The 288,358-nt window shown below is 45.7% G+C and overlaps 1 protein-coding gene across 2 annotated transcripts; it reads left to right on the forward strand.

Annotated features, from left to right (window-relative positions):
• The first annotated feature begins 61,127 nt into the window (after window positions 1-61,127).
• Window positions 61,128-199,023, forward strand: PRR5 (proline rich 5). 2 transcript variants are annotated; one of them, XM_055000862.1, is made up of 10 exons: window positions 61,128-61,216; window positions 77,150-77,281; window positions 101,495-101,746; window positions 119,828-119,908; window positions 153,192-153,240; window positions 155,886-155,943; window positions 167,938-168,029; window positions 174,772-174,912; window positions 194,226-194,364; window positions 197,534-199,023. In XM_055000862.1, the coding sequence occupies exons 3-10, from the start codon at window positions 101,616-101,618 to the stop codon at window positions 198,085-198,087; spliced, it is 1,245 nt and encodes a 414-aa protein (XP_054856837.1). In that variant the 5' UTR covers window positions 61,128-61,216; window positions 77,150-77,281; window positions 101,495-101,615; the 3' UTR covers window positions 198,088-199,023. The 2 variants fall into 2 exon arrangements, with proteins under 2 accessions (XP_054856837.1, XP_054856838.1); XM_055000863.1 differs by lacking the exons at window positions 61,128-61,216; window positions 77,150-77,281 and having other exon boundaries at window positions 101,476-101,746.
• Window positions 199,024-288,358: the final 89,335 nt, after the last annotated feature.

The following is a 288,358-nucleotide window of genomic DNA, read 5'->3' on the forward strand; positions in this document are numbered from 1 at the left end:
ACCCTGCGGCAGGAATGTTTAAGTAGCATTCCATTTCACTCTCTCAAGGCATTCAGTTTGAGGCTACTGTGGTTATCGTTCACATCTATGTTATTGCTCCATGTTGCTGAGAGGTTTCCATGGCAATTCTAATATTGGATTAAGACAATATTATTCTAGTCTTCTGAGTTGCTTGAGAAAACTAAACAAGATCATCACAGCCATCTGGGCTCTGAGAAGGAGCAGGAAAGGGAGCTGCTAGAGCGGTGAGTCTTTTTCTGTTGCCTTCCTTAACTGCTGGGGGAATTTGCTGAGGTTACTGTGTGGGAGGACAGAGTTTGGGGCTGTGTGAGTGGGTAGAGCCTGCTGGAAAGTGGTGCCAGTTGGAGTAAGTGTTTCTGTTTGTCTTTTTGCCTGAGTTGGAGCTGATTGCAGAGGGGGATTGTTACTAAATGGAGAGGGCCTGTTTTGCCTGGGGCTAACTGCTGGCCACACCCTCTACTCAGTGAGCCTTGATTGAATTAGGCTCCCCCTCACCAGAGGCACATCACAGCCATCTGGGCTCTGAGAAGGAGCAGGAAAGGGACCTGCAGCTAGAAGAGCACTCTTGGAATATACTTGGAAGGCGATGATGTTGACCAAAGGCCCCCTTCCAGTCACCTGCATGGAATGTGCCATGTTTGTTTTCCTCCTGGAATGCCCAAAGTATGGGTAAGAAGAAGGAAGAGCTTGAGCTTCTCTTGCAAACAGAGGGCTACAGTATAGTAGGAATGACTGAGACTTGGTGGGATGATTCCCAGGACTGGGATGTGGTAGTGGATGGGTACAAGTTGTTCAAGAAAAACTGGAAGGGTAGAAGAGGAGGTGGAGTGGTGTTGCATGTGAGGAGAGGGCTTGATTGTCAGCAAGTTCTGTATTATGTGGTTGACAGCCCAGTGGAAAGTATATGGGTGGAAATAAGGGGAGGAAGGACAAAGGGTATTGTTGTTGGAGTCTGCTACAGACCGCCCGACCAGAGAGAGGAAATGGATGCTGCCCTCCTTGAACAGATTGGTAGAGTATCCAGACATCAGAACCTTATAATGATGGGTGACTTCAACTTCCCCGATGTGTGCTGGGAGACAAGCTCAGCAAAGCAAAAAGACTCACACAACTTCTTGACCTGCCTGGCCAATAACTTCCTTTTTCAAATGGTGGAAGAAGCTACAAGGGGCTCGGCCATAATAGACTTAATATTAACCAACAGGGAAGAATTGGTAGATGGGGTGAAGGTGGTGGGGACCTTAGGGGGAAGTGACCATGTCCTCCTTGAGTTCCAGTTGCTGTGGGGGGCCAAGGAAGTTCATTGCCAGACTCATAGGTTAGATTTTGGTAGGGCTGACTTCAATGAACTCAGAGGCTTGATGAGAGTCATTCCATGGAGGAGTGTGCTGGAAGGGAAAGGAGCGCGTGAAGGGTGGGCTCTTCTCAAACATGCTTTTGCAAGCTCAAACCCTCACTATTCCAGCAAGACGGAAACATGGGAAGGGCTCCAAGAAACCAATGTGGATGAACAGAGAGCTCCAGAATAAGTGAAGGGAGAAAAAGGAAATGTTCAGGAAATGGAGAGAAGGATAAACCTCTGAAGAGGAATATATGAGGGTTACTAGGTACAGCAGATCAGCCAAAGCTCAGTATGTGGTAGGTCTGGCCAGGGGGGCTTGCTACAATAAAAAAAACTTCTACAAATATGTGAGAAGCAAATGCAAGGTAAAAGAGGCAATTGGACCGCTGTTGGGAGTGGAAGGAGAAACTCTGATGGAGGACATCAGACAGCAGACAGGCTTAATGACTTTTTTGCCTGTTTTCTCCCTGAAGAACTCAAGCCCATCTAGAGATGGTAGTAGACACGACAAGACACCTGGGTGGCTAGTTGACATTGACAGAGAGGTTGTGGAGAGGCACCTGGCTGCACTGGATGAATACAAATCCCCTGGGCGGGATGGTGTGCTCCCAAGAGTGCTCAAAGAACTTTCTAGAGAACTTGCAGAGCCTCTGTCCATCATCTTTAAGGCCTCCTGATGGACTGGGGATGTACCACAAGAAACAACCACATCCTTGTACAAGTATTTGCGTAATACCTCATTAATTAAATTCATAAAAATCCCGGCGCTCCTTGTGAACTGAATGGCATGACTCTGTATTCAAATTGTCCCAAGAGCGTGTTAAAAGCGGTTTTCCATTGATCTCCTTCCCTTATTCTTATTCAGAAGTATGCATCTCTTAAATCCAATTTCGAGAAGATTTTCCCTTGGGACACCACTCCCAGCAAATCTCGGAGCAAGGGGAGGGGGTAAGCGTTGGACATGGAAACGGCATTAATCCCCCTATAATCAGTACAGTCTCAAACCCCCGTCCTTCTTTTTACGAAACAACACAGGCGCAGCATGAGGGGAACTAGCAGGGCGGATGAATCCTCGTGACAGGTTTTTGTCAATGAACTTATGTAATTCCTCCCTCTCCCCTGGGCTCATCAAATATAATTTTCCTTTCGGAAGCTTTTGCCCCGGAATCAGTTCTATAGCACAGTCAGTAATCCTGGGGGGGGGGGGGAGTTCATCAGCTTCCTTCTCATCAAATACTTGGTTCAAATCCTGGTACTCAAAAGGAATTTGTTCTACCTCTTCCTCAGTTAACAGGGCACTCTTGGGGAGGCAGGAGGTGCCTGGGCCCCACTCCGGCTTCCATACATGATTTTGGCACTCCCCCCCAGCAAAACACAGCTCTCCCGTTTTCCACTTCACAAACGGGTCATGGTCCCATAGGTCCCCAAGGGAACTTGGTGGCGTCATGACAAAAGTTCTGGCTTCCCGGTGATTCCCCATCCCTACCGGGACAAGTTCAGTTTCCACATTAGCCGGGGCCCCTTTCATCCATCTGCTCAAACATGATGGGATGGTCCAATTTACATATGTTCAGCTCCAACCCAGTGACTAGGGCCAGAGCAATCAAATCCCGAGTGCAACCAGCGTCAATTAATGCCCGCACTTGGATGTGAGTTCCCCTCAGGGGGTTAACTAAAGTCACTGGCATGTACAGTAAGGCCATTTTTGGTCTCACCTCTTGAGGTGCTGGTTCCTTCGTGACCTGTCGGCGGGGCCTCCTTATGACAGGTCGTTGGCATTGCCCACTGGTGGGGTGGGTGTCTCCTCCTCCTCCAATGGGTCTCTGCTCGAACCCTCCGAACCCTCCACCGCTTAGAGCCCAGTTGACACTTCAGTTCTTTTCTTGTGGGCTTTTTTGGTGGTTTACCTGCTGGAGTGACAGCTTTCTTCATCAATTGGCTCCTCTCCATAGGTTCCCTTCACCCTCCCGGGCATTCGGCAGCAAAATGCCCCACTCCCCAACACTGTAGGTATAGGCCTTTGTTCATTTGCATGGCTCATTCCGTGTCTGGGAGCGAAGGCTGAGGGCTCTCCTCTCCTTCCCTCCTGCTCTAGAAAGGGGTTTCTTGGTTTTCCCATGGTGCTGCATCTTCAATAGCTTTATTACTTGGTCTTGGTTCTCCACCTCGCAGGCGTGCTGGAGCCATCCCAGCAGAGTTCTGGGGTCATCTTGTACCAAGGCGTTGGCCACTAAATCGGGGTTTAGCCTGGCCCGGAAAAATTCAATCTTGATCCCCTCTGTTCAGTCGCACACCTTTGCTGCATACTGCCTAAATTCCGCAGCATATTCACGCATGGGCCGATTGCCCTGCTGCATCCTTTTCAGTTTGATTCCCACCCACTCCTCCTTGAGCAGGTCCTCGAATTGAGCCTTTAGCACTCGTATGAATGTATTGAGATTCTGTAATTCTGGGGTCCGGGCCTCGTATAGGGTGACATACCACTTAGCCGCCAAGCCACCCAGCCTGGAGCCCAGGTGGCTTACTCAGCTGTGCTTATTCGGGAAGGAAACTCCAATGCTTGTACAATGAAGAAGCCCAACTCTTCTGGCTCTCCCTCAAACTGCGTATCCAATTTGCACCACCCCAGCTGTGGTGGCATGGCGGGAGGGACCCCTTGTGGGGCGACCGGTAATCCCAGCTGCGGTAAAACCAGAGGAGGTGGCCTCCACTAGGGGAGGTGGAGGGAGGGGGTGAAATCCCCATGGGCCTACTGCTGCTCCCCGGAATGGCGGGGTGATGGGTCTGTCGGTCCCTGGCAGGTAGACCCCTCAAGCCCATCCACAGTTGGTTCCAGCAGAAGTAGCTTTATTAGAATCTATGCAGTTCAGGTCTGTACCCCATCATGGGGTTTGGCAGAAGTGAATCAAGCAGTCTCTGTTATAGTTGATTATCCCGTGCTCCAAATGACAGTTACGGTTTTGGCACACAAGCCTACAAGAGTCCTATGATCATAGATGCAGAGGAGTTAGCCGTGTTAGTCTGTAGTAGCAAAATCAAAAAGAGTCCAGTAGCACCTTTAAGACTAACCAACTTTATTGTAGCATAAGCTTTCGAGAATCACAGTTCTGACGAAGAGAACTGTGATTCTCGAAAGCTTATGTTACAATAAAGTTGGTTAGTCTTAAAGGTGCTACTGGACTCTTTAAGAGTCCTATGAGAATCTATTTAGTTATGACTATGCATCAGGTATACAATAAAGTATTCCTAGCATCTGGGAAGAGTAATGAAAGCTGGCATCTAGACACACCAAGGTCACGGTTAGCTGAGAGTCGCATATTTCTCTAAGATAACCAGGGAGGCCCGTTCTGGGACCTAAGCAAGTAACATCTGCACTATAGTTATGAATGATCAGAGAGAGTACACATCAAGTTAGCAATAAGGCAGTATAGCATCAGCCTATTGTGGCACAAGCAATACAACAGACAACCATAGCATGGCTCTACACAGACATGACAGAGTCCTCCTTAGGGTGGAGAAATGACAGGTGGTAGTCCCCTTGGCCTCACAGACCCTCTCCATGGAGGAAGGCTGGAGGGGACATCATGGCCTAAACGCCCCCCCCCCCCAAGGGATCCCCCCCCAGTCCACCTCTGTCAGGTCCTGGCTCCGTGGATGCATCCGCCAGTGGCAGGCGGCACATCATCTCTTGTAATCTTCTTGTCACCTGCACCATCTCCCTCTTTACTTCACCCATCTCCTCCCATATGACCCACAGGTGCTCGGGGTTAGCGTCTCAGAAGTCCTTCTCTGGTATGGGGCTCCTCTGTTCCTCCTCGAGCTCACCCCCTAGCTTTGGAGATTTCATGGTGTTCTCCTTGTCTTTCGTTGCATCCGATCCAGTTCAGATATACTATGGCTGAAAGCCGTGCCTCGCCGTCGCATCTTCTCCTCTCGGGTCGGTTGGCTCACTGATCTTCAGGGCTCGCACTCTCAAAGGGTGGTCACTAGCTAGTTCCAATTAGTCACCCCCCTCTTAGGGATTGCTCCAAGCTCTCATCCATCATCGCTGAGCCTGGGCAGAGGCTCCATCAAAGGGTCTCCAGCCACCTCATTCCCTGGGCTCTGTCCCAGTTTGAGATTGATTAGTTGTCCCTCTGGTGACTTTGAAGTCCCCTGGTCTAACTTGTACAGCATGGTGCCGGCAGTCTGATGTCAGGGTTTTGGGTCCAGGGTAAAAGAAAGGGACTTCTGCCAAAATGTCAGTCCTTGAGAGGTAGAATCCCCACATTATTTACAGCAAACATGCAGGTTTATTGGTTGAAGTAACTTTATTAGAGATTCATCAAGTTCAAGGTGCTCAGACAGCTGAATTGGCAGAAGTGACATGGATGGGTTTGGTAGTGTTAGTTATAAGGAAAGTTCCCGCCATCAGGATAGGGACCATTGAAGTTTGGGCGCGAAGGAGTCGGGGGGGGGGGTGAAGAGAAGAAGCTAGGTTTAGGCTAGACAGAACAAGGAATGAAATCATCTCGGTTCCCAAGAAGGATATATTTTAAGCCGGCTGCAGCCGGCCTTCAAGGACACTTGCTCGAGGCAGCAGAGAAAGAGAAAGTAAATATTCGCAAGATAACCTACTGCCTTAACATCAATAAGAAACTTTTCATGCCCTCAGAGGACCAGTACATAACAGAACATATTCATGGCAGATGTCAGTCCCTGGCAGTGAGGTCCCTCAAGCCCTCCACAGTTAACACGCAGGTGTTCCAGTTGAAGTAGCTTTATTGAGATTCATACAGTACAGGTATTCACCCGAAGGTGGCAATTGGTAGAAGTGACAATTCAAACAAAGTCATAACTAACTATAAGGGAAACTTCCTGCCCTCCCGGGTGCGTTGACATTCTCGCATGAAACCCCAAAGAGGTTGCATGGGAACAGATTAGTTTAGACTACACGAGGTACAAAGCAAAATATCCCCGTCTCTGAGAAAGTCACAATGTTTGCTGCTAGCAGCTCTCCACAAGGACACTTGCTGGAAGAAGTGAAAGTACATATTTTCAACAGATAATGGAGGGGCTCACTGGCTCTCCTGCAATTAATATCAGAAGTTAAGACCCTCTCAGATGATCACACAGAGTTACAGCATATAATTCTGGCAAACAGTACAAAACAGCATTGACCATTATAAAACGCAGAACGCAATCATGGCAGGTATGCAGGCCTACATGACAGCAGATATGCAGACAGGCATATATGACAATTGTATACTGACTCATTGTACACAGTTTATAAGAGGTCATAGTCTGACAAGGGTGAAAATGTTTGAATATATAATTGGTGAAACAGATTGTAGGATATGGAAATATTGGTATAAAGTTAATGATAAGTAGAAATGATTTTTATACTAGAAGTTATGTTAATCAGTTATATTAAGAGATAAGTTGAAATATTGTAGTAATAATGAAATAAGGAGTCTTTCCTTTTTGATCATTAATTTTTATTACTGAATGTTGAGAAGGAGGAGGTATCCATTAAGTATGTGTAGTATAGAGAGAAAATATATAAGTAACCGGATTTAATAAAGGTTGTAATCTCCATTGCTATATTGACAAACGTTGAGAAAAATTATGTTTTTGTGCACTCTGTATTTTAACAACTCTTGTAGCGAACGGTTGTAAATCTTCTTGACCTAATCATTTCCTCCCCTTTCCTTTTTTCTTTCTGTATCCTTTTTTATTTTGATAAAATAAAATGGGAAAAAAACCACTTGTGTGTTTATGGTCCTCAAATCCAAAAGAACCCCTTGGCGACACGCAGATGTCATCATCACCTCTTTGGGCTGGGGGGATTGGGGCTACCTAGAGCAGCAGCACAGTCATACTGAAAAATTGTTACATCTGCAGACAGCAAATGTCATGAGATCAAGTACAATTCCCCCATTTTGGTTGTTGGCACACTAATGTCTTCCCAGGTAGGCACCACAGGGAATATTTTGGCATTCATATCAAGGACTATTGGGTGTAGTCAGGACTCGGAGCTTTACAACAGCAGGTTGGGGAAACAGTAGTGGGAGCTGACCTATTAGCCTCCTGCTAGCCAGGGCCCTGCAACGGGTGATGATTACAGTCTATTTATAGTGCTGGAAGGAGAAATTCAAAACAACCCCTTCACTTCATTGATTTGAGGGACTCTTTACAGCAGCTGTGTATTTGAACGCTGCCCATCTTGATGCTCTTGGAGGTATTCCTTAGTTACTTGTATTGTCTGGATTGCAAACATTATCATTAATTGACTGTCAGGCTCATCACTTCATACTATCTTTATTGTTGCACTGGACCCATTAAGAGACGTCATTATTTCTCTTTAAAATGCCTCCTGTTCCTATTTTCTTATGCTGACCTTCATAGCATTTCCTTTAACAACCCCAGAAAAAGCTCAATAATAATTTACTTTTCTTACTGAAGTTCTCACTATCCCTCACGAGAGACTGAGATTCTCCTGAAACAGTAAAATGGATATAAGGAATTATAGGCCTTTTGTTTTATTTTTAAATGCAAATAGCGGTTCTGCGCTATTAAAAAGATGGTTGGGTTAGCCTAAGTGCTGTACTGCTTCATTCTTCAGCAAAGCCAATGGGTCCAGGGGGTTGAACTAGAAGGTCCGTATGGCCCCTTCCAACTCTGTGATTCTGTGGATGTTGCTAAAACAGAATTAAAGTTGCAAGCTGCAGCATACTTTATCAGTACATAAAGGGCTATCTGTAAAGCATGACAAATTTTTAAAGACTGGGAGCCAGCAACTTAAATTGTTGGTTAAATTGGCTTTAGACCGTTCAGCTGTCATGACGGCTCGCAAACAATCATGGGAATTTTTTATTTTGGTGGTCAGCCTGGTGGCGCATCAGCTGCAGCTATCCCCGTCAATATCGGCCCATCCTCTATTTCACTGTTCACTGTTGACTCCCGATCCCCCCAGCCCATTGAGGTCCTGCGCTACAGACCAGCCACCAGCCATCCAGTAGATGGGGTGGAAGAGTATGAAGTCTCTCAGATCCTGGACTCTTGGTGGCATAGAGGCCAGTGACAGTCGCTAATAGACTCGAAAGGCTACAGGCCAGAGGAGCCTTCATGGAAAAAGGCTTCCAGCATCCATGTGCCTGACCGCCTCCAGCGCTTCCATCAGCATTATCCTACAAAGCCTGGGCCTGGTGGGCAAGAGGAGGGAAATAGCTGTAGGCGCAGGGGTGGTGTCATGACTCAGTGACCAGCCCACTGAAGAGCTAAGGAATCAGCAGGACCAGAGGGACCAGAGAGGGCCTGATGCTGCAAAGGCACCTGCCGACCATGCTCCAGCAGCGCCAAAGGCCACCCTGCCAGATCCTGCAAGGGAGACCTTGCCACTGGCCTCTGAGATGACCACTAGGCCTCCACCAGGTGGAACACAAACCTGGACCTGTAGCTCCTCAGTACCTGTTCCCACACAAGTGACCCAACCAAGTGCCAAGTGCCAGGAGGCCAAGTGCCATGTAATCCTATGGATCAAGAACAGGGCTCTGAGAGTGGTACTGCTTCACAGAACCCTGGCCAAGTCACAGAATGGTCTCAAGAGCCTCCACACCTGAGGTTTGGGAAGGCTGCCTTGCTGGATCAACCGGTCCACTAGGCACAAGCTGTGTGCTCCAGCACCAAGCTCCTTGTGTTCTAGTTTCCTGCCTCCAGCTTTAGTTGACTAGCTTTAGTTGACTAGGGTAGACTAGCTAGTTTTGTTGTCTTCCTCTCTTTGCACAATTCTCTGTGTGTTTGCACTTCTGTTAATAAACTGTTTGGAGTATAACCTTGTGTGTTCTTTGGGAATTTGAAAGCTTTAAACTGAACCCAGTACTTTGACTCATTTTGGTCACAGCTATCCAAACAGTTGTTCAGTGGAACTCAATCTGCAAAGTGGTCTACCTCGCAGGGTTGACTTCCTGGTTAGAACCTGGTAGGTCTGATAACTTGCATCTTTGTTTCACAGCTGAGCCTGGTGGCAGGTTGTTACCTTGGAAGTGGGAATTCACTCCCAGTTTTGAATGTTTTGCTCTTGACCTCCCACTCAGGGTGGCCTTTGGATACAGCCTTCCATGACAGTCTAGTCTCAATGTCTGAGGCTAGTCTGAGTTGTAAGAAGGCCTTTTTTGCAGCTGCATTTACTCTCTTCTCTAGCAGCAGCGCTGGATCTAGTATAGCCCCTAGGCTCTTAACTGAGTCAGCCAGAGTCAACTGGGCCCCATCAAAGTTTGGAAGCCCAATGTCCTTCAAGATCTCTGTTTTTCCAACCAGCATCACTTCTGTCTTCTCTGGGTTCAATTTCAATTTGTTTGCTTTCAGCCATTTCACAACAGCTGTCAAGCAGCGACTCAGTAGCTCTACAGCATCACTAGGGGATTTGGATAATGAAATATAGAGCTGAGTATCATCTACATATTGATGGCATCCAGTTCCATAGCTACAGATGAGTTCTCCTAAAGGCTTTACATAGAGGTTGAATAACATGAGGGATAAGGTTGCACCTTGTGGAACTCTACAATGTAATTTCCATACTGCAAATAGCTGGTCTCCAACAGCAACCCTTTGAGTTCTTCCCATGAGCAACGGTTTAAACCAGTCCAAGGCACATCCCCTGATACCTGCTTCTGCCTCCAAACACTTCAACAGGATGGCATGTTTTACCATCGTGAAGGCTGCAGATAGATCCAGGAGGAGCAACAATGAAGCATGGCCTTTGTCTACATTCAGGCGGAGGTCATCAACTACAGCCACCAGGGCTGTCTCCATCCCATAGCCGGGCCTAAAACCAGAGTGAAAAGTATCCAAAGCACCAGAACTGTCCAAGAAGACCTGGAGTTGGTCAGCTCTTCCACTCTCAACCACTTTGCCCAGAAAGTATAGAGACTGGGCAATATTTGGCTACTTAGTTTTTGTCTAAGGATGTTTTTTTTTAATTAATGGGCAGGTGACCGCCTCTTTGACAGTTTGAGAGAACGTGCCATGGGTTAGTGATTTTTGTGATCTTTTCAAGATTTTTGTAGCCAGGGTGGGCAAGGATCCACAGTATGAATAGTGGCTTTCACCGATGCTAGAATTCTGTAAATATTCATCACTGTGACTGGATCAAAATTATTCAGAAATGGACCAGATGGTGTGTTAAACTTAACTTCTGGATCTCTTATATTACAGGCGGCATCCAATTCAGACCGTATTGAAGCTATTTTATCAGCAAAAAACTCTGCAAGGTGTCATAGGTAATTTTCTGTTCTTAAACCAGTGAAGATTCAGATTTAAGGGTCAAAAGATGCTGCAATACTTTAAACAATTGGGATGGACGTAAACTAGCAGATGCAATGGTTGCAAAAAAGCAACGTTTCTTTACTGCTATCGCTGTTGCTTCATAAGTCTTCCGATGGGATCTGTAGCATGCTCTATCAGATTCAGCACGAGTTTTCCGCCAGCATCATTCCAGAGTCTTCCAATCCTCTTTAGATCACCCAACTCTGAGGTGAACCACGGGGCTGGTTTCCGCTGCAAGAGAGGGAGGGGTCAGTGAGGAGCAATCTTGTCAATAGCTTCACATTCTATGCTTTCCCTGTAGCCTCAATAAGGCCTGAGTTTGGAATTCTAAAACCTCCTAGCACATTTTGGAATCCAGAAGGATCCATGAACCAAACCATGTAATAGTCCTAGGACTACAGTCAAGAGGCACTGAAGTTAAAATTGTCAAACTTGTGTCACTCTATGCCTGCTGCTCCTGGGCTCCAGGTATGGTTTCTGGTGAAGGTTTCCATCTTTTGAAAGTACGAGGCTTTGTAGACATTGAGTGCAATGGCTGTGCCACAGCGTTGTGCCCCAGGCTAAGAGCCACGGGCCAAGAAGATCCCTTATGCCTTCACTCTTCAGTCCACACCTCAAGAGCATGCCTCTGACTTTAATGCTCCCAGCCCTCAAAGCATACCTGGCAAATGAGAGGATGTGAGGAGGGGGTGGGGCTTGCTCCCAGCTGCAGGCTATTCCCCGGCTTCAAAGGAACCCATGTATCCTACCAACTTTGTCTCCAGTGCATGTCTCTGGCTTAAATGCACCCAGTCTCAAAAACATCCCAGCCACTGGCCCAACCTCTCGCCACCAGCCTGACTCCGTGCGGACGGGGCGTAGCCTCCTACAGTGGTGGGGAGGAGGACCTACTGGGCAGTCTGACAACTAAGCAGAACTGCTGCTTGTGAGCACAAAATCCTAGTATTGTAGGAGGAGGAGAAATATCCATATCCACTGTCTCTACTCCTTGACAACTACATACACTTGAATCCTGCCCTCCCTCAACTCCCTTTTTTCTCACCTGGATGGCTGCGCTGTCCTATTAATTATTTGCCTTCTGCACTTTTGACAGCTCCTCAGTATGTTTTATAACACAGCCAGCTTCAAGACATTTCTATTGTTTCTATCCATTTGGAGTTAGCAGCTAACCACCAAACCTATCCTCAAACATTTCTGGCCAAATGACCAATAAAACAGGAAAACTTGCTCAAATCAATTGAATGTCAGCTTGAGCCTGCAAGCTCTGTGATATCCTGTCTTCTAACCTAGGTCATTCTCCCTTGAGTGAAATGATAAAACTTGAGAAGCAAAACACACTTCCTGTTCATGAAAAAGGACAGGTGGCAGTTGATTCCAAAGTGTACCACACTGTTCAAGTTAAACAATATTGCACCAATGCTGAGCTGTGTCCCAGTGCTAAAGCTGCCCAGGCTTTGTGTTTTCCCAGAACATGGTGCTGGGATCACAGAGAAGGAAATGTTTGTTTGTTTGTTTGTTTGTTTCAAATTTCTATTCCACCCTCCCTGCAAGTGGGCTCAGGGCGGATAACAACATATTAAAACACAAAAATATGGAAAAACCGAAAAACTGAACAATGCACACTTAACCAGGCCATTTTATCTGATGATGACTAAGCCACATCCATAAGAGCGAATGTTATCCCAATCTTTAAGAAAGGGAAGAAGGATGACCCGGGAAACTACAGGCCGGTCAGTCTGACTTCTGTTGCTGGGAAGATAGTAGAGCAGATTTTAAAGAGATCGATCTGTAAGCATCTGAAGGACCACTTAGTGATCCGGGGAAGTCAACATGGTTTTGTCCTCAACAGATCTTGTCGGACCAACCTGGTTTCCTTCTTTGATCGAGTGACGAGCTTACTGGATCATGGGAACTCTGTGGACGTGATTTACCTGGATTTCAGTAAAGCTTTTGATAAGGTTCCCCATGCCATTCTGATAGGTAAACTGGAAGACTGCAGACTGGACTATAGGACAGTTTGGTGGATAGGGACTGTCCTTGTTAAACTTTAAATTAGCTTTAGTGGATGCCACTAAAAAATGTCATGAACCTAAAAGATGCAGAAGAAAGGCCTAAAACTGATGCCACTTCAAAGGCATGCTGAAACAGGGATTTTGTTTCTCTTTTCTCTTTTGGATTTGATTTTTGTCTCTGGCCAGTGGTTGAATGACCTAGGAACAGGGGAGTTAGTCATTGAACCCTTGTCATGGTCAGATCATTCACTCCTTCGACTGGACTGCCGTTCAGCTACCCCCCGCCGCAGGGAGGCGGAGCCGACCAGGTGGTTCCGCCCCAGGCGCCTGATGGACCCGGATAGGTTCCTGACGGAGCTTGGGCCATTACCCGAGGCGCTGGCTCACGCCCTGGCTGAAGAGCTGGTGGCTGCCTAGGATAGGGCGGCCGCTGGAGCTTTGGACCGTATCGTGCCTTTGCGGCCTCTGACCCGGTGCCAATCCCGAGTGGCCCCCTGGTTCTCTGAGGAGCTGAGGGAGATGAAATGCCGGAAAAGACGCCTAGAGAGTGGTTGGAGGGCCAGCCGTTCCAATTCTGACCGAATACTGGTACGGTCTTATATCAAGACCTACCTAGGGGCGATAAAGGCGGCAAAATCTAATTATTTTTCCACTTTGATCACGTCTGCAGATAATCGCCCGGCCGCCCTGTTTAGGGTGACCCGCTCCCTACTTCACCAGGGAATGCAGGAAGACCCTTTGCAGGGCAGGGCTGAGGATTTTGTCCAATATCTGCACGACAAGATCGCTCAGATTCGGGAGGGTCTGGACTCTGATTGGGCGGGTATAGATGGGGGGACAGAGGCAGGTCTTGTGAATGTCATCTGGGAAGAGTTTGACCTTGTGACTCCCGAGGACATGGACAGGATCCTGGGTAGGCTTAGCGCTGCTACTTGTTTATTGGACCCGTTTCCCTCCTGGCTGGTGGTGGCCTCCCGGGAGGTCACACGAGGCTGGCTCCAGGGAATTATTAACGCTTCTTTGTGAGAGGGTTTCTTTCCAGCGGCCCTAAAAGAGGCGTTGGTGAGGCCCCTCCTCAAGAGGCCTTCCCTGGATCCGGCTGTATTAGCGAACTATTGTCCAGTCTCCAACCTTCGTTTTGTGGCGAGGGTTGTCGAGAGTGTGGTGGCACAACAACTTCCCCAGCACCTGGAGGAAGATGTCTATCTGGATCTGTATCAGTCGGGCTTCAGGCCTGGGCACAGTACGGAAACGGCATTGGTCGCATTGGTTGATGATCTCTGGAGGACTCGGGACAGGGGTTGCTCCTCTGTCCTGGTCCTATTAGACCTCTCAGTGGCTTTTGACACCATTGACCATGGTATCATGCTGCGGTGGTTGGAGGGGTTGGGAGTGGGGGGCACTGTGTTGCGATGGTTCTCCTCCTTCCTCTCCGACCGCTCGCAGTTTGTGCTGACAGGGGGGCAGAGGTCAACCCAGAGGCACCTCACTTGTGGGGTGCCGCAGGGGTCGGTCCTCTTGCCCCTTCTGTTTAACATCTATGTGAAGCCGTTGGGGGAGATCATCCGTGGTTTTGGGGTAAAGTACCATCAGTATGCTGATGATACTCAGTTGTACATCTCTACCCTGGATCACCCCAATGATGTCCTTAACGTGATGTCCCGGTGCCTGGAGGCCGTATGGATCTGCATGGGGAGAAGCTGGCTCAGACTCAACCCTTCCAAGACCGAGTGGCTGTGGTTTCTGGCGCCCCGTTATAGCCAGCTGGTTCCATCGCTGACTATTGGGGGCGAGATTTTGGCCCCCACAGAGAGGGCTCGCAACTTGGGTGTCCTTCTGGATGCACGGCTGTCGTTAGAAGATCATGTGTCGGCCATGGCCAGAGGGGCTTTTTATCAGGTTCACCTGGTTCACCAGTTGCGTCCCTTTCTGGATCGGGACGCCTTGCGCACAGTCACCCATGCCCTCGTTTCCTCCCATCTGGACTACTGTAACGCTCTCTACATGGGGCTCCACTTGAGGACCACCCGGAGGCTACAATTAGTTCAGAATGCAGCCACGTGGGTGATTATGGGAGCGACACGGCACGCCCATGTAACACCTCTCCTGCGTGAGCTACACTGGCTTCCGGTGGTCTTCCGGGTGCGCTTCAAGGTGCTGGTTACCATCTTTAGAGCGTTCCATGGCTTAGGGCCTAGGTATTTACGAGACCGCCTGCTGCTACCGATAGCCTCCCACAAGCCGGTACACTCCCACAGAGAGGGCCTCCTCAGGGTGCCGTCGGTCAAACAATGTCGGCTGGTGACCCCCAGGGGGACAGCCTTCTCTGTCGGGGCCCCTGCCCTCTGCAATGAATTGCCCCTGGAGATACGTATGGTCCCTGACCTACACACCTTTCGCCGTGCCCTTAAGACGTTATTATTCCAACAAGCGGGGCTGGCCTAAATGTGTTTTAACTGAGTTGTCCTGTTCTGAGTTAAATTATCCAATATGTTTATATTTTATATCCTTACTGTTTTATATTTGTATGTTTTATTTTGGCTGTACACCGCCCTGAGTCCTTCAGGAGATGGGCGGTATAAAAATTCAATTAAAGTTAAAGTTAAAGTTTTCAATACAGTTTTATGCACTGAAATAGTTAATTTAGTCATATTAGCATTATGGCAGGAGACCTCTGGGGCAACTCCTCCATTGCCTGCCAGCACCTCAAAGGAGAAAACTAAGGGAGAAATGGTAAGGGTGGGACAGGGGGAAGACTTAGGCGATCGATATGAAAGAGAGACTAATAATAAACTGTATCTGGAACATGTAGTTTTGGATAACATAATATCATGCATTAATAAAGATAAGTTATAGAATGGTAAAATTGGCAAATTGTATTTGCAAATGCAAATAATTTGCAAACAATTTGCTATTGTTGTTGTTTTTATTTATAGTCTGCCTTTCTCACTGAGATCCAAGGCAGATTACATACAGCAAGTGAATACAATATAATCAATAACTAGGACAATTCAATAACACAGCAAAAACACAATATGATCAACATTTGGGACACTCAATGGAAAACCGTATACGATATGCTATAGGGGTGCCAGCTCCAGGTTGGGAAATTCCTGGAGATGGGGGGGTGCAGCCTGGAGAGGGTGGGGTTTAGGGAGGGTAGGGAGCTCAGCAGGGTATAATGTCTTAGAGTCCACCAAATCAGCCATTTTCTCCAGGAGAACTGATGTCTGTCGGCTGGAGATCAGTTGTAATTCTAGGAGATCTCCAGCTACCACCTGGAGGCTGGCAACTCTATATGGCAGTCATACATTTGAAAAGCAGCATAAAGCTGAAACACATAGATGAAACGTTTCCGAATTAAAGCATAAATGATTAACATGACATCTTTAGCAGCATCGAACTACCCCTTGGACATCTATCTACATCAGCAAATAATACCCAATAGCAGGGCTTTTTTTCTGCTGGAACGCTCCAGGATGGCGTTCTGGCACCTCTCTGTGTGTGGTGGCCCCACCCCCTGATCTCCAGAAGGTGATCAGTTCCTCTGGAGCAAATGGCCATAAAGGTAAGCCTGCTCCTGAGGGGCAGGGGGAGCACACGCCTTTGAGATTGTTAATCTCCAAGGCCCCAAGGGCACTTCATCTACAAAAATGATGATAGATCCAGATTGTTATTAAGGCCCCAAGGGGACACTGTTTTAAGAGTATAAATCCAAAATGCTTCTCTTCTTAAGGAAGTCCATTCTCTTGTTTTAGGTTTGAATGGAAAAAGATTGTGCTGTTTCTAAAGCAATAAATCTAAGATCTGATGGGCTTTTATCCAGAGGCTAGATTAATTATTTGATATTTAAACACTACGAACAACAAACATTTAACTACAAACATTAACTGCAAACAAACATTTAACTACAGCTAATAATTTTAAAAAAACAATAAACAAATAGTAAATAATTATTAATAATTAATATTATTAATTTGTCTATATGGAGTAGACAAAGAAAGTGTATGCTTTAATATAACATTTCTTGTAGGTTATCTGCATTTGCCTATTAGTGACTTCAGTAGGATATTAATGCTTTGTAATAATCCACGTTTGGAGTTGTTAAGTTCGTTGGTTCGTTGTCAGTAAGAAATGGAAGGACAGGTAACCATTGATTCAAAACATTATCGTTATGCCTTGATAATACGATTAGATAGCTTTTCCATTATAAAGTACTCCCCTAAACAGCTGTGCCATGTTGTCAATGATGGCGGGTTATGGGATTCCCAGTTAGAGGCTGTAACAGACTTCACTATAGACAGCAGTATTGAATTGAGGTGTTTCCTGATCTTTGGAATCGACGGCTCATTCCAGTAATTCATTAGCACTATTTCTGGAGTCATGGGTTCCCCCTATCTTGTTTTATTGCCTTTATTGTTGATTTCCAAAAGTTTTTTATATGCCTGTACTCTCACCAACAATGCATGATGCTTCCTTTTCCTCTGCAATTCTTCCAGCAATTGGGTGAATATGAATGATTTAGTGTCCACATTTGTGATGACTTACAATACCTCTGGATACAACATGTGCACTTAAGAGGCTAGAACAGACCAATTTGTCCATCATTTTAGATGTTCTATAAAAATCTATGCATGAATTTCTGACACCCAGGAACATCCTGACTCGGATGCCAGTGTTTGTATGTAATCCTTCTGACACAATGTGACAACTGGTGATATTCCATGGACCAATAAAAACAATGTGTTATCAATGGCGATCTATTGGTAAAAAGACTAAATTTCAAAATATTGTTAGCCCTCTGTCTAGACAAATCAATGACCGTCCCAGGAAACAGCCCAGGCGAGCCGATCTTGTCAGATCTCAGAAACTAAGCAGGGTCAGCTTTGGTGAGTAATTGGATGGGAGATCTCTAGTGAAGACCAGGGTTGCAGAGACACACAACGGCAAACCACCTCTATTAATCTCTTGCAATGAAGAGACTAATGTGAAAACCCTGCCAGGGGTCATCATAAGTCAGCTATGACTTGAGGGCACTGTCGTGCCCTCAATTGTTGTTGTAAATTGAGAAGAAATTGTTGATGGGAAAGACTTGAACATTATTTATTCATTTGTATAATATTTATTCTATCAGAGCTGAGATATTTATTGTTTTGACACTTGAGAATGTTGCAGTTTAGAAATTATATTTATACCAATTATTGTTATTGTGTTTTTGCTTGTGATTTACCTACAGCGGACATTAGTCTTATCTATCAGTATCACAGTACCCGGGGTGGCCTCTTTAAGTATGCAGCACATCGCCAACCCAGCTAGATTATGACCCTCCCAGGAAATCCTTGCTGAAGGAGACGCGCCATGTAAATACACTTTTGCAATTTTAGTCCTATGCAACTTATCTTTATTATTCCATGATCTCTGGACACTCTCATTAACTTGTGTGTTATCCTGTGTATCATGTACCCATTTAGTCATCATCTCTATTCTAAACTGAAAAACTCCAGACTCTTCAGCCTTTCCTCACAGGAATACTGACTGTTTTATTTTCAGTTTCCTAATGATCCCCAGAAGCTAGTTTGCTTGTTCAGTGCTGTGGCAGAATGGGCTGACATCTTCATTGAGCTATCCACTCAATGACAGCCAGGTTGGTGTAGTGATGAAGAGCAGCGGGACTCTAACCTGGAGAACTGGGTTTAATTCCCCATTCCTCAGCTTACAGCCAGCTGGTTGACCCTGCATCAGTCACACTACTCTTCTAGAGCTCTCTTGGCCCCACCCACCTCACAGGGAGATTGTTGTGGGGATAATAACAACATACTTTGTAAACTATTCTGAGTGTGGTTGTGATTTGATGACACACACATACATACAAAAGTCTTAAAAGCAGAGGTGTACTATCAACCACCTGATCAAACTATTGAAGCTGATCTCGAGATAAAGAAGGAAATAAGGGAGGTGACTAAGCAGATAACATTGTGATATTTGGTGGCTTCAGCTATCTAACATTGACCAGATGAATGTGCTTGAGTCATGCTATAGAAATGAGATTCCTAAACTTTATAAATAACTATGCACTGGAACAGATCATCACAGAGCCAACCAGAGGGGTAGTGATCTTGGACTTGGTTCTGAGCAGGGCTCAAGACGTGCTGAGAGATGTACCTTGCACCAATTGGAAGCAGTGGCCACAATGCTATTAAGTTAATCATTCTTGTCAAGGTTTCATATCTATAAACTGCCCCTCAGCAGGAGAAGGTGTCTGACTGCGAATACCTGAAGCTCATCAATGTCGAGGGAAAGCGACTCTGTGCATGCTCAAGGGTATTATGCTTCCAGATATTAGCCCTAGTATTAAAAGCAAACTCTTGGGCTAAGCCTGGGTTTGAATGAACTAAGTAATTCTAGAGACACATTTTAGAGGGATAGACATGTTATCCTATTGTGGTAAAATCAAGAAGGAATCACCGTACAGATTAATTCTTGTTTACGCTTTTCTGGCTGAAGCTGATTCTGTCATATGCTATGTGCATTTGTTTATTTTGAAATAGTTTCAGTTGAAGCTCCCTGTTAGAAATGAAGGTCAACACTTCACTGTGTGGAGTCAAGGAACGGATTAGCAAAATCAAAGATTCTCCTGTCTCTGCTGTCAGGGAAACAAGTTTTTTTTTCTCATTTTGAGGGAGCTGGGTTACCATAGTGATCAATGAGGAAAGGATGTGGTTACCTAGATACAGAACGGTTTCTGTCCACAGAAGCAGCCTTCCCGTATTTGTTTATTGATGAGAGATCAGAGCAAGCACCTCAGTCACCGAAGAGCCCAAAGGCAAGAATTTCCCTGGAACAGTTGCTGGGCACAAAGCAAAATAATGATGATAATAAAAAAGAGTAGGAGAGGAGAGATGATATCCAGTACTCCATTTCAGCAGTGTGCAATGATACAGCAAAAAAACCACACGGTCAACAAAGACTAACCAACAGCAAAACAACTACAAACTGATGCCCCTTCTGAGACCCTGGCTGTGTTTACACACGTGTGCATTAATCTTTAAACCTCATTCCATCCTAAGAGGGCAGACAAGATCCTCTTTCTAGCCTACAGTGGCTTTTTTTTGCTTATAGGAATATTTCTAGTCCAGAATTGCTTTCCTTACAGCCTCAGCTCCTCAATAAATAATATCAGGAGTGGAATGGGAACTGAAATGGCTCTGAAGCAAACCAAGCAAGAGGACCATGTAGGTGAGTCTGAAGAAGCCGCTGCCCAGCCAGAAGCTAGAGGTGGAGGGATGCTTTCAGCTGTGCTGAATAGGGCAGGGCAAAACCAGCAAGTTCCCTTACTGGCTCCCTGAGCTTCCTCTCCTCCATTACGTGAGTCTGAAGAAGCCAGCGCCCATCCTGAGAGGCCCTTGGCTTGTGACGCTTAGCCTGAGGCGCGAGGTCCCCCATCCCCAAGAGCCCCCCACTTTTAGACATAAAGACCTCACTCCAAAAATAGACCTGGAGACCAGGAACAGCACATCAATAAACTAGTAAACAAGTTAGTAACAAATTAGATTATAAGAGCCCAGAAAAAAACCTGGAGCACTTGCCTACACTAATCCAAACAAGGGCCCTTCCTATGCAATCTCAGTGACTCAGGTAACAAATCTGGATATGAAAACACACCGTAGGGCCAGTCACCTGGCCAAGTGGGAAGGGGATACGCATGGCTATGGCTCCATTAGTATGACTCCAGTGATGAGATAGCGGAAACGATTGGGTCTTCCACCTGTCCATTGCTTTCTTTCCTGGTTTAAGCAATTACTTAAGAAGAACTGTAATGTTTTGTGTGAATGTAAGTTTGTGCATTTTATTTCTGTGTATTAATGGGGGTTCAAATATATGTTTATTGCAGGTTTAAATGCAGGCCTCTGAGGCATGAAGGAGAAGAGTTGGATGGGTGAATGGAGTGTGCTGTGTCTGGACATTAGCTGTACCCTAGGGGACAGAGTGAACTGCAGTTTTAGTCAGGGCGCTGAGAGAAAAAAGTTCACCCTGGCAAAGTCAGGCAAGCTGTGTGGAAAAGCCTGGGGGAATCTATGTCTGTGTGAATGACAAGAGTGTTTATTGTTAGTGAAGATTTGTAGAGAAAATTAGTCTTTGGGCCTGGGTCTGGGAATGTATCTTTAAGAATATATAGCTAAGAACCTGTTCTGAATCAATATGCTTATCAAGACTCTGCAACCATCACACATATGTAGTTATGAATAAATTCTACTTCTAGTTAAGCAAAAATACCTGCTTCATCTGGCATATAAGAACCCTTTTTTTTTTACCTCACAGCCGCCCCCACATACTGACTGTTCCATCATACTACCATCTATAACTAAGCCTTCATATAATGCCAGTTAAACCAAGGAGATCTAAGGTGAAAGTCTTTGGGGGCAGTGAAAACCTTTTGGGAAGCAGCAATATATATATAGGTCACACAAACACAGCAAAATTCCACAGGTGTTGTTAATGGTAGGAGTTAAATCCCAAAGGGAAGGTGTTCCCAAGGTAAAAAGGCCTGGGTAAAGTAGAGAACACCTGAGGCTCTGTGGGTGTGGAGAAAAAAAGGGTGTTGGTTGTGACCAGACCCCTCCTGAGGTAAAAGTTGAATGTAAGCAGGAGTTGTAATAAAGGTCAAAGACAGGTTGAATAAAACATTACAAGAGCCCCTTCAAGTGGTTCCACCTGCTTCCAGTATCCCCCCATGCAGTAGCACTTATGGAAGGCAGCTATCATCAGGGCTTTTTTTCTGGGAAAAGAAGTGGTGGAACTCAGTGGTAGAACTCAGGACTGCACAATGACATCACTTTGGGTCGGCTGGAACAAGGGGGGAGTTTTTTAAAGTTTAAATCGCCCTTGGCGAAAATGGTCACATGGCTGGTGGCCCTGCCCCCTGATCTCCAGACAGAGGGGAGTTTAGATTGCCCTCCGTGCTGCTAAGCTAAACTCCCCTCTGTCTGGAGATCAGGGGGCGGGGTCACCGGCCATGTGACCATTTTCAAGAGGTGCCAGAACTCCGTTTCACTGTGTTCCAGCTGAAAAAAAGCCCTGGCTATCATACTTCAGAAGAAGCTCTGACTTTGCTCTGCCTTGACCTGAAGCTGACACTGAGCCAGTCGACTGGTGGATCAGTTTGGAAGTGACTTGTGTTGCATTAATGTATCTAGGAATAAGGAAAGCCATTATAAAATATAACAAAGGAGATGTTGCTTGCTTCTTTTATCTTTCAGCATTATCAGTGATCAGATACAAGATGACAGGTGCAAGGAGTCTTGAAAAGTCTGAAGGAAACACCTGGTCAAATTCACCAAATTATTCACTCTGCCACTGCAGAGAAAATATCAGCAAAACATTTTGCTCAACAAATACCAGAACTGTCACCCTAATACAATTCCTGTCCGCTGAAAAGAAAGAGGGTTGTATGCAGCTTAGGAACAGGAGGCAGTTTCCAGTCCTTTGTTAAACAAGCAGGTCAAGAAGCTAGTGGTTCTAGGAATAAATATGAGAAACTGAGCAGACGGGAAGAGAGATGTAAGTGCCTGGAGAAAAATGACTGGTCCCTTTAGTGCAGGCTTTACCATGCGGAAATGGGCAGCTGCAGCTTTTCATGGACTGGAGGTAAATAATATCCCATTAAGCTTCTAGTAAATAGACATGACATTTTTTCTCCGGGCAGATGAAAACCTTAGACATATCAGAGGAAGCACTGATCTTTGACCAGAGACATCTGGATTCAAAATCCCTGAGTGACAATCTCTCAACCTATCATTCTTTGCACGATTATTGTGAAGTTGATCAAAAGTCTCAAGTAGACATGGGCACGAACCAAAAAAAATTAACCAACCAGCGGATCGTGGTTCAGTGCCGACAACGATCCCGAACTAGCGAACCGCAACGAACATCTCCCGTTGCCGAACCGGATCGTGGTTTGTGGTTCGTGGAGGCCAAAGCGGAGCAGCCCTGGCACCAGAGGGAGGGAGGGACTAGAGCCCTAGCCCACCACTCCCACAGACCTGACCAGATCAGGCACTGATTAATAATAATGTGAGCCCTCAGCCGAGGTGCCCACTGAGCTTGGCCCCAGAGCCAGGCAGCAGCCCTGGAACCAGAGGAGATAGATCCCTATCCCCCAAAGCCAAGCTCAATTGTACTCTCACTCTCTCTCCCCAAAGGCTAGCAAGTGGCAAGCAAGAGCTCTGTCCCACTCCACTGCTCACAGAAAGTGAAACCCAGCCTGGGAGACCATGGCTATTTATAAGCATGGGTCCCATTCAGCAACACAGGAGGTCTATGTTTGGCCATCAGAGCTGCCTATCAGGGTTTGCAGGGATGAGATTGGAGTGCCCATGGCTACAGAACACCCCCTCCCCCCTCCCTCCCCTGGGTGTCTTCTCCCAACTTGTAACTGCTTTGCAGCTCCGTGGTTGGAAGGAAGCCCTGCTGATCAAGGAAAGCTGGGCTTCCATTCGGGTTTCCAGGGCAACAGAAGGAGGGCAGACAGAGCTCAGGCCTTCCCCTGGCTCCGTTGCCAGAGGAATAGATTGCTGGCGCCTGAGTGTCTGGCTTCCCGAACAGCGCCCAAACGCAACGAACCAAGCCTCTCCCGACCGCTGGTTCATTGGCAGTGGACAATCATGAACCGCCAGGTCACGATCGCGCAATCGCCATTTTCGTGGGTTTTTGAGGTTCGTAATGCTGTTCGTGCCCATCTCTAGTCTCAAGTTCTATATAGTGCCCAGTTCTTTGTAGAAAGGATGAGCTTATTTTTTGTGCAAGAAAAATACTTCTGCCATCCTTACTGAACATCAGTGACGCTAGGAAGCCCAGAGCATTAGCCAGAGACTCAGCAGCAGGATACCAAATTTCTTGTGCTTATTGCAGGCTTTTCCACTATGCAGAGACTACCATGAATAAGCATAAACTTAGATAGTGCTGGGTTGTTTGGAGTCCCTCCCTGCCCAAATTAGATGCATCATAAGTAAAACTGAAACAAATTCCTCATTAAATTCTCCTCTACTAATGCTGATGTCAGATATTTTTCAGTCTTCAGAACACCCACAGATATTTCTGCATAAAACCCCTCTGCACAGAAGATCATTCACAAGAAGCTTGGCTACAAATTTCCAGCTGCCTCTGGGGAGCTCATTCTAGCATGTCTCACCTGAGGTTTGCTTTGCAGAAGTGCTGCAATGCAGTGATACAAATACTGTTTCAGTTTATTCACCCTCCCTCTGTTGTCTAACCGTCTGAATTCAAGTTTGTAATGTGGCAAAAGGAACAATCACTCTAAGAGGAAACCTAATTTCTCAGATACAAGAATAATGAATAGGCAAGTCAAAGGAAAGACGTCTGTCAGCTCTGATAAGAGCCACGACAGTGCTCCTGTTCAGTCTGTAATCCTCCAATGCCTGCTTTCAAAGCACACAGACAGACGGCCCAGAGGTATTCCAACACAGTTTCTTCGTACCCCTCAGATGGCTACTATACTTGTGTCTGACACATGCTGGTGGTGGCAAATTCTCAGTCCCAACTGAGCCTCCTCTTTGCATTGATTGGATAAAGTCTAGCTGTGGTGGCTCTAAATGCATTCCAGCTGGGAAGATTGGCTCTTTTGGAACACGAGTATAACAAGGAATATCTGGCAATTTTATCTTTCAGAGCAAAAATGAAAATCTTACTCACAGTAGGGTATAAATGACTTGAATATAGGTTTCAGAACAATTACTGTTCTGGAAAAAAAACAATGCCTTTTTGCACATAATATTTGCAATGAAACATTTTTCACTGAACCAGGGAAGGTTCTCTGTGAGAAAGTCAGAATGTAAGAGAAACACACACACACGCACACGCACACACAGAGCAGCCTGGTTTGCCGAGAAAAAGCAAATCCACAATTAAAAAAGCAAATCCACCATCCACAATTAAACCACAGTTCCACAGTTAAGCTATGCTATTAAAGGTGGGGGACAACAAGATCACTGTTCTATTATCTTCTAAATAATCATGCAGTTATTTATTGATTTTTAATTTTTATTTTACTACATTTATCGTTTGCCTTTCTCACTGAGACTCAAGGTGAATTAGACATTAGGGTTGCCAGTTCCCTGGTGGGGGCAGGGGATTCCCTGCTCCCAGTCTCCCCCCACACACACCCCGCCACCACTCACCTGGCCAGCAGGGCGGAAAGGTGGGGTAACAAGGCGCAACGACCTCACTCCTAGGAGTGATGTCATTGCACAGGAGCATTCCTGCACTTTGTGCTGGGCTGACCACAGGAGCACTCCCAGAGCCTGTGTGATGACGTCACTCCTGGAAGTGACATCATTGCAACACGCCAGGAGGGTGTGCACACGATGCATGGATGTGAGGGGACTTTCCAAAGGGAAGTGCCATGTCCCTCCCTCTTGCCAGGAGGATAAGGTGATCTGGCAACCCTATTATACGTATGAGCAGGAAAAGCATCTCAAAATTGTGTCCAGCTGAACTGAGAAAGTGAAAGAGCAAATGAAAGCCTCAAAAGTCAAACAGGATGCCTGGACTTAAATGAAACCTTTTTTTAATCTGACTTTTGGTTTAATGGATTTTAGCTACGCTTCATCAGCTTGCTTTACATTTGATCTCTTCTGCCTGTTGCTTCCGGATTAAATGGAACAGTTTGCAGTAGAGATGGGTGATATACAATTAATCTCTCCGGCTACTCTTGGAACAATTAGTTAACCAGAAATAACAGAACTTTAAATTTTTAAAAGTACATGCAGTCCCTGCAGTTCACAATGGAATTTTCAGATAAAAATTAAAGCTTATAAATTGAATTCTAAATGACAATTTTCAGAAATGGGGAAAAAATCTATGGGAAAAAGTATGCCAAATCAAAGGACACTAGAACAATTGAAAGATTGGCAATGAGTTCTTGGATGGTTCCATCAGCTGTATATCAGTGTGGTTTCAGGCTTTGGGGTGCCCTGGGCAGAAAGTGTTCAGCCCCCCCCCCCCGCCCACATCTGCCTGTGTTTCCTTCCTTTGACCACTGCAAGCTCTCCCATCACCTGCAGTCACAGCTGCTCATGCTGTGACTGCACACTCCCCCCCCATAGTACTAGTTGGGGGATGCAGCTTGGAGTGCCACTGCCATGGCCCCCAGGAACACAGATGCTTCGTACACCACCTCTGTGCCTTTCTCCAGCAGCCCTAGGCACATACGCAGCTGGGAGCAGAGCTGGCAAAGCACTCTCAAGCAGGAGTGGCAGGGTGTGAGTGCAGGCACCAGAAGAGATGCGCGAGTGGGGAGTCAGCAGCAGTGCGCCCCACCTGAAGCCGTGGGCCCTGGCAGCTGCCCCATTTTGCCATGTCCTTTTGCAGGCCCTGAGTCCAGGGAACTGAAAATGGAGGGATCATTCTTTTGTGGGCAAAAATAGGACTAGGCAATGGACTTTGGTCATTCATTGCATTGGCCACTTTACAAGTTTTCTCCTTTAGAAAGCAAATTGCCTTTCATTTTTCTTGCCCTTTCATTTATTCTTCCTGTTTGCCTGGTTATTTGATCTGTCTGATTTAATATGTCCATTGACTGAATAGTTCAATGTTCAGTAACAAGTTATTAAGTTATTAAGTAACAAGTTATTAAGACATGTAAACTAGAAATTGCATAAGGCTTATTTTTATATTTTAGAGATTTTATTTTTTAATTAAATGTTTTATTTAAATACAGAGCGTAAAAGAAACAGCAATATATAAAAATATATCAGTACTAGAGATGTGCGCTTCGGGATTTGGGAAGATTCAGTATTCCTGAATTGGGGCCAGCACGCTAGCAATTCCAGCTAGCAAAGTTCTGCAAAATGCAAGCTTCCTGCTCTTTCTTAGCGGAGGGGAGCCAATGAGGGACATTCTTTTTGCCATTTGTGTTGGTATGGTAACAGCTTTGAGAGATCACTCTGTTCTACAATTTTATAGAGTAATGAAATCATTCCTTTTTGCTTTACAGGGTGCTGTTCAAGGAGGCATTCAAATTCCATCAAAGGCTGACATAATATCTGAGTAATATCCAGTTTAGAACAATTTTATCCGTTTTTGTAACTTTTGGTCCATAGCATTCTTAGTCAAAATTGATGATCCATCAGTTAGATCTATTAAGCAAGTCATCTGCTGATTCTTCCAGAGTACTAACTCAGTTGCTGTCATGCCTTCAAGAAACCAATCCTGCATCACAAAAGGTATAAATCTGGAGATTTGTGGAAGAAGTTTTGGAGAAGTTTGTCCCAAGTATGCAGCAATGCCTTTAAAAATGGATTATAGGCTGCTTCTGGATGTTTGTGGCGGCCAGTGGAGTCGTTAAATGTTTATAGACTGATGACCACTCCCTGGAATTGGTGTTAAGTAAAAATCTCACCAGTACTGCCAAATGTATCGCGTGATAATAGCGAACTGGGTCTGGTAGCCCAAGACCCCCGTACACTGGGCATCGCAGAAGCATGTGTTGGCCAATTCTATGCTTTCTGTATGCCCAAAAAAATTGAAGAAATAATTGTTGCCATCTATGAAGGGTCAGAGGAGAGATATCAATCTGAATTGCTCTAAACAGAAAAATAAGTTTAGGTAGCAAAAAACTTGATTCTTCCAAGAGTCAAATTTAAGTTGTACATCCTGGATGATTTTGTCATGATTAAATTTTTGAAGATCCAGTATCGAGTCTGGTATTTGAATACCTAAACATTTAAGAGATGTTGTTGTCCAACAATATTTATAATTTTGTCGAATTCCCATTACTTCTGCATGTGAAAGGTGTGATGCAAGAATAACCGGTTTAGTTTGATTAATTCTCAGGTCAGAAACCTGCGCATATGCCTCCAGAAGTCGTTGAAGATGTTCCAATGAATCTACAGGATCGGTCGGATACAAAACCATGTCGTTAGCGAAAAGGTTGATTTTGTAAATACGGTTACCAATTTTGATCCCTTTGACAAAGGCTCCAAAGAGTCAAAAGTCCTTTGGATGTCCAAAGAAATTAATAGCATTTTGATTTTCTTCTGTTTTTCATAATGCCAGATGTTCAAAGCTTTGTGTGTGTTTTCTATAAGATCTCTACCAGGAATGAAGCCCACCTAGTCTGGGTTAATATATTCACTGGTATAGGTCGGGCAGCGAAAGGAGCTGTAAAAATTTTGTAATCAACACTGAGGAGAATGGAAAATTAATTAAAATATTTTTTAAAAAACCACTGAGGAGAGAAATGGGCCTATATGACGATGGAAATGTCAGATCATTATATTCTTTCGGTAACACAGTCCCCACTGCTTGTATCCAAGATGGCAGTAAACACCCAGTCTCTATAATTTGATTACGAGTATTTGCCAAAGAGACCATCAATATTAGAAATTTTATTTTAGAATTAGGATGCATAAATCAAATTGCAGTCTGCAGAAGTATGCATTTAAAATTTTAATAGCAACTAAGAGCCTGAATTTGTTTCAGACCAGAACCAGAGTGTGTGGTGAGTTATAGTCTACCAGGAATACCAACTGCATTAAACCTAGTTCATATGACTTAAAGGCAATATGATGTTTTATTTGTCAACTCTGTAGAATTCCTTTCATGGACCATCCTCTATCCTTGACTAACCTGTCCATACCCATGTAAGAAGAGAGTGAGAAATTTTGCTAAGATTGCCAGTTTTTTTTTAAATTCCGAAGCTCTTATGCATTCAGCGGTTGCACGACAAGTAGAAATTCAGGTGAAGCTTTTCCCAGCAGACAGATGTCTCATTCCAATGCTGAATTTCTACCAGGAAAAAAATGAAAACATTAAATTTTGCTATACTGGAAGTTTCCCCACATGTTTATTTCAATGTGGAACTTTTTAAAAGTGTTGTTATCTAAAGTCAGAATAAAAGGCATCAGTGCCTCAAAACTTTAACTTAGCGAAAGTAAGTCTCGTTGATCAAAGAGATTCCTTTTTTATCTTTAGGATCAACCCTAGCTCTGAAACCAGGCTTGACAGAGACAGAAATAAAGTTACAACATAGAATGTTTTGTTGGGCTCAGGAAGCAGAGTTCTGGAACAAGCAATCAATGGAAAGATTGTTGTGGCCAGGGCTTTTTTTCTGGGAAAAGAGGTGGTGGAACTTCAGTGGGTTGCCCTCGGAGAAAATGGTCACATGGCTGGTGGCCCCACCCCCTGATCTCCAGACAGAGGGGAGTTGAGATTGCCCTCCGCGCCGCTGAGCAGCATGGAGGGCAATCTAAACTCCCCTCTGTCTGGAGATCAGAGGGCGGGGCCACCGGCCATGTGACCATTTTTAAGAGGTGCCAGAACTCCGTTCCACCGTGTTCCTGCTGAAAAAAAGCCCTGGTTGTGGCTCAAAAGCTTCAGTGCTACAGATCTTCCAGGAGTTTTCCCTCCATTTCTGGAATGTTTAGGCTTTACAGACCAACAGATCATTATATAGGTACTTGCCTGGAGGATGGCACCCAAAAGCTTGACAACACGTCAACAGTTGCCATGTGTAAAATAGACTCTAGTTATGGAGAAGTCTATAGCTTCCTTGGAGGGTGGCAAAGAAATCTGGAGATTTCAGACAACAGCTCAGCAACCATGAGCCACGGGCTGCCTTTCTCCACTCGCTTGTTCTCTCTCCTTGGTAGATTATCTTACTTAGGAGCCAGCGCTGAAACTAAATTAACTTTCTTACTGGCAGTATCTCTCTGGGGAAGGCCTTGAAGCAGTAACGCGTGGTACCCCTTGGCCACTTCCTTACCAGTACTCCGTACTGGCCTATACCACTGTCACCTATTAGGAGCTGTGGGAGAGAACAAAGGCAATTGACAAGGCAAACCGAACTCTCACAGGTTGCCCTTCTGAGGCAGTACAGCAGTCAGGGCTAAGGGCCCAGTCAAAGCAAAGGCCCTGAACATCCTGTTCAAATCTTGCCAGCCAGCGGAGCAAACACTCTTTTGCGGAGTCTTCGTTCTGAAAAGAATTGGGTTCAAGGCAAGATATCTTTCTAAACGTTTCGCCAGCAGCTGTGGCTGGCATCTTCAGAGGTGTAGCACCAAAAGACAGAGATCTCTCAGTGTCACAGTGTGGAAAAGATGTAGGTCATTTGTATCTACTCAGGAGGGGTGGGGTTGAGCTGAGTCATTCTGTAAGAGTTTCCCAGGGTGTGGAATGCTAATGGCGGGAGGCTTCACTGTAACCTGAGGAGGTTCTTTTGCATATGGATTGGTGCTTGATGTGCTAATCTTCTCTGCAGGGCTATTGTCGGGTGTGGAGTGTTTTGTTGGCCTGGTGTTTTTCAGAACTGGAGCCCATGCTCTGTTCATTCTTAAGGTTTCTTCTTTCCTGTTGAAGTTTTGCTTATGCTTGTGAATTTCAATGGCTTCCCTGTGCAGTCTGACAAAGTAGTTGGAAGTGTTGTCCAGTATTTTGGTGTCCTGGAATAAGATACTGTGCCCTGTTTGAGTTAGGCTATGTTCAGCCACTGCTGATTTTTCAGGCTGTCCAAGTCTGCAGTGTCTTTCATGTTCTTTTATTCTTGTCTGGATGCTACGCTTTGTGGTCCCGATGTAAACTTGTCCACAGCTGCAGGGTATACGGTATACTCCTGCAGAGGTGAGGGGGTCTCTGCTGTCTTTTGCTGATCGTAGCATCTGTTGTATTTTTCGGGTGGGTCTGAATACTGCTTGAAGGTTATGCTTTTCCATAAGCTTTCCCATCTGATCAGTAATTCCTTTGATATATGGCAAAAACACTTTTCCTGTAGGTGACTGTTTTTCCTTGGTTGTTTGATTCATCCTGGGTTTGATTGCTCTTCGGATTTCATTTCTGGAGTAGCCATTTGCCTGAAGTGCGTGGTTTAGATGATTAATTTCCTCATTGAGAAAGCGCGGCTCACATATCCGTCTTGCACGATCCACTAATGTTTTCATTATGCCTCTTTTCTGTCGGGGGTGGTGATTGGAGTTTTTGTGTAAGTACCGATCAGTGTGAGTTGGTTTCCTGTAGACCTTGTGACCTAACTGAAAGTTTGCTTTGCGGATGACCAAGGTATCCAGGAATGAGAGTTTTCCCTCACTTTCTTTCTCCATTGTGAATTGTATGTTCAGGTGGATGTTGTTGAGATGATTCAAAAACTCCCTCAATTCTTCCTCCCCATGGCTCCAAATGATGAATGTATCATCCACAAACCGGAACCATACACTGGGTTTGTGGGGTGCTGATTCTAGAGCTGTTTTTTCAAAATGTTCCATGTAGAAGTTTGCTATAACTGGGCTGAGTGGGCTCCCCATGGCCACCCCATCCATCTGTTCATAGAATTCGTTGTCCCATTGGAAGTAACTGGTTGTCAGACAATGATGGAATAAGGCTGTTACATCCTCTGGGAAAATCTGATTAATCAGTGCAATAGTGTCTTTTACTGGAACCTTGGTAAACAGGGATACAACATCAAAACTGACAAGTATGTCTTGTGGATTGAGTTTCAGAGAACTGATTTTGTTGATGAAATCTGCTGAATCTTTGATGTAAGACGAGGTTTTCCCGATGTGGTCCTGCAGGAGATCTGCCAGATGTCTAGCTAATTCATATGTCGGTGAACCAATGGCACTCACAATGGGTCGGAGTGGGACTGAATCTTTATGTATTTTGGGGAGTCCATATAGTCTAGGTGGCTGTGCTTCAGTCTTGCATAGTTTTCTGTGCATGTCGGGATGTAGTGAGGAATTCTTGATCAGCGCATTTGTTAGCCTGGTGATTTTGCAAGTGGGATCTCGTTTTAGTTTTTTGTAGGTGGAGGGGTCCAGGAGTTCCTTAATCTTCTTTTTGTATTCCTCCGTTTTCATGATCACTGTAGCATTGCCTTTATCAGCTGGTAGAATGATGATGTCTGGATCTGCATTGAGGGTCTTGATGGCATTTCTCTCCTTGCGTGTTATATTGCTGGTGGGAAGCTTTGCCTTTCGTAGAATTCTGGCTGTCTCTCCTCTTATTTCCTCAGCTTCCTCTTCAGGTAGATGACGGATGGCAGCTTCTACATTTGCAATGATGTCTTCCACAGGAATTCTGGTGGGGGTGACTGCAAAGTTTCCTCCCTTTGCCAAGATGGAGGTTTCTTCTGGTGAGAGTTGACGGTCTGTCAGATTGATGACAATGCGTGCATTGTCGAGCATTGGGCTTGTCTGTCTTTTTTCCTGTAGTTTGTTAAACTTCTGCTTCTGTCTGGATGTGTGGTTGGTAAACACTTGTTCCATCTTCCTGTAGGTGAGATTATCGACCTTGTCCCAATCCTGACTTCTCATTTTATGGCTGGTGTTGATATGCAAGCAAAATAGCTCCTTGTCTGTGGCAGCAAGTTCTCTGCGGGTAGTGTGGATTCTCTCACGTAAGAGGGCCTGTTCTAGACGGTCATAAATGCGGTTCGCCTGTGTGGTTTTGAAGATTCTTTTAGTTGTGAGAAAAGATGGAATGGTTCTTGTGTCCCTGCAGCGTAGAAGAAAGGTCAAAGAACAGAGTAGATGTGCTTTCTTGTTCCGAAGTGTTTCCAATCTTCGGGTCTGTTGGAATGTTTCCTCCCCGTAGAGGTGTTCGATGTATTGTCGAAGGCTTTCACGGCCGGAGAATGATGGTTGTTGGGGGTTTTCCGGGCTGTATTGCCGTGGTCTTGGCATTGTAGTTCCTGACGTTTCGCCAGCAGCTGTGGCTGGCATCTTCAGAGGTGTAGCACCAAAAGACAGAGATCTCTCAGTGTCACAGTGTGGAAAAGATGTAGGTCATTTGTATCTACTCAGGAGGGGTGGGGTTGAGCTGAGTCATTCTGTAAGAGTTTCCCAGGGTGTGGAATGCTAATGGCGGGAGGCTTCACTGTAACCTGAGGAGGTTCTTTTGCATATGGATTGGTGCTTGATGTGCTAATCTTCTCTGCAGGGCTATTGTCGGGTGTGGAGTGTTTTGTTGGCCTGGTGTTTTTCAGAACTGGAGCCCATGCTCTGTTCATTCTTAAGGTTTCTTCTTTCCTGTTGAAGTTTTGCTTATGCTTGTGAATTTCAATGGCTTCCCTGTGCAGTCTGACAAAGTAGTTGGAAGTGTTGTCCAGTATTTTGGTGTCCTGGAATAAGATACTGTGCCCTGTTTGAGTTAGGCTATGTTCAGCCACTGCTGATTTTTCAGGCTGTCCAAGTCTGCAGTGTCTTTCATGTTCTTTTATTCTTGTCTGGATGCTACGCTTTGTGGTCCCGATGTAAACTTGTCCACAGCTGCAGGGTATACGGTATACTCCTGCAGAGGTGAGGGGGTCTCTGCTGTCTTTTGCTGATCGTAGCATCTGTTGTATTTTTCGGGTGGGTCTGAATACTGCTTGAAGGTTATGCTTTTCCATAAGCTTTCCCATCTGATCAGTAATTCCTTTGATATATGGCAAAAACACTTTTCCTGTAGGTGACTGTTTTTCCTTGGTTGTTTGATTCATCCTGGGTTTGATTGCTCTTCGGATTTCATTTCTGGAGTAGCCATTTGCCTGAAGTGCGTGGTTTAGATGATTAATTTCCTCATTGAGAAAGCGCGGCTCACATATCCGTCTTGCACGATCCACTAATGTTTTCATTATGCCTCTTTTCTGTCGGGGGTGGTGATTGGAGTTTTTGTGATGCTACGATCAGCAAAAGACAGCAGAGACCCCCTCACCTCTGCAGGAGTATACCGTATACCCTGCAACTGTGAACAAGTTTACATCGGGACCACAAAGCGTAGCATCCAGACAAGAATAAAAGAACATGAAAGACACTGCAGACTTGGACAGCCTGAAAAATCAGCAGTGGCTGAACATAGCCTAACTCAAACAGGGCACAGTATCTTATTCCAGGACACCAAAATACTGGACAACACTTCCAACTACTTTGTCAGACTGCACAGGGAAGCCATTGAAATTCACAAGCATAAGCAAAACTTCAACAGGAAAGAAGAAACCTTAAGAATGAACAGAGCATGGGCTCCAGTTCTGAAAAACACCAGGCCAACAAAACACTCCACACCCGACAATAGCCCTGCAGAGAAGATTAGCACATCAAGCACCAATCCATATGCAAAAGAACCTCCTCAGGTTACAGTGAAGCCTCCCGCCATTAGCATTCCACACCCTGGGAAACTCTTACAGAATGACTCAGCTCAACCCCACCCCTCCTGAGTAGATACAAATGACCTACATCTTTTCCACACTGTGACACTGAGAGATCTCTGTCTTTTGGTGCTACACCTCTGAAGATGCCAGCCACAGCTGCTGGCGAAACGTCAGGAACTACAATGCCAAGACCACGGCAATACAGCCCGGAAAACCCCCAACAACCATCGTTCTCCGGCCGTGAAAGCCTTCGACAATATATCTTTCTAAATGTTATTAAAACAGGACAAGCATGGTTAGACCATTCAAGCATGTTCCCACATCATGAGTCCCTCTGTCTCCGTGTGATTTACTTCATGCTTCGCTCTCTTTTTAAGAAAATGCTATGACATAGGCTTGGCTTTCAAACAATCCAGATGGTTGACTTTCAAGCTGCGATCCGTCACCTGGATGAAGAAAAGCAAGATTTGGGTCCAGTAGCATCTTAAAGGCCAACTGGATTTCCAGGGTATTCGCTTTTGAGAGTCAGAGCTCCTTTTGTTGTATACAAGGAGTGGAAAAAAGAACGAGGCCTTATAATCCGGGCAGAGGGTGGGAGGGGTACTGTAAACTGGAGCGTCAGCAAGCTAGCTACAATACATGTTGTCATTAGCTTGATAGAATCTTGGTGCGATTTGTTATGTGAGACAAATCCTGTGTCCTGGATCCACTCTAAAAGAGCCATTATTCCAAATGTGCAAAAAACCCTCAGTTTCAGCAATCTCCTGTTGTAGTTTTCCTTTGAAGTTTCTCTGCTTGAGAACTGTTACTCGTAGATCAGCTATAGAATGTCCATGGCAGATTAAAATGTTCTCCCACTAGTTCTTGAAAATTGTGATTTTTGATATTAGATTTTATGTCCATTTATTCTAGTACCAAGGGACTGACCTGTTCATCCAATATAGAGAGTGTTGAAGGGCATTACTGAATATGGAGGATGAGTTGGCTTCTTGGTTTATTGCAAGCCTTGGTCTCAGAGTCCTCGTCCATGTTGGGAATTGCATTGTTGTGAGTAAGGAGTTGTTTAAGGTTGGGGGGCTGTCTGTGGACAATGCCTGTAAGAGACCAGCATCTTTGTCCAGCATACATTGCAGGTCATTTGTGATGCTTTGAACTGGTTTGAGCTGGGAACTGTATGTGACTACCAGCAGTGTTCTGTTGTTGTTCTGTTTGGGCTTATCTTGCGGCAGGTCATCCCTTGGTATCATTCTGGCTTGGTTGATTTATTTTCTTACTACATCCAATGGGTATTCTAATTCCATAAATCTTTGTTGTAGATCAAGCAGGTCTGTCAGCAGGACTGGATCTGATGTGGGTGTAGCATAGAGCTTGGCTGTAGACAATGGACCATTTGGACTGTTTGGAATGATGATTGGAGGTGTGTAATGGGTAAATGTAACTGTATATCTCTAAAGAAATGTATGCAATAAAAATGTTTTTTTTAAAAAAGGAGGTATGTAATGGGCCCATTTGGAGGGGGAACGCACCGGAATGTTGTTCCGGTAGTTCCCCCAACAGTCAGGTGGCCCCACCCACCTGACTTTGAAATATTTTGGGCTGTTTAGGCCTCGATTGGGGCTGAAACTGCCCGTATTGGGGCCAAAATGGCCTGGATCAGATCGGTGCCAGGTGGGGGAACGCTCCCCTGACTGGCACCAACCCAATCCCAGCCATTTAGGCCCCAATCTGGGCCCAAATGGGCCCAAAATGGCCCAGATTGGGGCTGAAACCATCCAGATCAGCTGATCCAGGCTAAAACTGCCCCAAATTGCCATTTTGAGCCCCTTTTGGCATGGATTGGGGCCAAAACAGCCCTTATTGGGCCGCTGCCAGGTGGGGGAACACACCCCCCTCTGGCAGCAGCTGAATCCCAGCCATTTCGGCCTGGTCAAGGGGTGTGACATATGCTAATGAGTTATGCTAATGAGTCCCTGCAGCTCTTTTTCTACGAAATGACCCCTGGGTGTGTAGATATGTTTGGTTATCAGTTAGTTTTAGGAATAAGGTGGGCTTTATGCTTCCATCTTGTATTTGTACAGTGGTTTCTAGAAAATGTACTTCTTGTATGGATTGATTTATGGTCAGGTTGATGGTGTGGCGGACGTTGCTGAAAGCCTGGTGAAATCTGGACCTGTGGGCGGGGGGGGGGGGCACTGGAGATGTCATCGATTAATCTCAAGTACGAGAGGGATATTAGCTGAGGAAACACTGCTCAAAATGAGCCATGAAAATGTTGGCATATTGTGGTGCCAATGCGGTACCTATGGCTGTGCCATTGATCTGAAGAAATAAATCATCACCAAATCTGAAATAGTTATGGGTGAGGACAAATTGGCAGAAGAAAAGCAGCTCCTGCCACCCTCTGTATTTGCTAACATCTTTTCAAGGTCCCTTTCTTTTTCTGGGCTACTTCTAGAGATAAGCTAATTTGCTTCCTGTAGAGAAACGTGTTTTATTTTGAAGATTTGGACTATATCAAGATCTTCAGCTCTAGTTTTAAAAGTCTCTTAGCTGAGAACAGACAGGAGAAAGGAGGTCAAGTCAATTACTCTCCAACCAGACCCCGCTAGACCTTTTGAGATGCTGATGGATGGCCAGGCCACAAACAGAAGACTTTCTGCTAACAGCTGACATTCAGAGTAACAAAGATTTAGAGCTTTAAAGTGCTAGAAAGACTGCTCCCTGTGGACTTCAGGAAAATATTTTTTTTGACCCACCACCACCACTCTCAGTAGGTGGGCAGAGATAATAAAATCCCCTGGCACAGAGGGGAAACTCATTTCTCTGATTTCATCTGGAGTCTGAATGAGCTCATACACTTTGCTTGCAAGTGGCCACTGGCTATATGGAGGACTGCAGCCCTAAACCAGGACCACAAAGTAATGGGAACTCAGTAACTGGTAACATTTTCATTTAAAGAGCCTGTATGAGAGTCTCTCTACACAAGACATCTTACACAGGGATGCTCAAGTGTAGGGAGGCACAATGTTAGTTGAGAAGGGTAGTTTAAAGAGACAGATATTGCTCTTCAGAAGGTTTGTTAATTTCATCTTCACCTCCTGGAAGGCTGTGTCAATTTCACCTCCCCTTCCAGGAGATGAAGATGAAATTAACAACCCTCTAAGAAGCCATGTCTGCTGGCTCTGTCTTTTTAAAACTACCCCTCCCAGCTAACCTTGCTTTTCCCTACACTTGAGCGCCCCCGTGTAATATGTCTTGTGTGGAGGCAAGGCATATATAGAGTGAGAGGTAGAGGATTTCTTTGTGATCCCTTGCTCAATCTGTTCTGGTGTTGGAGGGTGAGTGTGTGAACACTTTTTAAAAACAAAATGCTTTTAAAATTCTTAAACACTGCTAACTGTTCTCTGTATCACACAGACTTCTGCTGATCAGATACGCCACAGGAAAGGGTATGGGCTGTTGGCAAACTACTAATCACTCATGAATGCAGAAAGCAGTCACCATGGTATTTAGACACTGGGTAGCTGGAGACTCCGGCACATGGTGGGGCCTGAGAATGGCAAGCCTACTCAGGGGAGCGGGGAGCCCTGGGCCTCTCAGCGGGCAATGCCTACAAAGGCCAAATAGTTGGCAGTGGCATATCAAAAAGAGAAGTGAAAATCCCCTTAAATGGCTATGATGAACCGAGGGGGGGGCATGTGCCAAGTGAAGACTTGGACTACCACTAGTTAATTCTCAGATGCCTCAGAGCCAAGCTACAAGAGACGAATTACACGAGGAGGAGCATGTGAAGGGAGTTGCAATGTTAGCCGGGAAGCTTTTAAAAGAGATTGGAAGGCTTTGTTAATTTCCCCCTCTGTACAGAGCCATGGAGATGGCTGCTATCCGGGGCTCTGTCAGTTTCACCTCCCCTTCTAAGAGGCAAAGAAGATATAAACAACCCTCTGAGCAGCCATCTCCCTGGCTCTGTAGAGAGGGGGAAATTGACAAAGACTTCCAATCTCTTTTAAAACTCAGCTTCCCCGCTAACAGACTCCCTTCTCATGCTCCTCCTCGTGTAATTTATCTCTTGTAGTTTAGCTCTCAGAGAGCAAGATGGAGCAAGATGGGTCAGTGTGGCTGTTCTGCCAATTTTTTAAAATGACAATTGCATTTCACAATATACAACATTCAGAACTGAGTATTTAGATTTGCATTAGCATTTACTGTACTTCATTCAATTTGCTCTCAAGCAAAGAGAGACTTTGTTTCCCTGCCACTTTTTTCCAAAGGGCTGTGCAAAACACTTGGTTTTTTTCTCTTTGCAAAGCCTGAAACATACTTTGGAGGGAGGGAAAAGCAGCTATTTTAATCCTTTTCTGGCTTTTAAAGCCAGGAGGAAAGTGCAGTAATGTTACAAAGTTGCAATGCTACAATGTTACAACATTGCTACACTTTCTTGCTTTTGAAAAAAATAGAGTGTGTGTGTGCATACCCGAAAAGAGGAAGGGGAAACCAGCCATTTAGCCCTTTCCTGGCTTTTAAAGCCAGCAGGGAATAAGCAAATTTCTGCAAACATGGGAAGCAGAACAGATACTGAAACACTTTAAAGTTCCAGCTGGCATTTGAAAGCAGCAACACTTTTCTTGCACACAAGAGAACTGTTGCTCCTTTCAAACGCTGGTGCTTTTTTCAGCTCATGGGGGATCCCCCTCCCATCAGCTGAAAAGTGGCCGGGTGCACACCCCTACTGCAGAAAGCTCATCTCCAGTTGCCTAGGAAACTGATTGATCGGCACCAGGCTGTCTGCAGTGATGAACTGAAAATGAACCAAACAGTTCGTTAGAAATGGGCTCTGACAAACCACTGGTTTGCGAACCATGAACCGGCTAGATTCGTGATGAATTTTGGTTTGTATTTCAGTTCGTGCCCATCTCTAATAGCTAGCTAGCCAGCAGAAGGTGGCAACCAGGCAACTGCATCTGACACACGGGGACATGTGGGAAGGTATGTTGGTTCTATACTGCAAAAGGCTTTGAAGATTACAACTAGCACCTTGAATTGAACTCATAAACATGTCGTTTCCTCCTTCCTCCTCCTACCTAAAGTGTTCCAGTGTCTGAACTACCTCCAAGTTTTCAGTTGTTCATGCAAAGGGGATATTTAAAAATAGAAGATGTGGCTTTTCACAGTTTTCTAATGTAGCATACTGATCTCCAGTCCTTTCAACAACAAAAGTGTCTAGTGTATGCTTGTACAATCTGAGGAAGTTTAACAGTTCAGTGCTTTTAAAAACATATTTATCCCAAAGGGTTGTCAACACTCACAGTCTATGGAAAACTTGAGCTGAGGTTGCTCGGTTGGCTGGTTCATTTGAAATATTTGTCTGCAGCCTTCAAACCGTTACATAAGCTCTCCTGAACACGTTCATTTTACATCCTTGCCAGAAGGCTGAAAGAATTGGGACCTGCCTTATGTCTACCAGGAGGCTGTTCCACCAGCATTGGGCCAGCAGCTGAAAAAGCCCAAACACAGACAGTAACACTGAACAAGCCAGTATGCATACCGTGAGATGCAAAATTTGGCCAGCAGAGATAAACCAAGCCAAGGCTGTTTCGATATGGTTTACCTGCCCCAAGTTCCGTGCTAATGCGAAGCACTGCTCCCCTAAAGCATCATGGGGTGCATTCATGCACCTCCCGGGGTTTCCCGGTTTTCTCCAATCCTGCCACTTACTGGGTGTTCCTCCACATAAGGTAGCCCATCTGGCATCTTCCACAGCCCATGCTTTTTGGCAGGACCTTTTATCCTCTGGATGCCTGAAGCAGGAGTGGGGGGCACCACCGTTAGAAACTTTTAGGAGGTGCTGGTAGCTTATTTTATTTGTGAGCATTTTAATGGGTTTAAACTGTAAGCATTTTAGGGAGGAGTGAGGTAATTGGAATTTTATACTGTATTTTGTATTTTAATTTTTGGAATTGTAAGCTGCTTTGAGTTATAAGGGCAAGGAGGAGTAAAATACTTTAATAGAATAAATAAATACTCCTCCCCTTCACAATTTATATATTGGGTATGGTTGCCAGCTATCTGGAGGAAAAAAATGTCCTACCCCTAGACACTTAATGGGATGTCATTTACTAGGTGATGTTCCTTTGTTTCCATGCCATTAAATCTTCACCTGTCCATTTCCATACATTTCCACATCTATTAAAGGAGCAAGACATTTTCAGTCTCCTGAATGTTGGCAGGAGATGCAGAAATGAATTTTCTCTGGCTTTTCCCTGAGGTTTTTCTCTGCGGACATACCACAACTTTTTCAAGCCGTTGTTGATGCATCATATGTATGTATATTGGCTCTGCCTCTGGTCTCTGAGAGTATGGAAAGTTCTTTATTGCTGCAATGCGAGTAGGTTATCTTGCAAATGTTTACTTTCTCTTTCTCGCTCTGCTGTGTCTGTGTCCTTGACTGTCAGCTGAAGCTGGCTCGAAATGTATTCTTCTTGAGAACCAAAGATAAGTTCATCTTTCTCACTGTCTACTCTAAAACAATGTCTCACTCCAACCCCCCCCCCCCGGGTTAATGGTCCTCTTTCCCAAAGGTGGGAAAATTCCCTATAACTAACATTGCTAGACCCACATACGTCACTTCTGCCAGTTCCACTGTCTGAGCACCTTGTACTGAATGGATCTCTAATAAAGTTACTTCAACTGGAACACCTGTGTGTTAACTGTGGAGAACTTGGGGATCTAACTGCCAGGGACTGCCATTCTGCTTCATCTACCCCCCTTTCCTTTCCCCAAGAGCTGATTGGTTGGCCTCCCACCAGTAACCATTCCCACCCTCCTCAGCTTTCTGAATTCCTTTTCTTCCTTTTTTATTTTAAAAAAGGGCCAATAAATACTGAAACTTTACTGCAGTAATATTTCTTCTGTCATGGGTTTACTTTTTAGTACTCTCTAAGCAGACCACAGTCACAGTTAGCCTGCTAATACCTTCTGAGTACTGGAGGAAGTCATACACACTCCTTTTAATTTAAAAAACTGTCGCTGAAGTACCTGTCGCTGAAACATTGCAATATTATGGATCATAAGGTCCAGAAAGCCTGACTCTACACCGATGCTTCCTCAAACATCTGGAATAAAAGGCTAGACACCAAATCGAATCTGCGCTGCACCATGCAGAAGGCAAAAGGCCAATCCGAATCAACGTCGATCAGAGCGACTACGTATAAATACTGGATTTAACCTCATGTGCGGAAAGGGCCAATGATGTTACAGGAGTCCCATTCCCTTTCACAGCTACTTAATTGTGGTCCTTGTGGGGGCAGAAAGGTAGGGTGTACATTTTGTTAAATCAATAGTTTCCTTTCCAGCATCACTATTAATTATCATAGTTAACTCTATCACTGCACCTCTCAAAGCAGGCAGGACTTGGGCATCACACAAGATCCGTAGCTTTCCTTACACTTTAGAAATAGTAGCAAGTGATGTGAAAGACCTCTGCTTCAGCTCCAGGAGAGCTGCGGCCAGTTAAACAATACTGACCTCGAGGGACCAATGGCCTGAATCCGTATAAGGCACTTTCATATGCTCACGTGTTCAAATACTGTATCCAACAGGTTCAAACATAAGCAACTAAAACCGCCACCGGAGGCACAGAGGTCTCTCTTTGCATCCCAGCATAGTCAAAATAAAGAACTATCAAAATACAGTAGTATTTTAATAGCACTAGAAAACACTCAGTTTAATATAGGGAATGTCACAAAAAAGAAAACAATCCAAATACAATTCACAAATAATTGTGAAGTTATACTAGCTGAGACATCAGGCCCGATGAACTCTGCAAATTTTATTTCCAAGCACCGAGCTGATCGCAGAGACTGTTCCGCTGCTAAGCGTTTCTCTATACCTTTCCTACAGTCATTTCTGCAGTTTTACCACCACCTACTGGAGATATTTCTCTTTTCACTTTGCCAAGCTAGATGGCAGGGCTGTACACTCAAGTGTATATTTTCTGCAGCAACAGTTTCAAAATTAACATTGGAGAATTCAAGAAAGATTAAATCAACATTTCCCTAGTCTCCAGTTAGGCTGTCTTCTCTCTCCATATGAGCTATTTTTCCTAACCACTTAGGCTGCAAGTCTGAGAATGCACGTTTGAAATATATTCCATAAGTACATAAGAAAAGCCCTCCGGCATCCTGTCTCACACAGTGGCCAACCGGTTATTCTGTACCATCACCAACAGGGCATGTTGTCTCCTAGCATGACTGTTCAGAGGTTTCCGGCCTCTGAACATGGAGATTTCCTTTACTCTCCATGGCTGGTAACCGCTGTCGAACCTCTCTTCTTTTAATTTCTCTTTTCCTCTTTTAAAGATTTCTGTTGGGGCTGTTCTTATATCCTCTGGCAGTGAATTGCACATTTTAATCAATTGCTGAGTAATGAAACACTTACATTAGTGCAACATGAATGTATTGACCATATACTCCACTGAATACCATTCAATTCTAGCATTTTGGGATAAGGAGGAGAAAGTAAACATTTGCGAGATAACCTCCTGGCATTGAGCAATAAAGAACTTCCCACACTCTTGGAAGCCAGAGGCAAAACCCATATACATTCAAGGCAGATACGCAGGGGCCACATGTGACACATCCCGAGTAGTAGATCAGCGAGTTCACATTTGAGCTCCTCAAGAACCCTTAGTGCATAAGAACACATTCCTGGGAGTAAGACTCATGGAATAAAATGGCACTTATTTCTGAGTAGACTCGCTTAGGATTGCTCCTTTGGTCGTTTTCAGTAGTTCTAGAACTTTATCGCTGGTGACCTTCATTTGACATTTCTTCAGACATTTGACATTGTTCTTTAGACACCATTCTGAAACAAGTGGCTCCAGTGTGGGCACATGGCCCCTTCATTTTCCACAGTGAAAACAAAGGCAAAGAATTCATTCGTTCTCTGCTATCTTCCCCATCTTCCTTACACAAACCTTTCATCCCTTTGTTATTCCTCCTGGCCAGTTTCATACTCCTGATATACTTGAAGAAATGCTTATTATTAGTTATAATGCTTCTAGCAATCTTATCCTCACATTTTCTTTTGGCTTGCCTTCCTGTCAGCTCCCATTTGTTTTCTCAGAACCTGTGCTCCTCTCTGTTTACCATATCTGAAGGAAGCCTTTTGGCCTTTTATGGTTTCCTTGATTTGGGTTGTTAAGCATCCAAGCATCCTGTTAAACATGGCGGTACCTTTCCTAATATGAGATTTGAATTCTACCTGGTCCTCAATTAGCATAGTTTAAAATAGTTTCCAAGCATCCTGGAGAGATTTGGCTCTCTTCCATCTCCCTTTTAACGTCCCTCTGATTAGTCCTTACATTTTTGTGAAGTTCCCTCTTTTGAAATCACATGTGATACCTTTGGACTTGGGGCTGGTAGGGAGGGCAACTTCCAGCTGACAAGACTGTTGAACTTAGCAGCCTTGCGGTTGTGGGGAAAATGCATTTTACTTTGGAAGTCTGGACTTTATAAAACAGTCACCATTAATGTTGAAAAGGTTTTTCTCTCTTAGCAGACAACAGGCTGGAAGGGGAAATCAAATCCAGTTTCACCCAGCAGTGCTTTAGAAATATTATGGGCTTCTCTAACCAGAAGCAATGAAATAGGCAGCTCACACCTCCAGCTAAAAGCTGACATCTAGCAAAGGAAGAGAGATTTGGGAGGTTTAAGATGTTAGAAAGCTGGGTGACCCTGGCCAGTTACACTCTCCAGCTCACTTCACGGGGTTGTAGTGGTTTGGTGTAGTGATTAAGAGGGGAAGGACTCTAATCTGGAGAGCCGGGTTTGATTCCCCACCCCTCCGCTTGAAGCCAGCTGGGTGACCTTGAGTCAGTCATAGCTCTCTCAGAGCTCTCTCAGCCTCACCCACCTCACAGGGTGATTGTTGTGGGAATAATAATAACATACTTTGTAAACCACTTTGAGTGGGTGTTAAGTTGTCCTAACTCGAATGTTGTTATTATTATTGTCTGGGGTCCGCCCAGCCTGGTGCCCTGGATGAACAGCCACCCACCCACCAGCCACAGCCCCTCACCTGGAAGCCCCCCACCAATGACGGAGGATGCTGGGGCGAGCAACAGCAGAGCCTGGCAGCAGCAGAAGAATGAAGACTCCAGCAGTGGCCCGAGCGAGGGAGGCATGGGGAAGCATAGAGGTGGGAGCTGTGGGGCCTGTGCCGGGCCGGCGGAAGGCTGACATGGCAGGCAGTCTCTGGTGTCTTGCCTTCAAATGGAAGGTCTTCTACTTTGTCTCTAGTTTCCAGCAGTAGAGCGGTGGACCTGAGCCACGCATGGTGTCGTAGAACCACTGCAGACACCAATGCACTGGTCGCTGCATCCATCGAATTCGTGCCAGCCTCCTCTCTTATAAACTTTGCCAAAGGTTTCTTAACCCCTCGAAACAACTCATGAAAGGCAGTCACCTTATTTCATAGAAAGATTTGATAAGCGCTCGTCATGACCGTATAGTTGGCAATTTTAATGCCTAAAGCAGCAGAGGCGTAGATCTTTCTACTTATGGAGTCCAACTTCTTCCCCTCCTTGTCCGACGGGGTGGAAAGGGAGCCCTGACACTGCCTTGACTGCATCTCCTCAGTCACAAGGAAAGCTAGAGGGGGGTGAACTGACAGGAAGGGACATGACTCGTCCCTAATCTTGTAGAAAGTCTCTGCCTCCTTTAATATTGGTGCATTGGAAGCAGGTTTCTCACAAAGGGATGTCATCAGATCTGCCAACCCCTCAATAACCGGAAAGGTGATGTTGGGCGAAGTATCAGAATAAATATACTGCAAAATCTTATCCCTAGGCTTAGGGTCAGATGGTGCAGACTCAATTTCCAAAGGCTTTGCCATGTGCAAGAGCTGTTCCGAGTATGAGCGGAAATCATCATTTGGTGAAACCTTCCTGGTGTCACTGATAGCCTCATTGGGTGATGGTTCCAAGAAGCCACTTGGGCCGTCCTCTTCCCTGTTCCGGAACTTGGATCTGGAAAGCTATCACTGATCCATGGGTTGAGTGGAAACCCCTACCATTGCCTGAGCAACCACTTGCCGAGAAGAGGGACTCCGTATGAAAAGGAAAGAGTCCAGTAGCACCTTTAAGACTAACCAACTTTACTGTAGCATAAGCTTTCGAGAATCACAGTTCTCTTCTTCAGATGCATGGACAGTAAAAAGAAACTGGTCATATATATAGGTGGAGGGGGGAGGGGGAGTAGATGCAATCAGTGGCTTCTGATAATGAGATAACCATTCATAGTCTCTATTCAATACAAGCCTGACTGAGAGCAGAACCACAAGTGACAAAAGGCACAGATTGGACACTTGTCTGCTTCCCTCAAGTTTTGATGGGAAATGTAGGCATCCTGGTCTCGCAGCTTCGCTCTCTGACTGCTGTCCAATGGACTTTTCAACTGTCACTTGTCCAACATTCCACCAAGCTGCCTACATTTCCCATCAAAACTTGAGGGAAGCAGACAAGTGTCCAATCTGTGCCTTTTGTCACTTGTGGTTCTGCTCTGAGACAAATTTACATATGAATTCCAATTCAGCAGCTTCCTGTTGGATTATGTTTTTGAAAGGTTTCTGTTGAACTACAGTGACCTTTAAGTCCTTGATGGAATGTCCTGATAGATTGAAGTGTTCTCCCACTGGTTTCTGGATGTTGCCATTTCTAATGTCAGGTTTGTGTCCATTTATTCTTTTGCGCAGAGGTTGGCTGGTTTGTCCAATGTACAGAGCAGATGGACATTGTTGGCACATGAGGGCATATATCATGTTGGAGGATGAGCAGCTGTAAGTGCCAGAGATAGTGTAGTTGATGCCATTGGGTCCTGTAATTGTATTTCCTGGGTAGATATAAGGGCAGAGCTGGCATCTGGGTCTGTTGCAGGGCCTGGTACCTGTGCTGGTGACTCTGTTAGCCGATTCATGGTTGTAAGTGAGAAATTGTTTAAGTTTGGGGGGCTGTCTGTAGGCAAGGAGAGGTCTTCCACCCAGGGCTTGTGAAAGAGAGGCATCATTTTCCAGGATGGGTTGTAGCTCACTGATGATGCGTTGGATGGGTTTGAGCTGGGAACTATAGGTGACAGCCAGTGGTGTTCTGTTGTTAGTTCCTTTAGGTTTGTCCTGAAGCAGGCTGTTTCTTGGTACTAGTTTGGCCCTGACTTTTTGTTTCCTCACTTCATTTGGTGTGTACTGTAGTCTCAAAAATGCTTGTTGTAAATCTCTTAAGTGGGAGTCTCGATCCAGAGCATTGGAGCAGATACGATTATAACGTAAGGCTTGGCTGTAGACAATTGACCGAGTGGTATGTTTAGGGTGGTAGCTGGAGGCATGTAGATATGAGTATCTGTCAGTGGGTTTCCAGTATAAGGTGGTATTTATCTGTTCATTATGTAGTTGTACAATAGTGTCCAGGAAGTGTACCTGTTGTGTAGAGTGGTCCAGGCTCAGGTTGATAGTAGGGTGAAAGTTGTCATGGGCCAGGTGTCTCCAGTGGTGATGCATCTGGTACTATAGCTGCACTTGGTGTGCCAGTGATGTGTATCCTAGAGTCTCCTAGTTCTTCATCTGAATCAGGATATGTGGGTTGACTGTTCTCTTCAGTGAAGGGCTCCTCTCCAGGTGTAGCCTTCTCACTTTCATTGAAGTATACAGCTCTGCTCACAATATGTCATGTATGTCTGCGTACATGCCAGTAATGTGTTTTGCATTTCATGCTGATCATTAATATTTGCTGAAGTTGTATTCTGTATACTGTATAAATCATCTGAGGGTGTGTTAACTGCTAACATGTAATGTACTGAGCCAGAGGGGTTTGACTGTTATCTGACTTTCACTTTTGTAGCAAGTGGCCTTAGATGCAAGCTGTGGGCAGCGAGTGATGTATCTTTTCTCAGAGACTGGGATGATTTCACTCTGTACTATGTCTAGCCTAAACTAATCAGTTCCCATGTAACTCTTTGGGGTTTTCACACCAGAATGTTAACGGACACAAAGGGCGGGAAGTTTCCCTATAATTAGTAGTGCCCTTTTTTGAATAGTCACTTCTGCCAATTGCTACCTTTTTGTGAACACCTTGAACTGTATGGATCTCTAATAAAGTTGCTTCAACTGGAACACCTGTGTGTTAACTGTGGAGAACCTGAAGGGACCTAACTGCCAGGGACTGACATTTTGGCAGAATTCCTTTTTTTCTCTCAACCCAAGACCTCTGCAGTTTGACTACCGGTGCCATGCCATATGAGTTGGGCCCAGGAACAACGGAGCCAGAAGAGCCTCAAAACATTCTAGAGCCCCAGCTGGATCCAGACCCATGGGGTGGAGTGGCTGTGGGCCCTTCTAATGAGCTGGTACCCAGACCCCAATATAGTGTGGAGTACCTAATGGATATAACCTTGGATAAAGACCCCACAGGGATGCATGGGCTCGGGGCAGTGGGCACTGCTCTGATAAACGAGGAGCTCGGAGTGATCCCCAGGAGGGGTGCTACTCATCTGAGCTGGACAGTAGCTACTCCCCAAGAGTGGGCACCACGCCGGTCGGTGACCCAAAGGATGAGGGAGGAAAAGCTACGTTTTTCTCCCTATTTCCCTATCTGCTGCCCTGAGCCCATCTGTGTGGAGGGCAGGGTATAAATCAAATAAAATAAATAAATGAACAAACAAACAAATCTGTTGCCTTGCTGGCTATGGTGGCGTGGTGCGATTTTTTGCCACCGTTCTATTGAACTGGAAGAATTCTTCAGGCTAGAGGCAGCCAAAGAGGAAGAAACCTCTAGCGAGTCGAGTGAACCTCTGGAGTGCAGGGAGCTGCCCAGCGGGGATTCAGAAGTCATGCCAGAGGTGGATGTTGGAGACTACTGAGCGACCGAATCCCAAGAATGGAAGGTTGTACCGGCCAAAATGGCCGAACTTTGGGGAGACATGGGGCAAGTAGTACAAGGACTACAGGAGATGATGCATGGTTTGCCTATTGCAGGGCCCAAGGGCCCGAGACCTGATGCAAATGGATTAATGTCAGAGCAGCAACAACTCCCATCAGAGCGACCACCTGCTCCTGTTTCTCCATGGAGAGGACCAGCCACCCCGCTACAGAATGGGATGGTGAGGGGGTCAACTCCCCAGAGCAGCTCTGGGTTGCCACCACTGCACAGATTGGTGATGGGATTACAGTGGGAGTGGGACACAACGGAGGTAAATGAGAGGTAGTCTTAGCTGTACAACCAACAATTAAGCAAATGTAAATGATACAAATGAAACAGAGTGCTTTACTCATTTTTAGGATATTTCAATTACATTCTTTTTAATTAGCTTTTATCACTACTAAAAACCTTCCTCACAATCTCAGACAGCTGTCTTTGATACAAGAGAATATTGGCTCATCAATCAAGGAAGGGGTCTCCTTCAGGGGGATCGTTTCCTCCAACCTAATCCCAACATCATCCAGCCTCTAGATCCTTAATCTCTGTGACATTTATGCTTGATACAGGGAAAGAAAGATACGGACCAGGCAGGGCAGTTTCCCAGACTTGCTGAGAGTTGGGGAATTCAACTGAGCCAGGCAGACGGCTACACGATTAGCTGGAGGTGTGGGAAGGGGAGTCCTCTAGGCCAGAAAAGATTTCCAAACAAGGAATGGAAGGGAAGGCTGGGAGTGAGACACAACGGAGCAATATGAGAGGCAGTCTTAGCTGTACAACCAACAAGTAAGCAAATGTAATTCTATTTGTTAACTGATGAAGATGTATATATTTTTATATAGTAATCTTTATATGTGAGTGAGACCACCTAGGAAACCAGGACATTTCTCTCTCTCTCTCTCTCTCTCTCTCTCTCTCTCTCTCTCTTTCTCTCTCTCTCTCTCCCCCCCCCTCATACTGCTTCATAATTTATCAGTTTTAAGCAGATTACCAAATATTTTAAAAAATAGATCACATTTAAGCAGTTGCAAAAATAGATCACAAGAACTTAAAATGTTTCAACTGAAAGAGTAACAGAGCTATTATCTTCTAAGAAAAGAGGTGAAGTCTCCATATTATCTTTATTTTGGAGCAAAATATAGGAGAGAGGTGTGAGAGATTAAATTAGAAATTAGGACTGTCTGTTTTAATATCTGCCCCGGTCACTTTGTGGCCAGTATTCTAGGGTGGCTGTGTGAGGAGCATAGAAATCTCTAATGGGGCAGTCAGTATGGCTTCAGGGATCCCAGTGCTTATGGGGTGAGGGAAGTACGGAAGACTTGATCTTTGGGATGAGGATACAGATGGATCTGGATGTGCCAATAACAGTGCCACGGTCAGACCGTTTCATCCTGATGGCCCATCTGGGCATCTCAACCCTCCCCCCAACTTGGGCAATGAGCGGATTTATGCTCACCAGTGGGGTCTAATGGATCCAATTGGTTTCCAGAATGCCCTGTGGAATCCAATGCCTCCTGGCAGCTTGTTAGATGAGCAGGTAGAGGACTGGAATATCCGTATCTCTGAGGCCATCGATGAGATCCCTCCCTGTCACCCTCTCTGTGCCTGGACCAAAGTAGCCCCCTGGTATACCAAGGAGCTACAGCGGTTTAATCGGGAGCTGAGATGGCTAGAGCAAGTGAGGCGGAAGATTCGGGACGAGGTATCAAGAACATCTTACAGGACGCTTATGAAAGCCTATGAAATGGCAGTGAAAGCTGCAAAAAGGAATTATTATGCGGCTTCTACTGCATCCGCAAGCTCCCACCCAGCACAATTGTCTAGGGTAATTCGATCATTAACGTCCCTCTCACAGGGGACAAGAAAAAAATGTTAATTCGGCATTAAGCTGTGAAGCATTTGGAAGCTTTTTTGCGAATAAGATCTTGTTGCTCTGCCAGGATCTGCCAGCGACGCTTGAGACAGTATGTGAACTAGAAGTCCCTTGGCCACCTTCAAGACTGATATTCGACCACTTCAAGTTACTCTCCCAGGAGTTTCCTGAGTGATTCCTCACCCCTACATCCCTTCCAGTCCAGTTTCTGCCTGGGGCACGGGACGGAGACGCTGCTGGTCGCCCTCACTGACGATCTCCGCAGGCAGCTGCTGATATTATTGGATTTGTCAGCAGTGTTTGTTACAGTCAATTACGATCTACTGACCCACCACCTTGCCGATGTGGGGATACAAGGGACTACCTAACAGTGACACGTCTCATTTCTCCACAATCAGGGACAGAGGGTGGCGCTTGGGGAGAAATTGTCATCCCTCCACCCATTGGTGTGCGGTGTCCCTCAGGGGGCAATACTCTCCCCATTACTGTTTAATGTTTACATGCGCCCCTCTCCCAGTTGGTGTGGAGTTTCGGACTTGGGTGTCATCAATATGCTGATGACACCCAATTATATCTAATGATGGACTGCCGGCCCGACTCTGCCCCAGATGTTTCAGAGCGTGCCTTCGAAGCTGTGACTGGGTGGTTGAAACAGAGTCAGTTGAAACTAAATCCCACAAAGATGTGGGTCGGGGGTCCATGGGCATGGGACTCTGGCTCCCCGCTCTTGATGGAGCACTGCTTGTGCCTGTTTTGATAGTTAGGAGCCTGGGGGTGATCCTGGATGCCTCCCTGACCATGGAGGCACAGGTCGCAGCGATTGCCCGGTCTTCATTTTTCTAAGACAAGCCCGGCGGCTTGTCCCCTATCTGTCGACCCATGACCTAACAGCAGTGATCCAAGCAACAGTCACCTCTAGATTAGACTACTGCAACTCAGTCTACGCAGGACTTCCTCTGGGCCTGATCTGAAGGCTACAGCTGGTTAAAAATGCAGCTGCGCGAGCGATTGTAAGAGTCCTGACTGGGGAACATATAATACCTATATTACACCAGCTGCATTGGTTACCAGTTGAGTACTGGGTCTGGTTCAAGGTTTTGGTGTTAACCTATAAAGCCCTATGCGGACTGCGCCCAGCATATCTGCGAGACCACCTCTCCTTATATGTACCCCAGAGAACACTTCATTCTACAAACAAACAACTTGTGATGGTCCCTGGCCCAAGGGAGGCCCACCTGGCCTCAACCAGAGCCAGGGCCTTTTCGGTCCTGGCACCGGCCTAGTGGAACTCTCTGTCTGATGAAACCAGAGCCCGGCGGGATTTTTTATCTTTCCGCTGGGCCTGTAAGACAGTGATGTTCCACCAGGCACGTGGCGGAGACTAGGCTGGGCCCCCACCAGCCATACTGAGATCTGTGCACCACCCTATATACATATGGGCCATGCCTGAAATGCAGTATTTTACCGTCGCCATCTTGAGGAGAAGTTTTATTGTATTAAGATGTTTTAATTTTACTGTAATGTTTTAAATGGTATTTTATGTAAACTGGAATGTTGTACTCTGCCCTGAGCCCGCCTGGTGGGGAGGGTGGACTAAAAATCTAATATAATAAATAAATAAATAAAATGAGGTGAATAGGATCCTGTGATCTGTGAAGCCTACCACATACCCATTGGACCTGTGCCCATCATGACTAGTGAAAGCTGGCAATGCCGGGATCCAGGCCCCTTTAGCTATCATTTTTGTTTTTATCGATTTTAACTGTTCACCGCCCAGAGCCCCTGGGGATGGGCGGTATATAAACTGAATAAATAAATAAATAAAAATAAAAAATTAATCTGTCATTGAGCTCTGGGGCTTTCCCGGACTCATTGAAGGAGACAGTGGTGTGAACCTTATTTTAAAAAACCATTATTGGATCCGGTTGATCCAGCCAATTACCACCCAGTTTCGAACCTTCCATTCCTGTGTAATTGAGAGGGTGGTTGTGGAACAGCTACAGGTATTGCTAGATAATTCCTCTAGCATAATTCCTCCTGGGTGAGGGATGGCGAAACAGTCACCTTGGGTGAACTGACACCCCCCCCCCGCCCAGGTTACTTGGTCCTTCAACAGTCTCGAACGGGTGGGGGGCGTGGCAATCCTTATCTGAGAGGCTTTCTCCTTCAAGCCGCTCCCCATCCCCGAGATCGCTGGCGTTGATTGTGTGGGACTCATGTGGAATGCCGAAGAAAGTTTGGCCATCTGTCTGATGTACCAACTGCCCAGTGCACCAGCAGATTCTCTGCCGCACCTACTGGAGGTGGTTGCGGGGTGGGCCTTGGAGTAACCCAGAATGATAGTGTTGGGGGACTTCAGTGTCCATGCCAATGATGCTGCCTCAGTGCAGGCCGTGGACCTGGTGTCAGCCATGGCAATACTTGGACTTTCTCAATTTGTATCGGCTCCAACACATAAAGCAGGCCACATGCTAGATCTGATCTTCGGGGTGGGGTTGGATGTGGTTCTGGATAAGATAGAGTTTGTGCCATGGTCAGTCCATGCAGTCTTGAAGTCTCGGCTGGGAATGCCATGCCCTCCCTGCAAGGGCAGGGAGCTGTTTTATGCTCGCCCACGGAGACTCATGGATCTGGTTGGTTTCCAGAATGCTCTGCGGGAACCAATGCTCCAGGGCGGTTTGTTGGATGAGCTGGTGAAGGACTGGCACAGCCGGCTCTCCAAAGCCATCGACAAGATTGCACCCCGTTGCCCTCTTTGTCCCCGCAGCTGCTGACCTCCTTGGTATGCAGAGGAGCTTCGGCAGAAGAAGTGGGAGCTGAGACGGCTGGAGCGCATGTGGCGGCAATCCCATGACGAAGAGGCAAGAACATCTTATAGGTTGCTTATGAAGTCCTATGAAGTGGCAGTGAAAGCTGCAAAGAAGGAATTCTACATAGCTTCCATTGCGTCAGCTAGCTCACACCCAGCCAAATTATTTAATGTGGTACGTTCACTGGTCTCCTTATCCGATAGAGACCGTCAAAATTTGAATTCCGCCATGATTTGCTGGCCACAGTTGATACGGTATGTGAACTAGAGGCCCCTTGGCCGTCTTCGGGGTTAATATTCGATCACTTCAACCCTCTCTCAGGGGAGGAGGTAGACAGGAATCTGCAAGTGCTGAGGCCTACCACTTGTTTCCTGGACCTGTGTCCATCGTGGCTGGTGAAAGCCAGTGTTGATGGACTACAGGATTCTTTGGAGGCTATCATTAACAAGTCCTTGGGCTCTGGGGTTTTTCCCAGGGCGCTTAAGGAGGCAGTGGTGAGGCCCCTTTTAAAGAAGCCATCTTTGGATCCTGCCAACCCGTTCAGTTACCGCCCAGTCTCGAATCTCCCATTTCTGGGCAAGGTGATTGAGAGGGAGGTGGAGAAACAGCTGCAGAGCTTCCTGAAGGAGATCTCGGACCTGGACCCCTTCCAGTCCGGCTTCTGCCTGGGCCACGGGGCCGAGACATTGCCGGTCGCCCTCATGGACGACCTTCGCCGACACTTGGATCGAGGTGGATTGGCGCTGTTGATTTTACTAGATCTCTTGGCAGCGTTCGATACAATCAACTATGATCTTTTGATCCACCGCCTCGCCGACACAGGAATACAGGGGACGGCACTACAGTGGCTTGTCTCCTTTCTCCATGGTTGGGAAGAGAGGGTGGCGCTTGGGGAGGAGTTGTCATCCCGCCACCCACTAGTATGTGGTGTACCGCATGGGCCAATACTCTCCCCGCTACTGTTGAACATCTGTATGTGCCCCCTCGCCCAGCTGATGTGAAGTTTCGGGCTTGAGTGTCATCAGTACACCGATGACACCCAGCTATATCTGTTGATGGACAGCCGGCCTGGATCGGCCCCGGATGCCTTGGAGCATGCTTTTGAAGCCATGGCTGGATGGTTGGGGCAGACTTGGCTGAAGTTAAACCCCTCGAAGACAGAGATCCTGTACTTGAGTTGTGGGAACGTCGATTCGGGACTCCGGCTCCTTGCACTCGATGGGGTGGTGCTTACACCGGCCCCAAGAGTTAGGAGCCTGGGGGTGATTCTGGATACCTCCTTGAATATGGAGGCCCAGATTATGGCAGTTGCCAGGTCATCGTTTTTCCATCTTCGACAGACCAGGCAACTTACCTCCTATCTCTCGACTTGCGACTTAACTACAGTCGTCCAGGCAATGGTCACCTCTAGGTTAGAGTACTGTAACTCGCTCTACGCAGGGCTTCCCCTGAACCTGATCCAGCTGTTACAACTGGTCCAAAATGCGGTGGCGCAGGTCATCACCGGAGTGCCTTGCACTGCACATATAACACTGGTATTGTGTCAGCTGCATTCATTACCAGTGGAGCACCGGATCAGATTCAAGGTTTTGGTACTAACATATAAAGCCCTATGCAGACTGGGACCGGTGTGTCTACAGGACCATCTCTCCTCATGTGAGCCCCGGAGGATGCTTCACTCTAATGATAAACAGCTGCTGCTGTCCCTGGCCCAAGGGAGGCCTGTTTAGCGTCAACCAGAGCAAGGGCCTTCTCGTGTTCCACCAGGGCTCCAAAAGAGATCAGGGCCTGGCCAGATTTCCTATCCTTCCACCGGGCCTGTAAGATGAAGCTGTTCCACCAGGCATATGGTTGACGCTTTGGGCCTCCCAGCTGGCCATCTAGAGATAGTTGCCCCTACAAAGGGTATCTACCACCTGCCTTTGCCATATATTTCTGTAGGTGGTTGGGTGGTGGTTACTGGTGAAATCTGCTGCCATATATTTTTTTTAAAAAAACTGCTGCTGTATTGTCTGTCGTGTGTGTATTTTTAAAATATTTTAAGATGTTTTATCAGTTTTAAAGGCATTGTATTTTATATTATTGTATTAATTGGAATCCGCCCTGAGCCTGCTGATGCGGAGAGGGCGGAATACAAATCGAATTAAATAAATAAATAAATAAATAAATAAATAAATACATACCCTGGACCCATTCCAGTCTGACTGCCAGCCTGGCCATGCTACGGAGATGGCTCTGGTCGCCCTAAGAGATAATTTGCAGTGACATCTGGATCAAGGCGGGTGTACACTGCTGATACTTTTGGATCTTACAGCAGCATTCGACACAGTCAGCCACGATCTTTTTACTCACCGCCTCACCACTGTGGGGATCCGAAGGACAGCCCTGCGATGGCTGAGCTCCTTTCTTCATGGTCGGGGACAGAGGGTGGTGCTAAGGGAACAGATGTCTGCCCACCATTCTTTGGTGTGCAGTGTCCCTCAGGAGGAGATTCTTTCCCTGACGTTATTTAACATCTATATGCGCCCCCTTGCCCAGGTAGTTCGTGCTTTGGGCAGGGCTGTCACCAGTATGCTGATGACACCTAGCTCTATCTGTTGATCGACGGCCAGTTAGACATTACCCCAGACTCTTTGGCCTGGTTTCTGGATGCCATGGCAGAACGGTTGTATCAGAGTTGCCTGAAGTTGAACCCCTAGAAGGAGGTTCTGTATCTGGGTCATGGGGGCTACAGAATTGGGAATCCCAGCCCTTGAAGGAGTGCAGCCACAGCCTTCGTCAACAGTGAAGATCTTGGGTGTGCTCCTGGATACAACACTTCCTATAGAGGCCCAGGTTGCAGCCATTTCCAGATCTGCATTTTTTTCATCTTCAGCAGGTCAGGCAATTGGTGCCTTATCTCTCACCCCAGGACCTAGCTTAGGTAATCCATGTGTCAGGTCTTGCATGGTATCCCAAAGCACTTCACTGCATCACTCATTGTGTATGAGTTAAAGTTAATTTATTGATGAGCATACCAGTATCAAGATCGCTGCACAGGGTTATTGGCTGGAACGAGGCTAGTAACTAAATCTAAGGGAATTATAGGTCAAAACCCCACCCCCAATAGTGTAGGAAAGTCTGTTAGACTTTAAGCATGCAAAGTGTGAGAACGCAGGGAGGAAAGCATAAACATTTCACAGTCTTTAGGTCTTTCAGACACTTGGTGCAGTCTCTGCTAGACTTCAAGGTCACTCTGCCCGGCCGGCAAGGGACTGTTAAACATTTGCAATGCAAGCAATTAAGCATTCTCTCCAAGCTCAGGGAGAGAAACTTTATATACTCTCAGAGGATCAGAACATTATGCAGAAAGACAATCATGGCAGATATGCTGGTGTGTATCTGACACTATGCAACGGTCACCTCTAGACTGGACTACTACAACCCACTCTACGCTGGGCTGCCTGTAGGCTTGACCTGGAAGTTACAGCTGGTACAGAATGCAGCAGCACTCTTACTTACAGGGATGCCACTGTCCGGGGGCAGCCTCCTGGTGCCCTCCAGACTCCCGCGCAACCCCCTCTGAAGGCCCCATGCCAACCTACCTGCACGCCGGATGGCTTGACAACAACCCCAAGGCCAAAGAGACAAGAGCAGTTTGTCTCAAGCTCCAGGAGTGACGGGGAGGCTCGGAGCCGTGGAGCTCGGTGGGAGGCTGAGAGAATGCTGCGGGAGCTGCTTCCACCTCCCAAGGCCCAGCTTGGAGGCACGGCGGTAGCATTGGATCCAGGATGCCGTTGCCACCTGATTCCCATGGCAGACATCGTCCTCGGCATGGAGCTGGGGACATGCCCCTGAGCCAGGCTGGTGAGCTGGAAGCCTGCCCTGATGGGGATTCGCTGACAGCCCAGCCAGCCCCCAGAGCAGAGGAACGGGATAGGGGGCTGAGCAGAAGAGCAGGAGCCAGCTCCTATGGGCAGCAGGGGTCAGGGTAGGGCAGAGGGTTGTGGCCACACCTGGCCCAGGTGGTGGGCCTCACAGTGGGGGCGGGAGCATGGGAGATGGGGTAGGGATGGCATTAGAGAGGGAGGTATTTAAGGAGGGCTCCAGACCCAGGCCGGGGAGGAGAGAGAGCGCAGGTCTCTCACTGAATTTAAAAGGGTAACCTTGCAGGTGGGTCCCATCACTCGTGGGGCTTGCACCTAGCAACGCACCCACCCTTTCTAAGGCAAAAAGGGGATCCCTCAAGCTACCCAAGGGCACGAGGAATGGGGCGATCAGGTGGCCCAAGAGATAGGGGGCAGTACAGACCCACCAGACACCTCTGAGCCAGTGCAGCGGCCCCTAGCATCAGGGGCAGACGTGAAGGCCCTTGACAGCCATTTAGGGCACACATCTGCCCTGTGTTGTGCCAGCTGCAGTGGCTCCCGGTTGAGTTCTGGATCCAGTTCAAGGTACTGATTTTAGTATTTAAAGCCCTCCACAGACTGGGACCTGCATACCTAAGGGACAGCCTCTCCCGTTATGCCCCCCGCAGGGCCTTGCACTCTGCAGACAAGCAGCTTCTGGGGGTCGCCGGCCCAAGGGACATTTGGCTGGCTTCAGCTAGGGCCAGGACTTTTTTTTGCTCTGGCCCCAGCCTGCTGGAACATTCTCCCAGCGGAGATCCGGGCCCTGCGGGACCTTTTAAAGTTCCACGAGCCCTGCAAGACAGAGATGTTCTGCAAGGCCTTTGGCTGGGGGCCAGCTTTTGTCCCCTGTTCTGACCGCCTCACCCTCCTTTTGCAGCTGCCCTGGGGTTACATCATGGTGGTGCCTCTGGTTTATGGTGATCTTGCAGTAGCCTGATTTGTCTGGTGGCGCCTAAATTTTATGCTATTTGGATTAATGTGTTAATAATGATTTAATTGTATTTTAACAGTATATTTTGTTGAAAGCTACTCTAAGCCTGCTTGTGGGAAGGGTAGGGCATAAGTTGAAGGAAGGGAGGGAGGGAGGGAGGGAGGGAGGGAGGGAGGGAGGGAGGGAGGAAGGAAGGAAGGAAGGAAGGAAGGAAGGAAGGAAGGAAGGAAGGAAGGAAGGAAGGAAGGAAAAATTAAAAGATTCCTAGGCTCAGAAAAATAGCCGCATTCAAAGATCATGATATAGAGTTTCCACACTACCTAAACCACAGTCACGTACTCTATCGCGGTATGGTACCCTATGGTACCTCCTTTGCAGAACTCTAGGTGGTAAGGCATTTAGGCATGCCAAAATATAGACATGCCTATACAGAGGAAACAGTCAAATGTGAACAATAGCCAGGAAGCTGGCCAGATGGAAAAATATCAACAAATTAAACAGAGGAAATGTCATTTTTCTGATGACTTTGCCAGATCTAGGGAAAGGCTCCTTAGGATTCCAAGCATTGGGACCAAAATGACACCTTCCTGCTGAGAGTTTAGGCTTGGCAAGGAGAGCAAAGTCATCACAACAGTGAATGAATGTGTACAGGCAGCTGTTGATTTTGCCCATATGAAGTGTGGCACCTGCAGAAGGCCCTGTTCAGAGGAACAAAGCTGCCGTGGTGGGGCATAGGGAGAGAGGCAGTCCCACAGATATGATGGACCAAAGCTATAAAGGGCTTTGTATGTGATAGCCAGTAACTTGAATTCATCCCGGTAACCAATGGGAAGCCAGTGGAGTAATTGCAGAATGAGAGTAATATGCATGCTCCCTCTAGTTCCAGGTAATAACCTACAGCATTCTGCATCAGCCAGAGTCTCTGAGTTGACTCTGAGGGGAGACCAACGTAGAGTACATTACAGTAGTCAAGTTTGGATGTTACCATGCTGTGGATCCAGGTGGCCAGATTGGCCTGTCAAGCTACAAGCTGTCTTCCAGGCTAGACTGAGTTTGGTACAATCACAAATCGTAATGATCTGGGAGTTGGAGTATGAAATGCAGAAAATTAGCATGTGTAGTGAGATAAGAATCCTACCTCCCTGTTCAGCCAGAGAGGGGGCAGTGTTCTAAATCTGGTGAATGAACTCAAGATCAACAATAGCATATTGCAATATTCCTTTGAAGTTTCTCTGTATGAGGACTGCCATTCTTAAGTCAGCAATGGAATGTCTAGGAAAATTAAAATGTTCTCCCTTTGGGTTTTGTGTGTTGTGATTTCTAATGTCAGGTTTAAATCCTACTATACAAAAGGCTAAGCATATTCAAGATAACTCACTTCCTATCCTGGTGCACCTCCAGAGGGCGCTGCTGAGGAGGGAAGCCCAGATAAGGCAGCCAGACCTCCAGAGAGCACACCACAGCAGGAAGCCCAGGCTGGGATCAGGCATGAAGCAGGTGGCAATGCCTGCCCACCGCCTTCACCCAGCTGGGATCAGGAGCGGAGCAGGTGGTAATGCCCACCCCCAGCTGGGATCAGATACAAAGCAGGTGGCAATGCCCATCTTCCATCTTCACCCAGCTGGGATCAGGAGCGGAGTAGGTGGCAATATCCGGCTGCCGCCTTCACCCATCTGAGATCAGGTGCGGAGCAGGTGGCAATGCTGGCCCATCCTTTACTCAGCTAGGATCAGGAGTGGAGCAGGTGGCAATGCCCATCCCCCTTCACCCAGCTCAGATCAGGAGCAAAGCGGGTGGCAATGCCTGCTCCCCCCTTCACCAGGCCAAGATTAGCAGCAGAGGAGGTGGCAATACCTGCCCACTTACCCTGGTTGAGATCAGGTGAGGAGCAGGTGGCAAGCCCTCCCCTTCACCTGGCCTGGAGCAGGAGCAGAGCATGAGGTAATGCCTGCCCCCTTCCACCTGACTGGGATCCATAGCAGAGCAGGTGGCAATGCCTGCCCCCTGCCTTCACCCAGATGGAATCACGCACAGAAGCAAGCAGCAATGCCCCCTCCCACTTCACCCATCTGGAATCAGGTGCAAAGCAGGAGGCAATGCCCTCCCCTTCTTCACCCAGCTGGGATCAGGCACAGAGGAGGTGGCCATGCCCAGCCCTCTCTCCGCTTTCATCCAGCCAGGATCAGTGACGGAGTAGGAGGGAATGCCCACCTGCCTGCCTGCCCTCCCCTTTCTAGATCCTGTTGTATTTCTCCCCACAATGGGCTTTTTTACTAGTCCATTTATAGTAGTTGGATGGGTGACCTCCAAGGAAGACCAGGGCTGCACAGGCAGGTGATGGCAAACCACCTCTGGTAGTCTCTTGCCATGAAAACCCCACCAGGGTTGCCATAAGATAGCTATGACTTGAGAGCACTCTCCACCACATTCTGTTGCATAGGGAGTGAAGAAAGAGGAAGGGCATTGCTGACACCTGAGGGTATATATAATGTCCACTGATGAACAAGTAAAGGAGCCTGAGATAGTATACCTGGTGTTTTTAGGTCTGATGATTATGTTGTTAGTGTGAATTTAGGGACAGAAGTGGGCATCTTGCAGGGGATGAAGAGGAAAGCTTCTGCCTTGGGGAATTATTTTTTTAAGGAAATGTATAAATCAAAAAAGCAGCTCCCTCCTACAGTGAGGTAACTGACCTGACTTGGATAGCCCAGGTGAGCCTGATATAGTCATCTTTCGGAAACTAGGCAGGGTTGCAGAGGCAGGTAATGGCAAGCCACCTCTGTTAGTCTCTTGCCATGAAAACCCCGCTAGGGGTCGCCATAAGTCAGCTATGACTTAAGGGCACTCTCCAGCACCCCCCCCCAAACCCGAACTCGACAGCCTGGGCAAGCTTGCTCCTTCTACCCACCTGGACCACGGTGGGTCCAACCGTCCAGGCCCTTGCTGCTCTCGACCTGTTCCCTGCCTCGCTTGTGCTCTGGCAACTCCACAGTCATCCCGAAATGAAACGCCCTTTTCGGCGCGAGCACAGAACCTTCGCGCCCTCGCGCATGGACTTCGGCTCTGGGTTGAAGATGCCGCAGGAGGCACCGGGGCGGTCGGGGCGACTGCCGTAGTTCCCTGCCCGTCTTCCCGCCGCGCACCTCCTCCGCCGAGCCCGGGCGGCAGGCGTGGTTGGGGCTCGCCGCGCGCTCGGGGCTCGCTCTGGGTGCCCAGCAGGCGGCAGTCCCGGCAGTGCCTGCGGGAGGCCGCGGCCGCCCGCCTCCATGCGCCGCGCAGAGCATCTCCGCCGGGCCGCAGTGCGCCGCTGCCGCAGCCAGTCGCGCCAGAACGGAGCCCAGCCGAGCCAGCGGCCGGGCAGGAGGGCACAGCCGGCGGTGAGTGGCGCGGCACGGCGCGGCGCGGCGAGGCGCTGCCGCCCTTCCTTCCTTCTGTCCAGCCGGCCGGAGGGAGGGAGGCGGGTGGGCCGCCGCGCTCCCTTCCGCGCTCCCCCTCGGTGCGGAGGCAGGCCTGGCCCTGCGTGGGCGCCGCTTTCCTCCCGCGGGGCCGGTTCTGCCGAAGCCCCCGAAGGTGCTGCTGCCGCTCTTGAAGGCGAAACGCCGGGCGGCTGGGACCAGCGCGGCGGGAGGCGACGGGGCGGCCGGCGGGGGGCTCGGCTCGGCTGGGCTGCGGGAGGCCGCGCTGCTCCGAGGCGCGCGCCTGCCTGGCCCGTGCCCGGCCTCGGAAGGCGCCCGCGGGCTTGAGCAGGCCAGTTTTCGGCGGAGGGCTGAAGCGGCGGGGAAGGGCTGCAGAAAGGGGAGCGCGTTTGCTGACACCCCACGGCCGGGAGTCGTTTGAGGCCAGGATCTCCTTTTTAAAACACTGGGTTGATGCCGCGCCTGTCTTCCCAGTGGCGACCCGAAACAGCTTGCAGCCTTCTCCTTCGCAACAACCCTGTGAGCTTCCCTGTTCCGTGTTAAGTTTATTTCCGTTCAATACTTCTGGTGTTGTCCCTTGCCATGTAGTAGTGAGTAATAGCAGCGCCAGGTGCGGACCTCAGGTTAGCGTGCGGACTGCCTTATGCTGTGCCCAGGTTATGCTGTGCCCAGGTGGAGGTGGCCCGAGAAGGGCTGCCTGCCGGCCTTAAACCGTTCGAGGCGTGTGCCCTGGCGCAGAGTCCGTAGCAGCTGCCGTGATTCCGTGGCTTGGTTAAGGACCTGGTGTCTGCCTTTCTCTGCCTTTTGCTTATCGTGGTGGGAATGTTGGTGTAACACAGCCATTGGGTAGTTGTGGTTGGCAAGCAGCGCCATTTGCTGGTGAATGTGAAGGCATGAAAAAGGCTTCTTGTACTTGCAAGTGGTGGTTCTGAAGTTTCTTTTTCTACCTCAGCATATTATGAATATCATGAGGTGATACCACATGGTGTTTTTCTCCTCCACATTGTTGGCTTCTTCTGTTGGAGAGGAAAATGCGAAACGGTACGTAGCCAGCAGACGTGGTGGAGTGGGATTTAACCACATACACCTACTGCTGTAGCCTGCTGAGCTCTCTGAAATTTTGTTGCTGAGGGCCTGCAGCCCCTTTAGGACCAGCTTAGTGGGCAAAGAGGGCACCTGCGGTTGGAGGGAGGAATCAGTGGGAATCGCTGCCCTCTCCTCCTGCAAATAGAAATGCCATTCTGCCTGAGGCCCGGCAGTGCTGGATACATGCATACCTGGTTTTGTCGTCATGATGTTGTGTGAGCCTGCACGTTTGGGAGGAGGAGACTGTGTCATGGGAGGCCGTTCCTGTAGGTGGCATGCTGGAAATATGCAGCACTGCCTCTGGATGGAGAGGCTGAACCAAGGGGCAGAGGCGGGTGGTCATCAAAACAAAGTCAAATTACGTTTCTTGGAGTAGGAAAGATTTCACTGATGTTCAGAAGGGACTTTGCAAGGATACTGTTTCGTCAACCATTAGGTGGGCGAATGAACTGCATCTTTTGTTTCGTTCAAAGAAATTTTAAATATTGGGTACCAAACAGTAAACATCAAGCAGATTTTAAAAGAAACGTGTCTTGTATTGTTAGAGATTAAGTGAACTAGCATGTAGAGTTGTGGTAGTAAATGGAACCAAATCTTCTTACAAATGTATAAACTAAAATAAGTAGAGACTTTCGACTATGTTTGAAACTACAGCTGCATACGATGGAATACAGTTTACTATGGTGTTGTGACTGGCCCTTGCTCTCTGCGTCAACTCTGTAGGTCATTTCTCTTGCAATATTATTTTATGGGGGCTCTGCCCCTCTGTGCACTAATGCTAAAAGTGGCACTTGGCCCTGTTTTTCTCCTGTAATTGTTTTTAATGCATTTTGTTTGACAAAAGTATTTTGTTAAAAAAAATCAATTACAACTCATGAATATTAAAAAAGTACAGCATTTGGATTTTAATTAATTAGGACGACAGCAAGTTTGACCCACCTATTTTTCTTCAGTCAGTGTTTTTGGATGTTACTCTTAATGTATGATGATTTGATTCAGACCTGCAACTCATCAGGTTTAGCTCCTTGTGTAACAACCAGAAGTGTGTGTTTGGAAGTCCCCGGCTAATACAGTGGTGACTTCTTCCCATGTTTGTTCTTAACAAAATCTTCCCTTGCCAAAACTTGCCCTGGAGTTTGGGGATGGTGGTGGTCCCATATTACCATAAATATTTACCTGAATGGGGCTCATAAGTTCAGAAACTGTGGTTTTCCTAGGATTGTGTTTCTGGAATGCATGCTATAAAAGGAAGCAAAACTTTAAAAGTCCCACCAAAACAATTTTAGTCTAATTAAAAAAGGCTCCCAAAAGGCCATACAAGTCTGACATTATGTAGAAATGCAACCTTTGAGTCAAAATCCCAGAGATGCTTTACCAGAGCATGGTCCAAGAGTTCTGGCCTATCCAAAGGGAGGACATAACATAAAACAGGCACTCGTTCGAAGAACCACAGGCACTTACTTGTCTCACAGGTTGGGAAGGGTACTTACAATGGGACCTTCATCTAGAAACAAGGGATGGCCCAAAACTTCAGGTGATTGGAGATTAGAGAAACTGAGTAGACCCTATTGCAGACCAGCCCTCATGCCCCCCCGCTCCTGCCCCCTTCCCATTTTGAGCAAATGATGGGATTTTTAGCAAGTGTCCCACGTTCAGTCATGAAAGAGATAGGCCTCGAGTAAAAGTTCCTGCCATAGAAAGGGGACTCTTTAGTCTTAATGAAGGGATCGAGGATTGTCTATTGGATGAACCAGTTTATTGAGGGGGCAATTAACTAGCAACATATACTAAAGTTTTATTGTTCTTTGTTCAGTCTTCAATCAGTGTCTTACAAGTGTTGAGATCTAGTAACCATCAAAATGTAGAGTGATAGCTATTCTTTATTTTCTCACCAAATGTACCCTTTTCTCTGATATGTAGTAAAAGTATTTTTCTAGAGCTAAAACCACAGCAGTCTGTCTTTTGATTATACTGTGCAATAATCACTCCGCAACTTTATCTTCTAACAGCAGGCCTGTGTTATCTTTAACCCCCAAGGAATGGGAAAGAGCTTTTTCTCCCTCACATCCTTCATTTGGGACCTGACCTTTGGTAGTACATCTGCCAACATCAAAAGCTCTTTACCTTTTCCTCCCTCTGCCCCCCTCAGGTTTGTGATCTCTCAGAGAATGGGAGGAAGAGTGTGTATGAGAGGGTGGGGGAGGGAGGGCTGCAGGGCAGGCACAGAGCTTGGTCCTTTGTGAAATTTGTTTACAGGCCTCAGGGCATTTACATCTGAAGCTTTTACCCATTGGTTGTTGTGGGTTTTCCGGGCTGTATTGCCGTTGTCTTGGCATTGTAGTTCCTGACGTTTCGCCAGCAGCTGTGGCTGGCATCTTCAGAGGTGTAGCACCAAAAGACAGAGATCGCTCAGTGTCACAGTGACACTGAGAGATCTCTGTCTTTTGGTGCTACACCTCTGAAGATGCCAGCCACAGCTGCTGGCGAAACGTCAGGAACTACAATGCCAAGACAACGGCAATACAGCCCGGAAAATCCACAACAACCATCGTTCTCCGGCCGTGAAAGCCTTCGACAGTACTTTTACCCATTCCCTTTGACTTTCATCAAAATGCACCCGACGAATTAAGTAGAACAGTTCTCCCCGTTTTAATTTCGAGTCCAGGACTTCTTTCACTTCATGGTGCAGCTGTCCGTCCACCGCGAGAGGGGGGAGGAACTCCGCGGTCTGGATGCCATTTTTCAGGTTGGGGAGCTTTCTTCAGGAGGCTGAACTGAAAAGTGGGTGGACATTCTTTAAGTTCTTGGGTAAGTTTACCTCTACAGTCACCTCATTGATTATTTTTTTGACTTGGAATGGACCTAAGAATTTCCGCCCCAGCTTTTTACTTGGTTGCTCCCCTCTGAGATGTTTGGTGGAGATGTACACATAGTCTCCCACTTGTAATTTCCGTGGGACAGACCTTTTTTTGTCTGCATATTTTTTTGTAATCCTCTTTAGCTTTTTCCAGAGTTTTTTTAATTACCCCCCATTGAGTTGTTAATTGAGACCACCATTCTCCCAGATCCCCTTGTCTGTTGGTGGTTGGGGTTTCACAAATGGCATTGCTGTGCCCTCATATCCATGTGCTACCATGAAGGGGGAGGCCCCGGTGGAACTATGCACCAAGTTGTTATAACAATATTCTGCAAAAACTAGGAAATTAGCCCAGTTGTCTTGCTGGTAATTTATATAGCGTCGTAAGAACTGCTTCAGCACTTGATTAACCCTTTTGGTTTGTCCGTCAGTCTTGGGATAATGGGCAGAGCTAATGCCTTGTTCAATCCCTGCTACTTGCAGCAGCTCCTGCCGGAAATGAGTGCAGTCTGACCACGTGTTGCATAAAGACAGTGGCTAGTTTCTTTGTGGTTGGAATTTTGGAGCATGGAATGAAATGAGCCTGCTTAGAAAACAAATCAACCACCACTAAGATTACAGTTTTTCCCTTCAAGGGTGGGGAAGGTCAGTAATAAAGTCCATTGAGACCACAGCCCATGGTTGAGTGGGGGTTTGTAAGGGTTGTAGAAGACCAGGTGGTTTACCCCGTCTGCTTTTCCCCATCAAACACACTTGGCAAGTGGATACATACTGAGAACTGTCCCTTCTCATGTTTGGCCACCAATATTGTCTCTGTACCTGATGCAACGTTTCTAAATACCCAAAGGGGCCAGCCAACTTGGAATCATGACATTGTCTCAACACCTCTCCCCTTAAACTGGCTGGAATATACAATTTACCCTGTCGATACCAGCCGCCCCCCTCTCCTCTCTGCAGTTCGTCTTTGGGTTGTAACAGGCTCTCTTGCCTGTGTCTGAACTAAACTTCCACTACTCCAAAGGAAAGATTTATCTTTTCTCTTGGATCGTTTTCAGCAATTAGTTCAAGACCTGTCAAGCAAAATTGTTCTTTGAACCGTTTGCTTTTCAGTACATTTATTTGTAAAAGGTTCTTTATTGCTTTGCTGCTTCTAATCAAAGTACTCAGACACTTGTTAGAGTTTATTTCTTTTATTGAAAATACACTCTATTTTTTTAATGAAGCAAATAGTTAAAAATATATTATTATTAATATAAATCCTATAAAAATAGAACACAGAAAGGCAATCAGAATTAAATTTGCTAACATTTCTTAACTTAACTCTTAAGTTTAAAAATAATCAAAGTTCTTATGAAATGCATTAAGATTTTCATAGCCTACATTGCAAACATAAGAATCTCACCTAATCTTCATGAGATCTCTTCCAAACAGAACTCTTAACTCATTATCTAGATTAGCATGTTTTATAGGTTATCATATGCAAATATCTAAGATCTTTTCATGTAATAGCATAAGCAAACTATGTTTGGTTTAATGCTTCGTTGAATATTCATAATTTCTACTGTATAACCTCTCTAATTAGCCAAAAATGACATTATAGCTAACTTGCAAAACAAAGCTATAAATCCATGAGAAATTACAGGAAGAGTTCAGATACTAGATCACTATTGGTCCAGTCTCTAGATGGAGTTCACTATTTTTAATTAGCCGTCAAAAGATTAAAGCACACCTGTTTTAGGCTGATTCCGCACACATTGGATAATGCACTTCCAATCCTCTTTATAGATCATTTGGAACGGATTTTTTCATGTGCGGAACAAAAAATCCACTTCAAACGATTGATAAAGTGCATTGAAAGTGCATTATCCAATGTGTGCGGAATCAGCCCTAGTTGCCTAACACTCTAAAAAAAATACATAGACAGTTCATGAAAAGTTTAAAAGTTCACCCAGAATACAAGCTGTTACTATGTATTAGGTTAGTATTGATTAGTATAATGTGCTTTAATATATATTATTACAACTGGGTAGGGTGTCTCCTTCTTTCTCTGCTTCCTCTTTGACTCTTTCTTCCCGTTTGGGGAGGAAGCATTTTGCTTTGTTTGGCTTGGCTCCGGGTGGTCACTGCCCCCCCGTCCCAATTGGGCTGACGAAAACATTGTGTCTATGAGCGGAACTACAAGTGACAAAAGGCACAGGTTGGACACTTGTCAGCTTCCCTCAAGTTTTGATGGGAAATGTAGGCAGTTTGGCAGAATGTTGGACAAGTGACAGTTGAAAAGTCGATGGTTGTTGGGAGTTTTCCGGGCTGTATTGCCGTGGTCTTGGCATTGTAGTTCCTGACGTTTCGCCAGCAGCTGTGGCTGGCATCTTCAGAGGTGTAGCACCAAAAGACAGAGATCTCTCAGTGTCACAGTGTGGAAAAGATGTAGGTCATTTGTATCTACTCAGGAGGGGTGGGGTTGAGCTGAGTCATTCTGTAAGAGTTTCCCAGGGTGTGGAATGCTAATGGCGGGAGGCTTCACTGTATCCTGAGGAGGTTCTTTTGCATATGGATTGGTGCTTGATGTGCTAATCTTCTCTGCAGGGCTATTGTCGGGTGTGGAGTGTTTTGTTGGCCTGGTGTTTTTCAGAACTGGAGCCCATGCTCTGTTCATTCTTAAGGTTTCTTCTTTCCTGTTGAAGTTTTGCTTATGCTTGTGAATTTCAATGGCTTCCCTGTGCAGTCTGACAAAGTAGTTGGAAGTGTTGTCCAGTATTTTGGTGTCCTGGAATAAGATACTGTGCCCTGTTTGAGTTAGGCTATATTCAGCCACTGCTGATTTTTCAGGCTGTCCAAGTCTGCAGTGTCTTTCATGTTCTTTTATTCTTGTCTGGATGCTACGCTTTGTGGTCCCGATGTAAACTTGTCCACAGCTGCAGGGACAACTGGTTGACAACCAGTTACTTCCAATGGGACAATGAATTCTATGAACAGATGGATGGGGTGGCCATGGGGAGCCCACTCAGCCCAGTTATAGCAAACTTCTACATGGAACATTTTGAAAAAACAGCTCTAGAATCAGCACCCCACAAACCCAGTGTATGGTTCCGGTTTGTGGATGATACATTCATCATTTGGAGCCATGGGGAGGAAGAATTGATGGAGGTTTTGAATCATCTCAACAACATCCACCTGAACATACAATTCACAATGGAGAAAGAAAGTGAGGGAAAACTCTCATTCCTGGATACCTTGGTCATCCGCAAAGCAAACTTTCAGTTAGGTCACAAGGTCTACAGGAAACCAACTCATACTGATCGGTACTTACACAAAAACTCCAATCACCACCCCCGACAGAAAAGAGGCATAATGAAAACATTAGTGGATCGTGCAAGATGGATATGTGAGCCGCGCTTTCTCAATGAGGAAATTAATCATCTAAACCACGCACTTCAGGCAAATGGCTACTCCAGAAATGAAATCCGAAGAGCAATCAAACCCAGGATGAATCAAACAACCAAGGAAAAACAGTCACCTACAGGAAAAGTGTTTTTGCCATATATCAAAGGAATTACTGATCAGATGGGAAAGCTTATGAAAAAGCACAACCTTCAAGCAGTATTCAGACCCACCTGAAAAATACAACAGATGCTACGATCAGCAAAAGACAGCAGAGACCCCCTCACCTCTGCAGGAGTATACCGTATACCGTATACAACACTTCCAACTACTTTGTCAGACTGCACAGGGAAGCCATTGAAATTCACAAGCATAAGCAAAACTTCAACAGGAAAGAAGAAACCTTAAGAATGAACAGAGCATGGGCTCCAGTTCTGAAAAACACCAGGCCAACAAAACACTCCACACCCGACAATAGCCCTGCAGAGAAGATTAGCACATCAAGCACCAATCCATATGCAAAAGAACCTCCTCAGGATACAGTGAAGCCTCCCGCCATTAGCATTCCACACCCTGGGAAAGTCTTACAGAATGACTCAGCTCAACCCCACCCCTCCTGAGTAGATACAAATGACCTACATCTTTTCCACACTGTGACACTGAGAGATCTCTGTCTTTTGGTGCTACACCTCTGAAGATGCCAGCCACAGCTGCTGGCGAAACGTCAGGAACTACAATGCCAAGACCACGGCAATACAGCCCGGAAAACTCCCAACAACCATCGGTCTCTGGCCGTGAAAGCCTTCGACAATACAGTTGAAAAGTCCATTGGACAGCAGTCAGAGAGCCAAGCTACAAGACCAGGACACCTACGTTTCCCATCAAAACTTGAGGGAAGCTGACAAGTGTCCAACCTGTGCCTTTTGTCACTTGTAGTTCTGCTCTATTACTTCCTCTCTCTGGCTTTCATGTTGGGGCATGTGCCAGGAAATTAGATTTGCCAGGGAGGTGCTTCAGTGTACAATTAAACTTGGAGAAGAACACCTAAAATAGGTGTTTGGCACCTAATTTGCGTGACGTGCGCAGTGCCTCTAAATTTTTTTTATCAGTCCAGACCTCAAATGGCACTTTGGCCCCCTCCAACCAATGTCTCCAGGTACACAAAGCCAGCTTAACTGCTGAAGCCTCTTTATCCCATAGCGCCCAATGGCGTTCAGTTTCAGAATTTTTTTTTGATACATAAACACAGTGGTGTAATTTCCCATCATCATCGGCTTGCAAAATGACCCTCTCCCCCATGGCAACGTCACTTGCATCCACCTGCACGATAAATTTCCAGTTCTCGTCCAGGTGCCGCAGGATTGGCTCGGACGTGAATAAGGTTTTTAAGTCCTCAAAAGCCTCTTGGCATTCCTTAGTCCATCCTAATTTAGCACTGGGCTTCACCCCCTTCAGGCCCCTTCCTTTTGGTTTTCAGCAAATCAATTAGTGGCAAAGAGATCTGGGCAACGTTCTTTATGAAAAGTCTGTAGAAGATAGCAAAGCCCAGAAATGATTGCAATTGCCTCCTGGTTTTTTTTGGGGGGGGGGTCTCACCCCACCCCACCTGTATTTTAGCAGGATCCATTTTTAATCCATGTCCCAATATTCTGTACTCCAGAAAGTCCAACTCCTCTTTGTGGAATTCACACTTGTATAGTTTCACCAGCAGGTGGTTGTCCCTCAGGGTTTTAGTACCCAGCGCACTAGTTTCACATGGGACTCATAATCTTGTGAATAAATCAACACATCATCAAGGTAAACAACCACACCCTTGTACAAGTATTTGTGTAATACCTCATTAATTCATTAAAAAAAACCCAGCACCCCTTGTAATCCGAATGGCATGACTGTATTTGAATTGTCCCAAGGAAGTGTTAAATGGGGTTTTACATTAATCACCTTACCTTATTCTTATTCAGGCACAGTCAGTAGCCTTAATGCGGGAGGGAGGTTCATCAGCTTCCTTCTCATCAAATACTTAGTTCTGATCCTGGTAGTCAGGGGGAATTTGTTCTTTCTCTTCCTGAGTTAACAGGGTGCTCTGGGGAAGGGAGGGTGCATCTGAGCCCCACTCCGGCTTCCATACATGATTTTGGCATTCCCCCGAGCAAAACACAGCTCTCCTGTCTTCCACTTCACAAACGGGACATGGTCCCATAGCCATCGTATCCTCAACTCCAAAGGGAACTTGGTGGTGTCACTTACGACAAAAGTTCTGGCTTCCCAGTGATTCCCCATCCCTACTGGTACAAGTTCAGTTTCCACATTAGCTGGGGCCCCTTTCATTCGAGACCTATCCATCTGCTCAAACACGATGGGATGGTCCAATTTACATATGTTCAGCCCCAACCCGGTGACTAGGGCTGGAGCAATCAAATCCCGAGTGCAACCAGAGTCAATTAATGCCCGCATTCAGATGTGAGTTCCCCTCAGGGGGTTAACTGAAGTCACTGGCATGTACAGTAAAGCCCCTTTTGGTCTCACCTCTTGAGGTGCTGGTTGCTTCGTGACCTGTCAGTGGGGCCTCCTTATGACAGGTCATTGGCGTTTCCCGCCAACTGCTTTTACAACTCCCCCCCCCATTTCATAAATGCAGAAGGTGTTTGGAAAAAGCACGGGTATCTTAGAAACATGAGCAGAACATGTAACAACAACAACATTTTATTTATATACCACTCTTCAGGATGACTTAAAACCCACTCAGAGCAGTTTACAAGGTATGTTATTATTTTCCCCACAACAATCACCCTGTGAGATGGATGGGGCTGAGAGAGCTGTGACTGACCGAACGTCACCCAGCTGGTTTCAAGCGGAGGAGTGGGGAATCAAAACTGGCACTCCAGATTAGAGTCCCGCTGGTCTTAACCACTACACCAAACTGGCTCTCCTGTGCAGAAATAAGTCATGTGACTTTGCCCATCCACAGAAGGTACAGAAGTTTCACTTTTTGATGACCTAAGTCCCCTCCCTATAGTAGCAAAAATATAGTATTAAACTAAATAACAGACAATTTGCTTCTGTTTAATGGCGCTACAAAATCTACCACCCTACCTTGCCTTATTATAGAGCTGCCATTAGGGAGAGGATCTCTGGTAGAAGATGAAAAATCAAAAAGAGTCCAGTAGCACCTTTAAGACTAACCAATTTTATTGTAGCATAAGCTTTCGAGAATCAAGTTCTCTTCATCAGATGCATGATACAAACTGGTCAAATACAGAAGAGGAGGAGGGAGAGGGGAGAGAAGGGACATATATCAGAAGGGGACAAGATGCAATTAGCGGGGAGGCAACCAAAACATTCCTTTGCTAGTAAATGTAAACATCTCCTTTTGGTGTGGAGTCAGTTTGCCGTGTTAGTTGGAGCAGTAAAAGCATCCAATTCCTATGTAGTATAAGCCTTCGATAACCACAGCTCTCCCTGCCAGATGCATCTGACAAAGAGAACTGTGGTCCCCAAAAGCCCAAACCAGGCGCCACTGGGCTCCCCCAGACCACGCCGCTGTAAAGGAAATCTGTTACCTGTGATAATGTGATAGCCATTCATAGTCTCTATTCAGTCCCAGCTTGACAGAGTCAAATTTGCATATGAATTCCAATTCAGCAGCCTCCCGTTGGATTTTGTTTTTGAAAGGTTTCTGTTGAACCACAGCGACTTTTAAGTCTTTGATGGAATGTCCTGGTAGATTGAAGAGTTCTCCCTCTGGTTCTTGGACGTTTCCATTTCTAATGTCAGATTTGTGTCCATTTATTCTTTTGCGTAGAGGTTGGCTGGTTTGTCCAATGTACAGAGCAGAAGGACATTGTTGGCACATGAGGGCATATATCAGATTGGAGGATGAGCAGCTGTAAGAGCCAGAGACAGTGTAGTTGATGCCATTGGGTCCTGTAATTGTATTCCCTGGGTAGATATAGGGGCAGAGCTGGCATCTGGGTCTGTTGCAGTGCCTGGTACCTGTGCTGGTGACTCTGCTGCCCATAAACAGCCTCCAAAATAATTCTGGCATCGTAATCAAGGAAGCTGACAAAGGTGGAGCAGTTGTCATCATGGACAAACATAATTATATACAAGAAGCAGAAAGACAACTCTCCAACACAACATTCTATAAAATACTACCTTCTGAACCCACGGAGCAATACAAAAGGGAACTCAATAAAATATTAAAAACACTCCCCATAGACATACAAGAACGCATCCATACGGACACACCCCAGGAACCACGACCAGGAAGATTCTACCTACTACCCAAAATCCACAAATCAGGTAACCCAGGATGCCCCATTGTTTCAGGAATAGGCACTATCACAGTAGGAGTCTCGGGATACATGGACTCTATCCTCAGGCCCTATGCCACCAGCACACGCAGCTACTTACGGGACACCACTGACTTCCTCAGGAAAATACAGTCCATTGACAACCCACCAGATGACACCATCCTAGCAACCATGGATGTGGAGGCTCTGTACACCAATATCCCACATGCAGATGGACTGCAAGCCATACGGAATATTATCCCGGACAAAACCACAGCACACTTCGCCACTGAACTTTGTCACTTCGTACTCACTCACAATTACTTCGAATTTGGTGACAACTTATATCTACAGATTAATGGCACAGCAATGGGCACACGCATGGCACCACAATATGCTAACATATTCATGGCGGACTTGGAGCAACGCTTCCTCAGCTCACATCCACTGGAACCACTACTATACTTAAGATTCCTGGATGACATCATCATTTGGACCCATGGGAAGGAAGCCCTTGAGAGATTTCATCAGGACTTCAATAACTTTCACCCTACTATCAACATAAGCCTGGACCACTCTACACAATAGGTACACTTCCTGGACACCACTGTACAACTACATAATGGACGAATAAATACCACCTTATACCGGAAACCAACAGACCGATACTCATATCTACATGCCTCCAGCTTCCACCCTAAACATACCACTCGGTCTATTGTCTACAGCCAAGCCTTACGTTACAACCGTATCTGCTCCAGTGCTCTCAACCGAGACTCACACTTAAGAGATTTACAACAAGCGTTTTTGAGACTACAGTACCCACCAAATGAAGTGAAGAAACAAATCAACAGGGCCAGACTAGTACCCAGAAACAGTCTGCTCCAGGACAAACCTAAAGGAGCTAACAACAGAACACCACTGGTTGTCACCTATAGCTCCCAGCTCAAACCCATCCAACATATCATCAGTGAGCTACAACCCATCCTGGAAAATGATACCTCTCTCTCAGAAGCCCTGGGTGGAAGACCGTTCCTTGCCTACAGACAGCCCCCCAACCTTAAACGACTTCTCACTTACAATCATGAATCAGCCAGCAGAGTCACCAGCACAGGTACCAGGCTCTGCAACAGACCAAGATGCCAGCTCAGCCCCTATATCTACCCAGGGAATACAATTACAGGACCCAATGGCATCAACTACACTGTCTCTGGCTCTTACAGCTGCTCATCCTCCAATCTGATATATGCCCTTATGTGCCAACAATGTCCTGCTCTGTACATTGGACAAACCAGCCAACATCTACGCAAAAGAATAAATGGACACAAATCTGACATTAGAAATGGCAACGTCCAGAAACCAGTGGGAGAACACTTCAATCTACCAGGACATTCCATCAAAGACTTAAAGGTCACTGTAGTTCAACAGAAACCTTTCAAAAACAAAATCCAACGGGAGGCTGCTGAACTGGAATTCATATGCAAATTTGTCAAGCTGGGACTGAATAGGGACTATGAATGGTTATCACATCATCACAGGTAACAGATTTCCTTTACAGCGGCGTGGTCTGGGGGAGCCCAGTGGCGCCTGGTTTGGGCTTTTGGGGACCACAGTTCTCTTTGTCAGATGCATCTGGCAGGGAGAGCTGTGGTTATCGAAGGCTTATATTACATAGGAATTGGATGCTTTTACTGCTCCAACTAACACGGCAAACTGACTCCACACCAAAAGGAGATGTTTACATTTACTAGCAAAGGAATGTTTTGGTTGCCTCCCCGCTAATTGCATCTTGTCCCCTTCTGATATATGTCCCTTCTCTCCCCTCTCCCTCCTCCTCTTCTGTATTTGACCAGTTTGTATCATGCATCTGACGAAGAGAACTTGATTCTCGAAAGCTTATGCTACAATAAAATTGGTTAGTCTTAAAGGTGCTACTGGACTCTTTTTGATTTTGCTACTACAGACTAACACGGCTAACTCCTCTGGATGGTAGAAGATGGAAACTTCAGCACATCAGAAAATAAAAATGCATGGTATGGTTCTTGATACTCTCCAATATAATGCTGCTAGAACATGAGGAATGGGGGAGGCTTCTCTTCTACCAAAAGTGCTAGACCTCTTGCACCCAGAAAGTAGGAAGGAAAAGCATGCCTTAGTAATATCTACATTAGATTACTGCAATGCACTCTACATAGAGCTGCCCTTGAAGACTGTCCAGAAGTTACCGTCGGAACAGAATGCTACAGCCAGAACACTGTTGGGAGTGGGTTATAAGGACCATATCACTCCAGTCCTGTTCCATCTGCTCCGACTACCACTTTGCTTTGGGGCCTGATTCAAGGTTCTGATGTTGATTTTTAAAATCCAGTATAGTGTGTGACTAGCATACCTGGAAGACCACCAACTCCCTATGAACCTACCGGACCACTCTGGCCATCTTTGGAGATCCTGCTTCGTGTGTCCCTGCCATCTGAGGCTAGATGGGGCGTAACCTGAGAAAGGGCCTTCTGCCTCGTGGCTTCAGAACTTTGGAACTCCTTCTCCAGGGAGATTCACCTGTTGCCCTCTGTCATTGTCTTCCACTAGTGGGTGAAGACTCTCTGTTTTGTTTCGTGTTCCCTTATTAACTCTTATGAGCCCTCCTCCCAGCTTGTATATTTTTATGCTTTTATGTGCATTTTGAAAAAATGTAACTTACTAATTTGTGCAAAACAAAACAAAAGAAAAACAGTGTTGGCAAACAAAATCAAAAATAACACTAGCAAATCTATATAGAAGCATCTATAAAAGAGCTCCAAATACCTAAAAATACGTCCATATGCAATTGATGTCTATATGCGATATGCTGAAAAGATATGTTATGGTAAGTCTATAAGGTCCTCAATCCACTGCAGATTGGTTGTGGCTTTAGTCAGCATCCTGTGCTGACTTTGGGTAATTTGGGCAGGACTGTGCAGTGGAAGGCAGTTGACTTTTCCTATAGCATGGGTATCTATGGGCTGCACTGCCTTTTTTTGTGGTGTAACTGTCCAGTGCTTTTGGGGGTATCGGAAAGCCTGGAACAGCTTAGGGAGCTGACTAACCCCTGCCCCCGGCCCCCTGGCCTGCCCTCTCCCATGCCAGTACAGGGGTTTACTCTTCAGGTCTGCCGGTGGCGGATCTGTTACCCTGTTACCCTGGCAGTCTGGTGCCAGCATAACTTGGGTTTACCATGATGTTAGAGCCAGATACGTAGCTGTTGGGGCTAGTTGGCTCCATGAGCACTTCTGGCACCACTACCTAGAATTGCACTGTGTATGTGTGAGAGTAGTCAAAAGTGATACAGAGCAGGAAATTTAAACTTGTGATGGGAGGATGTGATCTCACAAGGAGGATATTTGTGATTCAAAAGTGACATCCTGGTTTTGTTTTGCTCCAAATGTTAATATAGTGTGGTTTGTTAATTATAAAATGTTGCAGATCTCCTGGTCTATGTAAAGATAATATGTAGTTTCATGTTTCGAGTCTTAGGTTCCATATTTTGAATCACAAATGTCTTCCTTGTGTCTATTTCTTCACATTTATACATTTCTAAAAAGCTATAAGTTTAGTTAGTTTGTACAGATCTTATACTTTATCAAGCCACTCTGTCTTTTGTGGAGGAGCCTTTGGTTTATAATAATAATAATAACAACATTCGATTTATATACTGCCCTTCAGGACAACTTAATGCCCACTCAGAGCGGTTTACAAAGTATGTCATTATTAGCCCTACAACAATCACCCTGTGAGGTGGGTGGGGCTGAGAGAGCTCCAGAGAGCTGTGACTAGCCCAAGGTCACCCAGCTGGCTTCAAGTGGAGGAGTGGGGAATCAAACCCGGCTCTCCAGATTAGAGTCCCACGCTCTTAACCACTACAGCAAACTGGCTCTCAATTATATCTTTTCACATATATTTTTCTTGCTTCTGTCAAAATATTTAAGGTCGCTATTTGCTTATCCTTTGGAATTGTAACATCATAGCAGAGCAATGATAATTCTTGAGACCATTTTCCAAAATCTTTGTACCTGTATCCAAAACTACTGCATATGGGGAAAATTGTACTGACAGGCTTTAGAAAAATGTCCCTTCCCATCTGGCTGGTCTCCAAGAGGTGATGCATCATTTTCATAATGTTTTCTTTAAATAACAAGCTAACAGAAAATGTGAGCAAAAACTTGCACCTTAGTCCCCCAAGCCTCAATCCCACACTTGAAGCACAATAGCACACGGGTAGTGTTTTTGTGTTACAGTACTTTAATGAACCTTCTAAATCACTGGAGTGCTTGCAAGGCAAAGAGGGGGGCGGGGTCTGGAATTTTATATCCCACAATTTCCCCTCCCCCATGGAGCTCAGGGTTGTCTTTAATATTTTCATGCCCTATTACAGAATAGCCTCAAAAAATAAACAATTGCTCCATTAACAGCAGTGCTGCCAATTAAAAATGGCTCCAGGTGATGTGTATGAAACCAATCAAAGCTTGCTGTCCTTCTGGCCAGGCATGCTTGAACCACATTTGATGTATTTCTTCTGTTATTTTCAGCAAGTCACTGTTCTTCAGCCTTGCCTCCATTTCAGCAATATAGGGATAACAATACCAACCTGTCTTACAGCTTAGTTGCAAAGATTCCTGCAGTAAAGTCTATGAAAGTGGTTTGAACAAGCAAAGCTTACCATATGTATTCTTGTTAGTAACGTTATAGTTACTATTCAGTCATCTACTTTAAGGGTAGGGTAAGAGTCAGTTTTCAGACTTTTTCTGAAAGCATTCATAAGCTAACTTTGGCCTATTCATCTTGTTATATCTTATCTTGCAGAACTGCCTCTTCATACATTCATTAAGCTTCTCCAGACCCTCAGAATTCTCTGGTTGTTATACTGGGATGTAAGAAAATACCTGCTTTCCCCAAGTGTTCCTATTCAGACCTGTTGTTTGAGCCATTGAGCAGGTAAGCTACTTCCCAGTGTTATGACAACAGTTGTTCAGTTCTAACATGCCTGACAGAGGACTTGGCATTGGGGCATGCTTGACCTGATCCAATAGGCAGCTGCTTGGGACAGCAGAATTCCAGGTGAATGGAGAAATTCTGTAGGGTGAACAATCCCAGATTTGTCCCAGATAACTGGGCAATACATTCTGAAGTATGTGGCCACAGTTTTCCTGATTGCATCCTCTTTCTGAGTCATTCAGCACCGTGGAGTAGATGGGACTAGAAGTCCCTTCCTTAGGAGCCAGAAAAAGCAGCTACAGTCAGAAAAGCTCCTTATGCAATACTGCTCCCTGACATGGAGCAGTAACTTTCATTGTTGCCTAAGGCTGCACAATACATGCAACATGACTTTCTTACATGCCTGAATAGCCTAGTTCTTACTTCTGAGCTAGTAGGGCAGGCCTGTACAATGTGTGGTCCACCACACAGCCTGTTGTATGTGACTGCCTACTAGGGATTCCATGAACGTCATTTTTTCCGGCAAACAGAGGTTATCAAGAATCTGTCAGGGCACAATAAATTACTGGTAGCTTGCATTTCACTTGGAATGGTGGTGTGGGAATGGGTGTGGGCTGGCCTGTATTCAGGCATGCTACCATAGAAATCTATGATGATTTAGCATGGATTATATCACTGGTATATATTTTTTCTGAGCCTGCACCACATAAATGTTTACTGCTGTAATGACTGCCTTAACCAGTAGAATAGGACTAGGCCCATTTCACACAGTTTGAACCACCATTTATGAGCAGTCGCCTCGATCGCAATGGCTTCGGCATGGCACTCCCACATTCCACACTGTCCAAGGCAGTTTCAATTTGGCATCTTGTTTTTCATTTCAGACAGGCTTTGACACCTTGGTGCAATTTCGGGCTTTCAGGGCTTTGCGATTCACTTCACACTTTTTAAAAAACTTTGAGCAGACATAGTAGCATTGCAGTGTTGGAACCCATCCCCCCCCCTCCGGTATTTGCTGATTGGGCTGTCTTGTGCCCACTGGAGAGGCAATTGGTGGCAGTTCTGGGGCAAACCATGGACTTTTTGTGCTTGTTCCACTCTCATTGATTTTTTTTTTAAGCCAAGCCAGGAAAGGGTTAAAATGCTGCTGCTTCATCCCCTCATGGCAGCTCCCCTGACACTTTGTTTCCAAAGGGCTATGCAAAACACTTGGGGCCTTTTCTCTTTGGCAAAGCCTGAAACATGCCTGGGAGGGAGGGAAAAGCAGTAATTTAATCCTTTCCTGGCTTTTAAAGCCAGGAGGAATGTGCAGTGATGTTACAACATTACAACCCCTTCTTGCCTTTACAACCCCTTGCATACCCCAAGGGAGGAAAGGAAAAGCAGCCATTTAACCCTTTCCTGGCTTTTAAAGCCAACAGGGAATAAGCAGCAATTTTAGGAATCGTTCCTGGCTTTGAAAAAAAATGACAGTGCGCATGCATACCCGGGAGGAAGAAAGTCAACGGAGAAGCAGCCTTGTGACCCTTACCTCGCTTTGTTGATGAAAATGGTGGACAAGGAGTTCAGAGACCTGAGGAGGGTGGGAGTGGTTAATTCTGCACAGACCAATCAGTTCCCAGGGAAAAGGAGAGGGGGAGAAGAGAAGCAAAAGGGGAGTATAGAGTTCACACTGACATTAATTGGCCCAGACATGACTCAGCAGCAACTTAAAAATAAAATCGCAGTATGTCTGCAGGGGGGAAAAATACCATGGACAAAATTGGTACTGTGTCCCATGACTACCTTGCAAGTGTGAAACTCCTGCGAACATGGGAAGCAGAACAGATACTGAAACACTTTAAAGTCCCAGTGCAGAAAGGACCCTATTTAACAGAAGAGGGGATTATTTAGAATAATGCTGGGTAGCAGCACAGAATTTTGCTTGTTGGGTGCAGGGCAGTTTTTTTAATGGAAGTAAAATAGTGGTGCCATTACTGTGCTTATGGTATAAATACTTTTGAAAGTTTATTGACTGGAAAAATGTAACCTCCCCAAATGTGGGTGTAAGTACTGAACCAAAGTGTGTGTTGTGATCTATAGCTACTCTAATCCCATCCCAGTTTGGGTAGGGGGGAATCTGAATTTGCTGATGAATCAGTTTCTTCAAATCTCACATCTAATTTTTTTCAATTAATTATTCTTCCTCAAACACTATTAAACATTCCTTTGTTTAATTACAAATGATATATTTTTAATCTTTACTAAAGCAGAAAGAAAAGTCTGGCAAGAGAACAGCAAAAGGTTACCAAGTCTCTAGCAGGGCTGGATCGATGGGGGATCAGGGGTGTAGTCTGCCCCCGGCACCGCTAAAGAGGGGGTGCTGGACGCAGCTGCCAACTGCCAGGAGCATGCCGGCAGCATTGTGGGTGGCTGAGCAGCCGCTCGCGCCATTCGCCTACCCCACAGGACAGGGAGTGTGCGGCAAGCCGGCTGCCCCCTCAGCAGGGCAGGTGAGTGGCACAGAGGGCTGGGAGGCTGCCCGTGCCATTCACCTGCCCCGCAGGACAGGAAGCATGCGGCAAGCCGGCCACCCCCTTAGTGGGGCAGGTGAATGGCATGGGCGGCCTCCCAGCTGCCCGCACTGCCGCCGCTCCACTGGCGGCACGCTCTGCCCCTGCGTGATGACATCACGGAAGTGATGTCATCACAGTGGTGGGAGCGCGTGGGCACTGCTCATGGGCACTGGGGGCTGGACTTGCTGCATGGAGGCAAATGCTGGTGCTTGAAAGGTTGGGAATGGAGCTTATTGACATCTGGAGAGGAAGGGACAAACCTTGGCTGTACTCTTCCCCTGTATCCAGTCTCAACTGTTTTTAAACTGATTTGCAAATGGTTTTATATGTACTGGTCGCAGACTGTAATAATAAACTTGACTTGACTTGACCTTGGCTGCAACTTGAGGCTCATTAGTAGAACCCCACAGGCATAGGAGGAGAGCTAAAAGTTCTCCCCAAGCCAAAGAGAAAATGGTCTGCCTCACAGGACTTTGGCTCTGGCCAAAATCACTGTGAGATTTTGCCCCTCCTCCTGGAGGCTCTCAGGACAAACCAAAAACCATGAAATTGGAAACTGAATCATGATACCCAAAAACTTGGATGAAACTGTTTATATGTTTATATAAACAAATAAGAATTCCAGATCACATCAAGAAAATAATTAGAAAATCTTACATGAATAAAGATTTGATGTGTAGTAGAAGATGGTTGTTGTGGGTTTTCCGGGCTGTATTGCCGTGGTCTTGGCATTGTAGTTCCTGACGTTTCGCCAGCAGCTGTGGCTGGCATCTTCAGAGGTGTAGCACCAAAAGACGGAGATCTCTCAGTGTCACAGTGTGGAAAAGATGTAGGTCATTTGTAACGTCAGGAACTACAATGCCAAGACCACGGCAATACAGCCCGGAAAACCCACAACAACCATCGTTCTCCGGCCGTGAAAGCCTTCGACAATACATTGTAGTAGAAGAGTTTTTCAGCAATGTGATTTTCACTGCAACATATCAGACTCATGTTCTTGCCTTCACTCTGGTGATGCCAAGGTGCCATCTTACATCCAGTTTATCCCCCTCACTTATTCTCTGTTTGGTTCTTTTGCTCCCTTTCCAACCAGTTCTTCTTCCTACTATGTCAGGAATACAGTAGTGCCTACAAAACGGGACTAGGTGCTGCCAACTTTCAAGGGCAGTTAGTTTAGGATGGTACTGTATTGCCTAAAACTGGAATATGACTTCAGAAGTTGACACAGAGATTTGAGGGTACAAGAGGTTAGATTGTATCTTCCTGGAGATTTCAGGAAAAGATTCTTTGACCCACAGGAGTTGGGAAATCAGAAAAGATAAAATCCTTTGGCACAGAAGGAGGGGTGGGGGGGGACTGTTTTTGCAGGTCTGATTTTGCTGAGTTCATCTGGAGGAAGGAGCTCTCACACCCGAGCTCCGTCTTGATGGCTGCTGCTGCTACATGAATCATACAAAGGCCTGGTTGCCTGGACAAAATCAAGAAGATAATGGGAAGCTTTAAGACGATGTGTAAAACTAGGGCATGTGTAGAGTGAGGGATTGGGATTGTGTGTTTACAACTTTCTTTTATATTCCTTGTTCAGTCTGTGGCTGTACTAAGAGTTTTGTGTGAATAGTAAATTCTTTACTATTTTAAATGCTGGTAGTTGTTCTCCGTACCAGACAGATGTCCACTGTTCGATCATTCTGTTTATAACGAGCACCAGGGGAAGGGAGGTGGTCAGTTGCTAAATTGCTATTTTCCTAGGAGTGCCCAAGTGCAGCAAGCAGGGGACCCGCAAGGACTTACGAGGAGCATCTCATTTTCCATCCTCCACTATTTGTGTTCCTTGAAATCCCCCATAACACCTCCTCTGTTCCTAATTCCTTCTCTTTCCCATGCACCATCCAACTTACTTTTCATCTGATGCCCATCTTCAGCTATATTTATATTTTGTTTACTTGATTTATACCATGCCTTTCTCCATAACGGTAAAGAGTTCAGTAGCACCTTTAAGACTAACCAACTTTATTGTAGCATAAGCTTTTGAGAGCCACAGCTCTGTTCGTCAGATGCAAGTGGTTCAGGCTCAGGTTGATAGTAGGGTGAAAGTTGTTGAAGTCCTGATGAAATCTCTCAAGGGCTTCCTTCCCATGGGTCCAAATGATGAAGATGTCGTCCAAGAACCTTAAGTACAGGCACGGTTTCAGTGTGTGGGAGCTGAGGAAACGTTGCTCCAAGTCTGCCATGAATATATTAACATATTGCAGTGCCATGCGTGTGCCCACGGCTGTGCCATTAACCTGTAGATATAAGCTGTCACCAAATCTGAAGTAATTGTGAGTGAGTACGAAGTGACAAAGTTCAGTGGCGAAGTGTGCTGTGGTTTTGTCCGGGATAATATCCCGTATGGCTTGCAATCCATCTGCATGTGGGATATTGGTGTACAGAGCCTCCACATCCATGGTTGCTAGGATGGTGTCATCTGGTGGGTTGTCAATGGACTGTATTTTCCTGAGGAAGTCAGTGGTGTCCCGTAAGTAGCTGCGTGTGCTGGTGGCATAGGGCCTGAGGATAGAGTCCATGTATCCCGAGACTCCTACTGTGATAGGGCCAATTCCTGAAACAATGGGGCGTCCTGGGTTACCTGGTTTGTGGATTTTGGGTAGCAGGTAGAATGTTCCTGGCCGTGGTTCCTGGGGTGTGTCCATACATGGATGCGTTCTTGTATGTCCATGGGGAGTGTCTTTAATATTTTATTGAGTTCTCTTTTGTATTGCTCCATAGGGTCAGAAGGTCGTGTTTGCTAGAATGTTGTGTTGGAGAGTTGCCTGTCTGCTTCCTGTATGTAGTTATGTTTGTCCATGACGACCACTGCTCCGCCTTTGTCGGCTTCCTTGCTTACGACGCCAGCATTACTTTTGAGGCTGTTTATGGCACCTCTTTCTGCACGGCTGAGGCTCTGCTTTAAACAATGTTGTTTGTCAATTATCTTAGCATTCAGTGTAAAAGTCCAACGAGGAGTTGCAGCCTTTAGGGGGTGTCCATGTGGAATTCTCGTTTCTGTAACTTTGTAAGGATGATTGTGCATTGCTGGGTTGGGGGGGTGGGGGCTGCTGTGACGGTGTCTGTTCAGCGCTTTGTTCAGCGCTTTGTTCAGGTTGAAGAATTCTTTCAGTCTTAGGCGTCTACAATAGGCCTCCATAATGGGGGACCCAAAGCAGCTTATATCAGTTGCCTCTCCAATTTGTCCCTAAAGAGGCAAACAACTAATGCTAAAACATTTGAAACATTCCAATAATATTTTAAGTGTATATAAATACAATAAAAGCATCCTACTATATAAAAGTCTAAGTGTGTTCAAGACAACTCATTTCCTACCCTGATGCGCCACCAGAGGGCGCTGCTGTGGAGGGAAGCCCAGATGAGGCAGCCAGACCTCCAGAGAGCACACCACAGAAAGAAGCCAAGGCCGGGATCAGGCGTGGAGCAGGTGACAATGTCCGCCCCCTGCCTTCAGCCAGCTGGGATTGGAAGCAGAGCAGGTGACAATGCCCATCCCCGGCCTTCACCCAGCTGGGATCAGGAGCGGAGCAGGTGGCAATACCCATCCGCCAGCTGGGTTCAGGAGCAGAGCAGGTGGCAATGCCCACCCTCCTCCTTCACCCAGCTGGGATCAGGAGCGAAGCAGGTGGCAATGCCTGCTCCCCGTCTTCACCCAGCTGGGATCAGGAGCAGAGAGGGGACAATGCCCGTACCCCGCTTTCACCCAGCTGAGATCAGGAGCTGAGCAGGAGGCAATGCCCGCCTTCCGCTTTCACCCACCTGGGATCAGGAGTAAAGCACGTGGAAATGCCTGCTCATCATCTTCACCCAGCTGGGATCAGGAGAAGAGAGGGGGCAATGCTCACCCCTAGACTTCACCTAGCTGGGATCAGGAGTGAAGCACGTGGAAATGCCTGCTCCCCGTTTTCACCCAGCTGGGATCAGGAGAAGAGAGGAGGCAATTATCTTGAGATCAGGAGCAAGGCAGGTGTTAATACCCATCCCCCGCCTTCACCCAGCTGGGATCAGGAGCGGAGCATATGGCAATGCCCGCCCCCCCTTTCACCCAGGAGCAGAGCAGGTGGCAATGCTTCCCTTCCCTTCACCCAGCTGGGATCAGGAGAGGAGCAGGTGGCAATGCCCGCCCTGACTTCACCTAGCTGGGAGTAGGAGCAAAGCAGGTGGCAGTGCCCACTCCCTGGCTTCACCCGGCTGGGATTAGGAGTGGAGCACATGGGAATGCCCGCCCCCGACTTCACCCAGCTGGGATCAGGAACGGAGCAGCTGGCTATGGCCACCCACTCACCCCCGCCATCACCAAGATGGGATCAGGAGCAGAGCAGGTGACAATGCCCTCCCCCATCTTCACCCAGCTGGTATCAGGAGTAGAGCAGATGGCAATGCCCACCCCCAGTCCATGGAGTAGGTTGCAATTCCCACCCCCCTTCACCCTTCCGGCCACGTGAAGGGAGACAGACATTATGCTCTGTGCTTGATCCTGGCTGCGTGAGGGGGGGGGGGAGGCATTGCAACCTTCTCCATGGACTGATTCCAGCAGGGTAAGGGGGGCAGGCATTGCCACCTGTTCTGTGCCTGATCCTGGGCGGATAAAGGGAGGGTGGGCATAGCCGCCTGCTCTGTGCCTGATCCCGGCTGGGTGAAGGGGGGGCAGGAATTGCTGCCTGTTCTGCTCCTGATCCCAGCTGGGTAAAGGCGGGAGGTGGGTATCACCCCCTGGTCCACACCTGATCCTAGCTGAGTGAAGGCAGTGAGTGGGCATTGCCACCTGCTCCATGCCTGATCCCAGCTAGGTGATGTCAGGCATTGGAGGGCACGGACTGGAGCAGGTTGGAATGCCTGCCTCCCCTTTACCCAGCTGGGATCAGGCACGGAGCAGACCGCAATGTCCGTGCCCCTTCACCCAGCCGGAATCAGGCGAGGAGCAGGAGGCAGTACCCGCTCCCCTTAACCCAGCTGGGATCAGTAGCGAAGAAGGTGGCAATGCCCACCCTTTCTTCACCTGGCCGGTATCGGGAGCAGAGCAGGTGGCTATGTCTGCCCCCCGCCTTCACCCGGCTGGGATCAGTCATGGAGGAAGAGGAGGCAATACACGCCTGCCCTCCACTTTCTAGAGCCCGTTGTATTTTTTCCCACAACATAGATCCAGAGGAGGTAGCCGTGTTAGTCTGTAGTAGCAAAATCAAAAAGAGTCCAGTAGCACCTTTAAGACTAACCAATTTTATTGTAACATAAGCTTTCGAGAATCAAGTTCTCTTTTGATCAGGCATCTGATGAAGAGAACTTGATTCTCGAAAGCTTATGCTACAATAAAATTGGTTAGTCTTAAAGGTGCTACTGGACTCTTTCCCACAACAGTCTTTATAATAAAAATAATAACATTTGATTTATATACCACCCTTTAGGATGACCTAACACCCACTCAGAGCAGTTTACAAAGTATGCTATTATTATCCCCACAACAACAAACACCCTAATGAGGTGGGTGGGGCTGAGAGAGCTCCTAGAAGCTGTGACTGACCCAGGGTCACCCAGCTGGCTTCAAGTGGAGGAGTGGGGAATCAAACCCGGTTCTCCAGATTAGAGTCCTGCGCTCTTAACCGCTACACCAACCTGGCTCTCACACCAAGCTGGCTTTGTTACTAGTATAGACATAAAAACGCAAACACAGCCAGGGAGGGGGCCAATAAGAGTTTACTGGAGGTATGCCAAATGAAACAAAAAAGGTTTCTTTTATTATTTTATTTTACCAAATTTAAACCCTGCCCTCCCTGCAAATGGGCTCAGGGTGGCTAAAAACATATATTATACAATATTATGTCTTCACCTGCTGGCAGAAGACGATAACAAAGGAAGACAGATGGATCTCCCTAGGGACGGAGTTCCAAAGTTTCAGCACTGCAACCAAGAAGGCCCTGTCTCAGGTTGCACCCATCTAGCTGCAGTGGCGGCGGCACCTGAAGCGAGACCTCCAAAGATGACCTGAGTAGGTGTGTAGATTCATATGGGAGAAGGTGGTTCTTAAAGTATCCTGATCCCAAGCTATATAAGGGCTTTAAAGGTAAACTCCAGCACCTTTAGTTGGGCCTGGAAGCAAATTGTGAGCCAGTACGAATGGAACAAGATAGGAATGCTACGTACGGTCCCTATGACCCAGGCCAGGCAACACTCTGGCCACTCTATTCTGTACCAGCTGTAGCTTCTGGATAATTTTGAAGGGCACCCCATATAGAGGGCATTACAGTGATCTAGATTTTACCAGGGCATACATCACAGATCTTTCTCACACATGAAGAGCTGGAGCTGGCGAAAGGCACCCTCGTAACCACTTCCACCTGTTTATGCAACAGGAGGTCTATGAAGCTGTTCCTTTACAGGGAGTACTGCCCTATCCAGAACAGGAGATATCCCCATACCTGGGTCAAGCCCCGTCCCCCAGCTGCCCCCACCCGTAGCACCTCTGCTTTGTCAGTTTGTTAAGCCGTGCCCATCCCAAAACTGCCCCAAGGCACCTATTCACAGTTTCCACTGCTTCAGTGAGATATGCTGGAAATGTGAGGTAGAGAGCTGAGTGTCATACACCTATTTGTGACAACCCAGATCTCCAGATGACCTCTTCCAGTGACTTTACATAGATTCTCATAACAGCTTGTGAGGTACATTAGGCTGAGTGTGTGTGGCGAACCCAAGGTCACCCACTGAGCATCTGTGGCAGAGTGGAGATTTGAGCCTGGGTCTCCTAGATCCTAGTCCAAAATTGTAATTACTGCACCACACTGGCTTTTGTGTGGGTAGCTGCTATTGAACAGCAGAAAGCAGCCAGGTCTGGGTGAATCAAGGTGGTTGCTTTGGTCACCCTGGGCTAGTCAAATACGCTCAGCCTAATCTACCTGACAGGGATCCAGAGGAGTTAGCTGTGTTAATCTGTAGTTGACGAAGAGAGCTGTGATTCTCGAAAGCTTATGCCACAATAAAGTTGGTTGAAGTTGGTTAATCTTAAAGGTGCAACTGAGCTCTTTACTACCTGACAGGGTTGTTGTGAGGATAAAATGGAGGAGAGGAGAATGATGGAAGCCACTTCAGGTCTCCACTGGGGAGAAAGGTGGGATATAAATAATGTAAATAAATGAAAGTCTATCTCTAGTGCCATGACGTTTAAAACAGCTAATTACCGGGCCGGTTTTTCACATTGCCAGCTTTTCCTTTGGCAGGAAGTTTCCCCAGTCCTTGAGCACCTTGGCCCTCTCTTTCAGAGTTATGAAACTGTAAGTGCACCCCACGAAGCCTGTTGCTGTGACCGGGGGGAAACAAATGGCCTCTGGCACAGCCCTTTGTCACCATGCCCGGCTCACTGTCTTCCAGTCTAGCTCCTGATGTAAGGTGCGGAACTGAAAACTTTCCTTTTGGCTGTGAGGGTCTACTTGGTAATAAAATGGACAACTGCCTTGAGTGAATTCAGGACCTCCATGCAACTGCTCAGTCTGTTATCATCTAGTTCTCAATCTTCCAGACGTGGCACATTATCCAGAGAAATACCAAACCGTCATAGAAATTGTAGCCTGATTGAGACGCCAATAAACAATCTTCCAACCCTGAGAAGGGGTTTTGAGGTTCAGCATTATTTATTATATTATTTATTATTTATTTATGTCATTTATAGTCTGCCTTTCTCACTGAGACTCAAGGCGGATTACATAGTGTGAGATCAGTACAATCAATAGCAAGGACAAGGGTAGGCATTTCCACACAGTGTCAAGGACATTTCCATAAAACAATGTCATAGGGTAGATGAATACAAGTTTACAAAGACATAGCATTAGCAAGGATCCAATATGAGGTTGAAGAACTGCTGGAACAGAACATAATCAATTCTAGGACTGACATTAGACAACATGAAGCACAGGTAGTATATAGGAGTACATTTAAAGCAACAGATAGTATGTAAAGCAACATAGTGGTGAAGTCTATGGTCCCTAACTCATTACTGAAGCATTTGAGACCCCCTCCCTACAATACCGCCCTCTTATCTGAGAAAAAGCCTTTTTGAATAATTCAGTTTTGCATTGTTTGTGGAAAGCCAGGCGAGTGGGGGCTCTCCTGGCCTCTTCAGGCAGGCCATTCCACAGGGTAGGGGCCACCACAGAGAAAGCCCATGTACAGGCTGCTGTTGATTTTGCCCATGTGCGATTGGCACCTGCAAGAGACATGAATTCCCTCTTCTCTCCTGCTCCTATTAAAATCGATACCTGCATTCATTGGAGCTCATCATGTCCGATCAGTAGGTCAAGCTGGACAGGGCTATAGAATATGACACCCTGCCAACTCTTAAGTCTCTTCCACTCCACTTCCCACCATCTTTTGTAAGAAAATAACAGTCCTCCTGCTCAAACAGGCTATTGCCTGTTCCTCGCTCAAGAATTTAACTCTGAATATTTTACCACGCTCAAGAGGGATAGAGTAATCCAAGAAAGAATTGCGGACCTTATTAGTCAATCACAACTCCATTCAAAAGAATCTAACTTTGTAACTAAATGGTTTCCGTTTTTTGAATTTCTAATTATCAATGACATACATCCTCCTAAACACTTACCTTTCTTTTGGTTGCCCTAAGTTAATATTGTGGCACTGCTTTAATACCTGAGAATTGCATGTATTAAGTTTGTTTGTTGATTTGTTTTACATTGTTTGAAAGTTGAAATGTTAACTGTTAACTTTTATTCAATTATATAAGCTAAATAAAAAAAATATTTTTTTTAAAAAGAGGGATAGAGTACTCCACTCCATCCGAGACCTCCGTGGTGTCAATGATTTCATCACACTATGATGATTTATTTATTTATTATTTATTTACTTTATTTGATTTATACCCCGACCTCCCCACAGATGGGCTCAGGGCGGCTGATCATATTAGCCTCCCTTCTACTTCTTCTATCTCATGAGACATGGTTCGTGTCCATCAGCCTCAAGGATACATACTTCCACTTTGCAATCAGGCCTCAGCATTGCCACTCCTTAGGTTCGCAGTGGCCACCATTTTCAATACAAGGCTGTCACCCTTTGTCTTTCTACAATGTCAGGGGTCTTCAAGAAATGCTTGGCAGTTGTCACAGCTCACCTGAGACGTTGCAGAGTAGCAGTCTTCCTGTACATTGACAACTGGCTGCTGATGGCTCCGTACCCATCCTCCATTCTCACTCACCGATTTCATCCTCCACCTACAGGCCTTCACCTACTGGGGCTACAGGTCAGTGGCGAAAAGTCATGCCTCAGACCCTTGCAAGAGGTGCAACTTATTGAGCCAATCCTTGTTGCAGCCAAGGTGAGAGCTTATCTTCCCAGAAACAGGCAGGATACTATTATCCAAATGGTTTAGAATGTTTGGTATCATCCCACGCAGTCTACCTTCTCCATTCAGAGGCTTTTGGGGCTGACAGCTGCAATGATCCCAAACTATACAGTTTGTGTGGCTTATGACTGAGACACCTTCACTGAGGGACTTCCAAGAAAAACTGCTCACACTTCCACTGCAAATAAGGCATGCTCTGGCATGGTGGTTGCAGTGCCATCACTTGAGCCCAGGGCATGCCCATCTTACTCATTCAACCATCTCTCAGTCTGACTTCTGACCCCTCTCTTTGGGGCTGGGGAACTCACTGTGGTCAACAGCATATGAGTCTTCTCTGGTTACACAAATAGAGGACTCAGTTACCTGGAGCTTCTGGGGGCATTAAAATAAATCTGTCATAGGCTTCCTTCCCCTTCTGAAGAGATGGGTGACTCAGGTCACTATCACCATCGTGTATTACATAAACAAGCTGGGAGGCACAATATCAACCATTCCATTTGTCTCCTGTGGGAATGCTGTATTCAGTACTGTATTCTTCCAATTGCTGTCGACATAGCCAGAGCCTCAAATTTATGGGCAGATGCTCTAATCCTGCATGGTAAATCAACAACCTCATCAGGAGTGCCCATTGGGGTCAGCCCCAAGCAGACCTTTTAATAAAGCATGCCAACAGGAAATGCTGATGCTTTTGCTTTTGAAGGAGACACGATCCTCGTCCTTGGGAGATACCTTCCTCCCACAGTTGGTGAGGATTCGCCTGTACTTCTTTCCTCCCACTCATACCAAAGGTGTTGGCAAAGATGCAGATGGTTCCAGTGCAGTCCTCATCACGTCCTTTTAGCCAAGTCTGCCTTGGTTAATAAAAATCCTCAACATTGTTCAGGGAAATTACATCCATCTTCCAAACTCCCTCCATGTCCAGTCTCAGAACACAGGAAGGATCCTGTACCCAGATGTCTTGGATTTGATCTCTTGGCAAATACAACCAACGCACCTTTATCACGTGCCCGATAGAAAACTCACCAGGAAATCATAAGGCAACAAGGGAAAGACCAAGGGATGGACTTGCCCATCACCTATCATCCTAGAGGATCCTACTCCATATACGCTCCTCTGACTTGGTACATTCATCAGTAAGCACATCATGGATGCCATTTTGCTCTGTGTCGCTGTTGCCCAGACGTCTATGATGTCTATTACCTTGCAGGATCAGAACCACATGGAGAAGCCCCAGCAGACAGTGCAGACACAGTTCCAATGCAGATCCCCACCATGGATGGGTAAGTGTTCGTGGAATGATTATAGTAGGCCTCCCAAGAGATGCATTCCTATCATACAGTTACAGCAAAGAGGGAAGGAGGGGTAAGGAAACTGCAAGAGAACCACATACAGAGTTGTTACCCAATGAGGAGGTCTCCTTGCGAGTTGAGGGAATTAGCGTGCAAGGAGAGGCAGCGAGAGGTGGGTAACTTAGTGAGATTTCCACCTATGTATATGAGGATTGTCCTTGCTAGACAACTCTTTCAATAAAGAGGCATTCCCAAGACCCTCAGCCTTTCCTCATATGGCTCAGTCTCCAGACCCCTGTTCATTCTCGTTGCTCTCTTCTGCACCCTCTCAATTTTGTCCACAACCTTTTTGAAGTGAGGCCTCCAGAACTGCACCCAGTACTCCAAACAGCCTGACCAAGGCAGTATAGAGAGGGGCTATGACCTCCTGCGATTTCGATGCAGTGGCCCTTTTGATACATCCCAAGACTGAGTTTGCCTTTCTTGCCACCACAACACACTGACTGCTCATATTTAGTTTACAGTCCACTCTTACCCCAAGATCTCTTTTGCATACACTACTACCCAGAAGTGTATCCCCCATCCTGTATTTGTGCTTCACATTTTTGTGGCCCAGATGTAATACTGTGCACTTATCTATGTAGAATTGCATCCTGTTCACAACCACCTACTTCTTCAGAGTATTCAGGTCTTGTTGAATGTTAACTCTATCTTCTGGAGTGTTTGCCACTCCTTCCAATTTGGTATCAGTAAATTTAATGAGTAGCCAATTTACCCCTTCATCCAGATCACTGATAAAAATATTGAAAAAGTACTAGGCCCAAAACCGAGCCCTGTGGCACCCCACTGGACACCTCCCTCCAATCTGATGAAAAGCCATTGACCCACCACTCTTTGAATGTGGTCGTATAATCAGTTCCCTATCCACCAAACTGTCCTATAGTCCAGTCCACAGTCTTTCAGTTTACCCATTAGACTGTCATGGGTAACCTTATCAAAAGCTTTACTGAAATCCAGGTAAATCACTTCAGCAGAGTTCCTATGATCCAGTAAGCTTGTCACTCGATCAAAGAAGAAAACCAAGTTGGTCTGACAAGATCTGTTGGGGACAAAACCATGTTGACTTCCCCAGATCACTAAGCAGTCCTTCAGATGCTTACAGATTGATCCCTTTAAAATCTGCTCTAATATCTTGCCAGCCACAGAAGTCAGACTGACTGGCCTGTCATTTCCCGGGTCATACTTCTTCCCTTTCTTAAATATTGGGATAACATTTGCTCTTCTCCAATCTTGTGGCACATCCCCAGTCCTCCAGGAGGCCTTGAAGATGATGTACAGAGGCTCTACAAGTTCTCTAGAAAGTTCTTTGAGCACTCTAGGGTGAACACTATCTGGCCCAGGGGATCTGTATTTGTCCAGTGCAGCCAGGCGCCTCTTCACAACCTCTCTGTTAATGTCAACTAGCCACCCAGGAGTCCTCTCATATCTACTACCATCGCTAGATGGGCTCAAGTTCTTCAGGGAGAAAACAGAGGCAAAAAAGTCATTACGCCTGTCTGATTTTTCTCTGTCCTCCATCAGAGTTTCTCCTTCCACTCTCAACAGTGGTCCAATTTCCTCTTTTACCTTGCGTTTCCTTCTCACATATCTGTAGAAGTTTTTCTTATTGTATCGAGCCCCCCTGGCCAGACCCAGATGATACTGAGCTTTGGCTTTTCTGATGGCTGACCTGCAGTATTTAGGAACCCTCATATATTCAGAGGTCTAAGGGTGGATGTTGGATCCAAAGGCATGCACCCAACTATGGCAGAGAGATAGTCTCACATATAGTACATATATTAGAATATGATTACATGAGGAAGGCAAAGCATCTTATAAAAGTTCAAATTCACTTTGACAATGGTAAATTCAGGATGAAGATTTGAAACGGGTCGATTTGTTGGCTTCCCGTTGCAGTTATTATTCAGAGTTATCATCACTCATAATTAACACCTTGGATCATTATACAGAAAATTTAAATTATTGGATTTATCCGCACCGTCAATAACTTGATTGTCCTTGTACGTTTATGGTTTCTTGTTAGACAGTATTGTTGTCAGTTTCTGGCACAGACGCTTTGTAATATAAATAGGAAACTTGTGATATTTACTTCTGCACTTGGCAGTTTGTTTTTGCCATTGTCACAGTGAGGATAAAAGGAGGACTCCAAAACCTGGCCAGGGAGGAGACAGGAGGGTTGGCTCTGAGGCTTAAGAGCCCCAAGTCTCCAGGGAGCAAAGGAGGACCTCCTGGTTGATGGAACCCGGACCCCTTTCCCCACATCTGAGGCCAGGTGAGAACCCCAGCGACATGGTGGAAGGCCCAGAAGAGCCCCATACCACTTGTCCAGCACTGCTGGACTTAGCTCCAGGGTCGCCAGTGCCACTGTCCCACCAGGAACCCCTGACCCACAAGGGCCCCAGCCTGAGCGTGCCCCTTACCTTAAAAGGGGACAGCCCGTGGTGCCCCACAGCGGTGATGCAGCCCACGCAGGGCCAGCCCCCGGGGCCGAAGAACAAAGAGCCGCCGCCTCCAAAGATGCCACCCGCCGCTGCTCAGCTGGGGCGTGGGATGGCATCACGGTTCTCGCAGTGGCCCGGGCCCACGCAGACAGAGGAGGCCTTGCTGCTGATGCCCGGCGACAGGGCACCAGCAACCCCATCACCGGGGAGGAGTGCCCTGAGGCCAGTGACAGAGGCCCCCACTCCAGTGAGCCGGGAGCAACCACACCCAGCTAGAGAGAGGTGGGCCCAACCAGGACAGAAGGCAGGGAAGGAAAGGCTATCATGGGGAGGGCTCAGGAAGGGGCAGGGAATTGGCAAGAATGACAGGAAGGAAGGAGCTTCGCAGCAATCGGGTGCAAGGGGGTGGGCGTTTCAGCAGAGGAAGGGAGAGCTATGGAATGAGGGGGACTGTGGGAATTGGCTTTGGTGGTGGGGGAAGAGGGATAAAAGGGGCACCCCCAAGGAATCGGGAGGAGACGGCTGAGGCAGCTGGAGGCGACTCAGAGAGAGAGAATAGCCAGTGCCCAGCAGGGGTAGGAGAAGGAAGAAGGGTGCCTACAACCCCCTTCCCTACCCACATCTGAGGCGGAGGGAGCAACCCCTGTGGAGTCAGACACAGCGGAAGGGGGAGCAGGAGCGGCGGGCGGGGCTGAGGCTCACACCACTATTCAGTGTATTGGAGTCTTGTTCTCCTTTCCATGGGGCTGTCTCATTTTAGAGAAATTATGGGTAGTCCAAACATTCACTGTATCAGTGGGACAAAACAAATAGGGCATTCAGAGGAAATGTCAGTAATTAAAGAGGAATTTTCCAGCCAATATAATTATGAACGTTTCTGCAAGTTGTACCTGTCATGTTATTCATGGAATTGTGTACTTGGAGACGGTTTGGGCCTGCGTATCGATAGGGAATTTGCATAGAGAAAAAATGTTTACCCTCTGAGTCAGCAGCTAGGCCACTTGAGAAAAATGTTGGAAGAGAAGGATGCAGCTCCCCCCCCCCGCCCCCGTAAATTAACGCTCCACCAGTTCTGGAGAGGATTGGGATATTTGTTGCCAGTTCTAACAAGCTGCAGTTTGGCTGTGTCCATCTCATAAATATACCCTTTAGATGTATTGTCGAAGGCTTTCACGGCCGGAGAACGATGGTTGTTGTGGGTTTTCCAGGCTGTATTGCCGTGGTCTTGGCATTGTAGTTCCTGACGTTTCGCCAGCAGCTGTGGCTGGCATCTTCAGAGGTGTAGCACCAAAAGACAGAGATCTCTCAGTGTCACAGTGTGGAAAAGATGTAGGTCATTTGTATCTACTCAGGAGGGGTGGGGTTGAGCTGAGTCATCCTGTAAGAGTTTCCCAGGACCACATCGGGAAAACCTCGTCTTACATCAAAGATTCAGCAGATTTCATCAACAAAATCAGTTCTCTGAAACTCAATCCACAAGACATACTTGTCAGTTTTGATGTTGTATCCCTGTTTACCAAGGTTCCAGTAAAAGACACTATTGCACTTATTAATCAGATTTTCCCAGAGGATGTAACAGCCTTATTCCACCATTGTCTAACAACCAGTTACTTCCAATGGGACAACGAATTCTATGAACAGATGGATGGGGTGGCCATGGGGAGCCCACTCAGCCCAGTTATAGCAAACTTCTACATGGAACATTTTGAAAAAACAGCTCTAGAATCAGCACCCCACAAACCTAGTGTATGGTTCCGGTTTGTGGATGATACATTTATCATTTGGAGCCATGGAGAGGAAGAATTGTTGGGGTTTTTGAATCATCTCAACAACATCCACCTGAACATACAATTCACAATGGAGAAAGAAATCGAGGGAAAACTCCCATTCCTGGATACCTTGGTCGTCCGCAAAGCAAACTTTCAGTTAGGTCACAAGGTCTACAGGAAACCAACTCACACTGATCGGTACTTACACAAAAACTCCAATCACCACCCCCGACAGAAAAGAGGCATAATGAAAACATTAGTGGATCGTGCAAGACGGATATGTGAGCCGCACTTTCTCAATGAGGAAATTAATCATCTAAACCACGCACTTCAGGCAAATGGCTACTCCAGAAATGAAATCCGAAGAGCAATCAAACCCAGGATGAATCAAACAACCAAGGAAAAACAGTCTCCTACAGGAAAAGTGTTTCTGCCATATATCAAAGGAATTACTGATCAGATGGGAAAGCTTATGAAAAAGCATAACCTTCAAGCAGTATTCAGACCCACCCGAAAAATACAACAGATGCTATGATCAGCAAAAGACAGTAGAGACCCCCTCACCTCTGCAGGAGTATACCGTATACCCTGCAGCTGTGGACAAGTTTACATCGGGACCACAAAGCGTAGCATCCAGACAAGAATAAAAGAACATGAAAGACACTGCAGACTTGGACAACCTGAAAAATCAGCAGTGGCTGAACATAGCCTAACGCAAACAGGGCACAGTATCCTATTCCAGGACACCAAAATACTGGACAACACTTCCAACTACTTTGTCAGACTGCACAGGGAAGCCATTGAAATTCACAAACATAAGCAAAACTTCAACAGGAAAGAAGAAACCTTAAGAATGAACAGAGCATGGTTTCCAGTTCTGAAAAACACCAGGCTAACTAAACATTCTATCCCCGACAATAGCCCTGCAGAGAAGATTAGCACATCAAGCCCCAATCCATATGCAAAAGAACCTCCTCAGGATACAGTGAAGCCTCCCGCCATTAGCATTCCACACCCTGGGAAACTCTTACAGGATGACTCAGCTCAACCCCACCCCTCCTGAGTAGATACAAATGACCTACATCTTTTCCACACTGTGACACTGAGAGATCTCTGTCTTTTGGTGCTACACCTCTGAAGATGCCAGCCACAGCTGCTGGCGAAACGTCAGGAACTACAATGCCAAGACCACGGCAATACAGCCCGGAAAACCCACAACAACCACAATACCCTTTAGATGTTTTTTTATAAAACATACACATTCACAGAGGATGGGTCTCACAACCGCTACTAGCTATGATGGCCAAATGGAGCCTCCATGTTCACCTCTGAAGATCAGAGCTCTGGGGCTTTGTCCCTTGAAGGGAGGGGCTGTGGCCCTTTATTCCTTGCTTATGAGAGCCAGTCTGCTTTCGGAAGTGAACTGCTGGTCTAGAGGGACCTTTGTATGATCCAGAAGAGCACTTACTATGTTTTTAGGATGAGAGATGTTACATTCCAAGATGGATCTAGCCTTCCCATAATGAGGTACTGGAAAGTTGGTAGCAGCCACATCAAGATTGGGGAAGGGCCGCTTTAACCCTCCAAGGTGCTTAGAACCTGCAGTTTGATGGAACGGCATCAAAGATCTGCTGTTGTATCTGCAGGTTGTGCCACTGAAGAAAGAGGCCAGTAGAATAGCGAGCTGGCCTTTCAGGGAGTTGGTGCAGCATGGCAGGAAGGGTAGAATAAGATGCCAGCAGAAACTTGGAGCTGGAGTGAGGCAGCTGTTTTCTCATGGATCGTTATGGTGAAGAGGACTGGCAGCTGCCTTTCTCATGGCAATCTCCAGTTCCTAGTTCTTACTCACTCAAACGAGAGAATGAGGTTCAGCTTTGTGGGCTGAAAGTTGTGCAGTCCTTTGGTATCTGTGCAGGCACTTCCAAATGTTTAACCATCTGGGCTTATTTTATAAAGCTGCTGTAAAAATTACTGAGAATGTGTGTGAAATGCTTTGGATGCATTAAAGGATGGTTATATGAGTAAATCTGGTGTCCAAGCCAAGTTAGAACTCTACAGAAGTCTGTCATTTTTCTCTTTGGGGTCTGGATTTAGCACTTACCGTTTCAACACTTATGCTTTGTTTTAGCTCTGTTTCAGATTTCTGCTTGTTTTCAGATTTCTTCAGTCCAGTTTTTATCCTGTAGGTTGTATTGACTTGCGTCTCAGTGAGAAAGGCAGACTATAAATGACAAATTTGTATGCTGTGGAAGTCAGCTCAGTGTAATAAGCTGTTCTGCTTATTTGCCTTTCTCTGTGTCCTGTGTAATCACTTGCTTGTTCGTGAGACTTCCCTGTCTGACATACAGCAGTAGGACATTAGAATGGGAGCTATTAGCTGTAAAAGCTGACATTTCTTATCAGCATGCTCAGGAATAATGAGGAAATTGCCTCCCCTGAGCAACTGTTCTTTGAGGCTGGCCACTCTGTCTGTGTGGTGTCTGCACTTTCATGCCAGTCTTTCAGTCACTTTTAATTTTTCTTTGGGTCAGTTCACAGATGTGGCTGGTGATAGCTGCACCAATGGTGGAGCCAGCAGTCCTGCTGATCCCATGGCACCAAGACATTTTTGCAAGTGCTTTTTTTTAAAAAGACAATTTTTCATGGCTGCCATGGTTTTAAATCTCTACTTACCTGGTCAACTGTGACAAGTAAGAATTGCCTCCAGGCACCCAAGGAAGGAGGAGTCTTTTCTTTTAGACTGTCAGCATACCAGAAACAACACAAAAATATGTGGAAGGGTTTTTTTTCTATAGAGTTGTTAGAGAGACATCCCGAGTCCTCCTGTGCCATGGTCACACTCGAAGTTGTGGCCTGTGTACCTGTTGCTTAGGAAGAAAAATGGTTCAAGAATTCCAGAGATGGGATCTGAACATCATGAGTATGTATCCCCCCCCCCCGCCCTTTTCGGAAAATCTTATGGTTGCTGATGGGACTCTTTGAGGTGGTGGTGATTGTTGTTATTAATAGTCTGCCTTTCTCACTGAGACTGTAGTCGGATTACATAGTGCATGTGAATGCAATATCATCAATAGCTAGGACATTCACTGAACAAACACACAATATTATCAACAGTTAGGACATTCAATGAAAACAGGTAGCTGCAAATTTAAAAATTATCAGAAAGCCAAACACAGCATAAACCTTTCTGAATTAAATCATAAGTAATTAACATGACTTTAGCAACGCCGAACTACCTAGTAGGAACACACCTACATTAGCAGACAGTACCCAGTAGCCTAGTCTAGAGTCCCTGACACTTATCAATTTATCTCTTTGAGCTATGACACAGCCCTATAATCTGAGCAGAAAACCCTCCTGAGTAGTTCAGTCTTGCATAGTGTGCAGAAAACCAGAAGAGTGGGGGCTCTCCTGACCTCCTCAGGCAGGCCATTCCACAAGGTGGGGGCGACCATAGAGAAAGTGCGTGTATGAGCCGTTTTTGATTCAGCCCACCTTTCTGAAGTGAACTACAGAGCTAGCTTTCTCTGTGAGGGTGGGAAAGGTTAGTGAAAAGCAATCTTATCAATAGCTTCAAGGAGCTTAAAGCCTGTATTTGGAATTCTTAAATCTCCCAAAGCATTTTGTAATCCAGAAGGATCCATGAGCCTTCTTGGGTGGATCATTTTAGCTGGACCACCCCCTCCCCATTTTGTGGGATGTCAGGGCCATATTCACCCCTGACTTCAGCAGGTAATCGTCAGTCCATGGTTCAGGCCAAGTCTCCAATTCCAAGACTTTCTCTCAAAGGCTCAGAGCAAAAGATTAAGTCCAAGGTATGGCCTTTTTCATGTGTTGGTCCTGTCACTATTTGGGAGAGGCCTAGGGCTGCCAAAGAAGCTAGGAAGTCCTGGGCTGGCCCCAACATGGACATTTGGCATGGATGTTGAAGTCACCCAGGACTGTCAGCCTAAGTATCTCCAGCACCAAGTCCCAGAGCATCTCTGCCAGCTCAGAGAGGGTGCTTACTGGGGAACCAGGTGGCCAGTAGACCAGCAGAATATCCAATCTATCCTTAGTTCCCAGTGTAAGGCATATACAGTGAATGCCCGCTGTAGTTTGCACGGGGAGTCTGTGGAAGTTGAAAGTTTCATGGAGTATGATAGCAATCCCCCCTCCCCTGCCTCCAGAGCGGAGTTGGTGGAGGACTACAAAATCAGGTGGCGTTACCTGGGAGAGGCACACCCCGTCATGTTCTTTCAACCATATCTTGGTTATGCAAGCCAAATCAATCCCCTCCTCTTGCAACAGTATTGTAAGGGTGGCAGATTTGTGTCTTGCAAATCTAATATTGCATAACATTAAAGAGAAAGTGGAGGAACCAGAGGTCCTTGCATCTACCAATTGATTCATTATTGTATTGTTTCATTATTACCTTTTGAAATGCTGTTGGAAGCTGCCTCGAGGTTTGGAGAGTTAAGACATTTTAAATAAATAAATATTTGTGTATCCGAACCAGCTTCACTAATATTTGTGCAGGGTTTGAGCTATTGCCGGATATTTGAGCTTTGTGCGTTGGAGAGCGAAAGAATGCACAGTTGCTATGGACTTTTCAGGTTTAACCCTAACCCCACCCCCCAGTGATCATGGAAATTCTCAGGATGCCACAATCCATGCTCAGTACTTGAACCCAATTTTACATGGTAGCAGGTGGATACATGGAAAATGTACATTCTGTCTTAAGAGTAACGAGTCTGACTCCGTTTTGAATATTTCAATAGCAAATGGTTCTTGTAAGGAAGTTGCTAACTTGAGACTAGGTCTTGGAAAGAAAATGGCTGAACTTAGGTTCAGAACTATAAGTATTGTCGGGTTGTGGCCTAGCTCAGATATGTGGTTGCAGAGCTGATTAGTAACACCTGTGGAGCAGTCATTGAGTTCTCCAGCAATTTGACCCTGGAGAGACTGTTTTCAGAGAGTCTCTACATGAGACGCCTGGACATGTTTTCATCAAGTTTTGGGAGTCGCAATGTTAGCTGAGAAGCATAGTTTAAAAAGATCCAGCGGAGATGGCTCCACAGAGGGTTTGTTAATTTCATCTTCGCCTCCCCAAGGTTCTGTCAATTTCACCTCTCCAGTCTAAAACTGTGTGGGATTGCAACCAGAGGACAATGAGGAATGGAAATGGGCTGGATCTGCCTTCCAGAGCTGGTCTTGGACCTGGAGAGGTTATAAGGGGCTGAAATTTCCTTTCTGGCATTCCACAGCCCCTTCACACAGCTCCACTATATAGCAAAGCCTTTGCCCTGCTGCCAGCTCTATCTTTTAAAACTACCCTTCCTGGCTAACATTGCATTTCCCAATACATGTTCTTCATGTGTCAGATGTCTTGTGTAGAGAGACTCAGGTAAGCTGTGTCCACTCTCTAGTTTTTCACACAGCTGAAATGCCAATTATCAGCTTAGCTCCGACTGGCTCTTGAGTTGCCAGTTGATTCACTGAGTTGTGAAAACACGGCTTCTCAGCTCACCCGGCTCCCCAGTTAGTTTGATCAAGCTTTGACCATGATGCAAGTATGCCAGAGAGAAGCTGAAAGCTGCATGTTATTCGTCGCCTCAGCATGTCCCTCTGCCGAACCAATTGGGTACGGGAGGGGGCTTGAATTCTCATGGATGAGTGAGATCAGGAACAGTGGGTGCCATAGAGAGATGCCTAGGTAGCTAACTCTCAGGTTTTAGATAGGCAGTTTTGTTATGTAGCAACAGTAAGGTTTTCTTATTTTAATGCTAGCTGCCTATGTAAGAGTGTTTCATGCTTTTTGCAAACACTCCTTACCTAACACCTATCACTTATTTAAGCTGAGACTGGAATTCATAACATGTGCCTGGGTACACCCCAGAAATGAACCCAGAGATCAGAAAGCCTGGCCTTTTGGGAAAGGAAGAGCTTTCAGCCTCACAAAACAAAAAGGGAACATGTTTCGCCTGCCTGATTGCTGAAGTGGCTGTGATCGGTGCCCAGAACTGGGAGGAGAGGTGTTGGGTCCCATATAGTTCTGGCCATAGAGAGTGGCATTTGAACATGGCTTGCTTTCAGACACATTGAGTCCCTTTCTGCAAACCTTTTACTAGAGGCAGTGGGGTTGTAGGGAGTCCCCCTCCAGGACACGGTATGGCAGTACATCATCGCTGAAATGCCGTTTTGAAAAGCAACCGGTGGCCTCATTCTTCTGGCTTACCTTATGCTTCCAGCTGAAACAGTTTCTCTGTCAAGGAGCAGATTTGTGGGTTGAGAAAGAGAAAGATGTCATGTGGTAAGGCCTCGGTAGTTATGAAACTTTCCTTTGAAACCGCCACACGTCACATTTATTGGGCAGATTTCTCCTCTGTTGGCTTCATCTCCAGTTACAAGAGGGTGGGAGGAAAAGCCTCTGAGAATTCAGTATAGGAAGGAGCCTTTGCAAGGACAGGTGGAGCAGGCACATTGAACAAGGGTCTTCATGCGTGGGAGAGGGGGAGAAACTTTTAGGAAACTTTCTGGGTTAAAAGCCCTCCCCCTCCCCCATGTGTAAGAAGCAGCAGTGAAAAGTTCAGCTAAAAAAAAAAAAACCGAAGAAATTATTAACCACAATTTAGAATGTCAGAGTTGATCTGATTAAAGGTTTGTTTTCTTGCTGGCAGAGGCGTGTTCTGTAGAGACTGGTTCTCTCTCTCTTTTTTTCCCCTTAAGTTTCATTTTTGAACAGCAAACGGAGAACTGCTCGCATTGGTGCTGCTGCTCCAGCTGCGTGTGTGTGTGTGTTATAAAAAGGATGGTGTTTCTGTAGCTGCCACACACAGCACATTTGACCATGAGGACTCTTCGCAGGTTGAAGTTCATGAGTTCGCCCAGCCTCAGTGATCTGGGCAAGAGAGAGCAGGCAGCCTTGGATGAGCGAGGAACCCAGCAGCGACGGGCCTGCTCCAACGCCACCTGGAACAGGTACAAACTTGCATGTCTTTCCCTAGCTGCTTCTTCCTTGCCTGGGATTTTCTCACAATTTCAGAACGTTCATTTCCTACTTTTTGTTTGTTTGTTTTTTTACTAAGATTTAAAATGCTTCAGATTTTTTTGTGGTTTGATTTTATTTGAAAAATGCCTGCTGGGGAAGCTGATGTTTCCCCCATTCCATTAGTACTGATGTGAAAGACACCATTTTTTCTTTCGATCATGTTCATTCTGGCAGGCGGTAACAGTTGTAAAGTTCTGCAGATGTTACCATGCCGGCTGTTGTGTGCCTCATGGTTGTGTTGCTTTTTTTGAAAGCAGGTGCTTGGCTATCCTCCTGTATCTGGTGGAGAAAAAATAATGGCATGGTTTGCTTTGGGGAAAAAGAAACGGCCTGACTCTTGACGACCAGAGCTTTTTTTCAGGGGGAACACGGTGGAACGGAGTTCCGGAACCTCTTGAAAATGGTCACATGGCTGGTGGCCCCGCCCCCTGATCTCCAGACAGAGGGGAGTTGAGATTGCCCTCCTTGCCGCTCAGCAATCTGAACTCCCCTATGTCTGGAGATCAGAGGGCGGGGCCACCAGCCATGTGACCATTTTCGCCGAGGGCAACCCACTGAGTTCCACCACCTCTTTCCCCAGAAAAAAAGCCCTGTTAACGACTATCATTACATATATACATTTGATTAGTTAAGTGATGAGAAAGAAATCCTGGCAATTTATAGAATGATTTCTTGATGGAATTGTGCTGTTTTTTACTGCAGTAATATCCAAATTCTCTATTCTTTTCCTGGTTTTGCCATGGTGGTTTTGGACAAGGTATATTTAGCAAACAAGACAGAGACAACAATCCTAGGACGCACCTAAATATTTTTTAAGTGAAAATAAGCATTTGCTTGGGATTAAGGCTTCTTTGAGGAGATAATTGAGCAGGCTTAGGATGACGATGACGACAACTGCTTATATACCGCTCTTCTAGACGGATTAGTGCCCCACCTGGAGCAGTGGACAAGTTAGTGTTATTATCCCCACAACACAGCTGGGGAGCCACCTGCTCCCTGCTGGGCTCATGGCAGAAGTGGGATTCGAACCAGTAGAGTGCTGATTCACAACCCAACCACTTAACCACTGCAGCTAGTGATTCCTTAGGCGACAGCCGCTCAGTTTTTTGCTCACATATTGTTGCCTCTGAGTTGTCAACTGGGACAGGAGAGAAAGTGCATTTGTTTAAGGTGCATTTGTTTGTTTGTTGTATCTTGTGAGTAAGAAGCTGTAATGCAACTTCCTGACAGAGGTTGCTGCATCTGCTCTTTTGATAACCTAGCTGAAGAATGACTAACTAGGCCTTGCTTCTTTGCTTTGTTTTCCAGAGGGGCATTGTGCTGCATGTGCTGTAGTGCAGAAAAATGCAAGGTTATGACACCCACATGGCTCCTCTATGTAATGTTTATGTTGCAAACTGTATGTTAAATGATACTGTGACCGGCTCAGCTTCAGATGCTGAGATTTCTAGTCAGTGAGCTATGCATGTTTCCTTCCCCGCCATGTGGCTAGCCTGAAATGGCAGTTGGGGATGGAATGTTGGGGGAGCTGTCGGTTGGAGTGGGAGAGAGTAAACAAGGGAGCGAGAGAGGAGTGGGAGGCTGGCTTTAGACCAGAGAGGGTCAGCCCGAGAATCCTCTGTGTGAGGAAGAAACGTTTGTGACGCACTGTTAGTCCTCGGACTAAAGTGGGAAAAAGCAGCACTAACTCCTGCTTAGACTTAAGAGATCTGGGAATTATAGTGGGCCAAGGAAGTGGGTAGAAAGGAGTCTCCCCTTCAGTGCCAGGAACAGGGTTATAGCTCATAACTATAATGCCTGTCCAGTATCTAGTAAGGGTTTGTCTCAGTGGAGCACCCTTAGGGTCTGGAGAGGAGGGGAAGTCGGGCTGTGTCTGTGCTTTGAAAGTAGAGCACTTGTGAAGCAGTGTCAACCTCTGAAAGAAGCCAGCAACCTAGTGTTAAAGCAAGTGTTTTGTGCCTCACACCAGTGAAGTTGCTGTATAAAAACCTTTCCGTTACTTAAGGTCAAACATCTGCCTTTTGACTTTAACCTTCTGTAAATAAACCGTGTTGCGTTTTGAACCTCCCCCCAAGCCTTATGTGCCATTTTCTGCTAAAGGGAAGCACAAACCCCTGATCTGTCCCCTTCTAAGACTTGGCTGGGTAACCATTTTTAATATTTCTTAAGGGTGGGACAAGAAGGAAAATTGAAGCTTAACATCAACCATGCTACCAGAGGCTTCCCAGCCCAGTATACAGCTTCACAGGCTTAAAGAGGAGAAGTTTTACCTCAGCCTTAGCCTGAGTTGGACGTGGGTTTGTATTTTTCCCAGATGACAGCACATTTTTGCCTCATCGACAGTCTGCACAGCCTCCGTCCCAGTACACACTCTGAACACACAAGGGGTTTCTGGGCCCAGTTTCTGGGTGCTTGCTTCTGCTTTCTCCCACAAGTCTCTCAGCGTCTCATCTGCTCTTTGTTCAGCTATGAATTCTTCAGCTTGAGGTCCCTGTAACAGATACAACCATGTCAAAAAGAATAAAACAGATATAGGTTGAAGACTTTTACCTAGTGTAAAGGAATGCTGATTAATTCTTTGTGTTTGAATGTATTAACCTGTTAAACTTGCGTATGAGAAAGAAGGTGTGAGGGGGAAAAGCCCATGTATGTCCTTGATACCATCTCTCCCTCCAAATTCAAACTGTTCCTTTCGCAAATAGGGACCCCTGTATATAGGTGAGGCCTCAGGTATTTTCCACAAATATTGAGAAAGAGATTCTAGCATGCTAGGCCATTAATAGACCTTTTGTTCTCCATCAAATTCAATGGATAGACCTCTTGTTCAGCAGTAGGTGGTGAGCAATCTCCTGGGAAGTGCAAGGTGTGCAGAGTCAAACAAATACCTTGAACTTGTTTTAATGCTAAATAGGGTACCGTGGCTAGATCATCATGACAGAAAGAAGTCCAAGGTGGATGAGGATTTCTAAAAAAGAATTTGCTAAGGGAACAAATAATATCAACGACAAAGAATCATAAGAGCATAAGAACAGCCATACTGTATCAGATCAAAAGCCTTTATTTTACTTTACTTCATTTGTACAGTGACTGCGAGAACCAGTTTGGTGTAGTGGTGAAGAGAGGCAGGAGAACTTGGTTTGATTCCCCACTCCTCCACTTGAAGCCAGCTGGGCGACCTTGGGCTAGTCACAGCTCTCTGGAGCTCTCTCAGCCCCACCCACCTCACAGGGTGTTTGCTGTGGGGATAATAATAACATACTTTGTAAACTGCTCTGAGTGGGTGTTAAGTTGTCCTGAAGGGCAGTATATAAAATGAATGTTGTTGTTATTTCTCCTCAAGTGGGGCCTAAAGTGGCTTACATTGTTATCCTCTCTTCCATTTTATCTTCACAACAACCCTGTGAGGTAGGTTGTGCTGAGAGTGTGTAACTGGCCCAAGGTCACCCACTGAGCTTCCATGGCAGAGTGGGGATTTGAACCTGGGATTTCCAGGACCTGTTCTGACACCCTAACCACTACGCAACACTGGCTCTCTAGTGAGCAGCATTCTGGTTACAAAGTGGCTGACCACTGCAACAGCACCCTCCCACCCATGCTCCGTGATACAAGGAGGCGTATTTTCTGTGGCATTTTGCCCTGTTTATGTAACCTATATATTTTTGCCTTAATTTCCTTTCCTAAAAAATTGTTTTAAGAGACATGTGTGTTACTGGAATTGGTCTCCTTGCAAGTAACAGAATTTGTGGGGGAATTAGCAGGCAAGGAAGACGGCTATGCGAGAAGGGTAACAAGTGGGAAATCTCCACCAATTTCTACAAGGTCCCCTCCCCAAGGTAGCAGATGAGGCTGGTGCTTTTAAGGTCAAAGAATAATTTTATTTAAAGAGGAAAAACTAACATACACACAGGAAGTTAATTGAAAATGGTTGACACACACACACACAGAGTCCTAGGAAGCTAGCTAGAAGTTGGAATAGAGTGAGGGGAGGGGAGTATATTTACCAATCAGAGAAGCAGCATGGTCCATGGAGGAAGAGAGCTTCAAACGCCAGCATTTTCGGCCAGGAGAGAGGGAGAGACTTAGGGAAGCAACCCTAAGGGAGCAGCACTTGGACTCAGGAAGCATGCACGATTTGAATGAGGCCAGGGCCCTACCTTTATAGGTAAAATGTGTCCTGAGGTGGAAGAGCCCACCTAGTCATTAGAACAAAGGCTCCAACGGTCAGTTCCGGGGTTTGACAGAAGGTTTGATTACCTTACTGGGGTGTGTGAAAGCAAATGCAAAACATGTTCTAGCGCTGTACAACAGGGATAGTTCATTAGTGAATTCCACCAGAGCTAAGTTGATAGATTTTTAGGTGGGGACTGTACTTTCCCAGGAACAACTGTATATACTTATGTCATTTGATTAGCTCCTCAATCATGGACAGAAGATCTCATCACAGAAGGAGGGAAAGGAATGTGTTAAGTGGGGATGACTCTGTGAGACCTTGGTTGCACTGGATTCCTGAGGGGCTGGGGTGACAGCAAATCCAATCACCTCCACAATCCTGTGCAGCATTCCATACATGCCTGAATCTCCCAGGCAGGATTCTGCAACTGTTGGAGGTCCCCTGGTTGCAATACAAGCTGCCATTTCAGATCAGATTATTTATTTACGGTTAATAACCAGTACAGACTTATAAAAACAAAAGTGAGTATCATACACAAAATACACCACTTTGTAAAAATAATTATATAAAAACTTGGCAATATAAATACAGAAGTGTGGGCTTTCAGGATTAAAAATAAAAGCAGATGTTACTCCTTTGCATATTCCCTGCAGATTGTACAAGCTGCGGCTAAAAATCTGGCGCTAGCCAACGTGATCTGGGGATCGGCACCTAACAGGAGCTTATTAGTTAGCTCTGTGTCAGGGAGGCTCGAAAGCTTCTTCAATGCAGGTTGGATATGTTTTATACGTATTTCGTGGTAGAACTTACAAGCAAGCATGAGGTGCTCAATTGTTTCTACTTTCCCTGCCTTGCATGGACAAACTCGCTCAGCCATCGGTACCTTCTTGTAACGGCCTTCAAGTACTGCAGATGGAAATGTATTACATCGGGCCAATGAGAAAGCCCTACGATGGGACGGGATCTCCAGACTTGATAGATAGGAGGCCGGAGAAACCACATATCTTGTTTGCGGGGGGGGGGGGGGGCTAGGAAATTGGAGACCCTCGCAGGATCCCTCTGTCTTTCGACATCCAGTATACGCTGCTTGACCACAGCCCTTGCCTGGTCCGGGGCCATCATCTGCAGGGATCCAAATGAGAAGCCCAGCATTGTTAGTCTCTGATGGGTGGTCCCGAGCCAGGCAGAACAGGACCTGTCTTTAAGGATTAGGGAAGTAATATCCGATGGACATTGGCTGAATTTAAGCCAAATATCAATTGAAGCCAGAGTTACCCTGGCCTCTATTCTCAGCAGTCCAGTTTCCAAATGTAAAGTTGCGTTTAGGGCGCTACATGGAAATCCAAATATAGCTCTTAAGAGCTTAGATTGAGTTTTCTCCAAAAGAGCTAGACTTGAGTGTACCGGGCCTTGTAATATCCCATATATGAGTTGTGACACTGTCTTCGAGAGACTTAATTTGTGAGCCAATGGAATGTACTGCCCTGCTTTGGTATGGAAGAACCCAATGATTCCTTGAGCAGACTTGCGACCAGAATTTGCAGCATATTCACAATGGGCCTTTTTTGCTCCAGTAGATTTAATCATAACCCCTAAATACTTGTAAGTTGACACTTGTTGTAACTTATAGCCTTTTATGCTCCATTCCCTTGGCTTGGGTTTGGGGCCAAAAGCCATTACTTTTATTTTTTGGTAGTTGATCTCTAGATGGTTTAGATCACAATAAGTACCAAACTGCTTTAGTGCCCTTCTCAAACCTACTGGTGTCCTAGAAAGCAGAACCATGTCATCTGCAAAAAGTAAAGCCACTATGTGGCGATCCGCCAAGGAAGGAGGATGAGTGTCAACTAAGCGGAGGTTGTTAACCAAATCGTTGATATAAATAGCAAAAAGGGTAGGAGCCAGGACACAGCCTTGCTTCACTCCTTTTGTTGTTGGAATAGAGTTAGTCAGGAGTCCTTGTTTGTTACATCTTACCGTGACAACAGTGTTGGTATATAAAGCCTGTATAAGGAGTAGTTCTGTCAGTTGTAGTGGCACTTAGCTTCTTCCAGAGAATATCTCTGGAAATGGAGTCAAAGGCCAAGCTGCCATTTTAAATCCAGAGGCCTGGTAATTTTTAATATCATAAGCAGCCATGTTAAAATGGCTATTAAAGATGGCGGAGGCTGGGCCGACTGCTTACAGTTGTATTCTCTGGGTCACCATAATATGGTTTAAGCATGTTGATGTGGACCGCCTTCCCCTGTTCAGAACCCTTTGCTTTCCTTTCAACACATAGTTCTATGTTGCATTCAGACAGATCTCTATAATTTTTCGCTTTGTCATGCTTCTTTTCAAGCTTTGCTGTATTTTTAACTTTATCATCAAACTTTTTTAACAGTATTAAATCTCTTTAATTTGTCTTTTTCTTTGTAAGCTTTTTCCTGTTGGTTTTTCTTTTGCCCTTCATTTTTGTTTAGCTCTTTCTTTTCTTCAGTCTTTTGGAAAGACTCTTTCACATTTTTCCTGCATTCACCAACTTTTCCAATACTGATTTCCTCTCTGAGAGCTGAGAGTCAGGGTTCACACATAACATATCTTCTTGCTTCATAATCTTTTAACAAGTTCTCCCTCCATATCAGTTCGCTCAGCAGAAATTCTGAGAGTTCCTAGGCTGGGGTCAGAGTTTAGCTCCTGCAGGAATTCAGCTCTGTTTCTACTCTCTCTCTCTCTCTCTCTCTCTCTCTCTCTTGCAACTTCCCGTGGAGTGGGGGCTGCTGCTTTCCCTGCTTCTGACACTTTCCCCTCCTGCCTTCTCCTCAGAACATTCACTTTTATCCATTTTAACAGAAGTCTCCCTACATATAAACTTTGCCTCTCTCCTCCTACTTTTCTTCTGTGGTGGTATAAGAGTCCACAAGAATGTGGATTCTGACTTGATCCCCTATAACGTCTTTCCCCAGAAGTGCGGGTTCTTCCTGATTAGCCTTAACAGCAACAGCAACCTTCCTTCCCCCCTCCGTGCCGCTGTGATTTGATTGGTGGTAAAAGTTTCAGAGTAGAATGTGGGATGCAGCCCTCTCCTCCTCCTTACTTCAGATACTTGCATTTTAAACCATAACAACACACATTCAAAACCCCTTGTCAGTTGGCAGAAATAAAACACAGAAGCTACGTACAGAAACTATCTACGTGGTAAAATATTATACTGCCTCTGGTACTGGAAGGAGGAGATCTCTTATCATGACTAGTAGCCGTCGCGATCAATGTAGTGTTATCCTGCATGAATTTGTCCATTCCTCTTTTGAAGCCTTCTGAGCTGGGGGCCATCACCACATTCTGTGGCAGCGAGTTCCACATTTTAACAATGTGCTGTGTGAAGAAGTGCTTCCTTTTTCCCATCCTGAATCTCCCACCACTCGGTTTCAGGGAACGATCCCAGGTTATGATGAGAGAGGAAGGAATGTTTCTTCCAGTCCACTTTCTCCAAATCATGCATTATTTTGGAGACCTCTATCATATCCCCTTACTTAACCTTCTTTCTGAGCTAAACAGCTCTTAAAGCTTTAACAAACCTTCATAGGGCAGTTGCTGTAGCCCCCTGATTATTTTGGTTGCTCTTTTCTGCCCCTTTTTAAGCTCTAAAATACCTTTTTCCAGACGCAGGGACAAGAAATTTACACAGTACTCCAAAAATGGTCTCACCATGGATTGTATAAAGCAATATGATAGCAGCAGTTTTATTCTCTATTCCTTTTCTGCCAGTTCAGATCTCATCAGTGTATTGGTGAAACTGGGATTTTTGCCTCAGTATGCATCACTGGGGAAAAGATGGCAACCTAAATAGACAGCTTGAAACTATGCCCCCTCCTTTGTTACTTTTAAAAGATGGCTTATCTTTCCATCACGGGCGAATTTTGTCAAGCACAGCCTGCTGAAATGAGAGAGGTGTTTGGGAGTGTCTGGAGGAACTGCTTTTTTTCAGCTGGTGAATTGCTCAGAATTCCAAAACTCTTGATCCAGCATCTGTGAGAGCCAGTGAAGACAGTGGAGGAGGTGATGCAGAGACAGTCAGGAGTCCTGATTCTGTGTCAGACAAGTTAGGAAGCTGACAACAGCTGTGTTCCTTAACTGTCTTACTGGGATATTAAAACTTGATATAAGCCTGCTGACGTGACTAAGAAAGAAGGAAGTTTCAAGTACTTTAGTGCTTCTGACCCATACAGTTTACAAGAGGCGAAGGAGGAGTTAAATATCTATCCTCAGACTTCAAATATCAAGAGAAGTCTGGATTCTTTCCAGATGCCTCTTTCCTTCTCTGAATCACTGAGCTCCCTTTCCTGATTTAATTGAGATCTGCCAGATGTTTGCTGGAAGAGGCTTTGGAAGCTGAAGGAGTGGCTGTCAGATAGGCCCTCCCAGCATATCTGTCATGGTTGTGTTTGATTCCTGTTTCAGTGATGTTCTGTTCTGCCAGTGTTGTGTGTGTGATCCTCTGAGAGTATACAAAGCTACCCCTGAGCTGGGAGAGAACACTTAATTGCTTATCTTGCAGATGTTTTAGTAACGGTCCCCGGCCAGTCTGGGAGAATGACCTTGATGTCTAGCAGCGATTGCACCAACTGTCTGAAAGACCTAAAGACTATGGAATGCTTATGGTTTCCTCCCTGTGTTCTCACACTTTGCGCGCTCAGACTCTTAACAGACTTATAGGTTTTGACCTATAATTTCCTTAGCTTTAGTTACTAGCCTCATTCCAGCCAATAACCATGTACAGCTATCTTGATACTGGTATACTTATCAGTAAAGTAACTTTAACTCATACACAATGAGTGATGCAGTGAAGTGCTTTGGGATACCTGGCAAGACCTGACAGTGGCCTGATCTGGAGCTAGGAGACGGGGAATTTTTTGGCATTCCTCTGTGATACCATTTCAGCAGGTCTGCAATTTGCATTGAAGGATCTTTGTCATGGCAAAAAAAGGGCTGAGTCATCTACCCAATCTAATTCTAATGCAGTTTGAGAACTCAGATAACTGCAGCTTCTTGTGACTCTGGATCTGCTGGTGGTGGAAAGTGTCATCAAGTCATACCTGACATATGGCGACCCCCTGCTGGGATTTTCAAGGTCACTTGACCTTGCCAGCCTCTGTATAGCCACCCCGGTCTTCCTTGGTTGTCTCCCATCCAATTACTATCAAAGGCTGACCCTGCTTAGCTTCTGAGATTTGCAAATCAGGCTAGCCTAGGCCATTCAGGTTGGTTTGGATTGGCTAGCAGCAACTATTTTGAGACAGGGTATTCCTTCACTGCCTCATATCCCAGAGTTTGCTGGTGATTCTTACTCTGTTATGTAAATTTGTTGTTACAGAGCAGAACCACAAGTGACAAAAGGCACAGATTGGACACTTGTCTGCTTCCCTCAAGTTTTGATGGGAAATGTAGGCAGCTTGGTGGAATGTTGGACAAGTGACAGTTGAAAAGTCCATTGGACAGCAGTCAGAGAGCGAAGCTGTGAGACCAGGAGGCCTACATTTCCCATCAAAACTTGAGGGAAGCTGACAAGTGTCCAATCTGTGCCTTTTGTCACTTGTGGTTCTGCTCACGGTCTGCTGCATATAGACTGTACTCCACTTGCTCCTGACCAGCAGGACCAGCTCTAGTCACCAGCTTTAAGCCACTCAGGAGAGGTTGCCACAAGCAGTAGTAATTGGTGGCAGTAGAATTCTTCACACATTATTATTTTTAGTCTAGAGCTTCAAGACTTAGAACAGTTTACTGATTCTATTTTCATAGATCCAGAGGAGTTAGCCGTGTTAGTCTGTAGTTGCAAAATAGTAGAGTCCAGTAGTACCTTTAAGACTAACCAACTTTATTGTAGCATAAGCTTTCAAGAACCACAGCTTCTGCATCTGACGAAGAGAGTTGTGGTTCTTGAAAGTTTATGCTTCAATAAAGTTGGTTAGTCTTAAAGGTGCTACTGGACTCTTTACTGATTCCATTTGGTGTTCTTGCTGAGCATCACTTTACGCTTGCTCTCATTGAATCTCTGCCATTTTTACACCCCCAAAGAAAGCCATCTGAAGAAGTCACGGTGGCTGATAAAGTGCCAAGAGATGAGCTGGAAATAAAAAAGGACATGCATAGGAAATGGGAGGAGGGCAGAGTCATCTCGGACATCTGTTGACAAGTAGCCAGTCTTATAGGGACAATGCCAGGAAAGCTAAAGCTCCAATTGTACCAGGGTAGGAAGGAATCAGCAAAAAGGGCTTTCCTGGGCATGTTCAGAGAGAGGTATGAGGCATGACTCACTGGTCAGTGAGGTTGGCGAAGTGTTAATGAGGGACAAAGAGAAGGCAGAATGGCTCAACTCCTGTTTTGCTTCCTCCTTCATAAAGAGGAACTTTGTGTAACATAGCAGAAGTAGCATGACTAGGGATAGGACGGAATTGCAGTTCAAGACTGAGAAGGAATGGGTCAAGGAATATTTATTTATGTGGAACATTTTTATGTTACCTCTCCAGGAATTGTTCTGCCCAAGGCAGCAAATAAAATAAAAATTAAAAACAAAAAGTTAAAAAAATATTAATTGAAACCCGGCCCTGGGAGACAAACCCAACCCAACATAAAAATATAGACCATAAAAACAGAACACAGGCAACTTAAAATAACATTTTCTAAACTAAAAATTCTAGACTTAATTAAAAACCTGGGCAAAGAAATGTTTTAGCCAGGAGCCTAAAAGAAAGCAATGCAGGTGCCAGGCCAGACTCTCAGTGGAAGAGCATCTCCCCCCCCCCGCCCCAGTGTGGTGCCACTACAGAAAAAACCCTCTTGCTGGTCTCCACCCACCTCACCTCTGAACTAGGAGGAGGGCACAGACAGCAGGGCTTGGGATGCAAATCTCGGGCCAGACAATCTGAGAGGAGGCAGTCTTTCAGGCACCATAGCCCCAAGCCATTTGAGGATAAGAACCGTATTTTGAATCGTGCACAGAAACAAACAGGCAGGCAGTGCTGATCTATCGGCACTAGGATGATACAACCCTTTCCCCCTACCTTGACAGTAGCCTAGTTGCTACTTTGGGGTGATCTGAAGTTTCCAGACTATTTTCAAGGGCAGCCCCAAGTAAAGTGCATTAAAGTCATCTAACTTGGATGTAATCTGAGTTTACATCCCTGTAATACATAGGATACACTGTAAAGTGTATGTAATATATATCTAACTACCTCAAATAAATTCAAGGCCTCTGGGCCGAATAAATTACATTGTAGGGTACTGAACAACTATCATTTTTGAAAAATCCTGTAGGACAGGTAAAGTGATATAAGACTAAAGAATGGCAAAGACCTAATATTCAAAGGCAGGAGAAATGTCTGCCTTCAACACCAGGGAAGGTATCAGAAGAGATTATAAAGTGGTTGATCTGAAAGCATCTTGAACAAAGTGGTGATCAATAGAAGCCAGCGTGGATTTGTTAAGGACCAATCCTGCCAAATTAGTCTTGCATTTGGTTTTATCAGCCTAGTGGAATATAGGAATGCAGTGGACATGATACATCTTTGGCAAGGTTTATCATGATATTGTGGCTAGCATGTGACACCTGTTCTGCTCCAGCTGCACTGGCTGCCAGTGGAATTCTAGATCCAGTTGAAGGATCTGGTTCTGATTTTTAAAGACCTTAGTGGACTGGACCAGCATATCTGTAGGACTGCCTCTCACCCTGTATTCCCCAGAGAGTGCTCTGCTCAACAGAAAAATGTCTGCTGGTGGTCCCTGTTCCCAAGGAGGTGGAACCCTCTGTCTGAGACATCTCAGGCTCAGCAGAATTTACCATCATTCCGCTGGGCCAGTAAGATGGAGATGTTCCGCCAGGCCTTTGGTGGTTGAGGTAAGCAGGTTTCCTCTCCGGCCTCCTCCCAGGGAAGAAGCATCCCCTCCCAAGCCTTTGCTCTTTTTATCTATTGTTTACCATCGACCACCATGGGCCCAAATGACTATATGCGGGATTGTGCCATGTGTGCCGCTGAGGGTGGGTTGTGAAATTGCAATTGCTCTTTTTATGCTACCAGTTTTAATTGTTTATTTCTGTATATTAAATCGATGTGATCTGCTCTTAGCCTGCTCGCAGGGAGAGTGGACAACAAATTGAATAAATAAATAAATAAATGTAGGCCAGATTACTATCAGGTGAAATCACAGATGGATGAAGAGCCATACTCAGTGGCACTTCAGCAGTCTGAAAGAAGATTTTGAGTGGGCTAGCAAAGGACTCTGCTTAGAGTTTAAGCGAAGCAGGAAAAACATTCGGAAATACCCCAAACCCAAAGCGGCAAGCTGCTTCAGATTTGGGTGTTTGAATCGCTTCGGAATGCTCCGTAAAGATTCGGAGCATTCCAAAGTGATTCAGGGAGCTGGGTTTTCTCCCAGCACTCCCACACACCCCCTCTCCTCCCCACTAAGCCCCCCTCTCCTCCAACCCACTTACCTGGCCCTTTAAAGGTCTATCAGCTGGTAGTTTAAAGGGCCCTTTCCTGCTGCTTGCAAGCAGCAGGGCCCTTTAAACCGCTCCAGCCCCCCCCTCCCCAGCACTAGCCCCCCCTTTTACCTTGCTGTGGCCCAGCAGCAGCGGTTCCAGCCTTCTCCGCTGCCCTGCAGGCCCGCACAGCAGCGGAGGAGGCTGAAAAGGCCCTTCCTGCACTTCAAATGGCCACGGCAGCCATTTGAGGGGTGGGAAGGGCCTTTTTGGCCTCTTCTGCCCACGCATGGGCCTGCAGGACAGCGGAGAATGCTGGAGCCACCTCCTCAGGCAGCCATTTGAGGGGTGGGAAGGGCCTTTTCGGCCTCCTCTGCCCACGTGCGGGCCCGCAGGGTGGCGGAGAAAGCCGGAGCTGCCTCCTATGGCCCTTCCTGCCCCTCAAATGGCTGCAGCGGTGGCCATTTGAGGGGCAGGAAGGGCCTTTTCAGCCTCCTCCACCCTCGTGCGGGCCTGCAGGGCGGAGAAGAAGGCTGAAGCCGCTGCTGCTGGGCTGCAGCAAGGTAAGTGAGGGGGGGCTGGGGCTGGGGCTGTTTAAAGGGCCCTTCTGCTTGCAAGAGGCAGGAAAAGGCCCTTTAAATTCACCCAAAGCTTCCCAAATGCTTTGGGGAAGCTTTGATTCGGGTATTTTAGCCAAATCGGAAACCCGAAGTGCAACCCCTATTCGAGACCAAAACAAATTGCAGGGGTATCAGTTACAATCTTTAGTCAGATGGGAAAAAATGGAACTTGAAGCATATAAAATCTTTATAACTGGTAACAGAGTTGTTCCATTTGAAGAAATATATAGGAAAAGTAATAAATGAATGAACTTTTGAATATCTACAGATAAGGGTTTTTTTTTTATAAAATCTTCACAGATAAGGGCTTGAGTAATTAAAAAGAGTAAATATCACATGGCTAAATTGTACAATGTTCTCCTAAAAATACTATCTCATATAACAGCTATCATTTCAAACGGAGCAACATGCTTGGGTATGAAATTTCTGATTGAGTTTGGCAATATATTTTAACTCAAGGTTCATCCTTTTTGGTAATGGATTACAATACAAGGGGTCTGAACGATCTGGAACAAAGAGGAATAAACATTTTTTAAAATATTCTTTTGCAGAGTAAGATTTTAAACCATGCCAAAACAAAGCAAGATTAGATTAGCAAAGGTAATGAGCTTTCCTGTCGGCATATTCCCTTTCTCTTTCCCTCCAAACATGACCAAACTGTCCAGTCTTACTGTTATAGTTGTTTTTCTGTGTTTGTTCTTCATGCATCAAGTGAATCCTACATACAATCCAGTTCCCAAGACTGTGTGGGCCTTTAGGGTCACCCAAAACCAGAACTCAAGATGGGGCCATGCAGATGAAGGGGCAGTGCTCTGCAGCTTGTGGCAGGCTTCGTTCCCAACTGGCGGGGCCACAGCAGGAAGGGAACAGGCTTGGCCCTGGATCCAAGCACATCCCTGAGGGCATCCTTCCTTGCAGTGCAAATAAGTGGGTGGAGGGTGGAGTGTTGCACTTTAGAAACTTAAGCTGGGCAGCCTCTCTGCTGCAATCCTCAGTGTGGGAGGGAGGCAACGTGCCTTGTGTTGGTTACCTGCTGCAGCTCTCAGGAACAAATCAGTGTGGTAGGGCACCCAGCCACATGTTGTCAATTCAATATAAGAACCTGTTGTTTGCCCTGTCTCCTTCATTCTTTCCCCTTGCATTATGGTGTTGTGTTTGAAAAGGTATGGCATAAACATGGCTTACTAAAAATGCAGCAGTAATGGGAGTATTGAGTAGTTCTTTGATTGTAAATCAACAGCATGGTCAAAGGGCCAGGAAAAACACAGGGCAGGAGGTAATTAAGTAGAATTCAAGAAACGCTTAGCCTGCGTAGCAGACTGAGAGAAATGAAAAATGACTACCTTGGTGAATGGCTTTTGTCGCACACCTAAGTGTGGGAAAGAAGAATGTGGCTGTTAGAGATAGGATACATATTATTTCTTATTCTCACTACAGACCTGTGTAGAAATGTGAAGGCCCAGAAATAAAAGGAAACATTCAGGGGGGGGGATCTCTTGGTTGTCCTCTCCCCAATCCCCCTCCCCCTTTTTTTCAATTTTTCCAGGGGGGGGGAATGGGAATTTTTTGGGAGCCCTAGGGAAAAAAACCTTCTATGGTTCTTTCTTTTGGAATGTGAGCAAGGTTATATTCTAAATGTGTAGCATGTACATTTTCATATAAGAAAATCTATAGCAGTAGCAGTATGATAATTCCTATGTTTCCTTTAGACATCTCCAACATTTTCAAGATTTTTTTTTCTGTTTAAATGTAAATAATTTTGGTGATAAATTAATATGCTGTAATGTGTTTAATAGTAATACATAGTTAAAGAGTTCAGTGTTTTTAGCGTTGATGATGTATGGTTAGGCCGTTTCCACACACTCTTAAAAGGACGGCTCACTCACTGAACACTGGTGGCTTTCCCCCAGGAATCCAGACGGCTCCGTTTGCAAAACATCTGTGGGTCATTTGGCTTCCATTTTTTCAGCACACTTTTCTGGGAAGCCACTTTCCACGTTCCCAGAAAAGTGCACTGAAAAAAACGGAAGCCAAACGACCCACAGACGTTTTGCAAACGGAGCCGTCTGGATTCCTGGGGGAAAGCCACCAGTGTTCGGTGAGTGTGCCGTCCCTTTAAGAGTGTGTGGAAACGGCCTTAATACTCAAACAGGATTGTAGTCCTACTTATTGTGCCTGTGTATGAAAGCATTTGTGTCGAAATAATACTGCCTTTGTTCACAGAATTTGTTTTCTACCTACAACTTTTGGTTTTTTTTGTACCTCTCAGATGACAAAGATTAGCATATGCTGTTGTTGCATAGGGTGCAGCACTTTGCAACTCTTTCTCAAATATTGGGTACGCTTGCAAGTTTTCTTCTAGAAAATGAAGAAACGTATACTTTTAAATCCCATAAATATGCCCAATAGTACTATTTTATATGCTAACCAAGTTTTAAATGATACTATTTGTGTTGTGAAATTAGTAAAAGAAGCTTAGGTTTGATCGGAAAGTAATTGTTGCATATATTTCAGTTTTATCCCAAGATTTCTATTTTTTCCAGAAGGAGGGGACAGGAAAAAAATGTTGTGCCACCCTCCCCTGCCCCCAGTGGTTTCAGTATTTCCAGAAGTTTTATATCTCTAGCTCTGGGCTCCTCTTGTTCCAGTCAGGGACTCAAAGCCAGTTTGCTCTTCCTGCTCACCTGGCTGAGGAAGGACAGTGGCTGCTCAAACCAGCAGGAGACAAAGACCTTTGCCATGGATGGACTTGCCCATTCCCATTTCTGTGCAGATGGAAATAAGGGTATCCCCTCGTGGTATGCAGTAAACCACAATCTCAGATATGAATATAGATTATTTCAAACAGTGCAAACATAGCAAAAAGAGCAAATGTGCTAAGGTGCTACAAATACAGTCAATCTACTTCATAAATATCTAATGCTGCAGATGATAAATAAATAATGAATAAATAACATGGGTTATGATGACCAAGATACAAAATGGCAATACGTGTACTCAGGCTGCAGTCTACATACAATCACAGTATGTAGTCAAGGAAGAACCCCTGACGAAGCTCAGTGAAATGGGCTTTCCGCTAGCAGCCTGTTGGGGCCCAGGATGATATACCACGCCTTCTCCAGGACCTGGGGTGAACTGAAAAACAAGAAACAATATCTGTTAACATTAAAACATTCAAAGACTTATAACTTACCTCAGATCCAGGAAGACGTTATTATCCTGCAGCAGGAGAGAAGAAACAATAGTTATTTTTGTATATTTCATTTGTATATTTTCTAACCAAGCCCCATGACGCAGAGTGGTAAGCTGCAGTACTGCATCCCAAGCTCTGCTCACAACCTGATTTTGATCCTGGCAGAAGCTGGGTTCAGGTAACCGGCTCATGGTTGACTCAGCCTTCCATCCTTTCGAGGTCGGTAAAATGAGTACCCAGTTTTCTGGGGGTAAAGCGTAGATGACTAGGGAAGGCAATGGCAAACCACCCCGTAACAAAAGTCTGCCAAGAAAACATCGTGATGGAACATCCCCCTGTGGGTCAGTAATGACTCAGTGCTTGCACAGGGGACTACCTTTTTACCTTTACTTATTTTCTAACCTGCTGAGATTGTGACTGGCATGTATTGATTATGTGTATTGGCTGTGGCTATATTTAGTACATGTACTGATATTTTGTATTCCATGGTAGCTTCTGTTTGGTGGTTTCCCACTCCTGTTTCTGGCCTGGCAGCAAAGGGGGGGTTAGTATTATGGTGGAGGGTGAGAGCAAGTGGAGGCTTCTTCAGCCATTGTTGAAGCTTAATTAATACACTGTGAGTGAAAACTAGGGAAATAAAGTGATAGAGAGAAATATTTTGAAAGGGTGTTTGTTTCCCTTTGGCGGTCATTCCTGCCATGCCACGATTGACTTACTTTACTTTGGATAGGGATGGCTAATATGTGAATGATCCTGCCCTGAGTTCCTTGGAGGAAAGATGAGATAAAAATGTACTGTATGAATAGTCAATAAATTGTATCTTCAGCCCGTTTCCACACATCCTTAAAGGGACAGCCCACCCACGGAACGCTGCTGGCTTTTCTCCTTCACTCCACACAGCTCCAATTTCAAAATGGTAGCAGGCAGTTTTGGCTTCCATTTTTTTGGCACCTTTTCTGAGAATTTATTTCCCAAGTTCCCTGAGAAGGCTCTGAAAAAACAAAAGCCAAATAGCCTGCTACCATTTTGAAATCGGAGACGTGTGGAGTGAAAGGGAAAAGCCAGCAGCGTTTGGTGAGTGGGCCGTCCCTTTAAGGAGTCTAGGTTACTTTCCCAGGGCTAGTTTTGTGATCTGAACTCCACTTTCACCTGTCCTTGTCCATCCATTATGCAACATTACCACTATGCAAGGTGCTTTGGGTACTTACAAATGGGAAGAGTATTTGATGTTTCTAAACCTCTTCTGCTCACTCTCAGCCCCCAATTTTCCACCCTGTTTCTACCAGACAAAGTCCAGCACTGTTCCACCCACATCTGAGAGTTTCTCTACATAAGACCTCTTACACGGGGATGCCCAAGTGACTTACTGTCTGTGTGGTCTTATATTCAAGTGTACTCTGTCTCCCTAGTAGCAGATATGTATTCACAAAGGGAGAACAAGCGTGAGATCTTTCTCTTGAGTGTCCCTGTGTAAGATGTATTGTGTAGGGAGACTCTGAGACTACAGGTCATAAAATCTTCTTGCTGGATCGCACGTTAACAATTCATTTCCCAACCTCTATGTTGCAGTATCCACAATGGAGTAATAGCCGTTTTCCAGAGAAAAGGGCTTCCAGAACATGAGCTTTACAATCTCAATGATGGAGTCCGGTGAGTAAAATCATCAGAGATGGTAACATCTTTTGCAAGACCAGAACCAATGGGTTGAAACTAAATCAAAAGTGTTTTCAGCTAAACATTAGAAGAACTTCCTGACAGAGTGGTCCCTCAGTGGAACAGGCTTCCTTCTGAAGTGGTGGGCTCTCCTTCTTTGGAGGTTTTTAAGCAGAGGCTAGATGGCCATCTGACAACAAAGATGATTCTGTGAACCTGGCCAGATCATGAGAGAGAGGGAGGGAAGGGTTACATCAGTGCTTAGTTCCCGTGGCCCCTGCTTACATGCCCAGGGTAAGGCAAATCACCACCTTGGGGTCAGGTAGCAATTTTCCCCAGGCCAGTTCAGCTAGGGATCCTGATGGTGTGTTGCCATTTTCTGGGCATGGAGCAATGGTCACTGTGTGTGTGTGGGGGGGGGGCAGTTATGAATTTCCTTCATTGTGCAGGGGGTTGGACTAGATGACCCTAGAGATCCCTTCCAATTATATGATTCTAAGACTACCTCCTTGCTGCATAGTCTTGTTCCTTGTAGCCTTTGGAAAAAACAACACTCCATTGTTTTATATGGATTATTTATATAGTGCCATTGGTAACAAAGCGGGGGCGGGGGGAGGCAAGCTCCTGTTTCAAGGAGATCGTGTAGACCAGGTTTCATCTCTATTTAATTTTTCATTGTGGCATAAGTTGTTCCCCCTCTCCCCGCCCCCTGTTATGTGCACATCAGTTCTAAGAGGTGGATTAAGCTCAGATTGACCTCAAAGTATCGCACTGAGCTTCATGGCTGTGGGGGGGGGGGCTTGCTTTTACCCCAAACCACAGTGGTAACATATGCAAGAACCAGTTGTGTGAGCAACCCAGCATGCCTGTCTATGGAATAGCACCACATCCCCCATTATGTGGGCCAGGGGCGGGTGAGGAATGCCACTTGACAACTCCCTGGGGAGGCATCCTAGTTGTGCTCTGTTCCTCTCAAACAAATTGTCATACAAAGTGGATATTATTTCTGAGTCAGCTGTGATTGGCTTAAAAAGGAGCAATAAACAAAATGAACCTCATTTTGGAGCAATAAACAAACAAAATGAACCTCATTTTGGAGCAATAAACAAACAAAATGAATTGTCGAAGGCTTTCACGGCCGGAGAACGATGGTTGTTGGGGGTTTTCCGGGCTGTCTTGCAATGCCAAGACCACGGCAAGACAGCCCGGAAAACCCCCAACAACCAAACAAAATGAACCTCGTGCCTTCATTGTAAGAATGATGTGATCCGAGATGCAGTAACTTGCTGACTGGTTTGTAGAGTGTCGTTTGAAATGTGCTTGAAAGCTGCTTGCAGTCTCTGTGTTTGTTTGTGCTGTTGGCGTTGCCTTTGTAGTAGCTTCACTGTCTGAGAGACATGATAGGAATGAGACGGAAGATGCTTTGAGACCCGACCCAGGGTGGTGGCTTGTAAGACAGGGAAGAGGAGCAGCCTCAGCCAGAGGCCTTCGTCCTGTGGAATAGCCTTTGTTGGTTGGAGCCGAAGGTAGGGAAGATTCCTGGCTCTGTTCCCCAGAGACTGGCTGACACTGTTGTGTTCTGCTGTAATTGCCCTATAATTATATGTAATATAATACTTATTTTTAAAGCATATGTATGCTGCCTTTCAACCCAAATAGGGTCCCCAAGATGGTGAACATAAAACATTTTAAAAATTTAAATCAACATTTTAATTTAAAATAGTATAAAAACAAATCAATATAAACCCACACACAAAAACAAACAATGCAAAGAACAGGGAGGAGGGCCAGTAACCATTATTGGGGGTATATTGAACAAAACAAAAAAAGTCTTCACTCAGTGGTGGAAGACAGCTATAGAAAGGGACAGACAAACCTCCCTGGGGAGGGAGTGCCAAAGTTTTGAGCCCCAATGAGAAGGGCCTTTCTCAGGTTGCCACCTGTCTAGCCTCAGATGGTGGCGGCACCTGAAGGAGGGCCTCCAAAGATGACCAGAATGAACAGTTAGGTTCATATGAGAAAAGGTGTTCAAGAGGAGGCCTGGATCCAGTAGCAAACAGGGTTGACATACCTGTAACTTATGTTCATCGAGTTCTTCTGTGCTGACACACATGGGACTGCGCAGGCGCAGGCCAGCCGCTGGAGAATTTTCCATAGCTTCTATAGCTCCGAAGGGGCCGTTTGTCGCGCGCCTCCACGACCGTTTTCCTGCCCAAACGGTCACATGCTCCTTCAGCGACCAGTGGCCCCTTCCCTCAGTTCTCCTTGCCGCCGCTTAACCAATACACATAGCCATAACCTTCAAAGACACCAATATTCGTTATAGTCATCACAGCATTGTCCATTGGAATTCACAGCGGGGTAGGAGGGAGGGTTGTGTGTCAGCACAGAAGAACTCGATGAACATAAGTTACAGGTATGTCAACCCTGTTTTCATCTTCGTTCTTCTGTGCCTCCACACATGGGAGAGTACCAAGCTTCACACAATAAGGAAGGTGGGGTGAAGTCCAACACAATTTTATTGTATCACACAAGAATCATCAAGTGTAAACAACATATAACTATATACAAATATATACAAAGATAACACATATATACAATATACTCCTATATATACACCACTTGTATAAGGATATATTCAATAAATATATATACACATATATATATATATAAAAAACCGACAACTACAAAAATGTAGCATCATAGCGTAGCATCCTAGAACCCCTTAGGAAAAAAAAGAGTGCAATACAGCCTTGGCCACAGCCACATCTCGCCCTGTATCCACATCCACAGCATAATGCCTGACGAAGGTGTCAGCAGTGGACCAGGTGGCTGCCCTACAGATGCTAGCCAACGGAACCCCCCTGAGGAGAGCCGAAGAGGCAGCTTGGGACCGCGTGGAATGGGCCCTAACTTGCAGCGGGCAACTCGCCCCAGCCAGGGAATAGGCCTTACCAATGGCCGTCACAATCCACCTGGACAGAGTCTGCGAGGAAGCCCTATTGCCCTTGTCCTTGGCCCCAAAACACACAAACAGGTGAGGACACTTTCGGAAGCCCTTTGTCCTGTCTAGATAGAAGGCCAGCGCCCTATTCAGATCCAGAGTGTGCAGGGCCTTCTCCCCCCTGGAAGAGGGGTGAGGAAAGAATGCAGGTAGCGATATATCCTGCGAAAGATGAAAAGCGGACACCACCTTAGGCAGGAAGCCCAGGCAGGGACGCAAGACCACCCTATTGGGATGGAATAAAAGGAAGGGGGGGGTCAGACCTTAGCGCAGAAAGCTCACTGACCCTCCTGGCAGAGGTAATAGCCACCAGGAATGCCACCTTGTACGATAACAGGTCCAAGGGGCAGGTTGCCAAAGGCTCGAAGGGAGGCAACATTAGCCGTGACAGCACCAAGGACAGTGACCATTGAGGCACAGGAGGCGACACTGGTGGGTAGAGGTTGAACATTCCCTTAAGGAACTGGCGGGATTTGGGGTGGGAAAAAACCGTGCTACCATCAACTCGAGAGTGGGTAGAAGAGATAGCTGCCAGGTGAACCTTGAGGGAGGTAACCCTTAAACCCTGGTCCCTCAGGAGGCACAAATAATCAAAAATCAGCCCTAGGGGGCTATCAGTAGGCACTGCCCCTTTTGCACGTGCCCAGGTCTCAAACCTTCGCCACTTGGCCTCGTTAGAGCGCCGGGTAGACGGCTTGTGGGCATTCAGGAGGACCCTTTCCACCCGAGCAGAAAAACCTAACGGGGAGGGACGATCCGCCAAGCTGCCAGGTGCAGCTTCACGGGGGCGTGGTGAAGAATGCTCCCGTTCCTCAAAAGGTCCTGCCAAGGGGGCAGCCTCACATAGGTCCGCTGAGATAGCTGCAGGAGCCTTGGGAACCAGACTTGCCTCGGCCAAAATGGGGCCACTAGGATGCAGTCTGTCCTGTCCTCCTCTATCTTGCACAGGACCTTGGCTATCAAGGGGAAGGGCGGAAACATGTAATGCAACCCCCGGTTCCACGTAAACAGGAATGCAGGAATAGAGAGCGGGTCGCTCCCTGCTTGGGAACAGAACGTCTGGGTTTTGGCGTTCGCCGCAGTAGCGAACACATCTATAACCGGGTGACCCCACATCTGGAAGATCAGCCCAATGCACCCGTCGTTTAGCTCCCATTCGTGGTCTAACAACAGTACCCTGCTCAGGGCGTCCGCCCGAGCGTTGTCTGACCCAGCCACATGTATGGCTCGCAGAGTGACGCCATTCTTGACTGCCCACTGCCAGGTGAGCGTGGCTTCCCGACAGAGAGTCATGGATGCTGTGCCCCCTTGCTGATTCACGTAGTACATGGCAGTGGTGTTGTCTGTCTGTACCAACACGTGACGATTTCGCAGCAGAGCTGTAAGGGACACAAGCGCAAAACGAATGGCTCTTAGTTCCAAAACATTGATATGGAGCGCCTTTTCACTTTCAGTCCAGACGTCCTGGACACAGACATCCCCACAGTAAGCCCCCCACCCCAGCAGAGAGGCATCAGTGGTCACCGTGATGTCAGGATGTTGATAACCGAAAGGGAAACCTCCAAACAAATTGCCTTCAGACAACCACCAATCCAGCGAAGACAGTACGCTCCTAGGAACGGAGAGCTTGAGGGACGGAGGGTGCCAAAAGGCATCATACCTCCGCACAAACCAGTTCTGGAGAGGCCGCAAATGCAACCTGGCGAGGGGGATCACAGAAGTGGCAGCAGCCATATGGCCCAGTAAGCACTGGATAGTGCGTACCGGTTGAAAACGGTTCCTCTTGAACATGGACACAAGACCCTTTAGGGACCTAGCCCTCTCCTGGGGGAGCAGAGCCCTACCCTCCACAGAGTCCAAAAGTGCACCAATGTAGGAGACCGTGCGACTGGGGACCAATTTAGATTTTTCCAGATTAACCACGAGCCCCAATCGTTCGCACGTGGCAAGCACCAGGTCAATGTCCTGCACCAGCCTGTGCTCAGACTCAGCCACAATGAGCCAGTCATCAAGGTAGGGGAAGATTGAACAGCCCTCCTCCCGAAGGAAGGAGACTACAGGAGCAACACATTTAGTGAACACCCGTGGGGCAGTGGACAGGCCAAAGGGGAGCACCTTGTACCGGAAGACCCTTTGTCGGTAGACGAAGCTCAGGTATTTCCTGTGCTCCTCACGTATCCCCACATGAAAATATGCATCCTTCAGATCCAGGACCGCAAACCAATCCCCCTTCCTAAGCAGGGCAATCACAGTTGCCAACGTTACCATTTTAAATTTAGTCACCTTCAAAAAGGCGTTAAGGCCTCGTAAGTCCAAAATGGGACGCAACCCCCCGTCCTTTTTGGGGACTAGGAAGAACCTAGAGAAGAACCCCTGCACGGAGTCTTCATAGGCCACTTCCTCTATAGCACCCTTGGCTAAGAGTGATGTTATTTCAGTGTCCAGTTCGGCCATAGTGTTATTGACAGCGGTCAACGGTGAACCACATCTCGGCAGTTCAATGAATTCCAGCCCGTACCCCTTTTCAACAATAGTTAAGACCCATGAGTCAGATGTTATTGACTCCCACTCCGAGAGGAATGGCCTCAGTCTGTCTGAGAAGTTTGGGGGTACGGCTGGGTTGACCCATCAGTACTGCCTCCCAGGGCCCTGCTGCTCTTTCTGCTGGGCTGGAGGCTGCGATGAGCGAAGCTTGAATGGCCTACGCCTCCTGGGCTGTTGCGTAGTAGGGTAGTGCCGCTGCTGATAAGCCGGAAACTGCTGATAACTCGGCCGCTGGTGCTGGAACCTGCCCTGGTAATGATAGGGAGCGTACCGCTGGGCGTACCATGGCTTGTAGGCGGGTTTGTCCGTGGGAGCTAGGCCCAAGGACCGTGCCGTCTGCCTGTCCTCTTTCTTTTTCTTCAAGGCCTCATCGGTGGACGTAGAGAACAGCGATTCTCCTTCAAATGGTAGGCCTTCCACCCGGGATCTCACCTCCTGGGAAAGGGCAGTAGACCGCAACCAGGAGTGGCGTCGGAGGACGATGGCAGAGGTCATCCCACGAGCTGCCGTGTCGGCCGCATGGCTCCCTGCATTCATCTGTTGTTTCGACAGGCGGACAGCCTCCATCTGCAGGAGCGACACTACCGCCTTCTGTTCAGGGGGGAGGTTGCCAACATAGGATGCCAACTTCTCTCAGAGATAGAGCTGGTACCCAGCCATAATCGTCTGGTAGTTGGCAATCCTTAGCCCCAGGGACGCGATGGAATACTGTCGTCTACCAAGGGCATCCAGCTTCCTTCCCTCCTTGTCAGGTGGTGCCGAGGGTGGTCCAGAGCAGCGAGGCTGGAACTCCTCCATGACCAACGATGAAGGCGGAGGGTGCTTCAACAATGACGGCCAGGTGCCCTGTTTAATTTTGTAAAGCTGCTCAATCCTCCTCGAGGTGGCAGGTTGGTCACAGGGCACCTTCCATACCTTCTCCACAATCTCCTCTATCCCCTCAAGCATGGGGAAGCCGATGGTTGCTGGATTGTCCGCATAGAGCCTCTTGAGCAGCTTGTCCTTGGTCTGGGGGATGGCCGAGGAGATATCCATATCCAAGGCTTGAGCCATCCGAGCCAGCTGATCCGCGTAGATTCTCAAATCTTCATATGGAGAACTACTGCTCGGCGCCACGTTGTCGTCTGGCGAAGGCTCGGACCAGGACTCGGAATGGTAATCTGCGACGCTTCCGATGTCCTCCCCTTCGGAACTGTGCGATTCCTCTCCCCGGACCGGCAGAGGGAACCATGCCTGCCTAGAGGTCGAGGGCCTCGGTTCTGAGTATGCGAAACCAGGAGCCCCTTCCCAGTGGCAATGGAAAGCGGGAGGCAGATCCGAAGCTTGGCGATGACGGGAAGCCAACGAGCGAACGGAACCGACACTCCCCTCTTCGGACCGACGCCGCTCACGACTCGAAGCAGCTGCTGGCGAGCGGCGATCAGAAGGCAACCGATCCCGGTGACTCGGAGGCGGGCCCAGATCAGCTACCGGAGAAGGTGCAGGCGGTACGACCTCGAACGTGCCCGGGTCCGGCACATCCTCCGGAACCGGAGAGCCAAGATGAGGAGATGGTGTGCGGGGTATAAGGATGACCTCCTCCGTTGGAACCGAGCGTGGAGAACGATGACGGTGTTTGGTCTTCTTCTTCTTAGCCGGTGGCTCAGAAGAAGATCTCGGTACCGACGCACCTCTGGATGACGACGAGCGTGGCTTAGCCACCGGAATCGACCCAGCCGTCGGTTCCGACTGAGGGCTCGGAACCACGATCTTCGGCCCCAAGGCGGCAGCCCTCGGATCCGACGCGGTGGAAGAAGCGCTTCGGGGCGGCCGCGCCGAACCCTGCGCTGGAGAGTTCGCTCTCAACGCCACATGCAGACCTAGTGGAGGCCACCGAACCTGCTCTCGAGCGCCCTCCGACAGAGGGGCTTGGGCCAGCCTTGGGGGAGGGCAGCGGTGTTGCCGTTGACATGACCGCTTTCCAGAGTGAGGAATTCAGCCGGGCCTGCCGATCCTGACAGGCCTTATTCGTGAACCCCTGGCAGATTTTACAGGCGGTCACATTGTGGGTCTCCCCCAGACAAAAAAGGCACAGGTCGTGGCCATCGGTCTGTGCCATTTTAGTGTGGCACTTCAGGCAACGCTTGAAGAGCGCCTTAGAGGCCATCTTCAGGGGCGCGCTATTAAGAGAGGTCAACCAGTCCGAGTCGTAAAATACCGATGTTCAATTACCGTCCAAATCAGATCCAAAAAGCGAAGTCCGAAGTCCAAAACCGATGTCCAAAACCAGAAGATCAATCACTAGCGATAAGCACAAGCGCAGAGCAACGAAGGTAACGTTCTCTCCAAGCGGCGGCAAGAAGAGAACTGAGGGAAGGGGCCGTTGGTCGCTGAAGGAGCATGTGACCGTTTGGGCGGGAAAACGGTCGTGGAGGCGCGCGACAAACGGCCCCTTCGGAGCTATAGAAGCTATGGAAAATTCTCCGGCGGCTGGCCTGCGCCTGCGCAGTCCCATGTGTGGAGGCACAGAAGAACGAAGATGAACTTTCATGTTATGAACATGTTCCGTTAGAGAGAGCGCAACCCCATCTAGAAGAGGAGATATCCCAGTTCCTGAGTCAGTCCTTCCCCCTGTCAGGAGAATCTCTGTCTTTTTGAGATTCAGTTTGTTAGCCCTTATTTACTCCAAAACTGCTGTCAGGCACCTGTTCACAGTTGACCCAGCCTCCCTGGGATCCACTGGTCACGTGAGTGTCATCCACATATTAGTGACAACTGAGCCCAAACCTCCAGATGATCTTTCACAGTGATTGTACACAGATGTTGAAAAGTATGGGGGACAAGATAGAACCATGAGGCACCCTGTAGGCCAGAGGCTAAGAGGCAGAGCAGCAGTCTCCCAGTACCATACTCTGAAACCTACCCTCGAGGTAGTACCAGAACCAGTGCAGAACAGTGCCTCTCAGTCCCAGTCCAGAATCCAGAAGGACACCAAAATCAATGGTATCAAAAGCACTGAGAGGTCCAGAATTAACAGGGCTGCACTCCCCCGGTCCATCTCCTGGTGCATGCCGTCCAATATATAATAACTATATATATTATATAATTACTAGTAACAAAGCCCATTGTGGGAAAAACTACAACGGGCTCTAGAAAGGGGAGTGTGGGCAGATGAGCATTGTCACCTCCAGCATGACTGATCCCGGCTGGGTGAAGGTCGGGGGTGGGCATTGGCACCTGCTCTGGTACTGATCACGGCCCTGTGAAGGCGGCAGGCATTGCCTCCTGCTTCACACCTGATTCTGGCTGGGTGAAGAGGGGGCGGGCATTGGCACCTGCTATGCACCTGATTCTGGCAGGGAGAAGAGGAGACGGGCATTGCCTCCTACTCCGTGCCTGATCCCGGCCGGGTGAAGGTGGGGCGGGCATTGCCTCCTGCTCTGCACATCATCCCAGCCGGGTGAAGGCGGGTGGTGGGCATTGCCATTGGCTCCTCTCCTGATCCCGGCCTGGTGAAGAGGGATTGGACATTGCCTCCTGCTCCATGCCTGATCCTAACCAGATTAAGGAGGGTATCATGGTAAAAAGACAAAAACGAAAGAAGCAAGCCGTGACAAACTAACTATATTAAACTGAAAGAACCTTTATGCTGTTATCAGTAAAGGGCCATTTATATTATTACTTATCAAAAGACCTTAATTATGGAGAAAATAAAGTGGTACATGTACATAGAAGGCAAAGCATTAAACAAAAATCAATGTCACTTCAACGCAGTCATAGTTAAAGTGCAAAGTGCCATGTGAACATGTATACAATGTGCCGGTGCCTATTTTTCAGCAACAACTATAGTATAATAAGTAACCATGAAATACAGTACCACAAATATTTTTAACTATAGATACAAACGTATTTTCCCAGACAGTGCAGACTTGTCCAATTAATGTGCAAAAAGCCTATTTCAAAATATATATCAAATTATCTTATAAGGAGTTGTTCTGTGAGGATCCAATATTTGAAGTTTAGAAGTTGTTGGTAATAACTGCAACAGTAAGCCAGCAAATAAACCCATTCCAAAACATTTCAGAGGTTTTTTTCATAGATTGCAGCTACCAAGCAATTATTTCCATAAACACGTTTAAAAATAATAATTAGGGTTTAGCAAAACCAGTGTTTCCACTTTCCATAAGTGCTCTGATTCATGTCTGATTTTGATTTATACCTGAGTTGTTAAAGTCTTCCATCATGTAGTATCTTCATGTTATTATCATGTGGAGAGACTTTTATTTATTTAAAATGTTTGTATACTACCTCTCCAGTAATAGTGTCCAAGGCAAAATATAAAACTCCAAGCGAGTCCAGCTGGGCATCACATTTTCCCTCTACCCCCCTCTTCCACTATTTCCTCTTTCCCTTTCCTGGCCACCCCCATAGCCTCTCTCCTTTTCCTGATTTCTTCTCTCCTTCTCACCCACCACCCAACGTAACTTTATCTGTCTTCAGCTTTCCCTCTTCCTGGCAGCTTCTTCCTGGGAAAGGCCTATTTGTGTCATGACTGCCATCAGGCCCGGTTGCATGAGTAGTGAATTTTTGGTAGCCGCAGCCAGGCCTGTCCCCAGCAAGTCCCCCTCTATCCGCAGACATGACTGTGAAAGAAGATAGGACATTTTCCAGGGCTGTTTTGGCATCCGAGTCCACTCTTGCTCCCTGGAGGCTTGGAATGCTCACCAATATTCTTGTGGTTGCCTAGCAACCTCCAAAATTGCAACTGAGAGCTCACAGGAAATTCTTTTCTTAAAGCTACATGTGCCATTTCTATTATTTTGAGGAGTTTTAATCCCCCAGTGATTTTTTTAAAGATTTCAGATTTTTCTGCAAATTTGGAACTTCCCTCACATTTGCAGAGAAATCCTCCCATCTGCCCCGAACTCCTTTTTGCAGATCTATTAATCCACACTCTGTGCCCTGGTTTGGAATTAGATTTGTTATTACACAACCTCTAACTCCAGAGTGGAAAGCTAGCAGCACCAATAGAATGATAAACAGCAGACAAAACACAATTAACAAAGCAGCAGATGAAGGCTAACTGAACAGGGTAAAGATTCGTTAAAAGCCATTGGAAATGGTCTCTATTTGGCTCTGAAAATGTCCAGAAAAGGTGCCATGTGCAGGGAAAGAGAGAGGATATTCTGAAGTCTGGGGGGCAATCACTGACAAGGCCCTGTCCCTTGTCGCCACTGAATACCCTGCCAGCGAGTCTGTATGTGTATAAGCAGTCCTTCAAGGATCCTGTTCATCATCTGTGTAACATTTTATAGGTTAAAATCTGTAGCTTGAATTGGGGCTCAAAGAGCCCTGCTGGATTGGACCAGTGATCCATTTAGTCCAGCAACACAGTGGCCAACACTTACCCTGGAAAGCCAACAAATAGGGCATAGCAGTGCAGGCCTTCCCCTCTAGCCCTGGTATTCAGGGATCTGCTGCCTCTGAATGTAGAGGTGGCCTTTAGTCACCAGCTAGTGGCCATCGAGTGACCTCTCCTGCATGACTCTATTGAACCCCCTTTTAAAGCCGCCTCTGCTTGTGGCCATCAATGCAAGCATCCCATGCAGATCTTAAGTGCCAGCAGTCTATTCTAGCTTGCATCCTACTGACTACATCTAGACTAACTGAAGCTTTTAGACTGTCTTCAAGGGCAACCTCACTTGGAGAACATTACAGTAGTCTAGCTCGAGGAAGATAAGAACATGCATCCTTGTGGCCAGGTCTTGTTTCTTTACTGGTTTGCCTCCCATGACAATAATCAGAGTTACAATTTCAGAGGGCAGTCTTCAGAACAAGAATTTTCATTGAGAGGATGATTTTCACAGGGGCAGTTTGAGGCTTATGCTTCTCTGTGTTAAAATGAAGCCATAAAGGCCCTACATGAGGAATACTGTGCTACTTCAAACAGCTTTCAGTTGTGTTCTCCCCTTCTTCATTTTATCTTCACAACAACAACACTGTGCAGTAGGTAAGGCTGGCCCAAGGTCACCCAGTGAGCATCCACGGATCCAAACCTCGCTTTCCCAAGAGATGCTGGATATCTCGAACACGGGTGCAGCTGCAGCTCAGGCTTCCTTCTCCAGAACTGCTAGTGAAATCGTAAATCTGCATCTTGGCTGTACTTTTATCAGGCTGTAGGAAGATTCTCAGGGGCAGCCCTCTTACAAAAAGGTGCCTTGCATTTTAAAACAGCTTATTAGGGGGGAAAAACAGACTTCCTCCTCTTTTACATGCATGGATCTGTATGATGGACCACCACATGTAGCTGAAGGGGTTCAGCAGAACGAAAGTTTTACCACTTCATCTGTTTGTGAGCACAAGGCGCTGGTTGGTGCCAAAAGTTCCTTCCTGCCTTTTCAGGGCCGGACCAGGCCAGGCCCTCCAAGTGGGGGACATCCTACAGCTTCCACAAACATCTCCTTTACTGCCCTTTATGGAGGGCATGCCTGGTGTGTCCAGCAGTTCCATTTGTGCTCCAGACAAAAGGGTGGATGTATTCCCACATCTACAATCAACCTTGGTTCCGTTCTTCAGCCCTGCTCATCACTGGCAGCCTAGAGCAGCCCTCTGTCATCCTCCTGCTTTCTCTCAAATGAATCCCAGTATGGATGCTTGTTCATACCCACCTCCCCACCCGACCGCCCTTGTATTTAAGTGCTTGGTCATGAAGACATTTTCTTAATCTGAGAATGTTGGTGCAGGCTTGGGTTTTGCTATGATATTTTACTTATTTTTATGGCAGTAAACGCTCATTATTTCTGTTTAAAAATTATATGGCTTGTTTTGTGGTGAACCTTCTTGAGGGCTTGGCGTACAGCAGAAACGAGAGCGCCCCTCTCCTTTCTACAATCCATACACCAAATACTGCAGTTCATGCCTTTTATTATTGACAAGGACTTGTTGGAAACTGTAGTCAAGGCCACATAGCCGGTATCTGGAACAGCTTTTTAATGAAGATAGTAACCACACAGTGTTAATAATATTCCCAAGTCATCCTGTACCACTGTCAGGCCTGGCTAGAGGACTCAGACTCTCCATCAGACACAGCTGTATGAGTTAAAGGTCTTTGTTATAGGATTTCCCCTAGAAGAACACTGTACAGAGCAGTTGCCTGGAATGCCAAAGTGAAACCCTTTCAGAAGAGTTATACCCCCAGTCTCCTCCCTCCAAGTACATTTTGTCGTTCTTATACCAGCAGCAATTCTCTCTTTTCTCCAAGTCCTCGGGTACACCTCCCTCCTTTTCTACTTCTGCCCTAACTTTCTCTTCCCACTTAGGTGGGGAGGAAGGGGAAAGGCGGTCCGCTTTCACCGCTTGGCTCCTGGTGACCACAGCCCTTCCCAACTCGGCTGGGGAAAACATCATGTCCACTACTTCCTCCCGTTGGCTGTCATGCTTTGAGAGGCGGGACATTGCATCAGCCAGAAAATTTGATTTCCCAGGGAAATGTTTGAGTACAAAGTTGAATCGGGAGAAAAACTCCACCCATTGCAGCTGCTTGGCTCCCAGCCGGCAGTTCTCTCGCAGCACCTCCAGATTTCTATGATCAGTCCACAATTCAAACAGTACCTTGGCCCCCTCCAGCCAGTGCCTCCAAGTACTTAGGGCCAGTTTGACCACTGCCGCCGCCTTATCCCACACAGCCCAGTTCCTTTCAGCCTCAAAGAATTTCTTTGACACGTAACACAGGGGTGCATTTTCCCATCCTCCCCTTCTTGCAGGAGGACTCCTCCCATAGTGAGGTCGCTCGCATCCCCCTGAATCACGAACGGGCGGCTTTCATCGGGATGGTGCAACACAGGTTCAGAGTTGAAGCAAGTTTTTAACTCCACAGAGGCCGCTTAGCATTCGTTAGACTGGGCCAGTTTAGCACTTGGCTTTACTTTCCCAGTGCCCTTCCCCTTGGTTTTCAGTAAGTCTGTAAGCAGCAAGGCAACCTGAGCAAAATTTTTAATGAAGGGTCAGTAGAAGTTAGCGAACCCCAGGAACAACTGTAGCTGCCACTGAGTTTTAGGGGCTTCCCATCTGAGTACTGCCCCGATTTTGGTCGGATCCATTACCAAGCCCCTCCCTGATCCTCGGTACCCCAGAAAATCCAGCTCCTCTTTATGGAATTCACACTTGGACAGTTTCACATACAGTTTGTGTTGGTACAGGGTTTTCGGCACCTCCCGCACCAGTTTCACATGGGACTCTATAGTCCTTAATATACACCATCAGGTCATCAAGATAAATAATCACCCCCTTATAAAGGTACTGGTACAGGACTTCATTAATTAAATTCATGAAAACTCCAGGAGCCTCCTGCAGCCCAAAAGGCATGACTCAATATTCAAATTGCCCTAGGGGGGTATTAAAAACTGTCTTCCACACGTCCCCCTCCTTTATTCTTACTCGGAAATATGCATCTGGGAGGTCCAGCTTTGTGAATATATTTCCCTAAGCCGCTACTCCCAGCAAGTCTCTAATCAAGGGGATGGGGTAGGCGTTCAACATCAAGACTTCATTGATTCCCCTATAGTCCATGCACAATTGCAGGCCCCCATCTTTTTTCTTCCTAAACAACACTGGGGCAGTATGGGGGGAGCTAGCTGGCCAAATGTAACCTCATGCCCAGTTTTTATCAATGAATTTACGTAACTCCGCTGTTTTTCCCAGGCTCATTGAGTAAATTTTCCCCTTCAGCAACTTAGTCCCTGGGATCAACTCAGTTGCAAAATCCGTAGCTCTGTGAGGGGGTAGTTCATCTGCCTCCTCCTCTTCAAACACCTGATTTAGGTCCTGGTACTCCGGGGGAATGCTTTCCCTCTCTTCCATAGTTAAACACACCATCTCTGGGAGGGGGGAGGGTCTTGGCCCCACTTGGCATCCCGTACATGTTTTTGACAAGCTTCAGAAGGGAAGCACAGCTCACCGGCCTTCCACCTCATGTAGGAGTCATGGTTCCATAACCATCTTACTCACAACACCAGAAGGAACTTGGTGGCCGGGCTGACCACAAGAGTCCTTTCCTCCCAATGTCCCCCCATTCCCACTGGCGTGGGCTCAGTTTCAAAACTAGGGGGCATCACCTTCATGACTGTCCCATCCATCTGTTCAAACACCACAGGCTCAGATAGTTTTGCTACCTCCAGACCCAAACCTGTCACTAGCGCAGGGGTGATCAAGTCTCCGTTGTACCCTGAGTCAATCAAGGCCCTTATCCTGATATTCGTCGCTTTCCGGGGGTTTAACAAGGTGACCACTATGAAAAACAATGCTCCCTTTGGTCGCACCCTCTGTGGCTCTGGAACTTCCGTGACCTGCTGGCTGGTGCCCTTCACAGCAGATCTCTGCTGTTTCCCATCAGTGATCCTGGCTTCCCTTCACTGCTTGATGAGAGTTCTTCACTCGTGCTGTCCCTCTCCTCCTCTGGTGCAGCAGCTGCCACCACTGCTTCCTTCCTGGAAGTAGATCGGGGCTTCCCCTTCGAGTGCCCCTCTTGTAGCCTCCTTGGCTTCAGCTCCTTCCCTGGCTGATGCTTTTCCTCACCCAGACATTCCGCAGCAAAGTGGCCCGTTTCCTCGCATCTCAAACACGGCTCCTGCCTCATCCTCCAGTCCTTCTTGCTCAAGAAAACATTGGCTTGTGTCTTCCCTTGCTCCCAGGGCTGGGCATCCATCAAACCTTTCCGGCCTGATGCTGTAACTTCAGCAACTTCACTATTTGCTCCTGATTTTTGATCTCACAAGCCAGTTGAATCCAGCCCAGGAGGGTCCGAGGGTCATCCTGTACCATCACTTCAGCCACTAGGTCAGGGTTCAGGCCAGCTCTGAAAAACTCTATTTTCACCGCTTCCATCCAGTCCCTCAGTTTATCCACATACTCCCAGAACTCGGCAGTGTGTTCCCAGACCAGACGGTTGCCCTGCCTTATCCACCTCAGGCGGGTTCTTGTCCTCTCCTCCTCAAGAGGGTCCTTTTCCAGTAATTTCGGAAGTTTGGAGAAATAAATTGAACAGTGAAGTAACAGATGAGGAATTAAACAAGGCAATACAATCTGCAAATCTAGGAAAGGCGCCAGGGCCAGATGGACTTACAGCGAAATTTTACAAGGTAATGGCCAATGAACTGGCACCATTCCTAAAAGAGGTGATCAGTGGAGTTTTAAAGGACCAGCGGATTCCAGATACCTGGAATGAAGCGAATATATCATTGATCCCCAAAGAGGGCCAAGACTTGACTAATGTGAAAAACTACAGACCTATATCGTTACTTAACAATGATTATAAAATCTTTGCGAAGATACTGGCGGAGAGACTGAAGGGGTGGCTTTCGGAAGTCATTGAGGAGGAACAAGCAGGCTTTTTGCCAGACAGACAAATCAGAGACAATTTAAGGACAGTGATTAATGCTATTGAATATTATGACAAGCGTTGTGACAAAGAGGTTGGTTTCTTCTTTGTTGATGCTGAAAAGGCGTTTGATAATTTAAACTGGGACTTTATGTTTGCCACTATGGAAAAGCTACAATTGGGAGAAAGATTCATTAGAGCAATTAAGGAAATTTACAGAGACCAGACTGCAGCAATTGTGGTGAATGATGAAGCGACTAAGAAATTGATTATAAGTAAAGGAACAAGACAAGGTTGCCCGTTGTCTCCACTGCTGTTTATTTTGGTATTGGAGATCCTGATGATACAAATACGACAAGATGAAGAAATTCGAGGAATTAAAATAAAGGACTATTCATACAAGGTCAGAGCATTTGCGGATGACATAATGTTAATTGTAGAAGACCCACTGGAGAACATGCCAAAAGTGATAGATAAGATCAAGGAGTTCGGAGACTTGGCAGGTTTTTATATTAATAAAAAGAAGTCAAAGATACTATGCAAAAATATGACTAAGCAGAAACAACAATTGTTAACGGAAATAACGGATTGTGAAGTAACAAGCAAGGTGAAATATTTGGGAATCGAACTGACTGCTAAGAATATAGACTTATTTAAAAACAACTATGAAAAACTATGGATTCAGATAGAGAGAGATTTGATTAAATGGAACAGACTAAATCTGTCATGGTTGGGAAGGATTGCAGCAGTTAAGATGAATGTGTTACCAAGAGTAATGTTTTTGCTACAGACAATACCAATCATCAGTGACTCTAAGCAATTTGAAAAATGGCAGAGGAAAATATCAGACTTTGTATGGGCAGGCAAGAAGCCTCGAGTGAAAATGAAAGTTTTACAAGATGCAAAGGAAAGAGGCGGAATGCAACTGCCCAATCTAAGACTTTACCATGACGCAATTTGCTTGGTGTGGTTGAAGGAGTGGATGACGCTAAAGAACAAGAAATTATTAGCCCTAGAGGGATATAAAAAAATATTTGGATGGCACGCATACTTACGGCATGATAAAGTAAAGGCGAACTCGATGTTCCTGCATCACTATATACGGAGAAGTTTATATATAATCTGGAAGAAGTATAGAATCTATTTGGAAGAAGGAACCCCTTTGTGGGTAGTTCCATATGAGGTGATAGATCCGAGAGCTGTTGATAATGAGCAACAATGTTTAACTTATAAAGAAATAACTAGAACTGAAGAATCTAAACTCAGAATAAAGACTCAGGAGGAACTGTCACCTTATTATGATTGGTTCCAGTATAGACAGATTAGAGATTTATATAACTCGGACTCTGTAAAGGGAGGTATACGAACAGAAAATTCGGAACTAGAGCAGACCCTTCTTAAAGAGGACAAGAAAAGAATATCTAAGGTATACCAAGCACTGCTGAAATGGTATACTGAGGATGAAATAGTTAAAGGACAAATGGTGAAATGGGCCATAAATTTCAACAAAGAAATAACAATGGAGGCATGGGAATACTTGTGGAAGACTACAATGAAGACAACGACATGTACTAGTATTAAAGAGAACATTTACAAAATGATTTACCGTTGGTACATGACACCAAAGAAGATTGCGCTAGGGAATTTGAACACTTCTAATAAATGCTGGAAATGCAGGAAGCATGAGGGCTCCCTCTACCATATGTGGTGGACGTTTGAGGTAGCTAGGCAGTACTGGGGGGAAATAATAAGAGAAATGAGTGAGATTTTACAATTTCAAATTAATAAGAACCCAGAACTCCTGCTACTAAACTTGGGAATGGAGGGAATTCCAGCCCATCATAGGACGTTGATATTTTACATGACGGCAGCAGCTAGACTTTTGTATGCGCAAAAATGGAAAATACAAGAAGTGCCAACCATTGAAGATTGGATCCACAAATTGCTGTATATGGCAGAAATGGACAAAATGACAAGAAAATTGAGAAACCTGGACTCAGGACAGTTTAACACAGACTGGGAGAAGCTGAAACAATATTTGGAGAGGAAATGGGAGGTGGGAGGAGAACTGTGGCAGTTTGAGAACTACTGAAGTACAATAAAATGTAGAGGGGGGTGACTTTACCGGGGAGGAGAAGAGGTAAAAGAGAATTTCTAAGCAGTTATGATATTAGATTGATATATATAGAATAATAAATAGAATATTGATAGAAAACAATTAATCATAAGGGTTAACTATAAGGATTGACTAACTAATAATATTTTCTTTTTGATTCCGTACAATGTACCAAACTGAATATGTTTATTTGAAGCTGTATATGAGTCAAATTGATTGATATCATATATAGACTTATGATTGAAGGGGAATAGAAATACTAATGTAAACAAATATAACTAAAATAGAAAGAAGAAGATAGAATGAATAACATATAGAGTATAAGTTAAACTGGTTGATTTATATGAATGTATGGTTTACATAGTTTATGATATATAGAAATATTTGAAAGTGGAATAATGAAAAATGGGATAAATTGTTTATCCATTATGGAAAAAGGGACTCATAGTCAGGGTACAGAGTATTAAAAATAGTTAAAGAAGTATTGCTTAGAATAAAGGGAGAATATATATTTGTTAGAAAGAGGAATATATAAAGAGTAAGGGAAAAGGGATAAAGGGTTGGAAAACTGTTGGAAGTCAACAAAATGGGGGGGAAAGGGAGGGGGTTAGAAATTGGGAAATGGGCATATTGACTGTAATGTGTAAACATTTGATCCTAACCCAATAAAAAAATTTTCAAAAAAAAAAAAAAAGAGGGTCCTTGTACTGCTTCTTTAGTGCCTGGAGGAACATTTCCACGATCCTCAGTTCTGGGGCTTGCGTTGAGTACAGAGTCACATACCACTTAGCTGCTGGGCCTCCCAGCCGAGATCCTATGTAGCTTACTTGGCTCAGTTCATCTGGGAAAGTGTGGCCCCACTCTCTTAGAAACTCCCCTACTTGCACCAGGAAATAGCCCAATTCCTCGGGATCTCTGTCAAAGCAGGCTTCCAGTTTACGCCAAGCCAGGGGTGGTGGGTTCAAGTCCTTGGGATCCTCGCTCCACTAGCGCGTGGCCTTGGGGCTCGCTGAGAAGGCAAGTGTTGCTGGATCAGGGGCCCCTTGTGGTAACCCACCCGTGGCCCCCCTTGGTCGGGAGGCCCTGCTGGTGCCCCACCTCCGCCTCCTTGGGGCTGCACAGTTAGGTACAGTTCTCGCAGTCCATCCATAATCTCCAGCATCGTCTGCCTGACTTCCTCCACCTCTTCGTGGAACTCCTGCTGGTTGGACACGCCACTTAGGTCTCTGGGCTCCTTATCCTCTTCTTCATCGCCCATGCACTGATCCTCTGCCATAGCAGAGTCTCCCTCTTTGGTGTCCTCAGTTTGGTTCTTCAGAAGATTCTCCAGTCCGAACAGCTGCTCCTTGTCCTCCAGGTTCCTACCTGGATTCCCCAGAGCTCCTATTCCTCCTCCCAAGATTGACTAGAACAGTTGCGCCTTGTGCTGCTCTTTCCAGTCCTTCAGCCGTCCATACGATGGACATGATATCCATCCTCGAGGTGTTGTACCCAGCCAGTGTAGGAAACTGGCTTCTGACTTGGGAATCACCCCGGCCCCGCACCCCTCACCTGTCCCAGGCTTTGGCATTCCTGCAAGATCTTTAGGTAGGCCCTCAGGTTTCACAGGAAATCCGTTGCCCCTCCTTCTGCCATGCTGCAGGTAGGGGAATCTTAAATGTCAGGCAGGCTGGCTTGCTAACCTGTCTGACAACCACACAAAATGCTTATTTCCATTTTCGGTTCAGATTAGAATTAGAACATTTAAGCTTGGAAAACAAAAATCCAATCTAACTTGGAATGAAAAAAATCCTTTTTCAGTTCTGGAAACAGATGAATAATGCAGGTCTTGCTTAATATTTTACTGCAAACACAGTGTGAGGGTTCTCATGTGGTGACCTTGTATGTTGACTGCCAAAACACAGTCATGGAAATTGCAAGAAGTTCCCTTTTTATGGTGCATTGTTCTTACGAAATTATCCATGTAGCTTAAAAACTGAGGAAGATAAGAAGAGAGGAGATGGGGACCAAATCAGGATATTGGTGACTCAAGGTTTGGGGTATTTTTATCTGCTTCCAGATACTGCAAAGCAAACACCAATGTTAGTTAACTGCTGCCACATGTTTTGTCTAATGCAGAGGAATTCTTGCAGCCTGTATGAGGATTTGCTTTTCTGTTCTTAAAAATAATTCATATACATCAGTATATTCTGAGCCTTTGACAGCTGAGACACTTTTTCTTCTGCATTAAAAGTCAAGGCAGCCTTCATCTTTACATCTGGGAAAAACATAAAGGTGTATGATGTTAAGAAATGCCAGTCCCTCTGTGCATCTGTGCAACCCTCTTGTTATAGAATAATTATCTAATTTGGTACATTTATTCTATAGAGTACAACAATAAATGAAGAGCATTGTGTGAATGCAGTCCTGGGTCTACTGCAGTAATTGTATTTTATCACACAATACTAGAGGTAAATTTTGATTTAGTATTTTACCTAAAATAATTCTTGCACTTAATAATAAACTATATTACATTAAGACATTTTCTCCTCCCCCCTTCTTCTTTTGTTACAGCTCTAGATAAAACACTGGGAGCATTTCATGATTGGTTTCTATATGTGTGGGCGTGTTTGATTATAAATTGTTTACTGATACAATTATAAATTGTTTGCTGAGGAAGGCCTTAGGGCTGAAATGCGTCTGATTTTTTACTGTACCTTGGTCCATTTGTGTTGGTCATTGCTCTGTACCATCATCTGTACCTTGAGACGTTTTAGCAAGTTTTAGCATATACATGTAGCTTGCCATTCAGGACTTATGTTTTAAACTTGTTTTTAATCTACATTTGTGCACATTTATAATAAATATTTTCTATTATATTTTTAGGTTGTTACTTAACCCCTCTATTTTGTTCCCCTGCTTGTTTGGGTTGAGTTTGTGGGGACATTCCCCCACACCCCCTTTTTCTTCCTTGTTGTAATTTCATTGTGGCATCTGATATATTCATCAGCAAATTTGTTATGAGTTTTTATTATGGATTACATCCATATTTATATATTACAATACTTTTTTCATATTATAGCTTGGAAAAGGTCACAAAAAACTGTAAAGTGATTAATAGTGGATTTTATGGTAGCAAGAATTGATTATTTTATTTTGGCCTCCCAAGCTCTGTAGCTTAGAGCTGAACTACAAGAGACGAATTACGCGAGGGCACTCACATGAAGGGAGTCGCAATGTTAGCCAGGCAGCCGAGTTTTAAAAGACAGATCAGAAGGCTCTAACAATTTCCCCTCTCTACAGAGCCTGCAAAGATCGTTCCTCAGAGGGTTTGCTTATTTCTTTTTTGCCTCCTAGAAGGGGAGGTGAAACAGACAGAGACTTGGAGAGGCAAAGAGGAAATTGCTGGCTCTGTAGAGAGGGGAAATTGACAAGCCTTCCGATCTGTTTTAAAATTCAGCTTCCCGGCTAACATTGCGACTCCCTTCACATGCGCATCCTTGCATAATTCATCTCTTGTAGCTTAGCTGTTTAGGTGTGACCTGGCTATTGTCCTTCTCTTGGCTAGGGCCGTTTGCAGTGCTGAGGCACTGGATGGCTTCATGTTTGGGAGGTGAGTCATCCCCACGCCTTCCCCATTCCCTCCTGCCAGTCAGGAAAAGGCACTTTGTAACCTCTGAACTTACACAGAGGGGTGACCTAGTCATAATAGACCTTGATACACATTTTGTGGTGTGGAAATTGTGGCAGGCAAGGCATTTCACCACATCACTCAACTATTTCAACAAAATTTAAATCTTTTCCCTGATGGTTGCAGGGACAGTTCAGTTTCACTGTCACTCTCCATCTCATCTGAAATACTCCTTTGTTCCATATCGTTTGTCCTGAGCCAAAAGATGAGAGCAGAAGAGATCCTGGCCCGTATCTCTTAGCCTGGGTTTATTTCCTTTTTATTGAAATTACACACTAGTTTTTTAACGAAGCAAGATATCAAAACATATATAATCATTAATATAAATCCTACAAAAATAGAACACAGAAAAGCAGTAAGAATTAGATTTGCTAACATTTCCCAATTAAAACAATCAATGTTTCTATAAAATCACAGCCATCTGGGCTCTGAGAAGGAGCAGGAAAGGGAGCTGCTAGAGCGGTGAGTCTTTTTCTGTTGCCTTCCTTAACTGCTGGGGGAATTTGCTGAGGTTACAGTGTGGGAGGACAGAGTTTGGGGTTGTGTGAGTGGGTAGAGCCTGCTGGAAAGTGGTGCCAGTTGGAGTAAGTGTTTCTGTTTGTCTCTTTTGCCTGAGTTGGAGCTGATTGCAGAGGGGGATTGTTACTAACTGGAGAGTGTCTGTTTTGCCTGGGGCTAACTGCTGGCCCCACCCTCTGCTGAGTGAGCCTTGATTGAATTAGGCTCCTCCTCACCAGAGGCACATCACAGCCATCTGGGCTCTGAGAAGGAAAGGGACCTGCAGCTAGAAGAGTACTCTTGGAACGTACGTGGAAGGCGATGATGTCGACAGAAGGCCCCTTTCCAGTCACCTGCATGGAGTGTGCCATGTTTGTTTTCCTCCTGGAAGACAAGATGGACTTCACTTGTCAGAAGTGTAAGCTGGTCAGGTTTTTGGAGGAGAAGATTCAGAGCCTGGAGGAGAGAATCACCACCCTTCAGGAAATCAAGGGAGGGGAGGATTTTATTGAGAAGAGCCCCCCGGGGCTCTGCACAAGCATGAAGAAATAAGTCCAAGAGAAGAAGGAAGAGTCGATCTCACTTCTGAGCCTCCTCTCAGTTCTGCAGTACAAACCAGAAGACGTGGACTAAGGCGACACTCTGGTCCACTGGAGGTTAAGAATCGTTTTGAGGTGCTTGAGATGGTGACGGAGATGAGAGTGGAAGGAGAACCACAAAAACCTGGAGGAGGAAGAGGGCATGGGGCCACACAGAAGTGGAAGAAAACGAAGGTGGTGGTCATCAGGGACTCTTTGCTCAGGGGTATGGAACGTCATGTGTCCAGGTTAGATCCTCTACTCTGAGAGATGTGTTGCTTGCTGGGAGCCAGAATTCAGGATATTACAGACCGACTGCCGAAACTGATCAGACCGACTGGTACCTGTTTATGCTGGTTCACGTGGGAATGAATGACACGGCCGTGAATACCATTGCAAGAATTAAAGAGGACTATGAAGCTCTTGGAAGGCAGTTGAAGACAATGGGGGCACAGGTGGTATTCTCTTCTTTCTGTTAAAGGAACAGGAATGCAAAGGGAGCAGACCATACTTGAGGTGAATCGTTGGCTGAGAGCCAAGCTACAAGTGACAAATGACACTTGCATGGCAAGTGAACAGACTCACATGTATTCCTCCCTGTTCACTTGCCATTCACTTGCGCTCCACTTCATCAAGTGGAGCACAAGTGAATGGCAAGTGAACAGGGAAGAATACTGTTGAGTCCGTTCACTTGCCTTTCAAGTGTAATTTGTCACTTGTAGCTTGGCTCTTAGGTGGTGGTACCGGCAGGAGCACTTTGGGTTCTGGGACCACAGGAGAAGTTTTCTTAGAGAAGGCCTTCTAGCACATGATGGGCTTCACGTCTCAAGGCCAGAGAATAAAATGTTTGGAAAGAACCTGGAGAGCTTCGCCAGGAGAGCTTTAAACTGATGCCGCAAGGGGAAGGGGACAATCAACATGGGGATTTCAATAAAGAAGTGATAACAGTGGGGGCCCACCTGGGTAGGGCAGATCAAACAAAGGTACAAGGCTACAAGTGCCTATATACCAATGCCCGAAGTATGGGTAATAAGCTTCTCTTGCAAACAGAGGGCTATGATATAGTAGGAATTACTGAGACATGGTGAGATGATTTCCATGACTGGAATGTGGTAGCGGATGGGTATGAGCTGTTCAAGAAAAACTGGAAGGGTAGAAGAGGGGGGGCATTGTGTGTGAGGAGAGGGCTTGATTGTCAGGAAGTTCGAGAGAATGTCATTGACAACCCAGTGGAAAGTAAATGGGTGGAAATAAGGGGAGGGACAAAGGGTATTGTTGGATGGCTGTTGTGGGTTTTCCGGGCTGTATTGCCGTGGTCTTGGCATTGTAGTTCCTGACGTTTCGCCAGCAGCTGTGGCTGGCATCTTCAGAGGTGTAGCACCAAAAGACAGAGATCTCTCAGTGTCACAGTATTGTTGGAGTCTGCTACAGACCGCCCGACCAGGGAGAGGAAATGGATGCTGCCCTCCTTGAACAAATTGGTAGAGTATCCAGACATCAGGACCTTATAATGATGGGTGACTTCAACTTCCCCGATGTGTGCTGGGAGACAAGCTCAGCAAAGCGACAAGACTCACACAAGTTCCTGACCTGCCTGGCCGATAACTTCCTTTTTCAAATGGTGGAGGAAGCTACAAGGGGCTCGGCCATACTAGACTTAATATTAACCAACAGGGAAGAATTGGTAGATGGGGTGAAGGTGGTGGGGACCTTAGGGGGAAGTGACCATGTCCTCCTTGAATTCCAGTTGCTGTGGGGGGCCAAGGAAGTTCGTAGCCAGACTCGTAGGTTAGATATTCACAGGGCCGACTTTGATGAACTCAGAGGCTTGATGAGAGTCATTCCGTGGGGGAGTGTGCTGGAAGGGAAAGGAGCGAGTGAAGGGTGGGCTCTTCTCAAACAGGAGCTTTTGCAAGCTAAGTCCTCACTATTCCAACAAAACGGAAACATGGTAAGGGCACCAAGAAACCGATGTGGATGAACAGAGAGCTCCAGAATAAGCTAAGGGAGGAAAAGGAAATGTTCAGGAAATGGAGAGAAGGACAGACCTCTAAAGAGGAGTATATGAGGGTTACTAGGTACTGCAGATCAGCCATCAGAGAGGCCAAAGCTCAGTACAAGCTGGGTCTGGCTGGGAGGGCTCGCTACAATAAGAAAAACTTATACAAATATGTGAGAAACAAACACAAGGTAAAAGAGGCAACTGGACCGCTGTTGGGAGTAGATGGAGAAACTCTGATGGAGGACATCAGACAGCAGACAGGCTTAATGACTTTTTTGCCTGTTTTCTCCCTGAAGAACTTGAGCCCATCTAGAGATGGTAGTAGACACGACAGGACACCTGGGTGGCTAGCTGACATCGACAGAGAGGTGGAGAGGCACCTGGCTGAACTGGATGAATACAAATCCCCTGGGCTGGATGGTGTGTACCCAAGAGTGCTCATAGAATTTTCTAGAGAACTTGCAAAGCCTGTGTCCATCATCTTCAAGGCCTCCTGGAGGACTGGGAATGTGCCACAAGATTGGGGAAGAGCAAATGTTATCTCAATCTTTAAGAAAGGGAAGAAGGATGACCCAGGAAACTACAGGCCGGTCAGTCTGACTTCTGTTGCTGGGAAGATATTAGAGCAGATTTTAAAGGGATCAATCTGTAAGCATCTGAAGGACCGCTCAGTGATCTGGGGAAGTCAACATGGTTTTGTCCCCAACACATTTTGTCAGACCAACCTGGTTTCCTTCTTTGATTGAGTGACGGGCTTACTGGATCGTGGGAACTCTGTGGACGTGATTTACCTGGATTTCAGTAAAGCTTTTGATAAGGTTCCCCATGACATTCTAATGGGTAAACTGGGAAAAAACTGCGGACTGGACTATAGGACAGTTTGGTGGATAGGGAACTGGTTAGACGACCGCACCCAAACAGTGGTGCTCAGTGACGTTTCATCAAATTGGAGGGAGTTGTTCAGTAGAGTGCCACAGGGCTCGGTTTTAGGCCCGGTACTATTCAATATTTTAATCAGTGATCTGGATGAAGGGGTAAACAGGCTACTCATTAAATTTGCTGATGATACTAAATTGGGAGGAGTGGCAAACACCCCAGAAAATAGAGTTAAAATTCAACAAGACCTGAATACTCTGGAGAAGTGGACGGTTGTGAACAGGATGCAATTCAACATAGATAAGTGCACAGTATTACATCTGGGCCACAAAAATGTGAAGCACAAATACAGGATGGGGGATACACTTCTGGGTAGTCATGTATGTGAAAGAGATCCCGGGGTAAAAGTGGACTGTAAACTAAATAGTACCAGTCAGTGTGATGTGGTGGCAAAAAAGGCAAACTCAGTCTTGGGTTGTATCAAAAGGACCATTGCATCGAAATCACAGGAGGTCATAGCCCCTCTTTATACTGCCTTGGTCAGGCCGCACCTGTGCAGTTCTGGAGGCCTGACTTCAGAAAGGATGTGGACAAAATTGAGAGGGTGCAGAGGAGAGCGATGAGGATGATCAGGGGTCTGGAGACTGAGCCCTATGAGGAAAGGCTGAGGGCCTTGGGAATGTTTAGTTTGGAGGAGATTGAGGGGGGACATGATTGCTCTCTTTAAGTATTTGAAAGGCTGTCATTTGGAGGAGGGCAAGGAGCTGTTCCAGTTGGCAGCAGAGGACTCGAAGCAACGGGCTTAAATTACATGCAGAAAGGTACCGGCTGGATATTAGGAAAACCTTTTTCACGGTCAGAGTAGTTCAAAGGTGGAATCAGCTGCCTAGGGAGGTGGTGAGATCCCCTTCACAGGCACTTTTCAAGAAGAGGCTGGATGAATACTTGTCAGGGATGCTTTAGGCCCATCCTGCATTGGGCAGGAGGTTGGACTAGAAGGTCTGTATGGCCCCTTCCAACTCTGGGATTCTATGAAAATACATTAATCTTCTTCTTACCAATGTAAGATTCTCACCTAGATTCTCATGAGATTTCTTCCAGTCAGAACTCTAATATACTGTCTGAATTTGCATGTTTTATAGGTTATCTTATGCCAATAGCTAAGGTCCTTTTCATATGATAGCATAAACAAACATAATTGGTTTGATGCTTAATTGTCATATTTTCTATTGTATAACCTTCTAATTAGCCAAAAATAATGTTATATCCAATTTGCAAAACAAATCTATAAATCTGTGAGAAATTACAGAGAGTTATGTTGATATATCACCATTGGTCCATTCTGCGATTGGAGAACATTAATCTAGATAAAGTCCATTATTTTTAATTGGCTGTCAAAGATGAAAGCAACACCTGTTTCAGTTATACAACATTCTGACAAAACTCAAGACAGTCCATACATCACAAAAATTCACTTAGGTTACAAGTATATTGCTTTATACTGCCTTGTGTAATGTAATTCAGTCTATATTACTGCAACGTACTTTTGTAGTTGTGAGATGCAGTCTTCTCCTGGAGCAGAATGTATGATGTATACAGGGCTTTTTTTCAGGGGGAACGCGGTGGAACAGAGTTCCGGAACCTCTTGAAAATGGTCACACGGCTGGTGGCCCCACCCCCTGATCTCCAGACAGAGGGGAGTTGAGATTGCCCTCCGCGCCGCTGAGCAGCGTGGAGGGCAACCTCAACTCCCCTCGGTCTGGAGATCAGGGGGCGGGGCCACCAGCCGTGTGACCATTTTCTTTGAGGGCAACCCACTGCACTGAGTTCCACCACCTCTTTTCCCAGAAAAAAAGCCCTGGATGTCTATTATTCCAGTGCAGACGGGAACTGGTAGGAATGGGGTAGGATTTATCTGAGATGGCCAGTGTCAAGCCAGGATGCTTTCTGCCTAGCTAATCTCTGTAGCAATCATAGATTGCTAGTGCAGGGCCACCTGGTCCCCCCATCTCTTCATTAATTCTATACAGTACCAGATCGGTGAGACATAAAACTGCATGCCTTGCTGAGTTGTTGCAGGAAGAGGGAATTGACCCGGCCTCCATAATGAAGATGTGATCAGAAAAAAATGGTACGGTATGTCTGTCCGAACGAACTCCATCTGATTATGCAGTCCTGCACAGACCCCACGCAGGTGGCCAGCGCAAGGGGTTTGCTCTTATCCTCTGTGAGTCCTTTAACTTCTGCAGACTTCCAATACAAAATCTAGCTGGTGTTGCCTGTGCTCTCCTCACGGTGGGAACTCTGCTTGTCTGCTCACCACCTTGTTTCCCAGTTGGCACCCTTCCAAAGCTGGCAGACGTGCTCTTGGATGTGGTGCTGGAGACACCTCGACTGATAGTTCTGGGTGACTTCAACATCCATGCTGAATGCTCTTCATTAGGGTCAGCCCAGGATTTTATAGTCTCTTTTGCTGCCCTCTCAAACAGTGACATGCCCCACACATGAAAAAGGCCACATTTCGAATTACTTCTTTGCACTGAGCCTTTGAAGGGAGGTCTTCTTTCGAGATTGGAGATTCAGCTTAAACTGTGGTCTGACCAGGGCCGGCATGCCTATTAAGGCCAGGTAGGTGGTTGCCTCAGGGCGTGGGGTGCCGGAGGGGGCGCCAGAGGAGGCGCTGGGGGCGGGAGCGCACCATGGAGCTGCAGCCTCCCAGCCCTCCCGCCCCGCACTGCTGCCACCACCAGCACACCCCCCCGTCCGGGCACAGCAGCCACGGGCAGGCGTCTGGGGCAGCACAGGCCAACCGAGCAGGAGAGCTGGGAGGCCACCTGCACGCCGTCCCAGCCGCCCACTGCAGCAATAGGGCCAACTTGTGTGACGGCCATGATGACATCACACGTGACATCATCACACAGGCTGGTGTGTGTGCACACGCGCCTAGCCGGCCGGCCACACATGCCGGAAACCCTGGCGCTGCTCCTGGGGCTGACTTTTATCAACTGAAGACAAGAGTGAATATAGCCCCAACACCCTAAAAGCTGGGAAGCATTAAGATAACCTGCCCAAGGAAACGCATGGAGTCTTCTGGATTCCAAAACACTGTGGGGGAATTTAGAATTCCCAGCACTTCCTCTGCGGCTGCAGTACAAGCTTGGAGCAGGAAGCTTCTTGAAGCCATTGACAAGATTGCTCCTCGTCAACCTCTCTGACCCTTGGGGTGCAAGCCAGTCCCATGGTTTGCCACAAAGCCGGGTGACTTAAAGAGGGCTGAAAGACACCTTGAAAGATGCTGGCAGAAAACTTGGACAGAATCAAATAGATGTACTACAGAGCCCAATTTATTATTTCTCCAACCTATTATTTCTCTGCAACCATCACATCAGCTGGTTCATGATCAGCCCAGCTGTTTAAGGTATTTCAACACCTTCTAAATCTGAACCTTTACTGTCCGACAGCTTTGGAAGGTTCTTTGCTGACAAAATAGCTTGTATACCCTCTCATCAGAATGACAGCTGTAATATAGGCGAGGCAAAAGAAATGCCACTGCTTAATGCACCATCCAGTCCACTTGTGGACCATTTTGACCCAGTTACTGTGACAGATATTGAGAGGATCCTGGATCTGCGAAGGCTACTACCTGAGCACTGGATCCTTGTCCATTTTGGCTGCTAAAATCATGTAAAAACCACATAAATGAGCATTTGATGTCTATCATAAATATGTCACTAACTCAAGATGCCTTCCTTTGACCACTTAAAAAGTTATCTGCTCACAACTTAACCATCCCTAAACAAAAATGGCATGGCCGGTTGTTATCCAGTCTCTAATCTGACTTTAGTTATTAAGAGAGGAGTCGTGCACCAACTCCAGGTCTTTCCAGATAACTTTGGGGCTCCAGACTGTTTCCAGCTGGCCTATGGCACAAAGATGGCCCTGGTGGCTTTAGTTGATGACCTCCATCTGAATATAGACAAAGGCCAAGCTTCTTCGTTGCTCCTTTTGGATCTATTTCTGCAGCTTTTGATGTACTCGATCATGTCATCCTTTTGAGGACTTTGGCAGCAGATGTAGGATTCATGGGGGGGGGGGGTTTCCATGGGGCTGAATTGGTTCAAATCAAAGAGCTGCTATTGGAGACCAGTTATCTTCAGGGTGGGAACTCTCTTTCAGCATTCCTCAGGGCACAGTCTTATCCCTCATATTATTAAACCTTTATGTAAAATGTTTAGCTTTAGCTTTGGAATTGGATGTCATCAATATGCGGATGATACCCAGTTCTATATCTCACAATCCAGATCCCCTGTTGATGCTGTAGAGGTCCTAAGACACAACCTCACAGCTGTAGTCAAATTGCTTCAAGTGAACAAATTGAAACGGAACCCAGACAAGATGGAAGTGATGCTGGTTGTGAAAACATTTATTTATCTGTATTAATGGACATTGTGCTCCCCACTTTCTGTGGGAATCAGTTAGCCCTTGCAGACTAGGTTAAGAACCTAAGAGTTGTTATCCTGGTTCCAGTACTGCTGTTAGAGAAGCAAGTTAATGCAGCTGAAGGCTTTATCAAACTCAGGCTTCCCTGGAAGATGCCCCCCTACCTTGACACAGCTGATCAGGCTACCTGGATTCATGCCATGGTAGCATTAGGACTAGACTACTGTCATGCATTTTACAGGAAAATCACAGCTACCTGCTTCCAATCCCCCAGTGATTCCTGTTCAATGCCCAGAGGAAGGCAGAAAACTTCTAGGATCCCTCACCAAATTCCTTCCTGACCCCAAAGTGGCAATTGGCATTGCCTTGGGCACATACCTTGGGCACATAAGAAAGGGCCATTTAGAGCCAAGTGCTAACTCATCTCTTCCTGTTCTCTGTTTCACAATCTGCCTAAGAGTCTCTCTACACAAGACACTTTGGCACATATTCTTCAAGTGTAGGGAGACACAACGTTAGCCAGGAAGCATAGTTTAAAAAGACAGAGCTGGCAGAGATCTCTCCTCCGAGGGTTTGTTAATTTCATCTTTGCCTACCCCAAGGCTCTGTCAGTTTCACCTTTCCAGTCTAAAACTGTGTGGGTTCACAACCAGAGGGCAGTGAGGTATGGAAATGGGCTGGAGCTGCCTTCCAGAGCTGGACTTGGACCAGGAGAGGTTATAATGGGCTGAAGTTTCCCTTATGGCATTTCATAGCCCCTTCACACAGCCCCAGTGTATAGCAAAGCCTTTGCCCTGCCGCCAGCTCTATCTTTTTAAACTACCCTTCCTGGCTACCATTGCATCTTCCGACACGAGTTCTTCATGTGTCAGATGTCTCTAGGGCAGGGGTGGGAATTGTTTTGGCTCGGGGGCCACTTTGCGGGAGCGGAGGTTAGCGGAGGGCCGCACCTTTTAAAATGATTGCATTCATTAGTTAACTTTGCATTTCAGAAAAGGTATAAATTGTATCATAAAAATCAATAAATATAAATTAAATAAAATAGTGGTAGTTTTATTCAATTTATTTATTGTGCTAATTTCATATCGCGCATGGGAAGGAAATCTCGGTTCAAGGCGGATTTTTCTGTCTTGGCGGGCCACAAAAAACTCTGTAGCGGGCCGCATGTGGCCCGCGGGCCGCAACTTGCCAACCCCTGCTCTAGGGAGACTCTAAGTTCATACTGAGTTATAGAATCAGCATGATCAGAGGGATTGTCTAGCCTCTGCTTGAAAACCTCCAAAGAAGGAGAAGCCACCACCTTCCGAGTAAGCCTATTCCACTGAAGAACTGCTCTAACCGTCAAGAAGTTCTTCCTAATGTTTTGGAATTTAGATTGTTATATGTGTTTGTGGTTTTATTCCTCTTCCTCATTTATAAATCAATACAATATATTTAGTCTCTCACCTAATGCATAGGGATAACCAGCTGGAAACCCTTAATTACAATTTTGAAACTGCCAAGCTTGCCTAATATTGTACTGGTGACAACAAGCATTGCTGTGAGTTTTAGGAAAAAATGAATCTTTAGAACTAGAAATTTTTCCATTGGAGAATAAAGCACTGAAAAAAAATCTGACCCATCTCCTCTGCCCATTTCCCTCCCCCTCCTCCTTTCCCACACTTTCTGAGGGCCAAGCTAGACATGCAGGTTTTTAAAGGGTTGGCTCAGACCCAACTCAGGTTTCCGCAGCTGTATAGCAGTTAAAAGGTGGTGGTAGTGGAGAGTGCCCTCAAGTCATAGCTGACTTATGGCGACTCCAGTGGAGTTTTCATGGCAAGAGACTAAGAGAGGTGGTTTGCCATTGCCTGTCTCTGCAACCCTGGTCTCCGTTGGAGGCGACCCATCCATTTACTAACCAAGGCCGACCCCGCTTAGCTTCTGAGATCTGATGAGATCAGGCTCACCTGGGCTATCCAAGTCAGGGTAAATAGCTGGTAAAAAATAAAAAGAGAGCCGGGCTCCTTCATCGCCCTCCAGCCATTTCCCGTTGTTACAGTGGCACAGGAGGAGTTTTCCCCTCTTATTTTTATACTCCGTATGAAGCAGGAAAAGCGCGGGGGGAACTCCCTCATCTATATTTTGACAGGGCGAAACAGCTTGAGGGAGGAGCCCCTCCTCCCCACACACAGGACATTTAGGGTCTCAGCTTCTCTCCAAAGCTGCTGTGTAGTTGCAGGGAACTCAAGTTGGGTCTGGAGAACCCAGTCCCAACTCTTTAAAAACCTGCATGTCTGGCTTGGCTCTCCGTCTACAGTCTTGTGAGGTGGTGAAAGAAAAGGCAGTCAAATTTTTCTTTATGTCTTGTTTTTCTCTCTATGGGAACCTGAAGCAGCTTGTTATGTCGTTCTCTTTGCCTGTACTCTACCCTCAGAGTAATAAGTCTGTGATATGGGATTAGACTGAGGAAGTGCGAGAGGCTCAAAGTCACCCAGTGCACTTCCATGGCGGAGCGGGGATTCGAACCTGGTTCTTGTAGGTCCTAGTCCAACACTTTTAGCACTGTGTCATACCGACTGTTTATATTGTTCCTGCAGTGCCAGCGTGAGCTCTGGAAAGTGTAATTTTGTTTTATTCTGATTTATTTTCAGGAATAATCTTTTGGGGGGGTATATTTCCTGGAGTTTCCATAAAGAATGGGGAGTCCAAGCATGCTCATAAACTTGCATTGTAGAGAACTAGCAACCAATTTTTTTTTCTTAGAATACTCCAGAAAACTTCCACCCATTCCTAAGTGGTAAGGGGAACCGTGACCTTTGTCAGTGAACCTGGAATGATATTTTGTGAAAATATTTAAAATATCATTAAAGAATCATAAATTTCAAGATGTAAAAATCCTGTGCCATTTTACTATGATTTCCTACGGACTTACATTAGGTTCTTGATCTGTACAGATATTAAACTGTCGTGCATTTATGACCCAAGAGAAGGAAAATTTGTCTGGTTGGATTTATATCAAGTCTCTCCGTGATTTTCCTGCATGAATCATGGCCTGGGATGTTACCTTGCTGATTGAATACACTTGTGTTCTATGAAAATGAAAGATGTCCAGTACAGGATCTTGTGGGACCAGTTTCTGTGCACAAGAGCCTTCCTCATTGCAAGAAGGTACAAGAGCACCCTGTGATGGTGACAAGATTTTTTGTTTCCTTGAAACAGGCAGCTGCTGAAAACTGAGCTGGGATCCTTTTTTACAGAATATTTACAGGTTTGTGCAATTTGTTCTTTTGTCCCAATCTTGTTCATTCATTGTTAAGCCAGTTGTTTACCTTTGCCAATTATTCCCAGCAGATGTCTCTATCCCAGTAAACTGCAGCTTGAAAAATTTCTTGAATTTTCGTACAGCTTTTGGAGATACACGGGAAGGTGCAATTCATGAATATCTAGACAGGATATTAGAGCTCTCTGTGAATCACATACACAGCAGGATACAAGACCTAGTTCTCAGGGAGGCAATAGAGCTGAGATTGGGCTGCGCTATTTCCACTTGCTAATAAAGGGGTCCCGCCTTACAAAAAACTCCCTGCACCTTGAAAATTACGATGTCAGGGCAAAGGCCAAGTTAAAATTCTCCCTAAACTACTGCCTTTTTGTATGCCAGGATTTTATTTGTATGGGAAAACACTCGCATCATGTACAGCCCCATCTGCAGTTAGAAGTGATCATGCTCAGTGCTCAGTTTACCACCTCAGTGAGAATGGACATTGCTTTAATAATAAGGACAAGATTTGCCCCCAAATAGAATCATATTAATCCTTTATGATGTGATTTGTCTCAGTTAATGGATGGGCATCTACAGCTATGTTATGCTGATCCTTGTTAGGATATAAAACTGTTACTTTCTTAAAAAGTGGTTATCATGCTACACATATATGTTTTAGCAATATGTAAAAATATTTTAATTAATTAAATTTAATTTATTAGATTTCTTGTCCGCCCTCCCCACAAGTGGGCTCTTGGCAGGTTACAACATCATACAATAAATTAAAACAACAATACACAATAAAAGATAAAATGCACAATTTCATAGCTACAATACAAAAGTTAAAACTGTAAGATGCAGCATGTGATGGCTCACCATAATACATCCCACACACCAGTATCATGGAGGTAGGGCAGGCAGGTCGCCAGAATGTAAAACAAGCGGACCAAAGTCCACGGCAGAGAGCCCAACCGGGCTGTTTGCCCCTGCCTCAACCACAACCATAAGCCTGATGGAACATCTCCGTCTTACAGGCCTGGTGGAACTGTAACAAGTCCCGCAGGGCCCTGGTCTCGATGGAGAGAGAGTCCCACCAGGCAGGAGCCAGGGCCAAAGAGTCCCTGGCCCTGGCCGAAGCTTAGCAAATGTCCTTGGGGGTCAGGGATCCCCAGAAGGTGTTTGTTGGCAGAATGAAGTGCCCTCTGAGGAGCATATGGTGAGAAGCAGTCCCACAGGTATGTTGGTCCCATAATCATAAAGTAAGTTTAAAAACAGCATGCTCAGCTGTCATGATGACTTCTAAGCCAGCTTCATGAATTTAACAATTGTGTGTTAGCATAAGAGTTTTCAAACTGGTTTTTGGGGTTCCTCAGATGCAGTGTTCCACAAAAACAGTCACCAGGACACCCGCAGATAGGACATTTTTCATCCCGGTGAGTGTCTTTAAAGTCCAAGGCATTTGCTGCACTGTACCTTTAGGAGAAGGCCAGGCGCCACAATAAACAGCGCTCATCCTAGGACTCGCTGGGCAGTGGCAGGGAAGGCAGCGGCCCTGCGTGAGTGCAGAGGGGGGGGGGTCCAGAGCCAAGGGAAAGGGGCTGCAGCTGAGCCAGGGAGAGCCCAACTGATGGCAACAGAGGAGGCTGAGGCAGCTTCGTGGGACAAGGCTTGGTGCAGCTGGGCAGACTGGGCCCCTCTTTGGCCAGGGTGGGATTGTCCAGGAGGGGCTGAGGAAAAGCCCCTCAACCTTGCTGTTCATAGTGCTGGGAAGGGAGGGGATCCATGAGGGGCCAAGCAGTAGTCTTTCCCTTCCTTTGAAAGCACAGCAGTGCCTGCTTGTGTTGCTGCTCATTTAGGAGGTTTGGAGCTAGTGGGGCAGAAGCCCTAGCAAGGGTAGTGAGTATCTGCAGAAGTCCTACCCCAGCTGGGAGAAGGCTGTAATTATAAGCAGGTGTACTTTGGAGTGGGACTTACTTCAGAGTAATCATGCACCCAGGGAAATCATGGAGCAGCAGCTGCATTAGAGCACAGAAAGCCTCAGTCGAAGTGTTTAAAGACTGGAGGCCACTTCAACAGATGTATGAAGCATGTTCTCAGCTGGTAGATGTATTAAATGCATAACTGCAAAACAAGGCAGTTGGTTATAGAGAATGTTGGGAGGCGCAGGTAGCATGAATGAGGTAGGTGAGATGCTGGGCTACTTGCAGGTTGGCTAGATGGGAACAGGGACGGTTCTGGAATAATTAACAAAGGAGGGCATTTTATTTATTGAAAGCATTTCTGTGCTTCCTCTCCAGCCAATTCAGGCTCCCCAAGGCAGAATTTTGGCAGGTTGGCTTACGAAAGGTGAAGAAAGCTGTACTGGCTGAAATATGCTCTTCAACACAGTTATGAAGACTGATAAAAATAAAATGTATCGGGGCTTATACAATACTGCTTGATGTCAAGATCATGAAGAGAGTTTTTATCATTGAAGGAAAGTTACTCTGTGCATACTTTGAGGCATTTTTTCCAAGAACTGCCTGGAGTAGAAAGCAAAATATTTTAATAAACTATTTTTTAAAAAGACTGTCTGATCAAAGTAGAAGACAAAATCTTAGCGAAAGGATTGGAGAACTGAAAAGGGTTTTTTTGTTTTTTTTTTTAAACAGAACCAGCTTCTTACAAAAGGCATGGTGATCCTGAGGGACAAGATCCGGTTTTATGAAGGTATTTGAGCCACATGCCCACTGAGCCTCATTCTGAAGCATGTCGAAATCCAAACTCGGGGGGGGGGGGGTTCTGCGCAGGTTATTTGCCCCACGTTTGATGCTGTGTGGAAGTAAGGGTTTTTGTGTGTGTTTTTTCAGCATTGTGGTGCATTTGTTTTCTGGGGGTTTTCCTGTTTTTTTCCTAATCTTTCTCAAACCTTCTTCGCTCCATACTTTTGGGAGAGGAGGCAGCAAAGCCAGGGGAGGCTGCCGCTTGGGTGGGAAAGTTCAGCTTTCCCTGGTCCTGCCTGCACACAAACCACCCTCCCCATGGTTGCCATTTCCTCTCCCTACTGCAGAGGGCGCTCCTCGTCTCGTCGGACTGTGATTTAAGAGTGTTATATTGATACACCGTTATACCGAAGTATGCGTCAGGTTCTCTGCATTTCTAGCTTCTGTTTTTTTATTAAAAAGTAAGTCTCTAGCCTCTTTCCTTCCAGAGGTACACAGAAAAAAAGCATTTCTCTGTAACAAAATCTGCTAGGGACTTACTTTTTAAAATGAAAGCTGGAGATTTGGAGAACTTGATGCATATTTTAATATGAATGCATCAATATAAAAACTATTAAATTGCTGACTTAAAAAAAAAACTACCAGGGGGACTTGCTGGGAGGGGCCGCCGTGTTGCAGCTGGGCTGTGTTGGCCGCCTACGCAAGCCCCTCCCCCTGTGGAAAGCACCATTTTCTTCAGTGGCTTCAGACCAACAGAGGCTGCTTCTGCCTGGGTGGTGGTTTCATGTTCTTGCTTAATGAACAAGGAAAGCAAATTACAGCCACTAAGGTGACGGTTTACTTTTTCTTCAACTCATAATTGAGAGCCATATGAACTTGAGTGAAAACACTGCAGAAGCTGATTCACTGCCAGCAGGGGGTTCTTTTTTTCTGGGAAAAGAGGTGATGGAACTCTCTATTATCACATGTGCGCGCGCAAAGTGCGTGCGCTCCTGGAAATGCGTGATGTCGTCACTTCTGGGAGTGACATCACGTCTGGGAGTGACACTGCTTCTCTGAAGTGACGCCACTTCCCAGAACCCAGCACAATGCATTACGACAAGATAAATGTTAGTAAGCTTGGGAAATTACACTATTATGAGAAAGGGTTTTTTTTTCCTTTCTGTATCCTCTACAAAAAGTGAAATCTTCCATTTTCTTTCCCAAACATTTAATTTCTTTGTAATCATATTCTAAAATATGCAAGAAGGAGGGGGGCTCTAAAAATCCAAAACCCATCTCACACATTTAAATTCTAACAGATTCCCTCTGACAGCGTAGAAAAAAAATTCCAAAATTCTCTCAAAATTCCACAGAGTCTGAAATTCCTAATCTAATGAATATTGAATTTTCAAGTTTTCAGAGAGGGTTTTGCTTTACTGGAGCAATACAAAATTAGATACTCAACTTTAGCTGCATTAGATTTATACTTAGTTTAAAATGGCTTTTTTTTGTTGTTGCCTGCCTACTCTACCTTACCAATGGCTAAGCTGTTGTGACATTGTGAAATGCTCATAAATATTCCAATGTCCCACACAAACAATATTCATTAAAACTTCCTTAACACCCATATGTCCACTGCAATTTCAGTGATGTTGATCAGCTGAGGGTGGGGAGAACCATTTGAGTTACAGCTATTAAGACGTAAGAACACTTGTATGCCTTCTGTGACTTGGACACAGCTATCCATTCCTAGCATAAAACTGGAATAACCATAACTGATATTTTAACTAATACAAATAACCATAACTGATATATTTAACTAACACAGAACCAATCTGCATTCAAAAGCGGTGGGAACCATAACAATGTCAACTTCAGTCAACTAAAGAATGAAAGCAACATAGACATGCACAGCCCCACCCACTCCCATGAAAAGAAAGCAGAATGAACTCAAAGCAGAACACACATACACCGAAACCCCTGAATGACATGAAAGCAGAATGAACTCAAAACGGCACGTGCGCGCGCGCACACATACACAGAGCCCCACCCCACCTGAAAAGAAAGCAGACTGAACTCAAAGCAGCACACATACACACACAGCCCCACCCACCCTCTCTCCAAATGAAAATAAAACAGAACGAACTCAAAGCAGAACACACATACACAGAACCCCCTGAATAAAAGGAAAGTAGAATGAACTCAAAGCAGCTTAGCCTGCTCTAGAGAGCCGGCCCCAGCAGCTCTGCTTGCGCTCTCTCTCTCTCTCTCTCTCTCTCTCTCTCTCTCTCTCTCTCTCTCTCTCACTCACTCACTCACTCACTCACTCAGGAATGAAAAAAAAGCAGAATGAACTCAAAGCAGCTAAGCCTCCTCTGCAGAGCCTGCACTGGGCTCCATCTTGCGCTCGCTCTCTCTCTCTCACTCACAGAGGAATGAAAAGAAAGCAGAATGAACTCAAAGCAGCTAAGCCTCCTCTGCAGAGCCCACACACTCTGGTAAGCTGCAGTCCTGCAGCCCAAGCTCTGCTCACAACCCGAGTTCCATCCTGTTGGAAGCCGGGTTCAAGTAACCGGCTCAAGGTTGACTCTGCCTTCCATCCTTCTGAGGTTGGTAAAATGAGTACCAGTTTCCTGGGGGTAAAGTATAGATGACTGGGGAAGGCAATGGCAAACCACCCCATAAAAAGTTTGCCAAGAAAATGTGGTGATGTGATGCCCACCCCCCATGGGTCAGTAATGACTTGGTGCTTGCACAGGGTACTACCATTACTTTTTTACAATTTACATAGCATATAAGTCAGCTATATGATTGCTGATGAACACTGCTGTAGCACTTGAAAGGAATTCATCTGTAAACATTTTAATCTTACTATATAATTGAGTAATCATATTCAAGATGACTCACTTCCTACCCTGGTGCACCACCGGAGGGGACTGCTGAGGAAGGAAGCCCAGGTTGGGAGCAGATGGCAATGCCTGCCCCTGCCTTCACCCAGCTGGTATAAAGAGCAGAGAAGGTAGTAATGCCCACCACTCAACTTTACTCAGCTGATATTATGAGTGGAGAGGGTGGTAATGCCCACCCCCTGCCTTAACCCAGCTGGGATCAGAAGCAGAGCAGGTGGCAATCTCCACCTCCTGCCTTAACTGAGCTGATAGTAGGAGCAGAGAAGGTGGCAATGCCCACCCCACCTTAACCCATCAGGTATTAGGAGCGGAGCAGTTGGCAATGCCCACCTCCCACCTTAACCCAGCTGGTATTAGGAGCGGTCCCTGGAAGTGTGCAGAGTTTCAGCACGTGAAAGAGTTTGTGGGAGAGTCGGAGAAATACCATCGTGGTAGGAGAAACCACGCCCCGTGATGAAGTGCTCATGAAACAAGCTTGAGATACCCGGAGGCTTGTCGGGCAGGGAGGTCCCCCTTGGGGGCTCCCGGTTGCTGTTCTCCACCTGCACATTCCATTCTCCTCCCAGTCTTCCAGCTCCTTTCCACTTTTTCCGGAGGGACTTTTCATCTGCCCCCGCGGTTTCAGCAGGAATCCTCAGTGTACTGATTGAAGACAGCTCATAAGAGAACTCTTGGGATTCTTCCCTTTTCTGAGGATACACATGCTACTCGGTGTTGTAACACCTTGCTCTGTGTAATTGACTGTGATGATGTTATAGTGATTATGATGTTTTAGAATTTCACATGTTGTATTTCACTTTTGTATATCACTCTCAAATTCACTAAATTATTTTTGTGAACATTGTCTGAAGAATTTAGTTTACTGCATCAGTGCTCATTTGTGTTTTTTGGCAAGTTTGGGTGGGTGAGCATCTTTGATAGCCCCTTTTGGTTTGGGTATTAGGAGCGAAGCAGGTGGCAAAGCCCACCCCTCACCTTAACCCAGTTGGTATTAGGAACAGAGCAGGTAGAAATGCCCCCCCCCTCAGCCAGCTGGGATAAGGAGCGGAACCAAGTAAAGGGCTGATACGGGTATGATAGCAGAAAAAAGACAACTGTCCCCGCATATGGAACCAAATATACAAATTTACACAAATATTTTTAACACCATTTATCTGCCTTAACCATTAGGCAATGAATGATTGATAACCAGTAACCCAAAATAATCCAAACAACCCTGGACAATGCCTCTAGGGGACTTTTTAACACAAATATATATTGCTCCTTACAAAGAACTGGAGCTTTACAATATACTGTGACTTTTTAACACAAATACATTTTGCTCCTTACAAAGAACTGGAGCTTCACAATACACTGTGACTCCTAAGCATAAATACTTGAAGAGTCCTTGTGATGCCCCTTAACATTTAAAGGGTCCATGTAATGATGGTATGTCGCTGTGGCTGTTGAAGAATTTCAAATGGAAAAATCCATATACTTTAGTCATCCAACAAGAGAATAGGAGGGTCCCCACAAACGTGGGATGAACAAGGTGCCGGTGATATCCCCAACAGGATTCCGGATACCTTCCTGTTTCGCAAAATCAAAAAGAGTCCAGTAGCACCTTTAAGACTAACCAATTTTATTTTAGCATAAGCTTTCGAGAATCAAGTTCTCTTCGTCAGATGCCTGATACAGAGACTGTATCAGGCATCTGATACAGTCTCTGTATCAGGCATCTGACGAAGAGAACTTGATTCTCGAAAGCTTATGCTAAAATAAAATTGGTTAGTCTTAAAGGTGCTACTGGACTCTTTTTGATTTTGCGAAACAGGAAGGTATCCGGAATCCTGTTGGGGATATCACCGGCACCTTGTTCATCCCACGTTTGTGGGGACCCTCCTATTCTCTTGTTGGATGACTAAAGTATATGGATTTTTCCATTTGAAATTCTTCAACAGCCACAGCGACATACCATCATTACATGGACCCTTTAAATGTTAAGGGGCATCACAAGGACTCTTCAAGTATTTATGCTTAGGAGTCACAGTGTATTGTGAAGCTCCAGTTCTTTGTAAGGAGCAAAATGTATTTGTGTTAAAAAGTCACAGTATATTGTAAAGCTCCAGTTCTTTGTAAGGAGCAATATATATTTGTGTTAAAAAGTCCCCTAGAGGCATTGTCCAGGGTTGTTTGGATTATTTTGGGTTACTGGTTATCAATCATTCATTGCCTAATGGTTAAGGCAGATAAATGGTGTTAAAAATATTTGTGTAAATTTGTATATTTGGTTCCATATGCGGGGACAGTTGTCTTTTTTCTGCTATCATACCCGTATCAGCCCTTTACTTGGTTCCGCTCCTTATCCCAGCTGGCTGAGGGGGGGGGGCATTTCTACCTGCTCTGTTCCTAATACCAACTGGGTTAAGGTGAGGGGTGGGCTTTGCCACCTGCTTCGCTCCTAATACCCAAACCAAAAGGGGCTATCAAAGATGCTCACCCACCCAAACTTGCCAAAAAACACAAATGAGCACTGATGCAGTAAACTAAATTCTTCAGACAATGTTCACAAAAATAATTTAGTGAATTTGAGAGTGATATACAAAAGTGAAATACAACATGTGAAATTCTAAAACATCATAATCACTATAACATCATCACAGTCAATTACACAGAGCAAGGTGTTACAACACCGAGTAGCATGTGTATCCTCAGAAAAGGGAAGAATCCCAAGAGTTCTCTTATGAGCTGTCTTCAATCAGTACACTGAGGATTCCTGCTGAAACCGCGGGGGCAGATGAAAAGTCCCTCCGGAAAAAGTGGAAAGGAGCTGGAAGACTGGGAGGAGAATGGAATGTGCAGGTGGAGAACAGCAACCGGGAGCCCCCAAGGGGGACCTCCCTGCCCGACAAGCCTCCGGGTATCTCAAGCTTGTTTCATGAGCACTTCATCACGGGGCGTGGTTTCTCTGTCTCTGTATCAGGCATCTGACGAAGAGAACTTGATTCTCGAAAGCTTATGCTAAAATAAAATTGGTTAGTCTTAAAGGTGCTACTGGACTCTTTTTGATTTTGCTACCACAGACTAACACGGCTAACTTCTCTGCTTCCTGTTTCGCACTCTCTTGATCACGGGAATAACTAGTTTTTCATCCCGCGTTTGCGCCAGAGTCCTCCTCAGAAGATGAAGAGCTGGAGGAGCCAGCAGGGTCTACTCTGGAGCCAGCTGTAGCTCCAGAGGAAACCCAGGAAGAACAGCCAGGAACCTCTGAGGAGGCTGCCATGAAGGAAGACTCCCACAGAGCTAAGGAGAAACCTGAACCAGGTGAGAGAAGGAAGAACAAGGCAAAAGCAGCGGTGTGGGAACAACGCAAGAGTGCTCGTTTACAGGCACAGCACAGGGCAAGGCTATCAGAGGAAGAGACAACACCTGCACCTAGTTAGGAGAAGCACAAAAGGCAGATGCTGGGCAGCACCCAGCATGGAAGCAACTTTGCTCCCTGCTGCCAGTAGCTCTGTACCTGAGCCTGCTTTGACCTTGCCCTGCTTATGGGACTCTGACCTTGGCCTGTCTTCTGGACTCTCCCTCCTGCCTGCTCCCTTGTATGATGGACTTATTGGTTTCTGACCTCAGACTGTCTCCTGGACTCTCCCTCCTGCCTGCTCCCCTGTCTGACTGGTTCCTTGGCTCTGCCCTTTGACTGAACTCCTGGACTTCCTGTGCCTCCTCTACCAGTGAGATGCCTGGCGCCTGGAACAGGCGCTCTCACCATAGACATGACGAGTCACTTCTGACCAGGTTTTCCTGTAGCATCTACCTCTGTGTTGTTTGAAGAAGAATTAAGCCAATTTGTTGCTACTTACCAACATATTTCTACCAATAGTTAGAGTCTTTCCATAATTAAAGTTGGTTATAGATTAGAGTTTCACACATTGCCTCCTACTTCCTTGCCTTGTCAGGCTCCTAAGAACACCTCCCCACAGTTGCAGGAGGAAATCCGATCTTTACTGGGTAAACGTGCTCTTCAAAGAGTCACAGAGAATGACATCCATTTGAGTTTTATTCACAGAATCACAGAGTTGGAAGGAGCCATAGAGACCTTCTAGTCCAACCCCCTGCCCAATGCAGGATGAGCCTAAAGCATCCCTGACAAATATTCATCCAGCCTCTTCTTGAAAACTGCCAGGGAAGGGGCAGCTCACGACTTCCTTAGGCAGCTGGTTCCACCTTTGAACTACTATGACTGTGAAAAAGTCTTTCCTGATATCCAGCTGGTACCTTTCTGCATGTAATTTAAGCCCGTTACTTCGAGTCCTACCCTCTGCTGCCAACGGGAACAGCTCCTTGCCCTCCTCCAAATGACAGCCTTTCAAATATTTAAAGAGAGCAATCATGTCCCCCCTCAACCTCCTCTTCTCCAAACTAAACATTCCCAAGGCCCTCAGCCTTTCCTCGTAAGGCTCAGTCTCCAGACCCCTCATCATTCTCTTCACTCTCCTCTGCACCCTCTCAATTTTGTCCACATCCTTTTTGAAGTGAGACTTCCAGAACTGCACCCAGTACTCCAGGTGCGGCCTGACCAAGGCGGCATAGAGAGGGACTGTGACCTCCTGCGATTTCGATGCAAAGACCCTTTTGATACAACCCAAGACTGAGTTTGCCTTTTTTGCCACCGCATCACACTGACATCTTGGATGTTTGCCACTCCTCCCAATTTGGTATCATCAGCAAATTTAATGAGTAGCCCATTTATCCCTTCATCCAGATCACTAATAAAAATATTGAAAAGTACCGGGCCCAAAACTGAGCCCTGTGGCACCCCACTGGACACCTCCCTCCAATCTGATGAAATGCCATTGACCACCATTCTTTGGGTGCGATCCTCTAACCAGTTCCCTATCCACTGAACGGTCCTATAGTCCAGTCCGCAGTCTTCCAGTTTACCCATTAGAATGTCATGGAGAACCTTATCAAAAGCTTTACTGAAATCCAGGTAAATCACATCGACATAGTTCCCACGATCCAGTAAGCTTGTCACTCGATCAAAGAAGGAAACCAGGTTGTTCTGACAAGATCTGTTGGGAACAAAACCATGTTGACTTCCCCAGATCACTAAGCGGTCTTTCAGATGCTTACAGATCGATCCCTTTAAAATCTGCTCTAATAACATCTCAGCAAGAGAAGTCAGATTGACTGAAAGTTCTTTAAACACTCTTGGGTGCACACCATCCGGCCCAGGGGATTTGTATTCGTCCAGTGCAGCCAGGTGCCTCTCCACAACCTCTCTTGCTGTCAACTAGCCACCCAGGTGTCCTGTCATGTCCCGATCCCAACTGGGTTAAGGTGGGGGGTGGGCATTGCCACCCTCCCCACTCCTAATACCAGCTGAATAAAAAGGAGGTGGACATTGCCACCTGCTCCGCTCCGTATCCCAGCTGGCTGAAGGGGGCGAACATTGCCACCTTCTCCGCTCCTAATACCAGTTGGGTTAAGGTGGGGGACAGATATTGCCACTCCTAATATCAGCAGGATTAAGGTGGAGAGAGGGCATTGCCACCTGCTTCACTCCTAATAACAGCTGGGTTAAGGGGAGGCTGGCATTGCCACCTGCTCCACTCTTAATACCAGTAGGGTTAAGGCGGGGGAGGACATTGCCACCTACTCTGCTCCTGATCCCAGCTGACTGAAGTGGAGGTTAAGGCAGGGGGTGGGTATTGCCACCTGCTCCACTCCTAATACCAGCTGGAGGAAAGGTGGGGGCAGGCATTGCCATGTGCTCTGCTCCTGATCCCAGCTGGCTGAAAGGTGGGAGGGCATTGCCACCTTCTCCGCTCCTTATCCCAGCTGTCTGAAGGGGGGACGGGCATTGCCATCTATTCCGGCCCTAATACCAGCTGGGTTAAGCTGAGGGGGTGGGCCACTTGTTCCACTCCTAATACAAGCTAGGTTAAGACAGGGGTTGGCATTGCCACCTGCTCCGCTCCTAATACCAGTAGGGTTAAGGCGGGGGAGGGCATTGCCACCTTCTCCGCTCCTAATAACAGCTGGGTTAAGACGGGGGGAGGGCATTGCCACCTACTCCGCTCCTAATACCAACTATGTTAAGGTAGGGGTGTATCATAATAGCCCAAGACACCCTCATTTTAAAGTGCCTGTCGTTGCATGCAACAATTTCATCTTAAAGGAATACACATCGTATATAAAAATCACTCCAACAATGAATTACAATTCTACAGAAAACATGAAAAGATTAATTCATTGTTTAATCATTGTTTAATCATTTTGGTTTAAGGGAGCCTAGAATATATATATCCTTCTTGGGCTATCGGTTGCCTAGCCGCCACCTTTGACTTGTAACTGCTGAGTTTGACTGATTGATTAATTCTATGTTTCAACTTATGATACACATTTTAAGACTTTATAGGTAAGTTTTAACTTTGGTATTGTTATGATATTTTTATAAATATAACACTTGATACTTATATATTCATATATTTATTTATTGATCATATTTATTATATTTATTGAATAATGTCTCAGGTGAAAAGTGTATCCACCCCTGAAGAGGTGGATCCCATCTTGCTGAAGGGGGGTGGGCATTGCCACCTGCTCTGCTCCTAATATGAGCTTGGTTAAGTTGAGTGATGGGCATTGCCACCTGCTCCGCTCCTTATACCAGCTGGGTGAAGGCAGGGGGCAGGCATTGCCAACTGCTACCATCCTGATCCCAGCCTGGACTTCCCTCCTCATCAGGACCCTCTTGTGGTGCACCAGGGTAGGAAGTGAGTCGTCTTGAATACGCTTTCTCTATTATATAGTAAGATTTTTAGAAGCAATGAAAATTTACTGTTGAAAGGTATGGCTATTTGGAGAAATTTGGGTATTTTATTTAAAGATTCAGATCAGTCACATTCCGTTTTAAATTTAAATAAGAGGTATAGCTGAAAGCAGGAGGCATAAGCAAGAAACATCAAAGAGTTAGCAACAGATATTGTTAGCTAACCTTATCTATGCTGGTTTATTGTTGTTTTTTTAAGAACTTTTATATTTGCACTTTCATTTCTTTTTTAAGGTAGCTGCTGTCTTTCCAGGCTATCAGAAGCCTGTGTTCATAAATGATACAAAGAACTTATATAGATTTAGCTAAACATCGCTCGTGTCTAACTACTACTACTACTACTACTACTACTACTACTACTACTACTACTACTACTACTACTACTACTACTACTACTGTGAACTACTAACCTTGTGTCAGTCCCTGGCAGTTAGGTCCCTCAAGTTCTCCACAGTTAACACACAGGTGTTCCAGTTGAAGCAACTTTATTAGAGATCCATACAGTTCAAGGTGTTCACACAAAGGTAGCAACTGGCAGAAGTGACTATTCAAAAAAGGGCACTATTAATTATAGGGAAACTTCCCACCCTTTGGGTCCATTGACATTCTGGCGTGAAAACCCCGAAGAGTTACATGGGAACTGATTAGTTTAGGCTAGACATAGTACAGAGTGAAATCATCCCAGTCTCTGAGAAAAGATACATCGCTCGCTGCCCGCAGCTTGCGTCCAAGGACACTTACCATAGAAGTGAAAGTAAATACTTTCAAGAGATAACAGTCAACCCCCACTGGCTCAGAACATTACACGTTAGCAGTTAACACACTCTTAGATGATTTATACAGTATACAGAATACAACCTTAACAAACAGTTATGATCAGCACAAAATGCAAAACACATTAATGGCAGGTATACAGGCATACATGACACCTAGCTAGCAAAATTCAGCAGCTTCGTAGTAATTGTATGAATTAGCAAGAGCGAGGCCACTCTGAGAAACAAGTTTCTGCAAAGTTTGCACTGAAGTGGTAGCCTGTTTGCCTTGCCAGATAAAGTCACTAAGAAACTTTTGACAACTCTTCAGTTCTTTAAAATGAATCAACAAAGGGAGATAGATAGATGCCACTTGCTCCATAATAGCTAGGGCCTTTGTTCGTTCTGGAGATCTTCTGTGTACTTGAGTCTGGTCATATTAGCCAGATGTTGAGTTAATTTAATTCCAAGGTAATTCACTGGGAAAGTGGGAAGATTTGAATAAGATGTGATTTAACATGGATCAGTGCCAGATTCTCCACATCTGTAACAAAAATGCAAAGCATGCATACTGGATGAGGGGTACACTTCTAGGTAGCACTGTGTATGAAGAAGATCTTGGGATATGTGTGGATGGGAAGCTAAATATGAGCAATCAGTGTGATGCAGCAGCAAAAAATACAAGTTCAATCTTGGGGTGTATCAACAAAGGCATAACATTCAAATCACAGGACGTTATTGTCCCACTATATACCACCTTGGTCAGGCCTCACCTGGAATATTGTGTGCAGTTCTGGGGGCCTTGTTTCGAAAAGGATGTGGACAAATTGGAACAGATGAAGAGGAAAGCAACCAGGATGATTGGGAGCCTGGAGACCAAGCCCTACGAGGGAAGACTAAGGGACCTGGGAATGTTCAGTTTGGAGAAGAGGAGGTTGAGGGGAGACATGATTATTCTCTTTAAGTATTTAAAAGGCTGTCACTGAGGGGAGGGGAGGGAGCTGTTCCTCTTGGCAACAGAGGATAAGACTCAAAACAGTGGGCTTAAACTACAGGACAGAAGGTACGACCTGGACGTTAGGAAAAACTTCTTCATGTTAAGAGGAATTCAGCAGTGGAACTGATTGCCTAGGGATGTGGCGAGTTCCCCCTCATTGGCAGTCTTCAAGGAGCGGCTGGACGAATACTTGTCGAGGATGCTTTAGGCTGCATTGGGCGGGGTGTTTGGACTAGATGGTCTGCAAGGCCCCTTCCAAATCTATGATTCTATGAAATTAGTTTACCAGAAAATCTGATGTCTAGTACTTTGTATATCATCTGCAGTTGGAATTTAAAAGGCTACATTCAGAATTATGCTCATATTCTATAACTAATAGTAATCCCTGAAGTAATGACCAAGAGCACAAACAAATCTCTCTTGCAGGTACTTCAGAACAAGTTCAGATGTGACATTTTGTACTCAGATTTTCCAGCTATGTAGTCATCACTTGAACTTGCCCTCACTCTGCCCATTGACTAAACATTTTTTTTCCTATTTCTAGGACAGAAACTTTTGGATACCTTGGCTGAAACTTGGGATTTCTTTTTCAGTGATGTGCTGCCCATGCTTCAGGCCATATTCTATCCTGTGCAGGTAGGTAATTGATTATTGCAGAATCCAGAAAACTCCAAAGAAGAGGTTCGTCTGGCTTATTAACAGTCCCAAATTGTCACATATCCCCAGAGGAGCGTAACTGAGCTCATTGCCACAGAAGGCAACAGATCCCTGCTTGAATGTAGACATTACACGGAAGAGAAAACTTTCAAGACGGAACTGTCCATAGGTGGCTTCTCTCTGCAGGGCTTGGTGTCTGCAGTGTCAGAAGAAAACGTAACTTTAACTTTCAAAAGTCTCTCCATTTTTTCCTGCTTGGCAGTGTCCAGTATTTCCATGAACAGACAAAGATTTCCAAGACCCCTTGCAACTAACATGCCCGATAGGTTTGTGCCTCGTGCCCTCCCCCTTTAAATGCTATATAGCAAGCCACTGTTTAGGCAGAGAAAATGTTAGAAAAATGCAGAGGAGTTAGCCGTGTTAGTCTGTAGTAGCAAAATCAAAAAGAGTCCAGTAGCACCTTTAAGACAATAAAATTGGTTAGTCTTAAAGGTGCTACTGGACTCTTTTTGATTTTGTTAGAAAAATGTATGCCTTTAAGCAAAGTTTATAAAGAAAAGTCTGAAATTCAATCCAGAGATTAATATACTTGGACAACCTTCTATTCCCGTTCGAAATGCGTAGGTTGCACAGATTTTTGAGAACTATGATGTAAAACTTGGCAGGTATAAAATTTTGTGCAAAAGTTCTACAGAGTACCGCTTGGGATTCTTGAGTGGCTCTTCAGCTAAGGACACTGCCATCAGTTCTGCTGAGGTTTGTAGTCCAAAGCATTGCCCATTGTGCTTGTCATACCATGACGTCTATGAAATAAGCCAGTTCACCAGAGCTCCCTTGGAAGAGAATTTCTTTGGTGGTGCCACTACAGAGAAGGCTCTGAGCCAGATCCCTGTTTGGGCGGTGGGTACTGTAGCAGTTTGTTCCCTGAGTAAACTCATGATGCATGGAGGAATGTAAGGGAGAATGTGCCCCTTCAAAAACTGAAAGTTGAGCTGAAATGTGCCATTCCGTATGATAGAAAGAACTAATATCTTTTTCTTCAGCTTTGTAATAGCTTTCAGATACTACAGACTGTATGGTTTATTTTTAACATTCAAAAGTTAAAATCAAAGATGGTACAGAATTTTATGGCCCTAAAATGATGGCAAACTAGAAGTAAAAGGCAATATACAATTCAGCCAGTTATCTTAACGTTTTGAAATCTCCTTTGTATTCATTTCTTAAACTGCAAAATATGCATAGTAGAAATAAGCCCTCTACTTTTGTGCCAAAAACATCACATGTCCAAGAGGAGCAGCACCATTACCTCAGTTTTCTTTTTTGCCACTGCGCAGAGAGGACCTCTATTGCTGTTATCCTTTTTTCATCACCTCATTCTTGAGGCTGAGGAAAATTGTTTCTCTTAAAAGTTTTTCTTATCATCAATAGTCATTCTAGTGAAGAATAAAGCTACATTTAAAGTTCCTGTTTTCCCTTTGTCATGGCTCAAGAGGAGCCTCTTCAAAAGTGTGCCAGCTCATGCTGAAAAACGTCAGTTGTGTGTGCCTTACCTGCCGGGCGTCACAAGAGACAGCGGCCTACACTTTCTGTCACCAGTTTACTCTGCAAGTACGTTCCGACAGAGCCTCCTCAGAACGGTTCTTTCTCAAAGGCCAGTCGCGCCAGTCTGATTAAAGGCACCTGCCCCTTCCTGGCACCCGTGGGGCTGAACGGAGAAGCCTGGAGGTGTGGCCTGACAGAGCCCTCGGTTTTGATGCTGAGAGAGTTTCTTTTAATAAAGGCTTTGGCTGCCTGCCAGCCTGAATAAAATAGGGTTGTACTTACCTGTAGCTATTGTTCATCGAGTAGTCTTCTGTGCAAGCACACATTGGGACTATGCGGGACAGTGGGGAAGTCCTAACTCACCAGAACAGGCTTCTGCAGCCAAGGAAATGGCACCTGGAGGTGTGAGTTAATGGGAAGCTTCAGGTCCCACAGAAGGGCCTCGAGTAGAAAATGAACTGGTAATTAGTGTCCCTCCCTCATTCCAGTCTTGACTGAAGGAATGTGTTAACTCTCAGATGGAGAGAAAGAAAGAAAAATCTCCCACAAGCACAAGGCGCCCTCCAGAATGAGTCACAATGAGGCAAGTAAGCAAGCTCTCCTGCCCCGCCCCCAGTCCCAGCCTAAAAGGTGTGCCACTCAGGCCACAGGAGCACTGGACGCCGACGAAGCTCTGCCTGGCCCATCAAAGCAGCACATAAGGGATTTCCCTCCATTTCAAGCAAACACAACTTCTCTCCCTCATCTCTCTCAGAGGAAGGATTGCGTGTCACAGAGTCTAAGATCTCTGATAATGAATGATAGAAAGGATCAAGAAGTATTGGAGGACGAACCTCCTCAACAAAGCCAGCAGTATAAAAGGCTGTTTACACAGGAGGAATTACCTCCACGACTCTACAAGGCCCTCAAAAATTCTTCGGCTTTCTCACTCCAAACTGCAACATTCTGATGACGCAGAGGAGGAAGAAGACGGGGCTCCCAAAGTTTTGTCTAGTCCAGGAAGCCAGGGTGTGCCTTTCCTTTCCCCAGGTTTTTAAAGCAGGAAATCAAGGAGGCGTGGGCTGCCCCTGTGTGACAGCGCTCACGTGAAGGACGAGCTAAAAGAGTGTCTACTTTCTGTCCTGGAGTATCTGATCTCCTACAAATCCCAGCAGTGGGTGCACCAATAGCTAGCTTGGCATCTGGAAAAGTACTTCTTAACAAGGGGAAGGCAAACTGAAGGATGCAACTGACAGGAGGAGTGAGGCAGTTCTACTCAAATCACACCTATCAGAGCAGAACAAAATGGCGTTCCAAATCCAGTTTAGAATTCTACTTTGTTATGGTTCCACTTCATGTTATTTATTTATTGATTTCACATTTCTATTCCACCCTCCCCACGAGTGGGCTCAGGTTGGATCACAACCCATTAAAATCTACTCGTTTAAAGCTGGTTGTGAACCGAAATAAATTCATTCAACCCATACAATAAAATTCCATTTCCATAAAACATTTAACAAAATCATTAAAATAAAAACATTTCTAGTCAGCCTTACAAAATAAAACAGGATGATGGACAGCCTTCGCAGGGAGGGTTAGATTTTATACACCCCTTGTTTTTTCAGGCCGGCGGAGGCCCAGACCTCAGCCATGTGCCTGGTGGAACAGCTCTTTCTTACAGGCCCAGTGAAAAGATAATAGGTCTTACCAGGCTCTGGTCTCAGTAGACAGAGCATTCCACCAGGTGGGAGCCAGGACCGAAAAGGCCCTGGCTGTGGTCGAAGCTAAGCGGGCCTCCTTGAGGCCAGGTACCACCAAGAGCTGTTTCTCTCCTGATTAGAGTCTCCTCCAGGGGATATATGGTGAGAGACGGTCCCGTAGATACACTGGTCCCAGTCCGCATAGAGCCTTATAGGTCAGTACCAAAACCTTGAATCTGATCCAGCACTCCACAGGCAACCAATGCAGGTCACATAATATCAGTGTTATATGTGCCGCATTTGGCACTCTCATAATAACGCGTGCCGCGGCATTTTGTACCAGCTGTAATCTCCGGGTCAGGCCCAAGGGCAGCCCCATGTAGAGTGAGTTGCAGTAATATAGTCTAGAGATGACCATTGCCTGGATCACTGTAGTTAAGGCACGGGTTGACAAGTATGGGACAAGTTGCCTGGTCTGGCGCAGATGGAAAAAAGAGGACCCAACATCCACTGTGACCTGTGCCTCCATTTTCAGGGAGGCATCCAGGATCACCCCTAGGCTCTTAACCCTTGGAACAGGCACCAGCGGTGCCCCACCGAGGGCCAGGAGCCAGAGTCCTGAGCCTAACCTCCCCGCAGCTCAAGTACAGGACCTCCATTTTTGTCGGGTTCAATTTCAGCCAACCCTGTTTCAACCAGCCAGTCACGGCTGCAAAAGCACGTTCTAGGGCATCTGGGGCCGAGTTAGGGCAGCTGTCCATCATCAGATACAACTGGGTGTCAGCTGCATATTGATGACACCTGATTCCGAAACTTCGCACTAGTTGGGCAAGGGGCGCATATAGACATTAAACCGTAATGAAGAGAGTATTGCTCCCTGTGGGACCCCACACACCAAAGGGTGGCGGGATGACAAGTTCTCCCCAGGTGCCACCCTCTGTCCCTGACCATGGAGAAAAGAGACAAGCCACTGCAAGGCCATCCCTTGTCTCCCCACATCGGCAAGGCGGTGTGTCAAAATATCGTAATTGACTGTATTGAACGCTGCCAACAGATCCAGTAATATCAGCAACGCCAAACCACCTCGGTCCAGATGTCTGCGAAGATTGTCTGTAAGGGTGACCAGCAACATCTCCATCCCATGTCCTGGGCAGATCCCAGACTGGAAGGGATCTAGGGCTGACACATCCTTCAGGAAGCCCTGCAGCTGTTCCGCCACTGCCTGCTCAAGCTCAACCACCTTTCCTAGAAACTGGAGGTTCGAGACTGGGCGGTGATTGACCAGGTCAGTGGGGTCCAGAGATGGTTTCTTTGAAAAAGGCCTCATCACAGCTTCCTTTAATGGCCCAGGAAAAACCCTGGAGCCTAAGGATAGATTAACAATAGCCCCAATGAGGACCACAGCCCATCAGCACTGGCTTTCACCAGCCATGGGCATGGGTCCAAGGGGTACGTGGTGGGCTTAACTAATCACAGGGTCCTGTCAATCTCTTCTCCAGAGAGTGGGCTAAAATGATCAAATATTGGACCTGAAGATGGCCAAGGGGTCTCTAGCTCATTTACTGAATCAACTGTGGCTAGCAAGTCGCGTCAGAGGGACAAGATTTTATCAGCAAAAAAGCTCCCAAAAGCCTCACAGCTAATGTCCGAATTCAAAATTTGACGACCTCCCTCTGGCAGGGAGACCCATGACCGAACCACATAAAACAATTTTGCTGAGCATGAGCTCGCTGACGCAATGGAGGCTGCATAAAACTCCTCCTGGACAGCCTTCACCACCACCTCATAGGCTTTCATAAACGTCCTATAACGTGATCTTGCCTCTTCATCCCGAGATCGTCGCCACATTTACTCAAGCCATCTTAGCTCCTGCTTCTTCCATCACAGCTCTTCTGTATACCAGGGAGCTCATCTGGCACAGGGGCAAAGTTGGTGACTGGGCGCGATTTCGTTGATGGCTTCAGAGAGCTGGCACTGCCAGTTCTCCACCAGCTCATCTAACGAACTGCCTTGGAGCATTGGATCCCACAAAGCATTCTGGAATCTGATAGGGTCCATAAGTGTCCATGGGCGAGCATAAATCAGCTCGCCATCCTTGTGAGGGGGGGTTGGTACCCTCCGCCAAGCCTTCAGAACCAAGTGATCTGACCATGGCATCGATTCTACTGCTTCTAGATCCACATTCAACCTCACCCTGAAGATCAAATCTAGCATGTGGTCCGCTTGATATGTAGGGGTTGATACAAATTGGGAGAGCCCCAGTGCTGCCATGGAAGACATCAGGTCCACAGCCTGCATGGAGGAGGCATCATCGACATGGATGTTGAAGTCCCCCAGCACCATCAATCTCGGGTACTCCAAGGCCCACCCTGCCACTACCTCCAGCATGTGACAGGGTATCTGCTGGTGCGCTAGGCGGTCGGTACACCAGACAAATAGCCAAACTCTCCTCGGCACCCCACACCAGGCCTACACATCCAATGCCGGAGATCTCAGGGGCAGGGAGTGGCCAGAAGAAGAAAGATTCTCAGACAAGGATTGCCACCCCTCCCCCCGACCTCCTGTTCAGGACTGATGAAGGACTGAATATCCTGGGGGGGGGGCGGTCTGTTCTCCCAGGGAGACCGTTTCACCCTCCCTCGCCCAGGTTTTGGTCACGCACACAAGGTCCATGTCACTCGCTGCAAAATGATCTTGCAACGTTGTAGTCTTATTGTTTATAGACCTAGCATTACACAACATGAGTGTCGAAGGGAGGTTCTTTTTCCCAGCTCCATCACCAGCGTTTCTCGGGATGGGATGCAGGTAAGCACCGAGCCACACCGTCTCTCCGTGCTCTTCTCCACCAGTACCAGCTTTGTTTTGTTTTTCCAGTCATGTTGGAAGAATGTAGAGAAAATAATGATGAGCTTAGAATTCTACTTTGGTACGAATGAGGCTTGAGAAATCTTTAACTAATCTTTGACTCTTGTCAAGTTTTTGGTGAGTCAGCTTGAAGGTTGTTTTCATCTGTCTCACCTCAGGGTGCTTTGATGCATTTTCAAAAAGATGCTAAATATAATACAAACAAAGACCGGGATATATAAAAGTGAGGAATGAATAGATTATAATAAAACATATGAATAGATGTCTTGAAAATGCAAGAATTTGAAGCAGAGATAAGAAGGCATAATACTGTCATAGTTACCCTCTTCCTAATCCCATTAATTTCACTGGGGCTACGCACATGCTTAACTCTCTAGAACTTAGAAAAGAGTCCAGTAGCACCTTTAAGACTAACCAACTACTGGACTCTTAAAGGCGCTACTGGACTCTTTTCTATTTTTGCTACTATAGACTAACACGGCTAACTGCTCTGGATCTCTGGAACTTGAATGTAATTCTAATGGACTCCGAAGGGTGTAACTTTGCTTGGGATTGTACTGTATGTGCCTTACACATAATCTGAAAGCAAATAATGTATAAATTGTTGAAAACTTTCATTTATTTCCTTTGTTTAGGGGAAAGAGCCCTCTGTCCGCCAGCTAGCTCTTTTGCACTTCAGAAATATTATAACCCTCAATATCAAACTGGAAGATGCTTTGTCCCGTTCCCGAGCAAGGGTTCCTCCTTCAATTATTCAGATGTTGCTTATCCTTCAGGTATATTTTTTTTTGGGGAATTTTAAATCTTTCTCTCTGCAAAATTTGCTCCCCCAAACTAGTTATTGACGTTGAACTTTTATGGTTGATCCCACCTTTCAAGCATTCTTTGTGTTGACTGGCTTCACGCAACAAGCCATTCATTTACAGTGTCCTCCCACATAGATAGCAGGATTTTCTTCATTTCTATCACAAATGTCTGTTGTTTCTTGGGACAAAAAGTCATTGCTGAAATTTGTAGGTACAAGGTTGTAGATAGCCATTCACTGAATCCTTTGTGCTGAGCCAAAATCATTGCAATGTGAACTGATACAGGAGCTTTCACAAACAGATTGACATTCTCTTACTGGCATCACATTTTTAGCCCTGCAAAGAGTGGTGATCTGGAAACCTCTATAGGGAGCTTTTTGGCACGAAGACCTTTTCGTCAGAAACGCAGCTTCAGGGCCGCACATGCCATGAGGGGGGGGGAGTTGCGCTTTCCCATTTAGTTCCTCTTCATCTGCTGCATCAATAGCAGCGTTGAGGGACTTCTCTCAGGAGAACAGTTCTGTAGAGCTTTTCCCCCCACTTTGCAGCATTTCTTTTCTATAGTTCATATAGTTAGTATAATTTAGTAGTGTGGTTAGTTGGGAGTTTGTGAGACATGCCTATGCTCATGGCCCAGCCTGTTACTCTTTAATGAACCTGTAAATCCTGTGCGCAGGAAAAGTTCCCTCTAGACACAGAGATGATTTACGCCTGTTGTGTTTAAGAGAACAACCAGTGCTTCATGAAGCAAACTAGAGTAAATCGGAAAGTCGAAGCTGTAGAAAAAAGTCTTTCCACTTCACCAAGTGTGGCAGAAGGTACTGAATTCCACCCTTTTAAACTGTCTTCTCCACCAGTATGAGGAAACCATTGGTATCAAGAGAATTGACTCACCAGTTTCTACTAAAGTGAAGAAATGGTGGCTGAACTCCCCACTCCTCTGGAAAAAGTTAAGATGATACCTCGCAGTTAGCATCTCCCCTGACCTTGAAGCTCCACATCTAGATCTCACTATTGAGTTAAAGGAACTATTTGTGAAGTCCAAGCCTGCCTTGGAGACATTTGCTTGCAAGACTCCAGCTCCACTTCTTAGAGAGGTTACTCCACACAGATGAGCCTCATCGTTAGACAGCCCGTTGGAGGAATTTCCACTGAGACCACCTAAATATCCACTACAACTTGTGGCACCACTACAACCTTCTCCTGTGGTCCTGGGAGTGGGTCAGTCCTGACTAGCAGGAAGTAGCTCCTCTTCTCTCTTGCAGGGTGCAGTCGAATCAATCAATCCCCTAGGGGAGGGGCTCTTCCCTGGCTCGCCAGTTTTTTGCAGCCCTGCTCAGGCAGGGAGTCGAATCGCTTGGCTCTGCAAGAGCAATGCTCCTAGACGACCTTAAGCAACAAAAGGCAGGGGAACAGATAGAACAAGTTCGTGGGGTAAAGGAAGGGCTTGTCCCTCCCCCCTCCCCAATCGAGCCAAACAAGAAAGGGGAGGCGAGAAGCAGAGCCAATGTTTTTTCCCAGTCTCTAGGACCCGGCTTCTGCAAAAAAAAACAGTGTTCAGCAGGTGGCAAAAGAGCATGGTGCATAGCAAACACATGTGGGGGAAAGCAGCACGCAGTGCGGGTGGTGAGTGGAGAAGGAAACACCATGGCCCTGTGGGCTACAGACTCCCTTGGAGCACGTCAGAAGCATTGGAGTCAGGGAGCCAGCGTACACCCTTTGAACCCCGGTAAGGGATCTCACAAAGACACCGGGGGAAGGAGAGGGTTTACTCGTGTGAATAATGGACATACCCTTGGGAGTCTCCTAACCTGAACAGCCAGCTCGTGAGACTTAAAAACTCTTTGTGTTCTTTTCTTCATCCCCCCCCTTCTACTTTTAGGTGGGAAACACAGTCAGGCCGGAATGGCAGCCAAGGAGGGTTTGGAAGGGCCTAATATGGCTGTGCGACTCATCGATGGCCTAGACTTGCCTAGCTCTCCTGCCTCCACTCAGTCCTTACAAGGCACCGGAGGGCAGGGCCAGGGGAATAGTGAGTTAGACCTCTCTGGCCATGATGCAAAGGCAAATTTGCTGGCATGAATCAAAACAGAGCTTTAAAAGGAGTTCAAGGAGGTCATGGAAAAATTCAGAGGGCAGAATGTACCTAAAAAGGGGAACCAAAATCCAGGCCTTAGTAAGAGAGCTGGGTCGCACCACTCCCGTGTTCCCAAAGACTAAAAGAAGAAAGAGATTGGATAGCTGGATAGAGGGGATTCAAGCCTCTCAGAGGAACCACAGTCAGAATCAGAGTCTTCTGAACCGCACTCAGAGAGTGAGGAAGGGGAACTCTCTGATGAACAGGAAGAAACAATTGGCCCCATACAAACGAGGCTTTCCCCCCCAGGAGATGTACTCCAGATTACTCCCTAAAATCCTCAGAGTCTTAGATATCACTCAGACAAATACTGGGAAAGAGGACCCAGACCCAGCCTTCCCTCAAGGTTTAGACAAAGCGCTCCCAAAATTGGTGAACACCCAAACAGGAGTTCCACTACCAGCAATTTTTTCATGGTATCCTTAAGGCAGAATGGGAAAATCCAGCCAAACCAAGGGTGTACCAATCTCTGTTCAATAAGTTTTACTCTTTAGCACCAGAGGCAACAAAGAAGATCAAACTGCTAGTAGTGGATGACCCAGTCACGAGTCTAGCTACCACATCAGTTCTATCTATGGATGCAGAAGGAATTCCCAAGGACCCATCTGCCAGCAGACACGGGAGTATCTGCTGGCAGCTACTTTGAGGGGCTGGTCCTTTTCCTGGCTGGCTGGACCAGAATAGGAGCTCTCTAATTGGCAGGGACAGTGGCAAAAACTGGAGTATCTGCTGGAAGCTACTTTGAGGGGCTACAAACTGACCTTCCCAATGTCCAATACCCACCAAGTGCACGAAGCAATATGCACAGCCTGATTGCTTCTGCGCCACACATCCCACAGTGCTGCCGCTGGGTCAGGCTGGGGGCGCAAGCGCACGAAGCAACAGGCACAGCCTGGTTGCTTCTGCACTGTGCAGCCCACAGTACTGGTGCCAGGTCAGGCCAGGAGGTCGTCAGGGGCCAGCATGGGCCACAGCGCCTCCTTCAGAGAGCTGCGCTTGAGGTGGCTGCCGGCTCTGCCTCAGTGAACGTGCCAGCCCTGCAGGCCAGACCAAATGAGATACAGCCCGCAGGCCAGACCTTCCCCACCCCTACCTTAGGGCTTCAGCAACTGGGTCACTATTTGCTAGGGCAGCACTCACTTGAGCCTCAGACCTAGCTGCGGCAGGCAGAGAGTTACCCAAGGAGATAAAGAATTAAGTTAAGAAAATAGCTTTGGCACTGGCCTTCGCAGCAGATGCCACACTTGATTCCTTCCAAATGTCGTTGAGAGCAATGGACACTCCTTTCATGACTCCAAACGCTCCATCAGACAGAGTAACAATAGATCCTATAAGAGTCAATGGCAGTCAAGACCCAAAAACGACAATAGGTCTTTTGCCTCTCACAAATCCAGTCAACAAACAAAAGGACAAAAGAAGACACATCAGGCATGACTACCACTAACTGACAGTCATGCAAATTGGGGGATGATTGCAAGAATTAGCAAGTCAGTGGCACCGAACAATTTCAGACAAATGGGTCTTGGATACAGTATCCAGGGGCTATTTCTTGGAGTTCCAATCGATCCCACTGAATCATCTCGTATACATCGCAAGGAACCTACTGAAACAAAAGCACACCAAGATAAAGGAGGCTATTCAACACCTTCTAACAATAAATGCAATAGAACCAGTACCGACACCTTATGAGAACCGGGAAGTGTACTCGGTATTCTTCATCGTACCGAAGAAAAATGGGGATATCAGAGCGATCTTGGACCTGAGGTGGCTGAATCAATACATCAAGTACCACAAGTTCAAGATGGAGACCATAATATCTATCACAGGGGCCATACAAAGGAGAGACTTTCTAACCTCCATAGATCTCTCAGAGGCTTATCTCCACATACGCATCAGGGAGTCACACAGAAAATACCTATGCTTCACATACGATGGAGAACACTATCAGTACAGGGCCCTACCCTTCAGACTGAAGTCATCGCCAAGAGTGTTCACAAAGATACTAGTGATGCTGATAGCACTTCTCAGGCTACAAGGAATAGCCCTGTTCCCATACCTCAATGATATCCTCATCAAAACCCCGTCCCTAACGGCTGGTATGGAGGCAGTAAGATGGACCATAGAATGCCTAGAGAGTCATGGATTTGTGATCACAGGGAGAAGAATAGATTAGATGTGAAAAGGGCATTAAGCTTAGAAATTATTTAACCTTTAAAGTCTCAAGACTTTATTCACTTGTGTTTCTACTTGCAAAGATGTTTTTCAGGTCCCAAGTCTCTAAGGTTTTGGGGCAGTTCTGAGAGTTCTTTAGAGGAAAGAGGATGAAGATTATCGGTATTACAACAAAGAAATCTTAAATATTTTAATACAATATGGCTTCCGGTTTGGGATTCATGGAGGTCTGAAGCAGCTCCATTTGCGGAGCTGACCGGACTGCCGTTTTAAGCGGCCGGCGGGGGAAATTTAGCCCGCTGCCGACTGCTCTCAGGCAGAGAGCAGGCAAAGAACGCTCAAGACCCTAGGGTGTGCTAGATCTCGGACGAGGGGGGGCTCTGCGCAAAGGGTCCCCTCCCGATCCTTGAGGTCCCACCCTGCGACAGGTCGGCTACGATCTCTGCGGCAGTTCTGGGGCCAATTCGGCTGGCATAAGACCTACATACCCAAGCTTCGATTGGGGAAAGAGGTGGAGAGGAGAAGTTATAATCGAAACAGCGACTACAGCCCGAGAAAAGTGAAAGAGAAGGTAAAGATCACTATCTTCTGATACGGGACAGATTGATAAAAACAGAGAGGAAGAAAAGTAGATTTTCAAACTGCAACAGGCTAATAATAAGGAGGGGAAGACTCGGCAAGAGTTGTATTTGAAAAGAGATTAAGTTTAAAGAAGTTATTAAAGAAATTGGACTATTGTTTTGAATACTTGCGGTTATGGAGCTGTGAGAAAAAGATACCATCGCGAGACCTACTGTGGGAAGTTGGGAGACAGGAAGTACGTAATAACAATAGAGTTGCTGGAGAGAAGCGGCCCTTGCCAGGGGGCAGGAAGAAGGGAATCGCCATCTTTGAAAGGGGAAGGGTCGCGGCTTCAGCGGAAAAGGAAGTAAGCCATTTTGGATTACAAAATCATAGAGGAACCATAGAGAAAAGACGCCCGACATTTTGGACTCTTTAAAAATTATTGGCAAGAAGACCGGGACATTTGAAATAAAAAGACATTTAAATTCTACGCCACGGAGTTAAGGAAGAGAGCGGACTCGTGGGAGCGAGCCAAAGCAAGCCCCACGATGTCAAAAAAAGAGTGGCAATCGGCAATAGAAAACCTGGACAAAAAACTTTTAGACGTGATTAAAGAACTTAAGGACACGAAATTGGAGCTGATTAAAGAGGTTAAAGAGGTCAAACAGACAGTAAAATCGGAGTTGTCAGAAGTGAAAAAAGGTATGGAAACAATACAAAGTGAACTACAAGGAACGCAGCAGAGAGTTAAAACAGTAGAAGACGCGATGGAGAACTTAGCAGGCACGCAACAAACAGAGATGAGACTGATGAGGGGAAGGATGTCGGTTGCGGAAACTAAACACATGGAGAAGCAGTTACGGTTTCGTGGTTTGCCAGAAGTGGAAGGAAAGACAGCGCAAGAACAGATGACTGAGGTGTTAGCTGAATACCTGGGGAAGGAGGAGGAGGAAGTTGTGGCTATCCTTGATGTGGCATACCGTGTAAATTCGAGAATTGCAACCCAGAGGAAATTACCAAGAGACGTGATTGTGCAGTTTACGACACGAAATATGAAAGAGAAGATTGTGACAAAACAGTTTCAAGATCCATTGGAGATTGATGGCAAGACGATTATCATAATGAAGGAATTACCCAGGTCAGTGTTATTAGATCGGAAAAAATATAAAGTGCTAATTCAGATCTTGAAAGACATGAAAATCAGGTACAGATGGGAGTTGCCAGAAGGTGTGTCCTTTGAGTTTGGAGGGGCCAAAAAGCGTATCAGATCTGAGCGAGAGATGGAGCGATTTATAAGGGACAATGAAAAAGACTTACCAACAAGATTATGAGTATGGAGTGTAAAGTTTTATCTTGGAATGTAAATGGACTAAACTCACCAAACAAGAGAAAAAGTATTTTCCACTGGCTATTAAAACAAAAATGTGATATTGTTTGCTTGCAAGAAACCCATATTCGAAAGCAGGATGTAAAATTTTTAAAAATGGGGAAACTGGGCAATGAATTTGTAGCGGCCTCTAATAAGAAAAAAAGAGGAGTGGTGTTGTATATAAAAGAGGAGCTACAGCCAAAATTTGTAATAAAAGATGTGGAAGCCAGATTTATAGCAGTGGAATGTACATGGAACTTAAAAAAAGTATTGGTAGTCGGAATTTATGCACCTAACGGTGCAAAAGAGAGCTTCTTTGAGGATTTGAGGAAGCAATTAGACGAACTTTCATACGACCAGATAATTCTTGCTGGAGACTTCAATGGAGTGACGAACTTGGAACTAGATAAAAAGACATCAACTGTACAAAAGAAAAGAGGATTGTTACCAAAGCTTTTTTTTGAGCTGATACAACAGGAGACTTTAGAAGATGTATGGAGAAGAGAAAATCTTAAAAGTAGACAATTTACTTTTTACTCTTCAAGACACTGTACACTATCGAGAATTGATATGATCTGGGCCTCAAAAGACTTAGCGTTATGGACTAAGGAGGTAGAAATAATGCCGATGGTAGGCTCAGATCATAATCCAATCATGTGGAAATTAGGGAGGAGGAGAAAAAGGAAAGCATGGAGAATAAATGAGGACTTGTTACAGGAAGTTCTTCATACAATATAACGTGAATAAAGAAGTACCAACTGACAAAGTTTGGGATGCCTACAAGGTGGTAATAAGGGGCATACTAATGGACTTAAATGGCAGAGTGAGAAAAAAGAAAGAGGAGAAGAGACAAGAGATTGAGGAGAAAATAAAAGCCAAAGAAATACAGTTAAAAAAGAGACCAGGGAAAAAGAAATTACATCAGGAAATTAAAATACTTCAAGAACAGTTGGCAGCAATGAATAATAAAGAATTGGAGTGGAACCTTAAAAGACTGAATCAGAAAGTGTTTGAAGGAGCAAATAAACCTGGAAAGTATTTGGCATGGCAATTAAAAAAGAGAAGGGAAAAGAAAATAATAAACAAAATATGTGAGGACAATAAAACGTATCTGGAACAGACTACCATTAGTAGAGCCTTTTACAAATTCTACGCTAAGTTATACAATAAGAAAGAGGTGAATAAAGAATCAATAGCGACATATTTGGAGAAAATGAAACTCCCAGTAATTTCGGAAGCTTGGAGAAATAGACTGAATAATGAAGTAACGGATGAGGAAATAAGTAAGGCAATACAATCTGCAAATCTTGGAAAGGCGCCAGGGCCAGATGGACTTACGGCTAAATTTTACAAGACAATGGCCAATGAACTGGCACCATTCCTAAAAGAGGTGATCAATGGAGTTTTAAAGGATCAACGGATTCCAGATACTTGGAATGAAGCGAATATATCATTGATCCCTAAAGAAGGCCAAGACTTGACAAACGTGAAAAATTATAGACCTATATCGTTACTTAATAATGACTATAAAATCTTTGCGAAGATACTGGCGGAGAGACTGAAGGGGTGGCTTTCGGAAGTTATTGAGGAGGAACAAGCAGGCTTTTTGCCAGACAGACAAATTAGAGACAACTTGAGGACAGTGATAAATGCTATTGAATACTATGACAAGCGTTGTGATAAGGAGGTTGGTTTCTTCTTTGTTGATGCTGAAAAGGCGTTTGATAGTTTAAACTGGGATTTTATGTTTGCCACTATGGAAAAGCTACAAATGGGAGAAAGATTCATTAGAGCAATAAAGGAAATTTACAGAGACCAAAATGCAGCAATTGTGGTGAATGATGAAGTGACTAAGAAATTAGTTATAAGTAAAGGAACAAGACAAGGTTGCCCGCTGTCTCCGCTGTTGTTCATTTTGGTATTGGAGATTCTGATGATACAAATACGACAAGATGAAGAAATCCGTGGAATAAAAATAAAGGACTATTCTTATAAGGTCAGAGCATTTGCGGATGACATAATGCTAATTGTGGAAGACCCAATGGAGAACATGCCAAAAGTGATAGATAAGATTAAGGAGTATGGGGACTTGGCAGGTTTTTATATCAATAAAAAGAAATCAAAGGTATTATGCAAAAACATGACTAAGCAAAAACAACAATTGCTAATGGAAATAACGGAATGTGAAGTAACAAATAAGGTGAAATATTTGGGAATTGAACTGACTGCAAAGAACATAGATTTATTTAAAAATAACTATGAAAAACTATGGACTCAGATAGAGAGAGATCTGATCAAATGGAACAGATTGAATTTGTCATGGTTGGGAAGGATTGCAGCAGTGAAAATGAATGTGTTACCAAGAGTAATGTTTTTGCTACAGACAATACCAATCATCAGTGACTCTAAGCAATTTGAAAAATGGCAGAGGAAAATATCAGACTTTGTATGGGCAGGCAAGAAGCCTCGAGTGAAAATGAAAGTTTTACAAGATGCAAAAGAAAGAGGCGGAATGCAACTGCCCAATCTAAGACTTTACCATGACGCAATCTGCCTAGTGTGGTTGAAAGAGTGGATGACGTTAAAGAACAAGAAATTACTAGCCCTAGAGGGATACAAAAAAATATTCGGATGGCACGCATACCTATGGCATGATAAAGTAAAGGTGAACTCGATGTTCCTGCATCATTACATACGGAGAAGTTTATATACAATCTGGAAGAAGTACAGAATCTATTTACAAGAAGGAACCCCTTTGTGGGTAGTTCCATATGAGGTGATAGACCCGAGAGCTGTTGATAATGAGCAACAATGTTTAATTTACAAAGAAATAACTAGAACTGAAGCATCTAAACTCAGAATAAAGACTCAGGAGGAACTATCACCTTATTACGATTGGTTCCAGTACAGACAGATTAGAGATTTATATAACTCGGACTCTGTAAAGGGAGGTATACGAACAGAGAATTCGGAACTAGAGCAGACCCTTCTTAAAGAGGACAAGAAAAGAATATCCAAGGTATACCAAGTACTGTTGAAATGGTATACTGAGGACGAAATAGTTAAAGTACAAATGGTGAAATGGGCCATAAATTTCAACAAAGAAATAACAATGGAGACATGGGAATACTTGTGGAAGACTACAATGAAGATAACGACATGCACCAGCATTAAAGAGAACATTTACAAAATGATTTATCGTTGGTACATGACACCAAAGAAGATTGCGCTAGGGAATTTGAATACTTCTAATAAATGCTGGAAATGCAGGAAGCACGAGGGCTCCCTCTACCATATGTGGTGGACTTGTGAGGTAGCTAGGCAGTACTGGGGGGAAATAATAAGAGAAATGAGTGAGATTTTACAATTTCAAGTAAATAAGAACCCAGAACTCCTGCTACTAAACCTGGGAATGGAGGGAATTCCAGCCCACCATAGGACGTTGATATTTTACATGATGGCTGCAGCTAGACTTTTGTACGCGCAAAAATGGAAAGTACAAGAAGTGCCAACTATTGAAGATTGGATTTACAAATTGTTGCATATGGCAGAAATGGATAAAATGACAAGAAAACTGAGAAATCTGGACCCAGGACAGTTTAACACAGACTGGAAGAAGCTGAAACAATATTTGGAGAAGAAATGGGAGGTGGGAGGAGAACTGTGGCAGTTTGAGAACTATTGAAATATAATAAAATGTAGAGGGGGGTGACTTTACCGGGGGGGAGAAGAGGTAAAAATGAATCTCTAAACAGTTATGTTATTAGATTGATATATATAGAATAATAAATAGAATATTGATAGAAAATAACTAACCACAAGGGTTAACTATAAGGATTGACTAATTAATAATATTTTCTTTTTGATTTTGTACAATGTACCAAACTGAATATGGTAATATGAAGGTATATATGAGTCAAATTGATTGATATCATATATAAAATATTAACGTAAACTAATATAATTAAAACAGAAAGAAGAAAATAGAATGAATAATATATAGAGTATAAGTTAAGTTGGTTGATATATATGATTGTATGGCTTATATAGTTTATATAGTTTATGTTATTCAGAAATATTTGAAAACGGAATTATGGGATAAATTGTTTATCTATTATGGGTACAGAGTATTAAAAATAGTCAAAGAAGTATTGCTTAGAATAAAAGGAGAATACATATTTGATTAGATAGAGGAATATATAAAGAGTAAGGGAAAAGGGACAAAGGGCTGGAAAACTGTTGGAAGTCAATAAAAAGGGGGGGGGGGAAGGGAGGGGGTTAGAAATTGGTAAATGGGAGAATTGATTGTAATGTGAAAATAATTGATACTAACCCAATAAAAATTTTTTCGAAAAAAAAAATATTTTAATACAATATGCTTAGGAAGTAAGGGTTAGTTTTAATCATTATTAATAACAGGATAATGACCTCTCAAGGCAATTTTTTCGTGTTACGCTCCCCTGAGTAAGGTATGTTTTAATATTCTTAATGTGGTAAGGTTAAATAGGAGACATCACATCAGGCTATATTCACAAGACAGCTTCACCCTGGAAAAGTAACTGGAAAGAGTACTACATAATGAACTGTCATCATATAAATGTACTCTTTAACAACAGAATTCTACCCTTTTTACTTGGAAGATGGTCCAACAGAATTCAGTAGACTTCAGTAGACTTCAGTAGACTTTCTCCTCAAGGAGAAAGTCTTAGTTTAATTGGTTTTACTGGAACCCAGCTCTAGTTCGCACATGGCTCCCGTGTGTATTTTGTACACATCGGGATACAGGATTGAATCTTGGGCTTGTGTGCCTATCCACTGCCTGTCGTATGTAAACGCACTCCGCCCACACAATGTATCAACATCTTTTTTTCAAGTGGAAAGAAAGAACCTTTCAGAGGGACATGGGCATATTTGGCAGGAATCTTGGCATCTGTGCTGATTTCTCTGTGGTACATAAAAATCCACCTGTACCAGATGCCATTAAGTTCTTAGCCATAACTGATTGTACCAAAGTAGCTTGATTTAAGTGAGCTCTTATCAGTTTCATTAGTCGTACTTCAAAATCTGTTTCAGTCATACTTCAAAAGCTGGTTTAGTTCTTCTCAGCGAAATAATACTGTGGAGAGGAGTTAGAAAGCTGAAATGTACCGGAATGAAAATCTCGTTAAGGCTGAGACAGAAGAAGTGTGGGCACGGAAGGTTTGGTTTATTTGTTTTTGGAAATCCTCACAAGTGCATGACAGCAATCAAGCCAACATTTGCAGATCTTTACAAGCACCGCTGAGGATCTCTCTCCCGAGAAACCAGCGTAAGTTAACTGTGGCTGTTAAAGTAGACTTTTTACTAATATCTCCAACTGCTTCTTGGATCTCACCTACAGTTATATGAAAAATCAGAATACTGGTGGTGGTGTTGATATTTCTACATATAATAAAAGCTTGGAGCCAGTTATTGCTATTTCTTTACACACTGTCATGAGTAAGGAACTCTTCAGTGTGGGACCATAGGTAAATGAATTGGTTGGGCTGTGTGGATTTAATTTTCATTTTAAATAAATTTTTATTTATTTTTGGTAGGTTAGCATATACATCCAATATAAAAACATTAATTATTCTTCCCTTAACTAGTGTATGCCCCCCACCCCTCCCTCCCCCCTTTTATTTGACTTCCAACAGCGCTAGAACCGTTCGATCCCTGATCATTACATCTAATTTACATCTAATCTTTTTGAGTACAGGTAAAGTCACTTAATAGCTATCTTTCCGTAGCTATCAAAGATTACTAATTTTCCTTTTACATCCCATTCATTTTCTAAGTAATCCTTCATTTTCTGCCAGTCTGGATTTAATTTTCAGAGGCTAGGGGCATCGGGGCAGATATCAGATCCCCCCCCCGCACTCCTATGTAACTGAATGGTTGTTGGTCATTGCTTTGTGGAAAATGAAAGCATACTACATTTGGGAATAGTTTTACGAGAACATCCTTGTGCCTTGGGTAGGCCAGCCCACATGGATTAGACACACATTCCCACTGTGTACTAGGATGAGAATTGGGGCTTTGGGGGCTTGACCTTATTTAGCTTATTCCTATGCTGCACTTGTTTAATGCTCTAAAATGCTTGATTAAATGAAATACAAAACCCAGCAATTCTATAGATACATTCACATGTATCTATAGAGCCAGTTTGGTGTAGTGGTTAAGAGCACGGGACTCTAATCTGGAGAGCCGGGTTTGATTCCCCACTCCTCCACGAAGCCAGCTGGGTGACCTTGGGCGAGTCACAGTTCTCTGGAGCTCTTTCAGCCCCACCCACCTCACAGGGTGATTGTTGTGGGGTAATAATAACACTTTGTAAACCGCTCTGAGTGGGCATTAAGTTGTCCTGAAGGGCGGTATATAAATCGAATGTTATTATGTTATTATTATATCACCAAGTAGGCTCGAGAAGACCATATCCACACTTTGAGCCATCCGGAGATGGTTCGGCTTTCCTGTCCTGGGCCTACTTGGCATCCCAGAAAATCACAAGATTCACAAGTTTTACTCAGAAAGGGAAGAGGAGGGGGCGCTATTCCCTCAATTCTCTTTTGGCCAGCACAAAGAAAGGATCTCCATTGCTTTTCTCTGCTTTTTCCTCACCCCATTCATGAGGCTGAGAAGAATTATTTCTTTTAAACGTTTTTAACCATCAATAGTCATTCTAGTGAAGAATAAAACTACATTTAAAGAATAAAAGTTTCTGTCTTTCCCTTCCTTGTTATGGCTCAAGAGAGGCCTCTTCAATATGCTGGAAAACACCAAACTGATTAAAGGCATCTGCTCCTTCTCTAGAACCCTTGATTACCAAGGGCTGAGTCCAGAGGTTTGACATCTGAGAACTTCTTCACAACAGCTCCTTCTCTAAGGCTGTGATTTCATGCCAGCCTGATTAAAGGCACCTGCCCCCTTCATGGCACCTTTGAATACCAAGGGCTAAGTCCAGATGTGTGGCCCATCAGAGCCTCCTAACAATGGCTTCTTCTCCATTCCTGCAGCTTCGTGCCAGCCTGATTGTTTCCCTGGCACCCTTGATTTCCAAGGGCTAAATCCAGAGGTGTAGCCTGTCAGAGCCTCCTCACAAGAGTTCCTTCTCCAAGGTTCTGAGGGGTAAAGCCTGGAAATGTGTCCTGATAGAGCTATCAGTTCCAAGGCTCTTTCCCAAAGGCTTTGGCTGCCAGCTTGAATAACAGCCCTTTCACTTCCTTGGCTGTGTCAGTTCTGAAGGGAGAGAGCTGAAAGTGCAATTTAATAGAGTACTCAGTCCAGGGCTGAGATGCTTTTCCTCAAGGCATTTGGAAATGTGTCTGTCTCTAGGCATCCCTCCTCCTCCCAGTCTGTCCTTGGTTCTGAGCCCATGGAGCCCATGGAGTCAAAGGTTAGTACAGCTAACACATAGCAGCCTGGAACCATCCACAGAATGACTGAGGATCCTCAGCTGCTTCTGTTTTAACAGAGATGATAAACCTGCACCTCTCTGCCAAATGCTTTTCAGTTCCATGTATGCCCACACTATCAGGGAATGGTGCTGGCTCTCTCCATGGTTCTCAATCTCATTCCTGTTAGATTCTGCAATCATTTAGGAATATGCAGAGGGTCTCTGTTAGTCAAGACAGAGTAACTTCAGCAGAAACAAAGAAAAGAACACAAGGCTTACCAGAGGCCTTTCCTAGCTGTCTGTCAGCCAATTTATACAGACATGAGTAAAGCATGGACTGGAACTGCTCCCGATTCTGTTATCCTGGAACTAACATAAAACATGAAACAGATTCTACAGCATTACAATTACCACTGCTAGGCGAGAGTTCTTATTGCAATTTTGTTCATCCTGTCTCTGGGGTCATTCCTGTAAGACACCATTTCTAACATGAGCCAGTTTGGTGTAGTAGTTATAGCATTGGGCTAGAATCTGGGAAATCCAGATTCAAATGCTATTCTGCCTGAAAGGCTTGCTTGTGACCTTGGGCCCATCGCATTCTCTTAGCCTGGCCTGCTTTTCAGGGTTTTTGTGTGGCTGGAATGGAAATATATAAAATGTTATAGCCACTTTGAGTCCCCATTGGGGCTGAAAGGCGGGGTTTGAATAAACTTCACATCTATCTTTTTAAAGGATATCTTATGTTTCTACTCAAAAGGACTGCCCATGGGCAAGTAATCCTTGACACACAAACTTGCATTAAATTAGCCACTGTCAGGGCCCCTACTACAATCCTTTAGCAAATTTAAACTTCAAACTAGTGGTCATCATTGATGTTGATGATTAAATAGCACATCATCTTTCATTCAATCACTGTAGATTGTGAATGCTGTAAACTATTAGCCTATGTGGGAAGCAGAATTCCCCTGCTGCAATTTTTCCTTTAAGCTGCTAATCAACAAGTCATGATGATCCTTTTACATCCCCATTGAAGGGAGCATGAAACATGTTTTAACCCCATCCCGGAGCATAAAGGGTATGGGCCAAAGAGTTATAAATTGAGGCTACTGAACATCTCCAATAGCAGGTTGCCTCTTTGTATAATAAGATAAAAGCCCAGAGGCTCTCTAAGGACTAACATTTATTGGATATGAGCGTTTGTGAGTTCAGCTTAGTCCTTCAGATATCTGTGTGTTTCACAGCCTGTAACTGTAACGTATGTGATGAATCTGTTCCTTTAATCTGGAACTGGACTGCCTTAGTCCATACTAGGACGTGGTGTTTTTTTTTTAAAGAAGTAGTGGCTGTTACTGTGACTTCACACAAAGACTGAATTCTTCAGTCCAGATAGGCAACACTCTGTGAGGAGGAACAGGCTTGCTGTCAAATCCTTCAAATTCATTTGTCTATTCTCTTTGGTGATTTACTCTACAAGAGAAAGTAAAAATTCAGTGCTCTCCTGCCTCATCCAGCACTCTCAAGTTTTCTTCAATTCTTTCTCACATCTCTATTACTTTGTGGGATCAAAAGACCTAAGGTCTTCCCCACCTCCTCTTGAAAAACGTGATCTGGCTATGGTGATCCACAGTCTGATCAAATCCAAGTTAAAGTACTGTAGAGTGATACTTCATATAAAGCTGTTTCATTTAAAATTCTTTCATTATAGTACTCTTGCTCCTGGTTGTAATTTTTCAAAAAAAGTGGGGGAAGGAGAGCTGGGTAGCAGCTCCACAACAGAATCAGCCCAGGTAAAAGAAAATAGGGTAGGCTGAAAATGACACAGTAGCACAGTCGGTAGGATGGTCACCTTTCAACTGTGTTGGAAATATGTAAAAGACCTGCACATATCACTTGCACATAAGAAACGGCAATACTGTGAACACATCTCTGTCAGAACTAGCTTTTATCAATAGCTCTTTTACTGCTGTTTAACTTAGCACTCTCTTTTCAAGAACATAACTGCATTGTTAAAGGAGATGTTACTCTTTGTTTGGGGCTCTCTTCAAAAACTGTCAGGAAACTTGTTGGTCCAAAACATTGGAAGCAGTCTTCTGTGAGGGGCTGGATATAAGAACTGTATCACCCCTGTTCAGAAACAGCTTCACTAGCTGCCCACCTACTTTCAGGCACTATTCAAAGTGCTTATTCTTATCTCTTTAAGGTCCTTACAATGCAATCCTAAACAAAGTGATTCTGTTGAGCCAGTTTGGTGTAGTGGTTAAGAGCACGGGACTCTTAATCTGGAGAGCCGGGTTTGATTTCTCACTCCTCCACTGGAAGCCAGCTGGGGGGCCTTGGGTCACTCACAGCTCTCTCAGAGCTCTCTCAGCCCCACCCACTTCACAGAGTGTTTTGTTGTGGGGATAATAATAACATACTTTGTAAACTGCTCTGAGTAGGCGTTAAGTCATCCTAAAGGGCAGTATATAAATCAAATGTTGTTGCTGCTGCTGCTGCTGCTGTTGTTAAATGGATTGGGCGCTTGAAAGATCGCCTCATTGAGAAGCAGGCCTAAGAATCCCTGGAGTTGTATAAGGAAATTGCTTGAGCAACATATGACTGGGGAGGCCAGTTTTGCCAGAATATGGAGAAGCAGGCAAAAGAGCAATGAAACAATACTGGTTTTATATGATGCTTCAAGAAAGAGCCTAGGAGAGCAGGGCCAATAATAGGCAGGTTCAGAGATGCAACCCATCATGCAGGGGTGGACTGTTTTGTCCAAGAACTAAAATCCCTTTGTCATGAATAGATGCGGTGCCATTGAAGATTCTGTTGCCACAAAACTCTGTTGACAGTTGGAGGAAGCAATGGATTTAGTTCCTGTTCCCTTCAAGGAGACAGAGAAGGAGACAGATTTGAACAGTTGATAACTACATGCTTAGAAATTATATTTTGATTCGAGGGTATTTTTTAATAATGTTAACAACCTCCATTGTGTTAAGTTTAGTGCCTAAGTTTCCCCAGTCCTCCTGGGAATTATGCAAGTTAATTCATCCTCATTTCTATTACTTTTGATCTCTTAATAGATTTAGATTTATTGTCATTAGCCATAGGCCATCACAGGATTAAAAAACCAAAAACATGCTTCATCTAAAAACAGTCACCTCCAGCATCATAGTTAAAACATTTTATATTAACTGCACAAAGGATCGTGCCAGTCCTACAGATACTCATTTGAAGAAGCCTTGGGCCTGATCTTCCTGGCTGCTAATGCAAATTGTGAAACTCCGTGGGATAGACGGCTGTCGCTGACTGCTGACAGGAGCATGATTTTCTGAGTTTCCGAGTATGCGGCTCTAGTAGGCAAAGTTCCGGCCAGAAATTTAATTCTGGGTGCATTAGGTAGCTGGCAGTATAATAGATAATGAGGAAGGTTCTCTACTGCAGACAGTCCGCAGATACAAACACGGTTTTCCTTGGGTGTCTGAGAGTAATGGCTGGCCAAGAAGGCTGATTGCATGGACTGAAAGCGCAGGGCAGTGAAAGAGACTCATAAGATGGTAGTTAGAAATGCTGGCAAGGCGCATGGATCTTGAGCGGTCAAACGTTTTAATTTATACCAGGGGCCTGCCCTAGATTTCGATACTGATACTCTGTTGATCACTGCATCCAAATTGTAGATCCAGTCTCTAAGTTGTGAGTTGTCAGCGGAAGCCCCTAACAGGTCGTCAGGAATAGTATACCTTTCACAGAGGGAGCAAAGAAAGCCAGAGCGCGTAGGATCTTTGGCTAAAAGGTAATTTACAGATTAATGGCTTAGAGAATCAGAATGGGACAATTTGAACTTTTTCTAGTACTCTACATCTGCCAGATGTACCCGCACCCTTATTGATTGAAGGCCTACTTCATCTGTCATCAGTTTATCTCTTAATAAATTCCTGGTTTTTCCCCTTGCTACTGTGTATAGTCTGAGAGGACTGACTTGGGAAGGTTTGGGATTTTCTCGCCTACGTGGTGCAGACAGCCCGAGATCATTGGGCTCTTCCTTGTACAAAGCAAGGCATGGGAAAAAGTCAAGGTGTTCCCCCTCCTATATGTTAAAACTTCAGTGGTTGTGCAGCAAATCCTTTGCGCCTGAAGGGGTGGTGAGGGGAGGTCAAAGGGTGACTGGGCACAACCTTCCCCTCACCTGCTGCAACCCTTCTGAGAAGTGGTGCTGTGACCAGGCTACCCTCTACCCTGTTGTGATGCCCCCCCTCCGCCCTACTGCCACACACTTTAAACCTCCCTTCTCAGGTTCTAGGCCACACAGGCAGATCAGGGCAGTCACCGTGCAGCACCTGTCTAGTCCCTACTTACCAGGCAGAGAGCCCTGATCCAAATCCACGTAGGGGGTCCCCTCTCTCCTTCCCGAAGACTTCCCCAGACAGGCAGCCCATTCCCTCAATTCATTAAATGCCCAGGACTGTTGGAGTAAGGGAACTCAGTATTTCTTGCCCTTATATGCAGACAGCCATATAAACAGAGAAGAAGAAAAATAACTAGATGAACAACGCAGGAGTGAGTGATTGAAACACATGGATACATTGTTCTTAAGATGTGAACTTATACCTTAATCAAATGTTATTATTATGTTGTTATTAACCCCACACTCTCGTAAAAGGTGTCAGCAGCCTGTTATATTGCTGCTCCCTCAGCTGCCTAGAATCCTCCTCCCTCTCTAACTGTTCTAACAGATCTCAACTGCCACCATCATTCCAATAGCTCTCATTGGCTGTTTGTTGTTGGGAAAGGTGCAACTTAACCTGTCCATCACACCTGTTTTCAGTTTACAAAGAAAAAGTACACAATCTAAATCTAGCGTGGTTAAGGAATAACTGGCCTGTGTTAAGTGACCCTGACTCTGCAGTTTGGTTTTGAACTATCTCTTCGGATCACAGGAACTATGCGATGATCCTATTGTACGCTTCTTTTGTTGCAGAACCAATTAACAGACCGTGGAAATAGTGCAGTGTCCTCATGCTTATCCCCTATCTGCATCTAAAGAAAGGATTACCCTGGACCGTTGTGTGCCTGCTTGCTTTTATATGGATGATTGATGTGACCTTATACAGTGATATGCCACCTGTGATATGCTCTTCTAGCCCCTGTTCCCCAGTGTGGCACCTGCTCCATGTTCCAGGAAAATGAGCAAGTCCATGGCCCCATAGGCAAGTGGTTCTCTACTTGAAGTAGCTACTACAGCAGGTATTGGAGGATGGATAAGCTGCAAGCATCCCTGAACTACAGCTCTTATGCCAGAGGCAGGAAAAAAGGGCCTGTCCTCTTCAGCAACTCCTCACTCATCTGTAGCCTCTCCACCACTGTGCCTGCCCCCTAGGGAAAGAGCAAACTGGCCACCCTGAAGTAGTGATGGTTTTCATCCCCTTCTTCCATCACCAGCTTTCTGTCCTCTGAGTGCCTTGGCAGTCTCTCACTGTCACTTTTGCTGCTGAGTCTCAAGCGAGAAGGCAGAGAAGGAAAATTTGCTTTTACTGCAAATATGCAAGGTTCAGTCATGGAAGGTGTGCCTCTTGGTTGATGCTAATTGCAAAATGTGGCTCTCTGGCATAATGCATTAATATTACTTTCTCCCCTCTGTATTCCAGGGTGTTCATGAATCAAAAGGAGTGACAGAAGACTACTTGAAACTGGAATACCTGATACAAAAGGTTGTTTCCCCTTACCTGGGCACCTATGGCTTGTACTCGAGTGAGGGGCCTATCAGTCATTCTTCCTGTATTTTAGGTAAGACACAGGAGGGACCAATGAGTACTGATGGGAGAAGAAAAATCCCACCAATCTCTTCTTCCTCCCCTTTTGTTATCCATCCACACACACCCAGTTCTCCAATTTGATCCAATCTCCAACTTGCAAAATAACACTGATTCCTTACCATTCCTTATCCTAATTGGCCATCTGGCCTCTTGCCTCCCAATAGGTTTATTTAAACTCCTTTTCTGTGGCATCTTGAGGCAATCGGGCAAGCATGTACATCATCCACTTGCTGACTGGGGGTGGGATTAATGACACTGGGGATGGGATTAATCTTTTAAAAATATTTTCACATTTTTCTGATTTTTAGTCATGCGCCTCCTATATGTTTATGGACCCATTTTTCATCCATGTGTGGGGGCAAAGTTTGGGATTGAATATATATTTAATACAACCTCCTAAAGCACGTCAGAAATCACTGATGTGACATAATAAGAGGGCTTTTTTGCTTGATGAAAGTGTAGGGATGTCCCTGAAATGTGAATGTCTTCTACTGGAATTACAAAAATTATACCATTTATTTATAATTCATATTAATCACCTTTCAACCAACAAAAACAGGCCCCTGAGGCAATTTACAATACAAGATAAAATCTACACAAATAGAGTAAGATCAGAAAAAGAATAAAAGTAGTTATAAAGTATCAAGGAACGTAGCCATTTCCCAATATTATATCATAAAAAATAAATATAAAAAAACTTAATTGAAATCAAAGGCCTCCCAAGCAGGCAGATGGTTAATTCCCCCCCCCCCGGGAGGCCTTTAGGGTTTGGGGAGGGGGATTCGACAGATGGGAGGGGGGTGCAGCAGGCAAGAAAAGCTCGAGTCCTGGTCAGCCAGTCCCGGCTGGTTCTCTAAAGAAGCCCCCCCCCCCGCATGCAGAGATCAGAGTCTGGATCAGGCAATGCAGGCAGAGGTCCTCAGGGCCCAAGCGTCACAGGGATTCAAAGGTCAAAATCAGCACCTTACAGAGGAGAGGCTGTGGGGTCAGTGGGAGAGCATCGGCTTGGCGCGCAGAAGGTCCCCGGTCCAGTCTCTAGCATCCCCAGTGGAAAGGATTGGGTGGGGGGTGGTGTGAAAGACCCTTTTCTGCTCAAGGCCATGAAGAGCCACGTCCAGTCTGAGAAGACAACACAGACCTTGATTGATGGCAAGCGGCCCGGTTTGGCATAAGGCGGGTTCATCTTCCGTCTTCCTGTGCAGTCCCCACGTGAGGCTGCGCACGCGCAGGCCTGCCAGTTTGGGGGGCTTTTTAAAGCTGAAAATCCACCAGGGGGCGCCCTTGCCTCCCACTGCTCATGTGCAGCTGCTTCCCGCCCAAAGCAGCCCCTTGGGAGGCAGGGCGCCCCCTGCCACCCCCAGTTGCTCTTTTGCTGCCCTTGGATGAGGTTCCAGCTGATCGAGCTGAAGATAAGTCGTTGTTGTTTTTCTTATCTTTTAAGCAGAACAGCGTCTAGAAATGTCAGAGGAGGCCTTGTTTAAGTGTTGCACAAAATGCAATGCTAAAAGGACAAAAACTGACGGGCATTGGCTTTGTTTGATGTGCTTGGGGGAGGTGCCCAACACCCAGTCGTGTGAGCACTGCCTGAGTTTTAGCACCAAAGCCAGGGCAGAAAGAGCTGGCTGTTTAACAGCATCGTTGTAGCAGAGAGCTCTTGAGGCTGCAGAAGACCCAGCAAAGGCAAAAAAAAAAAATCAGTCCAGGCCGGTGATACCAAAGCGTCGGATCCCAAAGCTCTGTTGACTCCGAGACACTCCTTGACTCTGCGACCCAGTGCATCAGGTTCAAAGACTCCTCAGAGTCGAGCATCGGTTTTCGGTTGAGCTATAGAGACTCACAAATTATGCAGCTGCCATTTTTTCCTAGTAATCTCTGCCATAGCTTTCATAGAAGATACAAGAGTCTAATGTGGCGGCTGCCTCTGAGCACTTGCATCAGCAGCCAGTATGAACATCCCAGCGAAGCTGCATGAAGTGGAAAGCAGAAGGAAGTCAGAAGCTGTGAGAAGGGAAAGAGGGAAGGTTAAAGAATTAAGGATGGGTGCCATGTTAAAGCTTCAGGGTAAAGACTGCCAGCACATGCAGAAGAGCTGCAAAGGGCTCTGTGTTCCCTTCCTCATGAAATCGCACAAGGCAAAATGCCGAGGCTTTGGCCCTTTGCGAGTGACGGCATTCGCCTGCTGCCACCTAGTGGCCAGCGTGAATGGTCTGGGAGCTGCTGTCGTCTCACAGGGGTGTATAAAATCGCTGGGAGTCCTATGTAAGCAGCTTGTAGCTTTCCCCAAAACAGTGTGATAGAACAATATAAATAAACAATTGAAACTGCAGTTGGAACGTTCCCTGACACAGGGTGAATGACTTCAGGCTGACATGAGGCACTTATTTTTTTTCAGCTAGAATTCGTGCAGTCTCCAGTTTTGTGAGGCAAAAGAGGATACTTGGGATTTCTTAAGAAATTAAGACATTAATAATCTGTTTTAAGTGACTATTAGACTCTCACGTAAGAACGTAATTTGTTGAATCAGATTATTGTTTGTGAAGGGCCTGAAGAGTCAGAACAAGATCCAGGGAGCCCAGCATGTATTTGATAGAGGAATTTCAACAACTCATAAGCTCTGTTGGATGGCCCCTTGAGAACTGGCCAGTGTTTGCCCATCACACAATAGCCAGACCTTCTGCCAACTCTTGCCCTAACATAAAGTTTATTCTCGAATCAAGTAGAACAGAAGCTCAGACTCCTGGGGGGAAAAGGTTATGATATTCCTGCCTACACAGCTTCAGAGTAGAATAAAACTGCTAGAAAGAAGGTGGTCAGCAAACCATTTAAAACAGTCAAGGAGTTCAGCTTTATAAGCACCTAATGATCTTGATGAAGAGGTGGAAGAAAGGAAAGAAGCTCATAAAGGACACGAGAAGGCAGAAGGGAAGATTAGAAGAGGGGGAGCTGCTGACAAAACGGCAAATGAGAGGAGTCTGTGGGTGGAGTAAACTTAGGAAGGCAGACAGGAGAGGTGGGAGAGGCTGAAGTTCACTTCCTGTAAGAAAAGAACCAGCCAAAACTGTGGCCTCCAGTTGCAGCAGCACTAGTAGCAATAGAAACGCAACATGCAGATTTTAATTGTTTCCTCTGTTTATTAACAGAAAAGCAGTTCTTCCGGTGCTCTAAATCAGCAGACGTCCTTGCGAAGAATCCTGTGGTGAGATCTAAAAGTTACAACAACCCCCTGCTGACTCCAGTAGCCGAGTATGAATCAGAGGCTGCAGTCCCCAACAGCTCTGGCATCCGAAGGCACTCTGTCTCTGAGATGACTTTGTGTATGGAGATGCAGGACTACGCCAGTCTGATGACAATCATGGATAGCAGCTCCAAGAATTCTATGGCTGCCACCAAAAACTCAATCTTGGGAGAGCCAGAAAGGCTTCCCACTGGCTCTGTACAGTGCACTGGCCACCTCAAGTCACCTGAGCCACCGAAAGGACTCTCATACCCAGGAGATGACCAGAACAGGGCATTTGAGCTGGCCAGAGACCCAGATGCCAGGGCCATAGCCCCTACAGCCAGCCCTGAGAATATAGTGGATCAGATCTTGGAGTCAATAGAGTCAGATTCCGATGGAATCTTCATTGGTTTTGGCCAAAGCTGCTCCAGTTCTTCAGGGTGCAATGTGGATGTGAACAGCCAGAGCATTGTCTGAAGGTCTCTGGGTGAGAACCTCTGTTTATGCTTAAGAGCACAGCTTTGGGATTCAGGAAAACCTGTCTTGCAACGGAGTCTTCTGAAATACTTGGATAATCAGGAATAGAGGGAGGAGATGCCCTTCTGACCAGAGTGATATGTGGGGGACTGGTAGAACATTTAGGTGATGGTGGTACCATTTAAGCTTAGGTGTCAGACAGTGTTTCTGGCCAGGGGCCTTCAGTGGCAAGCCAGGCCCATCGGAAGGACAGGCCCTACAGTACGGGAAGGCCTGGCTGGGGCAAGAGGACCTGCAGGGCCATGCCGGACCTGCTCTCCAGCCTGCCTCTCCTGTGCGGCACCAGCTCCACAAGCCAGAGGCAAAGGGGGCTGCACACTCAGCTGATGCACTCACCCACCCTGGACATGACTGGCCGCCGCTGTTCTTTCTTTTGCTCCACCGCTTAGGCCTGACTCATACATTACCCTTGTGGTGTGGGAACAGCTTCCTCGGGGGGGGGGGGGTCCTGCACTGCACCAGTTATGCTTGTAAACAAGAGCCAGGGGTCTGACAGATGATGTGCTTCCTTCCTATAGGTGCATGTCCAGTTCTCGGAGATGAGTGACATTGCTGTAGGTTGTGACTGCCCGGTCCCAGTGATGAGATGCTGTTGGCATGATGCAGAATCCAAACAACAGAAAGGGATTCCCACCCATTGCACGAAGCACCTAAATTGGGCTGTAGGATGTATCTGTGTGACAGTTTCCAATCTGGGCTTTAGCAAAAGCTAAAAATGCAGCTGAATGTGTCAACGGACTTCTCTGAGAACCAGACTTGGGCTGTTTCCACGCATCCTAAAAAGAGTGCCCCACTTACTGAACGCTAGTGGCTTTTTCGCAGGATTTCTGACATCTCCGTTTGCAAAATGGATGCAGGCAGTTTTTGCAGCGCCACAAAAACAGAAATGAAACTGCCTGCATCTGTTTTGGAAACGGAGACGTCAGAAATCCCACGAAAAAGCTGCCAGCATTTGGTGAGTAGGGTGTTCTTTCTGGGACATGTGGAAATTGCCTTGGTTTGGCAAAAGTTAGTCGCTCTGAAGTCCCATTGAAATTGCTGGGTGGAATGATTCACCACGACTAAACTTTGCAATTGTAAATACTGCCATTCATCAATAGCTGGCAAATCATATCTAGACCTCAGCTGAGAAAATAACAAAGACTTATCATCACAGCCTATTATTTGATAGTGAAAATCCACCTATCTGTCCAAGCCTTCCATAAAAAAGATTTCCTCCCAATTTTTAAATCCCATAATGTTAATTTAGTATGTAAGAATGGGTCAAGAAGAGGCTGGGTGAATATCTGTCAGGGATGCTTTAGGCTCATCCTGCCTTGGGCAGGGGGTGGGACTAGAAGGTCTGTACGGCCCCTCCCAGCTCCGTGTGGTTCTGAGATTGATAGTTTCGTGATATTGTGTGCCGTACTTTTCTAATCGCAGAAACTGCAGGAGGAACCTAGACCGTAATACATTCCATTTAAAGAGCGGCTCCAAACAAGAACCCTCCAAAAGAGCCCAAGATGGATAATTCAGCTGACGGGAACTTTTTTCTTTTCAAAACAAACCTGTGCTGTTTTAGTTGTCCTTTTATGTCTTGTAAGCACTCCTTTTACTGTTCAGCAAGTGAGAAAGAATCCAAATAAATAGTAGTGTGCTACCTAACATGATCCAAGGAAATAGTTGCTATTTTGTACAAATTTAAGTTTTTTTAAAAAAAAATATGGTTGCTAAAATGTCTCTGCACAGCCATAGAAAGCATTTCATCCAGTACAAGGAAAGCTAAGCCCTCACTATGCACAGAAGCTCACATTGTTCCTGCTTTGGACAGGCCAAGTACATTTCAGCTGGAGGGAGCAACTGGACTTTTTTACAAGTCAATCCCACCCATGTAGTGGTTAAGAGCAGCGGGACTCTGAACTGGAGAACCGGGTTTGATTCCCCTCTCCTCCAGTTGAAGCCAGCTGGGGGACCTTGGGTCAGTCACAGCTCTCTCAGAGCTCTCTCAGCCCCACCCACCCCACAGGGTGATTGTTGCTGTCGGGATAATAACAACATACTTTGTAAACCTTCTGCGTGGGTGTTAAGTCATCCTGAAGGGTGGTGTATAAATCAAATATTATTAATATTATTATCACCCACATTGCCCCCCCCCGACCATGGAACACCACAAATAGTGGTGGGCAGTTATGTTTGCATTTCCTGATCTCTGCTGGGTATGTTGGCATACATAAGGTATGGATTCAATTCCATGTGGTGGTCTCATGCATTCACCCTAGTTTGTTTCCCGTGATGTGGCCAGGGAACAGCTGCTGGTGCCACTGCTAAAGCAAGAGGAAGGGAATAGGCTTCGGAGGATGCCTGGCTGGGTGCCAGCATCGCCACACAGGAGCCTCTGGTGCAGTTCGTCCTTCTCCCAGGTTTAAGGGGCACTTCAGAGTTTCTAGAACTCATTGTTGGAAAGTACTTCTGGAGCTGCGTCCTGGTTTAATTCAAACCATGTTTGGAGTTATACACTGCAATATATTTTAAAATCTTACAGTTATTTTTCTACTGAAAGTATATTGAATGCTGTGATTTCTTCATGCTGTCTGTGCATTGATGGGGCTCTGCGGCTGTATAAAACTTCTGTTTAGAAAGTTCCAGAAGTAGCCTTTAGGCCCCAAAGGCCTCTTCCCTCTGAGGCACAGTTACAGCTAAAGATGAGGAGGCACCTCTTGCCCCTTGTGGTTCTCTTTTGTCAGCCACAGTACCTCTTTGAGAGCTGGTTTTCTCTACAAACACACACACACACACCAAAAAAACCCTGTTGATTTATTCTGCCTTTTATTCTTGTCTTCAGTTTTCACCAACTACCTGGAAGAATAACATACCCCCTTATAGAGGCTTAATGTGTGGGAATGGGTGGCTGAAGCTTTTCATGGCATGGAGGCAAATAATACCTCGTGGTGTTCAGTAGTACTCCAGTACCTATGGTGAAGAAGACGACCTTCAACATGTTGTCTGGAGGAAGTTGCCTTTGACTGGCAACCACAATCAGTGCCTTTTGTGTTTGAGAGGAAAGCATGCTATGGAGGCCTGAGATGCAGCCAATACGCTGAGCTGGGGGACCCCTTCGGAGGAAGCCCTTCTGAGGCAGAGGCAGATCCATCTTGATTGATTGCACACAAGTCGAGAGACGTGACAGTAAAGAAGAAAATGGGAAAATGTGGGAGAGAAAAGGGGGTTTCAGATGACTCCAGACCCCAACTTTTCTACGGGAAAAAAATGGAGATTTGGGGGAGCACTGAAAAAATTCCCATGAAATATTTTCTCGCTTAGAAATAATGAAATGCTTTTTAAGGCAGGACTTTACTTACTTAGAATGTGCAAGTGTGTAAGACAATTCCTATGTATATATATATGACAGACAAACGCATTTTCAAGGACTTACTGTTTAAATGTGACTAATTTTTGTTCACAGTTAATATGATATAATGTGTATGATAACACACTATTGAAGTTCTGTGCGTTCAATGTTATGATACAATAATACGTTGCTAGCCCTATTATGACTGTATGAAACTCTTTATGTACAGATAATGCACTTCCTTGACTGCAAAATTTGTGTTTTCCATTTTCATCTTTCATTTTTTTCCTGCCTGTCAGATTTCAGAAAGCAAAATACATGTGCTAAGGTAGCACAGACTACAACAGTTTACAAGCTGTCTTAGTAGTGAACAGAAACTATTTATTGAATGAGGCCAAAGGCCATTATAATTGAAGCATGTGCACACACACACACAACATGAAGTGCAACAGACAATAAAACTATAATGCTAAAAGCACATTGAAACACACAGCATCTCCATTATATACAAATCAAGGATTCTCAGCCGTTAGACACGGCTGTAGCCCATATTTTCTTAGTTGCCAGGGCGAATTGTGCCCTTTTATAAGAAACATACTGATTCTCTCTTTAGTACTGAGTGTGTTCACAATTTTGCTTTAAAAAGGCAAGGCATTTATACTTTAAAATTTTATAAATATGCTAAACAAATACGCTAAAAAGTACAACAGAATAAGTTCAGGCTTGATAGAAAAGTAATTATTGAATATATTTCAGTTCTTCAGAAAATTTTGATTTCTTTCCAATCACAATGCTTCCTCCCCACCCCCCAACCATTTTCTCCAATGGCTTCAAAATTGCATATGCCTGCATTCGCCTCAGTCTGTCTGCCAACTAGTGCCAGTCTTCTTGGCTCCAAAGGCTTCGAAGGACAAAGCAATCTCCCGAAAACAGAGCTAGTGCCTGAGTCACAAAGGTGCTGAGCTTGATCTGCAGTTACTGCCACAAGAAGTGCCAGGCACATCTGAACAACAACAACAGACTCCTTCAAGGGAGGCATTGATCCCTACTGTGGGTGGTTCTTTGCGAGTTTCTGCTACTGCGATTCCCCATGCTACCTAAAGCAGACTAGAAACAGAGCCAATCCTTGAGATCCTACGGAAGGCCACACCAGTCTCAAGAACTCCATCATGATTTGAAGAATTCAAATCATGGGGTGTTTCTCAGAAAGCAGGAAGAGAACTCCTCCTCAGTGCCTTCTCAGCTGCTCAAGGTGGAGCTCCAGACCCGCCTCCTGTTCTGCATACCACGTCTCAGCCAGGTGCTCCTCTCCAGAGTTCTAAACATGAGACTTACGGAAGTCCCCACCCAAACTCAACTTGAGATGGATCAAAGTTGACGTCAGATCCAGGAAGTTCCAAATGGTGATCTTGGCACCTGGTCCTTCCCCTCTGAACCCTGGGATCTTGGTCCACTTCTACTGACCTCAAAGACAGCTTCCCAACCCCCTTCTGACCACAGAACCATCGCAGATGTGCGAAGACACTGCTGTTTCAAACTGATTTAATGTAATGTACAAAGAGAGAATCGTGGGGAAAGACCAATGCAATGGGAAAAAATGCAATTGTGAAAACTGCATAAAATGACATAAACAATAAAATAGGATTTCATTACAAGAATTATCAAAAGTCTATAAATAGTGTGAAAACATTCATATACAATGGTACTATATAGCCCTTACTACATCCAAGTGGGTTCTCTTTATAACAGCAACACGATTATAGTAGTCCAAATAGTCACCTCTTTATCAGGAATATACTGCACCTCCTGCTTCACAGCCAAGGATTAATCAGACATACTGTCTAAATTTCAATTAGAGCTGGAGTTATAATGTGTTTTGCTGTAGATATATATATATATATTTTAATTAATTTCCTTTTTAATTAAGCTTTATAACATACAACAAATAGAAATCAACAATGAACATCAACTGTAACACAACTACTAATCAATAATAGTTTACAAGTTTTGAAGAATATGAACATTACAATAACTTTTAAACTAAGCATACATAATATTACCAAATATCAGAAAACTGAGTCAACGTCTGAGCAATTCTTATTTTGGGATGTAAATCGTGCATGTCTATAAATTCAAGAAAAGGGAACCATTTCTCATAGAAATTGGAACTGGCGGGAAAGCGTTCAGCATTGAGAATATTATCATTAATTTTATCCAGGATGAAATGGTCCCATATCTTAGACAGCCACATCTCTTTAGATATTTTTGATGCATTTCTTTAAGCAGCTTCTTTACACCAGGAGACTACAGGGACTTATTGTTTGGATTACTATAATACTATGTTTTCACACTTTATTTATAGACTTTTGATACAGAAATGGTTCTTGTAATGAAATTATAGAATTTCATTACAGTGTAATGAAATTCTGTTCTACTGTTCATTGTCATTGGATGCATAGTGAATTTTTGCGGTTGCATTTTTTCTATTGCATTGGTTCAAACTGATTGGCGGCCATTTATGACTGATCTCATTGACTTTTGGAACAACTGCCAGATGAGCGTAACTGTTGAGCGACCAGAATGAAGGTGGGAGTAAAGGAGCTCAGCTGGGCTGTGTCAGTGCAGTGAAGCGACCTGCCAGACAGGACAGGAACAGCTTGACCAACGATCAAGTCCATAATTGAAAAATCAGCAACTGGAACAGCATGTGAGCCAAACTGGAAGGTGTTCAAACATCTTCTCTGAATATGGAGGTTCTGCTTTGTTATGAGAGTGAATATGATTTTCATGAATTGGTCTTAATTTGCACAACCATTTACCTTAGTGGGCATCATTGTATCTTATGGCTATGAGTCCCATAAGTTAACTATGCATTATATGAATGAATAATTTTGTCAATTTAAGGCTCCTTTTTGGCAAAATGGGCTTGGTGTGGTCAGGGGTCATTTTGTAGGAAAAAAAGCAGCAGGAACTCATTAGCATAAATAATTAGCATATGCCACGCCCCTCGATCAGGCCGAAATGGCCAGGATTCGGCTGCTGCTAAACGGAGGAGTGTTCCCCCACCTGTCATTGGCCCGATCAGGGTTGTTTTGGCCCAATCCAGGCTGAAACAGGCCCAAAATGGCTCAAAAAGACCATTTTGGGCACATTTTGGCCTGGGTTGGGCCCAAAATGCCCCAGATTGGGTCGGTTCCTAGGCAGGGGAGGGGTCCCTACACCAGACACCAACCCAAAAATGGCCATTTGGGCCTGGATCAGGGCCAAAACAGCCTGGACCTTGTCAGGGCAGGGGAGGGTTCCCCCACCCGGCACCGACCCAATCCTGGCCATTCTGGTCCCGATCCTGTGGAAATGGGCCCAAAATGGTATCAGTCATGAAGGTATCATGAAGGATGTTCCACAGAAGCAGCTTTATTGGGTGGGCCACTCGCTGTGTGCTGCTCCTGTGGAAGATCCTTCCACAGAATGTTTTGCCACCAGGGCTACCAGGGGATGTCTAATGCCCTGTGCTGTCTGTCAGTTGCCAGTTGTATTCCCAGTTCTCTCTGGAGTGAGAGGACTGCTCCGGACCTGTGACATTTGGTTTCCAATCTCGCCTCTTCTGCTCTGCTGTTCATTGGCCTGTTGCTGGCCAAAAGGTAGGTTTACGTTCACCTTCATGGCTTCTCTGCCATCCCACCTTGGGCGAGTAGCAAGCTCACTTACTGAAGGAGGTAGGTGTGAAGCCCTCCCAAGTAAGAGGCCCTGGAGAACCACCTCAACACATGTTTCGCATCTCATGGACACTCATCCAGGTGTGCTTATAAAGAAGCGGGGAGCTCTCTGCAAATGTCCCTGCCAAAGTATGTGAAGGCCGCCAACAGGAGAGAGCCATGCTAGGTAAAGGGCATTGAACAGTCATGCACTTAAGAAGCGTGTGATAGCCACGATAAACCCACAAAGGAAGGGTTGTGTGAGAATACTGCCAGGTCTCTCTTGGAGCCCGAATGACTAATAGTGTTGTGAGACATGAGGACTGAAAGCCAACCCCTGGTAGGGAATCCTTGCCAGGCATTGGACACATTAACATTGTGAAACTTTATGAATGGGGGGTGGGGGACACAGGTTAGAACCCACAATGCCCTCATTCTTCAGGTGGAAGTGCTGCACACTCAAAATGAAGCACCAGGGAGGTGCAAAAAATCAACGAAGGGTTGTATCTCTACTTGGAATGTCTTCCATATGTCTTCATCAGGCACCCGCCCGATTAAAAGTACTCCCCCCCCAGGTTCCGAAGGGAGACGCCTGGAGGTGTGGCCTGACAGAGCCCTCAGTTCCCAGCCTGCTTTTCCTCAAATACTTGGGAAACGTGCCTGCCTAACTGAAGAAATCTCTTCTCCTCTTAGGCTGTCCTTGGTTCTGAGGTGAGGTCCTTGGAGGCAGGAGTGAATACAGCTCACACAGTGATATGGTAGCCTCAGAACCATTCATACAATGATTGGGGCTCCTCTGCAGCTTGTGTTTTAACAGAGATGATAAACCTGCACTTCTCAGCCCAATGCTTTTTCTTTCCCCACCCCCTGTCTGTTCCATGCTTGCCCACCCTCCCTTTTTCCTACCAGTGAATGGTGCTGGCTCTTTCTACGGTTCTCAGTCTCATTGCTGTAAGATTCAGCAATCCTTTAGGGACGTGCAGAGGGTCTCTTAAAGTCAACACAGAGTAACTTTAGTCAGCAGAAACAAAGAAAAGAACGCTAGGCCTGGCACAGGCTTTGCCTAGCAGCTGATCTAGTTTACACAGATATGAGTAAAACCAGGGCTGGAACTAGGGTTGCTGGGTCCCTTACCCTCCCAGCAGGGACCTAGCACTTACCTCATGTCTGTCACGTGCTTCTCTTCATCCAAATCAGCCCCAAATGAAGTGGAGTGCTCCCACAGTGCAATGATGTCACTTCCATAAGTGACCTTGCGTGCGCTGGGAGTGCACGCACTGCACATGTTCCCAGGTTGCCGGCCAGTGGTGGGTGATCTCAAGTTTTCCGCTTTTTTCCCGCCCATTATTCGCTTCTCAGAGGGCTGTTCACATACTCTTACCTCAATCCTGCCATTCTCTCGCGTCTTTCGCGTTGCGCCTCAGACAAATTTGTCATGCGTTCAAACACTTCTCTTGCGCGGTTCTCACTGTGGATGTGGACAAATAGAAGTGTTTCACAAGGAGACCGCCCTCTTCAAACCACCCCACTTCTGTGTTTGCACCATCCCTCTTTGCCGTGCAATTATCAAGCTTTTCCACTCTCTCTGCAGCATGCCTGCCTGCCCTTTCTTGTTTTTTAAAGGGGACTTTCCCAGCATTGTTGCACAATCCTGGCCATAAATCTTAATCCCCGTAGAGACATCAACGGGTGGCATCATTTCTATTTCCGTGTCATTTTTAGGATGCCGAACAGTCGGAAATATCGGTGGCTGTTAATTCTTTTTTTTAAACTGTTGAAATTACCGTTGTAGCGGAAATCCGTCATTCTAACATTACATTCAAGCACCAAATAATTAGTCTGCCCATTTGGAGAGTTTGGATCACCCCCACCTTAAATATCAGTTTAAATTAGCCCACCAGAATAATGGTTCAATGGATTTCAAAGAAGAAGGCATTGAATAACATTAACCAATCACAGGCATCATAGGGGTGTGGCCTTGCCATAGCAATTCAGCAAAAAAACCGCTATAGCGGAAATCTAATGAAAAATGGGGGGGGGAATGAACGTGATGTCATCAGTGACATTAGATCTAAAGCCGCCCCATATTGCGCGATTCTACCAGTGATGTGGACGAAGTATAGCGTGAGCCAGCGGCAGTAAGAGAAGGGATGTGAACACAGACTGGGACATTGTGGGATAGAATCCAGCGCAATTAATGCACATGAAAAACGGAAGGTAGGGAAGTGTGGATTCAGCCAATGTCTTATGTTTCTACTGACAGTGGATGTCCCAGGGCAAAAAGTCCTCCACACAAACTTTCATTAAGTTGGCTGCTCTCAACGCAATCCTTTAGCAAATTTATATTTAACTAGCAAAAAAACCCGTTGTGAGAAAAAATACAATGGGCTCTAGAAAGGGTAGGGCAGGCGGGCGGGCACTGCCTCCTCCTCTGTGCCTGATCCCGGCCAGGTGAAGGTAAGGAGTGGGCATTGTCACCTGGTCCCCTCTTGATACCGGCTGGGTGAAGGTGGGGGGGGGGGCAGGCATTGCCACCTGCTCCACTCCTGATCTCAATCAGGTGAAGGGGGGTTGGCATTGCAACCTGCTCTACACCTGATTCCAGCCAAGTGAAGAGGGGTGGGCATTGCCTCCTGCTCCGCGCCTTCACCCAGCCGAGTGCAGGGGCAGGCATTGCTGCCATTTGTGCTGCTGATCCCAACCAGGTGAAGGCAAGGGCAGGCATTGCCACCTGCTCCACTCCTGACGATAGTTGGGTGAAGGCAGGGAGCAGGCATTGCCACCTGCGCAGTGCTTGATCCCAGTCAGGTGAAGGTGGGGGGCGGGCATTGTCACCTGATCCGCTTCTGATCCGGACCAAGTGAAGGCAGGGAGTGGGCATTGCCACCTTCTCCGTACCTGATCCCTACCAAAAAGGAATCCAAAATCCCCCATGTACACAAATATGGCACCTATAACTTTTAAATTTTTATATATACATAATAAAGTGCTCAATATGAAACTAATCTAATAATACCAAATATATTGCCAAGCTCCAGTAATAACTGTTCCTACATATATAAATATACACTTAACATCATAGACCATGAATAAATATTCATAAATAGCAATAAATAATCAATACATCATTCCACATATATATTAATAAATATTAATATTATCAGCTGTCTCTATTGTTCAACGAAAAAGAAGTTTAGGTCCTGATAGGTGCTTAGCTAAGCTTAGTGCTAAGCACCTACCGGGAGCTAAACAAGAGCTTGGACTTCTTTTTCGTTGAACAATAGAGAATTTAACAACAGCTGATAATATTAATTATTAATATTGTGGTAGCTTAAGCAAGACTAACCAACTTTATTGTAGCATAAGCTTTCGAAAGCCACAGCTCTCTTCATCAGATGCAACCTTATTGTAGCGTAAGTGTCAGACAGGCCAGCCTGCCTGCCTGCCTGCCATACCTGTGAATGTATATCTACTGGGAGGGATGGGTAGTAGTGTAGTGTTCTTCCTTCACTGTATCTTGGCTACGCTTTGCCTGGGTTGAGTGGTGTTATCAGTGCAGCTGGGACTCAGTGTCTGGGAACTGAACTTGGGAAACTCAGCTCTGCATCTCTTCCAGGACATTCGCGCTTCGCAGCTCCGCACCAACTTCAACTGACTCCTGTTTGAACTGGGGGGAGGGGACTGGAGGTATAACCTCTCGGGGAAGACTTGGCTTTGGCATTCCAGGCAATTACTATGTACAAGTGCACTTCTAGGGAGCAACATCTAGTAAAGACGTTTAACTCATACAGTTGTGTTTGATGAAATGGAGAGTCTGAGAGAAGCCCCTAACCAGGCCTGACAATAAACTTCTGAGAGCTGTGGCTCCTGAAAGCTTATGCTACAACAAAGTTGGTCTTAAAAGCTGCTGCTGGACTCTGCTGTTCTGTTTAGGATTACACAGTTAATGTAAAAATCCTGAAGACCTCTTTCCTCATGAAACTCTGGCAAAGTTGTGTGCCAGACAATAAAATCTTCTTAATGACCCCAAACAACAGATCTTTTTTGGTATGGCCCAGGGTAGGACCAAACCGCACATTCAGGTTTTAATGAGTTGGGTTCAGGTTCTCACATTCAGCAGCTGAGGGGGGAATGGCTTTTTAAAAACAAAGGAGTGCTCAAATGGACTCAGAATGCTGCCAGAGGGAGGAAGCGCTCACTCCTTCCCCCTCAAGCCTCGGGGATTATTTCCCCATTTTGCTACTGTACATGTGCCGAATACTCCACTTTAAAAAGCAAGCCATGATTGCACCAAACACATGCAGCACAGTTGTGATAGATTGTGGTCCCTCTTGAGTGTGCACTTGATGGCAACTACAGCTTTGACACGCCATTTATGTATGACATAATACGGCTGGGAGCCGTAAAACCTTAGAGTAGCATGATGCACCAGTCCTCGCTGCTCCCTCGCATGAGATCTCGATGTCAAGCAGGCCTGCAACCTGCCTGCCATACTCCGTGATGTCTTTTACTTTGGCCGATGGGGAGGATAGTTTGTAGTTCTGCTGTTCTCTTACTATTTTCTCCACTATTGCTATCCTGCACTCAGCTGTCTTATCTACAGATTGGGGGAGGGGGCGGGAAATGGAGCTGGAGGCGCCTGGGAACCAGCCGCCCGACCTTGGAGCCTTGGAGCTTGCATCTCTTCCCCCTTCCAGCTTTGCCGCCAGAAACCGTGTGCCAAGACTAATGGACTTCTGCTCTAAAAAGGGGGAGGAGAGAGGAGGGTATAACTAGCCCGCTGGGCCTTGCTCTGATGATATTCCTGGCAATGGCTTTGTACTGTGCTCTAATGGTGGTAATCTCTTAATAAAGACCTTTAACGCATCCAGCCTGGTCTGATGAAGTGAAGCAGCCGAGGAGAATCCCCGGGCAGAGCCTGGCACTCCTTGTACTCCAGATTCCTCTCATGCAAGATGGAGCTTGTTATCAAGGTATCAGGGATTTCCCTATAATTATATCTACAGAATACACAGTTCCATTGTCTCCCCCCCCCTCAAATAACTTAGCTTAGACTGGAGTGACTCTGCTTAGGACTGCACTGTAAAAGTGCAGTTTTCTGGCCACAAAATTCAAACATTAAATCAAGTCTTTTAAATTATTCAGAAGGAAAATTCCTGCATGAGAAATGTGTTTCAATTTTTCCTATGCCCAAGGAGTCCTGGAGATATTCCCCTCATTTACTTTGATAACAGTGTCTCTTTATAAATGATAATTGCACGATTGTAGTTTTGTGTAGTGTAGCCTCAGTGATCCTATCCCTGGTTACCAAAGAGCAATTTTCAGATCATTTCCACTGCATAAAGAAAGTGATTACCAGAGACAATATGCCAGAAACACACACGCTCTGATTCAGCTTAAGGCAATGAAAAATGGAATTGTAGAACGCAGAACCAATGCTTTTGCTGTAATGTTGGTGTTAGGCAGAGAATAAAATGGGGCAAATGTTCTCTGGATTTAAACTGTTTATAAGATCTGGAGGAGCCTCAGATATTACAGGAATAAAATTCCACACCTTTTCTGTTGTGGATCCACAAAGGAAAAGGAAGGGCTATAAGAGGGAAATAAGTTTTCTCAGTTTGACAATAGAATTAATTTCTGCATTTCTCATCATACCTGCGGAGGCTCCTGAAGACCAAGTGCAGGGACATCACCTGTGCCTGCTGTTGGACTGCACTAGGGTAGTCTTAATGACTCCAGAGCCCTGTGCAAAAGCCCCAGAATGAGTGCCACCCCCTCCCCCATTGCCTCCTCAAGGCCAACCAAGGAGTTTGAAGGGGGCTCCCAAGCGCAGATGCAGGCCCAAACAGCGGCTGCCGCGACGGCGCCCTGCACAGGATCCCGGCAAGTGTCTGCAGCCTGCGGAAGGTGCCCGAGACTGCCAGTGGCAGCTGAAACCAGAGAAGAGCGCCCATCCCGGAGGGCTTCCCCACAGCACCGTGCCAGCATCTCTCTGCCTGCTCAGCACTTCTGCCTCCTCCTGCTCCCTGGATGGGCTTGTGTTACCTTCCCCCTTTTCTTTGCATGGCTCCTCCCCTTGACAGTCTTCTGCCCCCCCTTCTTTTCCCAGCTCTTTCTAGGAAAAACCAGCCAAGCACACACTGGGGGTGGGGGTGCGACATTTAAAAGAAATAATGCTCATGCACTTACTGCACACCTAAGACCTAAGACACCTAAGTTTCAATAAGCATCTTTCGGTCAGTTAGATTCCAGGGACATCTGGTGGGCCCTTCTCTTTCAGTCCCTTCAATTTGAAAGAAGGCGGAAGGGAGAAGCATCAAGGGGAGGGGAGGGCATTCGGGGGAAATTCTTTCTGCAGTGCTTAATCTGTGATTTTTGTTCACACGTGCAAATAATTGTTTGATGCTCACTAAGTAATGTGAAATGGCTTTCACTTCAACTTTTTAACCCACCCCTTGTACATACTACGAATCCACAGAATTAACAGAGCAACCCTAAGGGCTGGCGCAGCATACAAAGGAGTATTGCCGGTTGGCCTCCTACCCTCTCTCAGCACAGAATAGATATTTATGAAAAGGAAGGAACTGAGCGCCTGCTGCTGTATCTGGAGTCCAAGACCATCCGGCTGACACTCGCCCATCACAGAGTGCCAAGGTTCCCAGGTGCCTGCTGGTGGTGGGCAGACTCCTGAGATTTGCCCTCTCATCTGCTGTTCGCCCAGTGGGAAGGGATAAGCTCCCAGAGGTTGTCTGCCACTGGCATGCACCTCAGCAATGCGCGCTGCACACGCTCCCAACCAGCGCAGCGATGTCACTTCCGGAAATGACGTCGTCGTGCCGGCTGCAGGAGAATTCCTGCACTTCATTTGGGGTCGAATTGGGCCCCAAATGGGCCAAATCGGTCCCGTGCAGAGTGCTTATGCAGCCAGCGCAACGACATCACTGCTGAAAGTGATATCATCATATCAGCCCTGGGGTGAAGAGGATCCTTGTAAGAACATAAGAACATAAGCAAAGCCATGTTGGATCAGGCCAGTGGCCCATCCAGTCCAACATTCTGTCACACACAGTGGCTAGAAATCCAGTGCCATCTAAAGGACTGTCAGTGAGGCCAGGACACCAGAAGCCCTCCCACTGCCTTCCTTCCAGCACCAAGACAACAGAGCACCACCTCCCCACAAAGAGAATACCATGAGTGACACGAGGTAAGCGCCAGCTCTCCCTGCCTCCTGGCAGGAGGTGAGAGGGACCTGGCAACTCTACTGAGTGCATGCCATCATCTGTATGTGAAACAGCCCCAGCATAGGCCGTGTCAAGAAACTGGTCTATTCCTGTCTTCTTCTTAGCTTTTGATTCAGATTTCTAGGCTTGTGAAGCTACAAAAGATCTGTCTATGGAAAAGTAGAGTCACTATGACTTTGCAGTTTCAGCAATGAAGCACACAGGTGAAAGGTGAGACCAGAGCTTCAAGACCAAAGGAGGGAGTTTTTGCCACCTACATTTCATTATTAGTGCAAGGAACCCTGGGTCTGGCAGAGTTGCTCGAAGTGTGAATGCATGCCAGCTGCAGAGGCACGTGGTCACAAGGACTTAGGGTCACCAGATCCCCTTAACCCTCCCGGCTGGAGAGGGAGGGCGGGACTTGGCACTTACATAGAAAATCTTCCTGGCTCCCCAAGCAAAGTGTGGGACCATTCCTGCGGCCAGCATCATGTGATGTCGTCACCTCCCACAGGGAGAGCTCAAGCTGTGGGCTTGCCCAAGAAGTGTTTTGCCTCCTCAGGCCTTTTCTCCCTGCCAGCCAGGTGAGTTGTGGGGGGGGGGGCGGAGTCTGGGAGTGGGGGATCCCCTGCCCCCACCAGGGGACTGGTAGCCCCACAAGGCCTAGCAACCATCTCGTTGGGTAACCAGGATCAGGCCATGCTGAAGCAGCCTGGAATAAAGCAGGGTCTCTTCATTCTAGTTTGTACCTTCCTTTGTTCTGTGTGGTTGCTGGTGGATACCTGCTGCTAAATGCTTTTTATGTTCTAGATCTGATGGCCAGGATAGGTGTCAGCCCAGGACTCTTGCCTTTGGATTTTGGACTTTGGAGTTCTACCTGGACTGTGCTCCAGCCAGTTTGGTGTAGTGGTTAAGAGCAGTGGGACTCTAATCTGGAGAGCCGGGTTTAATTCCCCACTCCTCCGCTTGAAGCCAGCTGGGTGACTTTGGGTCAGTCACAGCTCTCTCAGAGCTCTCTCCGCCCCACCCACCTCACAGGGTGATTGTTGTGGGGATAATAACATACTTTGTAAACTGCTCTGGGTGAGTGTTAAGTTGCCCTGAAGGACAGTATACTACAACAACAACAACAACAACAACAACAACAATTTATTATTAAATATTTATATCCCACCGTCCCCGCAAGCAGGCTCAGGGCAGGTCACAACAGAAGATAAAACATAAAAAATAAAATCACAATCAATTAACACAGCTTTCTAATAAAACACCTGCTCACAGTATAAAAACCATATAGCATCTGATGGAGGTGGAGGTGCGGCTTAACCATGCATGGTTGCTCATATATGGGGGTAGATGGTCAATACTCCCTACAGGTATTGACCCCATGACCTGTTTCCAGGTCACGGGTCAAGAGATAGGGAGCCAGCTTCCTGGCCTGCCAAAGATGGAAAAAAGCAGACTGGGCAACTGCCACGACCTGGTCCTCCATTGATAAAGAGGAGTCCAGCATCACACCAAGACTTCTGACCGGCGAAACGGGCACAAGTGGTGCACCATCAAAGGCTGGAAGCTGGATCCCCCCCTCCAACGTCCCGTGACCTAAGTACAGGACCTCCGTCTTCATGGTATTTAACTTCAGTCTGCTCTGCTTCACCCAACCAGACATGGCATCCAAAGCTTTATACAGGGCTTCTGGAGCCGAGCCAGGCTGTCCGTCCAACAACAGATACAACTGGGTGTCATCAGCATACTGGTGACAACCCAATCCAAAACTCGGTGCCAGCTGGGCGAACATTATTAATCTGACAAGGTAACATCTGTGTCAGAAAACCAAAGTGTGCATAGTATTGTAGGGTATTTATATAGCTTTGGGTTTTTTTCTTTTCTGTTTTGCACAACATCTATCTTTGTAATTTCCTGCTCTCTCCTTAATAAATCCTATAACTTGTACATCTGTGGAGTTATTTGAGTTGGGGGCTTCAATCCAAACCTGGTATCTTGGGCCATTTTGGCTACAGCTACCCAAGTAATTGTTTTGTGGAACTGAGCCTGCAGGCATCCTACTTTGCAGGGCTGATTTCTTGTTTAATACCCGGTAGGGCTGGAGACATGTCTGTCCCAACATCCACATGCAGCCACTCACAGGCAAAGAGGAAGCACAAGAAATGCAGCGCCTTACACTGTAAGCAGGAGTGTGGCCTGCTCACTAGGAACCCTGTGCCATTGCATTCCTGGGTGCTACATGTCAGGGGTCAAGTCCTCCATTGCACACACACACAACCTTTTGGGAGAAGCATGTCCACGCCAACATAGTCACCAAGTCATCTCACCCCCAAAAGCTCCCTATTGCACTCACCCACCAAGTGGCCTCTCATGAGTAAGGGGAAGCCTGGAATATCACTAAGCTCACTGTTGCAGCATCAGCAAAAATGGAAATGGGGGGGGGGGCAGAAATAAAAGCAATGTCATACATACTTGGGCAGGAAACATTGTCAAGACAGGTATACTGCTGTGGAACAACACAGCCTTCACGTACCTGAGGGCCCTAGTTCAAGCCCAACACACAGCTCTGAAAAAGGTCCCAGGCACAAACAATCAAATCCTATCACAGGGGGTGGTCTGGTGAGGCTGGCTGGTATGGCTGGAGAGGTGGCATACAAATGTTGCAAATAAGTAAACAGTCTTCTTGCTTTGGACTGCCATTCATGCCCCCATCTGCTGCATTCACAAGGCTGATTCTAGCAACTCATGGTCTCCTTCTCCTGTTTATGACAGTCTGTGACTGGGGGACTTGAACCCAGGAGAGACCGCCCCTCACCTCGGCCCTCTCAAACCCACGTTGACATGGGTGGGCCTGCTCAGTCTCCTCCCAGGGTGAGTTGAGTTAGTAATGAGTAAGGGCTAACAACCAAACTCTGCCAAAGTCTCTGAGCTTCTGCAGCCCCCAGACCAAGGCACTCCTGCTCCTTCAAGAACCCCCAAAATGCCCAGAGGAGGAGGAGGATGTTTCACGGCAAAGGGCCGCCTCCTCAATGGAGGCCAAACAGGAAGCACGCCTGGGCCACAATCTCTTGCATCACCTATCAAAGCTACCAACAAATTGGCATCTAGATCATTATTTAATGCAAAGGATGCCAAATGTTTTCTGTTCTCTCTTCCGAAAAGGGATTTTAAAGCTCATTAGATAATTAGAGACAACTAGTAGAATGTATTAATGCCTATAGAGTTTGTTTTAGTGCTTCTTGCCCAAAAGAGCTGGGTGGGCCTGAAAGTCAGCATCATTCAAAGCAGCAGGACCAGAACTCACAATCACGCACCGAGGAATTTTCCTTTCTCTTTGTAAGTTTTTTTGTCACATCTGTTTCTGGAGGACTCTTGCACACTGTGTTGTGTTTTATTTTTACATTGGATTTTGGATTATGGGTGGCATGTCCTTTGTACGATAGTATGATTTAGAGTTTGCCTTCTTTGGTGGTCAGATGCCAAATACCTCGCTGTCCTCTCATCCCTTCTGCCTGAATCCAAATGACATCTGAGCACTGCCTTACTGGCCAGTGTTGTAAGCAAAACAGTCTTTGGACTGGCCCAGCAAGGCTTCTCTTACAATCTTGTATCACAAATATTAGAGCAGAAAAGAGATGGACATTGTCTATAGAACAGGGATTGGCGTGATACAACTGGCAAAGTAATAGCAATTCTGAAATAGATTTAAGAGGTTATAGGAATTAACTGAATACAAAGTTGGATTTTTTTGATCTTGGCCTTTTGCCCTTCCCTGTGTCAGCAGTTGGCCCAGCCTCTGCCATCTTTAATAGCCATTTTAACATGGCTGCCTGTGATATTAAATGGCACCAGGCCGCTGGATTTAAAATGGCAGTTCGTATTGCAGCCGGAGGACCTCCAGCTAACAGTTGCTGAGACCCACCTGGGAGACCCAGGCATGAATGGAATGCCACATAGGAATGTGGAGAGATTCGCAGTGATTAGTTTTGCAGTCTCCCCAGCCCCTAAGGAATCCAGTGCAACAAAGGTCTCGTAGAGTCACCCCAGTTAACACATTCCTTTCCCTCCTTCCATGATGAGATCTCCTGCCCTTGACTGAGGAGCTAATCAAGGACAGTTTGTTCCTGGGCAGGTACCTTCCCCAACTAAATTCATCAACTTAGCTCCAGTGGACTTCATTAACAAACTGTGCCTTTGTGCAGTGCTAGAACAAATTTTGCATTCTCTTTCACACGCCCCGGCAGCTACCAATGAAGGTAATCAAACCTATAGTCAATCCCAGGAACTGACTGTTGGAGTCTTTGTTCTAACGGCTAGGTGGGTTCTCCCACCTCAGTGAACGTTTTACCTATAAAGGTAAATTTGAATGAGATCCCTGGCCTCATTCAAATTGTACACCGTTACCAGATCCAAAGTGCTGTTCCTTTGAGGTTTGCCCTAAGCCTCTTGCTCCCTTGGCTGAGAATGCTGGTGTCTGAAGCTCTCCCTCTGTGGACTTCCCTGCTCTCTGACTAGGTAATTATCGCCTTGCAAACCCTCAAATCTATCCCACCTTCACCAATGCTTTCCCTAGGCCTCTTGTGTGTCTGTGTGTGTATGCATTTGCCCCTTGAAGAAAAATTACCCTTTAATTAAGAACACCAGCTTTGTGTGTGCGTATCCTAGGGAAAGGACTCCGTATATTATTGGTGAAGAGATCCCATGGTTACCAGCCTCTCACATAGCTGTCTTCCTTGCTTGCTAACCCCCCATTCTATTTACTCTCAAGGAGACCAATTCAGGTAACACCTGCAGAAAATTAAGAAGTCTATCCTAGGCACGCATGGGAGTTTGTTTTGGGTTGATGTTGTTGTTTGGTTTATTGTTGTTGTTGTTGTTAATTCCCAAGGGGATAGTTTAGTTATTGGGCTGTTTCGTATGGTTTTGTTTCATTATTTCATTACTGTTGTTTCATTCCCATAATTCTATTATACTAGCACCGGAGCCTGTTGTGTCATAATACAACGGGGTCTAATAGGGTGCCGGCTCTGCCACCCAGCAGCTGGCTGCGCTACAGCAGGCCATGTCATCCGGTGTGGCAGCAAGCCGCCAGTGGGCTCCACAGCCCCCCCTTGCCCACGAATCACCTGGGCAGGGAAGAAGGTGGTGGGTTCACTAGCTGAGAGGTGGGCAGGCTCTGTAGCCCCCCTTTACCTGCAGATCAGCTGGGCAGGGAGATGGGCCCATTCACCTTCTCCCTGCCCAGCTGAGCGGTAGGCAGCCTTCACAGCCCTCCATTGTCCACGGATCAGCGGAGGAGTGAGAAGGCAGATTTGTCCACCTTCTCCCTGCCCAGCTGAGTGGCAGGTGTGATCTGCCACCCCATTGCCCACGGATCAGCTGGGCAGAGAGAAAGACCCACCTGCCTTCTTCCTGCAGGGTGCAACTGTGCCTGTGCCAAATGTGAGTTGTCGGGAACGTGGTTACCCTTTTATATAGTAGGATTATTTACCATTGGTTTCAATGGAAGCCCCCCCTCCCTTCCTGAGTCTGTACCGTCATGGTTTTCTATCTGAACTGGACAAAACTCAGGTGGATTGCAGTACTCCACCATGGCATGTACAGTGCCAAATATTAGACAAATAGAATAAAAGGGTTCCCTTTTTGAGACAATGAAATTTTTCCATGTTTAACAGTGAAGTCCATGGGAAAATTAATAGGAAACAGTAACACATAAAGGAGCTTGAGGAAGCGGCACTGCAGCAGCTTGAGCGTGCAGGGAGGACCTTCCAGTGCCAGGGAGACTGCTGCTGCTGCTGGCTGCTGGTGCTTTTTCAAAACCATCCCTTCCTCTCCTTCTCCCTGAACCAGATTTGCCCCCCCCCCCACCATTCTGTATATTCTTCACACCAGAGCAGAAGATGTGCTGAGTTGGTACACAGATGCCAGATAAGATATTGCAATGTGTATATGTGTAATGTGTATATGAAATATATGTAATTTTATTATTGGACTGTATGTGTAAAAATAAATAAAAGTGTTGTGGTTAGGTTATACTTGGGACAACCAAACTTAACAACAAAAATCGAGATACACAAGACAAACAACATATCCAAAATTAACTGTAATTCTCAAAGAATCGCAGCAGCTTCAGTGGAGGGGGGCACAATTAAAAGTCAAGGGTTCAAGGGCACACTTAGGCAACACAGTCACTGTCACTCACAGACTGAAACAATCAGGGCTCATTTGGAGGCGGAACATGCCGGAACGGTGTTCTGGTAGATCTGAAAAGAGGTCACGTGGGTTTTGGCCCCGCCCACGTGATTCCTTTTCCTCCTGGCTGTCCTAATCTTTAGCAGCAGGCAGCAGCGTGAATGCAAGCCCAGTAGGACTTGGTTCCAAAGGAACATTAGTGCTTTGAATTCATTCTGCTCTGCTGCTTTATTTTCATTTGTGACGTGAGTGAGTGAGTGAGTGAGTGAGTGAGTGAGTGAGTGAGTGAGTGAGTGAGTGAGTGAGTGAGTGAGTGAGTGAGTGCAAGCCGGGTGGGGCTAGACTCCAAAGGAGGGTAAGCTGCTTTGAATTCATTCTTCTGCTTTATTTTCATTTGTGACTTGTGAGAGTGTGTGTGTGCATGCATGCATGCATGCAAGCAAGCAGGGCTGGCTCTCCAGAGGAGGGTAAGCTGCTTTGAGTTCATTCTGCTTTAAGGAAATACCTGGAGATTTTGGGGGGAAGGGGCCTGAGGGGTGGATGGTGCCTTCTGACACACTTCTGGTGATGGCAGGGGGTGTGGCATATGCTAATAAGATATGCTAATGAGTTCCTGCAGTTCTTTTTCTAGGAAATGACCCCTGGAAACAATAAGAATTAAGCAAGCAAACTAACAAGCAAATAAGACTGGGGGCGATTAAACAAGTGCCAGTGTGCAGGAGAAAGCAAGACAGAACCCATGCCGAAAAAGAAGGGATGGGGGAAAGAAATCCCAACTTAAAAAGTAAAATGCTGCAAAAAGAATTGGACATACATGCAGAACAAAGAGAAAGCACACACAGAATAGAAACTGTAGTCAAGAAGAAAGAAAAAAGTATAAAATACTACACTGTACTTTGGCACATAAAACTTGTTACTGATCTCAATCTCTCTGAGTTGGTTCCCACAAACAGACATGCTCCAGAATGTGAAACCAATTGTTATCTGACTTAAAGTCCCACCCCTTACACCCCAGGATTGGGCTACGTCACACACATACGTAATCTTAGTGGCTACAGTCTGCAACCAATCAAGAAGACCTAGAGATTGTCTCCCTCCCCCCATAAGGAACACAGATCTATGTCATTATTAGGAAAACACAGCAGAGAGGACAGAAAAGTCAGGTCAGGACTGAGAAAAATGAAAGCTGCTAAACAAAATGAAAGAAAATCGTGGGTTATTTTCCCATTATAGGCTGTTTAGATAGGGAATTTGTTTCATTTTCATATTAATTACTATACCTACAAAACATTTTTTTTGTAATTGATAATGAAAGTAATAGACAAATAGTTGGCGTCCTCACCAGACACTGGTGTTGTTCCTGCCTGTCACACCATTCTTCCTTCCTTTCCTCTGGGTTGTGGCTTTCCCATATCTCAAGGGCTACAGCCCTGGGGAGGGCTAGATGACAAGGAGGCAGCGTGTCCTGCCCCTCAGTCCACGGACTGCCTGGGGGGAGGGGGCTGCCTTGGAAGCTTACTCGGTAGGGGTTAGCGGCTCCACTGACCCTCAGTCGTGAGGCATGGGCACTTCAACACTACCATCAAGAAGAGGCGAGGAAGGGAAAGTTATATCACAGAATCACAGAGTTGGAAGGGGCCATGCAGGCCTTCTAGTCCAACCCCCTGCCCAGTGCAGGATCAGCCTAAAGCATCTCTGACAAGTATTCATCCAGCCTCTTCTTGAAAACTGCCAGTGAAGGGGAGCTCACCACCTCCCTAGGCAGCTGATTCCACCTTTGAACCACTCTGTGAAAAAGTTTTTCCTAATATCCAGCTGGTACCTTTGTGCAGGTAATTTAAGCCCATTGCTTCGAGTTCTATCCTCTGCTGCCAACTGGAACAGCTCCCTACCCTCCTCCAAATGACAGCCTTTCAAATATTTAAAGAGAACCATCATGTCCCCCCTCAATCTCCTTTTCTCCAAACTAAACATTCCTATGGCCCTCAGCCTTTCCTTGTAGGGCTCAGTCTCCAGACCCCTGATCATTCTCGTCACAGAATCACAGAGTTGGAAGGGGCCATGCAGGCCTTCTAGTCCAACCCCCTGCCCAACGCAGGATGAGCCTAAAGCATCCCTGACAAATATTCATCCAGCTTCTTCTTGAAAACTGCCAGTGAAGGGGAGCTCACCACCTCCCTAGGCAAGCTGACAGCTCATATTTAGTTTACAGTCCACTCTTGCCCCAAGATCTCATTCGCATACACTACTACCCAGAAGTGTATCCCCCATCCTGTATTTGTGCTTCACCTTTTTTGTGACCCAGATGTAATACTGTGCACTTAACAATGTTGAATTGCATCCTGTTCACAACCGCCCACATCTCCAGAGTATTCAGTTCCTGTTGAATTTTTATCTTCTTGGGTGTTTGCCACTCCTCCCAATTTGGTATCATCAGCAAATTTAATGAGTAGCCCATTTACCCCTTCATCCAGATCATTGATAAAAATATTGAAAAGTACCGGGCCCAAAACCGAGCCCTGTGGCACCCCACTGAACACCAACCTCCTTTCTGATGGAACACCATTGACCACCACTCTTTGGGTGCAGTCCTCTAACCAGTTCCCTATCCACTGAATTGTCCTATAGTCCATTCCGCAGTCTTCCAGTTTACCCATTAGAATATCACGGGCAACCTTATCAAAGGCTTTGCCGAAATCCAGGTAAATCACGTCAACAGAGTTCCCGCAATCCAGTAAGCCCGTCACTCGATCTAAGAAGGAAACCAGTTTGGTCTGACAAGATCTGTTGGGGACAAAACCATGTTGACTTCCCCGGATCACTAAATAGTCCTTCAGATGCTTACAGATCGATCCCTTTAAAATCTGCTCTAATATCTTCCCAGCCAGACTTCCCAGTCCCAGTCAGACTGACTGGCCTGTAGTTTCGCGGGTCATCCTTCTTCTATCAGGAATAATCCTGAAATTTCTGTGCCTAAGAAAGAGTCATATGGATAAATGCTTGGAAGTAATACTTCAATGACCACACCAGTATTAAATTTGTGAGTCAAGTTTAATTCATTGTAAAGAAGTAAGCTACATTGGTATATTTAAGACAAACACTTTGTTCTCTATGCACACTATCCACTGGACAGTCCCTTTTCCAAAATAACTACTTTTTAACAGTCCCAGAAAAACGCTTCTTCAGAAACTCTGTATGCTAACTCAAATTTCTGCATTCCTTACCCCCCTCATCTAATTGATCTGAGTCAGCAAAAAAGAACTGTTAAACCTGAATACTTTTACATTGCAAGCCACATTCCAATGCATAAATTGGCATACAATAACCAATGTATCACAATATGTTTTACTTAGTTCACTTATGTTCATCAGTAAAAGAATATAAAAATTTTGTTCAACAGAGCGTTAAGTGTATTAAAATAGATTTGTATAGTACTGCACAGTTTCTCCCGGAGTTATGGAAATGGTGGAAGGGACTGTGTGCTGCCTAGTGATGGGCAACTCTAAACAAACAAACAGCTAACAAAAGAGTCAAATCTCTCCCTTAACACCCTCTGTTGGCACCATCAGATGGGCTGATGGGAGCTGCTCTGCCTGTGGCACGTAGGAGCTCCTCTTGCTTTAAGTCCTCCTTCCGGACAAGGGCACCATTTAGGGAGCGTGCCCATCCCATGCCTCCCTTGGTCTTCTGGCCATGGGGAATGGGCGTTTCTCAGGCACACTAACGAGTTCTAGACACTGACTATCATGATTAAATGGGCCTGTACCCTAGGCATGCATGCCAACAGCATAAACCCCTCTGTTTAAAAAAAAAACCTTGGTGAGTTTTGACAAAATTGCTATACTATGGAATATTAATAAGTGCCCTACACATGCTTTTTAAAATACACGGCTAGTTTGCTGTTCAACCTTGAAAATACCCCAAAGTAAACTTTCATGCCGTAAGGGAATCTTACTCCCTCTCAGGTAATAGAAATCTGAAAGGGCGCCCTTGCTTCAATACCTCTTGTGTCAGGAAAGAAAACAGAAATCCGTAAACTAGATCAGCTGGGCTGAAGAGCAATCGGGTCGCCCATCACTGACTTCTGAGGTAGGCCTCCTCAGGTTTCCAGCAAAGATGGAAGACTAGCTAGTGGGGGGAAAGCAGGTTCTCTACCATTTTTTTCAGGCGAATACTGAATGTTTCATGTGTGATAAAAATAGACAAAATAATTACTTTTTCAAAACAAACAACAACCAGTCGTTAGAGTTTGACAACCTATCCCAAAGCTCTTAATCTATTGAATAAAAGAAACAACCCCGTGGGGCAGTTTATTTCCTGTACTATTTAGCAGATACTTCTGCAAGCAAAAGTGAAAAAGTATTTTTTTTTACATTCCATACTTCACAGTAAAAATGTAGTACAAAAGTGTAAAGGTTTTTTTTTTTTGGCATATCATTTCCACTGTTGAGACAGAAAAAAGCAACAACAGAAAGCTTATTTGCTTCCTTTCATTAAAAAAATACAAAAAATAAAGATCCAACCTGCTGAAGGTATTTGTCACTCTTATGGTTTATGCTAAACCTTGCACAAAAAACTCCATGAGAAAAATACATTGATAGTAAAATAAGTTGAAAGGACCTGAAAATTTTAACGGGTTTACAGGCATACCTCTTTAAATACTTCAGAACGCATATACAGAAGCATTTGCACGAAAATACTTCAATATTTCACTAGAAATGCTAATTTTGTACAATGTTTTCTATTTAAATATCTGCAGTTCTCAACTACAATACTGAAAAAGAAAGATTTTATTCCAAAGGCTTTGTGAATGTCTCACAAATGTCGTTCTCCTCAAACAGCCCATGCTTGGTTAAACCTGAATCAATGCGACAGACCTTGTTAATTTCACAATCAGGACTCCCCATTGAGTTCTTAGCCATTCATTCCCCAGGCCCTCAACGTCTCGAGTTTCCCATTCCTGCTCCCCCTTACCATCTACCTGCATACTAGCTCACTACATATTTGCATTGAAAACTATTTTTCTTTTAAATGGCGAACTCTTCCCCAAGTGTCTGCCCTACCGCAAACAATGCTCCATCCCACTCACCCTGGCCCAGTGGACGACATACACCACTGAGTTCTTTTTATTCCTTCTTAGACACATTAAGGCCAACAGCATGAAAGAAGAAAAATCTCGCAAACACCAAAGATCTCAGCAATACAGAACTGCTGCGGGACCTGCTCTCGGGGAAGTTGCTTGACACCAAGTGGATCGGATGTGTTTTCCAACCTCCTGGAGTACTACAAACAGACCAATGTAGCATCTTTCTTCCATTTCCTCCTCGCTGCACTTGTCATCTATCCCTCAGTCTTGTGTGTGGCTAAAGTGTTTCCTGCAGGGGAGGTGACTCCCTTTCATATTGAAGAAAGAAGGTTCTCTGGCCTCCTCTGTCAATTGTTACCCTGTGTGGGCTGCAGGGTTTTGTGTACTGCAGTGGCTGAGGCAGAAGGTGGCTTCATCCAGGGAACTGTCAGCAGGGAGGAGGTTGTGGAGGTTGTCATGGTAACCTGAATCATCTGTTCATTCTGAATCAGTCTAATGAGAGTTTTGAGGCGTTCCAGTGACAACTGAACCCCTTTCTGCTGGGCCAAGAGACTGTTCTTCAGCTCTAAGCATCTCTGTCAAGTGAGAAGAAGAGGAAAGGTAAGTTTTTGTAGGTGAATATTCAACTTAAATGGATTATACTGTAACAACTTTTAAGCATCCTGTCAGAATCACAATGAGGCAGATGAAGAGTGGAACTTAAGAGCAGATTCTTTTCCCGCCCCCCACCAGAAGGCAGTGTGTTGGAGGGGAGTGGGAATTCTGGTCAAAGTGGATCTCTCATCCTACTATATAAAAGGTTAAGCGTATTCAAGACAACTCACTTCCTACCCTGGTGTACCTCCAGAGGGCACTGCTGAGGAGGGAAGCCCAGATAAGGCAGCCAGACCTCCAGAGAACACACCACAGAGGAAGCCCAGGCCTGGAAAAGGCGTGGAGCAGGCAACAATGCCTGCCCACTGCCTTCACTCAGCTGGGATCAGGAGTGGGGCAGATGGCAATGCCAGACCCCCATCTTAACCGAGCTGGGATCAGAAGCAAAGAAGGTGGCAATGCCTGGCCCCACGTAACCCAGCTGGGATCAGGAGCAGAGCAGGTGGCAATGCCAGACCCCCATCTTAACCCAACTGGGTTCAGAAACAAAGCAAGTGGCGATGCCCATCTCCTATTTTCACCTAGCTGGGATCAGGAGTACAGCAGATGGCAATGCTTGGCCCTACTTGACCCAGCTGGGATCAGGAGTGGAGCAGGTGGCAATGCTGGCCCACCCTTTAACCAGCTAGGACAAGGCAGGGAGCAGGAGGCAATACCCACCCTCTGCCTTTACCCAGCTGGGATCAGAAGTGGAGTAGGTAGTGATGCCCACCCACCCCGCTATCATCCAGCTGGGATCAGGAGCAGAGCAGTAGGCAATGCCCATCTACCTTCACCCAGCTAAGATCAAGAGCAGTATCAGCAAAAAAGGCACCTCTGGAAACTAAATCCACACAGTCCTCACAAGGGTTTCCGAAGTCAATAGAAAATTCAATGCACACTCATAAATAGAATAATGAATAACAATTATTCCCGCCCTCTGCCTTCACCCAGCTGGGATCAGGAGTGGAGTAGGTAACAATGCCCACCCCCACCGTCACCCAGCTGGGATCATGAGTGGAGCAGGTGGCAATGCCCATCCCCCTTCACCCAGCTCAGATCAGGAGCAAAGCAGGTGGCAATGCCTGCTCCCCCCCTTCGCCCGGCCAAGATCAGCAGTGGAGAAGGTGGAAATGCCTTCCCCCTTTACCGTGGTTGAGATCGGACGAGAAGAAGGTGGCAAGCCTGCTCCCTTCACCTGTCCAGGATCAGAAGTAGACGATGATCCAATGCCCACCCCCTTCATCTGGCCAGGATCAGACACAGGAGCAGGTGGCAATCCCTGCCTGCTGCCTTCACCCAGCTGTGATCAAGTGTGGAGCAGGTGGCAATGCTGGCCCACCCTTTACCCAGCTAGGATCAGGAGGGGAGCAGGGGGCAATAACCGCCTTCTGCCTTCACCCAGCTGGGATCAGGAGTGGAGTAGGTAACAATGTCCACCCCCTCCATCACCCAGCTAGGATCATGAATGGAGCAGGTGGCAATGCCCATCCCCCTTCACCCAGCTCAGATCAGGAGTAAAGCAGGTGGCAATGCCTGCTCCCACGCTTTGCTTAGCCAAGTTCAGCAGTGGAGCAGGTGGCAGTGCCTGCCCCCTTTAACCTGGTTGAGATCAGATGAGGAGCAGGTGGCAAGCCCACCTGCTGTGATCAGAAGTGGACCATGATCCAATGCCTACCCCCTTCATCTGGCCTGGATCAGGCACAGAGCAGGAGGTAATGTCTACCCCCTCCACCTGACTAAAATCAGGAGCAGAGCATGAGGCAATGCCGCCTCTCCTTCACCTGGTCTGGATTAGGCGCAGAGCAAGAGGTAATGCCTGCCTCCCCTCACCTGGCTGGGATCAGACACGGAGCAGGTGGCAATGCCCACCCTCTGCCTTCACCCAGACAGAATCAGCCATGGAGCAGGTGGCAATGCTCCCTCCGACTTCACCCATCTGGATTCTGGTGCAAAGCAGCAGACAATGCCACCTTTCTTCACCCAGCCGGGATCAGGAGCAGAGCAGGTGACTATGACTGCCTCTCTTTCACCCAACCGCTATCAGGCGCGGAGCAGGTGGCAGTGCCCACCCCCCCTTCACTCAGCCGAGATCAAGTGCAGAGGCCCCCTCCCTGCTTTCATCCAGCCAGGATCAGTGATGGAGTAGGAGGGAATGCCCACCTGCCCGCCCTCCCCTTTCTAGAGCCCATTGTATTTTTTCCCCACAATGGGCTTTTTACTGGTCCTAAGATTTAAAAGGCAAACCATGTTGCCGACGACTTACCTTTTATCCCTGTGCAGGTACAGTCTGTGGGGATAAACCTCACCGCCTCGGCAGCCTCCGGAGGCTCCCGGAAGGCCCAGCATGGCAGCAAGGCCCTCCAGAGGCCCCGAGCAGGCTGCAGCTGTGGCAGGAAGTCCTGGCGAGGTGGCAGTCCAGCAGCAGGCCCCAAGCAGGCTGCAGTGACAGCGGGAAGGCCTGGCATGGTGACACCCCCTCAGCAGGCCCAAAGCAGGCCTGGGCAGTACAATGGGCCCTGAAATGCTCCTGCACACCACAGTGGGCCAATTTTGGCCTCAAATGGGCCTGATTTGGTCTCTAATGGGCCCATTTTTGCCTCAAACGGCCAAAATGGGCCTGCTGCAGAGCACAGGAGCACTGCTGGAACAGCACAATAAGCCCTGGAGTGGTCCTGCGCTCCCCAGTGGGCTGATTTCAGCCCCAAATGGGCCTGATTTGGCCTCAAACGTGCCGAAATCAGACTGCTGTGGAGTGTAGGAATGCTGCTGAGGTAGTGCAATGGCTGCTGGAGTGCTCCTGTATTCCACCGTGGGCCAATTTTGGCCCCAAATGGGCCTGATTTGGCCTCGAGTGGGCTGAAATCAGCCTGCTGCATGGTGTTGCCGCAGGCTTTTCCAGAGGGCCATGGGGTCTTGGGAGGGCTGCACTGCCTGGCAGTGCAGCCTTCTCAAGTCCATGTTGCAGCGTGGTGTGGCCTTCACAAGGCCGTGCTGGAACCCGTTGCATTTTTAAACACAACAGGCTCTGTCTCTAGTGTGTTAATAAACAAGATACAAAGGTTGGTTGTTTTATTGACTTCCAGTGGCCAGAATCCAAATAACTGCACAACAAATTCTGTGACTTCATGAGGAATGTGGGCTGACCAAGAACTGAAGGCGAACTTGTGATATTGAAGGAGCTTTCAAAACCAAGTTGTGAATTGGAAACCCACTCTTTAAAGACAAAAAAACCAGCTGAGAATGGCCAAGCCCTTGAGGGAGCCTAAAATAGCAATGTGTATAATTAACGGATGGATGGATAACAATTGAGCAATGAAAAATATTGACCACCTAGTTGACTCAAACCAGCAAAGGCAACCGGAACATGGTAATGTAGCCCTCCCTTCAGGATCTACCCCTCCTCCCCAAATTCCAAAAGGAATGACCAAAACTCACATGTTTACAGCTTCCAATACATAGTAGCCACTTCCCTATGGAGCAATCTGATAGCACTTGGGAGTGTTTCTGCCCACATATGGTTTAACTCACGCATTTCCCAACAGTGTGAGATCACACAGTTCTATTCACTGTTCAATTCCTCTGGGTGCAAGGCAAGCTTACAGGAGGCAGGGCTTTTTGGGGGGGAAAAGGGGTGGTGGAACTCAGGACCGCACAATGACGTCACTTTGGGTCAGCTGGAACAAGGGGGGAGTTTTTTAAAGTTTAAATTGCCCTTGGTGAAAATGGTCACATGGCTGGTGGCCCCGCTCCCTGATCTCCAGACAGAGGGGAGTTTAGATTGCCCTCCGCGCCGCTGGAGGGCAATCTAAACTCCCCTCTGTCTGGAGAGCAGGGGGCAGGACCACTGGCCATGTGACCATTTTCAAGCAGTGCCGGAACTCCGTTCCACTGTGTTCCCACTAAAAAAAAGCCCTGACAGGAGGTATTTCTGATGGGGTCCTCATGGTAATGGGAGGCAGATGAGCTTTTTTATGAGAGCTTTGACTATGCTTCCCCATAGGAAAATGATCACTTTATAAATCTCCCTTAGTTAAAGCCAAAACATGTTGATGTCAAACTTTTCAAATAAAAGATTCATTTGTATGTGTTCACTCGTAAATATAAAATAGGCAACCTCTTCCAAAAGTTATATTTTCTTTTATACTTTAGTGTAACAACATTTCACAAATTAATTTTCATATTTGGAAGTGCACAGTCCATTACCCTTTGGTCTCTGTGTTCCTCTTAATCCAATTGCTTTCAAATTTGATTCTCCATTTTTATTGAATCTAGTCATTCAATTGCTCCATTTTAATTTAATGAAAACCTCAAGAACCAAGTCATTTTGTAGCATAGCTACGAAATGGCCCACAGCTGGGCTGAGGCAAGGAGTGGAGAGCACGTGGTGAGCTGCTGCTAGAAGGGGAGGGGAGGGTTGTGTTTCTGCCTTGCCTTCCTAGCTGCTGTGTGAGAAGCTGAAGGTGAGTGAGTTCTTGTAGCATGCTAGAGAGTGGTTCTGTTTAAGTTCTGTTTGGGGCTGTTTGTGTTTTGGGGGCTGTTCAGGGATGAGTGAGTTGCTGTTGATTACAGGCCCTGCCCTCTACTGTGCTGAGCTCTGCGGTGCTTGGCAGGAAGTGACCCTTTGAAACAAAGGGCTCCTCCTCGCCAAAGGCAGAGCTGAGACAGCTTGGCTGAGGCAAGGATTAGAGAGCACGAGGTGAGCTGCTGCTAGAAGGTTAAGGGGCTTTTTTGTCTTTCTGCCTTTCAGCCTGTGGGCAATGAAACTGCTCAAAGTACTCTTGGAATATACTTGGAAGGTGATGAGGTCAACAGAAGGCCCCTTTCCAGTCACCTGCATGGAGTGTGCCATGTTTGTTTTCCTCCTGAAAGAGAAGACCGACTTCACTTGTCAGAAGTATAAGCTAGTCAGGCTTTTGGAGAAGATTCAGAGCCTGGAGGAGAGGATCACCACCCTTCAGGAAATCAAGGAAGGGGAGGATTTTATTGAGAAGAGCCCGGGGGCTCTGCACAAGCATGAAGAAATAAGTCCAAGAGAAGAAGGAAGAGTCAATCTCCCTTCTGAGCCTCCTCTCAGTTCTGCGGTACAAACCAGAAGATGTGGACTACGGCAACGCTCTGGTCCATTGGAGGTCAAGAACTGTTTTGAGGTGCTTGAGATGGTGATGGAGATGAGAGTGGAAGAAGAACCACAAAAGCCTGGAGGAGGGAGTGAAGAGGGTATGGGGCCACACAGAAGTGGAAAAAAACGGAAGGTGGTGGTCATCGGGGACTCTCTACTCAGGGGTATGGAATGTCATGTGTCCAGGCCAGATCCCCTACTCCGAGGGATGTGTTGCTTGCCGGGAGCCAGAATTCAGGGTATTACAGACCAACTGCTGAAACTGATCAGATTGACTGATCAGTACCCGTTTGTGCTGGTTCACGTGGGAATGAATGACACAGCCACGAATACCATTGCAAGAATTAAAGAGGACTATGAAGCTCTTGGAAGGCAGTTGAAGACAGTGGGGGCACAGGTGGTATTTTCTTCTATCCTTCCTGTCAAAGGAAGAGGAATGCAAAGGGAGCAGACCATATTCAATGTGAATCGTTGGCTGAGGTGGTGGTACCGGCAGGAGCGCTTTGGGTTCTGGGACCATGGGATAAGTTTTCTTAGAGAAGGCCTTCTAGCAGATGATGGGCTTCACTTCTCAAGGTCATGGAAGAAGACGTTTGGAAAGAACCAGCAGAGCTTCATCAGGAGAGCTTTAAACTGATGCCGCAAGGGGAAGGGGACGATCAACATGGGGGTTTCAATGAAGAAGTGATAACAGCTGAGGCCCATCTGGGTAGGGCAGATCAAACAAAGGTACAAGGCTACAAGTGCCTATATACCAATGTCCGAAGTGTGGGTAATAAGAAGGCTTGAGCTTCTCTTGCAAACAGAGGGCTACGATATAGTAGGAATGACTGAGGCTTGGTGGGATCATTCCCATGACTGGGATATGGTAGTGGATGGGTACAAGTTGTTCAAGAAAACCCGGAAGGGTAGAAGAGGGGGCGGAGTGGCATTTTATGTGAGAGGGCTTGATTGTCAGCAAGTTCTGGAGAATGTGGTTGAAAGCACAGTGGAAAGTATATGGGTGGAAATAAGGGGAGGAAGGACAAAGGGTATTGTAGTTGAAGTCTGCTACAGACTGCCTGACCAGGGAGAGGAAATGGATGCTGTCCTCCTTGAACTGATTGGTAGAGTATCCAGACATCAGAACCTTATAATTATGGGTGACTTCTGCTTCCCCGATGTGTGCCGGGAGACAAGCTCAGCAAAGCGACAAGACTCACACAAGTTCCTGACCTGCCTGGCCGATAACTTCCTTTTTCAAATGGTGGAGGAAGCTACAAGGGGCTCGGCCATACTAGACTTAATATTAAACAACAGGGAAGAATTGGTAGATGGGGTGAAGGTGGTGGGGACCTTAGGGGGAAGTGACCATGTCCTCCTTGAATTCCAGTTGCTGTGAGGGGCCAAGGAAGTGCGTAGCCAGACTTGTAGGTTAGATTTTCATAGGGCCGACTTCAATGAACTCAGAGGCTTGATGAGAGTCATTCCATGGGGGAGTGTGCTGGAAGGGAAAGGAGCGAGTGAAGGGTGGGCTCTTCTCAAACAGGAGCTTTTACAAGCTCAAGCCCTCTATATTCCAGCAAGACGGAAACATGGTAAGGGCTTCAAGAAACCGATGTGGATGAACAGAGAGCTCCAGAATAAGCTAAGGGAGAAAAAGGAAATGTTCGGGAAATGGAGAGAAGGACAGACCTCTAAAGAGGAGTATATGAGGGTTACTAGGTACTGCAGATCAGCCATGAGAGAAGCCAAAGTTCAGTATGAGCTGGGTCTGGCCAGGGGGGCTCGCTACAATAAGAAAAACTTCTACAGATATGTGAGAAGCAAACACAAGGTAAAAGAGGAAATTGGACCATTGTGGAGAGTGGAAGGAGAAACTCTGATGGAGGACAGAGAGAAAGCAGACAGGCGTAATGACTTTTTTGCCTCTGTTTTCTCCCTAGAACTCGAGCCCATCTAGAGATGGTAGTAAACATGACAGGTCAGCTGGGTGGCTAGTTGACATTGACAGAGAGGTTGTGGAGAGGCACCTGGCTGCACTGGACGAGTACAAATCCCCTGGGATGGGTGGTGTGCACCCAAAAGTGCTCAAAGAACTTTCTAGAGAACTTGCAGAGCCTCTGTCCATCATCTTCAAGGCCTCCTGGAGGACTGGGGATGTGCCACAAGACTTAAGAAGAGCAAATGTTATCCCAATCTTTAAAAAAGGGAAGAAGGATGACCCATGAAACTACAGGCCGGTCAGTCTGAGTTCTGTGGCTGAGAAGATATTAGAGCAGATTTTAAAGGGATCGATCTGTAAGCATCTGAAGGACCGCTCAGTGATCCGGGGAAGTCAACATGGTTTGATCTAGTGATGAGCTAACTGGATCGTGGGGACTCTGTCGACGTGATTTACCTGGATTTCAGTAAAGCTTTTGGTAAGGTTCCCCATGACATTCTAATGGGTAAACTGGAAGACTGCAGACTGGACTATAGGACAGTTTGGTGGATAGGGAACTGGTTAGAGGATCACACCCAAAGAGTGATGGTCAACGGCGTTTCATCATATTGGAGGGAGGGGTCCAGTGGGGTGCCGCAGGGCTCAGTTTTGGGCCCAGTACTTTTCAATATTTTCATCAGTGATCTGGATGAAGGGGTAAATGGGCTACTCATTAAATTTGCTGATGATACCAAATTGGGAGGAGTGGCAAACACCCAAGAAAATTCAACAAGACCTGAATACTCTGGAGAAGTGGGCGATTGTGAACAGGATGCAATTCAACATAGATAAGTGCACTGTGTTACATCTGGGCCACAAAAATGGGAAGCACAAATACAGGATGGGGGATACCCTTCTGGGTAGTAGTGTATGCGAAAGAGATCTTGGGGTAAGAGTAGACTGTAAACTAAATATGAGCAGTCAGTGTGATGCGGTGGCAAAAAAGGCAAACTCAATCTTGGGTTGTATCAAAAGGACCATTGCATCGAAATTGCAGGAGGTCATAGTTTTTCTCTGTACTGCCTTGGTCAGCTCGCACTGTGTCCAGTTCTGGAGGCCCCACCTCAAAAAGGTTGTGATTGATTGATTGATTACATTTATAGCCTGTCCTCCCCACAAGCGAGCTCAGGGCGGGTTACAGCAACAGATGTGGAGAAAATCGAGAGGGTGCAGAAGAGAGCAACAAGGATGATCAGGGGTCTGGAGACTGAGCCCTACAAGGAAAGGCTGAGGGCCTTGGGAATGTTTAGTTTGGAGAAGAGGAGACTGGGGGGGGGGCAGTATGATTGCTCTCTTTAAATATTTGAAAGGCTGTCATTTGGAGGAGGGCAAAGAGCTGTTCCAGTTGGCAGCAGAGAATAGGACTCGAAGCAACAAGCTTAAATTACATGCAGAAAGTACCGTCTGGATATTAGGAAAAACTTATTCACAGTCAGAGTAGTTCAAAGGTGGAATCAGCTGCCTAGGGAGGTGGTGAGCTCCCCTTCACTGGCAGTTTTCAAGAAGAGGCTGGATGAATATTTGTCAGGGATGCTTTAGGCTCATCCTGCGTTGGGCAGGGTGTTGGACTAGAAGGTCTGTATGGCCCCTTCCAACTCTGTGATTCTGTGATAATATTCTTGGTTCCTCTCATCACATTAGGCCTTTGGGTAGAACTGTATTTCTGCAGTCACTATTTCAATAGAGAAAACACATTCTTCTCATTTCCCAAATCTGCTTACTATCTTCACTCATATGCACATGCAACTCCCACGCAGCAACCATCTGCGGCAAACTCTCACTTTTTCCTTCCTGCCCACATGACTTTGCGCATGGACCTGCTTCGAAGGAATATATTCCACTTGGCTACCTGACTACAAGTTTTCTTTCAAATACCCTAACTTTATGACGACCCTCCTGGTACTTGAACAGAAACGAGGCCAGCTGCTAATGCCGATGCTACTTTTAATTTTCAAGGGTAGAAAAACATTTGAAGACATTCTCTTAGCAGAAAAAAACCCATGTTAGTTTATTCAGCGTAACATCCCATAGGCCATATATCAAAGAATTAAAAATAATAGTTAAATTAAAAGTTGCCACATCCACGATGCAGCTTTTACAAATTCAGTAATAGTCTGATTTTTGACAAGTTAGGAATGTTCGAATGCCTCAGTAACCATTTTTTTAAAAAATATCTCTCTGGCTAGTTCATGCTTTGGAGAGTGGGACAGCGTCAACTTCAGCCAAAGGGCAGCCACAGAAGCGTTGATCCGAGGGTATCCTGAAGAAGTGGCCCTTCATCTGGGGTGTTGGCAACTCGGCTGCAACGTGCAATCATGTATGACTGCCTCAGTTTTGGAACTACCAGCATACTGAGGTAATGAGGTGGGTGACCCACTTTGAAATATGACCTCCTTTACCTTTGTTCTAGATATTTAACATTTTCTTAAATAACAATGTTGCTATTAATTCTAGAACTTGAAGCATCGGGAACTTGAAGCATCGAGACTCTCAATGCAACACTGAACTTTTGTCTGCAAAATGTTTCCTTTGATCAACCAAGCTTAGCTCTGGAACTCATCAGGTGTCTTCTGTGCAGGGCTGAAGAGAGATTTGTTTTGCTCTAAAATCTGTAAGGGGGGGGGGCTCCATTTCTATAGTGCATGCCAGACCTTTCCCACCAAAAAAGCAGGCAATGAGGCAGAGCACTGCTGTCTCCTTCAGTTCCCTGGGCCACTGGGGTCATTAGAAAATAGGAAAGCACACTCACAGTGTGGCAGGAGGGAGGATATGTATACCTGCCACAGAAAGGGGCATTTTAATCTTGCTGGCTTGACTCGGCTGCCTGGCGCGGAACTCCCTGCCAAGCAGCTGATTTGGGTGTTGAAATGCCCCTTTCTGTGCCGCTGCGCAGTGCCACGGAAAGGGGGATTTTAACCCTGCAGGCTTGACTCAGCCACCTGGTATGGAACTCCCTGCCAAGCAGCTGATTCAGGGGTTAAAATGCCCCTTTCTGTGCCACAGCACAGCGCCATGGAGAGGGGCATTCAAACCCCTTGACCCAAAGCTTCCTGAAGTGAAATTGCTTTGGGAATCTTTGATTTGGAGTTTCCGAAATGGACCTGGCATGCTGGAGCTGATTTAGAAATCCCGAATCTTTGTGAATTGGGTCCGATTTGGGTATTTTCCCCAAATTGGAAACTTGAATCGCACACCCCTAGTCTGGAATATGGCTTGCCCTTTATATAATAGGATATACTTGCTTCTGAAGATTCTTTTACCAGGCAGAGTAAGATTTAGGCCCACTTATTCATAAATGGAAGCAGCCACACCACTGAACTGATGCAAGGAATTATACACATGGAATATTTTTTAAAAATTTCCTTGGTCATCATGTTTTTTATTTTGCATCCCCCATCACAGCTTTTAAAACTCCCTTAATTCTAAAAAATGTTGTTTGGGTTACAGAAGCAGAGAATTTTACTTTGATAAAAATGGAATTTGGCATCTTTAGATCATGAACAGCAGATAGAATCCATTGAAATTGATAAGTGTAAGTGCCCTTAACTCTGTGCTGGACTGTTGAGTGGGGTTTTTGTTTTGCTTTCTTGTAAGTGCTCCAAAGTAGGATTCACTACTAGGATCACCATTCAGATGTTATTCGGGAATTGAGAGATGCATCCATTTTCTAAGTAATTTTGCTGCAGTCTCAGGTTTTCAGATGTAATTAATTTCTAACCAGTTTTGCAGGATAACCCAAAAGTGAGGAATTATACCTTGATTGCATTGTTAAGAAGGTTTTCTTTTTCTTCTAGGTGCCTATATTCTCCCTTCAATTCGCTGCTTCTCTTTAATAACTTCCTTTTTTCCTCTTCTTTGACTGTCAAACAAAGGCAAGAAAGTAGGTGATAGACATAAGGTGTAAAGGAGCATCTTTTGATCCATCTAGAGGAAAGGCAACTGGTATGATTGGACATTAATGTATTGAACAGATAAAGAGAGAAGTTGAGGGATATACTGTAAGGACACTAAAAAAATTACCAGTGAAATATCGATTGCTATGTGGTGTGTATGTGACTAGTATACAATCCGTGCCCAGAACCATCTCAGTTGTGCAACACTGTAAGTGGAGAGACAAGTTGTCAGTCCTTGCCAAATGAATCCCCAAGTTCTCCACAGCAATCACATAGGTGAATTGGTTGAAGTAACTTTTATTAGAGATCTATCAGGTTCAAGGTGCTCAGACAGTGGAACTGGCAGAAGTGATGTGTTAAGGGAAAGCAGGGTTAGATATAGAGTAATGTCCCACTCCCAGGTTAGAAGCCCATTGAAATTCTGGCGGGAACGTAAGAGACAAAAAAAAGTATTATGGTTTAGGCTACATCTACAGAGTAAGCATGAAATCATCCCTGTTCCCAGGAGAAGCCTCGTTTGTGTTGGGTGCAGCCGGCCTCAAGGCCGCTTGCTTCAAAAGCGAAAGTCCTCTGCTTCGCCGGGAGAGTGTTTAACTTCAAAGTAGAGATAACACACGGAACTTCCAAATGACAGGCGTGGGAAAGGTACTCAGCACTCTCCATAGTGTCAGAGGATTAATAGGCCACACACAACATACTCATGGCATGTGTTGCAGATGGGCATACATGACACAAGTTTTATCCTTGACTATATTATCTAATTGCAGCCCAGTTATTCACATAACATTCAACGATTCTCACCAAATTCTAATAGGGAAAATTAAGTACTGCTCTTGGAGACACGGCCAAATCCTTATTAAACACTGTGATCCCAAAGTCAAGAATTGTAAGGGGGGCAGGGGGCAGGTGGTCTTACCCTCACCTCTTCTATGCTCCCTAAAGCAGCAGCTGATAGTCTCCCACAGAAATCAGTGGTTCTCATTCATGAGAACGTAAAGAGGATACTATTCAGGTGGGAATTTATTTATTTATTTAACAGTCTGCTTTTCTCACTGAGACTCAGTGGATTACAGGTAAATAGTGCAGACAGGTCACACAAAGCAGCAATGAAAAAGGCAGCAGGACTAGGATTACAGAATTAAAGAAGAATGTAAACAGCAAACGAAGGCAAGGTATACTATAAACAATAGAGCAGGATTTCAGTCCAGTCAAAGCTCCTTCGCACGATATCTGAAGCTCTGACTTTCAAAAGCTTACACCCCGAAAATCTTCTGGGTCTCTAAGGTGTCACTGCCCTCAACTCCTGCTGTTCTACCGCAGATCAACATGGCTATCCACTTAAAACTATAAACAACACAGAATGTGGATTAGACAATGCTGTGAAAGCAAGCAATTACTGCAACAATTATTGGAGTGGATTGCAATCCTGTTGTATGAGTCCTAATAGCTACCAATGGGAAGTAAGCTCTTTCATAATCAGGTTTTCCCAAAATGAAAAGGTTAGCAGATTGCCTCTCTCTCTCTCTCTCTCTCCAAATAATATAGTGGAAAATGCATGTGTTCTTTCTCTCATATTCTCCAAGGTAAAGCAGGGAAGGAAATGTTTGAGCCATAACAGATCGTGTGAAATCACACCTGAGAGAACGTGTCAGAAGAGTAATTGGCAAATCCTCCGGTCAGACAAGCACAGATGCGTTACGATGATGCTTTTCATCAAAGCTGGTTGAAAAGCCACCCCCTGAGGCGATTTTCATTCTAATGTTGCTGATGCTTGAGAAACCATTTTTTAAATAATCAATCTCCCTGGCATATACCTGTTTATTTTGGTATATTATTTCATTCTTCAGGCAAATGGTCAGCACATCTCCAACATGCACAGATGAACATAGAACAATATGCTCAAGCAATTCCTCAGTTCTGTGACATTAATGGGGATGTTTTGTTCCAGCTGTGATCCATACATACAAGGTCCCAGTGGTTCCATGATTACTGTGCGGGACATCTTTGTCTGTCTGTCTGTCTGTCTGTCTGTCTGTCTGTCTGTTTATAGTCTGCCTTTCTCATGGTGACTCAAAGTGGATAACAGTGTAGGATTAACACAATCAATGGCTGAGACATTCAATAAACAATACAATACGGCACGGACAGCAGAAATCCAAATACAAGCATAAATCTGAATATAGCGTCTAAACAGTGATAAAACAAATCATAAGCAATTTGACATAACATTAAATGACATACTTTAGACCTATCTAGTTTGCAATCCAAATACAGAGAGGATACAGGCAGGGCTTTTTTTCAGCTGGAACGGAGTGGAACACAGTTCCGGCACCTCTTGCAAATGGTCACATAGCTGGTGGCCCCTCCCCCTGATCTCCAGACAGAGGGGAGGTTAGATGGCCCTCCGCGCCACTCAGCAGCGCGGAGGGCCATCTCAACTCCCCTCTGTCTGGAGATCAGGAGGCGGGGCCACCAGCCATGTGACCATTTTCTCCGAAGGCAACCCACTTAGTTCCACCACCTCTTTTCCCAGAAAAAAAGCCCTGGATACAGGTATGGTTTCTTAGATGCATTCTGGGGCTCTAAATGTATAACCATGCCCAGTTATGAGTCTCAAGATGGGAATATGTTCTCTAACAGCTATTGCAAGGATTGTCACCTTAAACTTTTGGACATTTTGAGGTCCATCCTCTATTTTTGCCTTTCTAGTACTGAAAGATTCATTTAAGAGTAAATGGAAGAAAGCTACAACCCAAGAAATCAACAGAGCAGCATTTTCTTCCCAGTTTTACTATACTACAGTCTGGAGAAAGATGGATATTAGTCATACAAATGTTTTGTGATAGAGATTACCAGAACACATATGCCTTGTCATGTAGACTTCGCTCCTCTTTAAACTTGGACCTGAATTTTTCAGTACTTAAGAAATGTGCAAATGATTTAAATACAAGTATCCTAAAATATAGGACAGCTTTTACCTTAGCACACTGTAACTGTCTGCCACCAGCAATTCTTGAGTGTTGCTATAAACACTTCCCCTTAAACAATCAGTTAGGTCCTCGTGGCACAGAGGCGATAGGGAATGTAACCCACGTGCAATTATTAAAAGGGAGTTAGAGAGGATGCAAACACTCCATTTGGGGCTATGGTACCAGACGTAACTGTTCAGCAGAATAGCTAGTTACTCTTCTTCTTGCAGGGGAAAAAGTTAGTGGCCGAAAAAGTGGCGATTTTTTGCAATATCACCATTGGGATAATGTTATGGATGGTGAAACAGTTCAACCAGATTTTAATAACTGCTATGTTCTGTTTCTGTATCTTAAAATGTCTGTTGCCCAGATGACTGTATACTGTTGTTGTTGATTTTCATACCTGTTTTATGAGTAACGTAGGACTGAATGATCGCCAGTGTTCCAGTCCACGGTGTGCTTTCCTCTTTCTTGAACACCTGCAAATTTAGGAGATAATAGAATGGAGCAATTCAGGGACTCAAAAAGGAATCTTTCAGCTGCTTTTAAAAGAAATGGGGCCAATGAGGAGTTGCAGTTTTGGCAAGGAGGACTGGGACTCTCCGAATCCTCTCCTCTGTCAGAGGCCATGTAGGGGATGGGGGTGGCCTGAGACAGTTCAGTGGGAGCTGCTGGGATGGGGCTCATGGCAGCTTCCTCCCAAGAGCAAGCACCCCACCCCCAGGCCAAAGAGGGCAGTGCGTTAGCCTTGCTGCTTGTCACCATCTGGCCCTGGTGCCTCCATCTCCCAGCTAGTTCACGACCATCCCAATTGTTTAAGATATCCAGACGCCTCCTAACCCCTAAATCTGCACCTTTACAGTCCCAAGAACAGACAATTAACTGTGAGGCCTTTGCTAAGTTTTTTGCTGATAAAATAGCATGAATACGCTCTGATCTAGATGCTAGCTGCAATGCAAGCAAGACAGAAGAAATGACAATTACACCATCCAGCTTACATTTGGACTGCTTTGAACCAATCACTATGACAGATCTTAACAAGATCTTGATGTCTATGAAAACCACTACTTGTGCACTCAATCCCTGCCCATCCTGGGGGTTAACCTCAAGTAAGGACCACGTAAGTGAGCCACTAAGGTCTATTGTAAATCAGTCGCTAACTCAGGGCAGCTTTCCCCGACAGATCAAACCGGTGGTTATTTGTCCGCTACTTAAAAAACCATCCCTAGACAAAAATGTTGTGGCTAATTATTGCCCAGTCTCTAATCTGCCCTTTCTGGGCAAAGTGATTGACAGAGCAGTAGCTGACCAACTCCAGACCTTCTTGGATAACTCTAGCGGTCTAGACCCTTTCCAATCAGGCTTCAGACCAGGGTATGGGACAGAGACAGCACTAGTAGCATTAGTGGATGATCTCCGTCTGAATATAGACAAAGGGCATGCCTCCTTACTGCTTCTATTGAATCTGTCTGCAGCCTTTGACACAGTAGACCATGCCATCCTGTTGAGGAGTTTAGAAACAGAAGTGGGCATCAAAGGATGTGCCCTGGACTGGTTTAAATCGTTTCTCATGGAACGGACTCAAAGGGTTGCCGTTGGAGATCAGCTGTCTCCAGAATGGGAACTATCTTGTGGGGTTCCGCAGGGTGCAATCTTATCTCCCATGTTATTCAACCTCTATGTAAAGCCTTTAGGAGAACTCATTCACAGCTATGGAGTGGGATGTCATCAATATGCAGATGATACCCAACTCTATCTCTCGCTATCCAGGTCCCCACAGGATGCAGTAGAAATCTTAGATCACTACCTGACAGTCGTGGTGAAATGGTTGAAAAACAACAAATTGAAATTGAACCCAGACAAGACTGAAGTGATGCTTGTTGGGAAGGCAGAGATCTTGAAGGACATTGTATTCCCCACTTTCGATGGGAGTTTGTCTGACCCTTACAGACTCAGTTAAGAGCCTAGGGGTTATACTGGATCCAGCATTGTCATTATTCTCCAAGATGGCGAGGAACCATTAACGAGCACTCTTTGGGTGCAATCTGTCAACCAGTTACAAATCCACCTAACAGTAATAGGATCCAAACCACATTTTACCAACTTATCAACAAGGATATTATGTGGAACCTTATCAAAAGCCTTACTGAATCGAGATAAACTATGTCTGCCGCATTCTCCTGATCCAGCAAAGTAATAATTTTCTCAAAAAAAGAGGTAAGGTTAGTCTGACATGACTTGTTCTTGAGAAACCCATGCTGTAATCACAGCCATCCTTTCTAAATGCTCAAGGACTGACTGTTTGATTATTTGATCGAAGACTTTTCCAGGTATAGATGTCAAACTGATGGGTCTGTAGTTACCTAGATCCTCCTCCTTCCCCTTCTTGAAGATGGGGACAACATTTGCCCACCTCCAATCTTCTGGCACCTCGCCTGATCTCCAAGAACTCTCAAAAATAATGGACAGAAGCTCAGAAATTACATCTGCAAGTTCTTTTAGTACCCTTGGGTACAATTCATCTGGCCCTGAGGACTTAGTTCCATTTAAAGAAACTAGGTGTTTACGTACTTCCTCTATGCTGATCCTAGGCTGTAACTTCCTTCCCCCATCGTGTGTTTTGTTACTGCCATGTTGAGCACAATCTCCCTCTTAGGAGAAGACTGAGGAAAAGTAGGAATTGAGAAGTTCTGCCCTCGCTTCATCACCTATTACAATTTCACTTCCCTATCCCTGCAATGGGCCTACCATGTCTTTGCTCTTTTTCTTACTTTGATCATAAGCAAAGAACCCTTTTGTCAGATAAGCCTCTAGCATATCTGCCATGGGTTAAACGTTCCAACATATCTGTCATGTGTTATGAGTTTCTTGCCTCTGAGAACATGCAGAGTAAAACCTATTTTGCTGAATGGTTGCTAGCTGCTTATGTTGCAGGTGTTTTGGTTACCATTTCCCAGCTGGCCTGAGAACGTGGCCTTGAAGTTACAGCAGAGACTGCACCAAGCTCCTAACAGACTGAGTAGAGCTCATTCCTTCCCTCCTCCCCTCTTCCCAGGCTCAGTGTGCCAAAATCTTAACGGACTCTCCCACTTGGAGGGGGGAAATTTTGACCTATAATTAATCTTGCTTTGCTACCTTGGCCATTCCAGCCAATTCTCCTGTCCTAGCATCTTAATACTGGTATTTTTCTTTAATAAAAACAACTTTAACCCATACACGTCAGTGATGCAGTGAAGTGTTTGGAAAATACCTGGCAAGACCTGACACCTTTTCTGTTGTTTTTAGCATCTCTTGCTAGCTTAAGCTCATTCTGAGCTTTAGCTTTTCTACCTTTCCCTCCAAGCATTGGCTATTTGTTTATATTCATCGTTGGTTATAAGGCCCTCCTTCATTTCCTAAATGAGTCTCTTTTATTTCTCAACTTGTTAGAAAGATGTTTATAGAGCCACCTTGGCTTCTTCAGGTTCCACCTACTTTTCCTTCTCATAGGAATCATTTGTGATTGTGCCTTCAATGCACCTCTTAACAACAATATATCTATGTGTTTTAAATAATTAATTCTTATGATAAATATAAATAAAAATTAGTATTGTTTCTGTTTTACCCTGGCTGGTGTGAAGTTGTTGGCTGAGGGGAAATAACAAACAGACAAACATTAAGCATTCTGGTCATGACCAATGGGCCTGATTTATTAAATGTTGGCAGCAGATAGAGGAAGCAAGCATGGAGTTCCCTTTCCTCAATAGCCCTGGTTGGTAGTAGAGGTGGGCATGAATTGCAATATGAACCAAAAAAAACGCATGAACTGGGTCAGTTTGTGGTTCAGGAAAACGCAGTTCATGGGGCCGCATTTTCCACGAACCCCACAATTTTTTAGGCCCGGTTTGTCAGGTTCGTTAGCTGTTCGTGACCCCAGAGAGGCTGGCACTGCTCAATTTATTTCCTAGGCAATGTAGGATCAGAATGTCTACAGACCTTTTGTTGCTGTGGAAACCCCAATATTAACCCACCTAACCTTGATAGGCAGGTCTCTTTCCAACCCTGGAACTCCCATTCTGTTACATGGGAGCCAAGAAGCAGCGGGGAGACGGGCCTTCTGTAACCATGGGAACTCCACTCTCATCCCTCCAAACTCCGTTAGGCAGCTAGAGAGCTCCTGTTCTGCTCTATGAGAGCGTTTCTTATATAAGGCACAGCTTTCTGCCTCCTGCTTTCAGTTTCAGCAGACAGTGGGAGAGTGAGGACTGTTGCTGGCATCGGAGGGAGAGAGAGAGACAGTGGAAGTGAGCTTGGCCGATGCTGGTTAAAAAGAGAGACTGAAAAGCCTCTGCAGCTTCACTCTTGGCATTGCTGGGAAGGGGGCCTTCTTTCCTCCACCTTACCCCACCCCAGTCCCATGGCCTGCCTGGCTCTGGGCTGGCGCCTAGCTTGACTGAGGCCTGCCTTTTTTTTCTTGGATTTTCTTTGTTGCTTCTTATTCCTTCTTGGTTTAATTATTATCTTTTTTGTGCACTTGTCCTGCCAGCTCAGGTCAGGTGCCTCTCTGTGTGGCGGGGAAGGGCTCTACCCCCCCCCCCGTCTCAGGGCCACTGTCTGGTTCTGGGGCCAAGCTAAGCGAGCACATCTTGAGGAGGGCTCACATTCACTCTTCTTTTGTTTCCCAGTTATTCTTGTTTTGCGGCACTATGAGGCTTAGAGTGGGGGCCAAGGGTGTTAGTGGGGGGAAGTGCAAAAGTTGTCCAGGTTGCCCATTGACCAGCAGTACCGGGGGGGGAGTCTTGGTGGCACCAGAGACTCCTACTCAAGAAGATCCTCCTGCAGGGACTGGAGGAGGCAGAAGAGGTCTTACCGCGGGGGGAAGAGGATCTCCTAAAACTGTTGGTGGAGGAGGAGGAGGAGGGATCTTAGGAGGAATGGCGGGGGTTTACCTCCAGCTCCCCCACAGCCCAAACTCTTAGGGCTGTTCCTGCCCGCAGTCCACCCCTCTTCCCGGCCCAGCTCCATACCATGGCTGGTAATCCTAAGTTCTTCTCGTGACCCACCTCCCGGTCCCCATTTCAATCTCTCCATCTGGCAGCACTTTTGGACTGTGTCCAATGACCCGTGTGGCACAGTGCTGCTCCTGCAATGGCCTGGTGCATAGGGGCTGTGACCCTAAGCACCTGTCATCCACGGCCCTGCGCAAGCACCTGTAGAGGTACCACTTGTGCCTGTTGCCTCCGGCCTCGCCCCGCAAAACATCCGGTGGGGGGGGGAGGACAAAGAGGGAGGCTTCAAGTTCAGGTCAGAGAGAAGTGGGAGGGGAAGGGGAATCCAGCCCAAGCAAGAAGCCTTGCCCAGTGGGTGCTGCAGGTGGGAGTGGAATGCCCAGGCAGGCCACCCTTGTGGAGGTTGTTCCCTCAGGGTTGGGGACAGTGCCCTTAAAAAGAGTGAGGTCGAGGGCTCAGCAGGCAGGCATCCTTGTAGTGGAGGAGACGATTGCTCTAGAAGGACTCCCTTTGTCCATCTTGGAGGGAGTGGGCTTTCGCAGGCTGCTGTGCCATTTCACCCTGTGGTTCACTATGCCCTCGTGGCGCACCATTGGCCAGTGAGTCATGCCCGCTCTCTGCCAGTATGTTTGGGATATGGTCTTTAAGGAGCTGTCAGGTGCCAGAGGCCGGACCATCCACTTCACAGCAGACATGTGGAGCGGCTGTCATCACGGCTACTGCGGCCTCATCGCCCACTGGTGGCAACTGGAGGACCTCCGCTGCCCCTGGCAAACATCAGGGCCCCCAAACGAGGTGCCACCTTTGGGTCTGGGCTACAGGATGGATGATGTTCACCTGGGGAGGAACATAGCCGTCACGATCAGGGCGGATCTGAGGGAGTGGGTGCCCGGGGGGGGGGGAGGTTGAGCATGGCTTCTTGGTCACCGATGCGGGAAGCAACATGCTGTCAGCCCTGAAAGAGGCATCCTTTCCAGGCCTTGTCTGCTTGGCCCATAAGCTGCACCTGGTCATGAGGGATGCTCTCGGGCTAGGTAGCAAGCCCAGGGATGCCTGGGACAAGAGAATGTTGTCCATGTGCCAACTTTAGGACAGCTGCTGGTGTGTGGCTGCCCACTTATCCTGCAGCATGAACTCTTTGCATGAACTGCTCCAGAGGCAGGGGGAGGGGGTGATCTCGAGCAGTACCTGTACCAGGACGTGCCCACCTGCTGGAACTCCACCTATGACATGATAAGTTGTCTGGTAGAGCAAAAAAACCCAGTGCGGGACATAATGTCATTGGTGGCCATTTTGCAGAAGGGAGAAGATTCAGCATCAGCTCTGAGGACTGGCTAGTCTTCTCCCAGATGCTGTGAGTCCTGAAACTGTTTAAGGACACCACCAAGCTCCTCCGCTCCTACCAGGCCACCCTGGGTCAGGTCATCCCCCTGATCAGCGGGCTGGACCAGGTGCTGCTCAACTAGCTGGAGTATGAGGAAGCTCTTCTCCCCAGGGTACAGGACTTGGTCAGGAGGTTGCAGGCAGGCGTGGCCATCCACTTGCATCCTCTCTGTCAGGAGGTGCTGTACAGACTGGCCTGCCTCTGTGACGCCCGTATCAAGGGCAGCATCGCCATGCAGGAGGGCGAGCTGCAGCAGTGGAAGAAGGCGCTCCGCTGAGAGGTGTGTAGGTTTCAGGCCGAAAAGGCAGGATGGAAGGAACAAGGCAGGGGTGAGGGGGAGGAGGGGGAGGAGGTGAACGAGCCAGGCCATGAGAGCTCTCCCAAAATGGGCCCCCTCGAAACATGGCCCTCGTTGGTGGGCTGGGTGGTTGGTGGGGGCCATGGTGCAGGAGTACTTTGCCAAGCCCACTGAGCCCCCCACTCCAACCCCCTGGAGTATTGGGCACGGAAATCTGCCGTCTGGCCGGACCTGTCTTTTGTGGCCACTAACATCCTCTCCTGCCCTCCCACGAGTGTCCCGAGAGAGCGGGTGTTCTCCCACCTGGGAGACCTCCTCCGTCCCCGCCATACATGTCTGCACCCGGACCTGGTGGACATGTTTTCCTTCATTAAGGTCAATCTCCACCTGCTCAGCTATCCCTCCCTGGACCTGGACTTATTTGGGCTCTGAGCCACCCCAGTCTATTGGGGTCTTAAGTTCCAGGGCCAAGCTCCTCTGCTGCAGCTCAAAGTCTCATGGTCACCATCTGGTTCTGGGGCCAAGCTAACTGGGCACCTTGGCTGCGAGCTCACCGTCTGTGTGTGGCAGGGTAGGGCTCTATCCCCCCATCTTGAGGCCACCGTTTGGCTCTGGGGCCAACCTAACTGGGCACCTTAGCTGAGGACTCATCGTCTGTGTGTGGAGGGGTAGGGCTCTACCCCCCTGGTCTCAGGGCCACCGTTTAGTCTGTGAATGGCAGAGATACGCATGGGAGAACATGCGACAGCCAGTTTTTCATTGACAAAAGCTACTTTGCACATTCCGTCTGTACCTGGGCACTCCTGGTTTATTGAATCAGATCACCATCTTATCAGAGCTATATTAACAACTTCTGTTTATAAGGAAAAGTGGATTGGACACATCCTCATCTTTTTATACCTTACCAAACATGTGCTTGTACATGACTCCATCTCCTATCGTGAAGTGCTTACAGAATAAATTAGCTTACCTTTTCTTGGCACTTGGGACAGACCCAGACCCCTTTGGGAGCCGACTTTAAGAGAGGGTCCAAGCAGTTGAGGTGATATGCTCTTGGACACATTCCGCAGAGCTGCAAATTGGCACCACGCTTGCATACCGAACACTGTTCATTGTGGTTGATTTCATTCTGAAAAAGTAAAAGCACGTGGATGCTTGCAGTCCAGTTGATCTACTGAAGGAGCGCTCCACAAACAAACCTGGATGTACATAACAACTTTGCCAAACCAACATCACTAAACACATCGAACTTCACAAAACTGAAGGAAGAGACTGTGGCTCAGAGTCACAGCCCCTGCTGCTTTGCACACAGAAGGTCCTAAATTCAATCCCCAGCATTCAATCTCTAGTTAAAAAGTGAGTTTGTAGGTTGGGGGTGCTGCTGGATCTTGGTCTATGGTTAAAGACAGAGATCCAGGTCCAAGAGCACCTTAAAGTCCGACTATTTCCAAGGTATGATCTTTTGAGAGTTAAGGCTCCCTTTGTCAGATATGAGAAGTGGAAAAAAGAAGTCTTTATAATCCAGGCAGAGGGTGGGAGGGACTGCGGCATAGGCTGCTGTCATGCCAAGCTCTACCCGTTTGTCCACCCGCAACTACTTCAGATTTGGAGATGATTTATTTCATCGCATCAGTGGCATAGCCATGTGTACCTGCATGGCGCCACATTTCCATGGCTGACTTGGAACACCGCTTTCTCAGCTCCCACCTGCTAACACCCTTCTTGTACTTCACTGATGGCATTTTTAGCATCAGGACACATGGGCAAGAAGCACTGGAGAAATGTCACCAGACTTTCAGCAACTTCCACCACGCCATCAACCCGACCATGAATCAATCCGCACAAAGAAGTACATTTTCTAGACACCACTGTACAAATACAAGATGGAAGCATAAAACCCACCTTATTCCAAAAACTAACTGATAACCAGACATATCTACACACCTCCAATTATCATCCCAAACACTCCAAACAGTCCATTGTCTACAGCCAAGCTCTATGCTACACCCACATCGGATCCAGTCCCGCTGACAGACCTGCTTGATCTACAACAAAGATTTCTGGAATTAGAATACCCATCGGATGTAGTAAGAAAATAAATCAACAAAGCCAGAATGATACCAAGGGATGACCTGCCGCAAGATAAGCCCAAACAGAACAACAACAGAACACTGCTGGTGGTCACATACAGTTAAACATGGGTGCCTTCCATTGCCTTAAAAGGAGAGGGGAATTTTATTCTATCTGTCTGAATACTGTAACTGTCCTGAGAGTTTTGTTCAATTTGGATGGGAAACCAGGGGCCCAAGGGGTGTGTGTGTGTGTGTGCTTGAATTGAAACCAATGGCAAATAAGAATAAAATAGAATAATGAAATAAAAACATGAAACAATCCAATAAGTAAACAGTCCCTTTTGGAAATAATAATAAAAACAACAGAAGCTAAACCAACTCTCACACACAACTCTACGAAACAATCTTTCTCTGCCACCATTGCATCTGCACAGGGTAGACCTGTGGAGCTCTTCTGGGTGGGCACCGGCCTATTGGGTTCTGGCCTGTGGGAGCAGGTGGACTATTCTGCAACCTGCTGTGATCATTTTGCTAATCACTTTGTGGATAAAAAATCTCACATCTGTTTTGACTTAGATGGAGAGTCACAGGCTGTTGATTTGTCCGGTTGTGTGGAATACCTTTCAGCTTGTTCCGTCTGCGGAAGTGGTCAGGATTCTTGGAACTGTGAGACCTTCCACCTGCTGACTACTTAAATTTGCCGGGGGAGGGGGATGGCAGACTGGATCTGGGAGGCAGCAAAAGCTCCCCCAAGAGAAGAGGTGGCTGCCCCTGCCTTGAAGCAGGCGGTGATGCACCCACGCCTAAAGCAACCCACTCAGGACCCAGGAGGGCTGAATCCCTCAAATGTACCATTCTTGAGCAAGGTGGTTAAATGTTTGTAGCTGGCCAACTGGAGAAATTCCTGAATGAAGTGTATTGTTCGGATCCATTCCAGTCTGGTTTCTGGTCATAGGACTGAAACAGCCCCAAATGGCCTGGTAGATAACCTACACCAGGAGATGGATAGGGGGAATGCGATCCTCTTAATTCTCCTGGATTTCTCAACAGCTTTTGATACTATCAATCATGCCACCCTTCTGGACAACCTTTTGAGGCTGGGACTGGGAGGCACTTTGCAGTGGTTTGGGTCCTACCTCTAAGGTTTCCCGGCGTGGGGTTAGGGCCCTGCTGCTCTGCCCCTTGGCCTCTGGTCTATGGGGTTCCTCAAGATTCTAACTTGTCCCCCATGCTTTTCAACATCTCTATAAAGTTTCTGGGAGAGGTCATCTGGAGATCTGATGAGCCTCAGCTCTATCTTGCACTTCCAGCTGGTTCCAGGGAGGCTGGAGGCAGCTTGAGGGTAGATGAGGACTAACAAACTGAAACTTAATCCAGACAGAGCAGAGGCACTACTTGTGGGGAGAAGGATTGACCCAGGAAATGGGATATCTCCTGTTCCAGATGAGGTTTCACTCCCTTGTAATGAAGCAGGTCCATAGCTTCAGGGTGCTGCTGGACCCAGGCCTCTTGTTGGATAAACAGGTGGCAGCAGTGGCCAGCTCCAGCTGGTAAGCCATGTGAAGCCCTTCCTGGGTGACAAAGATCTTGCCACACCCTGATATCATCTAGATTAGATTACTGCAATGAGCTCCACACGGGGCTGCCCTTCAAGACTCCCAGGAAGCTACATTTGGTACAGAATGCTGATGCCATAATGTTGACTGGAGTGGGTCACAAGGACCATAGCATTCCAGGCTTGTTCCACCTGCACTGATTCCCAATTTGCTTCCAGGCCCAATTCGAGGTGCTGGTATTGACCTTTAAAGCATTGGCCTTGGACCAACAGCACCCACTGTCTCCCGTATAAACCTGCTCACCCACTCCAGGAATCGTCAGAGGACTTGCTTTGGTTGCCCCCACCCTCTGATGCTAGACAGGTGGCAACTTGAGTCATGCTGCTGAAACTCTGGAACTCACTGCCCAGGGAGATTCGCCTGTCCCCCTCTGTCATTGCCTTCTACTAGTGGGCAAAGACTTTTCTGTTTTGTTTGGCATACCCTCACTAAACTCTTATTGGGCCTTCTCCACGATTGTGTTTGTTTTTATTTTATAGTTTTTATAGGGCAGCTTCTTAAGGGGCCTGTAGAATTGGACCCCCGGGTGTCAGGGTCTTGGCACCCTCTGCCATACTTCAGGGGCTTGACAACCCCCTGACCTGCTTGGTAAGAGCCTGGGCCAAGGACGGGACTCTAATGGATGCTGTGCTTTTAGATTAGAGCAGCTGTGGCTGTCCCTTCTGTCTCTGTCCTGTGAAAGCGTGCCGGGGGGGGGGGGGAGGCGCCTGAGCTTATCTGCCCATCGCCAACTTATCTGCCTGCCTCCGGCTTTCAGCCTGAGAAGAACCGTTGTCATGGATACATAACTTTGGAACTTCTGAACTTTCTAAAACATCCTCTCCGCTTTCATTCATAGTCACTTTGCTTTGCTTTCTGCCTTACACATACACTGTAGCTATTGGGGGATGGGAAGCGGGAACCTAGGCTAGGCTGGCAGCTACAGAGGTGGGAACTGGGCTGTACTTAGAGTTCAATATAGGCTTGGGGCTTGGCGCAGAACTTCATTCCTGGCAATGAACCTGGACTGGATTGCTGAACTTGTAGGTTATCAGTAAAGCTTTAACTCCTGCAGTTCTGGACTGACGCAGTGAAGTCATTGAAATCTACCTGGCAGAACCTTACACCCAGTTCCTATCTTCTGGAAACTTGAGGGGCTCTGTTTTGTTTCACTACCATAGACTAATACAGCTTCTCTCTGAAATTATCTTGAAAGCCAATAAACAGTCAAGCCAGTTGTCAAAAGACTGGCACAACATGCTTTCTATCTGCCTTTTTCAAAGATGGTCCCGCATAGAGCGCATTACAGTAATCTAATCTGGATGTGACAACTGTGGCTGTGGTTGGTGTGCACATCCATAGATGGTGCTATGGATGACAGAGGAAACCTGTGTTTCCATCTGTATCTACAGAAAAGCTGCTTCTTGAAGGGCAGTGAAACCCTGTTCACAACAGACTAGGCAACCTGAAATGGGTCTAGAAAATCCATCTCATCCAGGACACCTAGAGTTTGCCAGCCACCACCTGCTAAAACACTTTGCCCCCCAAAGGGATATTAGTTTCAAGCCAGTAACTCTCAAGTTATTTCAGATTCAAATTAGAGAGCTTCTTCAGAAGGATTTTCACAGCTGTACCTTCTTTTAACAAAGACTTTAGGAGCTCCTAACCCCACTCTAACAATCCTTTGCAGCAACAGGGACAGGCAAAGGTAGAGGGACAGAATGAAATAGGCGAAGCACCTCCAAGAAGCCATTAACAACTGAAATGACCCCCCTGCCACTGCAACCAGAGCACAGTAGTGTATGCACACACATGCACACACAAAATCTGGCTGATCCAGATCTGGGTTTCAGAGATAACAAAAAATCCAGTATCCCTGAAATCCAGGTCAATTTCTCTAATCTCATTAGAGAATACCAAATTTATCCGGCCATTCATTCCCTACGGGGAATAATGGGAGAAACTATCTGGGAGGCTGGAGGGGGTCATTATTCAGGCAAACCACCAAATTGGCAGGGAATCTACTCCTTCCTGTCCACTAAAGAATCCCAAAGTTTCAGGAAAATTGGACCCCAAGGTCCCATTCTATGGGCCCCTGAACAAGCTGCCCCGCCACTCTCCATTTCCAAGGCTTTCCAAGGCAAAGGGAAACCTTAAGCAAAGGCCCCCCCTTGGCCACAAGCCACTCCCAATGCAAGACAAACCAGCAAAGCCCAACAGAACAATCAAGTCTCCCAGTGATTTTTATGGCTGAGCATGGATTTGAACCCAGGTCTCCTCAGCCTTAGCCTGACACCCTGATCACTATGCAACACAGAGAGACCGTGCATGCGGTTGTTACCAAACCAGTGTCAAGACCTACAGAGAAGTCTCTCAGTTACACAAGTAGAACCGTTGGTTGTTTCTTCAACCTGGATGATTAGTATTTTCTTCCATCAATATATGAACATGTCTGCCCTCTTTGAGGGCGCGGGTGCACCTCGTGGTATTAAAATTCTGGGGGGGAAAAAAGCAAAGCAGCTGGACCTGATACATTCAGGTATCTGTCATTTAATCAAATGCTATCTAAGGACCTGGTGCACCATAGCTTTTTTCGTAATATATTAAACAGATACTCCATCCCTGATGATCTTCTCAACCCCTCAGCAAATAACTCAGATCTCCGAGACTGGGTCTATAAGGGTGATGCCCTGATAGATAGACAGGCAGTCTTGAACTGTCAGTCAGCCTCTTGGTTTAAACTCTTCAAGTGCAATCATTCTAGAGCATCTTACCTAGTTAGTATTGCAAACTATAATCTTAGAGCAACCTTCACATCCCTACGCTTCAAAACAATGCCAGCTGCAGTTTTAGCAGGCCGCTACAGTAAAATTCCTAAGGACCAGCGCTTCTGTCCCTGTGGAACATCTGCAATTGAGGACTTACCTCATTATATTCTCAACTGTCCATTGTATGTCCAACCTAGGACTAAATTTCTTTTTGAGATGTTGTCCAGCCTTTGTACCCACTCAGACCCTGAGAAGATTGCAATTTTATTAGCTGACTCTGATGCTAACGTATCCCACAAAATGGCTTTATATGCCCTGGCTGCAAAAAAAATACAGGCCAATGCTGTACTTAAGGGATAACATTAATATTGTACATTGGGGATTTTTATTGTCTTTACTGTTTTAACTGTGTATACTTTTATTGCCCTATATGAACTTGACAACTGGAAATGGTTTAATGGCTGTATCTAGTTTTAAATTTTAATGATTTGACCATGTATCTAATTTTAAATTTTAATGCTTTTGACCATGTCACATCAATTTTATTCAAACTTGTGTTTCTGTTCCGTTTGTTGTTTGTGACTTGTAATGGCCTATGGCTGTATATAATAAACCTTCTATCTATCTATCTATCTATCTATCTGTCTGTCTGTCTGTCTGTCTGTCTGTCTGTCTGTCTGTCTGTCTGTCTGTCTGTCTGTCTGTCTGTCTGTCTGAACATGTGACCTGTTTAATAAATTCACTGTCATGCAGTTTTGACCATACACTGTATAGATACTGGATAATCAGGTGCCAATTCATACAAACATACCAAGAGGACATTAACAGCAGAGCAATTTTTGGGCTTGCAGGCATTCCCGTGACTGATGTAACCCTGGTTAAACTATGTTTAGCTGTGCACAGAATACTCACACTGAAATGAGAGGACAGATTATGGGACCAGATGTCAGACAGGCTGTCAGCATATTTGCCATGCTTCATGTATCATATGTATTTTGGATGTATGTATTATTTCAGTGCCTCTGCATGTGTGCAGAGTAGAGCCAAAGTTGTGTAGACCTGTTGCTAGCTGCTTATCTTCCAGGCAAAGTGTTTTGGTTACGAGATCCTTCTGGAGCCTGAGAATGTGTCCTTGAAGTTACTACAGAGACTGAATTGAGCTCATCCTCTCCCCCTCCCTTCTTCCCAGGCGATGTGCACCAAAACTCCTGCCTCTTCTTCCTACTGGGAGGGGGTGGAGACATTGACCTATAACTGAGCTGACTTTCCCACCTTTAGGCATTCCAGTCAATTCCCTTGTTACAGTATCTTGAAACTGGTATTTACTCTAAATAAACCTTTTTAACTCATACACTGGAGTGATGCAGTAAAGTGTTTGGGAGAAGTACCTGGCAAGACCTGACATTTTGACTGGAATCCTGAACTTGCCTTCGGAACCAGAGTCCTGAACCCTGTTACGTTCACCATGGCAGACGGAGTGGATACAGGAGCTCATGAGAAACCTGAAGGACTACCAAAAGACCCTGCAGAACTGCGTGGGCTTGGTGCTGAGGCACTGATGGGACTTGGAACGATACCAGAATGAGGGAGTAGTACCCCACCATGGTTGGCAGTGACACTGGACCCATGTGGGACCCCACGTGTGGCAACAATAATGGAATGCTCTATCAACTCACCTCTATGGAAGGCCAGCTCCATACCCTGATTGGAAGACACTCCACCTGGAGCCAATCCCATATGTGGCGGTGGACAGAGAGATGAGGAAATGGTGGAGAAGTCGATGGAGGAATATTTGCAAAAGGATTCTATTCTTAAACAGAGGATCCCCCGGAGAGGAAGGGGAGCCGATGCTGGGGGAAGAGGAGACAAGCCCTATGGTGGCGCTTCGAGAGGAGTTACAGGTGATGAGGTGCGACCTACTCGCCCTGACAGGACTCACTCAAGGCTTGCTACAGGCGGCAGTCCAAACTGCCCAACCCCAAGGACCGCCAGAACCACCTGCACCTGTGAACACCTTGCGAGGACTGAGAGCACCTGGGCCATTGCCGGAGGGAAGACAGTTCCCAGTCCTGCCGCCGCCCAGGTGGCGCAACCTGGAGGCTCGGTTCGACAGCAATCCTGAGGAGCTAGGATATTTCCTGGTGCTAGTGGCAGAATTCCTCAGGGAGTGGGGCCACAACTTCCCGGATGAAGCCAGCCGAGTAAGCTATTTGGGATCCCGGCTGGAGGGCCCCACAGCAAAGTGTTATGTAACCCTGTATGTCACTCGAGCCCCGGAGTTAAGAAGCATGGAGGCTTTTGTCCGAGCTTTGAAGGAACAATATGAGGACCCCATCAAGGAGGAGAGGGCGAGGTTCAGGTTGAGGAGTCTACAGCAGGGAAACTGTCCGGTGCGAGAATTCGCCAGAGAATTCAGGGAGTATGCAGCCAAGACACAAGACTGGACGGAGGGAGTAGTGGCTCAAGGGAAGATCTTTTCTAAGTTGGACTTGTGGGGTGCTTACTTTAGAGTACGGATAAAGGAGGAGGATGAGTGGAAGACAGCGTTCAACACCCCTCTGGGACAGTATGAATACTTGGTGATGCCTTTCGGATTATAAGGGGCTCCGGGGGTCTTTATGAATTTAGTCAATGAGGTGCTCCATAAACACCTTTACAAAGGAGTGGTTGTTTACCTAGATGACGTATTATTGTATTCACAAAATTATGATTCTCATGTGAAATTGGTCTGGGAAGTATTGAAAACCCTGCACACCCACCTGCTGTCTGTTAAACTGTCCAAATGTGAGTTTCACAAGAGGGAGCGGGACTTCCTGGGATATCAAATATCTGGCCAGGGATTGGGAATGGACCCCACCAAGGTCCGAGCCATAGTGGAATGGGAAGCCCCCAGAACTAGATGGCAATTGCAATCATTCCTAGGGTTCGCTAATTTTTACTGCCCCTTCATAAAGAACTTTGCGCAGATTTTGCTACCATTAACAGACTTACTGAAGACAAAGGGGAAGGGACCCCAAAGGACAAAACCTAGTACTAAATTAGCCTGGACAGGAGAGTGCCAGGAAGCTTTTGAGAACTTAAAATGGTTGTTCACCACTGAGCTGGTCCTGCGCCACCCTGATGAAAATCGTAAATTTGTGGTACAAGCGGATGCCAGTGATGTTGCGATTGGGGAGGTAATCTTACAGGAAGATGATGAGGGGAAGTTGCACCCTTGTGCTTATGTGTCTAAGAAGTTTTCTAAGGCAGAACGCCACTGGGCGGTCTGGGACAAAGAGGCGGCCGCCATCAAATTAGCGTTGTGCACCTGGAGACATTGGCTGGAGGGAGCTAAAATGCCATTTGAAGTGTGGACTGATCACAAAAATTTGGAAGTGTTATGCGCCCCTCGCAAATTGGGCGCCATGCAATTGCCATGGGTGGAGTTTTTCTCCCAATTCAATTTTGTACTCAAACACCTTCCGGGCAAATCAAACTTCTTGGCAGATGCCCTCTCACGCCTCCCCCAACATGACAGCCAAAAAGAGGAGGTGGTGGACACTATGTTCTCGCCCGCTCAGCTGGGAAGAGCTGTTATCACTAGGCAACAGGCTAAAGCCAAAGTGATGCAGCCTGACCTCACGGAGTGGGAGGAAAAAGTGAGAGCTGAAGTGGAAAAGGAGGGGGAGGAGATGCCCAGGGATGAACTGGAGGAAGGCGAACATGGAGGCTGGTACAAACAAGGGAAATTGTACATTCCTGCCAGCCTGAGAGGGGAGGTCTTAAAGAATTGTCATGATGCCAAATTGGCTGGACATTTTGGATACCTGAAAACTTTGCACCTTGTGGAGAGACAATTTTGGTGGCCTAAAATGAGGCATGATGTGTCACAATGTTTCCACTTGCCAAGTGTGCTTAATGAGGAAGAAATGAGCCCAGCTTGCTGCGGCTCCTCGAAACCCCAGCTTGGCCATGGGCCACAGTCTCTATGTATTTCATTATGGATTTCCCCCCCTTCAAAGGGAAAACCGTGACTTTGGTGGTAGTGAATTTATTTTCAAAACAAGGCCACTTCATACCATGTTCCAAGTTACCCATAGCCAAAAAGCTGGCTGCTTTGTCTATGCAGCATGTGGTGCGGTTACATTCTTTCCCCGATAAGGTCATATCTGACCAAAGATCACAGTTCATGGCCAAATTCTGGAAGGAGCTGATGTAAGTGGTGGGGATAGAACAGGGTTTAAGTTCAGCCTATCATCCCGAGACCGATGGACAAACCAAAAGGGTTAATCAGGTGTTGGAACCATTCTTGAGATGTTACATTAATTATCAGCAGAGTAATTGGACCAATTTTTTTGGTTTTCGCCAAATATTGTTACAACAACAGTGTTCATAGTTCCACGGGAGCATCCCCCTTTAAAATTGCCCAGGGGTTTGAAGGTAAAGCAATGCCCATTACAAGCAACCCATCCTCAACCAAAGGGGGAAACTTGACTGAATGGTGGACTAAGTTAACCAGCCAGTGGGAAGTGATTAAGCAAACACTGGACAAAGCCAAAGAGGATTACAAAAGGCAAGCTGATCGAAAGCACTCCTCCCCCTGAGAACTGAAAGTGGGGGACAAGGTCTATGTTTCTACAAAGAATCTGCAGGGGGAGCAGCCAGGTAAAAAACTAGGGTGGAAATACTTGCGGCCTTTTGAGGTCCTCAGAGTGATCAATGAAGTGGCTATGGAACTTAAATTACCAAAGAACCTAAAACATGTCCACCCCGTATTCCACTTCAGCCTCCTGAAGAAAGCATTGCTACCTGATGTGTGGCACCCGGAACCTGAGATCCCTCCCCCTCCTGCCCATTGTGGACAGCCAACCTCACTACCAAGTGGAGACTATATTGGATTTTAAAAGGAAACATGGAGATCTGTATTATTTGATCCTATGGACTCATTTTGACAAGCGTAATGTAGAGTGGGTTAAATCTTCTGATGTTAATGCTCCTAGGCTAGTACATCTTTTCCACAGAATGTACCCAGAGAAACCAAGAGATGGGTAGTTCTTTGAGGGGCAGAATGACAGATAGGCTGTCAGCATATCTGCCGTGCTTCATGCATCATATATATTTTGGATATATGTATTACTTCAGTGCCTCTGCATGCGTGCAGAGTAGAGCCAAAGTTGTGTAGACCTGTTGCTGCTTATCTTCCAGGCAAGGTGTTTTGGTTACAAGTTCCTGCTGAAGCCTGAGAATGTGACCTTGAAGTTACTACAGAGACTGAACTGAGCTCATGCTCTCCTCCTCCCTTTTTCTCAGGCGATGTGTGCCAAAACTCCAATGCCTCTTCTTTCTACTGGGAGGGGGAGGAGACATTGACCTATGACTGAGCTGACTTTCCTACCTTTAGGCATTTCAGTCAAATCCCTTGTTACAGTATCTTGAAACTGGTATTTACTCTAAATAAACCTTTTTAACTCATACACAGGAGTGATGCAGTAAATTGTTTGGGAGAAGTACCGGACAAGACCTGACACCAGAGAGATTGTCAAGCTTTAGAATGTTACACATTAGAATGGTATGCTCTATCTCTTGTTCTTCATGGAAGGAAAGCATACGTAAACCCAAGATTTACTTCCAACATCGTGGTGTTGACTGTACTCTTTATGAAAAAAGCCGTTGACAGAAAAAAAGGGAAAGAATCTCGCAGCTTTACAGTAGGGCAGAGACAGCTGCACTTACAAGGAAAGCACAATGATTTAGAACAGGCATTCTCCTTGGCTAGATGTGTGGCTATGCCTGCCATCAATGGTATTAGAGGGGAGATATAAAAAGATTCTATATGCAGAAAGATTTTGCTTTTGCACTATGTGCAAGTGGAATCACGGGAACATGGGTCTTTTTTGTTGATGTCCTTTTTACAAGGAACTTGGAGACAAGATTATTTCACCCCTTCTTATCTTTATGCAGATAAGACCTGCCTGGAGAAACTTTTAATAGATGAAATTCCAACTATTTCCAGGCTTATAGCCAAGTTGGAAGGGGCCATACAGACCTTCTAGTCCAACCCCTTGCCCAATGCAGGATGAGCCTAAAGCATCCCTGACAAGTATTCATCCAGTCTCTTCTTGAAAACTGCCAGTGAAGGGGAGCTCACCATCTCCCTAGGCAGTTGATTATACCTTTGAACTACTCTGACCGTGAAAAAGTTTTTCCGAATAGCCAGCCGGTACCTTTCTGCATGCAATTTAAACCCATTGCTTCGGGTCCTATCCTCTGCTGCCAACCCAAACAGCTCCTTGCCCTCCTCCAAATGACAGCCTTTCAAATATTTAAAGAGTAATCATGAACCCCCTCAATCTCCTTTTCTACAAACTAAACATTCCCAAGGCCCTCAGCCTTTCCTCGTAGGACTCAGTCTCCAGACACCTGATCATCCTCATTGCTCTCTTCTGCACCCTCTCAATTTTGTCCACATCCTTTTTAAAGTGAGGCCTCCAGAACTGCACACAGTACTCCAGGTGCGGCCTGACCAAGGCAGTATAGAGAGGGACTATGACCTCCTGCGGTTTCGATGCAATGGCCCTTTTGATACAACCCGAGACCGAGTTTGCCTTTTTTGCCACCGCATCACACTGACTGCTCATATTTAGTTTACAGTCCACTCTTACTCCAAGATCTCTTTCGTATACACTACTACCCAGAAGTATATCGCTCATCCAGTATTTGAGCTTCCCATTTTTGTGGCCCAGATGTAATACTGTGTACTTATCTATATTGAATTGCATCCTGTTCTCAATCCCCCACTTTTCCAGAGTGCAAGAGATTACTTCTTCTTGCATGTTTGCTACTCCTCCCAATCTGGTATCATCAGCAAATTTAATGAGTAGCCCATTTACCCCTTCATCCAGATCATTGATAAAAATATTGAAAAATACCGGGCCCAAAACCGAGCCCTGTGGCACCCCACTGGACACCTCCCTCCAATCTGATGATAAGACATTGACCACCCATTCTAACCAGTTCCCTATCCACCGAGCTGTCCTATAGACCAGTCCGCAGTCTTCAGGTTTACCCATTAGAATGTCATGGGGAATCTTATCAAAAGCTTTACTGAAATCCAGGTAAATCACGTCAACAGAGTCTCCACGATCCAGTAAGCTTGTCACTCGATCAAAGAAGGAAACCAGGTTGGTCTGACAAGATCTGTTGGGGACTAAACCATGTTGACTTCTCCAGATCACTAAGCGGTCCTTCAGATGCTTACAGTTCGATCCCTTTAAAATCTGCTCTAATATCTTCCCAACAACAGAAGTCAGATTGACCGGCCTGTAGTTTCCCGGGTCATCCTTCTTCCCTGTGCTTATATGATAAAAACTTGCAACAAGGTCATACACAGAGACCTACTGTTCCCTCCCTTTTAGTAGAATATTAACAATATTAATGCTTTTAAATATGTATTTTAAATCCTGTGATGTATTTTTATATCTCATATTTTATATACTAGAATTTAGGACTGTTGTAACTTTTGTTGATGGTTCTTAATGGTCATGGACTGTAAACAATAAACAAAGAAATCAATTGAGAATAGGCATTAGAAGGAGACAAGGTTCCATAAACATACCTTCCAACATGAATCCTCATTGGCTAGCGTTTTGAAAGACAGGCAGAACACAGGTTAGTAGCAGAGAATGTAGATTCCCAACAAGAGAGATTTTAGCCAAGGCCTGATAAAATACTTTATATGAGGGGGGAAGTGCAGGCAGTTAGGGTATGTCTGCATCAGCAGCCCTTGTTGCCATGGTACTAACCTTCATGCACTCTCTCTCATCATGCTTGCATCTTTCTTTCAAGATACTATTTAGTTTATGCCACATGTATGCAGTTCCCAACTGTACATTCACACATGCACTAACAACTTTGCTAGTGAGGGGATGGTGACCAGAGACAGGGATTTGTCAGCCCTGGTACCTTTTCTATGTCATGCACCTCTACTTGAGGCTTGCCTGGTGCCCATGCTACTGTTTTACGGAGGAGGGGGTGATATTTGGAGTTATATTTTATTTTGGTTTTGACTTGTAATGTTTTAATTATTATGATAAGCCACCTTGAGCAAAAGCCAGAGTAAAAGTATTTAAAATAATTACCAAGAATATTGGTCAGTTAGAGCCCAGCCAGTTCTAGACATGGGCACGAACAGCATTACGAACGGAAAAAACCCATGAACAGCCCGTTCGTCTGTTTGCGAACAAGCCGTTCGTGAGGCTCCATGCTAAACGAACAAGTGGTTGTTGCAAGCCTCATTCATTGCCTTCATCAGCCATTCATCAAGCCAGACAGTCTGGGGCCTTTCAATCAGTTCCCTGGCAACGGCAGGGACTGAACGCTGTCTGAACTCCTTCTGGCTTTCCTTCTGGCTTTAACCCTTCAAAGTACTTCCAGCAGAGAGTTCCATTTTTGCCACTGTGAAGAGAAAATGACAACAAAGGGAGAGACCCATGCATCATGCCTTTCCTGGGGTGCAATCTCTCTGAAACTTGGGGGGTCTTCGTAGGACATTGAGTACTATGTCCCCTGCAAAGTTGGTGGGTATTGGACATTCGGAAGGTCAGTTTGTAACTGCTCAAAGTAGCTGCCTTCCAACAGGCAGTTCCGTTTTTGCCACTGTGAACAGAAAATGACAGCAAAGGGCGGCAGGGGGGACACACATGGATCATGCCTTTCCCGGGATGCAATCTCTCTGAAACTGGGGGGGGGGTGGTATTTGGAAGACAGTGAGGACTATGTCCCCTGCAAAGTTGGTGAGTATTGGACATTGGGAAGGTCAGGTTGTAACCCCTCAAAATAGCTTCCACAAAAGAGTCCTGTTTTTGCCACTATGAAGAGAAAATGACAACTAAGGGAAGGACCCATGGATTATGCCTTTCCTGGGGTACAATCTCTCTGAAACTTGGGGTGTCTTCGGAGGACAGTGAGGACTATGTCCCCTGCAAAGTTGGTGGGTATTGGACATTGGGAAGGTCAGTTTGTGGGGTGTTTAAAGGGCCCTGCCCCTTGCACGTGGCAGGAAAAGGCCCTTTAAACTATCAGCTGGCAGGCCTGACACCTGCCAGCTGATAGTTTAAAGGGACCTTTAAGGGGCTCCAATCAACGAACAACAAACATGGTTGTGAACAGGGTCATATTCGTTACTGTTCATTGTTCGTGGATGGCAACGAACAACGAACAGCTTGTTCGTTTTTTCTTTCCATTCGTGCCCATGTCTAGGCAGTTCTCACCCTACATGTTCATAATGAGGCAGAGGGTGGGAGCAGGATGGCATGGATCTGACTTACTTTTGTCGTGAGCTTCTCTTGCAATGCAGAGACACGGCTTTGTTTGAGTCTCAGAGTCAGGGAACTGGACTGTGGCATGAGGGGAGATGAGTTTTCAGGAACACAAGCCCACTCACTCCTTCTTCAGGGTAGCTGTCCTTCCAGTGACTGGACCATGATTCCAAAATACAACTAATGCTAACCTTGAGAGATCAATGGCTGGAAGCTGAATGTGTTCAGCATGGCTGCCATGCAATTCTTTTGCAAAGTGAGAAGGGAGGTCTTGCATTTGATTCCATCTCCTGAGGAAGCAGTTTTGGAGCGGCACTCAAACTTCCAAAGGTGCCCATAGGCTCAGACATGTTGGGGACCTCTGCCATAAAGCGCTTAATGAGGCTATTACAGAAAATTGCCTGAAACTATACTTCTGGTGGCATTTAGTGGAATTCCAGATCAGGTTCAAGGTTTTGGTTTTAACCTTTAAAGCCCTTAGTGAACTGAGACCAGCATACCTGCAGGACTTCCTCTCGCCATATGTTCCCCAGAGACTGTTCTGTTCAGCAGATAAACATCTACTGGCGGTCCCTGGCCCTAGGAATGTTCGCCTTGCTTCAACCAGAGCCAGGGCTTTTTCAGCCTTGGCACCAACCTGGTGGAGCTCTCGGTCTATGGAAACCCAGGCCCAGTCAGATTTATTATCTTTCCACCAGGCCGGCAAGACAGAGATGTTCCACCAGGCATATAGGGGTTGAGTCAGGCAGGTTGGAAAACTGGCCTCCTATGGGGGGGGAGTGCTGCCCCCCAGATAGTTGTCATCTGGTAGCTGGCTACCTTGCCCCACAGATGTGTCTTAATGCTTGGTGTGTGCAATATGGGTGCAACTGTCCGTTTTAGACTACCGCACTGCACTGCACTGCCTGATGTGTTTTAATCTAATTTATGCTATCTGTTTTTATTGTATTTATTATTGCCTGTGATCCACTCTGAGCCCGCTTGAGGGGAAAGCGGGATATAAATTGAATAAAATAAAGAAATTTACCCTGGTCAGACTGGCAAAAATCTCTGGAGAATCAAAACTGTTGGCAATGTAGTAAGGCAAAAGAAACTCTGCTACGTATGTAGTGAACTGGTTTAAAGTTTTTAGAGTCAAGTTTATAAAGCAAGTAGGTCATAGATTATGTTTTTTATTTATCCCGTGACATATTTGTTAGGAGATATACCTACTGGGATAAAAATGAACATGATATATTCATCTGGAATCTAATTAAAGCGGCTAGGATGACTTTAGCTCAGGTATGGAAAAAACAAAACTCCCCACAGAATTTTGTTAGGTAGAGTTTGGTTTATGATCCCTATGGATAAAAATCACAATTTATAAATATATGTCACCATGAAAATCAGGGACATACGACAAATTCATAAGGACCTGGTTTCTGAAGAAATGAGCTGTGATTCACAAAAGGTCATACCCTACCATGAATTTTGTTAGTCTTATAGGTGCTACTGGACTCTTGCTCGTTTCTGCTCATTAGGACTTGGTCTCTTTTTGTAGAGCGTTTGATTTTTGTCCGTTGATTAAAGAAGGAAGTGTAATGTATTTAATTATATATTATAGCTTTTGTCCTTTATTTTTTCTTTCCTCCTTTAATATTATACTGCTATTTTACGTATAGCTGTCGAATTTTCTATGAATTTAATTTGCTGATTGTGATTAATATATATATATAATGCAAAATAACTAATTTAAAGCTTACCTCTTGTAGATAGGAACAAGGGATTATTCAAATAATTTGATGCAAGGCGTTTCCGCTGCAAAAGGAAGAGATACCACATGGTTATCCAAAGAGCAAATTCCCTGGCAGCTTCTCACATCACCTCTATAAGGCACTCGTACAGCTGCTCTCAGACTGTCCATGTGAAATGCAAGGAGTTCTTTACTTGCAATATATGACTAGGATGCCAGTCAACTTTTATATGGATCGAAATGAGTCTTGACCAACATTTCCTATACAAGAAGAGTATCTTGTGTAAAGATCGTTTACACACACTCTTCCCTATATTGTTTTGCAGATGCTGAATCTCCCGCCCCCTTCTCGTCCCAGGAGTTAACATAACTTCAGAATAAAAAACGCTGCTCCAAAGCAGACCATTGAGCAGAGACAGTTTCTAATTTTTTATTTCATTTCTATCCCTCCTTTCTCCCCAAAGCAGCTTTCATCATTCTCATCTCCTCTATGCTTTCCTCACAACAACCTTGTGAGGTAGGTCAGGCTGAGAGCCTGTGACTGTCCCACGGTAACACAGGGAGCTTCCGTGGCACAGTGGGGGTTTGGAGCAAGGTCTCCCAGATCCCAGTTCGTCACTCTAGCCACTACAGCACACGGACACAGTAGAAACAGTAGAGAAAGCAACTACATCAGGAACGTCGCCTAGTAACAAAGCTAAAAAGTTTTGGATACAAAAACAAATACATTCAATTATTCAGAAGATTTTAAAGACTAATGTACAAATGACACCAGGAGCTTTCTTGCTGGGACTAATGAACAAATAGTTGGAAGTCAATCATGGTACACTTTTTTATATATGATAACAGCAGTGAGACTGTTATATGCTAAAAAATGGAAAGTGACAATATTACCTACAGTAGAGGAATGGCTGGAGAAAATGATGGATTATGCCGAGATGGCTAGACTTCAGGCTAAAGCAGGGAAAGGACATTAGATAAATATATGGTTACTTGGAAGCCCCTTATAGACTTTTTGCGAGAAACAGAAAGAAATGAATTAATGATTTGTGCCTTTGAAGATTAGGAGGTAGGGAAAAAATGTTTAGAGGGAAAGAAGTATCTACTCATGGTAATTTTGAACTTAGTGTGTAATATGCAATATCCATATATCTTTTCACAGAGAAAATTTGTATGTATTCTTATTCATTTTTTTCATATAACTATATGCTTTTTTTCTTTTTTAAAAAAAATCAACTTACTTAAAATTCTTAAAAAAAATTAAAACGGAATGTTGCCTAGTACAGCCAAATGGTTTAGTTCCTTGCAACTAGAAAAATAATTTTAAAAGTACTTTTTATGCAATTTCAGTTTAAGAGATCATGAATTAAAGTTCACTCACTAGATAGATTTTAAGTTGAAAGGTACCAGAATTCCAGAAATGTCAGTGTCTCTCTCAGACTGCTGATTAGCAAATCTGTCAAATAACCTAATTGATTAGAATATAAACACTCTATTTCCATTTTATTTGAATAACATTTCTTACATTCAATGGTATTTCTTAACACAGATAGATATAAGCAGCTGCAATATTGATACCCTGAGTTGTTATTTTTAACATACTCCCTTCCTCCTCCACCTTACAATTCAGAAACAAACACGAGTAGTAGCCACAAGAACACATGAACTTATCTTATAGGGACACAGCTCACTGGTATATCAAAGTCAGTATTATCTAGAATAATGTTTACTGATTGCAGCCAAAGGTCATTACAACTATGCAAATAAAACTCATAAGTAAAGCAGAAACAGTAAACGATAAAACTATAATGATAAAAATACATACAAGTACATTAAAATACGTCAGCACTTCTGATATACATAGGTGAAGGAGTCTCAATCATTAAGCACAGCGCAAACCTGAGTTGCCAAGGCAAACTGTGTAACTCTATAAGTGATGTATGGATCCAAATCAGAAAGAAGGAGGGTTAGTTTCTCCATCACATTTCTCCATGACATCAAAGCCTTTTAAGATTTCCCCCCCAAAATTTATTTCTGCGCTCTGTATATGAAGGGAAGAACAAAAGAAAATAGGAAAGTTTTCGGGGACTGAACTCCACAAATACAAAAACTGTCAACTGTCTGTATTTGTGTGTAATGATGACCATCTCGAATGGCTGAGGTTTGAAACCTCAGAGAAGTTAAAGGCATTCTAAGATTAGAAAAGGTGATTTCCTGCAGACATAGTATTCCAAGTATATGCAAGAACAAAAAAAAAAAATCAGGGTCATGGAGTTTATTCCCCCACCCCTAAAGGTTACAAGACAGCAGATGTAATTAACAACAACAACAACAACATTTGATTTATATACCGCCCTTCAGGACAACTTAACACCCACTCAGCAGTTTACAAAGTATGCTATTATTATCCCCACAACAACAATCACCCTGTGAGGTGGGTGGGGCTGAAAGAACTTGGAGAGCTGGGACTTACCCAAGGTCACACAGCTGGCTTCAAGTGGAGGAGTAGGGAATCAAACCCGGTTCTCCACATTAGAGTCCCATCACTCTTAACCACTACACCAAACTGGCTCTTATTGTCAATTGGACCTTTCTATTCTATACAGACCCCCTGAAGAGTCAAAAAAGATGCAACCATCTTTAAGGGAAGACACCTGATGTGGGTCAGGGGATCTGACAACTACATCCTGTTCCCAACTCAGACTCCTCAAGGAAACGGTTGGGGATCATCTCATTACCCTTACCACTACAGGGGATGGGTATAGATATATCCTTTGGGCAGGGCTGGGTAAATCAGAGGAAAGTTGGGCTAGAGTGGGCTTTACTTTCTACTGTTTTAGCGGTTGGGAAAGAAAGTCCACTTAGCATGTTGCCAGCAAGTCCAGCATTTTCTGCATCTTCTCTTAATGAGGGCAGGGTCTCCACATTGATTTGTAAGCAAAGAACCATTCTGGGAGTCCTTGGAAATGGTAGATAAACCTGCAACATGGTTTGAGGTAGAAACGTTAGATGTGGGGGGGGGGATAGCAGGAGCAAAGAAGTCACCTGGACCTTAAGTAAGCAGTTGGCCCAGCCACCACCATCTTTAATAGCTATTTAATATAGCTACCTGTGATACAAAATCACAAGACTTCTGGATTAAAATGGCAGCTTGGATTGCAGCCAGGGGGAATTCCAGCTAGCAGTTGTTGAGTCCCTCCTGGGAGACCCAGGCATGAATGGAATGCCGCATGTGAATGCAGAGTGACCAGCAGCGATTAGTTTAGTCTCCCCAGCTCCGAAAGGAATCCAGAGCAACAAAGATCTTGCAGAGTTACCCCACTTAACACATTCCTTTCCCTCCTTCCGTGATGAGATCCCCTGCCCATGATTGAGGAGCAAATCAATCGGCACACGTAAGTATTTATAATTCATTTCTGCGAAGGTACATTCCCCAAGTAAATTCATCAATTTAGCTCTGGTAGACTCCATTAACAAACTGCCCTTTTGTGCAGTTCCAGAAGAGACTTTGCATTCTCTTTCACACGCCCTGGCAGCTAGCAATCAAGGTAATCAAACTTTTTGCTACTCCCAGGAACTGACTGTTGAGACCTTTGTTCCAATGGCTACGTGAGCCCCCCCCCCCCAGGGCACGTTTTACCCTATAAGAGTAGTTCCCATGCCCCATTCGAAGTGTGCACACTTATTGGATCTGAAGTGCTGCTCCCTTGAGGTTGCCCTAAGCCTCTTGTTCTCTTGGCTGAGGACGCTGGACATTTGAAGTTACTCTCTTCCTCCATGGACTGGACTACTCTTCAGGATAGGTAGATATACCTTCCCCACCCTCACTCTATTCCAGCTTCTGGCTAGCTTCCTAGGACTCTGTGTGTGTGCAACCATTTTATTAATTACTCCTGTGTGTGTGTGTATTTTTCCTCTTCAACAAAAGTTTGCTCTTTGAATTTAAAGCACCAGCCTCATATGCTATCTGGGAAGGGACCCCGTAAAAAATGGTGGAAAATGCAAATGCCCCTCCTAAATGTAGCTCCATTAGAGAAAGAGGAGAAAATAATGCAAACAATGCGAGCAGCCTACTCAGAAATCCAGATGTCAGGGCTGAGGTTCCGTCCATATTCTGATGCAATCTTTGCCTTGAAATCTGAAACTAACTCTTGGCAATTAAGTCCAATGCAGCAGTCCAAGAAGAGAAGCGAAGCTGGAAAACACCAGGTAAATAGCAGAAGAGATATTTCTAAGCAGCAGCTAGATGTTATCTGGATTCGATGGTGAGCTCCTTCCCAGTTGTCTCAGATGGCCTTGCTATTAGGCTTATTTATCTTTCCCGTACCTGCAAGTCCACAAATCCCATGCAGGCAGATTACCTGGAAGCTATACTTCTCTGACAGTATTAGGACTTCTAGTAGAAAACTCTTGACATCAAACCTGATTTCGGTTTCTAATCTGGATATGCCTTGCTGTCACGTAGTAGGAGATTCTTACATTTATTTTCTTCAAACTTGCAGGGGCTGTGAGCAAAGTAGTAAACCAAAGCAGTCAAGCAGTGAACATACCTCTGTTTCTAAAAGTCCACTGTAGGTTGGGTTGGCTGTACTTCTTCTCTTTCTCTCTTGACGTTTGCTCTGGATTTCTGTAACCAAACAAATCAATGTATCAATGTATAATTATGAACATTTAAAGAGAAAAATATTTATAGCTAAAGCTCTTTCCTCTTGGGCCTGATCTCAACTTGCAGCAGAGTAAGACAGGAGAAAGGATTACCAGTGGGCAGTACAATTTTGCAGATCCCCTTTATTAAAAATCTAGACTAGAACCTCTTTTCCCTACATGCTGTTTTATTCACAGGGTATCATTACCTGCAGCTTTTCAGCAACATACATGCAGAGACAAAGAGAACTATTATAATTGGAGCTGGGCAAAATGGAGCAAATGAGCGGAAAACACACCCAGAAATCATTGGTTTGGTTCATTAAAGTGGATTCTGGGAAACAAATTTGGGAAACAAAACTGTAATGACTCCCCCCACCAAAAAGGGGTGTGTGATGCCAAGGTGAAACCCTGAGCCCTATAGTAGTGCAACACCATTGGTATGAAGGGGGAATGCGCACGTTGCGCTTGAGTGCATTTTGTATTTGGCACCTCTTGGGCAGTGGCTTTGAGTGGCTCCAGTTCACAAAAGATTTGCTTTGCGCTGGGGTGGGGAGTAGGAGATGGCACAGTGCCATTGGTCTCACCTTGCCAATCCGTTTCTATGTGCTGTCATGCACAATGCAAGGAAAGACTGGCAAGCAACCAATGTCCATGTGGGTGTGCACACACAGGTTTGAGGAGAAAGGAATCTCCTCCAACCTCTGAGTCGCTGGCTGGTGCAAAGGTTCATATTATGCATATTAGTATAAAAACTGGAGATAATAAAAAATTATTAAAGGAGAGCCGCATCAAAGACGACCCAGGCACATGTGGACTGGGGTGCCCAATTCACTTAGGTGCCACCACAACTAGCCAACTGTGGCTGTAGAACTCAACCTAAGATAATGGATCAAGAAGCACCAAGAGATGCTTCATCTTGACCATAAAAGATGTCTACATCTTTTCTGGGCCCTGATTAAAACAACTCTGTGTTAAAAGAGTGGAGATAGCAGGGTCGTGTTGCTCCAGTGCACAGTTCCATGAGCACACTGAACATTTTCCAGATCAGCTTTCCACATGGACCGAGCTGGTTAAAGACTGGACACCCTTCATTTTCTTTACTGAGACTGTGGCTTTGGCTTCAGGTTAACTTCTTGTCCTTCATCCTTCAACTCTGGGTTAGTAGTTTTAGGGAGCAGATGGAGACTGGGCGACCAGCCTGGTCTCCCACCTTTATTACTATAAAAATAGATAAAAGAACAAGAGTTGTCCCTCATTTCCACAATGTCCCATTAACGAAACCAAACTGCAAACTTATTAATTGGGACGAACCTCCCATCAGTTTGGGGCTTAAGACTGAGAACTCCCCCATCTACCTACTCTATTGAGACAGATTTAATCAATTCCTTCAAAGCTCTCCCACCAGTGGAGGAAAATTCTATTATGGATAGGTTGAAGCAATTGAAGCCTAAACCCTTGGAGAAAGAACCACACCCATGTTCCTATACCCCTCGCTCCCAATGAAATTGTCTCACCCAGAGAACCTTTATCAGTCTAAACATCTGTAGAATCTGCTAAGCCACTTGATGTGTCTCTTAGTGACAACAAACCTGCCCTGTATAAAGAGCATGTTTTTGCCCAACCTCAAAAAACTGGATCATCTGTGGAAGGGTGGAAGGGATTTTCAGTTCTTACTAAGAAGATCGGTACAGTGGGACCCTATCCAGCAGACCCTACAGGGCCCTCTAGTTTGTCCTCAGCGTCCATGTATAAAAATGGAACCATCTTAGGGGATCCTAATGGGAATGTGGATAAAACACAGAAACTAAACTGACATCCAGGGGTCCAGACTGAACATTACCTGAAATGTATTTAATGGAATGTGACAGGATGGTTAAATATAATGCAGGGCCCCACATTTCTACAGGTTATAAGATGTCATGATACATTTTTCTCCAAGAGACTTGGTTAACATCAGACTTGATATTAAATGGATACCTAACCTACACACTCAATGCTACCTCCTCCTCTACTAAAGGACGCCCTGGTGGGAGGCTGGCATGTCTGGCTTCTATATCAGTGAAGTGTGCCGTAGCATTGCTCCCTCCCCTAAGATCTTCAGCAACGGCCTGTTTGACTTTTAAAGATCAAGTAATTTTAGCTATAAATGTATATATCCCTCCCCATTCCTCACCCTTTTATTACGAGCATAGCTGGCCTGATTTGGAAAACTACATCTATAAAGTTGGGACAGTTTTCAGCCAATTGATCAACAAGCTCAGCTTTGTAATATTAAATGGTAATTTAGAAGGATATAAAAGAGATAAATATGGGGAACTCTTATTATAACTGGAACTGAATGTCACTATAACTGGAAGTGAGTGTCACTATTAATGCCACTGTGTCTTTGTGACAATATATTACATTTTGATGTAAGGTCGCTACCGAAAGGCGACCACCAGCTGCTTATATTCTGTATTTGTATCTCTGAGGCTTTGTAGGAGTGTGGGACATTTACATCTCATTCTGAAATTACAGCTGATATCCATTTGAAAGGGAACCTATACACTCCAAGATGAATTGCAACAGGGACTAGACAGCGACCCACTCCTTGAACTCAGGGAAAACATCCTTGTAGCACAAGACATAGAGACTGCTCTGGCACTATATGACGATAGATCAAGATGGGTAGCTGTGTTAGCCTGTCTGTAGCAATAGCAGCCATCTGGGCTCTGAGAAGGAGAAGGAAAGGGAACTGCAGCTAGAAGAGTCCTCTTGAAATATACTTGGAAGGCGATGATGTCGACAGAAGGCCCCTTTCCAACCATCTGCATGGAGTGTTCCATGTTTGTTTTCCTCCCGGAATAGTTGGCTGTGGTGGTGGTGCCAGCAGAAGCGCTTTGGGTTCTGGGACCATGGGATAAGTTTCCTTAGAGAAGGCCTTCTAGCACATGATGGGCTTCACCTCTCAAGATCAGGGAAGAAAATGTTTGGAAAGAACATCAGGAGAGCTTCATCAGGAGAGCTTTAAACTGATGCCGCAAGGGGACGATCAACAAGGGGATTTCAATGAAGAAGTGATAACAGCAGAGGCCCACCTGGGTAGGACAGATTGAACAAAGGTACAAGGCTACAAGTGCCTATATACCAATGTTCGAAGTACCTGTATGGGTAATACGAAGGCAGTGATTGAGCTTCTCTTGCAAACAGAGGGCTATGATATAGTAGGAATTACTGAGACTTGGTGGGATGATTCCCATGACTGGAATGTGGTAGTGGATGGGTACGAGGTGTTCAAGAAAAACCAAAAGGGTAGAAGAGGGTGCAGAGTGGCATTGTACGTGAGGAGAAGGCTTGATTGTCAGCAAGTTCTAGAGAATGTGATTGGCAGCCCAGTGGAAAGTATATGGGTGGAAATAAGGGGAGGAAGAACAAAGGGTATTGTTGTTGAAGTCTGCTACAGACCACCTGGATGCTGTTCTCCTTGAACAGATTGGTAGAGTATCCAGACATCAGAACCTTATAATGATGAGTGACTTCAACTTCCCCCATGTGTGCTGGGAGACAAGCTCAGCAAAGCGACAAGACTCACGCAACTTCCTGACCTGCCTGGCCGATAACTTCCTTTTTCAAATGGTGGAGGAAACTACAAGGGGTTCAGCCATACTAGACTTAATATATTTTTAAAAAATATTTTTTATTAGTTTTTCCATTAGGGGTAAGGGAAAGGGGGAAAACAAGAGACAAAAATATCATACATTCTGCTTGAAACAACATTCTGCTTATTCACATTTTCCACACTGCTCATCACTTAACTGTGATTGCTAGTAAGAAATTACAATATTGCCTTCATATAATTACTGCATTTGAATCTTTATATTTATTTCTCATCCAGTTGTAAAAGGGGGTCCATGGTGCAGCAGTCTTCTTCCATTTGTCCTTTCATTAGTAAGGTTATTTTGCCTAGTTCCGCATTCTCCATTATCTTCGCTATTAGCTCCTCCTGCTGGGGTATTACTGGTCTTTTCCAATAAAATGCTAGTAGAATTCTTGCTGCTGTCACTACATGTATAATAAAATATTTCTGATCTTTGTCCAAATCTTCTGGTATACAGTTTAACAAAAATATTTCAGGTTTCAATGGAATTACAATCTGTAAAATTATTGGTAAAGGCCTATGAACCATTATCAAAAATGTATGTGCCTCTTTGCCACATACGATAAAATGTTCCCTTATATTTCTCACAAGTCCAGCAATTAGATACATTTTAATACATTTTAGCAAGTTTATCTGGTGCTAAATACCATCTATAGAATATTTTATATGTTCTCTTTAAACGCCACTGACTTGGTTATTTTAACATTCACTTTCCATATCTTATTCCATTGCATTGGATCAATACTATATCCTATGTTTTGTGTCCATTTGTTCTTATATTCTTCTACCCCCTCATTTTTCTTCTTCATTTGCATCAGAAATACATACATCTTTTTAATCAGTTTTTCATCCGAGTCACATAACAGTTTTTCAAAAGCATTTTGTTCTAAATGGAAACCTCCCAGTTTTTTAAATCTTTGTTGTACCTGAATTCTACCTGGGTCCTTGACCACCAATCTAAATCGAGGCCTTGTTTCTGTAATTCCTCTTTTGTTTTTAATCTTCCCTTATCATCTAATAAGTCTTTATATCTAATCATCCTGTCTACTGAGAATACATTTGGTTGCGAGAACGCTTCTTAAGGTGATACCCATTGTGGAGTTTTAGAGTAAATCTGTGGTATAGTTCTTTCCCACACTGATATAAGGGACTTGCTAATCCAATGGTTCTTAAAATATTTGTGTTCCTTTGTTTTCCCGTACCATAAAAAAGCACGCCATCCCAGGTGCAAATCATGCCCTTCTATTGCCAAAAGTCTTTGCTTTTCTAGGAGTATCAACTCTCTCGCCCACACTAAGCAGCACGCTTTATGATACATTTTCCAGTCCGGTAGAGCAAAGCCTGCATTTTCCTTCACATCTTGGAGTGTTTTCAATTTAATTCTTCCGTTTTTCCCTTGCCAAATAAATTTGGACACTGCCTTATTTATTTATTTTTGATTTTTATTCCGCCCTCCCCACATTTCCAGCAGGCTCAGGGCGGAATTTAACTCTTCAAAAAAGGATTTCTTGATATATATCAGAATAGTTTGGTACAGAAATATAATTCGTGGTAGTATATTCATTTTGACAGTTGCGATTCTTCCCAACAGCGAGAGGTGAAATCCTTTCCATCTTTCTAGAACTTTTTTAATCTCTTGAAGCAACTTCCCATAGGTATCTTTCATTAACAAACTGCGTTTCACTTAAGTACACCCCTAAATATTTTACTTTCTTCTCTAGCTGAAATCCAGTCAGTCTAGTTAATTCCATATTTTGGGGCTGTCTTGTTTTGGGGCATTGTCATATTTTTAGTTATCACTTTTGTTTTCTGGTAATTAATCTTCATTCTAGTCATCAAGCCGTATTCTTTAAGATGATACATTATTTGTTTTGTTGACTCTAAAGGATCCTCAAGTATGAATAGTAAACCATCTGCAAAAGCATGTACTTTATATTTATGGCCCTTAACAGTGGCTCCTTTGATTATCGCGTCACTCCTCACAGTTCTCATCAATATTTCCAACAAAAGAATAAAAATTAATGGTGAGAGAGGGCAGCCCTGTCTTGTTCCTTTTTCAATCTAAATCGTTTCCATCAAATCATCATTAATAACTACTTTTGCTTTTTGTTTCTTATATATAGCTTCAATTCATACTAGACTTAATATTAACCAACATGGAAGAATTGGTAGATGGGGTGGAGGTGGTGGGGACCTTAGAGGGAAGTGACCATGTCCTCCTTGAATTCCAGTTGCTGTGGGGGGCCAAGACTTGTAGGTTAGATTTTCATAGGGCCGACTTCAATGTTCTGAGAGGCTTGATGAGAGTCATTCCGTGGGGGAGTGTGCTGGAAGGGAAAGGAGCGATTGAAGGGTGGGCTCTTCTCAAACAGGAGCTTTTGCAAGCTCAAGCCCTCACTATTCCAGCAAGACGGAAACATGGAAAGGGCACCAAGAAACCAATGTGGATGAACAGAGAGCTCCAGAATAAGCTAAGGGAGGAAAAGGAAATGTTCAGGAAATGGAGAGAAGGACAGACTTCTGAAGAGGAATATATGAGGGTTACTAGGTACTGCAGATCAGCCATCAGAGAAGCCAAAGCTCAGTATGAGCTGGGTCTGGCCAGGGGGGCTCACTACAATAAGAAAAACTTCTACAGATATGTGAGAAGCAAATGTAAGGTAAAAGATGCAATTGGACTGCTGTTGGGAATGGAAGGAGAAACTCTGATGGAGGACAGAGAAAAAGAAGACAGGATTAATGACTTTTTTGTCTCTGTTTTCTCCATGAAGAACTTGAGTCCATCCAGAGATGGTAGTAGACATGACAGGACACCTGAGTGGCTAATTGACATGGACAGAGAGGTTGTGGAGAGGCACCTGGCTGTACTGGAGGAATACAAATCCCCTGGGCCGGATGGTGTGTACCCAAGCATGCTCATAGAATTTTCTAGAGAACTTGCAAAGCCTGTGTCCATCATCTTCAAGGCCTCCTGGTGGACTGGGGATGTGCCACAAGATTGGGGAAGAGCGAATGTTATCCCAATCTTTAAGAAAGGGAAGAAGGATGACCCAGGAAACTACAGGCCGGTCAGTCTGATTTCTGTTGCTGGGAAGATATTAGAGCAGATTTTAAAGGGATCAATCTATAAGCATCTGAAAGACCACTTAGTGCTCTGGGGAAGTCAACACATTTTGTCCCCAACAGATCTTGTCAAATCAACCTGGTTTCCTTCTTTGATCGAGTGATGAGCTTACTGTATCATGGGAACTCTGTCAACGTGATTTACCTGGATTTCAGTAAAGCTTTTGATAAGGTCCCCCATGACATTCTAATGGGTAAACTGGAAGACTGCGGACTGGAATACAGGTCAGTTTGGTGGGTAGGAAATTGGTTAGAGGACTGCACCCAAACAGTGGTGGTCAAAAATGTTTCATCAGATTGGAGGGTCCAGTGGGGTGCCACAGGGCTCGGTTTTGGGCCCGGTACTTTTCAATATTTTGATCAATGATCTGGATGAAGGGGTAAATGGGCTACTCATTAAATTTGCTGATGATACCAAATTGGGAGGAGTGGCAAACACCCAAGAAGACAGAGTTAACATTCAACAAGACCTGAATACTCTGGAGAAGTGGGCGGTTGTGAACAGGATGCAATTCAATGTAGATAAGTGCACAGGATTACATCTGAGCCACAAAAATGTGAAGCACAAATAGAGGATGGGGGATACATTTCTGTGTAGTAGTGTATGCGAGAGAGATCTTAGCATAAGAGTGGACTGTAAACTAAATATGAGCAGTCAGTGTGATGCGGTGGCAAAAAAGGCAAACTCAGTCTTGGGTTCTATCAAAAGGGCTATTACATCGTAATCACAGAAGGTCATAGACCATCTGTATAAGGCCTTGGTCAGGTCACACCTAGAGTACTGTATGCAGTTCTGGAGGCCTCACTTCAAAAAGGATGTGGACAAAATGAAGATGGTGCAGAAGAGAGCGACGAGAGTAATCAGACGTTGGGAGACTGAGCCCTACGAGGAAAGGCTGAGGGCCTTGGGAATGTTTCGTTTGGAGATAAGGAGATTGAGGGGAACATGACTGCTCTTTTTAAATATTTGAAAGGCTGTCATTTGGAGGAGGGCAAGGAGCTGTTCCAGTTGGCAGCAGAGGATAGGACTCGAAGCTACGGGCTTAAATTACATGCAGAAAGTTACCGGCTGGATATTAGGAAAAACTTTTTCACGGTCAGAGTAGTTCAAAGGTGGAATCAGCTGCCTAGGGAGGTGGTGAGCTCCCCTTCACTGGCAGTTTTCAAGAAGAGGATAGATGAATATTTGTCAGGGATGCTTTAGGCTCGTTTCTTGTCATCGTCTTTGGCTTTATCCAGGGTTCTTTTAATCACTTCTCACTGGTTAGTTAATTTAGTCCATCATTCAGTCAAATCCCCCCTTTTGCTCTCATCCGGGGTGTGTATGAATGGCATGGCCTTGCCCTCAAACCCCTGAGCAATTTTGAAGGGGGAGGCTCCCATGGAGCTGTGTATACTGCTATTGTAACAATATTTGGCAAAAACCAAAAATTCCGCCCAGTCAGTCTGCTGATAATTGATGTAGCATCTTAGGAATCCTTCCAACACCTGTGTCATGTCTGTGCCCTATCCACACCATACTTAATGAATGTCATGTCTGTGCCCTATCCATGTCATACTTAATGCTGACCTATTGTTTCTGAACCAATGTTTCATGCTATAACTTGATGTCATATTGCCCATGCCACAACTGTTTCCTGTCACAGGCTTATTGAAGCTCCAGGTGCCTTATCTAACAGACTGTAGAAACGTTCAGTGCTTCTGACCTTGTATACTGCTCACTCCCACGCACTGCTATGCCTCAATTTTGATCTCTTGCTTTCTCAGTGTCTGGACTTGATAGTACAAATATGTGAGACGTTCTCAGGATGAGTTTGCACCGAAAGTCCCATTTTACTGTTGGGAGGGGAAAGGAGCAAATGTGTGTGTTAAGAGGAACGGTTTTTCCACAGGTCACTATTCTTGTCAACCTGTTCTCACTGCTTAGATGCTTACCTTACTTCTGAGTAATCTATGAACATATATATGTGGAAATGATCTGATTTCTGAATAAAGCCATTTAACCAAGAGCTTGGATTTCTTGTTGCAATGGTACAGGGATCTATCTGCCATAGCCTGTCATCCATAACCTGACAACCTGATTAACTCTTTCGGTTTGACCATCAGTCATGGGATGATGGGCGGAGCTTAACCCTTGCTCTATCCCCACCACTTGCAGCAATTCTTTCCAGAACTTGGCCACGAACTGTGTCCCTTGATCGGAGATCATGTTATCAGGAAATGAATGCAAACATACCACATGTTGCATGAATAAATTGGCCAACTTCTTGGCTGAAGGTAGTTTGGCACACTGTATGAAGTGAGCTTGTTTTGAGAATACACCACCACCAAAATCACAGTCTTTCCCTTAGAGAGGGGAAGGTCCCTTATGAAATCCATTGACACGGTAGCCCATGACCAAGCCGGAGTCTCACGAGGCTGCAACAAACCCAGAGGCTTCCCTCTCTTCTTTTTCTCCATTAAACATACTTGGCAGATGGACACACATTGTGACACATCTTGCCTCATTTTGGGCCACCAAAATTGTCTTTGCATTAGGTGTAGGGTTTTCAGGTATCCAAAATGCCCAGCCAATTTAGCATCATGACAACTTTTCAGCACCTCTCCTCTTAGGCTGGCAGGAACGTATAGTTTTCCTTGTCTGTACCAGCCTCCGTGCTCGCCTTGTTCCAGTTCATGCTTGGGCATTTTCTCCCACTCCTTTTCCACCTCAGCTTTCACTTTTTCCTCCCACTCTGTGAGAGCAGGCTGTGCTGCCTTGGCTTTCACCTGTTGCTTAGTGACGACCGCCTCTCCCAACTGGGCAGGTGAGAACATAGTGTCCACCACCTCCTCCTCTTGACTGTCATGTTGGAGGAGGCGTGAAAGGGCATCTGCCAGGAAGTTCCATTTGCATGGGAGGTGCTTAAGTACAAAATTGAATCGAGAGAAAAACTCCACCCATCTTAGCTGTTTGGCACCCAATTTGCGAGGGGCGTGTAATGCTTCCAAATGTTTGTGATCAGTCCACACCTCAAATGGCATCTTAGCTCCTTCTAACCAATGTCGCCAAGTACACAAAGCCAATTAACTGCGGCAGCCTTTTTATCCCACAATGCCCAGCGGTACTTTGTCTCAGAAAATTTTACTGACACATAGGTGCAGGGGTGCAATTTCCCTTCATGGTCCTCCTGGAGGATCACCCCCCCCCCATTGCCATGTCACTCATGTCCACCTAAACCACGAATTTACGGTTTTCATCAGGGTGTCGCAGGACCAGCTCCGAAGTAAACAATTGCTTTAAGTTCTTTATTTTATTTTTATTTATTTATTTATTTGATTTTTAGCCTGCCCTCCCCGCAAGCAGGCTCAGGGCGGGTCACAATCATAAATAAGATACAATAAGTAAAACCAATAAAATAACATCTCATGGATATCCACATTCCAAATAGGACATCCTTCCCCCTTTCTCTGCCCACCATACACAAGGGAAGAAAAGGGTGGCGGTGTGGGTTGGTGAACCTCTGGTTTCAGCTGAAGTTTAATCTTCAAAATCTTCTGCATTGATGATTGCATCTGCAACCAAAAACTCTTTACTTTCTTACATGTCCACCACATATGAAAAAATGTTCCTTCTTGTTTAGCACATTTCTAACATACATTTGACGCCCCCTTATACATTCTAGCCAATTTTTCAGGAGTCATATACCTACGATACATCATTTTGTAAAAATTTTCTTTAATACTGGAGCTTAGTGTAAATTTCAGCCCCCTTATCCACATATTTTCCCATTGCTCCATTAATATAGCATGTCCACAACTTTTCGCCCACTTAATCATGCATTCTTTTACTTGCTCTTCTTCCATCTCAAACCTCAACAGAAGTTTATACATTTTAGAAATAACATGTTCATCATTTGTACAAAGGGCTATTTCAAATTCAGTTTTAGATTTCTCAAAGTCATAATTGTCAGAATCTGCCATGCTGGGGACATGTAGCCTGTGCAACGCCATATTAATCTCTGTAGTTGTTTCGTCTCTCTCCCCTCTAGGTTCGTGCAAGTACATTTCCATGGGAGAGGATGCTGCGTCTTATCTGTTCCTTCCGAAGACGACCTTGATGAACCAGTGTTCCCGCAGAGAAGCTGCCTGCTATGTGAACTCTGGGGGGAGGCTGGGATCTGAGACTCTGAAGTGTAACAACTTTCATTTTGTAACTCATTCCTAACAAAGCTTTGCTCAGCCAGGATCTGCTTGGTCCTGGAGTGTGGACACCTGGGCCTGAAAGCTGTCTTTCTAATAAAACCTTTTGAAATCCTTGTCTTCTTGCAGAAGGGAGGAAGGCAGACTAGCCAACTGAAATGCCATAGCCTGACAATAATGACTCTTGTCTAGTTTGAATGTCTCCAAAATTGGAATATATGGGAATCACTGACAGGCGTGCCCTTCTGCTGCTAAGTCCTCTCTTGATTTAATTTTAACTTGGTCCTGAGAGAATGCCAATAAATCCTGATAAGTTGACCATTTAAGTAGACTAACCATTTCCCTTCTAAAATGAGCTTCCAGCGATAACAGCCAGAGAGGTATTTTCGAACAAAACCTAAGTTTGTATTTATTCCATACTCTCAGGATTGCACACCTTACATAATGATTATTAAACTCTGTGTTGGCTTTAACTTTGTCATACCATAGATACCCATGCCACCCAAATTTTAGATCATGCCCTTCCAGGTCCAGGAATCTTCTATTTATTAACAGTATCCATTCCTTCATCCAAACCAAACAGCCCCAAAATATAATCTCAAATCTGGGAGGCCTAAACTTCCTCTTTCTTTTGCATCCTGTAGAACCTTAATTTTAACCCTTGGCTTTTTGCCTTGCCATATAAATCTCGATATATCCTTCTGCCATTGCTTAAATGGTGTCTCTGTTGTCAATACTGGAATTGTCTGAAATAGGAATAAAATTCTAGGTAAGACTTTCATTTTAATTGTAGCTATTCTTCCCAACTGCGATAACTGAATTTTATCCCATCTTAGCATATCCCTTTTAATTTCTTTCCAAGAATATAGTTATTTTGGCATAACATACAGTTCATATTTGACAAAGTAATGTGCAAGGATTTTACCTTTTCTCAACTTTAAACCCTGTTTTGCTCTCAAGTTTCATTTGATCTTGTATTTTCATATTTTTAGTTAAGACTGGTTTTCTGCTTATTAACCTTAAAACCAGCCACTACACCAAATTCTTTCAATTTTGTCATTAGAGTTTCAATTCCTTTCAAAGGGTCCTCCAAAATCAACACCAAATCATCTGCAAAGGCTCTCAGTTTGTAGTTCTCCTGTTACACCTTAACACCTCGAATTCTCTCATCTTGTCTTATGTCCCTATTCAAAACTTCAAGCATCAGTATAAATAACAAATGTGACAATGGGCAACCTTGTCTTGTGCCTCTTTGTATTCCACATGGTTTTGTTAACTCTCCATTCACGACTATCTGTGCAGTCTGGGTTGTATAGATTGACTTAGTCCATTTAATAAAATTGTCCCCAAAGTCCATATCTTCCAATATCTTAAACAGAACTTTCCAGTTTAAGTTGTCAAAAGCCTTCTCGGTGTCTAGGAAAATCAAAGCAACTTGTCTTTCATTATGTTTTTCTAAATATTCCAGAATATCCAATACTGTTCTTACATTGTCCTTTAGATACCTCTTGGGTAGGAATCCACTTGGTCTTCATGAATAATGTCCCATACGATACTTTTAAGTCTTCCTGCCAAGATCGATGCAAACAGCTTATAGTCATTATTTAATAGTGATATTGGCCTATAGTTTCTTGTCAATGTGTGATCTTGCTTGGTGGGGCTGTTTTTTGGGGGGGTCTCGGAGCCCTCTTGTTCCTCCCACCTCACTCTGGGGCTTTCACTCTTCACCCTGGACAGGTGGCCCGCTCCCCCACACTGCAGGCAAAGGCCCTGTTTGAGACGGATTGCCCGCTTTGCCACTGGGAGGAGGCTCTGGGAGCGCTTCTTCTCTAGAGCCATGATCTCTGAAGGGGACCTGCATTGCCCACCTGATGCTGTAGTCTCAGTAGCTTGATGACTTGCTCCCAGTTCTCGATCTCGCAGGTGAGTTGGATCCATCCCAGGAGAGTTTGAGGGTCATCTTGCACCATTGCTTTTGCCACCAGGTCTGGATTCAAACCTGCCCAAAAGAATTCAATCTTCACCTTCTCGGTCCAGTCTTGTACCCTAGCTGTGTACTGCTGGAATTCCACAGCATATTCTTGCACTGGCCGGTTTCCCTGCCTTAAACTTCTCAACTTGAACCTCACCCTCTCCTCCTCAGGTGGATCCTCGAACTGTTCCTTCAAAGCTCAGACAAAAGCTTCCATGTTCCTCAGCTCTGGAGCTTGAACGATATACAGGGTTACATACCACTTCACTGCAGGGCCCACCAGCCGGGATCCTAGGTAGCTTACTTGGCTATTCTCATCCAGAAAGGTGTGCCCCCACTCCCTGAGAAATTCTGCTGCTTGCACCAGGAAATATCCCAGCTTCTCAGGATCACCGTCGAACCGAGCCTCCAGATTACGCCACCCAGGTAGCAGCGGGGCCAGGAACTCTCTGCCCTCCCACGGTTCTCCCTCTGGCAAGGGCCCGGGTGCTCTAGGTCCTCATGGGGCTTCTGTGGGTGCAGGTGCTTCCAGCTGTCCTCTGGGTTGGGGGGTTTGGGCGGTAGCCTGCAGCAGACCTTGTGTAAGTCTGGTCAGGGTGAGCAGGTCACACCTCATCACCTGTAACTCCTCCTGAAGTGCTGCCATAGGGCTTGCCTCCTCTTCCTCTGGCACCGGTTCTCCTTCCCCTCCAGGAGATCCTCTGTCTAAGAATAGACTCTGTCTGCAAATACTCCTCCATTGACTCCTCCGCCGTCTCCTTGCCTTGTGATCCACTGCCATGTATGGGATTGTTCCAGGCGGAGTGTCTTCCAACCAGGGTAGGTAACTGGCCTTGCCCCTCAGTGTCCAGCGTGAATCCAGTGTCACTGCCAACCATGGTGGGGCACTTCTCCCTAATCCCAGTGTCAATCCAAGTCCCATCAGTGCCTCGGCATCAAGCCCAGCATCAAGCCCACATGGTTCTGTGGGGTCTTTTGGTAGTCCTTCAGGCTTCTCATGAGCTCCTGTATCTGCTCTGCCTGCCATGGTGCAAGTAACGGGGTTCAGGGCTCTGGTTCTGAAGGCAAGTTAAGGATTCCAGCCAAAATGTCAGGTCTTGCCAGGTACTCCCCCAAACACTTCACTGCATCACTCAGGTGTATGTGTTAAAGTTGTTTTTATTAAAGAAACATACCAGTATCAAGAGACTATGACTGTGGAATTGGCTGGAATGCCTAAAGTAAGTCAAGGTTAATTATAGGTGGATGTCCCCGTCCCCAGTGGGAAAGAAAGTCCATTAGGATTTTTGGAGCGCAGAGCCTGGGAAGAAGGGAGGAGGGGAGAGATGAGCTCAGTTCAGTCTCTGTGTAGCTTGGTGCATTCTCTGTGTTGAATCCAAGGTCGAGTTCCCAGGCTTGCCAGGAACTCCTAATCAAAACACCCTGCCTGCGAGATAAGCAGTTAGCAGCAACACAACAGAAAACAGGTTTTACTCCGCATGTACTCAGAGCGATATTACTCCAGCAAGAAACACTTAATACATGGCAGATATGCTGGAGGCTTACCTGACAGCCATGGTCCCAGGCAGTGGCGGGCAATGACAAACTGCCTCTGTTCATCTCTTGCCTTGAAACCTTACTGGGTTGCCATACATTTTTCTAGCCTGAGATTATGCAAAACTGGGAGCAAATGCAGTTCTAACAGAAAACATGCACAGTTCTACCTCATGAGTCTTGGTTCAACCAATTCTCAGGAAGTTGACTTCAATAGACTTAAAAGGGTGTAACTCTCCTTAAGATTGTAACTGCTACTCTTCAAATTACCTTATATAGAACGTGGAGCTAATTTCTCCAAAAACAGCAGACTTTTAATAGCAATAAAAACATTCTTACCTTCCAAGTATTCTGTTGTAACCAGGCCTAATGCTACCATGAAGGCAATTTTCTAAAGAAAACATAATAAAAAAACTTTATATTAATTCCATGTTCTTAGATGATTCCTGTAAGAATTCCAGCCATGCCAGAGCCTTTACTAATTCCTCCATTTGAATAAAATTCTATCACTAATTCCTCAGTATTGAGCAACTGCTTTCAACACTGTATGATAAGAGATCACAATAAACATCTGCATTTGGAGGAAGTTCTTTCAGGTTGGTCAAAAAACCCAGAATAAACCCCCAGAGCTACATGTAACGTAGGTAGATTTCTTTCACAAAGGCTCTTTGTGCCTTACGGGATGGATCTGGACATAACAAACGGCCAGCAGCACTGGGAAGAAACAAGCAGCTAGGTATGAGAAGGAAGTCTCACTGAGTTCACTGGGACTTTTTCTTAAGTAACTAGTAGTTAAGCCGATCTAAGTCCATTGATGTCAATGGGCTTAGACTGGAGTAACTCTGCTCAGGATTACACTGTAACTGTGCAGGACTGTAGCCTTAAATGGTGACCTTAAAAACTCCTATCTAAAATCTGTATTTTAATGCTGGCCTTCTACAATTTCATAAGATTTCACTTCAGCCTTAAAAAGGAAAGACAAAGGAGAGTTCTACTACTGAATAATTTGCAAGCAGCTTCCATTAACCTTAACAGGAGCCTCCTCAAAATGCAAAGAATTAAAGAGTCACTATAGCTCATATTGCACAAAAGCATCTAAAAAGTCTATAGAAAACTATGTGGACAATTCAGGAGTAATCTGTGTCTCCATACACTATCATTAATGTAGTAGCTGGAAAGACGTTCTTCATTAAGTGGAACTTAGAACCTCTAAAGATGTTTTGTATCCATCCACTATTAGTAAGGAACATGGTGGAACACTGGCATGCTCCGTGTATCCCTCCTCCCTCGGGTGCCAACCAACGGCATGGGATAGAGGCAAGAAAGCTCAAAAAAGAACCATGTCGCATTGTAAGGTTTTACTTACTAGACATTTTGAGGGGAAAGAGATGCCTTGCTGTTGTTGCGCTTGACAGAATACAAATGAATTAAAATAAGGAATCTCTGTAACTATAAATCTCACTTGTGCACATGGCTTAATTTTCAGAAAACAATTTTTATCACAATTGGGCCCTTCCCTGTGTTTTTTCTCATCACAAACTCTTCCAACCTACTGAATATCTACCTTTTCTTTTCAAAATACAGATAACAGGAAATATTTCTAGTTTACCTCTTTAAAAAAAAAACATGTGCGCATGCGAGCACACACACAGGGGGCTTCATGTGTTTTCCTATATTTTGGTGTAGTGGTTAAGAGCCAGTTTGGTGTAGTGGTTAAGAGCACGGGACTCTAATCTGGAGAGCCGGGTTTGATTCCCCACTCCTCCACAAAGCCAGCTGGGTGACCTTGGGCGAGTCACAGTTCTCTTGAGCTCTCTTAGCCCCACCCACCTCACAGGGTGATTGTTGTGGGGTAATAATAACACTTTGTAAACCGCTCTGAGTGGGCATTAAGTTGTCCTGAAGGGCGGTATATAAATCGAATGTTATTATTATTATTATTATTCCTGTTAGGTATCAATAACTGTCTGAAGAAATCTTCAGTACATTTCTCTTTGCTTAGTTCAATAAAGTTTCTCTCTCTTTTTTTTTTTTGCGAAACCATTTCATGTCGTAATTATATGTTCTAGTTGTCGTTACATGCATTTATACTAATTACACAGTTAGTTCTAATTGCACTAATTGCATAAATGCATGTTAATCAACTAAAGCTTACTCAAAGAACAAAATAAATTAACCCAAAGCTAAGTACGCAACAGCAAGTCTCTCAAATATGCCGGTTTCTTCAGCACAAAGAGAGAGCTGCAGACCCCAGGCCTACACCTTAGATCTCCACAGCCAGATGTTCACCGAACAGTCCCTCCTGCTCATGGCCCTACGTCTGCTCTAAGAAACGGAAGACAGGACAACTTGCCATTAGTACCTAACTCTGCATGTGCAAATCAGGTTTCAAATGAGAACGCTAATAAGGGCCTGCATAGCAGAGTGACAAGGAGCCCGAATGGCCCGCAGGACAGTCTGTTCTTCCTGGGCACCATCCCCAGCAGTGACTGCCCTTCTCATTCAACGAGAGTAATGATGCGTGTGAGATTCCATCATCTCCCTCTCTAAATATATTTTCTACTACCCTATAATATTGGGCCCCACTTTAAAGGGTGTATTTACATTTTAAGAAAACAAGAATTTCCAAGAGGATTCACAGGCATGTTGTTTAAGAGTAGTCCTTAAAGCTTATTGCTCCCAGAATTACGCAGTTTTATTCACTTTCAAAATTTTAGACTACTTCTGCAGTGAATTTTTTATACTAAAATTCAGGTAGAAAAAAATTCGTAAAGAGAAACTAAAGCACCATTAATAATTCACTGCAGTCCAGCTTTAAAGCTAAATGTGGGTCATATGCAACTGCACTGGACATATAACTCATTCCGAAGTTTCAGTCAAAAGATCATCACACCAATTACCTTCATTTGTAAAGTCTATACTAAAAATAATAATTTTATAATAAGCATGGGAAATGCAGCTCATCTAACTAACTGAGACTGTTCTCAAGCGAGGGATCCCAGGTCCCCCTCCGGGGCAGGGGATCCCCCCACTTCCACCCTCCCCCCCTGCCCCCACTCACCTGCCCAGTGGGGGGAGGGGGAAGGCACAGGCACGGGCCTCCCAGGGTGGCGTGACGATGTTACTTCCCAGGAGTGATGTCATTGCGCTGCCCTGAGAGGGCTCCCGGGCTTTGCAGTGGGCCAATTTGGGCCCCAAACGGGCCAAATCAGCCCGCTATGAACACACACACGCGCCCCTGTGCAATGACTTCACTTTCCAGAAGTGACATCATCACACAGGTGCGGGGGCATGAGCATGCTTTGCGCACGAGCAAGGAGAACTGCCAGGATGGCATGAAGGCCTGATGGGAACACTAAGAAGGAGCTGCTGAAACTCTGTCCCAAGGGCACAGTAAACAATGTAGTACTTTTAGGAAGAAAAAAGAATATTTTGCTAACCTCTGGATTCTCCTCTTTTTTCTTTTTGGTAGCTGGGAGTCCCTGAGCTGTCTCTTCAGGAGGTTTCTTGGCCTCCACTTTAAATTCTGTCTGGGCTTGAACTTGAGGTTGAATGATGATGACCTGCAGAACAAAGGGGGGGGGAGGGAGAAAAGAAAAGGGGTGTTCACATTCCATGTGGGGGGAGAAAAATCTTTTTCAGATGCAGGAACTCAAATCTTTATCGCTTCAAATCAAGGGCAGTAAAGCAGCAATAGAACTACACAATGAATACATTACGGTCCAGATACCCTCAGGTCAGGCTCCTCACAGAGACTATAAACTGAAGTACGGATGCTGCAGGTTTCTCAGTGAACCTGTTTAGCAGACATACTTACCTTGTGTGCTAATCAGACTGTGAGTTGATCAGGGATCTCTTTGGATTGCACCGAGCCCCTGGAACAGCTGCCTGTTGGAGCTGCGGACTCACAGCTGACGGGGGAATCAGGTTCTTATCCACCCTGCCCCTCAGCAAACACCTGTGTACTAAAGTTGCAAAAGGGAGCTCTTCCTTCTCCTCCAAGTGGGCAGGGCCAGAAGTAATGCTTTTTGATCTCTGCACTGCCACAGGGAGAGGAAAAAGAACTCCCTTCCTTTTATCTGCAGCCCAGGTTTACAGTTTGAGGTGAGAAGAGAAGGGAAATTTGTTGGGCTTCATTTTCATAGAGTCAAGTTGCACTGACTTTATGTGATTTAGAGCTCTCACGTGGACACTGCAATAAATAAATAAAATAAATAAAGAAGGGTTGGATCCAAACAGCTTTTCACTTGGTGAAAAGGGGAGGAAGGGGACCTTTAAACACAAAAGAGCTAAGCTGTGGACCTTGGGACCTACATGGACAAAAGCTACGTGGGACAAGGGAGAGAAATTTGTCCATTCAGTGAGAACGCTGGATGAATCCAACTGAAAATGTAGTTCTTTAATCATCTGAAAGGAATCGATAAAATAAATTACTTCTATTTATCCAGGTTTTCTCTCTCCAATATACATATATCCCATCTGTGTATTATAGTGGTAAAGCAGGCTAATTAAGCATCCATTTCAGCCCTATCTTTTGCATGCTGGAAAAGTTGCAGGAAGTTCAACAATGCTTGCTCTCCCATATATAGAGTTGCACATTAAATCTCAGCATTTGAGATAGACAATTATTACTTTCTAATGTTGTATGTGAAGTATGAGAACAGTAATGGCTATTTTGCTTATACATAGGTATGAAACTGTCAGGAGACATCGTCCAGAGTTATGGACTGAGATGTAATCCGTTTGCTTTATTTACTTTTCATCAGATTCAGGGACACCATTTTGGATCCTTCAGTAGCTCTCTGGAGAGAGTAATAGAGAATAGAATAAACTGAAGTCCTATCTGGGTACAATGGAGTGTCTTGGGACTGGCAGCTAAGGAGGCCAGAAGATGGGGGGACGCACCTCCCGCTGAAAGCCGAAGTCTTTCTGGGAGCACTTCTAGATTCAGCCCTGACGAAGGCAGCAGCCACGGGCAGGAAGGTTTTTTACTAGCTTCAGTGACCCACCAAGCGAGCCTTTCCTACGTGTTGCATTGTCTGCACTGGCAACTTCTCAAGACGATGACTGTAGTATTTATGACGGGAAGTTACCGATTTCATTTGGTCCACAATGTGGCAGCTCAGCTGTTGTCTGAGGTTTCACACAGGAAGCACGACACATGAATTTTGCGAGAGCTCCACTGGTTTCCAATTGACTTCCAGACCAAGCTCAAGCTGTTAAAGCCCCCAAAATGAAATTCTTCTCCCACATGAACCCTCCACTCCTGAAAAATAAGGTCCAATCGTAAGGTCTTAGTATTAAGGTCTCACCACCAAGAGATGTGAGATAGTTTCATACTAGAAACAGCCCACTCGTGATGGCTGCTGGAAACTTTGTGGATTTGTTCTTTGGACAACTTTACAAAAGAGGTCATTATACTTTTGCTTCACCAAAATTTAAGGTTTTGCCTGTACTTAGTTTGTCGTGTTTTATCTATTTTACTGTTTTTGCTTTTAGTATCAATGGATACTAGCCATGACGGCTAAGACCATGCATGCCCAAAGGCAGCAGTGTTAGGTGCTTCAACTTCTAAAATGTCTGATTTTCCATAATGATAGTTTGTAACTGCAAGGGTCAACCTTTGCATGAAGATGGTATTAGTCGATGTAATTTAAGTGGTCATCTTTAAGAGATATCAGGGTTGCACCTACCTATAACTTTTGTTCATGCACAGGCTGGCCTGTTCATGAGCAGGTCAGCCTGTGCACACGCAGTTCCTATGTGGGACTGCACAGAAGACACAACGATGAACCATAGTATATTGTGCTTTGGTGGTGAAGCCCTGGCTGCTGATTGACTAAGCTGGTATGACAGCTCAGAATGTTCAGTTGGTCAAGAACTACACAGCCCAGCCCAGGGGGGGGGAGAAACTGCCCACTTTGCTGGGTTTTAAAGCATCCAACGGAAGGACTGAGGGCTAGGAAGACGTTGCAGGAAATTAAGGAATAGGGTATGAGAATGCAACAACTGAAAGAAGAGTATAGAATGAGGCAGAGAAGGAGAGCTAAGGAAGTGGGTAGAGAAGAGCCAAGAAGCAGCCTGGGGGAAATGAGAAGGGCTGTATGTTAAGGTACGGGAGGAAGGCAGGAGTGCTCTGTCAAGGGAAAGCAGAACTAAAGGAAAGAGTGGCCAGATCTAAACTCTGACAGTTGATTTCTACTATCATTGCAGCCTTGCAAATTGGACTCCGACAAATTTGGGGGAGGGGGACAGGGAGGGCATGGAACTGAATCAGACCTATTGATTTCAATCAACCAATCTTTTGGCTGCAAGCTTCTCATTTGCCTGTGACGATGCTATCATATACCCCTCCCACACACTATACTGCAGAATGGGAGACTCCCCAATAACTCCCTCTAGCACACAGATGAATATCTGCTATTTTCTATGTGTTTCCTAAAGAGATCTCACACCATACTGAGTTTCACTGGCATGATCAAAGACAAACAGGATACAATTCCATAGACCTTTTTCTGAAATGTAGCTGAGGACATATGCCTACTCTTTCAATACAGTTACTAAACTTGAAAGAATAATTGTTGTTCAATGTCAGAGCAGGCTTACCTTGCTGTCGGCACTGATGAGGAGCGGTTGCACTTTGATGCTGTCTTTAACCACAGAGACGGTTGCACCGGTGGTGCTGACGGGAGTTATGCTGTTGGGGGATGTCGAGATGATGGCATAGGCCACCCCATTGCTGCTCAGGGGTGATGGGATGTCTGTAGGCTCACCAAGACTTTGCAACTGGCTATTGGTTGTCTGTACATAGCTAACGGTATTATTGGCAGTTGGGAGGGCAGGAGTTGGGTTTTTGATGCTGACTACGGTTGCCTTCTGG

The sequence above is a fragment of the Eublepharis macularius genome, chromosome 16 (assembly GCF_028583425.1).
Source record: "Eublepharis macularius isolate TG4126 chromosome 16, MPM_Emac_v1.0, whole genome shotgun sequence".
NCBI classification, from domain to species: Eukaryota; Metazoa; Chordata; class Lepidosauria; order Squamata; family Eublepharidae; genus Eublepharis; species Eublepharis macularius.

Coding starts and splice junctions, on each gene's coding strand:
- PRR5 (XM_055000862.1), top strand. CDS start 101,616: ATGAGGACTCTTCGCAGGTTGAAGTTCATGAGTTCGCCCAGCCTCAGT. Junction 101,747..119,827: donor TCCAACGCCACCTGGAACAG/GTACAAACTTGC, acceptor TCTATGTTGCAG/TATCCACAATGGAGTAATAG. Junction 155,944..167,937: donor CAAGATCCGGTTTTATGAAG/GTATTTGAGCCA, acceptor TCCTATTTCTAG/GACAGAAACTTTTGGATACC.